The sequence below is a fragment of the Rhynchophorus ferrugineus genome, unplaced genomic scaffold (assembly GCF_030347505.1).
Source record: "Rhynchophorus ferrugineus isolate W39M unplaced genomic scaffold, kcgeb_rfMv2 rfM4, whole genome shotgun sequence".
In the NCBI taxonomy this organism is placed as follows: Eukaryota; Metazoa; Arthropoda; class Insecta; order Coleoptera; family Curculionidae; genus Rhynchophorus; species Rhynchophorus ferrugineus.
In genome coordinates, this window is record NW_027472583.1 from 41909499 (window position 1) to 42166933 (window position 257435).

The window sequence follows — 257435 nt, forward strand, 5'->3', positions numbered from 1 at the left end:
ACAAACCTCGGTTTTAAACCAACTACGACTATGCCAGTCGTAACCCAGGGTCTTGGTCGTCCGCAAAACACTTTCTTTCCCGAATCCAAAGCGACATCAGCAAAAGACCTTTTGGTTGTAGCTGGTCATCATGGAATAAGAAAAAAAGGTTGTGCACTCACTTCCCTAACTCCGATTATGAAAAACGTGCAATGCGCACCGGGGAAAAAGCCAAAGGCTCATACACTAAATACGCTGCCACCATGGCACCAATTTCGGTACTTTTTATTCATGCTTCAAATTATCAATAAATCAGAACTACACATCCGATACTTTGGCCACTTTGGCATTAGTTTCTGGCTTATGAAGTAATTATAATTTATACATTATAGTTGAAACCATAAAACTATTATCTTTAATTTACAGTAATTTAATAATTATGGAAAATATATAATTTAATAATAATATAATATAATAAGTGGAATAAATATAATGGAATAAAATTGAAAAAATAAAAAATCAACACAATAATGTAGGCGATAAATTGGGAAAGTATTAAATAACCAGTAACAACAACAACTGATATATTTAGAATTATAACAAATTACATTAATCAACAACGCGACAGTTCTACCACAACGTTCTTTACAGGTTCAATTGCAATGAACAACTTACTAAAATCTACCTAAAATGGCCCAGACATATTAAAAGACAGATATCTTCTTTCTAGAAACTAATGGGACTATACCCAGTAAATAAAGCACAGAGCGTCTTCACAAATTAACACTCTTCAAGTTCTAACGTCCATTGGACATCTCGAGATATTAGATCTGACAAAGATGTTACAGCCCACGAAAATGTATTAACAATGTTGCCATTCGTGGTAATTTTTTCTCTTACCAAGTGTCCTCAAAAGACGACAAATCCCACATCTAAAAAGAAGCGACAATCCCGCCTAATTCATTTCACATTATCGTTCAAACATTTTAAAACACAAAGGACCTAAGATTTAAAAAGTATAAAATATCAAATTACCATATGCAAAGATTTACGATAAGTACAATTAATATTAGAAACGATTTATGATTTCCTTGCATGTACATGCCTTATCTGCATTTTAAACAAATAAAACTAACTTTTATAGTCATCAAAAAAATGATTTTTCACAAAATATGACTTTTGAGTCAGATATTTAAGGTAATAGAGTTTTCGTAATAGAGAGAAAATCCGTAAAAAATAAGTAGTATTTCTAATGACTGCTGAGCCTGCTTCATTGCATTAATTTACTATTTTTGTAGTATAGATAATTATTAAGATTGGTAACATAAAATGTTCACTTCAGGTGCTTCAATATAATAAACCTCATGACATGAATTCCATGGTAGGATGTATTTCAATTTTAGTTCAGTTATTTAGATTGAGCATTATACTTACTATTTAAATTTCCATTAGGAACTACATTTTGATCAAAATTATCTAATAATGATCATCTGGCAATCCTCAAGTTTATAACGGTTTACATTTAAAACCACTTCTAGACTATAGTGGAATTACACGCAAAAAAGATTCGCTGTATTTGAACCATTACATTTTGAGTAAAAATTTTTATTTTGTTTTTGTATTTACCCGAAAAAGCTATAAAAACATTATAGAAACAAATTTGGCTAAAAGTATACCCAAAAATAGGGGAAAGAACAAATATGATATGATAACCAAAGATGTCCTGTAAAACTTACGACTAGAGCATTTAAGAGCTAATTTTATTTCCTATTTCCTATTTTCTCTATAGTTTACTCTTAAAAGGCAACAAAGCAGCAACCAGTAAACAAGGTTAAACAAGGCAACAATATGCTGTTACCAAGAGGCGACAGGAACCAATTTCGCAAACGTTTATATATGCTTCAATTTATGAATAATAATTCATAACTACACATCAGTTACTTTAGCGCTTTACTACTTTGCTATCAGTTCTTGGCTAATAAAATAGACATAATTTATACCTTATAGGTGCAACCATAAAACGCTATTATCCTTAATTTAAGAATTATTGGAAAGATGCAAATAATACAGAGGAAAATAAATTAAATAAATAGATATATAAAGAAATAGAAAACAATAATTGGAATAAATAAAATAGAATGAAATAAAAAAAATTAATATTCTCTGAAAAATCTCACCATATGATGAAGCTCAAGATGGTCATCACAAAACACAGTGAAATCAACAGAATAAAAAAGTAGTGACTCTGAGCGTATTGTCTTCACAAATGAGCTGTTATGAAGTTCTAACAGCACTTGGAAATGTAAAGATGTCACAACTGGCAACAACAGTACTAGAAAAGAAACAAACAGGTTACCATTCATGGTAATTGTATTATCGTTCAAACATTTTAACCATAAATGACCCAAACATAAAAGAAGGTATAAAATTACCATATGGAATCGTAAGTACTATAAATATTACGAATCATTTATGATTTTAAGTAGTTAATGAGTTAGATCAAAGGATAACAAGATTAATTGGCTGACATGAGAAATTGATTGTTTAACACTAAAAATTTACTTAAATTAAATAATAGATTTAAAATAAACCATGACATGACACGGCTATGGCAAATGTTATGTTGAAAACAAGAACAGAAACGGTATAGTAAAAATGTCAATCAAAACAAGCCCAATTCATTTTTATTAGCCTTATAACAAAAATTATTAATGCCGTGAAATAAACAATGATTAAGCCCAAGGTCAACTTAATATAAGAAATATTCTTAGGTCACTGTAATTCACATTAGAAGAATCCCCGATCTATAAATTATTCAAGTTTGACTAACAAATAAAACTAAATGGCACTTTTCATAATTTTTGCCTCCGCTAAACATAAGTCAATTGCTCACGCGCTAATCAACCACAAGTCAATTATAAATGTTTTATAATTGATTATAATTCGTTAATATACTGTTAATAAAACTAGGGCTATTTTCTATTCTGTTTCAATACATCTGCTACGAAAGATGACTAAGTATGTGCTGTTATTATTGGCCATTTTATGGGGCTTCTTTGTTACTGAAAGCCGTAAGTACAAAACTATTGCTAGTAAGAATATAATAAAATGAAATAGTTAAGTATCAAATATGAAATCACCACAATTTTTTATTATTAATTATAGGTAATCTATATAAATTAAATATTGCTGCCAAATATATAGCATACTTTATAATAATAAATTAATTAAAATGTTAATTTGAAATATCCTCCTATTAAATTACACAGGTGTGCAAAAAAATGTTAAAAGCTGTTTAGGTTTTGTGACGTAATCTTTATTATGTGTTTGGGTGTGTCGAGTCCGAAAATGGCTTCCTTTTTTTGTCAAAGGACGACAAATTTCTTGTCAGTTTGGATTAATGTTAGTCTGCTTTCATTGAAACGCTCGATTTACCTGTGTAAATACTGGTACAGTTTACCCATCATTTCCTCTAATTTACTAATAGTACTTACAAGGTCAGTGGTGAGTGGCGTTGTCTGCGTGTTAGATTGGGTCTGACTGTTGGTTACTGCGTGTGTGTATGTTATATGAGGAACTTGTATTGGTGCTTTAGGCACCAATACAAGAGTTAAATGGTATTACTTTAGTTAAATGGTATGGGCTGTTTTGGTGGTCGTAAGTTTCTTTTTTCTCTCAGTGCTGGATAAAATTTTTGTTTTTGCCACTCTTGGACTAGGCATCGCCTATAATTTTCAGGATGCTCAGCGTCACAGTTAACGCATTTTACTTTATCGTCACGTGTTTGTTCATTGGTCGCATGCTCTCCTGCGCATTTCACATATCTATACAATTTGCGACAGTATGTTTTGGTATGCCCATATGCGTGAAATCTGGCGCATTGTGGGATGATTCTTTTTGTTGATGGTACCTCATATTTAATGACATTGTGGTCCAAGTCCTTAATCTTGTAAACATGTTTATTATTTTCTTTAGGCTTCAAATCTATATAAAATATTGGCAGTGGCTCCGTTATTGCATAATGTTTAATATTATGTATGTTTACAACTTCGTGGCCTTGTACAGCTAGGGCTGTTTTAATTGTGTTTGAATCTGTGGCGTGATGAAGTCTTTTTATGACAAATTTAAAGGTTTTTTCGGACGTTCGTTGAAAACTATGGTATTGTGTGCTTCTATTGTCCAATTCTCTTGTTAAAACTTTGAAATGTTCAGGGTCCAACATTTGAATCTTCATTGTTTGAGATCCGATTGTTTTTATTGTGTAATTATTACATATTGTTTTGAGCAAGTCATGCAGATGTTTAACAACACCTACTTTATATATTGTTATTGGGGATGGTCTAGGAATTGCTTCTGGTTGGTTTTCTTTGTTGTTCTGGTTTTCTTCTATCTCCTCTGTCAGGACACTGAAACTGTTGTATGTTTGGATAGGTGTTTGAAGCCAATATTCGCTGATTTTCGTCTGTTTTCGGACGACTTGTTTTTCGGAAATCCTCCAGCGTTTTTTCTTGGTAACCATGTTCCATTCATGCATTTGGGGGGCTTCTGTTATTGGCAGTTGATCGTTATTTCGAATATCGGGTCATTCAATTGATAAATCGACAGAAAGATGTTGTGGATTAGCTATTATGTATTGAAATTAACCTTACAGATCACTTAATAGTTACTAAATGTTTAATATAAATTTGTTTTACGCGCGTCATATTTTACTCGCTCGATTTACCGTTCCGGAAATAAGAAAGAAAATTCCTAGAAGGTAGAGCCTTGCTTATAAAAAATAAATTTTAAATTTCACGTTCAATGGTTCATGTTTTAAATTACGTTCCCACCCTACAATGGTTGTGACTAGGTTTTCACTTTTTATGACCGGCACTTTTATGACATCAATAGTAACACAGCTGTTTTTTTCTTTTTTTACAACGGAGCATTCAGAAAGGTACGTCTGCACTCAAATTAAAGCTTGAAATGATTTTAGCATTCTTTTGATGATTGTTTTATGCGCATCTTTTAGTCAGAGACGATCCTTGCTCTTGAAGTATTCCTAGTGCTTATGAATAATCGTTAGAATCGTAATAAGAACTCCCTAATAAATCTCATTTAAATACTTCCAAACACTTATTCCTTTACCGGTTTACAAAATATATTATTGCATCTTTTGAACCCGCAGTTATTATTTGAATTAACTTTGATAGTTCAGACTGTATAACTTATGTTGATAGTTTGTTCAACCATAACTTTCTACACCTGGAATTGGAGAAATAGATGCATTGTTATATAAGCAATGATAATTCGGTTAAAAAACATTCTCGATATTAGAAATATAGGCATAGTCTACCGTTCTTTAACGCCGTTCTTTTCAATGGTAACTATCGTAGCTTGTGTTACTTCTTGTTTTATCTAGTTTTGTTGGAAATGTATATTTTGTTATATCGTTAGAGCTGTTCGTCCTCGAGCACATTCACTGGAGTGTACTGTCCAGTATGCATCATAACTCCATATTTTAATGTTTTTTTTAAATAATGAGTTTTAATAATTTTTTAATAATGGAAATAGTCCTAGTTCCCGGATTCGCTAATTTAGCCCATTTCTATGTTATAATTACTAAGAACGAATACACAAAAATTATACGAATAATTACGAATTAGGTATTTTATATCATAAATCGTTTTGTTGTTTTCATTTTGTACTAAATCCATGTAAAACAGCGGGAAATCCTTAATGCGTTTTTCGCGTTTGCATTTTCGTTTATCGTTTTTTTTTTTCACTAGGCGTAACGGTCGCGATTTTATGTTCGTGAGTCTCTAGTTCGCATTTAATATCATCCTGACTTGTTAGTGACGGTAATTCACTAATAACAACTCTGTGCCACTTATCGCTTTTTAATTGATATGTGTGGAATTCGAGTTTATTGAATGGATTATCCGTCGTCTCTTTATTATATTTCATTTGAATCAGGTGCTTCTTCATACTTCTATAATCTGTTTCGCTTGTGCAAGTAACATTAACGTTATTATATGACATAGCTTTGAACTGTACTCGGTTAGTGGCTACTCCTTTGATATTTGTATGTATTTATACAAGAGTACTTGTTTTTACTGTCCCAGTATTATAAGACCAAAACTTGGAACGTCCTTTGGTTCACTTTAGATTGACCGTGTCGCCGAAACGTATACCTGGGAACTTTTTCAGATTGTTAACCAGAAGTTGACCATAATACAATACAGATGTATTTTTTGTTATCTTTCTAGTGTTGTTTTCGAGCAGGGAAAAAACGTCTTGACCCTACGAAGGTTGAGACCGAACTAAGTAATTAATTATATTTATATATACACCAGTGTGTTTAATAAATTCGTAAACAAGAATCTGATCTTCTCGGAATAGGAAGTGAAAAACGGAGATAGTTTTGTATCCAATTAATTAGCAAAAATTAAACACGACTTTATTTTTACTAGTGATCGTCCTGTGTTCGAAATTCGACCACTATGTATTTAATTAATCATGTTTTTCTCATAAAGGACTAATTATTAAGGACTAATTTAAAAATGATATGTTATTAAAACTTATTTTCACAGTACTTAACTGACTTCAAAAAAGGAGGAGGTTGTATGTTAGGCTGTATTTTTTTTAATGTAAGTTCACCGATTTCTCCGTCAATTATGGGACGATTTTCAAAATTCTTTTTCTATTCTAAACAGTGCACTTCTGAGGTGGTCCTATTGGAACCAAGTCAGGATCTGACGGGGGGACCGGGGGAATCGGGGAAAACCCTCAAATTTTAAAGGCACGTACAAAATTTTCACATATTTTTTATCTAAAATAATCACATATTTATGTATAATGTTATTGCTGGACTGATGTAACGCAAGAGCGGAAGTCGTTCAGTGCAAAAGCCGTTCTGTTTGCTTTTTAAACACTAAACATATGATATGAGAGGCCGTAGGAATATTGCAGGCTACTGCTTCTATGGTATAGTGGTTAGAGTGCTCATATCACACGCGGAGGTCGCGGGTTCGATTCCCGGCGGGGCCAACAACTCTTTGTTGTTGTTCTAGTTTGGTGAGAACATTCGTCAAAACATCTAGACTAGATAGCGGGCCCGGGGACCTGAACCATTCGTTATTTTCAATCATTGTCTCTTTATTCGTATTTTTAAAATAACTGCATAATTTACTGAGTAAATATCTAACACTAAAAAAAGAAAATAAAATATAATCTATAATAACACTAGATCATTATCTAGACGACCATTGTTACTCTCGAATGTATGTTAATTTATGTTGGAAATACCTTCCGATAAAGCAAACATATTAATTTGGTTTCTCTGCAAAAATGTAAATTATAACTTTTCATGACCTTACTATTCTTAATCGTTTTTTATCCAAACTTGCCATAGCTCTTTAATAATTCCAACAATTCGGGAATAACCGAAAGTAATACAATACTCTGCTTATAATTCCATAACTTCGTTTAATAATGTTTTAACAATTCACTTTCCGTTTCAATATAGTTTCAATTTTTTCAAAAAATACTCATTAATTTTAACGAACACTATACTGTATATATATATATTTTATTTTAAAAACTTTTTTAGAAACCTTTAGCTCCAGCGAGATTCCAGCCTAGGACATTATTGTCGGCAAGCTAAACTCTTAGCCCGCACTTCTACCGCTGGGTTTGTTTATATATTTTGTGTAACCGCTCTGACATCTATTCTATGTTGCTTTAAAATTGCCCTAAAAATTCTTCCTCGATATAAGGTGGTGCCAGGTGCCCTCGTTTTCTTCAAAAAGGGAGGCAAAATTTTCGCTAAGTCGATTAATATATAGATTCATTTTTATCATAATGTACAATTTAATATATTACGACCTTAAATAATACATCCCTGTTCAGTTCCATAAAAATTAGTTATCTAAAAAAAATTAAAATGAATTTCCTATATCTAGATATTATTTTATATCGTTCCGTGAAGTACTTTGAATTATTAAATCTTTACAGGCGCTAATCATTGGCCGTTTAAATTTGTATTTTCAATGAAATTTTTGAATTCATTACTTGTGTAGCTTGACATGAAGAAATCTGCTGTCGAAATCCATCAAACGCTTTTAGAAACTTATGAGGATGCTCAGTTATATACATTAGTTTTAATGGCAATGACGGAGAAAGGCTAAAAGGCAAAAAAAGTTCAAAGATAAAGAATTGGAATATTTTAGAAAAATTGATGAAAACTCGAAAACTACGCTAATACTGAGTGAAAAATCATGGGTAGTGGGTGGACAAATGTCTATCCCTTTCTTTGAGTTATGACAGGTCCATTGTCGTTTCTGCAGTATCCGGTCCGATCTAGTTCTCTGTCTTTGTGTGTATCTTTTGGCTGCTACTATAAGTTTTATCCCCTATAACCTATGGACACACTCTGACTTACATGCCTAAACTTGTGAATCATATGGTTAGGTGATAAGAAATCAATCAAAGTATTATCATCCGGATTTCCATTATCACAAAAATAATTTTAACACTTGGCTTATACATAATATATCTTTATTAATAACAATGATGTTGGAAATGTACTCCTCAGTAGCTCCTTATAACTCCCCATAACAATTCTGATGCTCCTCAACTCAAGACTGAAATATTTTGTTTGTATGTATGAGCACATCATCATCTTGAAATGTGGCTGTGTTTAGAATGCGCAGCATTATGCTAGTCATAGTAAGAACTTTACTATTGAAGATATCGATATGATAAAATACAGTAATTCAACTAGTAATATGAATGAGAGTACCATCTGAATACCTCAATATTGCCGCCCAAATAATGACGAGATTTTTCCCATGGTTGACTGTAGGAAACAGATATTCCTGATAATAGTCCTGTTTTCGGATTCTGCATAAATAAGCCCGGTCCTTTGAAGAAATAGAGCATCAGGTGTTCAGATTGTACTATCGCTGCACCAATTCTTTAGCAGCTTAGCATTGCTTTCAGTTGAAAGAGGTTTTGGAATAACAATTTCTATGAATGTTCCTGCCATACTCTTTTTGTAGAAACAGTATTTCTCAAGTGAAGATCTGCTGTTACTTTGGTCGTGGTAGTTTTGTGATGACCAACCACAATTCCTCTAAATGTTCATCGATATCTGTCAGCTAACTTTGGCTAGTTGGTTTTGTCTATTATTCCTCATTGTCGGTAATTTTCAACATGATTTCTGAATTATGTCATTAGCGTAGATAATGTCGCTAATGGAACATTAAACAATTCAGATATTTTCATCACAGGCGCTAACCGAGCATAAACGATTTTCCTTCTTTCGAAGTCTGAGAACTCAAAAATTTGAAGTCGAACCCTGAATTATACCCTACAAGCCTTCAAAATATAACATACAACCTGACATACCAAATTATTCACATGGAAGCAATATTGCAAATATGCAACAATATGTACTATATTGCATGGTTTTCATATTACTTTGTCTAGCCCCTGTATGATTTCAAAATTTAAGTAGCTATTTAAACAAAAGGAACAAAATTTTAGTTGTATTAATATTAAAAGTAACACAACTTTGGGTTAATGTATCATAACTAACGTCCTTATATTAATATATTTTAATCTGTAGCCTGTTAAACTATGGTTCACATGTAGAGAGATTTTTATAGTTTATTCCTAATACATGTAAAACATTATTAAACATGTAAAATAAACAATTCTGCAATTCAAAATACAAAATAAACTAACAATTTTATTTAATACTAAAAATGAATTAATTCCTAGACTATGTGGGAGGTTACTATTACTCAAGTGTCACCATGAAGATATCGGACATCAATCCTAATTTGCTGACTCACATTTACTATGCATTTGTTACTGTTAACGCTGACAGTTCAGTAACTATACAGAACGAGAGAAAAGGTAAATATATCCATGGAGATTATCTACTAAAGAATATATCTTAATATCCTGGTTTTTTTCCAAATAAATATTCTTACAGGTCTTGTTAAGCCACTAGCTGAGCTCAAAGATTCTAACCCGGATTTAAAGTTACTATTTAGTTTAGTAAATAACAACGGTAGCTTTACGAAAGTAGCGTCAAACGAAACATTGAGAGCAAGTTTAATTAAAAACTGTTATCAGCTGCTGGAGAAATACAACTACGATGGAATAGACTTTGACTGGGAGTTTCCTTCCTTAGCAGATATTGTAAGTTTTACACTTTTTAGTTAACGCATCTGCTACTTTATTTTTAAAGTACTTCAATCGCAAAGTAAAGAGATATAGAAGGCAATTTCTAATATATAAAGTTGTAACCAAGCTCTTCGCATGTTAATCACCGCGTGACCTAGTAGAATATTTGTAGTAGGAAGTTTACAAAAATTATTTTAATAAAATATGATATTTAAATAATAGTAACCATTTAAAATATACAATAAAACACCCTAATCTGATAATTACTATAAAAATATAATATAAAACGTTAAAGTAAGTCAAAGTAAAACTCGACTCGACAACAATATAGTATGGCTTACCCAAAGGTTGAAAAGACAAAAACCCTATGAACTATTACAGTTAAATAATACGTTAAAAATCGCCATGTTTTATAATTATGGGAAATAGACCTTCACGCGCTGCTTAAACTTCTGAAAGCTTAGATCTGGACGTGAAGAACAATATTAAAGAACTATAGAGTCAATATTTTCATTATTAACATTTTAAAATGTAACATATGCACATAGTACCTTAAAAAATTCTGGTATAGTCTTCGGTTTTTATATTTCCAAATTATTTTTCTTATTTATATTGATTTAATATTAGTTTATTAACGACTATTAACGATTATATAGACCACTAATTTAATATTAGTAGTATAGTATTTGCCAGCACCACATAATGCTTTAGCTATGTAGTTTGTGGGAAATTTAATATACAAATATATTAACTATTCTATTTCATCAATATATTTCAATATCAACATTACTCCATAATCTTGATGTGTGTCTCTCTGTATTTTTGTGTCTGCTCCGTATTATTTTAATACGATACGATTGGGTTAAGATAAATTTTGTATTTTATATTTATAATTATTCCCAGCTTGGTACCCGCAGTGATTGAGGCAATAGGTCTTCCAACTGTCACAATATTCGCAAGTTTGAATCCCACTAGGTCGTAAATATAATTCATGTTTGTGATTCTCCACAGATGTCTTTAAAGTAGTAACTGGGCAATCTTAATGCTGAAAACGGTGATTTGTCGCCACTAAGTAGTTACCAAAAAGGCCATTTTAAAACGTAAAAAATATAATTATTTTTAATAAATATGTAAAGTCATTTTTATTAAAATTAAAATTGTTGTTTAATTTGAATATTCAAGTGATTTGTTAGATAATTTTTATACGGAGAGATTTTTAATGAAAGTGCCATTAAATTATTTTCTCCACCAACTAGCTTAGTTTAAATGAAATATGTAGAATGCAGAATTACTATTCCGTACGCAAATAACTATTCATGTATTTAAAATTCCCGTCTACCAAATTATTGGTGATAAATTATCATGGCAAGTTGTTCAACTGAACAGCACTTTCAGATAATAAAACTATATTTGTGAAATGAATGTTAATTACTACAAATATCAACTCCCCAAAGTTTGCTGACTAAAAATATGTCTAGTAAACAAGGATCCAATATTCGTATATCAAAGGAACGCCAGTGCAAGGGAACACAAAACAGTAAATACCTTGCAAAAAATGCAATTTTGTTTTTTGTGCTATGCAGAATGTCCTCATGAGTTCATCAATGTTAATGATCTGTTCATTAATACTTTTTATATGATAGCTTGATATGGGACGTCGTCAACAGGTGCGTAATTCAGCAGCAAGCAATGGAACCACAAAAAACTACTATTTGCTATTGATTTTGGTAAATAGTAAACTCATGAGATTAAAATTTATAATGCCGCAACATCAATATATTGCCGCATCAAATTTGACTTTTAGTTTATTTTGGATCATAGAGTAATATAGAAAGTTTGATACAATAAAAATACAAACTTTTGCGTGATCTCAGCAGGAAGACGGTAAGAATGTCACTTCGCTGCATTTCATTGGTTAGTTTAAATCACGATTACGGTGCACCTGTAAAGAAAATATTCTGTCAGGAAAGCATTTAATCGGTCGAGCATTTTATATGCATTAATTGACCACCCACAACATATCTCCTCGCAAATATAATCAAAACAATTTATTAAAATAAAATTTGATATAAATACAAATATTATAAAATATCCAAAAGGTAAAATATAAATATATAATGAATATAAAAAATGTATATAATAAGAAAATGATGAAATATAAATATATAAATAAAAAGTAAAGTAAGAAGTAATAAAAATGCTGCAATTTTTCAACATATCTCCTCGCAATTCAATGTTAATTTGAACACATTTTGGTTTTAAAGTGTGAGCAATATTTCCATGATATCTTCTGTTACATTCCTGTAAATAACAAATAAATATGAATATAAATGCTCTATATAAATAATCATATGCGTACCAGATAGAAGTAATGCTAAGTCACACACACATTCTTAATCTAGATATCTTGGGTTGTTTCCTCCAAGAAAAGCTTGGCTTTTTTATTTCCGCACATACACTAAATACACAAAACTTTAGAGAATGAAGATATATTATAATCAAATAATAGTAATTAAAATAGTGCCACAAAAATGCTGATCGTACATTATATCAGATATGCAATAGAAACAAACAATAGCGTTATAGAAGTGAACTATATAAATTCCTTAGGCCAATTCAAATAAACCAGTCAAAAAAGTGGTCTCAGAGCCAGCATTAGTTTAAACCACGCAAAACATTTCCTCAATTTTGTCTATTTAAGTAAAACCTCTATATATTACTCTATGTTTTGGTTTGATACATAACAAAATTCCAATGTAAATAAACAAAAACCATATTATTAAATATAATTTATTTATTACCATTGTACTATATCTAGTGTAGTATGTAATCATATATTATCGAAGGACTTAAACTATAGTAAATTATACAACCATAATACTTTGTGGTGTAAAGTTGTTTTATTATACTTCTTTCATTTTATTGAACTCTTTTCTACACCATCTACAAGTATGAACTAGAGTTATAGGCGCGTTTTTTAAGTTGTGCTATCCCCTGGAAATTTAATCCATCTAATCTACAATTTTATATCCAAGTAATGTATTTTATTTTGATTGGAAAGCATATTTACCTTTTTACGTTTAGTTCCTGTTTCCTTTGGTATTGCGTTTCCATCATACTTTTATTAAGTGTTTAATTGTTTTTCTGTGTACCTGCATGATGCATGATGCTGTTACATTGCAATAATTCTTTGGCACACCTCAAATCCATAGGATTAAATATGCAATAATAAACAATTGTAATCCTTTCTGACTATCATTTAATCTACATACTAAAAAATGAAAATTACATAAAACATAAAAATTCAATTTATATTTCTCTAGTGACAATATGATATAGTTCTCGCTCAAAGACTATATTCCTGAGTTTTCTAAGAATACCTGCCATATTAACAGTTTCTTCTGAAATAATTGTATTATATTATACTGCTGAGAATATATTATCAATATAAACTACTCACGTTAATCATTTCTTATATTTGACTCCGAATAATGTCAACAACAAAGTGATTTTTATCACTCACTTCGTCGCATGTGGATGGTTTCTCTTTGGTGAATCTATCTTGAGATATTTTAGTTAAAGTGTCCATATGTAGTAATGCATTTTAGTGGCAAGAGCTGCTTAGAGATAGAATCAGTTTGTGACTCTGACTGTTTTTTACCTTTATTTTAATTTTGTCAATTTTAATCAGAGTAATCATAAATATTAAACAAAGCAAAAAAATAACATTTGCCGATTTATAACCTTTTATTATTATAAGTAATGTCTTGAAGAATTTTGCAGACATTTGACAACCAGCAGAATTTTATAGGTTATTTCGATTACATCTTCATATGCATCAAACATCACTATATCTCGTTTGAACTAAAATAAAATGAGAATAAAAAGTACGGTCTGATTTTAGAACGAATTTACAATATATTCGATATCGTGATTACATGAGTTCACTGATGTTTTCGGTGAACTATAGTTTTAGGAATAAATAACAATGAACCTTCCGCATAAAATATTTTAGGGCATAATTATATTGCATAAAGATATTCGTCTTAACCGTGCTAGACTTTTTCTTCGATATAATCCAGACCATTCCTTAATCAAAAGTAGTAGGAAGTTGAAGTACTCATACGAGTCATATGGTCTTTTAAATAAGAAAATAATTTCATAAATACTTCACACACTTTAAGTCCATTTCAACATCGACCACTCTGTTAACAAAAACTTAGATAAAGCACATAGTTTAAGACAGGGAATATTTGAACAACTGACCATATAAAATAGAATATTTTGAAGCCTGTTAAATATGGCTGCTACTTTAGTGTTATGAAATTTATGCTTCACTAAATACTTCTTGAGATATGAGAAAAGCCAGGGGTCAATCTAAATCCTGTATCTGAGGAATAATATTAAAACAATCCATATATTAACGTGACACACGTGACACATATATTACAACAAATTGTTAATAACAACTATTATTCGTAAACATATTGTTTGTAAAGTTCAGATCTATCATACGATTTCAAACCTAAACTTAATTAGCATTTGATGGTTGTACACCCACATAGTTTTAAACCACGGCACAGTTTGCATACATAATTTAATAAGAATTCAAAGGGTTTTTGTCTGTTTAACCTTTGACCCTCCACTATGGTGGAGCAGTTGTAGTACTTCGACGTATTTATGATCACGCATTTTGTTGTTGTATTTTTTAACCGACCTCAAAAATATAGAAGTTTCTATGTTCTCTTGTATAGTTTTTTAAATGTATTAACGATTTCTCCGTCTATTATCGACCTTATCTAAAATAATCAGATATTGGTGTATAATGTTATTGCTGAACTGATGTGATGAAAAATCGGAAGTAGTTCGTTGCAAAAGTCAGTCAGTTTGCTTTTCAAGCTCTAACCTTATCATATGAGACGTCAAAAGAACAATTGCGAGCAACTATTTCTATGGTGTAATGGTTAGAATAATAAGCTCACACACGGAGGTCTTCGATTCGATTCCCATCATAGGGCACACCTTTTTTTTGTTCTAATTTGATTGCAACATTTGTCAAATCACTTGTACTTTTACTTGTGCTATCCATTGTAATACTTAATGAAATTACTGCGTAACTCATTGAGTAAATATCTAACACTGCATAGAGAAAAATAAAATAATTTTAACAAAAAATTGAATCGACTTCAATAAATAAAGAATTCACTAAAAAGTAAAAAATAATCAAATTTAGATTTTTGCCACAAAAAAATGCTTCGAAATACAATATGTACATAATAATAGTTACAATAACTAAATATAAGTAACAACAACTTATTTAACCTAACTACTACACGTATTTTATATTCTACTACATACACAAAATTTAGCTTAATACCCACCTAAATATATTTACATATTTACAATATTATTTTAACTTCTACCAACTGATCAGTGAAGTCGGTGCCGAGCCCGAACAATACAAAAATAATAATATAATTTTGTGACATATACACGAAATTAAATTACGAACAAATCAAATCTAATTTGCTGCCCTGCACTAACTTCAAAGTGATCAGTTGGTAGTAGTTAAAAAAATATTGTAAATATATAAATAGGTTTAGGTAGGTATTAAGCTAAATTGTGTGTATATAGTAGAATATAAAATACATGTAGTAGAGGTTAAATAATTTTTTTACATATATACAATTAAGTAATTTTTGTTTACTTTTATTTAATTATTAAAACGCTTTTTCTTTTTCTGTTAGAAATCTCTAAAAAAGTCGGTTCAATTTTTTGACTTCAAAATATGTTTATATAATAACCATTTATTATGATTATTTAAAATTTATAATTTAGGTTTAGAGATTATTTTGTTTATTATTTACATTTACTAACAGTGATTCACTAAAAATAGTTGCTACAAAGATGCAATTTGTAACGATTCCGAAATATCAGCTAACTTTAGTTAATAAACGGCTCACCCCTCCAGAAATCAATAGCTAATATATAATAAATTAAATATACATTTCATTTTACTATGCTCTCAAACAAGTAAAATAAATATTAATTCATTTTATTTTCAGGTCAACTTCAGTGCTTTACTGAAAGAATTCTCCGAGAAGTTCAAGAAACACAACTACTTATTGACCGCTGCCGTGAATCCCATACCCACAAGGAGTTATGGATATGACGTCCCTGAAATGGCAAAGTAAGATAAGCTACTAGTTTATCTAGTTTCAACGCAACTATTTACTCGTGGTATTTCTTTGATTTCCATTATGCTATTGAATTGGGGCATTAAACATGATCATAAGCAACTAGTTCGTGGGAAGATAAATAAATAAAGAAACAAATATTTCTCTCAAATAACTGTACCGATATTTAACATTGTGAATTGTTAATACTAGCAACCGAGTTCCTACCTCATTAATAGTGTATATTTGCATTATTTTGGGAGTTTCAATTGTATACCGCATCTTATTTTGAAAAGTAATTCAGTGCCTCTCCTAAAACTTTAAATGCAGTTTAAAATAGTATTTCATTGGTTTTAAAACTATCGGATACAATAGAAAATGTTAAAAGTCAACCACTTATTTCAATGTTTAATGTAAATTGTGATCTTTGTACTCTTTTATTATATATATATATATATAATATATTCATAATTCAGCACTTCTCAAGGCGACAGTACCTTCCTACTATTGGACCGTGGTTCAGAGTCCACATTAAACTATAGGTCCAATCCAGCTCAACCCTCGTTGGTAAAAAGCTGACTTTAAAATATTTTTGAAAAGTTTTTTAACAATTCAAATAAATACCCTCAAAAACATAGAAACTATCCATTTTATTTAAGCTTACAAAGTTTTTACAGTGCAATTTTTTAAATAGCAATAAAGGTAAGACTTGTTTACAAGGTTCCCACAGGTAGGAACAAAACATAACCACTTAATATCAGCTTTTGAGTGGAAACGAGAAAAAGTCAAGTCAAAGGGGAAAAATGCGTAGCACTCAAAAGTAGTATAAACACGACCTGGAAAACTTTCATTTCAAATTATGCTTAGTCTTATATTATATCAATTATGAAAGACATGAACAATGAATGATGTGAAAGAAAACACACTAATATAAACAAAACTGTATATAGTAATAGCAGAAAATTTTTCTTAACATGATTAAATCTTTTAATTGTAAATAAAATAAAATTTAAGAAGTATTTTATTATTATCTACTAACTACAATATTCACTCAACATAATCAAGTCAAGTGTTAAACTCTTAATATATTCTTAATGAGAGCATGAAAAATAACATTTAGTTCGTTCGATTAAACATAATTACGTATGTATGTTAAGTATAGAACATGCTTAAGCGATAATTCTTGACTAAAATAACTTATTATAACATGAATATTTATGTTCAATCAAAATATATAAATTTATAGCAACTCTTATCGACGTACAATCTTCTGACGTCTTTTGCATTAGTCCAGTAGTTTTTTTATTTCCACGTTGCATGCATTCTGATTTTAAGGCGAAATCTTGAATAACTTCGTGGATTCATATAATATGACAGTCTTCATGCAGTTCTTTGTCATCTAATGATAAGCAGTGATTTGACAGCATTGAATTCTAGGCAAATTTATGGCCTAATAGAAAACCACAAGCCCTAATTCTTCTTGTGCAAATGTATCACGCCAATAGATTAATTTTAAAGGATTTACAACCAACTTTATGTTGAAATCTCATCATCTCATCTCTTTTCAGTATGCGTTATTCACAAAACATGGAAATATAGAATGGTAATTTAAATGCGCACACTTGTAACGATGACACAGATAACGATCTTAGAATGCATCCAATTCGCTAGAGGACCGGAGATAAAAAGATTAAAGATTTCCTTCTTTCGATCTGAAGTATTATAAATATTACAGATTTTCTTCTTTCGATTCGAAATATAAGTTTTATAAAATATGATGTATAAAAGTATATTATGTATAAACAATATTATATATTATGTATGTAGTATTTATTCGGTTTGGTTATTTAAAGTTTGATTTTGTAGACTTACTGAGATATTATTACCTATAAGATCGTGTATATTCTCGTAAATAAGCCCGTCTCTTTTGAGGTGTCATTTCATGTGTGAACAGAATCGCGTTTACGAAATATTTTCTATTTTTACTTAATTTTAAAAGAGCAAGGCGGCTAAATATCATCGACTGACGTGTGAAGTTCATGGTAAACATGCTAAATCGTTTTCAATATATTAACAGCGGTTTCGACAACTTTTAAACAAAGTTTTGGATAAAAATAATCGATTGTAATTATATGGAGTCGAGCACTGCTCTAAAAACGGCCAAAGTACAAGCAAAGACACAACAATGTTATTCTTCAGCATGGCAGCGCTCGCCTACATGTTGCCATAGGTTGTTTGTAAGTTACTTACACAGATGCAATCATATTTGGAACAATAAAAAGGGAAGTGCTACCCCACCCGCCGTATTCTACAGACTTTACTCCTTATGATTACTACTTGCTCCGATATATAAATCGTGACCAGCCTGAACAGCGTTTTATTTTTGCGAAAATATTAAAAAATGGGTCGATTCGTCGGTAGCTTCAAAAGATATATCGTTCTGTTAAGATGTAATCCGCAATTTGCCTGAAAGATGAGAAGTAGAGGCTATCAATGGACAATACTTGAAATAAAATACATAGTGCCGATTTTTTACAATAAAACCTCAACTTAAACCCTTTAAAACTAATTTACAGGCCTAACATAAAATGATATAATTCGGTTTATATATTTCCACTGAAACGCAAAATTGACGCGAATAAATATTGAGCCTTTAAATTGAGCTTTATTTTCCAGTATCTACTGCATTTGCGGATCTTATTGTCTTCGACTTGTATACCTTGATATAATAACAGTGCGGTTGGCAAGTGTTCAAAGTACTTACGTTTCTTTTATTGTTGGGATATCGGAAATACACAATAGATATAAGAGTGGACATCATCCGAAAAAGCTTTGAATATTGAGATTATATTGACAATATATGGATCCAATAATTGACAGTGAGTCTCGATCTTGTGGATCAATAAAACTCGAATTGCATTTATTATAGAAACTAGTACTCAGTCATGAGATTAGTTAGTCTTCACTGTTCAGATTGTCAGACACATCAGACATTAACAGCTTTGGATATTATTGATAATACTCCTTCTATATAAGAAGATGATCTTGACAACAGATCTGACAAGAGAATTAAATCGCTGGGGGCCAGATATGGAAAATACGGTACATGAGGAAGCAATTCAAAGCACAATTCATGGATTTTTGCCATCGTTTTCACTGACTTGTGCGGCCGTTTTTCGGCGATTTCTTCCTTCAAACGCACCGTATATACGTTAATAATAACGCAATAACGTTATGTAATAGTCTCTGTGGATGGTCCTTCCTTTTTCAAGGTAGTCAATGGAAATTATTCCATGCGCATCCCAAGATAGAGACACCATAATCTTGCCAGCCGATTGTTGCGTTTGCCCACGCTTTGGCGTGGGTTCATCGTGTACAGTCTATTCGGATGACTGTGGATTGGACTTCGGAGTGAAATGATGGTGTCATGTTTTGTCCATTGTTACATATCAACGCCAAAACTCAGGTTTATTACGCTTGATCATCTTCAAACACTGCATCGAATCATCAACTCGTCGTTGTTTTTGGTCAAAAGTGACCTCGCGCGGCACCCACTTTGCATAAAGCTTTCTCTTATCCAAATATTCGTGAATGATATAATGTACATGTTCAGTTGATGTTTGTAGCGTGTCTTCTATGTCATTTAATCTCAATTTACGGTCATTCAAAATCATTTTGTGGATTTTTTAAATGTTTTCGCCGGTAACAACCTCTTTTGGGCGTCCACTGTATTCACCGTCTTCGGTGCTCATTTCATCACGTTTAAACTTAGCATACCAATCCTTGTCCGGAAGCAGAACTTGTCCAGTGTCCGGAAACTCGGCATCAAGCCAAGTTTTTGATTCAACTGTATGTTTTCTCATAAGTATCATGACTAAGATTGTTTTCGGAGCTGTAACAACTTCAGAGCATTAAATACACATGATATTGCTTTAGCTTTCTGTTTTAAACATAAATATAATAAATTAAATAATACATGTCTGCATATTAAAATAGGGAATATAGAAACAAAAACAATTTTGAAATTGATATTTGATTTAGCATGTATATTAAAACAAACAATATATATTATCGGAATGCCTTTACATTTATTAAATTAACTATTGATTTTCCAAAACTTAACTTAACTTATCTTAACATTTTAAATAAAATTGCATGGATCTTTGCTTGTTTATTTCAATCTTTAATCTCAAACTTACAGAGAACTCATATTTAGTTTGTCCTCTATGGTTTTCATTTATTTATTGCTTTCTATTTTGCCTTATCTCCCACGTGGCAACTAGAAATTCACCAACAAATGAGGAATTTTTATACTATTTTGAATTTGATGAATGACCATTCATTTTAACTCCTGATGCACAAATTAATATATGTATTGCCTGCAATTTTCAGTTAGTGCTTTGTTAAGAAATGCATTTACTACTGAAACTTGAAATTAATCAGAAATTCATAACAACGTTTAGAATTACCTTTAGTGCAATGATATGTCTCCAGAACCGTATCAATTAATAATAGTCCTTAAGCAAGAACAATTTTTCTTTTTTCTTTTTCTTCATTAATTTAAACAAAAAAACTGATTTTGAAAATATTTTTATAAACAAAAAAACTGACGATTCTTGTTATTCTTGAATTCCATTAATCTATATCTTCCGATAAAACGGACTCATTAATTTGTATTCTCTGTAAAAATACAAAATATAACTTTACGTGGCCATACTGTTCTAAATGGTAACTGCGATAACTTTAATAATTCGAAAAATACGGGAATAATTTAATTCATTTAGTAATGTTTTTACCACTAACTTTCCGTTTTAACATTGTTTCAAATGTAAAATTTAAGGATTTCTCTTCCGATTCGAAATTGCCTGCGGCATTTCGCGGTATAACCTTGCCAGATTTTCATTTTAAAATTTACGCGTCTATCGTTGATTTGCATATAACAGCGGCAAACATTCATGATGAAGAGGTTTCAAATTTGCTTCAGTCATACTACGCATGCGCTTTGCTTAATTCCAGTGTTCGCCGCAAAACTTTCAGCGCTTGGCGCCGAACAGAACGGCAATCCAGCTACCGCGGATCGGGCCAACAAATTTGAGCGAACGTGAGAAGAATTGGCGGGAATATTAGTGACATATGTTTTGGTTTCGAAAAAACAACCCTGTTTTTTTTTGTAATTTAATTATTACTCTGAAGATGTATTTGAATGATAAATGTATGTTTTATATCTATTAATGATTAATAGTAATACATATAATTATATAAAAACCTCATTAAAAACACAAAAAATTAAAATATTTATATTTTATTTGCAGGAATCTGAAATAACATTTAACTTTGATTTCTATTTTACGAATGCTAATTACAAAATAACGTGTCATAATTTTGAATTGTTTTTCTTATCTTTCATTGAAAGAAATTACATTTACTGATACTCTCCATAGTACAGAATTTGTGAAATAATATGGAAAAAGTAGTTCATAACTGGTGAGAGAAAAGATGTTTAATAATAATTTCATATAAAATAATTATTAACAACATGAAAATATTTAGTTTGCCAACTAATTTTATTTAATTCATAGGACAATCAATATGTAAAAATAACCACCCATTAAACGCACTGTACTAAACAATCGCTTTTCTTAGCTTCTTCCACTTACATATGTTATTTTTTAGACAACAGATGTATCACTAGTTTCAAGGTGATACTCCTTCATTTTTCCAAGATATGTCTCAAATATCCTTGATAGCAAGTTTATTTTTTACATAGAATCTGACACAAATCACACAAGGGTGGGCTCCGACCCTTCAACAAATATTCATGAGTTAATTTACAGTGCCCTATTCGTAGTCGTGCGAGGATGCTTGACTTATGTCTGCTGGTGTTATTATAATTTATGGATTGATAGAAGAACCTCTTAATTTCCCATAATTTGTTGTTTTTTGTGAGAAGGTCCCAATCCAGTTGGATCAGCTATTGAGGCCTTTCATATAAACTTCGCCATCTGTTTTGCTAAACAGTTCGTTTAACCTGATTGACTCCTCTTCCCTACTTGCCAGGTGGTCGGCTCTTCCAGATATTCCCTTATGAGAGGGGACCCAAAGGTATGTTATTCTTACACCCCTATATTGTGGCTTTTTCTGTAGCTCTCTGATGTATGATGACTAGAGGGTGGACTCTTCTTACCGATCTTAGACTCTCTAAGAAACTCATAGAATCCGATACTATTAGTATATATTCGCTGATCGGTGATTTTTTCAAGGCAGATAGGGTCGCCAGGGATGGAAGCCAAAAGTGTCTTCCAGGTAGGCTAGACATATAAGCGACACCCACAAAGTTCTCTCGGTTTGAACCATCTGTGTAGATGACAAGATGGTTCGGATAGTTCTCTTCAATTATCTGTCTAAAAAGTCTTTTTATTATAGAAAGACTAGTTGTTTCCTTATGCGTAGCCTTCATAGAGAGGTGTGTGTGTGTATTTTGAGAATTGCCATGGCGGTATAGAAGTGAATCTGTTCGTATCTCGGATCGCAATCATTATTCGATTGCATATCATCTGGAAAACTGATGAAGTGGCTCTTCTTTATATTGATCTAGTCTATTTTCGGTGGGAAAAAGGTAGTGAAGTGGTCCAATTCTGGACAGAATTTGAGGGAACTTACATAGTTTAGTAGCAGGAGCTCTCGCCGTGATTCGAGTGATGAAATATCTGCTTCACACTGCAACCTTTCAACTGGACTAGTGCGGAATGCTCCCAGTATGATTTTCATAGCGGCATTTTGGACGGGATCCAGTTTCTTCACGTATGAAGAGGGTGCGGTAATAGAGCACTGGCTTCCATAGTCTAATTTGCTTCTGATCAGCGCCTGATATATATTGCTTAATGATCTTCTATGTGCTCCCCAATTAATATTGGAGAGGACCTTCAGTAGGCCTATGTCTGGCAAACATTTATCCTTGATATAATTTATAATTTATGTTAGTTAAGCCTATGATCAAAACAGCAAGCCAAGAAGGTGTTCATTTATCAGGTTGTTACCCTCCATCATTAGTGTTGCTATTCGCGAACAGCTCCTCCATCTACAGAAATGAACACTCACGGACTTCTATGCTGAGAACTTCAACCCATTACGTCCAGCCCACGTAGGCAATTCATCGAGGCAATTCTGTAATAGGGATTGGCTATATTTATTGTCTGTATGTTTGTGATAACACTACGTCATCCGAATAGATTCGGACGTTGATATAAGTGAGGATGACTTCGCAAATGGAGTTCATGGCATTAATGAGTTTAATGGGCTAATACATGAGCTCTGAGGTACACCGTTAGTTTGATGATATGTTGTTGATATTACTCCATTAACCCTGACCCGAAAACTTCTGTTAGCCAAGAAGGAGGCAATGAAACCGAACATTCTGCCCCCTATTTCCTTTTAGTACTTTACATAGGTGGCTGATTAGCGCGGTGGGCATGTAGCTGAATACTGAATGTCGTGGTTTATCTCGCTTATATATAGGGACTAATAGTGACTGTTTCCACGACAAAGGCAAATGTCTCCTCGTCCAAACTTGATTGTAGATATTAAGCAGATGGAAGTGTTGCAATTGGGTTAGGTATTTGATTAATGGGAAGCAAATGTTGTCTAGTCCGGATGATGTGTTTCTGCCCCTGCTCATGGCCTTATTAAACTCGGCAATTCTGAATGGACTATTCAAAAAGTCATGTGCATTTTTGTTTGTCCCATCATTACTGTTCATCTCTTTCTCCTTATGTTTGTATAGAACGGAATGATAGTGCGCTGCAGACGTTTCAGTCATCTCACAGGGGTCTTCAATACGTCGACTTCCATCAACCTTTACTGGTATTTTGGATTGTGGGGTGCCTTTTAATATGCATACTTTCCTCCATATAGTATGGGATGAGGTTTGCGGGGTAAGCCTACTTGTAAATTTTCCCAAGAGCTTAATCATGCTTGCCGTATAGTTCTTCTCGCAATTGCCTTTAATTTTTTATAATTTTGGAAAAGTTCGAACGTTGGGTTTAATTTGAATTTGTTAAAGGTCCTTTTCCTATCCTTTATCACTCTAACCCAGTCTTTATTCTACCACGGTACAGGTAATTTATTTATTTTTGTATTTATTAATTTATTTTACGATTGTGTCTATATTTTTTGTGGTTGGGATGGTTTCAACCAGCGATCTATATTGGGCCCAATCAATGCCTCTAATGTTAAGTCCAGTCGCTGTAGGTAATATGCCATGTGTGTAAGTGAGTTCGACCAGAGTGGGAAAGTGATCGCTGTCATGCATATCAGCTATAATTGTCCATCTCGTCTGTTCAACCAATGAGGAAGAACACAGGCTTAAGTCCAAGTGTGATAATATGCCTGATAGATCAGATACGAATGTAGGCGATCCATCATTCATTATGCACAGATTTTTGTCATCAATGACTTCAGAAATCCATCGACCCCTCTGATTGTATTTATGTGAGCCCCACTCAGGCGCATGAGCATTGAGATCAATCATGATGAGTTTGGGATTTGGCAATTGTGAAACGAGAACTTCTATACTTAAAAAGTCTATAGGTGACAAGTTAGTTTCCTGTAGGAGCATAAACGATGGCTTGTAAAGTCCCATGACAAGACGAAGCTCTCCAGGAGCCAGGCGTTGAATTCCGATAATTTTCGGAAACGGTCTACTTCTCTTTACCCTTATTGGGCAGACTTGAACGAGTTTTTCCCCTTCGCTGGGACTGGGATCGGGATGAATGGGGATGGAGGGTAGGGGGATGACGGGAAAGGGATCGGTCCCCCCACCCGAAGCACCCCGGGCTGGGGAGGGTTTTCGGTGGGAAGGTGGAGGGGCCTGCAGCCCTCCAGTTGAAACCGAGGTTTTTTCAGTGGAGGTTTTCTTCGTAATTGAAGAAGCCTCCCGTGCGGAAGCGGAAGTTGTCGAACTAAATATTTCCTTTGTTTCTTGTTTATCTATATTGCACTGAGTCGCTGTGGTGACATATGTTTTTTTAACAGTTCCTTTCCATGAGTTTTTATTCTCTGTATTAAAAGTTCCTCCTTGAATACAGGCCATCCCCTGTATCTTGGAGAGTGCTACTGTCAATAGTTAACACAATGAGGTGGTGGGGAACATTCTGCTTCTCCATGTGTGTTTTTTCCACAGAAGGGACAAATAGGAGCAAATGTACAATTCATGGACATGTGACCGAATCTCTAGCATTGATAACACCTCATAGGGTTTGGGATATATTGTCTAACTTTAAGACTTAGGTAACCTGCCTTAATTCTTTCATGGATATGATCCTTTCTAAATGTTAGGATGTAGCTATTGGTTGCAACGAACTCTCTATTTTTCTTTGAGACGATGCGGTTTACCGATGTCACTCTCTGTGATGCTAAATTCTCCAGTATCTCCTCATCTGTACATACAGATAGCTCCCTGCTTGATATTACTCCTTTGCGGAAATCTAATGGCAACTGTTACCTGTATACTGTGAAATTTCTTGAGCTTCAACACTCTCTCTGATTGTCTAAAATTGGACACTACAACTAATATTGTTCCATTCCGAAGTTTTTTAAATTATTGTACTTCTCCCACCGCTGACAGTAATGCTCTATGTATTATAAACGGCGATAAACCTGTCAATAAATCCCCCTCAGATGATATGATAAAATATTTGTGGTATTCATCTTGCGTCTATGTCTATTTTTTGCTTCATTCTCTTTCCTGGGCCTCTTTGGACCAATATTTTGGATGTCAGTAGTTGTTATCTGCATCCCGGCCTGGTCCCCTACCGGGAGTGCTGCACAATCGACGGCTAACGGTCGATCGTCGCCTGCGCGACCACCCACGGCCTCGACCTTTACTGAGGTTCTGAATCCCTACACCGTAATTTTGTTCTCCAAATTATGTAATTCCATAGTTTATGAGAAAGAAGAGGACACAGAACACATAGGGGACGCTACAAGACGCCACACAACTGGGACCCCGGGATCGTCACACCCGTACTATGGCCGCAACGCATCAACATTAGTTGACACCTCGCAGCCACAGCCCCCTGGGGGCTAAATTTTATATAAAATATATTATGCAGTAAATACAAATTCATACTATTTATATAATTTCTGTCCCTGTCATTGACAGATGAATTGCCTGATGACTCCATTTATACATTTTGTGCCCTCAAATAAAGGTAATATTCTTAATTTAAGATTTTATTATGTCTACCTCATAGTGAAATTTACACATATGCATTCTTTTCTCTTGGGACTGAATATATCTTCTGGTGATTTTGGATCATTTTGTAATCGCTACAGAATTGTAAATGTTTGAAATCTCTTGACAAATTTATAAATGAAATGCTAAAGCCATATAAACATAAGAGTTCTATGTTATATTCTTACCGAGTTGATTTTCAATATTATTCTTATTTTCTTTCTTATCATAATTGTGTTTATTATGTTACCGGCCATACTTGCAATAATTTGATACTTTTTTAAAAACGATTAAATGGTACATATTATTTCAAATAAACTATAATAAACATTGCTTTTAGGAAAAGAATACTACACGTACCGTCGAAAAATGATTCACAAGACATTTTTGGCATGCCATTGTGAGAAGTATGGTTAAAATAAAAGAATGCAAGGGTTCAGAACCAAACGATGAAAACCGTCAAATGATTTTTGGAGACTGAAACTTTTCGAGAAGATCCGAACGGCCCACGAATTGACTTCGATCACCGCGAACGGAGAGATTTTCGCCGAATCCATGCCGAATCTTCGCGTAGGTGTTCGTGCAGACCCCAAGCGTTCGCTCCGCTCAACTCTGTAATCACCATAAGAGTTGGAGAGGAGTGTTGGCCAGATCCTAAAATAATAGTTTAAAATATATATATTTTAATTTGTGTATTTATGTCGTGTATTTAGCGACTTCAAACACTCGCTTAATTTTAACGAGTATTATACTTTGCTTTATAAACTTTTTAAAAAAAAACCTTTAGCCCTAGCGAGATTCGATCCTAGGACGTTAACATCGGCGAGCTAAACTTTTAGCACGCACGGCTACCTGCTAAGTTTGTTTATATACCGATATGACGATCATGACAGCTTGATTTCAGCATTTTTTGTTTTATTGAAATATATTTATTTTAGCACATATTAGCATTTTGTGCCTAGTTTCGTTAAAAAGAGAAACAAAATTTTCGCTAAACCGATGAATATATAGATCATACCAATATTATTCAACCACGAAATTAATTGACCTTCCAAATAAAACGAACATGAAAGAAAACATTATTCGCAATTCAACCGATGGCAAATCTTGATACCAAATAATTTGATTAGAAAGCATTGTACAAATATAGTTAATTGGTGATTGATTGTTAATATATGTAAAAATTGAAGGATGGACACATGATGAAGTGATAGGAACTAACGGGATTATTTATGATTTATACTACTTTTAACTACTCGAGGGAGCCTAAAGAAGTTGAGTTTTGTTTTGGCCTAATTTACCAGCTGAAAAGGTACCAGTTGCTGACGTTAACTCAATTTATAAGACAGGATTGCCCATGAAGGCGCTTTATTTGTGGTATGAGAACTTTAGGCTGCTTGGAAAACCGTTTTTTGGGGGATAGTCTTTGTAGTTACCAAACGCCTCTGACAGGAATCTGATGTGGGAATTTTTTAAGAGAGCTGAGGTTGCATGGAATTTCTTGTACAAGAAGAAACCGAACCGTCTTGTTTCTGATGTGTCAGTTTCCCGATGGAGAGGATTGTGGAGATTTCTTTATTTATCTGTGTTGACCATAGGAATCTACGGTCAAAGATGAGGCCGAGCTTTTTGTCGCCACGGGATTGAGACTTTTTCCACTCTCAGCTGGTAGGGACGAATGTCTCTCTGATTGTTAAAGATTGCCTGGGTTTTTTGGGAGTTGATTTACAACCTCCAGAAGTTTAACCATTGGACCGTGACATTTAACTGAATTTTAAGTTTTCTCTGAACGGTTTCAACATCTTTCTTCATGGGAATATCTGACACAAAGAGGTTGAATAATGCTGATATGAATAATGTTGAATGATGCCAATAACGCTAGCGCGTAATGTGAAGCTTTCATTGAACGCCAATTACGCTCTAGCGGGTTATATGTGCGGTGATCTTTTTAAGCCTTGTATTTAGTTCGGCCTTAACAGTGTACCCATACAGTTGTAACAGCATTATCTGAATACTATAGTTGAGTCGTTTACGTGCTTGATTTCGATTTTTCCTTTTTGATTCATACGTATCACAGAATTGCCTATGGCGGGAAAAAATTTTGATATTTCAGGGCCTTCTCGTCCTAAAAGTGGAAAATACATATGAAGCGTGCCCAAATTTTACAACAAATATTCAGATAATCGTATTCCAATTTACGACTTTCGTTTGTCTGTCATAAAAGATTACTAAAGGCTCCGTCCAAACCTATTTATAGAGCGGTTATCATTTTTTATTATTATTATTTAATTATTACATTATTACTTTCGTTTAAAGGATTCTTTTTTCAAATGGGTTTCTGATATTAGGCAAAAATCTATTTTTTGCATATCTAAGAATACTTGTAGGTTAGCGTGATGCTGCTGTATTCCATTAGTATTCCAAATTGCTATTCGAATATCTTTCACAGATCTAATGTTTTTCATTTCTAGTTTTTCAATCCTTCCGGAAAAGTATTCGATCATTCTTTCCTATCTGCCCAGCTTTTCTATTAGTTTAAATAGCAATTCGTTGGTGCTTGCTTGATCTTCATTTGTGTCTCTTTGGTTATTTTGATTGATAGTTTGGGCATAAGTCATTTCACCATTAACGCTGTTATATTTTTTCGGTCGTTTCTTGAGGTTTAACTTGAGTGACTATATTTCTCCTTTCTTGTAGTGTTTTAGTAACTACACATCCTCTATAATCTTGCCGGATACACTTCATTACAGTTTGCACATTTCGCCTTAGCTTCTTTGGGTTTTCTACACTCTGTGATGATATATTTGCCTTAACATTTTACACATCTAGGTTCTCCTCTACAGAATTTCTATGTATGTCCATGCAATTGGCATCTATTGCATTGCGGTATGAAGTTCGATTTTTTAAGAGGTTCGACTTATATTTCGACCTCTAAAATTCTTTTAATACCAAAAATGTTTTTTGCGTCCGTATCATGTTCAAAAGCTAACATAAATAGGGGTAAAGGCTTCTTGTGGACTAAAATTTCTCCTATATAATTTTTGGCTCTTTCTTTTTTAAAATATTTGTCGCACTTAATCATTTAAGCCCATATTGGTTTAGTTCTGTGTTAATGTTTTCAGTTTAAGCTGTTGATGATGCCCTCTTGTCATACCTTTAATGTCTCTGGTTTGTTTGTCTTCATAAGAGTGCCAGTGCAGTTTCAGCAACTCTAAACAATCTATTATTTTTGTGAATGTTGCACAACATTCCACGTTCAGTTTTATTTGTCTATTGTTTAGTACCGTTGCTTTGAATACTATATAGTTGGTCCTCAGTGTTTTGTATAGCAAGTCAAAGTCGGTAAAATTACTTACAATAATTGGGGGTGGCCTGGGCATTCTAATTTCTTTATTTTGTTCATTATTTTGTTTTATTTTTATTTGCTGTGGTGAAGATCCTGGAGAATTATTTGCTTTAATTTTTTTATTTTTGACCGTTATCCAGACTAGTTCTTTCTGAAATTTTTCTTCATCTGTTTCATATGTTAGAATTGCTGCTGTTATTTTTATTTTTATGTTTTAAACTATCCTACCGTGCATTTGCGATCCAGATGTTGAGTTTTCGACCCTTAACGTTTTACGGCATTTAACCTTTATTTTCTACTGTACTGACCTTTTTTTCGACCACACTTTCACTTTTTATCTTTAGCCCAGTCTTTAAAATGTTATTGTTAGATTTTTTTAACGCCGCATTTGTGACACAGATGTTGCACTTTTGTTTCATTTCACTGACCGTCTCTCCGGACACGTCTTTACTCTGTGAAATTCAAATGTCAACTATCAGCAAACATGTTTTGAAAATACGAGAGACGAAGAAAGCAGGAATCGTAATAAGAAACCAATACAAAAATTGTTATTTACAAAAAAGAATTAAGACTTTATTTATGTATGCACTGCATGTCCTGGATATCTTGGTTACTATTTAAACTGCGCAAAATTTAGTTAAGTGATCTCTTATTATTTATCGGAATAGAATTTTTATTATATATATATATATATTATTATATTATTATATTATATTATATTATATATATATATATATATATATACATATATATAATATATATCTATATATAATAATATATATATATATATATATATATATATATATAATGTTGTTATAGTAATATTAAATTATGTCTTCTAATCAACAATCTATTTTCCTAATCTGTCCACCGTCAGTGCTGATCAAGCTCTGGCGCGTAACACAAAAATAATAAACTTAAAAAATTATTGAAAGCTAGGCTAGACACACGTTACAAAACGTTATTAGGAATATTTTATTGTTGTAATCAGAAAAACGTTTTCGGCTTCTAGGCTAAGTATTTGATCGGCAGCGAACGTGTTAATACATTATCCATCAATAAGATACAATGTTCACAATTATTCGCATACACTATTTTGTTTATTTCTTCCGACACCGATTTAACAAACCTGCACCTAGTTTAATATTTTCTATGACACCACTCTGCTACCGAAGAATGTCCTAACGAATACTCACTTCTGTTTATTTACATATACATTCTTATAAAGCAAATTAACTGAAAGGAATTATTAGAGTTGTTATTCAGCGCGTTTGCCCCAACAAAATAAATTTATAAAAATTAATCCTGTTATGACCAAACTATTTACAGCTATGACAACATATGCTATTACTTATGTTATTACTGTAATTCTGATGTGTAATGTAAGATATATGACTCATCTCTGAAGAACTTTTTACAGACTTTCGGTTTCTATTATCATCACACGAAATAAATAAGATGCTTAACTCATCTATACAAGAGTAACTGTGGCTAAATGTCAACTGTTTAATATTTTCGTCAGCCACTCCAGTAATATTTTATTATTCTGGGCAATCGTCCATAAAAGTTTGTTAAGTTTATTAATCTTTATTTCATAATATACAATTAGATTTGGTGCACACGATCACAGCATAGTTTAGAATTTGTGTAATAACCTGTAAATCAGTATCAAACGTACTTCGTACATAAGTGTTAAAATTTAACCAAACCGTGCGCGCTAATTCAGAATTTATAAACCATCCAACTAATTTCTCTATCGCGAAACGTGCCACAGCAACATAGTTTAAACGTACAAAATAAGCCTTTTGATATGTAGCGCAAACACTTATTTAATGTTATAACTACTTAATATATGATCTTTCACTCTCCATTTCAGTACAAATACAAGAGCATTAACAACTTATTTTCGCGTACATCACTTTACGAGTAATCCCATTTCTAAGATTGTCAGGGTTAATTTAAATAAAAGTACTAATTAGACAACACATGATATAATTATAAACTATCTACTAAACTGTCGACACAAGGGTCTAACCAGTGAGAATTGCTATAGAGTTGCTTCGAAAAATGTGTCAGTGAATTAAGACCGGAGGCAGACAAAAATTACTCGCTATGGAAAGCAACTCAGAGATTCAAAGGACCAATTATTATAGTACCGCCTATTAAAAATTATCGAAATGAATGGGTTTAACGCAACAATGAAAAAGCTGAAGTATTCGCAGAAGATTTAGAAAACTTATTCCAATCGAATAATATAGAATCTACGATAGATATCAATCCTGTTTATCAGCAATGTAGGTGTAAATGTAATTTCTCCAACGAAAGTTGCCATAACAATTCACAACAACATCAATCCTAAAAAAGTTCCTAGAATTGATGATATTTCACCTAGGTTATTAAAAGAGCTAACAGAAAAAGCAATAATCATGTTGACATATATAGTCAATGCCAATTTGAGACCGAACCATGTTTTAGAGGAACGTTTTAAGATTGCTGGATTAATTATGCTTAAAAAATCTGACAAACTGGCAGAACTTTCGATCTTAGAAACCTATTTTGATGCTTCCTGTGATATCAAATTTTTTTGAGAAAGTACTATTAAAACGTGTTAAATCATTTGTAGAAATATCAGATATCCAGTTTGGATTTCAAAATCACCACTCGAAAATCGATCAAGTGCACAGTGTAACAGCGGTTGTTAGAAATGCATTCGAAGAAAAGAAATACCCTACAATATTCCTGGACGTCCCACTAGCTTTTGATCGGGTATGGTATTTGGGATGAATCTACAAAATGAGCAAATTGCTACCGCGAAGTTACTATCAACTGCTGGAATCATATCCTTTCGGAAGAAAATTTACTGTCTCGTATGAAGGGGCATTCTCAACAATTAAACCTATGTCGGCTGGAGTTCTTCGTAGTGGTATCTTGGGACCATTACTGTATCTGCTCTATACTATTGATATCCCAACAAGAGAAACAGTACTTGAAACATTTGCCGACGACACATTTTTCATGGAAAAATACGTATCTCAGTTTGAGGCTGAAGAAATACCTACAAATGGAGTAGATGCTGGAAAATATAGCGTAATAGCTCGAAATTTGTCCATGTTAATTTTGCGTTATGGCAAAATGAAAGAAACTACTTATATCACTTGACGGACACCCGATTCCTCATCAGCTGAATATCTCGGAATACATTCCGATGCTAGGTTAGACTGGAAATATCAGGTCAGACAAAAACACAGCAGATTATACTCAAAGTCAAGCAACTGTACTGATTAGTCGGCAGATACTCTCAACTTGACATAAAATCAATAAGATTAGTTTATCAGTCATTTATAAAGCCAATTCGGACCTATGGGATGCAAATATGGGGTTGCACTAAAACACCAAGACAAGTAAAGGAAATTTAAGAAAAGAAATAAATTTAAGGTTCATTATTACAGCACTAATACAGCACTAAATAAAATTTAATGAGGAACATATATTTAAAAGAATGTAATGTTGAAGGAAGAAAAGTAAAATCGAAAAAGAATCGTATTAAAAATATAGAAAATTTTGTATAAAAAAATATAACGGCCACGTAAAATACACCATGTTGCATGTACCCTCCATTCACGAGACCAAACCCAATTTTACAAAAGATCAAGTCGGAGTCCCCTCAATAATATCCCAGAAAAACGGCTCGGAATTGCCAGGTATTTTATACACAATTATTGTGAAATTCGACATGCCTCAAGGTCGATACAGATCCAACGGTGCGAATTTAATGTACATTAAGGCAATATTTTCATTATTCAGTGTTTATGTTACCCAGAGTCTGGTGTATTAACAATTTTAAATTAAAGACGCAATGTTTTGTTTGTTGCAGATACTTGGACATAATAAACATCATGACCTACGAGTTCTACGGTAGTTTTAGCGCGCACACTGGTCTGCATTCCGGACTATATCCTTCTTCTTTGGATAGCGCGTATGAAAAAAAATATCTCAATATCGAATCTGCTATAAAGAACTGGGTAAGAAAATAAAAGGTAAAAACTACATCAAAATTGATAAAAACACACAACAATTTTAGGCCAACGCGGGAGCCCCTAAGAACATTTTGGCTGTAGGAATACCTTTCTATGGTCGTAGTTTCAATCTCAAGAATGCTTCAAATCATGGCATACACGATCCTATTAATGGCATGGCTCGACCATCTGCACCAAGTTATTTACATGTTATAAATAATAAGCACATGTAAGTATTAAATATATTTTTTGTAAAATTTACGTCGTTTATAGGTTATGAAGAATTATAACGATTATAACACCATCTGGGACGAAGAACAACAAGGCTACTACAAGTACCTGAACACGACTTGGGTATCTTATGATAATGAGAGAAGTGTTCGACTAAAGGTAAATAATATTCGCTATGTATGAGCAATTTAATTGAATATGAAATATATAACAGGCCGCCTATTGCGTGGAACAAGGAGTGAAAGGAATATTTACCTGGAACTTGGGACTAGATGACGTGCACGGAGAAATTTCTGGAGTTAAACAAACCCTACTGCAAGCAATGAATGATGGTTTAAATAAAGCAAAGAAATAGATAAATTATATCATAATAAAACATTTTCAATATATTTAAAGTAACTAATAATAATGGTTTTAATTAGACAGCATAACTTAAAGCACAAAAAAATCACACAACCACAATTCTATATCCATCTCTTAAGAAATGACAAAAAAATAATCCAATAAAAATCAAAACAAAACAAATTACTATTCTTAACTGATTATAAATATGAACTTTTGGGAACCAAAAAAACCGAATGTACACCACTATTTACCATATCGTGCTGGTGGGGCGTAATGACAGGCATTAACCCAGTCTCATTCGTAATAATGAGATGAACTGTCGAATAAGTTTTCACAATCTACACTATTCAAGCTATGAAATATGGATAGGAATCATTTCATAGCTTTCATAAGAATGAAAAATAAAATTTTAAAAGGATGCTAAATATCTTATTCTGCTATTGACGATGCATGAGCTTATTAAACAGCATAATAGTCAATTGAAAGGTCCCCGGCCTGTCACATAGATGGTGCTATTAGTATAAAATCCATATATTTTATAGTTAGCTCTAATCCTCAAAAGAAGCCTGTATAAATTTGATAGCTGTCGGATCATTAGTTTGTGAATTATAGGATTTTGAGTGAAGCAACTTTTGCTATTGTGAAAAAAAATGGATTAAAAATAATTTCGCGTCTTGATAAAATATCGCTTTTTGAAAGGAAAAAATACAGTTGAAGCAAAAACTTGGCTTGATACCGAGTTTCCGGACACTGCTCCAGGAAAATCAACCAACAAGGATTGGTATGCTAAATTTAGATATGGTGAAATGAGCACCGAAGACGGTGAACACAGTGGACGCCCAAAAGAGGTTGTTACCGACGAAAACATTTTAAAAATCCACAAAATGATTTTGAATGATCGTAAATTGAAACTGAATGAAATAGCAGACACTCGAAAGATATCAACTTAACGTGTACGTCATATCATTCACGAATATTTGGGTATGAGAAAGCTTTGTGCAAAGTGAGTGCCGCGCGAACTCACTTTTGATCAAAAACAACGACGAATTGATGATTCGGAGCAGTGTTTCAAGATGATCAAGCGTAATAAATCCGAGCTTTTGCGTCGATATGTGACAATGGATGAAACATGGCTCCATCATTTCAATCCAAAGTCCAATCGACAGTCATCCGAGTGGAGTGCACACGGTGAACCCGCTCCAAAGTGTGGGAAAACGCAACAGTCGGCTGGCAAGGTTATGGCGTCTACATCTTGGGATGCGCGTAGAATAATTTTCATTGACTACCTTGAAAAAGGAAGGACCATCAACAGCGACTATTTCATAGCGTTATTGGACCGTTTAAAGGGCGAAATCGCCGAAAAACGGCCGCATTTGAAGAAAAAGTGCTGCTTCACCAAGACAATGCACCGTGTCAAAAATCCATGAATTGGGCTTCGAATTGTTTCTTCATCCACTGTATTCTCCAGATCTGGCCTATAAGCAAACGATAAATCGTACCACAAAAATGGTATCAAAAAGTTGTAGGGTCGCTATAATCAGAGTATCATCCTTGAAGGGAATTATATTAAATAAAAAAAAACTAACCTTGCCAAAAAAATGTATTTTACTATAATAGGCGGGGGACTTAAATAAAAAACAATAGTTGTTTCTGAATCTCGTTAAAACTCGAAAATACCTAGATCGATTTGGCTAACTTTGGTTTTTAAATATTTCTTATATGACAAGAAAATATGAGATAATTGAGAGGAAAATAACAAAAACAATAATTTTCCCATATAAAGTATTACTATCACTGTAACAAATATATTCTCTGTCACAAGGATCAACAACAACAACAAAATAATAGCGTATATGTCAAATATAATACTAGTACTAATGGTAATTTCGAATCGTATTCTAATTGCGATCGAGTAAACATTTGCCAAGTTTAGATATGGAGTTGAAATATGGAGAGACTGTTTATGATAAAATATACTTTGTAAATGTATTTTACATAAATTATTATTTAGTCACAAATTTAGTGCGCGACAACTTTCTTTACTTTATTATTAACTAAGTCGGCGAGACACAGAAAATGATAATAATCATATATATTACAATTGAGTTTAAGATGACTGAAACAATAAAAAATGCATTCCGTAGACCCAATGCTCCTATGGTATAAGAACGAACAAATAGTACAAGCATATTTGTTGAAATTATCAATATTTTGTCTAATCTACTGGGTTATATTGTGTCGGTGGAAAAGTAAAATTACCACAGTTGGTCTCACCAATATCATCATTGTACAGGACATTTTTTGTATTTCTTGTGTCAAAAATAAGTCAACAAAATTTTAAACAATTGCAGATAAAATTATTACCTACTAGGTACGTAACAGCTCGTCACTAACACTACCAGATGAAGATCATCAATTCTTAAGCGGTGTGCACATAATCCAAATGATGCCAACTAATATCCAAGAAATATAAACGTTTCTACATTAGAACAGCGATTTAGTAATTTTCCTATTAGTTTATTTAGTTTATTTTCCCAATAGCATTTTATATTATACCATCTGACAGCCATAATATCGTCATCAGGCATGATAAAACATCTGCCGGTGAGCACGTCAGAAGCTTTAAATCACAGACAATCAACGAAATGACTATTGTTATTGTTAGGTGAACTATTTAGCTCCTGTAACGAAAAGTGGCCTGAAATACTACTGTAATTGCAAAAGGTGATCTCAGAAATTTTATTGATTAAAGCGCGCTGTCCATTTTTCCCACTTATATATTGAGTTGTCTCTCTACTGCTCTAACAATGATATTCAAGAATAAAATATACCTGAAATCATAAAACCATAATTTTCTTAACGAGCGATATAATATATTAAAACCCTAATACAATGAAAACCTTTTTATTAAACAAATAACATTTAAGAAAATGAACTACAACAGCGCAGCTTTAAACATAATTTAGTGAATAATTATTCATAATACAAACCAAAACAATATGCAATACCATATACATAAGTGTTTTCCATAGAATAGGTTGCATATCTATCTTTCTCTGGGTCCCATAGAAATCGACAGGTGGCATACACGTCTTGAGAATTTTTTTCGCCTATTGATACAATGCAAACCAATTTATATCTAAAATGCTAATCATAGTAATTGTGTCATTGCAATATAATATCGAACCTGTCAAAATCTAGTTGTTTTACTCTATGGCGAATTTGACCCACTGCCCACTTGGCCTGACTGGGACACTTTTCTGAATCGTAGTGTAGATTCTCCAAGGCTTCTTCCATGACTTCTTTTAGGATTTTATCGACTTTTTCAGCATTGAAGGGTTTATCAGATTCTAGTTTATATGTGTTTTGATACCTCGCACTCTAAAATAGAATTTAGAAAATATGTTAATTTTTAATAAACTTAAGCCAAAACATTGATGTCATTTATAATCCATAAACATAGGTAAAATGAAAAATTCTAATCTTAAATTAATCTGTCCGTCTTTTAACGGCTGATATTGAGAGAACAGAATATCCGGAGACGTCTATTAACTTGGGATAATTTTCCTTAGAGGTTAATCAAACTGAGACGAAGAATTTTGTGACCGCACGATTCATTTGTCTATTTTTACAAAAAATGCACTACAGAAAAAATCAAAAAAACAAACTACTTGAAAAAAAAACAAAAAATATACTAACTGTAATGCTATCTTTGTAACAGAACGAAAACTTGTCTAATATTACTAATACGATATATTTACTAATATTTATCGAGTCGAAAACAATGTTAATAGAGAAAATGCACCATTTAATGTTCTGCAATCATGTCTTGAATAAATAACTGAGACAGTTCAGTTCGTAACCGTTCTTTATCAAGTGTGGGATAAAAGGAACATGCCTTTTCAGAGTTTATCCTTAGGAAAATACCACAACACTGTCCAAAGTATTCCGAACAGAAAAATAAAGCAACAACTTACTCTTTAAAATGAAATCGATCTTTTACATAATTTATTATGTAACGATAATAACGAAAAGATATGACTCCAGCAATTGATAATAGTTACGCGGTAACAATTTGCTCATCTTACAGATTAATTCCAAATGCCAAAGCTTGTGAGACATCAGGGTAGTATTTCGTTTGCTCAAACGTTTTTTCAATACCCGCAGTTACTCTGTGCACTTGGTCGATTGCTGAACGATGATTTCGAAAACAAAACTAAAAATCTAGTATTATTATAAAATCACAATAGTGATTATTCTGTTTACAATTTTGTTCAACACAATACTTGTTGCGGTTAATTATTTAAAAAGCCAGAAATGGCTAATAGATTGCCAAAAAATACAGGCACTTGCTTATCTGTGGAAGCAGCTTTTAGACATAATCAAAATTATTACTTAAACAGGCACGTGTTCATCACCGCTGCTCCATCATAGCTTTGTGCAATCAACTTCTTGGGTGCATTTCAATTTAAAGGATTTAGAACATACCTATTCTTTGACACATTTTCATTATGTCCCTATATACTTACACAATACGCCGAATCTCATTGAGACGTAATATTATTTTTCCGTAGTATATTTTTGAGTTTTCATCAAAATGTAAGCAGAGGAAACAGTACAGCCCTTTTTTTCTGTTACTTCCGCAAATGGTTTCATTTTTTAATGCATCACCTTTTCATATAAATTCCAACTTTCCTTCGTAAGAATATTTACAAAATTTCTTCACATTAATTAATTTAAAAACCACTTCCATAGTCACAGTTATTAATATTGTTATAATTAACTGGCCGAAAGTCGCGTAAAATTCCAATACAGAAAACCGATATCACATACGGGGCATACGGGGCTGGACTAAATGCAAAAAAATCTCCATTTAAATATCGGCTTTATTTTAGACCGTTTCGACAGACACATGGTTAGCGGAGTGCCGCGCGGACGTTTGAAGGAGCTCGCAGAGCACGATCGTGTAGCCCAGATAAATAATTGCGATAGCGTGAGTCGGTAGCCTACCATTCCACTGGTCCACGTTATTTCCATAGCTCTCACTTCCACTGCAGTTTTTAATAATTTATTACAACAAGAATTCGCGAATGCTAAGTGGAATTTGCTTTTTGGTAAGTAATAGAAAATGGTTCAGCGTTTTAGTGAAATTACATAATTTTTTTTTGAGAGCTTCTTTAGTTTTTTAGGGGCTTTGCATTTATGGTATGTATATTAGCCGGTACTGGATACTATTAACTATTAAGTAGGTGGGGTTTCTATTAGAAATATTTTGAGCGTGTTGCAGCTACACTGAATATTATTCGCGCTGTGGCTAAAATATCCCAAACGGTGGAGAACAAAATAGAACTCTATAGTGTTAGATTCACCAAAGAGCAACCATTCAAATGCTAAACGGAAAACAAATCAAGATCACCTTGATATTGACACTGTTTGGAATCAAATAGATGAATAGTATGAAAAAAACAATTTTGTTTTCGATATTGTGTTTTGGATAAAATCATAAATTAATACAATTATTTCAAAGTAAATTGTTAATCTGAATAGTATTCTCATACATCCCAGGAATATGCGGTCTTTGAGAGAAATATTTCAAGTTGTCACTTAATAAATGTAAATTAAAAACTCTTGTGTTTGAACACATATATTCTGTCCTTGATTTGAATGAACTGATACAAGAGAATATGAACAAGTGTTCAATAGAATTCTTTTTTACCTATTTTGTGTGTTTACTCTTTTACAAATAAGGTGGGAAATGCATTATTGGGATTGTAGTGATGAAATCAAAAGATACAGAAGAAATTTAGAAGGGTAGAATTTTGACCGTCTTTAATTTTAGATTTTTCAATTTTTAAAATAAATTATAGCTGGATTTTACCCTAACCTGTAACTATTGTTAAACTATGTTTATGTTCAGAAATGCTTATTATTCGAATTGCTTTTAAACTTGTTTGTTTTTCCCAGCGATCTTCGTAATTAGGCATTATAATCGCCTCTTTTAAATCATTGAAACCAAACTCGTGCTTTAAATTATGTTTTGAAATTAAAACTGTATGTATTTTGACATTCTGGCACTATTTGAAGCCTTAATGAACAAAAACACTGATAAGAACTAACTCCTTAGCTTAATAGACTATCCAATAGAAAAAATAAACAGCATAGAAAAGTAATAAATATAAAATTATAATAAAACATTCAAGAGTCCAACGATATGGAAAATATGTAAATCATATTACATCGAATTATACGTATTAGTGGAAAATATATCTATATCTATTTCTCAAATATAAATATATACATAGTTTATGTATGGTTAAAAAATTATTAAACTATTATACGAAATAAATATAAAAATAAACTATACTAAAAGACACAACTAAATATTAATTATACCTCATTATCATATCCAAATAATGAATTAGTGCTCATGTCTTTCTATTACGGCAACAAGTTGAATAATTTTAATTTATACAAATACACAAGCACTCGACTGTCGTATAAATACAGAACTGCAATAAAGTTCCGGCATTCCCTCTAATATTTCATTTTAAAATAAAATAGGGCTAAAGTCTTTCAGGGCAAACGATTATCAGATCTACACTATAGTTACAATGAGTGTGACGAAAACAAAATGGGGATAGAACTAAATGGAGCCAGAAAACGAATCTTCATGCATCGATTTCACTTTATAGGCCTGATATAGTTGGCACCACTTGGTACAGAGTTTATCGATTGAAATTATACATTATATTTCATTTCAATAAATTTAGTTAGATAAATTAACTAGATAGTTACTTGTCCTAGATACAAATATTTGTAAATATCATAAAAAATCACCGCTATATTTTTATTTATTGCTTTTTTATAACTTAAATAATTTTCAAGTCTCTTGACGCTATTCTAGAATAATTTTCGCGTAAATGCTTTAAAATGGATATGGATTTTCATGTAGGTTGTTTGAAAAAATGTTTCACTGCTTGGGTCTATATAGTTCTATATAATAACCAATCAGTTGATGCGGCAGCACTTCAAATATTCACTATAGCCTCAGATAGTTTTAATCTTCCATTCTTCAGACAAGAAGTTTTACTTTTCCAAATTATTATTAGGCTATAAATTAGTTTTAATGATTGTAAATCTCAAGGCTTTATTGTGAAAAATCTGGAAAATATATTTTATTAAAAGTATCGTCCATCGATAGTTTTTCCCATCTTTTCTACTTTTTTGGTATATTCATAAGAAGTGACTCATAAATCGGAAAAAGTAGTAATCAGAAGGAACCAGATCTGGAGAATACGACGAGTAGGGTAGCACTTCCCGTTTTAATGTTTCATACCGATAATTTCTATGTAAACTGCATAATAGTAGAGTAAATACACGGCCGCCAGGTTCGAAGTTACAATTCATGAACGTTTACAGAAGCAGCTCGATCATGCGGTCAAGTGGTTCAAATTTTGGAGGTTGCAAATCAACCCTCTGAAAACCCAGGCCATCATCTTCCACAAGCAGCGTTACGCACTGCGCGTCTCGCAACTTAAGATCGACACCGCAATAATTCCATGGCTGGATAACGTCACGTACCTAGGTCTTCACTTCGACCGGCGGTTCGGTTGGCATTCCCAAATCCAGAAAGCAATCCAAAAAGGTTCGGGGATAGCAAACCTGCTATCTTCTCTGATCTGCCCTTCTAGCAGACTTCCCATCTCCATCAAGTGCTTATTTTACAAGATGTTAATTCGGTCCGTACTCCTCTACGGATCTAATGTCTACTTCAAGTTTGTTACACCCAACCAGGTCAAACGGCTTCAAGTTTTCCAAAATAAGCTCCTCAGGAGAATATTAAACGCTCCATGGTTTGTCAGAAATAATCAAATTCATAGGGAAACTGACACTCCAGAAATCAAGCACTTCATATCTCAATCATTCCACAAACAACAACTCAGCTCAAGTTCTTCTGAAAACGCGCTTGTTCGCGAGCTGGTCGACATGCTGGGAGCTTAGCACCGTGTCACCGCTAAGCTCTCCCCCTTTTCCAGGCTGAAACGACCTCATCCGTCGCTACAGTCATAACTTTTGCCACCATACAACAGTACCCAGTTGTGTGTTAACTCAGGTTCGCGAATCAATAGAATCGCCGGGTCCTCGTGCCCAATAACGGCTGCCCGATCAGCGGGTGCCATATCCCAAATTTAATGCAGTAGCAGTAGTGATCCACAGGGGTCAACTGTGAGGCGGTTTCGGTTTAGTGTATTGGTAAGCCCAGAGGCAGTCCCACATAACCCGGTCCAACTTGTCACTCCAGGGCAAGTCTCCGCGACCAGGTATACGTCATGCATTCCACCGCCTGGTTTTTAGGCCAGAACAAAAAAAAAAGTAGAGTAAATATAATAAATATAATACATAGGAGTAAATAAATATGATTTCAACATATGGTCGGTGAAAATTAACATTGTTGTGTCTTTGCTCGTATTCTGGCTATTTTCGCGCTGTTCTCGGTTCAAATCTCGATCATTTGTAGTCGATAACGATCCCCATTGATGGTTTCATCCAGTAATACCTTCAAATCCTCGTCTTCACGTCTAGAAGACTCCTTGTCATCGGTGTAAAAATCGCCACCTTTAAAACGTCTAAACCAATATTTCAGTATACTGAAACATATTGAAAGGCCTTTTCTCCAAATTGAAATAAAAATCCAAAACCTCCCGCAAATGCGATTTAGTCAGAACAAATTCAGATATTTTCAAAGCACTGAAAATATGTTTGTTCACACTTATACCTGATACGATTGACAGCATCTGTAAAACCATCTGTTATAAATTATATTATATTAATTTATAGACCTGATAGTTAAATTCGTCTGAAAAAGAAATTATTGAGTATATTTGAGATACATAAACTATTGATTGTCCTCCAGAAAATGCTCCAGAAGAACGCAGCCCTAATCATTGTTTCTCGCGAATCCTTAAATAGTTCAATTGAAAAGTCCCCGGCTTACCATAATAAAACAAATTTTTTTTGTCGAAATAATTTTTTTTATTCAACATAATCCCCTACAAGGGTGATACAGTGATTATAGCGACCCTCCAACTTTTCGATGCCATTTTTGTAGTACGATTTGTCCTTTACTTAAAAATAGGCCTCAGTTTCGGCGATTACCTCTTCATTCGACGAAAATTTCTTCCCAACGAGCATTCTTTTGAGATCTGAGAACAGAAAATAGTCGCTGGGGCCAGATCTGGAGAATACGGTGGATGAGGAAGCTATTCGAAGCCCAATTCATGGATTTTTTGGAAATGAATGATTGATGGAAGCAGCACTTTCTTTTTCTTTAGATGCGGCCGTTTCGGCGATTTTGTCCTTCAAACGGTCCAATAATGCTATGTAACAGTAGCTGTTGATGGTCCTTCCTTTTTCAAGGTAGTCAATGAAAATTATTCCATTTACATCCCAAAATACAGACAACATAACCTTGCCAGCCGACTATTGCGTTTTCTCACGCTTTGGAGAGGATTCATCGTGTGCAGTCCACTCGGATGACTATCGATTGAACTTCGGAGTGAAATTATGGAGCCATGTTTCACCCATTGTCACATATCGATGCAAAAACTCGGGTTTATTACGCTTGATCATCTTCGAACACTGTTCCGAATCATGAACTCGTCGTTGTTTTAGGTCAAAAGTGAGCTCGCGCGGCACCCGCTTTGCACAGAGCTTTCTCATACCCAAATATTCGTGAATGATATGATGTACACGTTCAATTGATATCTTTAGAGTGTCTGCTATTTCATTCAATTTTAATTTCCGGTAATTCAAAATCATTTTGTGGATGTTTTCGTCGGTAACAATTTCTTTTGGAATCTGTCTTCGGTGCTCATTGCACCACTAAACTTAGCATACCAATCCTTAATGGTTGATTTTCCTGGGCAGGCAACTCAGCATCAAGCCAAGTTTTTACTTCAACTGTATTTTTCCCTTCAAAAAGCAATATTTTATCAACACGCGAAATTCCTTTTTATCCATTTTTTTTCACAATAACAAAGGTTGCTACAGTTAAAATGCTATAATTCACAAAGTAATGATCTAACAACTGTCAAATTTATACAAACCTCTTTTGAGGGTTAGGGCTAACTAAAAAACATATGGATTTAATTCTTGTAGCGCCATCTATCTGTCACGCCAGAGACTTTTCAATTGGCCTGTTACTTATTCTAAAGTCTAGATATGTCCAATAATCAGATAGGATGGTGCTAGACGTGTTAGTATACGCACTTTACTGTTGCTTGGCACATTTAGCTGATTAGCGAGTACATTGGGATCCACTGACACTCTTTCAAACTACTTCACTCAAACACGTTGAATTATGCTCGTTATTGGTTCTAGAGGAATATCACATTGTATCACTTCATTTGAAACATTGTACGGAGCATCGACAATGACACGCAGCACTTTATTTTGTAACCTTTGTATGATGGATATATTAGACTTGCTAACAGTTCCCCATAGTTGTAGTCCATATGACCAAATAGGCTTGAGTATAGGTTTATACAATAATATATTGTTATCTAATGGTAACTTGGATTTACGCCCGATAAGCCAATACATTTGGTATGTGCTTGTTCCAAGTTAAGCGTCGGTCTAAGTACATACCAAAATATTTTGCGTCCTCTACTTGCGAAAGTCGACAATTATTGATATAGAATGGTGGACATGTTCTTCTACGGAGCGTAAAAGTTATATGGATTTTGTTTCGTTGGCTTTAATACGCCATGTTCTCAGTCACATTTGTATTTGATTTCGATTTGTTTGTAAGTTGATTGATGCTATGGTTGGATCATCACGAAAGACCAAGGCTGCCGTGTCATCTGCGTATATTATAGGCTGTGTACGAAGAATACTTGAAATAATAATGATTGACTTTTCTTGTTATAAAATTGAGCTCCAGCGTAGAACGGACAGCTTATGCAATGCTATAACTTTTAGCTATTCGGACACTCTGGCTCCCGATGTGCACGGCACCACGACACCAGAACCTATACCAAATATAGAAAAAAATACCAATCAGTGCCCTCGCTCTTCCACACGTATCCACTCTATCCTCTTCCGAAAAGATTATGCATTGCATTAAGAGCATCTCGACTTTGGCAACTCAAATTTTCCAGGTACATAAGATGCAAAATCTCTGAATTCTAAAAAAAATAGTGAGTACTAAACAGTAAGTCTTGGAATTCAAACAGTATCCGCGGTAAATGAGCCGAACTCTATGACATACTCTATGTCTTTTGACACCAACATAGCGCTTATCCAGAAAATAATCTTCAAACCATCCCACTATTTCATTCAAGACTATAAGATGTACATAGCAGCAAGGTTACAAGATCTACAGCACATCAACAACTAACATATAACAAACCTCTGTCTTAGTCAAGACCTCAGATCGTCCAATCAAAATCATATATCTATATTAATGCTCTATACATAACCCTATAGAGTTCAGAATTCCCATCGAAGGAAACACTTCTATGATCATTTGCGATGATTTCAGTACTCATCGCCCTTCTTGGGGTTACCCGAGAGTATGCAGTTCAACGAATGGCACTAAATAAAGACTTAGGCTTCCGCTTAGTACTTCCGGACAAACCCACCTTGTACCACCATATCACAAGTCTCCCCTAGCTTATTCGACTTTTTCATCATTCAAAATATGAACAGGCCTCCCAGTGTTCGCATTCTCGATGAACTGAAATCGGATCAATATGTGATCCTGATAATCCTCGGGGATTACCATATGATCGAGAAACCGCTCATACATTGCAAGAAAAATACGTACTGAATTGATTCAATTGAAAAATCAACCCTTCAAAAGACCTCGCACAACTTAGGGATAAAAGAGAGGGAAATAACATAATGCAACATATAATAAACATATACAAAACATTAAAGTTATAATAAGGAAGAAACCAATAATATTGAAATCCAACCAGTTTGAAGTTTGTTTATTTGAAAAATGTTTATTCAACTTAAGTATTCTAACATATTTATAGATTCCTGAAGATATTTCAAACCTGATGAACAAAATAATCCAAAATCATCAGAAGATATACTCAGCTCCAAGAGAATAGGCTGTATCTACATATGTGGAAATGTTACTTTATTACCTTTATTTGGTGATACAAAATGTATAAATGGAGCCATCAGGTAATTCATCCGTCAAGGATAGAGACAAGAATTATATAAATAAGTACGAATTTGTATTTACTATATGACGTATGGTTAAATTTTAGAAATTTGACTGCTGTTTTGAAGGTGAAATATTTATTAACAGTGTTTAAATTAATTCAAACACAACGGATAAGTACCATGAAAAAATTAAAGCTGACCAGTACGAGAGGATTTGGAATGAAGAGTTACAGTCCTTACAAAATATAAACTTATAAGCACGTATATTTGAAAATTATCTTGGGAAAAATGAAGAAGTCACATATTTTCATCTAAAATAATCAGATATTGGTATACAATGTTATTGCTAAATTGATGTGACAAAAAGTAGTTCAGTGTAAAATCAGCCAATTTGCTCTTCAAGCACTAACCATATCATATGAGGCGCCGTAGAAAAATTATGGGCAACTGTTTCTATGGTGTTATGCTTAGAACGTTGAACTCACACGCGAAGGTCGTAAATTCGATTCCCAACAAATATCTAACAATAAATACAGAAAAATAAAATATTTTTGGCAAAAAAATCGACCGACCATAAAAAATAAATAAGGAACTCACTAAAAAATAAAAAATAATCAAACTTAGACTTTAACACAAAAAAAAACGTTTTCAAATAAAATATGTACATAAAAATCGTTGACATGGAAAAAACATACAATGCCAAAACGCAAACAGCGTGGGGTTAAACTAAACCAAATGTACTGATTGATAGGGCGTAAATCTAAATTATCATTAGATAGCAAGGTTTTGCTATATAAGTTAATACCTAGGCCCATTTAGACCTATGGTATTGAACTGTGGGATACAACTACCAAATCAGAGGTTCCAGAATAAAGTGTTGCGAGCCATCGTTGATGCCCCATATTACGTGTCCAACAAACTGATTCAGTGCGATAACCCCATAGAACACATAACGAGTGTGATTCGGAGTGTTAGTGCGAAGTACTCTAAAAGACTATTAGTGCATCTCAATATACTCGCCAAACAGTTAAATGTGCGCGATGACAGTGTAGTGTATCGGCTCAAACGCAAGTTTGTGGCATAATATTAAGGCCATGTCTGTTTTTAAAAACTTTTTGCATAATTGCATCCACTACGATCTCCTTGGCGAACAAGGGCTCGGACCTGAGATGAATTTGGCAAATTATTTAAAACCCAAACACAGCTAATGAAACTGTAAAGGCCTGAAGAAGTTCTAGCTTTTAGAGTAATATATTCAGTTTCCAACGTTGCCCCAACAAGTGAGAGCGAGTATTTACACTTGTAAGTCCAAATCCCGCCAGCTCTTCTCGACTTGTCTCATCGTGAATTGAAGATCATGATTCTTTGAAGCCTCGATACAATCTTCATCAACACCTTCCCAACAATGTATAGGAGACCTCGATAGTTCTTACACTGTTTACTGTGGCCTTTTTTCAATATAGGAACAATTATCGCTTTCTTCAATTCTGACGCTACTCTTTTACAAATTTGTGTAAAGAGCACATAAAGCCGTTGAAACAACGTTACAACAACACGCTTTATATCTCCCTCTGACACTATTTGGTTTCGACAAACAAGAATTCTATATTTAGAGGGTCAATTGCGTTTAAGCTTTTATAAAGAAAATAAAAGCTATTTATATCAAGTCGCGTAAACACATATTCGCTTTTGCTTTAGATACAGATAGTCGTATCTGTTATACACTTTTAAAGCGTCACTTATTACCGTAATCAAATTCAGATTATAGAACTTCTTTCCAGAACTTCGAACGTATTGAAAAAAAATGTATTCACTCTAACAAAGTTGGATCTGAACTATGTACTGAATGGGTAATGACATTTTTTCACTTATGTTAAACATAATAATTATCAAATTATATAGTGTTTTAACGTGTTTTGTGAATGTTTAATTTAAGTATTATGTTACAAAATATTATAAATATTATACGCTTTGCGTGTCCTCTGATATTCTATAAGATCAAAACTTGGGTACACTTTTATATGTGGAAGATCTAGAGCCTTCTATATGTATCTCTATTTTGTGAAGATAATTTCAATTGATTTTATTAATTTTAATTAATTCGTGCAATATTACCTTTTTATCATAAGCATCTGTAACATTTGTCCGAATATCAACCACACTACCCAAAGCCACTTTGGCCTTCGTTAATAGTCTTGATTTTCTTGAAAAGCTAAAATAAAATAATTTCATTAATTGATCTAAATATTGTATCATGAAGAACATCTAGAAATACAATCTAAATATATTTTGGGCATAATTAAAGATTGACGAGAAAATAATTTTAAAATTGCATATCCTAGTCATACATACACAATGAAAATTTCAGATCATGTTCGTCATATTTTTCTTTTTTATTGCCAAAAAGGAAAAATGCAGAACAATGCAAGTTCGTTCGTGGTTTTGTGGTATATATGGAGACGAATACTCGTTCCGGCAATGTCGAAAAGTTACAGAAAATTGATGAAAATTGCAGTGATGATTTATTAAACCTTATGTTAAAAGCAAGTTCAGTTCCAACCTTCGTAGGGTGAAGACGTATTTTCAATACGGTCCAAGCTATAAAAGGATACCTTTTTTTAAAAAAACCCGATATTTTATTACGGTTATTTAATAGAGTGTTAAAAACGCATAACAGATGCGGCTATCCGTCTCTCAGTGGACCTAAAGTGTAGTGAATACGTGTTTACGTGACCAGACCAAAGGACTGCATCTCATTTTTATTAGTGTTTAAAATTATTTCATCTTATTTTACAACAGTCCTTTTGAAATTCATTTATAGTATTTATAGTAAAAAACTAGTGCTAAAATAACGTAAGTGAAAAATGAAGTGCGTGAAATAAACAATGTATTTATTTTATTTTTTTATCCTCTGGAAGTAAATTAAATAAAATATTAAAAATTAAAAAATGGCAAACCATAGCGATTCAACCAAATCACCTGCACACTTTGATATAAGATTAGAACAAACAGCAATAACGCAAACTCCACCATCAGAATGGACTACAGTCATTAACAAAAAACGATTGAGAAGTCCAGAAGAAGAAATCGCGAGGAAACAAACAAGAATCAGTGACTATTGGTTGCAGAAACCGATAGAGACAAAAAACAGTTTTAGCAACCTGTCGGAAGAAATTGAAGAGAACATACAACCAAGCCCTGAAAAAGTTGTTCCGAAACCACCACCAATAACAGTCTATAAGGTAGGAATAATAAAAAATATCCATGACTTATTGAAAACCATTACTACGAACTACACAATTAAAACAGTGAGCTATGAAACAATTAAAATCCAATTGTTCGAAGCGGATCACTTTAAAGTTCTTATTAAAGAATTGGATGAAAGAAATACCCAATACCATACATTCAGGCCAAAATCCGAGAGAACATTTAAATTCGTATTAAAAGGATTACATCACGGGACGGACTTTAACACCATCAAGGTAGCACTAGCTGAAAAAGGCCACGAGGTCGTAAATATTCACAATATACGACATCACACGACAAAAAAACCTCTGCCTATGTTTTATATAGACATAAAACCTAATGGAAATAATAAGGCGGTGTATGAAATCACCAAATTGGAAAATAATATTATTAAATGCGAACCACCACATATAAAAAGAATTATACCACAATGCACAAGGTGTCAAGCGCACGGGCACACAAAGACTTACTGTCGCAAATCATATAGATGCGTAAAATGTGCAGGAGAACATAAGACAGGAGATTGTATTCGTAAAGTTCGCGATGAAAATGTGAAATGTGCTAACTGTAACGGAAATCATCCAGCGAACTACAAGGGTTGCGCAGTTCACAAGCAACTACAGCAGAAACTCTATCCTGCCTTAAGGGAAAAAAGGCATCAACAAAAACAATCCACTACTACCAATCTACCACTACCCACCAGAACAAGTCAACCAGACATAACTTATGCCCAAATAGTTGAAAATGGTTCAGCACAAAAACGAGAGACAATATCTCAACCTACTGAAACTAGCAACATCTCAAGATTAGAAAATATGATGGCCAAACTAATGGATCAAATGAGTACGATGCTTGGTCTACTCACAACCGTCGTCAGCAAACTTGCCTAATGCCTGAAACCAATAGCTACAAAATCGCCATCTGGAATGCCAATGGGCTTCAACAACACGCCAGGGAACTAAAAATGTTCGTAAATGAACAAAATATTGACGTTATGATGGTTTCCGAAACACACTTTACGGACAAGAATTATCTGAAAGTTCCTAAATATAAGCTTTATCATACAAATCACCCTGATGATAGAGCTCATGGAGGTACAGCCATAATAATTCGAGATGATATAAAGCATTTCGAAAAAGAAAAATTCCGCAAAGACTACCTGCAAGCCACCAGTATAACCATAGACGAAGCCCATGGACCATTAACAATTTCTGCGATTTATTGCCCACCCAAACATAACAACAAGGCAGAACAATTTCAAGAATTCTTCAGTACGCTAGGTAATAGATTTATAGCAGGAGGAGATTATAATGCAAAACATTTAATGTGGGGTTCAAGAATAATAACCTCAAAAGGTAGAGAACTGCTCAAAGCCATAAGGAAAGATAACTTACAACATATCTCTACTGGTGAACCAACATATTGGCCTTCAGACAGAAATAAAAAACCAGATACAATAGATTTCTGTATTACAAAAAATATTGATCCAAAAAAGTGTCAGGCAGAATCATGTTTCGACCTGTCTTCTGATCATTCACCAATAATAGTAACAATTTCTTCAAAAATTACCATCAAAGATAAACCCCCTTCTCTGTGCAATAATAGAACTAACTGGCCCTCATTTAGAGAAAACTTAGACCAAAATATCTCTCTAAACTTACCGTTACAAACTGAAATGGATATAGAAATAGCAGCAATAAATCTTACAAAAAATATACAGGAGGCAGCATATTCCGCGACTCCCAACAGTGAAACATTTCCAAGAAAAAATACACATATATCATGTACAATACAGAAAAAGATAGCAGAAAAAAGAAAGTTACGACGAAATTGGCAACAGCAAAGGACTGAAGAGAATAAAAGAAAATTTAATAGGGCCATAAAAGAGCTGAGAGATCTAATCCAAATTGAACAAAACCAAGGCATTCAAGAATACCTAGAAAACTTGACATCAACTGAGGCTACAGACTATTCGTTGTGGAAAGCAACAAAAAAGCTTAGGAGATCCCAGCAGCATAACCCACCTATTAAAACAAGCGAAAATAATTGGGCGAGAAGCAATAAAGAGAAGGCCGACATTTTCTCAAAACACTTAAAAAATGTTTTTAAACCTTTCCAGTCTCAGCTACATAAAGATGACGAAAATAAAATTACTAGCTTTCTAGATTCGCCATTTCAAATGGATTTACCGCACGAGAAATTAACGGTCAAAAAAGTTAAACATACAATAATGAGAGAGATTAATATTAAAAAAGCTCCTGGTTATGACTTAATTACTGGCAAAATTTTAAAAGAACTATCTGAAAAGGCTATAAAACTATTAACATATATTTTTAATGCTATGCTACGAATTAATTACTTCCCTAGTATCTGGAAAGTAGCTAAAATATTAATGATACTTAAACCAGGAAAAATACCAGAAGATGTGACCTCCTACCGACCTATAAGTTTATTACCAATAATCTCGAAAGTTTTCGAGAAATTATACATAAAAAAACTAAACTATATAATAGAAAAAAGAAAAATTATTCCAGAACATCAGTTTGGCTTTCGCAATAAGCATGGGACTATAGAACAAGTGCATAGACTTGTAAACCAAATAAACGCTGACCTAAATGCCAAAAGATATTGTTCGGCTGCTTTCCTAGACATATCTCAGGCTTTTGACAAAGTATGGCATACGGGCTTGCAGGTTAAACTAAAGAAACTTCTCCCTCATCCGGACTATCAGCTACTAAAATCGTATCTCACTGACAGACATTTTATCGTAAATCAAGGCGATGAACATACCGAATTAAATCCCATATATTCAGGAGTTCCGCAAGGTAGTGTACTGGGTCCAGTACTGTATCTTCTGTATACGGCTGATCTGCCCACCACAAAAATAACTACTGTGGCAACATATGCAGACGATACAGCAATCTTAGCATCCCATGAAGATCCAGTCACAGCATCAATAAACCTACAAACCCACCTGGAGCAAATACAATTATGGTTGAAGACATGGCGCATTAAAGCCAATGAATCAAAATCCACGCATATAACGTTTACCCTGCGTAGAAAAACATGTCCACCAGTAAATATCAATCATTGTCAACTCCCCCAAGCAGAGCATGTTAAATATCTTGGTATGCATTTAGATCGACGCCTAACCTGGAAGAAGCACATACTCTCTAAACGGAAACAACTAGGACTAAAATTATATCAAATGTATTGGCTCATTGGGCGCAAATCCAAGTTATCATTAGATAACAAGGTATTGCTGTATGAGTCTATACTCAAGCCCATTTGGACATATGGAATTCAACTATGGGGTACCGCTAGCAAATCTAATATATCCATCATTCAACGGTTCCAAAATAAGGTGTTGCGTGCCATTGTTGATGCTCCGTACTATATTTCAAATAAAGTGATACAACGCGATATTCCTCTAGAACCTATAACGAGTGTAATCCAACGTGTTTGTGTGAAGTACTTCGAAAGAGTGTCAGTGCATCCCAATGTACTCGCTAATCAGCTAAATATGCGACGTGATAGTGAAGTGCGTAGACTAAAACGTTTAACACCACCTGATCTGATTACTGGACATATGTAGAGTTTAGAATAAGCATTAGAATAAGTCTAATTAATTAAGATAATATTTTGTACAGAAGATTGCTTAATGAAGTGATTTTCTACATGCCATGTATATATAATATAAACAGAAGAAATACTTATTGCCAATAGGGCAGATTGTGGACTCACGAAGAGTAATAAAAAAAAAAAAATGTTAAAAGCGGAGCTAAACATCATTTAATTAATACATTGTTACTAGTCGTTTTCGCCTAACCTACAATTTGTCTTTATGATAACTTAAATCTAGGTATATAACTAAGAGAACCCATCGGCCCTAACTCAGTCTCTGGTCAAATAATGTTTATACATGTTACTGCTGCATTTTTTAATATATCTCACACACCTCACTACACAACACTACACAAGATCAGGTGGTTTGATTCCTTTGAGTCTGTGTCCTGTTCTGATGGTATCCAAAAGCTGCAATACTTCAATATTCGTATGAGAATGGAGTCTTTCCTCATGCCCCCTTGCAGTTGTCTTGATTTCTTAACTGACTGTGGGTATCTGAAGGTCTCGATGTAGGTAATCAGTCCCATAGTATTTGGGTGTACCCACAATACCACTCAGGACTTTGTTCTGAAAAATTTTATTTTATTTATGTTACTCTTTGCAGATCATCCCCATAATTGAACTCCGTATGTCCATATAGGTTTCAATATTTGCCTCTATAATATCAATTTATTATGTACTCATAATTGTGATTTTCTTCCAATTAGCCAGCACATTTTCCTATATTTCAATTCCAGTTCTTTTCTTTTCTTCTTTATATGTTCCTTCCAGCGAAGTTTTACATCGAGATTCATTCCGAGATATTTAGTGTTGTTGCTATATGGAATGATAATGTTATTTAATGTTACTGGTGCTTGTGTGCCGTACGAATTTTCAGCTTCTATGTCCGGTAAATTATGTTCAATATTAGTTTCGTTTGGTTTGAAATTTTTTTCTAGATATTCAACAAATTCTTCTACTTTTTGGCGATTGTCTCGTGCCCAATTCCCACATTGGCCTCTTATAGGTGGACTGTGTAGACATGAGCGCTTTAGATATTTTGTGGCTTTCCAGAGTGAGTAATCAGTTTCTTTATGATCTGTTAAATTTCTGAGATAGTCATTTATGGTTTTATTTTTAATTTCCAGTATTTCTCTTTTGAGTCTTTGGGTTATATTGTTTAAACTATTATTATTTTCAGGTGTTCTGTTTATTTGTCAATTTTTTCGTAATTTACGTTTTTCAGCTACCATTTCCTTCACTTCTTTTGGATAATTAATTCCTTTAGTTGTACTCTTAATTTCTGGAGTATTGTTCTAAGCAGCTTGTTGAATATCTACTACGAATTTTTCTGCTTCAAGATTTAATTGTTCAGTTGTCTTGAGGGGTATATTTAGTTGATTTCGTTTGTTCAATTCTTCAGCATATCCTTCGCAGTCCGTTCTCTTCTTTGTAACTTTCTTTTCTTATCATAATTTCGCTCAACGTCAGAATCAATGGCGTATGATCTGAACTTAGCTCAACATTTTCTTCGACTTTTATATAGTTGGATGTTATGTCTCTTACTAAATCTAACAGGTCTGGGGTTTTCTCTTGATCAGTCGGCCAATAAGTTAGTTTTCCAGTTGACATGTAACTACATCTTAGTTCAGTAGCTGCTTTATGCAGTTCATTGCCTTTAGTTGTTGTCATTCTGGATCCCCATCTTGCATTGTTTCCATTAAAATCACCTCCAATTATAAATTTTTCTCCCAGGTTGCTTAGGACATTCAAATAATTGTCCTTTTTTTGATTTTATCTTGAAGAACAATAAATTGCTGCTATTGTAACCTTGTATCTACTTGATTTAATAGTTACTGCTGTTACCTGATTTTCTGCTGTACAGAGCCTGGGTTCTTGATGGTGGGAAATGTTCTTTTTTATTATTATTGCACTTCTTCCTCTTGCAGTGTTGAGGATGTATGGTATGATAGAATGTATATCCTCTAAATTTTATAAAGAATTCTTTTGTTAAATGGGTTTCTGATATTAGGCAAATATCTTTTTTTTGCATATCTAGGAATACTTGTAGGGTAGCGTGATGTTGCTGGATTCCATTAGCATTCCAAATTGCTATTCGGATATCTTTATTTGACATTTCGGGTTCTTGGGGCCACAGGCCTAATGTTTTTCATTTCTAGTTTTTCAATCCTTTCGGAAAAATATTCGATCATTTTTTTCTTGTCTGTCCAGCTTTCCTATTAGTTTAAGTAGCAATTCGTTGGTGGTTGCTTCATCTTCCTTGGAGTCTCTCTGGTTATTTTGACTGATACTTTGGGCATAAATCATTTCACCATTAACGTTGTTATATTTTTTCGGTTCTTTCTTTTCATTCATTTTTTTCTTGAGGTTTAACTTGAGCTACTTTATTTCTCCTCTCTTGAAGTGTTTTAGCAACTACACATTCTCTATAACCTGCCGGATGCGTTTTATTGAAGTTTGCACATTTCGGCTTAGTTTCTTTGGGTTTTCTACACTCTGTGGTGATATGTTTACCTGAATATTTTACACATCTAGGTTCTCTTCTGCAGAATTTATGTGTGTGTCCATGCAATTGGCATCTTTTGCATTGCGGTATTAAGTTTGATTTTTTTAGAGGTTCGATTTTTATTTCGACCCCTAAAATTCTTTTAATACCAAAAATGGTTTTTGTGTCCGTGTCATTTTCAAAGGCTAATATAAATAGAGATAATGGCTTCTTGTGGACTAAAATTTCTCCTTTGTTATTTTTGGTCTTTTCTTTTTTTTAAATATTTGCCACATTTAAGCATTTAACCCCTTTTTGGTTTAGTTCTGCGATATTTTTTTCACTTTTAGCTGTTGATGGAAGCCCTCTTGCCATAACTTTGATGTCTCTGGTTTGTTTGTCTTCATAAGAGTGGCATTGCAGCTTCAGCAACTCTAAACAATCTATTATTTTTGCGAATGTTGTACGACATTCGCTGTTCAGTTTTATTTGTCCACTGTTTAGTAACATTGTTTTGAATACTATATAGTTGGACCTCAGTGTTTCATATAGCAAGTCAAAGTCGGTAACATTACTTACGATAATTGGGGGTAACCTGGGCATTCTAATTTGATTTTTTTTTTAATTTGTTGTAGTGAGGATCCTGGAGAATGACTTGCGTTTCTTTTTTTATTTTTAACCGTTGTCCAGCCTACTTCTTTCTGCAATTCTTCTTCATCTGTTTCGTATGTAACAATTGGACTGCTTTTGTTGGCTTGGTGGTTTATCGTTGTTTTGTCCTTGCCCTCAGAGCTTTGTTTATTTAGTTGTAGCTGAAGCATTTATTTGTTTTTGCATATTGGTTAACACAATTTCAAAACTCTCCCGCGCCGACTTTTCGTTCATCCACGCATTGTAGAGTGCCTGTTCGTTCTGGGTTCTAGTTGTGTTCTCTACATTCAAAACTGCAATATGTGATACGCCTGAGGTCAATATTTCCATTTTATCTGTTTTTTGAGCAGTGTTCTTCTCTATATTTTTTATATATTGTTGAAATAATACTGTTATTTTTATGTTTCAAATTATCCTACGCCGCATTTGTGGTCCAGATGTTGAGTTTTCGAGCCTTAACGTTTTATGGCATTTTCCGATCGCACTTCCACTTTTTCACCAGCCTTTAAAATGTTATTGTTAGACTTTTTTTAACGCCGCATTTGTGACACAGATGTTGCACTTTTGTCTCGTTTCACTGACAGTCTCTCCGAACGCGTCTTTACTCTGTGAAAGTCAAACGTCGACTAAACATCAACAATAAAACAGTATTGAATCATTTACACAAAACTGGCTATGGAGATTACGCTCATTGTCATTTGCCTCTTTAAAAAGCATTATGGCGGGCAAGCCAAGAAGCATTAATTCAGTGGTGGTTTATTATGTTTTAATAAACACCCTATTTCGTTTGACGCTTAAGGCCGTTTAATGTAAGGACCTGAGAGTTGTGGATCTGAGCACTGTCTCCTTCGTGTAAAAGTGAAACTGCGATCCCAATGAGTAAGGTGTAAGAAGTCACATTCAATCATTCGCGACTGGAGCTACTTGCAAAATCCAAATTATCAGAAGTAAATCACAATAAACTGTATATAGATTAGTAATATAACTAGTCAAGAGATGTCAGCGAAACATCGATATATCTTGTTCTACAAATAATGTAATTAAAATCAGTATGTGTGGGAAATTTAACAAAGGTACTTTAATTAAATATCGATAAATAGGCTTCGGGCATTAAATCCCTGACCGATATAGATATTGATGTAACAGAAAAGCAAATATCTGAAACAACTGTTGAGTGTGCCACTAAAGTACGTCCACCAATTCGTTATAAAATACAACCTTGGATATACGACGAATAGTAGAAGATAGAAAACAAGTAAAACTAATCGATTTGAATAAATACCAAAAGCTAAATAGAGATATTAGGCAACAATTAAAACTAGAAAGAATGTAGGTATGTTCGCCGATTTGGCTTTGCTACATCGAAACGTGAATATCGAAGGTGGCACCAAACAGAAGATTGAACAGCAAGAGCAAATCTACTATTCATTTATTAATTACATCTTACGTTAAATACGCTTAGTACGATCTTAATTTACAAATTAATTTATTACTACTGTTCTGTTGTACTTACATTAATATACAAGCAAGGCTAGCACGAGATTAATACATTAGTATGTATTTCCCAAACTAAAATAAAACTAATCTACTTAAGCTAAAGATCTACTAATCACAACATTCAAAAATCAGATGGAACTTTCGTAAAGCCACAGGATGGACGTCTTGAGCGATGGGGGTTCTTCGTACAACTCTACAATCATCTTACATACAACCCACAGAGTTTAACAATTCTGCCAGCAATTAACATTCCAGAAGCTTTATTTCCTGACGACAAGCCAACATCTGGCGAATTATGAAGGGCAATAAAATCGTTAAAGTGTGGTAAGACCGCTAGGGTCAACCTGGAAGAAAGAAGAAACTATCAATGGCAGTTAGGAAACGACGACTACACGTGCTATTCGCATAAAATTGGCGATAGAAAAGATACTCTAGCTTGGCTAGCTTGGAAAAAATTGTTTGTATACTGAAAAAACGCAACAGTAAACAATGTATGAATTATAGAGTTCGAAAGGAGATAACCAGAGAAGAGCAGACAGGATTGGTGGATCTGTCATATGTGGAAAACATGGGATTATCGTTTTTATTGATTTTCGCTCTGCTTTCGACTGTATACACTAGTCCTCACTTTGGGCAGTTTGGAAACTGAAGATGTTCTTCTAAAAGCAAAAACTGCTCGTAATGTAATGTCAATAATTTTGGCTTACTTTACGAAACAATGAGTAAGAATAATATCGTATTCAAAACGACAGCGTTGATCAACGGACAGTTCACATTAAACACCGTATGTCACAAAACCTTCACTAAAATAACAGAGTGCCTAGAGCTTCTAGAACCTCAAAAAAGCTCCCACTAATAACTAAAATAATTACAAAAGTTGGTCTTAAATGTACTAATAGAGTAAAACCACTGAAAAAGGAGAGATACAAAAATAACAAGGAAGGGATCCAGAATAAAAAGTCACACGCAAAAATTGTACAACCGAGTTGTGTAAAATACTCAGATAAATACCTAACTGAAGACTGCAAAAAATTACAAAAAAAAATACAGCCAAAATGTTCAAACTGCGGAGATCATTCAGTAAGTTACAAAGGATGTGTATTAGCAAAACCGTTTCAAGACAAATAAAATGACTGAACCTAAGCCGAAGTTAAAATCACTGAAAAGAAGCACAAGAAGGAAATATTTAGCCAATTTAATGAAAACATTAAATATGCTCAGAATAAGAATGAGAGAGTATAACAGGTCAATTGAAAAGTTCCGGGCCTTTCCAAGGTAGTCAATGAAAATTATTCCATGCACATCCCAAAATACAGACGCCATAACTTTGCCAGCCGACTGTTGCGTTTTCCCACGCTTTGGAACGGATTCATCGTGTGCACTCCACTCGGATGAAATAATGGAGCCATTTTTCATCCGTTGTCACATATCGACGCAAAAACTCGGGTTTATTATGCTTGATCATCTTCAAACAATTCTCCGAATCATCAACTCGTCGTTGTTTTTGGTCAAAATTGAGCTCGCGCGGCACCCACTTTGCACAGAGCTTTCTCATACCCAAATATTCGTGAATGATATGATGTTCACTTTGAGTTAATATATTTAGAGTGTCTGCTATTTCATTCAATTTCAATTTATGGCCATTCAAAATCATTTTGTGGATTTTTTAATGTTTTCGTCGGTAGCAACCTCTTTTGGGCGTCCACTGCGTTCACCGCCTTTTGTGTTCATTTCACCACGTCTAAACTTAGCATACCAATCCTTGATGGTTGATTTTCCTGAGGCAGTGTCCGGAAACTCAGCATCAACCTAAGTTTTGCTTCAACTGTATTTTTTCCCTTCAAAAAGAAATATTTTATCAACATGTGAAATTCCTTTTTATCCATTTTTTTCACAGTAACAAAAGTTGCTTCACTCAAAATGCTATAATTCACAAACTAATGATTCAATAGCTGCAAAAGTTATACACGCATCTTTTGCTGATTAAGGCTAACTAAGAAACGTATTGATTTAATTCTAATAGCGCCATCTATGTGCCAGGCTGGGGACTTTTCAACTGACCTGTTAAGGACCTTCCTAGATAGGTACCTAGTTTTAAATCAATGTGGAGACAAATTATGGGTTAGTCGGCAAAGATTAGTAATAATATATAGTCTATTCAAAATAACAGCGAACTCACGTTATCAAAATGTTGTATATAGTAATGTTAATGTACTGTCTCTAGCAATTTGTAAATTCGTTTTAAGATCAGACAATATTTTCCTTTTCTCTTTTTTCTAGTTAAAAAGAGATACAATTTGATATGTTCGAACAGGTAACCCAATTAGCTACAAAAGTTCCCCAGTTTCCAAACTTCAAAGTCAAAATCAGTATGATGTTCGCTCTATCAGAGATAAAATATATGAACTGTATAAAAACAGTGAGTAGTTCTTCAATTCAAACATAATATAATACAATTATTTCAGAGAAAACGATTAATCTGGAAAGTAGGCATAGAAAATTTAGAGATGTGCAGCTGTTTGAGCGATGTAGATCATCGCCTCATACACTGTTGGGAAATATAGGATTTTAATGGTATAAACATAATCCACGGAGAGGTCGAACGGAACTTCCAAACATTTATTACAGAATTTATTATTTCAGATTGTGTATTTAGTTCAGTTCCAACCTTCGTAGGGTGAAGACGTATTTTCAATACGGTCCAAGCTATAAAAAGATACCTTTCTTTAAAAAAACCCAGTATTTTATTACGGTTATTTAATTGAGTGTTAAAAACGCATAACAGATGCGGCTATCCGTCTCTCAGTGGACCTAAAGTGTAGTGAATACGTGTTTACGTGACCAGACAAAAGGACTGCATCTCATTTTTATTGGTGTTTAAAATTATTTCATCTTATTTTACAACAGTCCGTTTGAAATTCATTTATAGTATTTATAGTAAAAAACTAGTGCTAAAATAACGTAAGTGAAAAATGAAGTGCGTGAAATAAACAATGTATTTATTTTATTTTTTTTATCCTCTGGAAGTAAATTAAATAAAATATTACAAATTAAAAAATGGCAAACCATAGCGATTCAACCAAATCACCTGCACACTTTGATATAAGATTAGAACAAACAGCAATAACGCAAACTCCACCATCAGAATGGACTACAGTCATTAACAAAAAACGATTGAGAAGTCCAGAAGAAGAAATCGCGAGGAAACAAACAAGAATCAGTGACTATTGGTTGCAGAAACCGAGAGAGACAAAAAACAGTTTTAGCAACCTATCGGAAGAAATTGAAGAGAACATACAACCAAGCCCTGAAAAAGTTGTTCCCAAACCACCACCAATAACAGTCTATAAGGTAGGAATAATAAAAAACATCCATGACTTATTGAAAACCATTACTACGAACTACACAATTAAAACAGTGAGCTATGAAACAATTAAAATCCAATTGTTCGAAGCGGATCACTTTAAAGTTCTTATAAAAGAATTAGATGAAAGAAACACCCAATACCATACATTCAGGCCAAAATCCGAGAGAACATTTAAATTCGTATTAAAAGGATTACATCACGGTACGGACTTTAACAACATCAAGGTAGCACTAGCTGAAAAAGGCCACGAGGTCGTAAATATTCACAATATACGACATCACACGACAAAAAAACCTCTGCCTATGTTTTATATAGACATAAAACCTAATGGAAATAATAAGGCGGTGTATGAAATCACCAAATTGGAAAATAATATTATTAAATGCGAACCACCACATATAAAAAGAATTATACCACTATGCACAAGGTGTCAAGCGCACGGGCACACAAAGACTTACTGTCGCAAATCATATAGATGCGTAAAATGTGCAGGAGAACATAAGACAGGAGATTGTACTCGTAAAGTTCGCGATGAAAAAGTGAAATGTGTTAACTGTAACGGAAATCATCCAGCGAACTACAAGGGTTGCGCAGTTCACAAGCAACTACAGCAGAAACTCTATCCTGCCTTAAGGGAAAAAAGGCATCAACAAAAACAATCCACTACTACCAATCTACCACTACCCACCAGAACAAGTCAACCAGACATAACTTATGCCCAAATAGTTGAAAATGGTTCAGCACAAAAACGAGAGACAATATCTCAACCTACTGAAACTAGCAACATCTCAAGATTAGAAAATATGATGGCCAAACTAATGGATCAAATGAGTACGATGCTTGGTCTACTCACAACCGTCGTAAGCAAACTTGCCTAATGCCTGAAACCAATAGCTACAAAATCGCCGTCTGGAATGCCAATGGGCTCCAACAACACGCCAGGGAACTAAAAATGTTCGTAAATGAACAAAATATTGACGTTATGATGGTTTCCGAAACACACTTTATGGACAAGAATTATCTGAAAGTTCCTAAATATAAGCTTTATCATACAAATCACCCTGATGATAAAGCACATGGAGGTACGGCCATAATAATTCGAGATGATATAAAGCATTTCGAAAAAGAAAAATTCCGCAAAGACTACCTGCAAGCCACCAGTATAACCATAGAGGAAGCCCATGGACCATTAACAATTTCTGCGATTTATTGCCCACCCAAACATAACAACAAGGCAGAACAATTTCAAGAATTCTTCAGTACGCTAGGTAATAGATTTATAGCAGGAGGAGATTATAATGCAAAACATTTAATGTGGGGTTCAAGAATAATAACCTCAAAAGGTAGAGAACTGCTCAAAGCCATAAGGAAAGATAACTTACAACATATCTCTACTGGTGAACCAACATATTGGCCTTCAGACAGAAATAAAAAACCAGATACAATAGATTTCTGTATTACAAAAAATATTGATCCAAAAAAGTGTCAGGCAGAATCATGTTTCGACCTGTCTTCTGATCATTCACCAATAATAGTAACAATTTCTTCAAAAATTACCATCAAAGATAAACCCCCTTCTCTGTGCAATAATAGAACTAACTGGCCCTCATTTAGAGAAAACTTAGACCAAAATATCTCTCTAAACTTACCGTTACAAACTGAAATGGATATAGAAATAGCAGTAATAAATCTTACAAAAAATATACAGGAGGCAGCATATTCCGCGACTCCCAACAGTGAAACATTTCCAAGAAAAAATACACATATATCATGTACAATACAGAAAAAGATAGCAGAAAAAAGAAAGTTACGACGAAATTGGCAACAGCAAAGGACTGAAGAGAATAAAAGAAAATTTAATAGGGCCATAAAAGAGCTGAGAGATCTAATCCAAATTGAACAAAACCAAGGCATTCAAGAATACCTAGAAAACTTGACATCAACTGAGGCTACAGACTATTCGTTGTGGAAAGCAACAAAAAAGCTTAGGAGATCCCAGCAGCATAACCCACCTATTAAAACAAGCGAAAATAATTGGGCGAGAAGCAATAAAGAGAAGGCCGACATTTTCTCAAAACACTTAAAAAATGTTTTTAAACCTTTCCAGTCTCAGCTACATAAAGATGACGAAAATAAAATTACTAGCTTTCTAGATCCGCCATTTAAAATGGATTTACCGCACGAGAAATTAACGGTCAAAAAAGTTAAACATACAATAATGAGAGAGATTAATATTAAAAAAGCTCCTGGTTATGACTTAATTACTGGCAAAATTTTAAAAGAACTATCAGAAAAGGCTATAAAACTATTAACATATATATTTAATGCTATGCTACGAATTAATTACTTCCCTAGTATCTGGAAAGTAGCTAAAATATTAATGATACTTAAACCAGGAAAAATACCAGAAGCTGTGACCTCCTACCGACTAATAAGTTTAATACCAATAATCTCGAAAGTTTTCGAGAAATTATACATAAAAAAACTAAACTATATAATAGAAAAAAGAAAAATTATTCCAGAACATCAGTTTGGCTTTCGCAATAAGCATGGGACTATAGAACAAGTGCATAGACTTGTAAACCAAATAAACGCTGACCTAAATGCCAAAAGATATTGTTCGGCTGCTTTCCTAGACATATCTCAGGCTTTTGACAAAGTATGGCATACGGGCTTGCAGGTTAAACTAAAGAAACTTCTCCCTCATCCCGACTATCAGCTACTAAAATCGTATCTTACTGACAGACATTTTATTGTAAATCAAGGCGATGAACATACCGAATTAAATCCCATATATTCAAGAGTCCAGCAAGGTAGTGTACTGGGTCCAGTACTGTATCTTCTGTATACGGCTGATCTGCCCACCACAAAAATAACTACTGTGATAACATATGCAGACCACACAGCAATCTTAGCATCCCATGAAGATACAATCACAGCATCAATAAACCTACAAACCCACCTGGAGCAAATACAATTATGGTTGAAGACATGGCGCATTAAAGCCAATGAATCAAAATCCACGCATATAACGTTTACCCTGCGTAGAAGAACATGTCCACCAGTGAATATCAATCATCATCAACTACCCCAAGCAGAGCATGTTAAATATCTTGGTATGCATTTAGATCGACGCCTAACCTGGAAGAAGCACATACTCTCTAAACGGAAACAACTAGGACTAAAATTATATCAAATGTAGTGGCTCATTGGGCGCAAATCCAAGTTATCATTAGATAACAAGGTATTGCTGTATGAGTCTATACTCAAGCCCATTTGGACATATGGAATTCAACTATGGGGTACCGCTAGCAAATCTAATATATCCATCATTCAACGGTTCCAAAATAAGGTGTTGCGTGCCATTGTTGATGCTCCGTACTATATTTCAAATAAAGTGATACAACGCGATATTCCTCTAGAACCTATAACGAGTGTAATCCAACGTGTTTGTGTGAAGTACTTCCAAAGAGTGTCAGTGCATCCCAATGTACTCGCTAATCAGCTAAATATGCGACGTGATAGTGAAGTGCGTAGACTAAAACGTTTAACACCACCTGATCTGATTACTGGACATATGTAGAGTTTAGAATAAGCATTAGAATAAGACTAATTAATTAAAATAATATTTTATACAGAAAATTGCTTAATGAAGTGATTTTCTACATGCCATGTATATATAATATAAACAGAAGAAATACTTATTGCCAATAGGGCAGATTGTGGACTCACGAAGAGTAATAAAAAAAAAAAGATTGTGTATTTAGATGAGACATGGATATTTCAGAATGGAACATTCGGTCACTCATGGCAAAATGATAATAAGAGTAGTATAAAAAGAACAAACGTTGATGGAAAAGGTAAACACTGGAATAAGAAATGATTGGCTTATTTTAATGATAATATTTATTAATAATTCATTGCAGATATATTGTTCTTCATGCTAGAAAGAGGAATGGTTTTATTCGTGGAGCTTAGTTTTCCTCTAAGTCCAAGCGAGACGACCATAGGAAAATGAACCATAAATTGTTTTTGCTGTGATTTGAAAATCAGCTCTTAAAGAAGGCTGCAATTACGAGGTAGCTTTCAATACATGAATTAAGTTTTGAATAAACTATGCTAAAAAGTGAACTATTTCAAATTATTACTGGGTAAATGATATATTTAATTGCGTTTTATGTAATGTAGCTTTTTAGAAATAGGGCTTAAATAGATACATGGTAGATCAGGTAGATAAACAATATGGCCATATATTATTACATCTTCCTCCCTATGACTGTAAATTCAATACAATCACATTGATATGGGGTGTAACAAAGAATTATTACAATAAACGTGCAGGTCAAGAAGGATATACAAACAAGAAAGGTCTGAATATGTGGAAAGAAGTATTGTCTACACTGGATAAGAAATTGACAAATAGTGGAATCGTAAACAAGTGTTGGATAGACTGAAAATTAGCAGCTTAGTTATTCACTTGAAGCAATTCCGAAAGTGACAGTAATTGAATGGAACTTTCCAGATGAGATTATGATCTAATGCTGACAAATACCTAAACAGGGTGATGAAAGAAGAAACAAATAAATGTGTAGTATATCAAAAGACATTTTGGAAATACGTCATCAAGATGTTTACGTATTGCCTGTCTCAATTTGTAAATTTGTTTTAGAATAAGACAATATTTTCCGTCTCATTTTATTCTAGTTAAAAAGATATACTAGTCTCTAAAAGTCGTCTGGTTGCCAAACGTATGTACAACACTTCAAAACAATAATGATACAAGAGGTTATAAACCGGCAAACGTTATTTTAATGCTTTTCTTGTTTCCATAAATTTCAAATCGCTGCTTATTACTACTCTGAATGAAAACTCCGAAGCCAGACAGAACAGATTAAGTCTCTAATCAGTTACTTTGAACAGGAACGAAATAATGGAGGCCACCACTTACCAGTAAAATTCATTAGAGAAGTATTTTTACTGTTAAATATTAATTTGCTGCGATTTTTATTGAAATTATTATTTAATGTATTGCAGCTGCACTGAATATTAGCATGGACACGGTAATATTGCTTTTAAAAAAATACAATGCATATAATAAAATGAAGGAAGACTTATTATTTCAATTTATATATTTGGATGAGACGTGGATATTTTAGAATGGGGTCAATGGGGCAAGATGATAATAAAAATAGTGTTATGACAACAAAAAAAAGGTAAAAATTGGAATAAAAATTGATTAGGCTTTATTAATTATAACGTTTATTAATAATAATTAATCATTGCAGATATATTGTGCTTCATGCTGGAAAGAATGGTTAATAACACCTTCGGTTTGGATGAACTCAATCAGACATATTGAAGAAGAAATTGACAAAAGATTAAATTGTTAACAAATGTTAGACAGTTTGGAAATTAACGGCTTAGTTATTCACTTGATTGAAACTTCCTGAATATGATATTATTCAATGTCGCCAATTTATAAGACAGGGCGATCAGAGTCGAAACAAATGAAGGTGAGTATATAATTAAAATACGATAACTATAGGAAATGTCATTGTAGAGTGTAAAAGATTTATGCACAGATATGTGATTTATGTGCACATATATATGAGATATTGTTCAGAATATACATGACCGTTTTATTAAAATGTATCGGGAGAAAAAGAATAGTAATTGTTTTGCAGATATGGCAAATACATTAAGGAAAATGCTGTGATTATATCTAGTATGATCAAGAAAGATGAATACAGGTATTGACAGAACGTAAAACGTGAAATATATTACCTGGATATACAATTGTTAATTAAGTGGATTAGGCCTCCAGGAAATATAAAGACCGAAGTGGCTAGAACTCATAGGTGGTATAGAAAAGAGTTTAATGTACAAACCTACAAACCTACTTTATCCTACAAACTATTATTACTGTGTAGTTAATTGTAGATTAGATTTACTATAATGTTAAAATAAATTACATTCGATAACAATATTTTTGATTAATTATTTTACTTAGATTAGAATGTTGTTGTCAAAGTCAAATTAAACTAAAACTCAGAGTTGATATCGCCACATTGCGACGTTTTGACGTCGCAAATTTACATGACGTATGTATAAAACTTCCTGGAATAGACTGTAAATATTTCATTAATATAATAGCATTAATATAATAGCATTAATATAATAGCATTAATATAATAATATTATTAATATGATTAATATAACTGTATGCATTTGATGAAGAAGATCAGGTGATGATGAAGATAATAGAAAATGATCTAGAGGCTGAGGCCAACTGCCAACTACGACGATGTCCTGAGGAACAGCGGCCTAAGCGCCGGCTATGTATTGATGATGAAAAATGTAATGGATTCACTATTGTAAATCACTGCTGAATCAAGACGAAATAGGGAATTTAAAAATAGGGTTTTTAAATGAATGACCACTGACGATAAGTTGAAACATATGCGGCAATAAGATGAAGAAAAGATGGTGGAAGCTCGAAGAGAGGTTGGCTCAGAAGATCTGATACATACACCATATAACTGCGACCTTGACCCGTCCGATTGCTATTTCTTCCGGTCTGTGCAAAACAACCATAATGGCTCAAAGCTGCCATCAAAAAAAATTTAACAGTTTAAACAGAAATGGAATTATAGTTTCACTAGAAACGTGAAAAATATAAATAACAAAAATAAAATGTGACATTTATGAATAAACTGAAATTGAAAACCTGAAAAAATATACGAAATTATTTTTTCCACAATCCATTATATTCTATATAATATTAAAAGAACTAAGAACATTGTTAAGCAAAATTAAAATTTTCAACAAATCCCTATATATAAAAGACAACTTTCCTATCATAAAAATAATTTTTAAAAAATAACATCCATTATCATAAAAATAATATTGCCATATGTTTATCAGTAACTATTTAGTCCTCCTACGGTTGCGATAGCCGCGGATTCGAATCCTACTGGGCTATACGTGTACTTTATGTTTATGATTAAAATTGTAATTGTCTTTATAGGCAACAGTGGAAAATCCGACAAGGAATAACCATCCCAGTCAGACTAGTAACCAGGCCGGGTAAGACCGGATGTCTTCTGGGTGGTTTCTAAGTTGGTCAGTTGCCAGTCAGTAGACTTAATACCCAGGAACATCGTTCGAGATAAAGACCCATGAAGGCTTTAAAATATATCAAAATTATTTACAAGAGCAAATATAAAAAAAAAATAATTGTAACTATTATATATAAAAATAAAATCGGCATATATTTACATATTTTCTGTACTAATAATATCTACCTGCCAATTCTCGAATCTGATGGTAAAACAGCAGGACTTTGTCGACGATCCTGCGAAGGAGGTATAAAAACATCTTGATTTTTATCCACGGATATTCTTTTAGATCCTCGTCTTTCTGTAGAAGCTCTTCGTTTATCCTCTTTGACAGGATGACTACTTGGTACTTGTAGTGTCTGCTCGTCTTTTTCCAATTCTTGTTTGGAATCATGTTTACTTTTTTTATCTGTATGTGCGGATACAGGACTTGCATCGGCTTGCGGTTTAGGTTCAAGTTCAGCTTCAGGAGCCTCTGTAATTTCCACAGTGGGTACTACATTATCATCGGTAGGTTTATCAACAGCAATTGAAGTATCTTTATCTTCTGCAGCCATATTTCCGTCGGAAACGTTAGGATCTTCTTTAGGCTCTTCCATACTTCAAAATACGCCAGTTATTAAATAAAGTATTTCTAGTTGCATAAAATTATGACATTTTCCTACCGTCTCAATTTAAGTTGGCAATAACTTTAAATTTTGTTTGTAATCGTTGAAAGTTATCCAATTAACTACCAATAACTTTTAGTAATAATATAGTAATATTACAATAAAAACATCACAAAATAATGAATAATTGTCAAGAATTAGTAATATGGCTTCGGAAAATGAATTTCACCGAAGAAATTCCAGATTCTTTTGTAGAGTAAGTAATATATAGTTCTAAAATAAAGACAATAATTTGTGTTGTTATTTTAAGAATTTGTAATAATTCAACTTTATTTATATGGGAACAATTGATGCAAAATGTCGTTCATAAGAGAGAAGCTGAGAATATCAAGAAAAATATAATATTGCATCGCTTACAACAAAAAGATTTAAATAGACAGGTTTGTTTTCTTTTTATAATATATCCTTTATTCCTATAAATTATATATTTCAGGATGAATTTATATACAAGATGAAAGATGTTGAACTATTTAGAAAAAAAAAGACTTTACAGAATAAATTACATTTGTTAAATGATACTGTTCAGGATAAACAAATAAGATTGCAGCAGCTATCACACAACACTAAAGTGAAAGGTTACTATAGACAGGCTTTATTTTATATGTAATTTGCTAAGGCTTATGTATTATTTTAGAGTTGACAGTTGATTTTCTGAAGAAGAAACTCAGCCAGAACAAGCAACGGAAATATTTATTGGATTTAAAGAAGCAACAATTAGAAAACCAAAACCATGAAGCTGTAGAAATGTTAACCAAACTGAGAAATGTTACTCCTGTTGAAGTTGAATTAAGTAATAACACTAAAGAGATAACAAAAACATTGGAAAAATGTTCAGAAAAATTAACTGAAATTATAAAACAAAACTTGATATCCAAACAAAATATTACTCAAAGTAATACACTTAATACAATGAGTAAAAAAAAAAAACCTGCTGATATGTCTTCAATAGCCTCCTACATGGCAATTAGAGAAAAAAAAGACTTTAATAATGTATCTACTAGTCTTATACAGAAATTTCAAAGTAAAGAGAACATATCTCCGAATATTTCACCTGGACATGTTAAACGAAACATGTTGAGGACACCCGAAGTTTTAGTTGAAGTCCCTAAAATACAACCAGATAAAAGAGAATCACTAGGAATTTTAAATGAATCTTTTTTAAACAATGATAGCTTTTTTGATGTATCTAAAACATTCTTGTCTTGTAACAAACTGGATAATAACAGTAGAAATAATGAATATTTTAATACCTTAGATTCTAATGATTCTGTTATATTTAATTATAACAAGAAATCTAATAAAGATAAATTAAATAATCTGACTAATAAAAACTACAATGATGATATAATTAACATGGACTTGCATGAAATTTTAAAATTGAATAACAGACATTTAGTTTATAATGTCCTTCAAAAAATTATTGAGGATATAAAGTTGAAATTTACAATGATGGTGTCAATGCCAAGCCAGTCCAAACAAAAGTATATTATATTATTTCAATTAATTTTATATAATCATACATAATTTAATTTTTAGCAAACAAAGAGAAAATGAAGATGATGTGGCCAAACTCCAAGCTGTCCATATTCAAACTGAGCTGAACATTATTCGTCAAAAGAGAATTTTAGTGAATTTATTGAGCAATATAGCAAAAAAGAAAGCACAAATTTTGGTAAATGTTAATAATCCTGTAGGTGCTTCATGGTTTTAATATTCAATTTTAGGAAATAATTGGTCAAGACAATGGAGAATATCTGGATTTCGCTATAAAAGAAGTTAGAACTGATACTTCATTAGCAGCCATGAAAAAAGAGATTAATTCATCAAAATTACAAGCTAACAATGAACAAGAACTACAAATAATCCAGTCAAAGATATTTAAAATAAAAAATGAAATTGTAGTAAACACTTCAAATTAAAATGTTTATTATATTATAATTTATTTGGTTTTCAGGGTAGTAAAATGAGTCTGATGCAATTGGCAATTGAAGAGTTAAATAAAGTCCACATGGAACTTTTAACAAATCATGAAAAGTCTTCAAGTCCTCTTTGGCGTTTACGCCTACTTAAAGCAGAAACAAATTGGATGCAACCAATGTTGGACAATCTTTGGGAAACTGAAATTAAAATATTTGAAAGTTTTCCATTGGAGTATCAACGACAATGTACATTTACGTAAGATTTACTAAAAGAAAAAAGACCACCAAGCAATATTTTTTTCTTTTTCTAGTGATAAAAGTATATTCTATCGTGATCTTTGTATTAACAATTATTCTGAACTAGAAAAAATTAACCAAGAAGATTTACAAATTTTATGTAGTATGTTAGACAATCCACTCAGCCCTCCAGAAACAGTATTATCCAATTTAATTAGGGCAAAGGAAAAGCTAAAACTTTTAAATAGATTTAAGGAGAGGGCTAATGCCATCTATACAAAGAAATGTAAGTCTTAAATTTTTTCAACATTAGAAACACTTTTTAGATATGAAAACTTTTAGATTCTTTTGATGAACTTCAAAAACAAGAAAGCTACCTCTCATATGCTATCGATAGTCTCAAAACAATAATGCGTTCTTTTAAAGCTTCTAAAACACTAGCGGTAGGAGACTTTGTGGAACAAAGTATGAAAATATGGTTAGAGATGCCTGTTAAAGATCTTATTTCCCATAAAAGAATAGTGGAAGGTCAGACATATCAGTTTTATGAAGAAAAACTAAAATGTTTAATATAATGTTACTGTTAGTGTTATAACGTTATATTTTCTGCCTACTTTTAATATATATCTTTATTACAATAAAACAATACATTTTTAAAATTACTTTTTTTAAGATGCTTTTAGGTTAAGTACTATTCTTCTGCATTTAACTTTGAAGGAGGAAGAATCATTAATGACAGTTTTACAAGCAGATGAACTGTCAATTTTTTGCATGTATTATCCTTGTCATTTTCTATATGTTCGAGAAAGATAATCAGTGGCTTATGGAGAATCTTTACTGTTCAGTGGGGTTTGTGGCTGCAGATTGATCAAAATAATTTCATATTCCAATAGATTTAAATTCGACAGAATAACAAAATAATAATAATGAATTACGAGGTCTTTGGATTTAGAGATGAATTTACTGATAGTGATGAAGAATATAAAGACGAGGCTAACCTTAGCAGCGCTGAAGATTGTGAACGCCACTCAAATTCAATTATCACAGGAAAGAAAAGATCGGACAAATGTCTCTCGGTAAATATTTTCCAATGCAGTTTCTGTGGTTATCAAACTCCATTTCGATACATACTAAAGAGACATTATCAAGGATGTCAAATGAAATCTGGTCCCATCAGCAGAGTATGGGAATGTTCCAAGTGCAAAAAAGTATTTCCACACCACAGTCACTTGAGGCGACATAAACTAAAAGTCCACAAATCACAGATTTTTTCTTGTCGTAATTGTCTGCTTGAAACAACTGATGAAAAGAACTACAAGTCTCATTTTATTAAAGATAAATGTCCGAAGAAAAAAATGTACCAATGTGAAAAATGTCCCTATAAAGCTAGTTCCAGAGCGAGAGTGATAGACCATGAAAAGACTCATAATCCAAACAGACAAGGTGTCTCAAAAAAGAATTTTACTTGCACGGAATGCAATCGTGTTTTGGCAACTTTGAAGCTATATAAAAGGCATTTAATGAGTCATAGTTCAATAAAGAAGAATTATTGTTGTGAATACTGTGATTATATCACAGAAGACTTGGATAGTTTAGATGAACATAAAATGATACATCCAAATGTTCGTGAAATGCTTCTGGTTCAATGCAGTCGCTGTGATTTGAATTTTTTCAATTTAAAAGAACTTAAAGAACACCTTGAGCGTGATGCTTGTACAAAACGGAAAAGGACAGCTCGAGTAACAAGGTAAATATATAATATATGTCTTCTATATAATTAAATACAATTTAATGAATTTCTATTACAGTAGTACTAAATTAAAAAAAGAAAAAGCTTCGGAAGTGAGTGAAGAAAGTACATTAGCCTTCACCTGTCATTTATGCCCTTATGCAACAAAACGTCTTCAATTATTAACACGGCATTGCTTAACAATTCATCATATTGATATATACAAGAAACAAAAATTATCAGCCCTAGACCAAGAAAAGGGATATGTCTGTACACGATGTACATTTGTTACAAAGTACTTTAGCAATTTAACAAGGCATATAAAATTAATTCACTGCTTGGGTAATAAAGGATTAGCTAATCTAAAACCTCGCCCTGCACCTAATGACAATATAACAGGAAAAAATGTCTCTGAGTACAAGTGTGATGTATGTGATATAGTGATTGTTGATCAATACCAGCTAGCTTATCACAAATTTGATAAACACAGGTATGTCAAAAATTTTTAAGAACACAGTCTAAACATATTGAAATATAAACTTTATATTTACGTCATTTTTTACGTATTTTAGTATTTTGTCCAATATAAAACAAATATTTTCATTAATGGTCATTTAAATATTATTTTTAATTCTACTAAATTTAAGGGAGGTAGGTAAAGATCAGTTTTTTTTGCCTTTCAGCCAAAAGATAATACCTTCTGATTATAAATTCCCAGTCAGAATAAAAATTGAAATGTTATTTATACAAATTTTTTTAATGTAGTTTCTGGTGCCGTCAAGAGGTGATACCCCTAGCCTTTTGTTAATTTACTTATGTGTTAGTCCAGGATTATATATAAAATATTCCATTATTTAATAATGTGCAGTGCTTTCCAGGTTTCTATGTAAAACTTTGTATCAAGTGTTCAACGCACCCAATGTTTATTTTCTAATTTGCAACTTATGTACAATATCTTTGTCGCGTAAAACACATTTTAGCTTTATTTTACGTATCAACATTTATACGTGGGTTAAAAACGATTACAAGTTATTTATTAGTCTGCATGACTTTAATCGATTTTTACAAGAGTCGTATTGAGACTTGAACAAAAGTTTTACGCGGTCGCCCATATCGGTATCTTTAGGGTATGTTGTATAATTTGAAAAAGTCGTTTATTATTTCTCGATGATCGTTTCCTGGAATGGTTTTCTACAGGTCATGTATATATTAGTTATCATAAGAAATATAGATTGAACCACTAATGATAATAATTACAAAAAATTAATTCTGAGGTACTTCCATTATATACCAATCCATAACTTGCTTTGCTAACCAATCCACCCGCTCATCGTAAAAAAATACTAAATTTAACAGTAGTTAACATAAGAAGCGAAAAAAGGCTAATCTTTACCCACCTCCATTATTTCAAAAACACTTAAAACACATGTATTTTCAAATTATAGGGACAAAAGTGAACTAGTAAAGTGGAAATTGAAATGTTCCATGTGTAAATACAAAAGTGCAAGCAAGAAATTGTGTTTCAATCATGGCAAATCTCATGTAAAAAATGCTAGCCATTCCAAAGTAACTTTTTACCAATTCTATAATGGTGAAAATAGAGGGACGTTCTTTATTGATTATATTAAGAATAAAGTGGCAATAAAAACTAAGACGGCAAAACGAGATGATTTACTTGATATTATTCAAGGAGAGAATATTGAAGAAGTACATATAGATAATGATGAAGATGAGGAAATATTACGTAAGTATCGTTGTTCCCAGTTTAGTAAGTTTTATAAATTTTTTTATTTATTTTTATTTTTTGGCAGAATTCAGAGGTAAAGCTCAAACGCTAAGTTTTCTGGAGGATATTTGTGTAGAAGATGAACAGGGAACCTCCAATTTGCAAAACATATTAGAATGGACTGCCAGTGATGATATTGATCTGGATAATGTAGAAAACACTGTTAACAACAATGAAGATGAAGTTCTCATCATAGAGGTCGTTAATGACGATATGGGTGAAAATAATACTGCGGGTACAGAGCCCGAGGATGTGACTGAAACAGTGTACATTTGTGAAAAATGCAACGCTACCATAAATAATCAATACGATCTACAAGCACATGCTGAGTTACATTCACTTGAAGAAGAGGATCCAAATCTTGAGCTGACATTTTATTCAAATCCTAAAGAATCAGATGAAAAATCTTCAGAGTGTCCGGAGTTAATTTTTAATTGCGGTTTATGTCAATTTTGCTCGGATTCTCAGCTTTTATTAGATCAACACCATTTAAAAGTTCATCATGCCAAAAATGAAAATAATGAAACGTTTCCAACAGACACTAATTTAACCATTAAAGAAGAATTAGAGTCAGAACAATCAGAAGTAGATTGTGCTAGTGATATGTTATCCGCAGATAATAATGGTTTACCTAGAGGTAAACAAACATTTAAGTGTACATTATGCGAGGAAACATTAATACGAAAGTCATTGTCCTTTCACACAAATCAACATGCTGCTGAATTAAATGATCATGAGCTGGAGGTTCTGTATGAGGAATATAAGCAAAATCACTTTATGTATATGTATGAGGTAAGAGCTCATTCCCTTGCTGGAGAAAAACTATTCCTATTGGGTTTACCATCTTATAAATGTAATACCTGCGGAATCACCATAAATATAAAAAAGAACATCAAAGAGCATGCCAGCGTACACACAAAAGAAGAGAACAATCCTAATTTGAAGGTGTCATTTTCGGAATTTCGAAGCGATAAACTTATTGGTACCATAATTACTACTGGGTTGCCGTCAACAGTTCGGCAACTGGAGAATCGAAACACTACTCCCTGCCATCTGGAATATGACCCCACAAAACCCATATATTCTTGCGACGAGTGCAACTTCAAGACGAATTTTGAGAATGAATTAACAAAACACAAAAAACTGCATTGGACGCGCGAAAAAGATAAAGCCTATAAGGAGAAGAACTGGATTTCATGTAACATGTGCTCTTTCACTTGTTTCAATTTAGAAGCATTTAAGGATCACATAGTTAATCATAAATTCTAGAAACATTTTGTGTGATACTTTCTATGAAAGGTTTACATGGGTTTTCGAGGGTTACAATAAAGTACATTTTCCTATCATGTTTCTGCTTATTTTATTGAATATTTGGAAGTTCATGTGGTGAGTTTTCAGAGGCTCTTCAAAAAGAACATCCTTGTAGCTGCCACAATAATTCAAAATAGATTTATCTGGGAATAAAAAATCACTATGTTTTGTGGATGGATCTCTAATACTTATATATATAATTGAGTCCACCTACTTAGTTATATAGAATTTAGAGGAAGAGGGCGCTTTACTCATCCTTTACTTATCCTTTTTACTCCCTGGATTTAAAATTTAAAAACGTTCTATATTGTATTATTAATATATCTAGTTTCAGTTAGAGCTATCTTTTCATGAAAGAAAATTAACAATTTCTCAAAATAGGAAAGAATGAAGTGTATAGAAGAAAAGTTCAAAACTAGTCTTACAGTCAAAATTGAAATAAGAATAAATAATTCGATGTTATTAAATATTTGAGATCAACTCTTGTTGCTACATTAGGTTAATTACCATCGGAAAAAAATAATCTCAGTGAAACCTGAAATAGTTAATACTGACCTCTGCTCTATGCTTTTTAGGAGTCGTGCTGATACTAGTACCAGAGGCCTAATTAACCTATTTTTCAATAGCATTTCCTTCATATACCCCTTCCAGCCATCCCGGCTTCAACCGTGAAATCACATAGTGACGCTCTTACCATGCTGGTAATTGTCAGCTGATCAAGCAGCTACGTACCCCTTGTCTTTTTCGCTCATATTTTTGTAAAATGTTTCCTCTCCTATGTCTCTAGTGTGGGCTTTCAAATTCATACTTTAGATTATAAAAACTGAATTGAGTTTTTGAAAACTTCAAACCTATGTAACCCCTAAGTTCACATATTTAACAATAAGCTCTGAAAATAATTAACAATCATAAATAGCTTTTTAACAAAAATTGCGACAGTCAGTATTAATAATAATCATTAGATTGTGGAGCAATGCCCGAATTAACAAAAAACCTAACTCTTTTTCTCTCTCGATGGAAAAGGGTGTGGTGTACCATAAACGAAACCCGGAATAATATATCACAAAAATATACACGTACATTTTTTGTTGCTGTAGATTATGTTATATCGGATGTTATGTATGTGGCCTTTTACTGAGTATCTGCCCTTTTTATAAGGTGCTGTACCATAGTTTTTCAATAGTATATATTCTATATCTACCATATTTATAATTACAGGCCACTTCGGGCTTTCAGATATGGATTCTGAATAATCAGATTTAATGCTTTAATATAATGAAAATTTCTAATTTGAATCCTTATATACACATATATACATATATATATATATATATATATATATATATATATATATTAATTTTTATTACCATAGAAATTACTAATTTCTCTGAGTTATTGTTATAACATTATAATTCACTAGAACTGAAGCTATTTATATAACACACCAGCCTGAAAGTTGGAGTATTATTTTTTAAATTTGCTATGCTTTATTTTTATTGTAAAGAAATATGTTTTGTTCAATTAAAAAACTATCAAATTATCAAATATGAGAAGAATAAAACTTAATAACGAAGAAACTGACAGGCATACTCGTTTAATTTTTTTTTTTTTGATAATGACTACCTTAAATATGACAAACAATTATTATCTGCAATATCCTCCCTATATTCAAGAGATGTTAATCTAGGAGTAGTAGTATATGTATAATTTATAGTAAAGATTAATTAGAGAACTTCCAACTTAGCATAAAGTAAGCACCTTTATAAAGGTATTACAGACTTAAATAAAATGCCTGTCATAGAAAATATTTAAATAAAATGTATGTCAGTAGAAGGCTAAATTGTTGATGCATAGTTTAAACAAATTAGCAAATATTTTATGTTTTTGTTTGAAAGAACTGCCTATTAGTAAGAAACACTATAATTAATTCATCCAGAAATATTTTTTTGTAATGATTTAGTAAGGGAAGAAGGTAAAAATATGTTTATAATCTAATATATTACAAATAAAACGTTACATAATATTTGTGTGATTATAACCCAAATCGTGCGGGGGTTCTCCTTGGAGTTGCCCCCGCACTTATAATTTCCTGACCTTTATTCATGGCAGCCTCCTTCTTATCGGCTGCCTCTTTCCTGGCCTTCATTTCTTCTTGTGCCACTTGCATTTGGTTCTCCATTTCCAGAAGATGTTCAGCGGCTTGCTTCTTCTTAGCCCTTCCAGATTTCCCAGTTTCTGTAAATAATCGGAATAATATACGTTTTATTAAAGAGACCTTCTGAACATTGTTACCCTTTAATGAGAAGAACATAGGTCCTAGTTCAGCCAACCAATGACCATCTACTGAAGTGACACACTGCATATACTCTCTGGCTGTCATAACCAGTTCATGGTAGACCACATAATCGGGAGTATTTCCTAAGCCAAACAAGGCTGAAGTTGGATGCAAATGACAAGGCATTCCCGTACGGCAGTTCACATACTCTCCAATGCCTAAAAGTGTCAAGGTTCGTAAAAGAATTACAGCACACATAATATTATTACCTTTTAAACGGGCAGCTTGATGGAAATATGCGGAACAAATACATTTTCTTACAATGTCCCAGTCGGTACCACATGATTTAATTTCTAGTTTTTGTTGCACCACAATATCTTTCAGTTGTTGACGAACCTCCCTCACTTTTCTCATCGCTTTAATGTGAATAAAATGTTCGTTGCACCAGTGAGACGAATAATTATTCTGTTTCCACTGATTATAGACGTTCAGGAATGTTAAATGGTCACTTTCAGGTACTTGAAACTTTTCTCTGACTCCATCAGCTTCTTCCTCTCTACCTTTCGGTCTGTAGAAAATAGAAGGGACTGATAACATGGATACTATGATGAGGATCTCAGCTGTACATCCCATCTGAGTAGAAACAATGAGCATTTGACATTGGGGAGGATCCAGAGGAAATTCCGCCATTTGTCGTCCTAATTTTGTTAGAACTCCTATGGGAGAGATTAGAAAGAATAAAAAATGATTAAATAGAACTCGAAATCCTTCAAACCTGTATGATCTAGAGCTCCTAATATCCATAACTGATATAAGGAGTTTAATATATTATCTTGTGGTGGTGGATCCATAAAATGGAATTGAAGAAGATCTTGAACACCTAAAGATTTCAGTAAGAGTACCGTGTTCGCTAAATTTGTTCGTTGGATTTCAGGAACGGTCGTAATGAGAAGCTCATCCTTGTATTGTCTTTCTGTGTAAAGTCGAAATGCTTGTCCTGGTCCAGTACGCCCAGCTCGACCCGACCTCTGATTCGCATTGGCTTGGGAAATGGGATAAATCTAAGAATTTCACGATAGTAAATAATATTGAAACATCAGTTCAAAAATTACGAACCTGCAAAGCGTCCATACCAATCCTAGGATTATACACTTTCAATTTGCAGTATCCGGAATCGATAACGAATATTATTCCATCTACAGTTAGTGATGTTTCAGCTATATTAGTGGCCACTACGCACTTCCTAATTCCTTCGGGTGAGCGTTGAAAAATCTTGGCTTGAAGGTCCGAAGGTAGTTGGGAATAAATCGGTAAAATTGAGAGTTCCGGAGCATTGTCAATTTCACCAAGTCTCTCTGACAATACCTTAACATACAAGTATAGCTATTAGGTTGGTCAGAAAGTAATTTCAATTTTATTCTGACTTTCAAAGCACTTTGCGATAGATCTAGACTAGTGTTTTGATGAAGTAAGAAACAAAGTACTCTTACTTAATTTGTTGCTCCTATTTATTATTCATAAGTTATCACTTTTATAATTACGCATTAACATATTCATTAGTATTTTATAAACTTTTATTGGACTACTAAATGTATTCTGCTACTGCCTGTGGTACTAATAGTTAAAGTAAAAAGTATTTGGTTGAATAAACTGTTAAGTTCACCACTTCTCAGTAGTTGAAATTGGAAGACAATAATTATTATATTGAATCCATCAATAGAGCTACTGTTGAAAATACATACTGTCTTCATACTGATCACTGAAAGAATATTTAAGTAGAGCCCTTCTAGACATAGCATCTTCCATTTTCCTTTCTTTTTTTCTAAAACATTCACATTTCATTTAGAATAGGAACTGCTAAACACTTAGATATACATTGTTTAATTATTGCGGAACTTTTTTACATTTTATTTATCAGACATTGGGATTGATTTTCTGGTAGATAGACAAATTATTCAACCAAACACTTTTTAATTTGGGTACGTTTGAAACCCATGCTGGGTGGGAATAAACTTATACACTAAACAAGTTCGTGTGATTTGGTTCGCTTCAATGTTTTGATTTTTCCTACGTGTTGTCCAGTAGCTGTATTGCTGCTGCGTTGCTGTGATTTAATTTCGAGGTGATCGTGCAGCTCTTTGTTGGTTACGTTACAATAAGCATTGGTAATTAATCGTAGAATTTTGTTTTGAGTACGTTGGATTACATAATATTTCGATTTTAGCATAATTATTCGAGTAAACATTCTCTAACATTAAGACATTCTCTAACATGGTTGAGTCTCACAGGCATTGAATATATATGTCAACATGATTATTGCTCTTCGTTGCAACTCTTTTAATAACCCACGTGAAATATCCATCAATTCCAGGAGCTTTCTTAGGATTGAGTTTACTGTCAATTCCTGTTGCAACTTCTATTGGAGAAATCAAATTTACAGCTACATCAGGCTGATAAACAGGATTTATACTCATTGTAGATTCTATATCATTCGATTGAAACAAGTTAGCTAAATGTTCTGCGAATAATTCAGCTTTTTCATCGTTGCGTGGAACCCATTCATTTTGATCATTTTTAACAGGCGGTACTCTAATAATTGGTCTTTTAAATCTCCCAGTTGCTTTCCATAGCGGGTAATCTTTATCTGCTTCCCGGCTTAATACATATTACAAATGCAAAATTATTTTTTTAATGTGTGTCTTTTCCTTTAATCGGATAGATAAAAGATACACAGACGCTCATTTTTATATATATCAGATTTGGTTATATTATATTTGTTCAATTGACGTCGACAGACATTGAAGTGATAGGTGTATTCCGTTTTAGCATAAATATTCCGCATTGGTAGTGTATGGATCTAACTCGTACTACTTTTTGTATTTGGGATTGTTATAGTAGACCCATTTCTTAACACCAGTTACCATCTTCCACATAAAACTCTTTTTTTGTGCATAGTAAGCAGTGCTGCATGCTGCGATGTTAAAACGGTTCCAAATGGCATTTTCAGTAAATTCGTGATGAAAAACTTAATACCATTAAATAGAAATCTGTTATTTTATATACAAAAATGTCAAAACCATAAAATTTAACAGTTAGGTTAGACGTTGTTTGCATTTATACTTCAAAATATTAACATACAGGAAACCATGTAGTACCAACTATTTATATAACACCTTAAATTGCATGCTTTAAGACACCTACAACTTATCTTGATTTCTTATATCACGGTTAAAATAAGCTAGGTAACACTATTTAATTAAGTCACAAAATTTCTCAATGTTGGAGTAGACTGAACCCAAATATCTGCTTATATTTATAATTACTGCCTATATACTAACTATTGTCCTCTATTTACCTCGCAAGTAACTTCGATGTCTTCCTGTCCAGGCATAAAAATTAGAATATCACCAGATGGGGGTTGTAGATGTATCTGTAAAGCCTGTTTAACAGCTGCATCAACGTAATCTTCTACGGGATTTTTACTGAACAGAACTTCAACAGGAAATGTTCGGCCTGGTATAGTAAACGTGGGTACGTTCCCGAAAAACATCGAAAATTTACTGCTGTCCATGGTGGCGGAAGTTACGATTAGTTTCAAATCATGCCTGCGGGCAACTATCTCCCGAAGAAGACCGAATAAGACATCGGTACTTAGTGACCTCTCATGAGCTTCATCCATGATAATGGCGCTGTAATGGTCCAAGTCGGGCTCCCTCAAACTTTCTCTCAAAAGTATACCTGTATAGATGAGATTAAATCAAAATTAGATCCATTGAAATATCAAGTATAATGTCAAAACGAATGGAAGTATGAGTGGATCATTTATGTTTGTAATCATTTGAATTATCAAATATATTGCTAATAAACTTAATTACGTTATTTTTTTGTAACACTGTTCAACACAAATTTGATAGATGTGCAAAGGATATAACACACACGTTCAATTCAAATTCTAAATAAATGTAACTACGTAAATCTTTTAAAGTAAATACATTTAAATATGACAAGTGAACTGCCCATTCCAAGAGAACATCAGGTTAAAACAGCTACTGTCAGCAATCAACAAATCAGTCGGTAGAAAAAGTTCAGTGGAAAAGAATATCTATTTTGTAGTGTTTAAAAGTTCAACCTTTTTTGTTCAACTACGCAACATTTTTTGACCATATACAAAACAAACAAATGAATGTCAATGAATTATATCTGTACACAGTAGTTTAGGCGTCTAATGTATTAATGTCAGTTTAGTGTTTCAGAAATTAATATAGTTGAAAAATATGTCACATTATCTGGGACAACATATATTATCGAAACAGTTGTGCATTTTCTTCTAAAAGCAAACTATGTAAAAAATTAGATGTGAGACCAGGCCTATTTAAGATAGGGCAAGACATTCGAGATAACAAAAGTACTGACACCAAGGACCAGACAGAATACATTGACATTTCAACGACTTGAAAAATCTCCAGTGATTGGGATAATATCAATATGACCTTGGAAACCCATAGGAAAGGTGAAATCTGAGTACCTATAGGAGTATAGCTTTTGTTGAAACCATTGGATAGGTCTTTTGCTCACTAGAAATGATTATTAATAATGCTGTGAGAACAATAGTTAAGCCTATCAGTACAATGTACCCAACGGAGGAACATCGCGGATAAAATGTGATGTATTCATCTAATTAAGCATGAGTCTTCAATAATATTCTGACACCTAGTCAAGGGAGGGCATAGTTTGTACCACTTGACAATGTAGTGTGCGTCAATTTTTGTGATTTAAGTAAAGTTTAAGTTTATGTTTTAACTTTGCCTCTTTCAATCAAGTTAGGCAAGAATATCACTAAAAAATTTGCTCGTACGAACTGTCATCTTTATGGCTTATTCTTTTCTTGAATGTTTGTGATAAATACTTAGATTGTATTTAATTTACCACTAATTTATTACTAATTATTTTAAGGAAATAAACCAAATTTCTTATATCTTCCGTTTGTCGTTTCACTCTGTGTAAATCCATAGAAAGAATAAATAAGATACAAACCATCAGTCATATATTTGATAACTGTATTCTCTGAGGTACAATCTTCAAAACGAATAGCATATCCCACCTCATCTCCCAGAGTCGATCCCATTTCATCGCTCACTCTTTTAGCTACTGACATCGCCGCTACTCTTCTAGGTTGTGTGCAACCGATCATGCCATATTTACTGTAACCCTCTTCGTGTAGATACTGAGTAAGCTGAGTTGTCTTACCACTACCAGTTTCACCTAAAATATTTTTGAAAATAATACCTTTTCGAAGATAAAATATTTTAGTCATACCGACGATAATAACAACGTTATTCTCTCGTATAACATTAAGTAATTCTTGTCTAACGGCGAATGCTGGTAGATACCTTCTTTGTTCACTAATGGATTTCCTTTTTGCGAAATCACTACTTGCTTCATTACTACCTGAAAGAAAATGTAATGAGTATATAATTATTTCATCTTATAACATATATGGAACCTTTCATGTGTTCCGCAAATTTATGATCGGTCTTATAATCTGTAGAATCATCTTCCTTGTTGTATTTCTTATCTTCTTCGTCTTCTTGCTTCTTTATACCCATTATATTACCAATCTTAGTACCGCCTAGCTCCCAATGTTTTTTCTGAGCTTTTCGTCGTTCCTTTTGTTCTCTAAATACTTTTACCAAATGCGAACCCTTTCTTGCAACCAAGGCCATATCTGACGTTGGATCTCTATAAAACAATACAATCACCATATACAACTTCAAACACCATTAAATTCTGATTTAACCTATCAGACAATTAAAGACGATTTTTTTCCAATTTTTAAAATCGTTTCGGAAAACATTGTAGCAAGCGGGGTATGACTATTCTACGGGTCAAATTAATCGTTTAAACCAAATTAATTAATAAATAGAATACCTATTATATAAAATGAATAATAATGATGAAAAAAGAGGGTTCAAATTAAATAAATGCTTGTTAAATCGCCCAAGAAAATTGTTATAAAACAAAAAGGTCAAATCATTTTAAAGATAATATTGAGTCATACTGAATCTATTAATATTTTCAAAAACTATGCAACAGAAATTGCATATGGGATATTGAAAGCTGATTCAAAGAAGTCTATCACAAGAAATCGTGCCCAATTTGAATAAGTCGAGACAAAATTAATAAAAGTGAGTTCTCCTAGTAATGTTGAAGTAACACACTATATAATTTCAATTTAAAAAAAAAATAGACAGGAAAGAAAAACAAATGAAGATCAGCTTCTACAATAAAGAGGAAACGTGTTAGAATGTATTAATAAGTAATTAATAATTATGTATGATTATAAATCTTTCAATATTTCTAAAGAAAAGCCACTACGTGAACGTTAAGTATGAAGAACAGTTTCCAACTGTGAAAAATGTTAATAAAATCCAGAAGTAAGAATATTTTCTAGAAGGAAAGATCATAAAATTTTAGTCAACAGCCGATATTTTATAGAGCATAGAGTCCTTAAAAGGCTTAAATCATGCTAAAAAATATCCACCGTGTTTTTAACACATTGTTTTTATATGTTAGCATAATGTATTAGTTGAGAACATGTAGATTTAATTATTAAAAATATCTAAGTATTAATTTATTGCAGACTATAACTGTAAAAAAATACCATTAAGACAAAATAAAACCGATAGATATAGTGATATAAATATTTCCAATTAGTTATTAAAATTAAGTTTAGCAATATCATGAGCCTTATAGTACTTGAAAATTATATTAAAAATTTAGACTGTTTTAGAATTAGATTCAATTAATATCCTGATACCATCTGATCCAACTTAGACTCTTTGCAACTAGTAATATTATTTTTTAAACAAAAGTACCATAGCTATTAAGAGAATTGGAATAAGTTACTTGATTTTACAGTAAATAATATATTGCAATGATTGGCAAAATAATCTATGCATATCATCTCATTATGTTTCAAAATGTTTCTTAGTAGTTTAAATAGGGGGTCCATCCTACTTATATCAATAATTTTTTTATCAATGTGACATTATTACCTTACAGGAACAACAGGCTCTGGTTGTTTAGTAAATACTATTCGACCATCCAAAAATGGAGGTACAATGTTATGAACTAAAAGATGTACTCTGTCAATTGACTCTTCATCAAAATCTTCATTATAATCGACTGAATGAACAACTCCTGTATCAAAAAACTTAATTAATAACAGTTAAATACAATAGAAGTACCATATAAACCTGATGTGAGCATCCTATTCCTTTCCCACAATTCATTATCCTTATTGATTTGACGTTGTTGTGCACTCATCCTTTTCTTTTTCCTTTGTTCCAATTGCTCTTCTTTTTTCTTGGTGTATTCTTCACTAATGCTTGAAAACGGATTATTTTCATCATCATATCCCTCATCCATGTTATACCACTCTCTATCTAAACGTTTTTGTTCTTCTTCCCAATCTTCTCTGTCAACTGTGTTGTCCCATTTCAGATGTTCATCCTTTTCATTAGTTAAACCTATTGTTAATATTGTATTATTAAATTGTTAATTATTATTATATTAATTTTTATCTGAAAATTTACCTGGAGTTGCGCCAGTTTTCTTTCTATCCTTTGCCCATGCATTAAATTTGTGTGCAGGTGTAACCCTTTCACTATCATCATATCTCTTTTGCTTTATATCTCTATGAGACCTTGATGATTCACTATGCCTTGCTCTAGAACTTCTTTCTGACCAAGAGACATCATCAGTTTTGTAAAGTTTTGGGGTGGGAAAATCCCAAGAGGATTTTTTTGTAGGTATTGGCTCATCATCTTCATCCCATGCTTTTGATAAGGGTTCTTTCAATTTAATATTGGGTGTCCTTGGTTCATCTCTGAATTTAGGTGTTTTTTCTCTCCTAGAGGAATTCGCATACCTATCTTTATATCTGTCCCTATCTCTGTCTCTATCTCTATCCCTTTTTCGATTTGAATGTTTTTCATCATTTTTGTCATAATCTCGACTTTTATTATGTCTATCCCTATCTTTTGTAGTAGCATATACGCCTTTTTCCTTATACCGATCTTTCTCCCTTTCTAATAATCTTTCTCTTGCTTCTCTACTAACACCACCAGTGTATGTAGGAGTTTCTTCTGCTGGAGATCTAAATTTTCTATCTTCCTTAGCTTTTCTTTTTTTCTCTTTCGAATCTGTACCACTTTCACTATTCTCCTCATCGTCGATAGAAAAGGACATTTTCCTAGCAGCTTCCTCCTTTTCTTTACGCTTTTTAGCAGCTAGGCGATCGAGGCCCAATAAAGAGGGCTGTGGTATTCTAAAAGTGGGTTCTTTCTTTTTCTTTAAAATTAAACCACCACGTTCGTTTCCTGTTGTACCTTCTAATCTATGAACGCTATCGTTATCCATTTTATATTTAACAACAGTTCGAACACGAAACTTTAACAAAAACGAAAAATAAATAAATATAACCTCTATTCGAATATTTGAACTAATTTATCTCTTTAAATTTAGCATAGACAAAGACAACTGACATTTTTCTATTAAGAAGACATTTACCAACTTTTAGTTTCTAACCAATTATATTTCATATTTTTGTTAGTCCTACAATGAATATTACAAAAAGAATAGTACAAAATTATATAGGAAAGACTATTTTTAATAATGAAACAAGACGGATATCAATTTTTCCTATTTTGAATGTCAAAGAGAGTATGTGGTAATACAATTATAATAAAGCATTACAGATTTCATTATATTATGATTTTAGTTCATGAAGTTCAAGAGGGTAACCAATTAATTATTTACGGTCAAGAAAAAGCATCTCCAAGAGAACCATATTTGCTTAAAAACAACCAGACGGAAAAATGTCCAGTCTGCGCTTCAGGGTTGAATATAAAACACACAGATGTCTTGATATTAAGTCAGTTTGTGAGGCTTGATGGTTGTATGTTACCCAGAAGAATTACAGGGCTGTGTGGTAAACAGCAAAAACGCATTTCCACATTGGTTTCAATGGCACAAAAAGCAGGTTTGTTATTTCTATATTATTTGATTTAAGAATTATTTATATATAGCTTTGACATTTTAGGATTAATGCCAAACCTCACACCAGCTTGGAGTAAAAAGGATCCTAAAAAGAGGTATCAATGGAAAAAGTTTAATAAATATTTTGATGATACAGCTTGAACTTAGGAATATTGTAGGATAGTCTAAAAATAAAGAACTAAAATTTGAATTTTTTTATTAATTGTTGTGTAACTATATCAATTTCACCATCTACAAAATTGGGGCTTATTGATTCAGATGTCATAAGCTCAGACTCAATCATTCCTGCAAATGGACTACTCTGGTAATTAGGATGTGATATTAATTCCCTAAAAAGTATGCTTTCAATATATGAATTAGACAAAATATTCAAATCCATACTTGAAAATTCCAACAGTTTGCATTGGAGTCAGTTCTTTAAATTCAGTAAATATGTTTATGTCATCAAAATACTCCTGGTGCTTTTGTTTTGGAGCTATGATGTTTTTCCCACAATTTGGAACTAATTTCCTAAAATAGCTGTATTATAATAGAAAAATAAACAGGCAGAAATACTTACTCAAGAGTAGGTATAACTTGTCTATCAGTAAAGCGTACACAAGACTTTAAAAATACATAAAAAGGTAAAGTGTCCTCCATATCTATTGGAAATTTTGTTTTCATTTCAATTTTAATGAAATACATGTTATTGCTATCATAACAATATGGGTAAATGTTTCTCACTATTTTTTCTTTCACCCAAGGCATAAATAATTTTCTATCAAATACTTCTAGAAGGTCTATCTTTAAACAAATGTTGAATAGAATCATCCAAGATCTATGATAAATTGGAATATTGGTTGTTTGTGCAAGAACCTAAATAATAAAGAAACATATATAAGTTTTACTTATACTGGCAATTTACTTACATAATAATAGTATTAGTTTTTAATAATAATTGCAATTTTCTTACAGCCCAATTTGCAGGAGTTGTGAAGATATATAAATCCATTCTACCTTTATTCCAGATGGTTTTCTGAAAAATCATCGTTGCAGTAAGATATTTAATAAAATTTAAATTGACCATTGTTCCAATGATACTCATAGATGGATCTGCAGAAGAGTTTAATTTTTAAATGGGCTTTAAATAAATGTTTTTTACCAACCATCTGTCCACTTTTTGTTTGGAACATCTTTCAATAAACTCTCCACTCTATTACCCTCATCTTGAGAATCACAATAAGCTAATTTACCTAAATCTAAAATATCATTCTCAACAATTTCCACTTTACTATATCTATCTTCAAGTATTAACTAAAATTGCATACACATTTAATATAATCAATAAGTTATTATATTGTATATACCTTTATAACTGGATAAAATATATCATTAGGTTCATAAAGTTTCAAATTATCGACGCCCCCATCTAACAACTCTTTTGTGAGGTAACCTATACCTGGATTTACCTCGGCAATAACTTGATTATTGTTATCCTTTATTCCCTGTAGAATATGTTTGGATGCAGCTTTTGCCACATTTGGACATATTAAATAAAACCTGTCATGTTTTTTTTGCCGAAAGTTTAATATTTTTGGCGGTATATATTGCCTATATGACTCCAAATAAGGATGAGCTTTGAAGAATTTTTTCAGGTCATTTATGTGCTTTACAGATGATTTTTCTCTAGGAGAACATTGCTTTTTTTTAGATGTTTGCGTACAAAATTGACAAAACTGACTCATATTCAACCTTATCCATCTTCGAAAGATTAAAATACTCATAACGTTTCAATAAAATAAGGCCGAATACAACCATAATAACACAACCACATTTAAGGTTATGTTCATATGGTTCATACAGGAAAGTTATGTTGCAGGACATATAATAGGATAATAGTTGTATTTACCATTAATCGGGAATTTTTTAAAATTATTATTCTTTAAAGCTTCAACCAAAAAAAAAATAATCACTTGCACACAAAAGCCGGCTTGGTGGCGCAGTGGTAAAGGCGATGGGACGGTCCTCCTACTGTTGCGATAGCCGCGAGTTCGAATCCTGCTGGGGCATGGTCGTAAATGTATGTTTGTGATAGTTTAAAATTTATGAATGTTCTAGGCAACAGTGTAAAATCCGACAAGGAAAATGATCTCAGTCACGCCAGTAACCAGGCTGGGTAAGACCGGATGTCTTCTGGGATGATTTCTAAAGTTGGTCACTCGCCAGTCAGTAGGCTTAATGCTGAGGACCGTGGTTCGGAGCCCATGTTAAACTTTAGGCCTAGTCCAGATAAACCCATAGTTGGTAAAAAAGGAGACTTTAAAATATATTTAAAAAAGCATTCAAAAGTACTTTAGTCTTTATCAATCCAATTTCATTATTAATCATAAATAATATAAGTGTTAATAAATATAGCGGCTTTTAGAACTCTGGCTGAAGAACTGATTTTGATGATTATTTATAACTACTAGTGATCGCCCTGTGGTCGACATTCAACCACCATGTATTAAATAAATAATTTTTCTCTTACAATAGAGTCAAAGGACTAGTTAAATGATAGGTTACTAAAACTTGTTTTTACAGTATTTTCAATATAAAATCAGAAATGTATATTTGATACTAATAAATAATAAATGTCTGTATATTAAAACATATTACAATATATGCAAACTATCTCAAGAACTAACACTCGCTAACATTTCCTAAATGGCATTAAATTTAATTTCTTTTATTAAATATAATTTCCATTAAGTTTGAATAATCAACAAAGTAATTAATAAATGTAAATTACTACGTCGCTGAATATTATAACAAAGAATAATTAGTAAATTTATTTTAAGAACTCTAAAAAAACAGAGCATCCAATATAAGTATATATACATGATCTTTCTTTACTTTTATATTATAAATATAAATATGAAATAATAAATGAAGTAATACACGTTTATGTATTAAAAATGAATAAATGAAAAAATGAATGAGTAAAACTATTTTGAAATTGATATTTGATTTTAGCGTGTATATTGAAACAATAAGGAACACAATTTGGTAAATTAACTTGGTCTATAAAGTAAATAATCAAAATAATTAATGCAAGATTCAAAGAATAAAATGTCATATATCTTTTACAAATGTCCTGTTATTACTTCATAATTTCTTCTATTTGTCCTTTGTATTCCATATATGTAAATTATATTCAGAATTGCATTTGTATTAACACGGTTGCATTAACAAAAAACGTTCAATTACTAAACATTTGAGGTTTTCCGATGCTAATTTTATTTCAATAGAAGTGCCAGTAGGCGGTGGTAACAGTGTCACGGATAATATTTCCAATCTTATACTAATATAAAAGCAACCCTTAATTTTAAACAATTTACTGCTGTCCACATCTTTCCTAATTAGAAAATGAGCAAATTGCTACCGCGGAATTATTGTCGAAGAAAATTTAGTCTCGCATGAAGGGGCATTCTCATCACTTAAACCTATTTCGGCTGGAGCTCCACAGAGTACTGTCTTGGAACCACTCCTATATCTGCTCTATACTGCTGATATCCCAACAAAAGAAACAGTACTTGGAACATTTGCCGACGACACAGTTATCATGGCAAAAGATGTGTCTCTGTCTAAGCCTGTAGAATAGGTACATGTACCGGTTAACAAGACCTACCAATGGACTAAAGCCTGGAAAATACAACTTAATAGCTACAAATCTGACCATGTTAATTTTGCGTTGCGGCGAAATGACAAAACCTAATTATCATTATTATATTTATCACTTGACGGATGCCCCACTCCTCAAGCAGAATTAGCTAAATATCTCAAAATATCTCGCGATGATAGGTTAAGTTGGAAAAACCATGTTAGACAAAAATCAGAGCACATTAAGCTAAAAGTCAACAAACTATATTGGTTAGTTAGAAGATACACTAAACTTGATCTAAAATCAAAGAGATCGGTTTATCAAAACTTGATTGGTTGCACTAAAACATCACACCAACTAGTAATCCAGCGCACCCAAAACAAAGTTCTGTGATTAATTACCAATGCTTATCGCTATGTACCCAATGAAGAGCTGCATAATGACCTCAAAATCAAACGGATACACGAAGTGATCCAAGATTTCGCCTTAATAAAACATGAAATAAGGTTGCTAACTCAAAGCAACGTGGAAGTAATACAGCTACTAGATAACACGCAGGAAATCAGAAGATTGAAGCAATTAAAACCACACGAATTTGTTTAGTGTATAAGTGTATTCTTAACTTTAGCTTAAGTAGATTAGTTTTATTTCAATTGGGAAATACATACTGATGTATTAATTCCGTATTTCCCTTGCTTGTGTATTAATGTAAGTACAAATAATAAGTAAAACAGAACAGTAGTAATAAATTATTTTGTAAATTAAGAATGTACTAAGCATATGTAATGTAAGATGTAATTAAACACACATTTTACAAATTATAGTTGGAGCTTTTTATTATATTCCTCTTGGGACTGGGAGATGGAGAGAAGAAAAAATAATTACCATTAATAACTTCATTTTTATTTTAATCATGCACAACACAAATAAAAGCAACCCGCTTTAAACGTACAATCATTAATATTATTAGTTTTTGTTTACTTGATTATTCGTAAAATACACGGATTTAAGTCCATAACAGGGTACTTGTAATTTTTATATAAAAAACGTGTGGTACCAGGCGCATTCCAGATGTTTCTGACTTCGGGGACGTTTCTGGATTCCTTGGATGGCTTTTTTTGATTTATGAGTTGGATCGATTGGAAAAATCTGGAGTACTTCAGGTAACGCACAGGAATATGATCTAAGATTCAGTACAATCCTTAATAATATGCGGTGTTTATATGTTACGTATATAAATTACACGTAATAGTTACTAATGTTCAATTGTGGAATAAAGTTAACAACATAAATATTGAATTTCAGTAACATTCCAGAACAAAAATACCTTGCGGCTTAAACTTACTTCTGGAATGTCGCTGGAAACAAGTATACTGTCTTTTGAAGTTCTATTAACGTCATAAAAGAAAATCTAAAATACATGCATTACAATCATTTATAAAAAATCAACATAAAATAACTTAACTATTAGAATATAAATAAAAAATACATGTAAGAAAACTTAGATTAGATAGATAAATGTGTTGTAATTTATACACTGAAGTTTACCTAACACAATATCCAGGGAGCTTTTTCCATTTCATCTCTCTCTTTCTATATATATATATTAGACATCTGTTACTTAGATATGTACAAATACTATTTAAAAATACGATTCTAAAATACGAACCTGTACAAAAAAAACAAGATGTTTTCAACATGAACAAAATTATGGTCAAAACTACTTTTCAGTCGTACATTTTACATATATTAGTCCTGAGGACTAAGTTTGAGAAACAGTCCGGGGTGATCTGCATGTATAATGTATTGCGTAACTATTAGATGTCGATACGTATGAACTGTTTGGTGGTATCCGGATTGGCGTTTAACCTATTGTTTTTCAGACATTAGTTCATTGAATGTGTGAAATGAAGATATATTGAGCTTTAATTGGGCAGTATATATAATACATATGTAGTAATAATATGGCTCGTTTTTAATTCCTAAATACAGTTAAGTGTATCTCTTTTTTTTAATTCAATTAACTAAGGAAAGATCCGTTTAAATATTTGGACTACTGCTATTAGGACGTCGTTTCGTAATCGAAAAGGTCAAACCTATAGATACAACCTTCTTGTACCTGTCTAAAGTGAAACAATTTCTTGATTAATTTTACTGTACATGCCATACGTCATCGGGTATCAAATAATTTCGGCTGGTTTACAAGTTTGAGGATTCCCAATGTGTGGGGATCCACAAACTCGGAACAGTTCCGGACACGTCCGTGACCTTCTACTCAGTAAATCTTCGGGGCAGAGCGGTCGTTAATGATCTTGGCCCTCTTCAGCGTGGCACCACGCTTGATCTGATCCATGAGCGACTCGTGGCATACCTTCGGATCAGGCTGGAAATCAACGAATAAATAAAAGAACATTTGCTTTGGATATGACGAAGAAAATTTAATAGTGTTAGAATAAAAAATTCCAGTAAACAAACGTTATAAAAACAATGGTCAGTGAGTTAAAAATACACCCAAAAACACTGGCTCACCATGTTCAATAGAAAGCGTCGGGAAGAAAGTGATTCTGGAAAATAGATAGAGACTAAAGATAATCCCATCATAGTTATTTTTTATTTATATTTTTTATATTATATATATCATCTTTTTCCATATGTATATTTAAGATATTTTTATTCCATGATGAAAAAACTAAGATATTCATGGATATTATGTTGACAAGAAAGTAAGCTTGGTTTTTTTAAATTAAAATTGTCAGAATTTTATTTTTTGACATACTTAATTTCAGATGTTTTTTGACATACTTAATTTCAGATGTTACATTACTGTCGCAATGTTTTTCAACAAACTTTCTCTACAACAGTAGTTTGACATGTTTTTATAAATTATGGAAAATGGTTATGACGATCGGTCAGTCAAATGATCAGGTTCGTGTACCTGATTGCAGTAATTATGATTTAATTTTGATCAGTTTACCCATTTTTAGTCACCAGAAACATAAATTAATTAGAATATGTTGTTTATTCTTTGCATAACATAGGGTGTTTCTTAGAGGTATAATATTTTTAAATGGAATAAAACAAACAAATTATGTAAATCTACATGAAATTAACTTAACAGAGAGTTAATCTTTGTAGCATTTTATATTTGAATATAATTTTTGGTTATAGCTTCATTCTAGAGCTTTTTATAATATTTGGGGCTGTATATCAATATGAATTATTGACTTCACATATTTTCTCTGAAGGTAATTTGGCAATGTTAAAAGGCACGACCTTGGATATGTCTAAAGCGTGACATTATGCATTTATGATTGTAGTATGAGCTGTGTGACATAGCCTCTCTACATCCTAATGGGTTATATACTATATCAGCATTGATTGTAAGGTTTTGTGCCATGATTTATAGAAAATGACCAATTATTCTATCAGCCCATAAAGCACATCAGACAATTTCTCTATATGTATCGGTGTTTCAAAATATTATTACAGAATCATGATTTTCCAAATAAATCTACACAATTTGATAGCAATGTTCATACATTAATTTCTGATGAAATGACAAATCACAAACAAATGACAAATTTCATTGAAGATAACGTCAAATTCTATATCTCTAACAAAATACCCTTAATGTAATAAAATAAAAAATATAATAAAAATATAAATAAAATTTATAATAAAATGTAATTTACACCATAAAACCAAATTAATATTTTCGTCAACCCAATAATATATATTGCGTATTAGATTTTATCATAACAATTATTTCAAAAATCCCTTAAATAATATCTTTGAAATATGAAAATTATACTTTAAAAAAACTTCAGCAATTACAAGCTGTGACTGCCGTTTAAATTACCTGTGCCTTGCTGTTAATCAGTTGTCTAATCTTGCTTGCCTTGAGTCCTCCCCCTGATCCTGTTCCACTGCTTAGATGTTGTTGAGCTAGTTTGGCATTGAGGGAGTCTAGGAAACTCTGTCCAGGACCTCTCTGTGGAACCTGTTGATTCTTATTGATTGGGGTGATGTTGCCTTGGTCGTCGGCACAGCGCCTAGACGCCCTGGGACTAAGGTTGGGTGCCAGTTTGGCGTTTAGGGTCGCTATGAAGTTCGATCCAACTTTGGCTCTACCTATTATGCCAAAGAATGTAATATAAATGAATGGAACTAACAAAATTTATTTATTTACCTTCAGTCTGTCTGTCTGCGCTCTGAGATCTAAAACTAGTTATTTTCCTAACAGCATTTGGGCTTCCCCCTACTACTTGTGAAGGCTGAGCATACACCACTCCTCCTGATTGTGACAAATATGATACCTGTAAGCATCAATGTGACTCATCATTATGACTGGTATCATCGAAATACTGGTAGTAATTTTACAAAAACCGAGAATTTCGGAATTTAGTAAAAATGAAATTCCAATTTCTTATATCAATAATTAATTGTATGTATAAATAGTTTGTAAGTAATTAAATGCACTTTCTACATTCGCGTGGTTGCTGTTTCACAATGACAACGGACAGCTAGGATATTAGACTTACAAAAAATCCAAATATTACGAACATATGCCTTTTCACAGCATGCCACGCTATAACCTATTCCAGAAATTATTCGATTTAAACTCCTTAATTTACATCCTCTTTATATTGGTACATATAATATGTATGATATAATAGGATATTGGTACTCTAAAATAATATGTTTAGTTTAATCTAGGTAAACCATCTCATAGACATTGTTTCCAATAACAAATTAAAATTATCTGAAATTATATTATATTATCTGAAAGCAGTGATAATGAATAGTCATTATTTTATAATTGAATCAATTATACTTGTTTGTAAAAGTTCTTTAATTGATGTGCTCTGCTGGAAGCTAAGCTATTAATCGAGTCTACTAGTTAGTCAACAAGTATCCACTATTTTGGAACGGACCGGAGCGAAATGGCCAATTTAACTAAGATTCTGAACATTTAATTTTGAGAGAATTGTCAAGCTTACTGTATTAAATGGTAGCAAATTGATTATAATCAAACCATATAATGCAATTTGCTGTAACTATAAAAAGTAACTAATAGACACTAATGTACCTTTGTTTGGCTCTGGAACGTACTGAGCACGGCGCTGACATTTCCTCCACCTCCTTGATAGCTCATAGGTCGGTCATTGGGGGTAGTTTGTGCTTGAAAAATGTTCTGGGCAGAGCCAGACATAGCCGCCATACGTCGGATAGAGTTAGGACTAGCCGGAGTATGTCGAAGTTCAGTGAGTGCTTTTACAGTTTCTGCTACGTTTACACCTTTAAAATATTTTCGATAAAAATATGATGTCTGGATATCTATATTTCATACCTACCAGTATTAATAGTAGCGTTACACGGTTGTGGCGGTATTTGCTGTTGCTGTGGACTCTGGCCGCATGTAGGTTCGAGCAGGAATGCAGGAGGTGGTGGCAGATTTTCTAGGCTACCCATTGAGCCAGCGGTGTTGGTAATGGAGGATGTTCGCCGTATTGGTGGTGGCGGTTTGTTGGTTTGCATACTACCTCTTCGCAGTAAGTTGTTCCTTAACGTACCCAACGTGCTCATGGCTGAATAATTAGAAAGAGAATATGGTCAGACGCATGGAGATTGCCGGTAGGACATATAAACTACAATTAGAAAAACAAATGGGACAAATCGTGTACCTGTCATTGATAACGGTCTTCGTTTTTGAACTTCTGCCGTCTCGTTTGACCGGGGTAGTGTGCAATATTTGCTTGCCACGTTCGAGTTTGATACATCTATCGGATAAAAGACACAACAAGCAGGTAAAAACACACCATGCAAAAAATTGTGTTGTAATGTCTTACATAATATAAATTAATTCAGTAGTTTTAAGTCAAACTTGCTATCAAATTAATTTATAATATATATTCAGTATTTTTTACTTTTTGTGCTATTGTTAGCTACTTAGCTTGTTTAAAGGTGAACATATAATTAATAATACAACATGGTTTATAAATTTTGATGTCAAGTCTTAATTACTTTCACTAACTAATATGTTATCAACAACTAATAAATTAACGTTGTAATATTAATTACTTAAGAACTGAAAACATATTTTGAAATATCTGGTTTATAATTTCTTTCTTAAACCACCCCAAAAGTGCATAAAATCTCATGCAATATAAAATAGGTGAATATTGACGACCTACCATCAGGATGTTGGATGTGATCTTCTGGGTTGAAGGTGGTTTGACTGCCGTAACCACTGGAAGACTCCAAAGAACTCTCGCTAGTGCTACTCTCCTTTTCTGCGCCCTCCGGCTACAAAAAGTATACTTAAAAAGTCGAATTAATTAATCGAACCAAACCTACCTTATCGGGCGGACTTATGAACTCGGCAGGGGGTGGAGGGAATGTTTGGTTCTGTTGGGCTTTATCAGCAGCCATGCTGGCAAGATCGTGCATATTTACATAAGTGGGCTAAAGCAGAAAAATGAGTATCAAGTTAAATCAAGTTGTGTCCCGTAAAAGTTTACTAAAATGAAATGAAATAAAGGTGTTATTTTATTATTTAAATATCGATATATAAACATCGAATACATTTTATAATTACATTATAAAATACATAATAGAATACATTTTATTATTACTTATAAAGCCTAACACAAAATATTACTAGATTTTTAAGACTTAAGTTCATGTAATATAAAATTTTGATTTGTTATTAAATTTTAAATCATTAATAAATAACACAAAGAGGATAACAAGATGTTTTATTCAATTTTAATTTAATCATTTACTTTTGCTTTATTTAAAATTAGTTTAGTTGTGTTAAAGTCAATTATTTAAATTTTTGTTATACTGATTGGAAGAGATAATTTTATTTCTTTGTTTAAAGTTAGTATATTTTGCTTTTATGACTATTTTGATTATGATCTCAAATATTCCAACTAACAAGCATATAATTTATAACAATACAAAATACAAAAACAAATACCCAAATATTGTGTTTTACTGGTTTGGGAAAATATGGTTCGACATTGTACCATTAATTGAGAACTTCTACATGGAATGTTTTTAAGAACTAAGACTCTTTGTTTGATTTGTGGAAATTAATTTACGACAATGATCATAACAGCTTGTTTGAAGTTAGCTATTTTTAATGTATATCACCCGCAATTATTGCTTACCTGCTGTTGTCCGGTAGGTTTTGTTCCACTCAAATGGGCGGGCAGCGCACTGGGTGGTGTTTTCCTTAAAGCTGCGGCGGCAGCGAGTTGTTCCGTGGCTCCAGGTGGTAGTACACGTACCGCCTGCATACCGCCGATTGTTTTCGCCGGTACACCGCCAGGCGGTGCCGTGGGCCGCTCTAAGGACGAACATCGCTGTAAAGAAACATCGAAATTAAGAAGGCTCATATAACTGTATAATTCCACGTGACACTTACCGTCGGAAGAGGGGGCTTGGATACGCTTTTCATTGATAATGACGGACTCTTCGGTGGAATAGGATTCAACTTGGATTCGGTGGATGGTGTGTTCGAGGTTACCGGGCTGGATGGTTGAGACAGACTTTGATCCGGTGCTTGGAATGTATAGACGGTCAACGGAGGCCTGGAATGACCTTTTTCGTACGCTACAATATAAATGATGATTAGTGACTACTTCGCTATATAGAAAGCGTTCCTCTGACCTGATGATATGGTATGTGGACGATCATTGATGATGGCGGAGGCGGCCCGCTCGAATTGTATAGAGTCTTGAAGATTGGGCCAGGTGGAGGTGGTAGTAGGCGCTGTGGTAGCAGGAAATGGAGTACACGGGGTACTGGAACTGCTACTATTATTGCTGTGTTCAGACATATTGGAGACCTATATGAGAACGTCATGCTTATATTTTTATATTGAACAGTATTATTCTTATTAAATTAACAATCAAAAATAAAAATATTCTCATGTTTACATTAAAAACAGAATTGTCAAAGCTATAAAGTCGACGACAAATAACACATCCATTAATTTCTCCAATGAGGTTACGGGCGATTTCTTACCTGAGCAACGCTCAAAACTGATGGGGGCCTAGGGTACAGTGTATCCTGGGACGTAAACCCCGAATCTTGGCTAGATATCGACATCACTCGTTTCGTTCCATTACGACCGAGGGGCTGTTATGAACCAAATCACCAAACAACGAAAAATAAACCAAAAAAAAAGAAACGAAAATAAATACAAAATTAAAGTAAAATTATAAATTAGAAAAACATGCAAAATACAACAATTTGACAATAACTACGAGATAAGATTTTCTACCTTATTTCACACATTATGTAATATATGTTTTGATTTGATTCATAAAATGTCGAAGTTTATGATATAAATAAAATGCAACTTTATTAGAAGTACAAGAACCTACAATTTTTGTTTCATTACTGACGATCGGTTACAGCAGTTCTGACTCTAGAGGTCTCTCTAATTCATTCTTTTGAGATCATTTCTTTGATCCAAAAGATGAAATTTCCAAAAAACCAAACCATTTCAATCTGTTTGGTTCATGTCATTGGTTTCCCCATTTTGATTGAATAATTTAATTTCTTTGTTGGTATTGGAAAGAAACACATGTTTTGTAAATATACCACCTTATACCAGAGCAACTCCTGCAGCTTAGGTTACGTCTGTCACTAATGGTAATTTTGTTGTCTTCATATTACCAAGTAATCAAATACTTGCATTTGCCCTATCTGAATGCCACTGAAGATTATAATTGCCCTTTGACACTTCCGTAGGCTTTTCGACGACTACTTTAATCAATAAAGCAATATCAATGATTACTATTATCAAGTAATGCTTCGTATGTAGTGATAGTGCAGAATTGTTATATAAATCATAATGAAATTTCATTCCCATCGGCGAGTATTAGTGCAACCAGCAATAAAATATTTACTCATGCTGGATCCAAGACAACATTGAAATAAATGCCCAAAATCGTGAATGAATGCACACGAAATTACACGTAACTATAATTTTTGCTGATTCATTGTTTTTCGATAAGCCAATCTTATAAAATTTGCTTGTGCTCAATCAAATACTTGCTTGCATTTTTTAAGAAAATTCATGTCATAAAAAGCCCCTTGGAAGAACGGTTAATCCTCAACGGCATTATTGTATTTATTTTCCAGTAACTTTCGAAGGAACAATAAAAACTAACCATTATTCAACAAATGCAGGATTGTTTGCTATTATAACGCAAATTACTTTTTGAATACTTAAAACATTTGAGTTTATTATTTTTAGTTTGTGGTATATTAATTATTTTTTATCTCGAAGGCCTAAATATAAAAGATAATCTTCGTTTTTATAATTCTATTTAAACTTTATAATCCACTAATCAATATAAAAATAATAATTAAAGTATAAAGAGTCATATTGGAAATCAATTAAAAACAACCAACAATGCAGTTTGCATACAAAGAAGCCTTTGTAACTGTATTGAATCATATTAGTCCATTCATTATGTTCTTTCTTTACATTAGAGCGTGTGAAAAAATGTAATACGCTGTTACCAGTATAGCCAGTATATTTTTCTTAGTTCTCTTTCAGCTTAAAACTTGTAATTTACTGATGTATTTTAGAGATGTCAATTAATTCGAATAATGTTATCAATATTAGAGCTGGAAATGAAAATGAAATTGATATCTTAAAATTGGTTACAAGTAGACATATTTGATGCGACATTTCGGGAATGGAATTGGAATATATTTTTGAAAAATATATTTTTTAACATAGGTGTTAGCACCCCTTGTCGAAGTAGGTAATCAGGAGGAGAATATTGGTATGTTGAGTATTCTTAAATGAAAATGTTAAAACTAAATCTTCCGGGCCATCGCTCAGCAGTAAAGTTTTAGTTACATTTAAATAAAATTATCTTTATTCATTATCTGTATTGATTAGGAACAAAAAAATCTTAATTTGCCCTTTCTTATTATTATTTAAAAATCGTTATATCTAGATCTTTCATATCTATTTTATTGGTGTAGTAATGAACTATTACAGTTAATAAAATATAAAATTAAAATTCATAAAATAAATGTATTCGTTGACGATTAAATTTCGAATTCGTTAACACTGCTGTGCAAAAATATTGTATACTTTCTATAATATCTGTTGCTTTTATTTTTTACTTCGTATTGGTTTCATTTTCCTCAGTCCTATGGATGTAATTATTATTTTATACTGGATAGTTAAAAAATGTTTACATTCGATTTTGTAAAAAATACAATTACTGTATAATTTGTAAAAATCTGATTTGTGTTTTGGATATTCACAATGTAACTTTTCTAGTGCATTATTCTATTTTGGTTCATTACTATAGTTAGGAGTACCTGTTGTGTATTAACAATATTATGAGGTGACATATGAGCGAAAACAGCAACATAAATAAGAATGCGAAGATGCACGACAGAAACATATGATTTCTATTTACTCTAGCCATTATGAAATAGCGCCCGTATGAGACCAAGTTAAATGAGTATGAGATGAATCTTAGTGAAGCTTGTTCTTTTCTGTGATAAGATATAAATACAATTGTGTAAGTCTAACGAACGTGACGGAGTTTGTAGAGATGCTGGTGACAGTGTATTCTAGATAGTGTAATAAGTACGCCCAAATGAGATCGACGAAAACTGAATTATAGTTATAAAAATCAATTTATATTTCAGTATATATTTTTTTTGAATTTCAATACACGCCAGAAGTTTCTCTACTATGGCAGTACGGTTCCAAAATTTTTTTTGAAATGTGAGAAAACCTAGGGCTAAATCAGCAAATTAATTTACTGGTTTTTGGCGATGATTTTCATGGTAACAAAATTCTTTTTATATTTCAAATAAGTGGCGATTTTTGACCGGTTTCTGAATACAAACTCCTTTCATAACCAACATGTCTTCTGTTTTGATTAAGATTATGATCCAAGTTTCATATAGGCACAAAACAATGCACTACACAGTGTTTCAATGGCATCTTATTTGCCACCTTAAGGTCTCGTTTGGTTTTCTGGTCTTGATTCCTGTTCAGTTCAAAGCTATGGTCCCCTGTGGAGGTACCCGGCGTAGGTGGAGCTGTATCTAACGATATACTCGAGTGTTATGCGTCATTGCATTTGATTGATTTTGTCGTGCTTGACTTCTTGTGTATGGTCTAGGTTGGTTAACTCAGCTTTCTCTGCGCTGGTTTGCACGATGCTGGCAGGTCTTGCGTTGAGGTTGGCAAGATGATTTTATCAAAGGCACTGTGATATTTTTCTTTGTACACTTGTTCTTTTGTTTGTTTAATCTATGGTAAGGAATTTTCTTGATTCCCCATTTAAAACTTTGTTTTTGTAGAGTTTGGAGAATTATGTTAATCCTCTTGTCTGTGTTGAATGTTGTTTTTTAATTTGTTTCTCAGTCTGACCATTCTGATGTCATATGTTTTCTTATTTCTCAATCTCGTTTTGTTGTTGACCAATAGCTTTGTTTTAAATAATCGATGCGTTTGTGTTGTTTCGGATGTGTGAAGCGTTTATAATTAAAGGTCTCGTTTACATTAGAATATGAATGGATCGTCAGCATTGTTCGTAGCATTCATATTTATGCCATTAAAATTTCAAAATTAAATTAAAGAGCAACAACAATAATAACTGGACATTTTATGATTTTTAAAATAAACAAAGCAATATCCTTTCTATGTTCGGTTGATATAGTTTATGAAAACAGCAGAATATCTTACTGGCTAACATTTTAAATCACTATATATATACTCTACTAATCCCACTATCTAGTATTTTTACAGAGCAATTAATAACGGCGTACCTGAGATAGACTACGATGCCAGTGCGGATGACTAGGTGAATGATGGCTCTTAGAACTACCAGACGATGAGCTATTCAGCGAGCTGATGGAGCACATCGATGATTTCCTGGAACCCAGGCTGGACGGTGACGACGGTGGTGTTTGAAATGACCAGCCGCTGTCTGACGACTTCAGATCAGCAATAACCTGTTCGGAAGCCGGAGGCAACGTGTTAGGATCCGAAGCATGCTTTTCCAGTTGTTGGACAGCTTCTTGGAGATGGCTCATCTCCGTTAACATGGCCACTTCTTCATCCTATAATAAACAACGGTTTATAACATAACACAGCAGTAGCGAAATATAATATATAATAAAAACTTAATATAAATCAGCACAAAAGGAAAGATGACTATCTCTGCAAAAAAAATGGTTTTAAAAGGAACATTGACGTTTGAAATAGTGTCAGCTTAAATGCGCTCCGTTTGTATGGGCATAGAACCTATTTATACATTATTTTAATAATTTTGTATTATAATTAGATAGACTAATGTGTATCGATGATGTGAGAGTTCCTAATGTGATTACACATTTCAACTTACTATGCTACAAATTCCAAACAAGTTCTTTATTTTTGTTTCAAGGTGGAAAATTATTAAAGAAATGAGGTAAAATCTGGCCAGGCGCGAAACAGTCGGTATCAAACTATACTATACTTTGGTAATTTATTCACACTACTTTTAATTATTTTTAAAGTGTAATTAATGTAATATCCAGATAAATAACACTGTTGATAACGTTTGAGGTCAGGCCACATTTGTTCCGTTTATTGTGTATTTGAGCCCCTAATAATTTTGTTCTTTTTTCAGTTACCAAATAATATGAAAAATTATATCTAATATAACGTGATGACTTTAATCATACCAGTGTGCATGAAGTCAATATATATTTCTATAAGATTCGAATGCCAATCTGACAGAAGAGAATCGGTTTCTAACTGAACTGAACATTGACTGCTGTTCGCTACTGAAGTACCATATATTTTCAAAATGCAAAGAAAAATATTAATTAAATTTAAGCCTTCGACAAGTATTAATCAAATCCCATCATGGTTAGACTATAAAAAACCAATATGAAATATATGCTTTCTTATACATTAAATAGTTCGATGGGCTATACTTCACCAGGTTAAAGGTAACTGATACTGTTTAGCAAACGGAAAATTTCAACAACAACAACATTTCAAACAATAGTTATTAGTTAATAGTTATGTACAGACAATATATGAACCATTATGATGTTAATATGGTCACTGAAGTCAAGTAAAAGAAACTAAGAAGAGATATAGAATAAGAATTCATTGGAGAACTTAATATGTTAAGGCATATCTAAACACAAATTTTGTAAACTACTTCATGAAGCAGTTACATGTGTTAATAACAGGTCAATTGAAAAGTCCCCGGCCTGACACATAGATTGCGCTACTAGAATTAAATCCATATTTTTTTTTAGTTTTGTTTTTTAGTTAGCCCTACCCTCAAAAGATGCTTGTATAAATTTGACAGCTGTCGGATCATTAGTTTGTGAATTATAGCATTTTGAGTGCAGCAACTTTTGTTACTGTGAAAAAAAAAATGAAAAGGAATTTCGCGTGTTGATAACATATTGCTTTTCGAAGGGCAAAAATACAGTTGAAGCAAAAACTTGGCTTGAAGCCGAGTTTCCAGACACTACCCCAGGAAAATCAACCATCAAGGATTGGCACAATAAGTTTAGACGTGGTGAAATGAACGCCGAAGACGGTGAACGAAGTGGACGCCCAAAAAAGGTTGTTACCGACGAAAACATTAAAAAATCCCTAAAATGATTTTTAATGACCGTAAATTCAGATTGAATGAAATAGCACACACACTAAAGATATCAACTGAACGTGTACATCATATTATTCACGAATATTTGTGTATGAGAAAGCTCTGCGCAAAGACGACTTGCTGATTCGGAGCAGTGTTTGATCAAGCGTAATAAACCCGTTTTTTTGAGAACCCAGAGTTTTTGCATCGATATGTGACAATGGATGAAACATTGATGAGAGATGATGGAGCCACATTTTACTCCGAAGTCCAATCGACAGTCATCCGAGTGGACTGCACACGATGAACCAGCTCCAAAGCGCGGGAAAACGCAAGAGTCGGCTGGAGAGGTTATGGCGACTGTATTTTGGGATGCGCATGGAATAATTTTCATTGATTATCTTGAAAAAGTTATCACATCAACTATTACATAACGTTATTATGAACGGACCGTTTGAAGGACGAAATCGCCGAAAAACGGGAGCATTTGAAGAAAAAGAAAGTGCTGCTTTACCAAGACAATGCACCGTGTCACAAGTCAGTGAAAACGATGGCAAAAATCCATGTATTGTGCTCCGAATTGCTTTCTCACCCGCCGTATTCTCCAGATCTGACCCCCAGCGACTATTCTCTGTTGTCAGACCTCAAAAGAATGCTAGTTGGGAAGAAATTTTCGTCGAATGAAGATATTTTTGAATTTATTTTGAAGCAAAGGATAAATCCTACTACAAAAATGGTATCGAAAAATTGGAGGGTCATTATAATCAGTGTATCACCCTTGAGGGGAATTATGTTGAATAAAAAAAAACTAATTTTGCCAGAAAAATGTGTTTTACTATGGTAGGCCGGGGACTTTTCAGTTGACCTATTAAGTTAGTAAGGTTAGTATTAAAATAAACTTGGCTACTTCTTCATCCTGTAATAAATAATAATTTATAATATAATATAGCATATAATATATTATTAAAATTTATTTTAATTAGAATATTACTGAATAAATTAAAGTTGAAAAATGCAATCCCTTATTATTATATTTTGAACCAGTTCGATTTGCTATGGGATTAAAACGAGTAAGAAGCGATGTTTGGTAAAAACGGAGGGTGAGGGAAGACGCCATTAGTGAGGTGCTTCCTATATATTTTTATCCAATTTATATAATGAAATATGTGGCGCAGCGTTAATTTTGGAAGAGCATAAAAAAGTGAATATAATTGAATACAAAATACAATAATTAACCGGAATATTAATTCCGTGTGTGACAGAATACTTACAACAACTGGTTTCAAAAGACCAACGAAAGCGCAAAATCTACCCCTCTCCTCGATAAGCGCCGCTCGCACGGCATGTTTCTCGGTCTCCTCCAGGAGTTGCCGGCGTTCGGTGACGTCCTGAAGGCCGCACTCGAAACGTTTCTGGACGTCGTGGCCGGCGCCTTTGCGCATTTTCTTCTGCAAACGAAGCGTATCTGTCGAGCGTTTTTTCAGCTCCGCTCTGGCTCTTTTGTAATCTGAAATAAATAAACCCAATTGCGAATAAAACGGACAAGATGGAATAATGCCGAATAAAACATACCTCTGGCATGTTCTTTGTCTAGGTTTAGCACAGTTTTTCGCCATTCTTCTAATTTCTCTTGTAGTGGAATGATGAGACAGTCCATGATAACCCTAAAAAATAAATATGTAACAGAAAATTTTTTACTTTAAAAATACATTTATTCAGAAAAATTGGTATAATTACTAAATAATTTGATATATAAAGTCGCTATGTCTGGTGAGTGATATACTGAGTACAGCAGAACCCATTCGAGTTGCAATCATGTATCCTGTAACTGTGTCATCCTCTTCCATAAGCGCTGTTATGGAAGAGGATGACATTGCTGTTTTTTTTTTTTGCAACAATACGTCGTTCAACTTATTCAATTGACGTCGATAGCACCAGGAGCAACAGATTTATTCAGCTTTAACAGCTCGTAACACACTGTATATTGCTGATCTCACCATATACAGAGTAAGATTTTATAGCCATTAATATATGGATGGTTTTCCATGGTAGGATTGTCGCAGATCAACTTGCCAGTCGCCAGTCACCAGTCACAATACTCCATAGAAAACCCTTCTTTTCTGCCTGACTTGGTGCTGATGTGGATGCCTCTACTGGACTAATCCATTATTTTTGCACTTGAGAATAAAGCAGTAGATCCATTTCTCATCCCAAGTCACAAAACCCCATAGAAAAGTCCTCTTTTTGTCTGATACGCAATGAAACCGCGATGTTAAAACGGTTCGAAAGTGCTTTTTCAATTAATTCGTTTAAGAGCCATTTCCGCCCCTTTTTGATCTTTCCCACCGCCTGTAAATGTCTGGTCAACTGTCTGTCTAAACAATTGATTCACCAACTGAGTATTCGTCGTTTTGTAATGCAATGCATTCGCAACTTTTTTGGTTTTCCAAGGCGTTCTTTACAACTGACATTAAAATCATTACTTTTAAATCGTTGATACCAAAAAAGTTGAGTCGAATGTCCATTCCAGTCCATTCAGTTGGGATATGACGGAGCAGCATCACCAGAAGTAGCGTTCTATGATTATCATTTGTGTACATTGACAATTGTGACATTTTCAATAGACAATACTATCGGCATTCTGAGATACCTATTTATAAGCAAACCTGAATTTCACTGGAATTCACTACTCTGAATTATATATTAGTGATGGTGTGGAGCATATTGAATTATTGTTGATATTAATAACACCTAAGCTTTGGCACATTTCCACCTATATTCGATTTTATTCCAAATACTAGCTGGATTTGAAAAATATTATAGTGAAATGTTCATGTGATAGTTTCAAAAAAATTGGAGAGTATATAAAATAAAATCCGCTGAAATTATGAATGTTTTGCAAAATAATTTTATTTCTACAATTAATTTGAACTTATCATCATCATCTATAAAATATTATTAACTAATTTGGTTGCGAGGATATCTCAAATTCTAACTAAATCAATTTTTGTAATTTTCCATGTCTCATATTTTTACCATATTAAGAATAAATATTCCGAAACAAAAAATATAGTCAAGAAATATGTTTTTTTAACAAAATTGAGTGACCGAAAATGACCAAAAATTGTTCCTTTAGGTCAGAATATCCCTTTAAAATGGAAAGAAAATCTAGCTACTTACCCTGTGAAGTGTTTCATTCTGTTCTCTACTGCCTTATGTCTTAGACAGATCCTGGTTAATGCTGTTCCTATTTCTCTTGTGGCTCCTGAAACAATAAAACATTCTATATATGTATTTACAAAAATATTTAATAAATGTAGAAATAGGTATTTTCTATATATAGTTTTCAGTAATTAAAATGAAGTCAGTCTACTAGGATTAAAGACAGTACACGGAATCATGAAAATATATATTTTTAACCTTATTATAGCGAGAGAAGGCTCAAGAAATTGAAAATATATTTAGATCAGTTTTTAATATAAAAATAATTGTAAAATCAATTTGTTTTTTGTCTGTAATTTTTACAGGAATAAATGTTATGTTTTTAGGTGAGTACGTCCTTAAATAAAAAATCTTGATATATAATGTAAATTTGATGCAATTGCATTAAATGGTTGCTAGTCACAAATAGTTTCACGTCATCAACACAGGTTTAGCTGGGAAAATCTAATGTATTTATTATTAGTTGTTGTTATTCGCTGTGACCTTCGATAAAATTATTTTAATTAAAAGAAAAACGTAGAATATTGGATAATGTAATAACGCCTTTACCCGAAAAAGTCAAAGGTTATCGATGAAATCGTAACATTCTTGGTAAAACAAAATCGATTTACATAAAAAAGTTAATTTACAAATAAAAACAATACTTCTTAGGCATAATCTAATAACATCAATATACAGTTAACACAGCTGGTTACAATGGTTTTGTGATAAACATCTGACATAGGTTAAAGTTGATATTTTCTAATTTTGTGAATTTACAATACTGGAAAATAATATAAAGATGATAGAAATCAAACGACGAAACAAGCGGCTATCATTATATATAGTTGCCAACTACAAAATAGCAGACAATTGAGTTCAAACGGTTCAATCTTAGAGATAATTCAAGAAAAGATTCGATCAGAGAGTGCAAATGCGCGAGATTGTAAAGACCGTAACCATCTCAACGGACGCAGAGTCCTTTAATAACTGGTTTTGTGATTCCCAACTCTAGACATATATATTGTGATTTGTCAGAAGCACGAAAAATATCGATATATCTGGGCAATATCGATATGTGTTCCAGGCTTCTTATACCGACACATCCCAATAACAACAGAAACAGCCCTTGGGACATTTGCCGATGACACAGTTATTATGGCTAAAGACATAACAAGATTCACAAATTATATCACTTGGCATATGCCCGATTCCTTAAGTAGAATCAGCGAAATATCTCGACATTCATCTCTATGGTAGGTAAAATTGGAAATGTAATGTTGGACAAAAATTAGAGCAGATCAGACTCAAAATCAAATAACTGTACCGGTTAGTCGGATGGAGTATCATCAACCAACTCGACCTAAAATCAAAGATATTAGTTTATCAGTCTGTTATAAAGCCTAGTTGTACTTATGGGGTTCAAATATATAATGTATCAATGATTCCAAAACAAAATTCTTCGAATAATTAGCAATGCCTATCTGCTACGTAATGAACGAAGAACTACACGATGACCTCGAAGTCAAATGAATTTAGAAGTTATCTTAATATAATAATAGCCTTAAATAGTCTAGTGTAGGATGAGCCTACCCATCACCCCGCTATTGGACAACGGAGCACTCCACGCATTCTCGATTTTTTCATTCTACAGAACATCAATCATCCTTCTGATGTACAAGTTTTCGACGAGTTACATTCGAACCATCGTCCGATTATATTAACTCTCGGGGATTGTTGTGCAATCGAAATACCTCCCTTCAAGGCCAGAAAGAAAACCGACTGGAAGAGATATCAGGAAATTCTCTTGGAATCCGGTCCAATCCCGAAGAATGATCGACCTGACCAACTCGAGCGTGTCAGCTAACTCGAGACATCCAGTCCGCCTATCAGAATTCATCATTCGAAGTTCCATCTTTTTCAAACTCTCAAAGTGAGCCAGTTCCTGAAGGCATCAAGTCACAGATCCGACTCAAAAATCATCTATATCGTAAAGCTCGTGCCACCCACAACTCGGCAGACAAAAGGGGGACCAACAGAGTAAAACGAGAAGTGACGGAAACCATTAAAGCCTGGCGATCCGAGAAATGGAACTCATTTCTAGCGGACCAAAGGCTGGATGGCCCCGCAACTTCCTGGCGACTCTCTAAAAGCCTCTTGGGGAAGGCGCAAAACGTCATACCCCCCCTAAAGTCAGCGGAGACAGGAACTTTCGCAGTCACCGACCACGAAAAGGCCGAGCTCCTCGCTAAACCCTATGAGGCCCAAATGAAACGCCTCCCTCCTGCTACAAATATAAACGCTGCTGAGAACGACGAAATCATTAGGAATGCCAACTCCGTTCGTTCTCAAGTGCCTCCAAGTTATCTTTTAAACCATCTAGTCACTCCTAAAATACTCACGCAAAAAATCAGCAAGATTCGGGACAAGAAGGCCCCGGGTTTCGATAATATTTCGATAGCCCAACTCAAAAATCTTCCCTACAAGCAGCTCGCCGAACTAAGTAATATCATCAACGCCATTCTGAGTTGTCGTTCGACCTTCGTAGAGTAAAGACGTGTTTGGAGCGACGGTCAGTGTAATAAATTTGAAAGTGTACTACCTGTGCCACAAATGCGATTTTAAAAAATAAGTAAAAACCGTGACGACAATAACAGTGTTAAAACTGCGCGTTAAATGTTTAGTGAAAATGTGTTTGAAACGATGGTCACTGCAATAAAGTAACAAAGGTAAAATTTTGGGGGCTGTTAAGGGTCGGAGGTGCATCATCTGTACCACAAATGCGGCGTTATAACGGTTCTGAAACAAATACCGGTACTGAAATTTTTGTAAAAACGTGAATTAAACTATTCATTAAATAAAAATGATTAATAGAGAGAACCAGAGACTAAATGAGATGGAAACACAATCTTCAACGTCAGGTGAAGCTTATCTGGCACAACAGAATCAAATCTTTTGTCAAGAAAACCATAAGAGAACGCAAAATGAGCAAGCTCTCTATAATGCGTATATTAACGAAAAAACAGCCCGACGGAATCTGGAAATTGCACTAACAAATATGCAAAAACAATTAGATGCACTACAACTCCTAATAAAAAACCAAAACACAGACAATCCAACTAGCATTCCCGTAGTGAACCAGTGCACTGAAAACAAATTGCCTGTAAACTATGAAACAGACGAGGAAGAATTGCAAAAAGAAGTAGGCTGGATAACAGTTAAAAGAAATAAGAAACGAAAAGCAAACTATACACCTGAAGCTTCACCACAACAACCAAAAACCATTAAAGCACAAGAATTGAATAAAGAAATAAAAGTGCCGAGACCACCTCCAATTATAGTAAGTAATGTCACAGACTTTGACTTACTATATGAAACAATGAAAACAAATAATATACTATTTAGAGCAACAACATTAAACAATGGACAAATCAAATTAAATGCCGAATGTCGTAAAACTTTTACGAAAATTGCTGAGTGCTTGGAATTCCTAAAATTACAATGGCACTCGTATGAAGATAAGCAAACCAGAGACATTAAAGTAATGGCAAGAGGGCTTCCACCGACAGCTAAAACTACTAAAATAGTGGATGAGTTAATAAAAAATGGACTTAAATGTACTGACGTCACAAATATCCTGAAAAAAGAACGAAATAAAAATAACAATGGAGAAATAGTTGTCCAGAAGAAGCCTTTACCACTGTTTATGTTATCATTCCAACATAACACGGACATAAAAGCAATTTATGAAATTAAACAAATTTTAGGAGTCGAAGTAAAAATAGAACCTCTTAGAAAGGCAAATCTTGTGCCACAGTGCAAGAGATGCCAATTACATGGACACACACAAAAATTCTGTAAAAGGGAACCAAGGTGTGTAAAATGCTCAGGAAAACACATCACGGGAGAATGCAAAAAACCCAAAGGAACAAAAGCGAAATGTGCGAATTGCAATGAAGCGCATCCAGCAAGCTACAGAGGATGCGTAGTTGCGAAAACATTCCAAGAGAGAAGAAATAAAATCAGTCAGGCTAAAGAGCAAAAAACAGTGACTCAAAATAAACAACCAAAAATGTACAACGAAGTCAACGATGAAATGACCTATGCTCAAAGCATAAACCAAACCGCTCAAAAAGAAACAAAAAAAGAAGACGTTACAACCAACGAACTGCTATTGAAACTTATAGCAAAGCTGGACAACCAGGAAAAGATTATTGAATCGTTTTCTGAAAGATTACTTAAACTCGAAAACAATAGGGCGGTGGCCTCAAGAACTAAAAATGGCAAGTAAAGACATCCGCATCGCAATTTGGAATGCTAATGGGATTCAGAAACATCACGCTGACCTACAAGTATTCCTAGAATTGCAAAAAATAGATATTTGCTTAATATCTGAAACCCATTTGACAAAGGAATCCTTTATTAAATTTAGAGGATATTACTTTTACCACACCATTCATCCAGCTAACACAGCAAGAGGAGGAAGTGCAATAATAATAAAAAATAATATTTGCCATCATCAAGAACCCGGACTCAGTTTAGCAGAAAATCAGGTAACGGCAGTAACTGTTATATCTAGCAAATACAGGGTTACATTAGCTTCCATATATAGCCCTCCAAGATACAACCAAAAAAAAGAAAATTACTTGAATGTTCTAAATAACCTAGGAGAAAAATTTATAATCGGTGGTGATTTCAATGCTAAAAATACAAGATGGGGATCTAGAATGACGACAACTAAAGGTAATGAATTACATAAAGCAGCTGCTGAGCTAGGGTTCAGTTTCATATCGACAGGAAAACCAACTTATTGGCCTACCGATCCAGAGAAAACACCAGACCTGTTAGATTTCTTTATAGCTAGAAACATAACCACTAATTACATGGAAGTTGAAGAAAATTTTGACTTAAGTTCAGATCACACACCTGTGATTTTGACGCTGAGTGAAAACATTATAAGAAAACAACAAAATCCAACATTAACCAACAAGAGGACAGACTGGGAAGGATTTGTTGAAGAAATAAACAATCGAATTCAACTAAATGTTCCCCTTAAGACAGAAGACCAATTAAATTATGAAACCGAAAAATTCGTTGCAGATATCCAACAGGCTGCTTGGAATAACACTCCAGAAATTAAAACTTCAACCAAAGGAATAAATTACCCGAAAGAAATCAAGGAAATGGTAGCTGAAAAACGAAAACTACGGAAAAAATGGCAGCAAAATAGAACACCTGAAAATAAGAATATCTTAAACAACATAACACAAAGGTTGAAGAGGGAAATTTTGGAAATTAAAAACAATTCCATAAATAACTATCTACGAAATTTAACAGATGACAAGAACACAGACTATTCGCTCTGGAAAGCCACTAAATACCTAAAACGATCCTGTCTACATAGTCCTCCGATAAGAAACATGCATGGAAGTTGGGCACGCAGCAACCTGGAGAAAGCAGAAGCATTCGCTGACCATTTAGAGAAAACTTTCAAACCAAACGAAAGTGAAATTGAACATACTTTACCGGACATAGACGGCGAAAATTCGACAATTCAATTAACAACGCCGAAAGAAGTCACCAACGTTATTAAAACTAACATCAAGCCAAATAAATCACCAGGCTATGATTTAATAACAGGGCAATTGCTGCACAATCTGCCAAGAAAGGGTATTATAAAGCTCACTAACTTAATCAATGCAGCACTTCGACTGAAATATGTCCCAGACGTTTGGAAAATGGCTGAAATAATAATGGTTCCAAAACCTGGAAAATCACCAAATGATATAAAAGCTTATCGACCTATCTCACTGTTACCGATGATAGCTAAGGTATTTGAAAAGCTCCTCTTGAAAAGATTAAAACCAATTATAGAGAGAAAAAACCTAATACCAACACACCAGTTTGGGTTTATTACCAAACATTCAACGATTGATCAAGTGCATAGAATAACAGATGTTATTGAAAAAGCCTATGAAGATAATAAAGTATGCTCAGCTGTATTCTTAGATGTAGCACAAGCTTTCGACAAGGTATGGCACAAAGGCCTCGTCCATAAGCTACAGAAAATGTTACCGAAGCAACACACCGAACTATTAAAATCTTACATCACAGCCAGAATGTTTAGAGTGAAACAAGAGGAAGCTTACTCTACAATAAAAGAAGCTAAAGCAGGTGTACCACAAGGAAGTGTACTGGGGCCAATTCTGTACCTACTTTATACATGTGATATACCACAAATCGAAAACATCACAATGGCTACATTTGCTGATGATACTGCTATTCTTGCTGTCGGAAACAATAGCGAAGAAGCAACCCGAAACCTACAACAGGCTACTGACACTATAAATAAATGGACCCAAATCTGGAAAATACAAATTAACCAAAACAAATCTGTGCATGTTCAATTCACCTATAAACAGGCCGCGCATACACCATTGACCATAAACCACACTGTCATACCATACAGCAATAATGCTAAGTATCTCGGAATGACACTTGATGCAAAACTACGGTGGAAGGAACATGTCAAAAAGAAAAGAAAAGATCTTGAGTTAAAATATAGAAAAATGTATTGGCTAATTGGAAGAAAATCTCAATTAACTATACATAATAAATTACTTCTATATAAACAAATATTAAAACCTATATGGACATACGGAATACAATTATGGGGATGTTCCGCAAAAAGCAACATAAATCTAATACAAGTTTTCCAGAACAAAGTCCTAAGAAGCATCGTAGGTGCACCCAGATATTATCGGACCATTTATTTACATCGAGATCTTCAGATACCGACTGTCAAACAAGAAATTAAAAGAATTGCAAAGAGACATGAGGAGAGACTTCACTCTCATGTTAATTTCGAAGTATTACAACTCTTGGATAACACCAAAACCGGACGCAGACTCAAAAGGACCAAACCATTTGAACTTGTGTAGTGTGTTGTAGTGTAGTGCAGTGAGGTGCATTAGAAAAAACTCAAAGTGTTAAAACAATTATTATTATGCTAGAGACTATGTAGGACTGATGAGTCCTATTAGATATATACCTAGATTTAAGCTATTATAAGGACAAATTGTAGGTTAGTCGGCAACGACTAGTAACAATGTATATAATTATAAAAAAAAAAAAAAAAAAAAAAAAAAAAAAAAAAAACGCCATTCTGAGGCGTTGGAGGAAACAATATCATTCCAGATGAGCAATTCGGGTTCCGCGCCAAACACTCAGCCGTTCATCAGGCCCATCGGCTGGCCGCAAATATCAACTGTGCTTTTAACCGACGTGAAAGACTTGGAGCGCTCTTCTTGGACCTAAACAAAGCCTTTGACAAGGTTTGGCACGAAGGCTTAGTGGCGAAATGGATCCGATTAGGTCTACCGGATGACCAGCTCTTATCAAATAATTTCTGTCAGGACGATCGCTCCAGGTGAAGATTAAAGAGATTCTCTCTAGCCGGAAAACCATCGACGCAGGAGTTCCACAAGGCTCCCCCCTGGCACCCGCTCTATTTAATATTTTTCTTTCAGATATCCCTAGATACCTAGACCACAAGTTGAGGCAGCTTTTTACGCAGGCGAGACTGTTTACTTCAAGAGTAGCACCGCACATCCGAAGCAGACACCAAAAACAACTCGATGAGACGGCCCAGTGGTTACATTTCTGGAGGTTGCAGGTCAACCCACAGAAAACCCAGGCCATCTTCTTCCACAAGAAGCGTTTTGCACCGAGCATTTCGCGTCTTAAAATCGAGAACGCCGAAATCCCATGGTCAGAAGAAACCACCTATCTCGGTCTTGTCTCCGATCGCAAATTTAGGTGCAATTCCCACGTTCAAAAGTCCCTCCATAAAGGTTAAGGTATTGTTAATTTGCTGTTCCCGCTTATCAACCGGGCCAGCAGACTTCCTCTATAAAATCTCTCCTGTACAAGATGCTGGTTTGATCAGTCGTTCTATACGGCTCCACTGTCTATCTAAAATACGTCTCACCTAGCCAGGTAGAACGTCTTCAAGTCTTTCAAAGCAAAATTCTCAGGAGAATAATCAATGCCCCCTGGTTCGTCAGGAACAATTAAATTCACAGAGAAACAGACGTCCCCCAAGTTCACGATTTTATATCCGAGGTTTACTCGAGATATTTCTCCACTCTTCGTCTCTCGGACAATAGATGTATTACCGAGCTGGCCGATATTTTAGGCCAATAACTCATTCGACTCTTCGTAGCCTTATTCTATCACAGCCGACCCTACCCCGTCGTGCTCTAACTCCAAATTGTCTAGACCTTCTCTATTGAGCGATTACCTCATGAATCGCAAGCTGCGTAGTGTGATAACGACGCCACGTCCTTGCTTGGCCCTTGTGCCTCTTAACGGTGTTACCGGTTACGGACACCCTCCTTACTAACAGTAAGAAGTATCAGTTAGGGTCATTGGATCAGCTGATAGGGTGGGGTTTAGTGGGTAGCCCAGAGGTAGTCTCCACATAACCAGTCCAATTCGCTTATTCCGGCGGGTCTTCCGGACCAGGTATCCGTAACAGGATTCCCCTTCCCGGTTCGAGGCCAAAAAAAATGTTTATTTGTTTCGGGCCCCATTTTCTGAGTACCGAATTCTCGATCTCGGATGCGTAGATAGAAAATAAATGCAGAATCGTTTTACTTCGGAGAAGTACTTGGCTGTCTTTAAAAAGTGGTTGATGATGTTAAAAATCCCAAATGCACTGGATTAACCATCAAAGGAATCTAACCGTGTAAGGGTGTTTTGTTGTGGTAAGCTGAGGTACGTTTATTCATATTAATAATCATATAAAATATCAAATATTTATTTTTTAAATTTAGAAATTTATCCTTTCCAGAAAGAAGTTACACATACGGTCATATACTTTTATTCTTGGATCAATTATTTGATAGTTGAAAATCCACTAAAATAATAGCTCCTGAAGGCAAACCTTTTAAGAGAGGATTAACCAAAGTACAATATACTAGGAATTTTGGTGCAAAGCGATACAGGTATTAAACAGTGCTTAAATTGTATTGCCCAACTAAGAACAAATTTGTTAAAGTTAATTAAAAATTTTAATTTAAAAATAATAATAATAATAAAAGTGCCTTGAGGGGGCTTATTTCATTAAAGAAAAAAAAAATGTGTCAATTATCCGAATAAATATATCGGCTTAAGGCTACCTAAGATAATTTGGATTTTTTTGGGGTTTGTTAGGGTTCATGTATTGAAGAATGTACATCCTTCGGCTGGTTGCCTTTAGGATATTGTGAAGAGGATTAATTCCAGAATAACAGGGGATGTATTACCAGGAGTTGAGAAATTGCAACTTCACTTTATACCTTCAATTACAGATGTTCCCTATATGAACACACAAGGCAAGGCAATATCACATGCCTCAGAAAATTGTTTTATTATACTGTGTACTTTGAGATATCTTTTTTATTTTATCTCACGATATTATAATATAACATATTTTTTGTCAAACATCTTTGAAATAAATCTAAATTTAAAATCTTTTAATTGTACGCTATTTAATGAATGTTAAATTAATTTGATTTAATTCCAGATAGAATGTTAAAAATAATGCGCAGCATATACTTTTGGATAAAACAGGTAAACAGAATTTTAACAAAAACAGTCTGTTTTCAGTATAAGAAAACAAAAAGCCAGAACTCTAATAGGTCCTGTTAAATTGATGGCACTAAACAGATATGAAAAAGAAAAAAAAACAGAAGAGATAATTTTGATTTGCTCCAAAATGCTTTGTTTATGATAATATTTATATTTTATAGATATATTTATTTTTATACTATATTTATATTTTACACATAATTTGTAGTTTTACAGATTATATTTATTTCATTAATTGAATTTTATTTAATAAATTTACTGCAGAAATTAAATTGTTTTCTATTTAAATTTTATTGATCAATTATTAATCGTGACGTCAGGGCTGTCACGTGCCAAGTTATAACAAAGAGCCAATCAAATGTCTTCACAGAAAAATGTTTTCCTTACTATGGCCTACAATGGAGATTAACTTGACTAATTAAATTACTTAAGTGGTCGATATGGATGTTGGATAAAGAAAAATTTTTCTCCAGAGGCCCCTATTGAGTTTTCTCTCTATTACACTAGGGATATGTAATACTAAGAATATGTAATGTAAGACGTAATTAATAAAAAAATTATACTGAAAAGCAAAAAAATCACTGGAATGGAAATAAATATCGGTTTACGATATATCATATATTTTTGACATCAGATGATACCAGAGTTCAAATAATATTCTCAGATTCAGAGAAATCTCAGACCCAGTTCTATAGACAGGTAATGCAAGATCAGAGGATTATTGCCATTTTATTGATAAACAATCATTTATATATATCATCATCATATTATTATGCAGATATTGTAAATAATTTTCGTAATTTTTTAAAACGGCTAAATAAATGCCGTACACAAAATACATTTGGGACCCAGTATTGTCAAGTTCTTCAACTTTTAGCATATTTTTTTATATATAATATTTTTAGCATACATAGCACATGGACCATCATTTACTACTGTTATTATACAATAATGCCATCTAGTGAGAAACCCTGGTTGTCAATGACTCGACGATGCGAATTAATTCCAAATTCAAATATTTTTATCTAAATTAATATTTATGCTCATATATTGTTTATTAGAATTGGATGTACCTTTGTCAAAAACAATGTCGTTCTTCGTTTTTTAACTTTGATAATTTAGCTCTTATTTGCGACTGTAATTGACAACCCAATTGTGGATTGTTGAAACAAATTTAGATAAAGCTGCATAAAGCTTATCGAATTTTGAAGAAATCAAAACAGATTTTACTCATGCACACGTTTTTCCTGTCAAGGTTAGGTATTTATTGCACTAACCTCGTATTACTATAATTTACTTCATAAAGAAAATACTACTACAACTAATAGATTTATGTCGTGTTACGGGTAATGTGAAAATATCGACCCTTAACCTTGAATATTATCAGCATCTACATCAAGATCTTTTAAATTAATGGGTTTTGTAAAAGAAAAACTACTATGAGAAGGCTTGGTATAATTAATAAAATATTTATTAAACCTTGAGAGTAGCTTAAATTATACCGCTTGAAAAGTAAACAACTTTAACATTTGTTTTAAGGATTATTATTATTTCAATAGGTTGTAAAAATAGATAAGGTAGATATTTTTGATTTGGCTGAAGTATTTGTTGTACTAATTTGTGTTTGAATAACGTCACTCAAACGTTAATAGAAAATAAATGCTACCCTGCAATATTCCCTGATGTCTCATAGGCCTTTAATCGGATATAACATTTGGGATTAATCCACAAGACACCCAAGCTGTTGGCATGGAAGTATTGTTAATTGCTGGAGTCGTATATTTTAGAAAACAAATCAATTAAGTCTATTTCGGCTGGAGTTTCGCGGGTTAGTGTTTTGGGACTACTCCTATATCTGCTTTACACTGCGGCTGTTCTAACAATAAACATAGAGCTCTAGAAATACTAGAAGTCACAGTCAAAAAGATCCACAAATGAACTTGAAGTTAAAAAATATAGCTTACTAACTTGAATTCTAATGAAAAGATAGCAACTTAATAATATTACTTGAAGCAGAATCAGTGAAATATCTTGATATTCACTGAATTAAGCCCTGCAAAGTTGTATAAAGTGTAGAAATGTTAGTCTTAATGTTTCTTAACTTTAGTTTAAGTTAGGTTAATTTAATTTGAACTTGAGTAATATGTGCTTGAGAACGGAAGTGCAAAAAAGTTGTAATAAATTAATGTATGGTTAAGATGGCACTAAGCCGGCATGGTTGGCGCAGTGGTAAAAGCGACAGGACGGTCTACCTGATGTTGCGATAGTCGGGGGTTCGAATCCTGCTGGGACCTAGTCATTTGTGATTGTTTAAAATTTATGCTTGTCCTAGGTAAGAGTGCACAATCCGACAAGGAAAATGATCACGTCAGTAACCAGGCTGGGAAGACCGAATGTCTTTTGGGATGATTTGTAAGTTTATGCCGAGGACTGTGGTTCAGGGCTCACGTTAAACAGTAGGTACAGTCCGGATAAACCCTCGTTGGTAAAATGGAAACTTTAAAATGTATAAAAAAATAGTATTAACGTTGATGTTAATGATTAATGTAAGATATGATTCAATAAGTTTTCAGTTTCACTAATTCTTATTTAACAATTTTTATTTCAGATGCCGGGCCCTCATAATTCTTATCAAGCTATTGGCTTCATATGTTCCCCATTGCCTAATTCTAAAACAATGTTTAACCAACACAGGAAATACTCTTTTCCTTTTGTTTTGAAAACAACGAATGCTGTTTCACTAAAACCATTGTAATTTAACTAGGAACTAACAGTTCGAATGAAGGTTAGTAATATCATTGTGAATCTTTTAATAGTGGTGTCATTTATATGCCATATACAATAATTAGTGATGTGTTAATTCTAAAAATAGTTATTTTATTTTACTTTAATATACTTGAGCTTGAAAAAGTGCTAATTCTCCGTTATAAGAATTTGTTCATATTATTCTTATTAAATAATAACGTCGGAAAATATTGAAAAATCATACAAATGAAGACGAGTGTTTTACAAGGAACCAATAGATGAAAAATAAGAAAACAAGTTCTCCAGCAATATATTCAACATTTATTTTAAAATTATTATATCATATATTTGAATGTGGGTAGCATACTTGTTAATTAAGTCTATTGAACTTGATGATGTATATCTAGTCCACCTACAATAGTTTCTTGTACTACTTAATTCGGACATTTTCAGTTTTCTTGCTTTACTCTCATTAATATTTAGTAATAAGTCGTTTAATGTTCAAGTTTTACTTGCGATAAGAGGCACTACTACGTCCATTGTGGCAACCGTGTTGGTAGCCAGCGATTGACACTGGCCATGCATTACTCGGAGGTAGTATGCAGTCAGATAGTATAAAAGGTCATGATTCCTACGCCCTTCCATCTATTTAACCTTGACCTTAACCAATTTACTGTTGTAGCGACCTTGAGGCATGTCGAATTTTACATCGTGGAATAACGGTCTACAAAATACCCAGAAATATCATCCCAGATGTTGAACACGGGCGGGGTGGCAGCAGCGCCAACTAGAACCCGATAACGAATAGCTGCGTTAGAGACGCGAATAGAGACGTTTATCTGGGATGTTATTGACGGGTATTTCATTTCATTCAGTGCTCAACCATCGTTTGGTTTAGACGTGCCGCCATCGACTGCCAAAGCCTTGTCTCCAGGTAACACCGCTGCCATCCGTTTTATCTAATTGTATTTTTCAAATTTTTTTATATAGGCAATAAATAACGGTCACATAATGTAAACACCACTGTTTCATTTCGTTTTACCTCCATTCACCGAGCCACATCATTTACTCTAAACTGTTATTATTTAATTTTTCAATTGTCGATTAACGAAGAGAAATTTAGTAGATGCCGTAGGCATTTCATTAGGGCCTATGATGTTTTGGATTCTAGAAAGCTTTGTACACAATAGGACAAAACGCATTCGAGTACAACTTAAAAAGTACCTTATACGTTTCTGGATAACCTCCACAGTGAAAAACTATTGTAAAGGTAAAATTGGAGACTCAGAAACGAACTTAGAACTGAAATGGAAACTTTTGCTTGAATCAATATGTCAACCGATACTCAATTTACCGGCTCAATTATAACGTAAACGAAATCCTTGGGTTTAAGCAGCTCACTCATCACATTTACTGATATGAAGACACCGCTTTTTATTTTCATATGGCAGTACGGATAAAATAATAAATATTACCACTATACATATGTTTCCAAAATATATAATTTTTGCAAGAGTGTGTTCAAAGTAATATAACTAATGATGTAATGTAAACTAATGGAGGTTTTATATCTTCCATTCCAGCGTAAACACACCATCTTGTTTTTTGAACAACTAGGGCCATATCAGTCGAGCTATATACAGATAAGGACAAAATAATATGAACACCTGATATATACACAATATTTATTTTAAAGCAGCTGTTCTTCAGAATAGATTAGTAGAGTGTTATAGGATGTTGTCTCAGTATTGTATCAAAACATCTGCCAATTGCATCAATGATGTTGGAAATTGAAATCTACTCCTTATTATGCTCTAAAGCACCTCATAACGGTTTAATTATGTTGAGGTATGGCGATTGTAGTTTTTCAAAGTGAACTGTGTTGTGTGCGTTGCCGGCTATGCGTATAACCGCATTATCATCTTGGAATATGATAATGTTTGGCAGAAATATAATAGTCAGAGTAAGAAGTTATAATATTGAGGATGTCGAGATATTCATTTGCAGTAATCTGACCAGACAAATTATATATCAGACCAAATCATATCTCTTTTGGGGTTCTCCATATATAAACCCGGCCGTTTGTAGAAAACAATTGATGATTCATTGAACCATACCACATTCTTACAATTATCAAGTGTCCAAATTTCTACCACTTTTTTCACGGCTTGCGTTATAAAGTCTTTCGCAATCACAATATTTCCATGAATGCTAGCTACGTCAGAGAGACGACAGTAAAGAGTCCATACAAAGGACGCGTAGTTGTGAAAACTCTCAGGCTAGATTAGGACAAGTGCGCATGTGCAGTTCTAGTCAATCGAAAATTGTATAGACATGTATGTATAGGCTTTTTACTATCGTCTATGTCTGAGCTCACTGCTGTTACTTTTGCCGCAGTAGTTTTATATTGCCTGAACACAATACATTTTAAAATTCGTCGGTCTCTGTCAGTTTACTTTGGGTTTGGCCTATTTCCCCTCGCTGATGATATTTTAGGGTGTTTTGGGTTCGAAATTAGCTTTTGATTTAATTTGATGTTTTGTGAAGTGAGAACAGAAGAAAAATTTTTCTTGCTTAAGGATCGATAGTAACTGATATGGTTCTGGAGACATAATTTATAATTGTACTAGAGGCAATTCTAAAAGTTATTAAGATTCCTTTGTAAATTTTAGTGGTATTAACTTCTGATTCAATTCAATTTCTGAATTAATTCAATTCAATTTCAAATGCCTTTCTTAACAAAGCACTAATCGAATGAATGTTGTAAAAAATATTAGCAATAATAAGATAGCTTCATAGAATTTTAATTCCTCATTTGTTGATGAGCTGTTAATTGGACGTGGGAAAAGCAAAGCAAAGTAGAAAGCAGTAGATAAATGATAACAACGAGCTATCTGCAAGGGCGAGGCCGAAGAGTCGAATAACTAAGCAAAGAACGATGCAATTTTTTAAAAAAATCTAGGTAAATTTGTTATTTCAATATATATTTTAGCTGAGAAATATGGATAAATGATAAGGACTAAATGAACACATAAATGAAGTAATGAAAATATGCAACGGTTAAAATGAAACTAACTGCATACTTTGCATAGATGGAACGCAAAGGACACACAACAGAACAAATTATGAGTTATTAACAGTAAATTTCTAAACACTTTGGCGCATTGTTAAATATTAAGGTGTTTAACAATTAATGTTATAAGATATGTGACTATATCGTATTTTATTGTTTGAACATTGTAACAATTATTTTGATTATTTATTTTATAGAAGTTTTGAAAAATCGATAGTTAATATAATCATTCTAAATACTATGGTTTTAGATTATAAAAAATCAGTTACAAGTATTAATTCATTTATTATTCCACATGCATGTTTATGACACAAAAATAAATGAAGATCATGTATATTTATATTTGATGCTCTGAAGTTGTTACAGTTCTGAAAATAATCTTACTTATGGTACTTCGTTATAATGTTCAGTGGTGTAGTAATTTAAACTTAACAATACTTTGTTCATTATTTTAATATACAAACATTTATTATTTTAATTAAAGTTATATATCAAATATATATTTTGTCATTTTTAAATTATTCATTTTATTGTTATAAGCGAAATATGATTAATTTAATAAATTTTAGTCGAATTTTGACCACATGGCAGTAATTAGTACGCATAGTTAGTATTATCTTTAATAAGTTCCCTCGGTTTTTACAAAAATAACAAAAATATGTGAAAATCAAAAAATAATATGACTAAAACAAGTGTTACATAAGATATTATAAAAATAATTTAAAGAATTATAAAAAAACTTGAAATATAGCCAATTTTTTCGATACTTTTCATCTGTTTCTTACGTCTGTATATAATCTTTTGGCAAAACGACAAAATCCCAATCAGAAAACGTTCTATAAAACTACAGAAAAACCTCCACAATAACTACATCCTGAATAATAAAGAGAAAAAAACGTTATGATCCGGCGGTGGCATGATCATTAATTTTAACCTGGGCTCCACCCGAGCTTGTCCAAGATTTATGCCGGCGGTCTACTTTTCACGATATCCATTAAAATTAGAAAAAAACCAACGCCTTAATTGATTTATCGTTGATGGTTTACGTGAAACAGTTAAAAAACTAGGAGCCTTAGAATAAAACGGTTTCGATCTAGTTGGCGGTGATCGTCCCTGGCGTTGGCAACTGTTTGTTTCTACGAAGCCTGTTTCACCGTTTGATCTTGTTTTCCTTTGTACCTGCCGTTAAATCTTTATTTTTCCGCAATTAATTAATGATTTAAAATTATTTCTTAACTATCTGGCTTTTTAAGTTGAATTTAACTGAATTAAATTACATTATGTGAGTTGAAAGGCAATCTATAATTTAAATATTGGAATTTTTTGGACTTCTTTTTCGTAATTAAGTACTATCCCCCAGTGCAATTCTACCCATTGTCATTATATGTTCTATAATAATCCTAATTAATCCATTTTTATCAAGCATGTCATACAATCAATGAAAATTGATTAATTTACAATTGTAATACCCTAAATTATTTAAATTAAAAAAAGGTTGGCACTGGATTGCTTTTTGCAACCGTTGCTTCAAGCATTCCTTGGCATATTTATGTGGAATTCGGGCAAAACTATTATTTTGAGGTTGTTAGGTCATTAAAGGTGGATTGAACGTGCTCAAGAATCTATAAAGTGTAAGAATTAGAAAATATTTATGCTTTCCTTTTTTTAATCCGTTGATTCATGGCATAAAAATCACAGTCCATTGTATGGATAAAAATGGCTGCGAACTGACAGTCTGACTAGAATTTCGACAGAAGCTAGCAGATCAAGGTAGACAGCTATTAAAGGTATATCTTCAAAAACAACCTGGCGGACGAAGATATTGGTGAAATTTATAAATAATTTTACTATACTATTGTAATGACAAAAAAAACATCAGATTATATCAGACCGGAAGATGTGATGAGTGAGGTGTGGAGACATAAGGGTTTCGTTTACATTAAATTAGGATTGAGCCGGCAGAATCGGTTCAATAAGTCGATACTTCTTTTCGTAAAAAAATAATAATCATATAGTTTCTGTTTTTAAATCCTACACATTTCATAACTTATTTGTGCTGATCAAAGTATTTACTACGACGCATAATTTTATTATTATTAACAATATTTTAGGCAAATATATGGTGTATCAAATTGAAAAAGCTAACGATTTGTAAATTCGAAAAGCAACAATCGACCATAACAATGAACTAGAGTTAAAAGGGAAATGAAGTACCTGGACGCATGTCAAACTTTACAACTTACAATAGCAGTCTTAAGAATATATTACAACATTATCTTAGATATTGAACACCTGCGAAGTGCCAGCACCAATGCGAACCAATATATATGAAAATTTTGCAACCCCCAGACGTGGTACTTTTGGCATTCAGTCATATTACCATAATTGAATACAGACGTCTATCAGAAGCATTGTCCCTTTCTTTTTATCTATTTTATTATTTAATAAATAATTATTGTGTCGGGAAACAATGATGATTACATGATGTGTCCTGTAATCATCATTTTATTTTATTAATCCCAAAAAGCACTTCTAATAATACTAATTAAAGTGATCTGGGTGACATAACGGTCCTCGTGTTGCTGCTAATTATTTGTTATTGGTTTGAATCTTGTTATAACATGGACATACTTCATGTTTGTAATTATTTGTAAGTGTGATTATCCATAGATACGTTTAACAGTAATAAGATCTGACGTCTTTTAAAATGGTCTTTTAATATATATATATATATATATATTGTTTCCTTTCAAAAGTTAAAGATAAATATTATCAGATATCAGATAAAATTAGTTAATTTACCAATCAATGCAATAATGTTACTAGAGCTTATAAAACATTCCCCATTGTTGGAGGACTTTGGACCTTTGATAGTAGTCACCTCTTGCAAACAGATAAGAGAATATACATTTGGCGTGACGAATAATGATTCATTTTTCAACATGATAAACAATGAAAAACACAATGAAATATAATTCCGAAATGCTGTTGAAAAATGAACTTTAGGCGAATTACCACAAACAATTACGCCCCAATTAATGCTAAATGAAGTGGTGCTGAATATGTGATGGGGTTAGAAAGGGATAATTCATTAAGAAGTGGTCCAACTATTGATTTAGAAATGTCCTGTCAACTACAAACTCGGTAGCAACCGAAATCAATGAATTAATAAAAAGGCGTAATTAACAGATCTGAATAATGCCAGGCCACAGATAGATACGTCAAAAACACGAGATGGCCGTGAAAGTTATTTGTCTCCCTTTTTCTATTGATGTAGAAACTTTGTACTGATCGCTGAAACACGGTACACGTTGACAGGTTGAAGTGGAACATGTTTAGAACTGAAAACGTTGGTCAAAATCAGAAGACATGAAAAAATAATCATCACTGAAAATTCCTTGACTATTTCGAAAATATAATAATGAATTATTGAAAGACAAAAGGCCTTTTAAGTTAATCTAACCTATACTACCGCAAATTTTTGATTTCGATCTTAAAATGATATGGAGCCAGATTTGATATATTTCTGGTTATTAGATTTTGTCTGATTACTATTTATTAGTACCACACAAATAGTAGTTTTACGCAAACATGTTTGCTACAAATGCAGAAGTTATGGGCGAACAAATGATTATTACTCTTAATATTTAAAAAAAAACTATGCATAATGCTAACAATTAATTTAAAAATCTAATATTTGTTATTCAATATCTCCAGTTAAATTGGGTATTTTTAGCCGGTAGTATTACTACGTCTCAATGTTACACTTCAAATAGTACTAATCTACTCGCTCACATGACCTTAGTGTTTGAATATAAACCTATTAAAATATATTTAAGTAACAAAGAATATTGATAAATGCATATACGGTTTTACCAACGAAATCAGACACAATAACTCGGTTTTTAACATTTAGACGAGGAAAAGGAAATCATGAACATGCCCGCGTTGAAAGCGACGCATCTGTCAAGGCCACTCTATAGGCCCGATATGGTGCCGTGCGATATAATTCAAATCGCATTGTTTCAGACGGAAATCATTTTGGATAGTGTTAGTAATAAATGTCGGTTTATAACAACGACATAAATATCATTTAAGAGTTGTTTTTTATATAGTATATATAGATTTATAGTTTAAGAGGACGGGATGTCTGGATTTAATTAAGTTTATTCTGTAAAGCTACAACTGGTATGCAAATGCGATCATATTGTATGGCATTTTGTAAGTTTTTCCCTAGGCGATTTTAATTAAAATTAACTCATAAATATATTTCGTAATAATTACAATGTTATAGTAAATGAAAGTTTTAACGTGGCGAGAATAGTGGTTGACCATCAAATGTTGTTATCAATTAGGTGAAGAAGTGAAAATGCATAAAAATTTCATAATTACAAACTTATTATTCAAGAACAAAAAAACAAAATCAACAGCCTAAGAGAGACCAGCATAGTGACGCGTCTAAGACTAGTGGGTCACAAATTATGAGCATTACTGGAAGTAAATTCAGTGAAGAAATAAATCATGAGTTGTAAAACGTTTGTAAGACGACTCCAAAAGGAATGAAATGCTAAGAAAATTAGTAAGAAAATCAGCTCAACATCAAAGTTTATTTGTTCATCAGAGACAAAGAAAAATTCTCTGTGGTGGTTGCATTGATTTATGACAACCATATGAAATAAATACGGAATGACCATAGTCTTATGATGGGATCAGGAGCAAATGGCCACAACTACGATCTATTATAACTAAATTCAAGTTTATGGTCATTTGGATCAACTGAAAAAATGAAATGAAGGACTGTAGTAAAGAGGTAACATGACAGCAATATAGTCTTATCATATAGTGATAAAAGTCGTAAATCAATCGTCTTACAAGTTAATATTTACTACCGTTAATCTATTAGAATTCTTTGAAACAATCTGCATATAAAATATTTTTAACAAAAAATTGAACCGACTTTAACCTATCTACTACACGTATTTTATATTTTGTTATATACACTTAATTTAGCTTAGTACCTACCTAAACCTATTTATATAATTGAGTGTATATAGTAGAATATAAAACACGTGTAGTAGATAGGTTAAATAAGATTTTTGATTATTTTTATTTAGTTATTACAACTATTATTATGTAGATATTTTATTTTAAAATGCTTTTTTGTGTTAAAAATCTAAGTTTGGTTATTTTTTAATGAGTTCCTTATTTATTATTTAAAGTCGGTTAAAATTTTTTCGTTAAAAATATTTAATTTTTCTCTTTTTAGTGTTAGATATTTATTCAATAAATTACGCAGTTGTTTTGTTTAATATTACAATGGGTAGGCCAAGTAAAGGTTCAGCCCGTGTGAGGAATAAAGAAACAATGTTTGAAAATAAGGAGCGTTTCAGGCACCAGGATCCGCCACCTAGTTTAGGTGATTTAACAAATGTTCTAACTAAATAACAATAAAAAATTATTGTCTCCGCCGGGAATCGAACCCGCGATCTCCGTTTGGGAGCTAAACGCTTTAACCATCACACCATAGAAGCAATTGTCTACAATATTTCTACGCGGTCTTATGTGCTATAGTTAGTGCTTAAAAACAAAACTAAATAGCGTTTGCACTGAACTACTTCCGATTTTCCGTCAGATCAGCTCGGCAATAACATTTTACCCAATAATCTGATTATTAGATAAAAAATATGGGAAAACTTTGTATATGCCTTTGAAATTTGAGGGTTTCACTCGATCCGAGAAACATTATCTACGCTCTCAATAACTTCATGAAGGCTAACAACATCATACGTGATGAAAAGTTCGGGTTAAAAGTCAATCATAATAAGTCTAATAGTATATCAAGCCGTTCCGTGGCAGTCTTTTTAGATTTAATCAAATTTTTTGATAAAGTTTAGCACGATGGCTTAACCTCAAAATCCATTCCATTAAATCTATCCGAAGATCTAATCGTGCCAAATTAAGTCCTCTCTGTCTCTTGCTCGAGAAATGTCTTTCCAGTTGGAAACACATCAAATTAGGCGTTTCTGAAGCTTCCGTTCTTTTTAATTTCCTCAAAGGCGGATCTCTCAAAAGCTTTCCAGTTTTTTTACGAATGTGCTTAATGAAGAGTATATTAAACGAGTGGTTAAAATTCTAGGGGCCACAAAGTAATCCTTAAAAAATCGAGGTCATATAGGACAATAGATTGAAAAGTACCTAGGTCTAGTTTTCGAATAAGGTTTAGTTGGCCTCCCCAAATTCAGCTGACCATTCAAAAAGGTAAACTAAATGCCTAGTTATATAAGATGCTAATAAGATCCGTCCTTCTTCACGCCATTTTCAAGTCCATTCATCTTTCTAGGTAGAACGGCTTGAATTCTTCCAGAACAAACTCTTCAGGCGAATTCTGAATGTCCCATACCTCGTCAAGAACTCCCAAATTCATCCCGAAATCCACGTTTCATTAGTAATCCGGACACTTATCTCACAATTATTCATGAATTATCACTTAAACTGTAGGTGATCGAGGAATATATTTATTATTATTATTTTGATCAAAATTCTGTTATTATTTAATACAGGTGTCGCAGGTCACTGGCAGGCGTATGACATAGTTCTCACTAGGTCATAGTGCTCTTTAAATGTTATCTGGATAGGGGTGCTATTCTTCAACCGGATGCAATATTAGCGGTAATCATAGAATCATCTATGATCTACAAAATAATATGAACATCTGATATATACAGAATATTTATTAATTAATAAGTTGTTTAGCCGCCAATTGTTTTTTAAATAGCATCAATTCTTCGCGAAATAGGTTTGTAGAGTGTGTGTTCTTATACAAAATATCCGCCAATTGCTCTCCGATTGAACTGGCCATGGAATATGTTTGATGATATTGTGATTCTCCTCACACCAAGACTAACTATATACGTTGTGTGTTTGTGCCCGTTATAATCCTGGCAGTGTTTGGTAGCAATATACTAGTCATAATTGGAACTTCATGATTGAGAATGTTGAGTCACGTGAAGTATATTGTAGCTCGAATCATAATGGATTCACCTTATGTTTGACTGTAGAAAGCAGAACATCCAGATCGTAGGTTTCTTTTGTGGTTTTCCATGTATACATCTAGTCGTTTGTATGAAACAATGTAAATGATGATCATGTGTTCAGGATCAATAAATCAAGTGTCCAGGTCGTTGCTCCACTCCTTTCATAGTTTAGTGTTGGTTTCTCTTATAAAGAGTTTCGTAATCGCAGCCCTTCCATGAATGTTAGCTTTGAGGAATTCCTGCTGTACTGCTTTTTATCCAAACAGTTAATCACTCCTGGTCCCTATTCATAAGCCAGGTAAGTCGCGGCATTCAGTCGCTTGCTATAGACCCATTGCGCTAACCAGCCATTTGTGCAAAGTGCTGGAGTGTATGGTCTGCAAATGAGCGTCAGCTGGGCTTCATAAGAGGATACTCTACACTCGATCACCTGATCGGGTTTCAGGAGGATCTCTGTGAAGCCTTCAAGTCGGGACAAAATGCGATTGTACACTGCTGTCTTCCTTGATTTGCAAAGGGCCTTTGACACCATTAACATAAACAGCATCGGAATACAACTATTGGACTAGAAAATAGGGGGAAATGTATAGATTAATTGCCTCCTTTTGGCGGACAGATGTTTTCGGGTCAGGGTGAATGGTATAATGTGCTGAATAACTTTTTGACAGCCGCGGACCTGCTCCAGCATTTATAACATCCACTGAGAAATTAGATATTATGTCTTTTTACATTATTTTAATTATTATTCTAAATGTGTTGTCTTTAATTTATCTTACATTTTATAGATACTCTATATACTGTTTATAGTTTTTAATTATGTGTTACATATTTACTGTATGACGTATTATATTTAAACTAAATACCCCATTGTAACCGACCCTAAATATCCCAGGAGACTGATGGGTTAAAAAACAAACAGATAACAGTACTACTCAAGTGATTGTTGAGTTCTGCTGTCACTTTTGCCGCGGTAGTTTTATCTAAATCTTTTGTCGATCTCTGTCAGTTAATTTTGAGTTTCGTCCACTATTTCTCTTCGTTGATGATGTCTTGCAATGTTTTGTGTATGCTGTCATTAACGTAGGAACTGTCGTTCGTGAAACATACAAGTCATTTGATTTCGTCACAGAGGCTCCCGAGTATCAAATATTTGCCCTCCTTCGAAGCCTTCGAGAAAATTTTTCACCGATCGCTTGCTTTAACCATCGCAGAAGAAAGCGTTTAACACACTGAAATGTAACCTACAAGACTTGACAAGACGTGTAAACTGAGCAATGTATACGGCTCGCATTATTTATATTTAAGCAGTGTTGCTGACATGAAATGAGATGTACTATATTCTATGGTGCTCACATTATTTTGTTTATCCCCTGAAGATATGCGTAATATACTTTGGCTTGCTTGAGATCAAATAAAAAGAAATAATCTAAAGACATGAAAAAATCTTGACAATTCGTTGTTTTCGGTAGCTCTGGTGTCACCCTCAACCACGCAAATATGTTAACTAGAAACAACCTTGGGTAATCTGTAGACCACCACTGATTATACCTGTCCACGACTCTTCGAATATTTTTGTCGGATTTTATCTGGTGTTGTTACTACAATTTTATATGCCGCACTTTTGATATATAAAGATTGTAGAAAAAGTATGAGGATATTGTCCTGATAATATTTTATTTTATAACAAATTAATCACAACAAAATTGTTGGCAAAAAACATATATTTTATTATGTATACTTCTTATAATTTTAAGTTTTTCTGTAACATAAGAAATTTTTCAAATAGGTTCGTTCAGATATAATATGAAAAAATATCACTCTATAGATTTCACTAACAGGAAAAGAGGATCAGGAACTGTTTGAAACTCTTTATTTGGGTTTCACATCCATGTGCCACAATCTAATGGAAGCTATGCGTGGAATACACTGACGGTACCAACTAAATATTTATGGTGTCTAGATTTGACGGATCAAATAATGATCACTGATCTATTTGATAAACTTTATTACAGATAATAGAAATACGACAAACAATTTTCGCAGAAAATTCCTATATATAAGGTCAGATATGATATATAGTAACATTCTTAGTAAAAATATTGTATATATTATGAATTATTCTGAGAATCATCGGATACAATACTCATCCGATATTTTTTTGGTTCTTCGTAAAGTTTTGATAAAAAGTATAAATCGCTTTTATTTCTGTAGAACAGTTTTGTATTTAAGTTTATTATAAAACAATATCCTAATTAGTAGTCAACAAAACTCATTATAGCTTTATCCGAAATCAAAATACCTTCCGTTAATAGATTTTAAAAAGTCTATACAATGTAGAAGTGTAGTATAATATTATAAAAATTTCTGCAAATTGTTATGTCAATATAATTACCATTATTCAACTGTATTGCAGATTTTAACAATCATTTTGCAGACTTTTTTCACTTCACTGAAGCTGATATGTTCAATTTTAACGCATGCGGATTTTCATTTTAAAGTTATTTATTTATTTTATAATTTTAAGATTAGCGCATGTCCTCTCGTATTTGTTACACCGCACGACTGATACGGCTTTCTATATTCAAAAGGACGAAACGGTGTCTTTATGTTGGATTGATATGAGAGAGACATCATGGGTTTGTTTGTAGGTTCAACTACCGCTTGCTATCGCTACTTCTTTCAGTAAAATAATAGTTTTTGTTTTAAACTCTTCTGATTTTATAATTTGCGCCGTCGCTTTTCGTTTGAATTTATTCAATCAACCGGAATCAAATTACTTCTTAAGAAAAGAAGACAGGCTGACTTTGGATAGGTAATAGTTCCGCTGTTTTTCGAAGCATAACTTGATGTAGTTAAGTAGAATTAGAGAGGTAAGGTTGAAGATGTTTAAATAGCACTAGCCATAAACTATTATAATTAAGAAACATCCATGCCTTACAAAACACCGTTAATGCGTGTACGCAACCAACGTAATCTATTGGAATGTGGACAGAAGCTTGCACTTTAGGTTATATGGCCACCACAGGCGAATTGCGGTAACTCAACTCCTTAACCGTAGGCTACTGGAAATTGGAGTTGCTAAAACTGGAGAAATCATTCTGTTCAGGTTATACTATGGAAATTTCGATTAAAACAGTGTTATTTAGAAAATCATCAAAGGAAAACTGGCGGACGAAGGTACAGGCGATACTTACAAATTATGCTATTAACACAAAATGCTGTCCAGACGGGATAACGACCACATACATTTATTTAGGACGGAGATCAGTATTCGAAAGAACGAGACGGTGTGCTTATGTTAGGACTGAATGGCGTGCTGAGTGAGACGGTATATATAGGGTTTGGGTTATATTAGAATAGATTTAAACCCCCAGTTTCGTTTTGTACCCCCGTTTGCCACTCCTTTCCGTAAAATAATTTCGCGTCTTAAAATCGGGAACGCCGAAATCCCATGGTCAGAAGAAGCCACCTATCTCGGTCTTGTTTTCGATCGCAAGTTTAGGTGCAATTCCCACGTTCAAAAGTCCCCCCATAAAGGTTAAGGTATTGTTAATTTGCTGTTCCCGCTTATCAACCGGGCCAGCAGGCTTCCTCTCTTAAAAAAATCTCTCCTGTACAACATGCTGGTTTGATCAGTCGTTCTATACGGCTCCAGTGTCTATCTAAAATACGTCTCACCTAGCCAGGTGGAACGTCTTCAAGTCTTTCAAAACAAAATTCTCAGGAGAATAATCAATGCCCCCTGATTCGTCAGGAACACTCAAATTCATACAGAAACAGACGTCCCACAAGTTCACGATTTTATATCCGAGCTCTACTCGATATATTTCTTCACTGTTCGTCTCTCGGACAATAGGTATATTACCGAGCTGGCCGATATTTTAGGCCAATAACTCATTCGGCTCTTCGTAGCCTTATTCTATCACAGCCGACACTTCCCCGTCTTGCTCTAACTCCAAATTGTCTCCACCTTCTCCGGCGAGCGATTAACTCATATACCGCAAGCTGCATGGTGTGATAACGACGCCACGTCCTTGCCTGGCCCTTGTGCCTCTTAACGGTGTTAACGGTTACGGGCACCCTCCTTACTAACAATAAGAAGTATCAGTTAGGGTCATTGGATCAGCTAATAGGGTAGGGTTTAGTGGGTAGTCCAGAGGCAGTCCAACTCGCTTATTCCTGCGGCTCTTCCTGACCAGGTATCCGTAACAGGATTCCCTTTCCCGGATCCAGGCCAAAAAAAAAACCGTAAAATAAAAGTTTTTAAGTAAGATTTTGTTGTTTTAAACCCTTCATATTTCATAACTACAATTATTCTCAGTAAAATTGAATTGGTGTAGCCCCTTGGATCATTAAATTTATTAGTTAAAAAAAGTTTATGAAATATTTAATTATTTATTATATTTTACTAGCAAAAAACCCCATATACAATGGTATGGTATGAATATTCATTCTGTCAGTATCGTTGAAATAGGTAAAATGTTAAATGCCTTTTTAAAACTATTTTATTCTCGATAAAAATATGACAAAAAAGAAAAAGAAAGAAATAATGACCCCACGCGATTATTTCGACTTCTTTCAAGGCTGTCTTGTTTCTTTAGTTTTTGTCACCTTCGTCATTATGATGATAATATTGATTCCCAATCGGTGCCTCAATATTAACAAGTAAACATGGTTTATACTATCTGAATTAAAAACACAACATACTTATATATACATTGTCTCTCTGGTTTGTAATCATTTTTATCAGAAGTTTACGAGTACACGTTTACGGAAAATGTTACATGCTTTAATATCTAAATCATTCTCATCAACATTACTAAACAGCACTGTCATCAATTGACGACCAATTCGACAAATAGACGTAACAAATTTGGTAATACCATTGACTTCAACAAGTCCATTATTAATGACACAACATAATTATTTTAGCTATTATTACTAGTTATTTAAAGGTTACCAGCTACCCGATGACATCACAAAAATCCAAACGACATAAAAGATTCATAAAAGGGGAACTTTCTCTTTAAATTGAACGTCTTATTCAGTTCACAGTAAAATACATGCATCATGTATTAATATAGTTTTATCGTTATAACGAGGTGTCTTATCATTAGATCCCTATCGAATGAATGGCAATCCACTAAATATTTCGCGAAATGACATCCGGAGATAACAAAATATTGCAATCACCTAAAATAATTATTTCACGCCCCCTTGTCTCAATTACAGCGTATTTGATTCGCATTTATCAACATGATAAAAACACGTATTATAACTGCGTATCTCAAAACGTTATTCTTGTAGTATTTCTTTTGGTGCTATTATGGCCAATAGAGTGATAAATTATCGATTTATGTTTAATAGAAGGGTCACCCTTTACGATAGTGAGATGGAACTATTATTATATGAATATGGAATTGAAATTTTGGTCATTTGATATTAATTTTTAATCATTTGATATATGATAAATGTGTCAGAACTGGTATTAATGTTCATCAATTTCTCTGTCATTTATGGACCGATGTTCTAAATTATTTTTTTATTCGAAACAGTGCACTTCCGAGGTGATCCCATTGGAACCAAGTCAGAATCTAATGGTGGAATCCGGGGAAATAAAGAGAAACCCTTAAATTTCAAAGGCATGTACAAAGTTTTCACATATATTTGTATCTAAAATAATCAGATATTTGGGTATAATGTTACTGCTGAACTGATGTGACGGAAGCCCAGAAGTTGTCCAGACGCTGTTCAGTTTGCTTTTTAAGCACTAACCATATTATATGGGAAGCCGTAGAAATATTGTAGGCAACTGCTTTTATGGTGTAGTGGTTAGAGCGTTTAGCTCACACGCGGAGGTCGCGGGTTCGTTTCCCGGCGGTGGCAACGATTTTTTGTTGTTGTTCTAGTTTCGTTATAACATTTGTTAAATCGCATAGACTAGGTAGCGGCCACCGGGGCCTTGAGCGTTCCTTATTTTCAATAATCTGAATTCACTCAAAAGTAAAAAATAAACAAACTTATATTTTTAACACAAAAAAACGCTTTAAAATAAAATATGTACACAATAATCGTCGTAATAACTAAATAAAAATAAACAAAAACCTTATTTAACCTATCTACTAGACGCATTTTGTATACTACTATATATACACAATTTAGCTTAATTCCTACCTAAATCTATTTATCTATTTACAATATTACCAACCCATCACTTTGTAGTAGGGGCCGAGCCTAAACAATACAAAAATAATAATATTAATTTGTGACATATACACAAAATTAAATTACGAACAAAACAAATCTAATTTGTTGCTAGTTCAAAGTCGGTTCAACTTTTTTGTGAAACATATTTTATGATCATAATTTTTTTCATATTTCGATCATATTTTTGATAATTCAATCAATATCAAATTTAAGCTTTTTTTACTGGACCCTATCTGGGTATACAATAAATGTAATATCATTATATAACGAGATCTGAATAATACTATTGTAGCTTTACTTCATTACGAGTAAATTAGTTACATACAAAAATAAGCTTCAGAAAGTTGATCCGAAGAGCTTAATTCGGCCCGCTTTTCTTTATAAATGTTGAATTGATCGTTTACAACAGAAATCTTATTTGAAATATTGTAAATTGTTGGTTACTACTTTTTCTTATCTTTCTACCACAGAAATCGATCCAAGTTTTGATATCTTCACGAGAAGAGATGTTCTAATCGGTTATTAGAGTAACCAGAAAGAGTAATGGCGAATACGGTGAGGTATAACTTAAGTATTTCCATGTTGATTTTCACATAGAGTAACCAACTATATATGGGGGGATGCGGGTTTTGTTCTGTTTGAATCTTCAATTATTTGTACAGTTTCGGCTATCGTTATGTTTCTTATCTACAACGTCAAATTAATTATACAAGCAATTGATCGATTGCTCATCAATTACATATTTCTTCAAATTAGAGAAACCTTGAAAAAAAAAGATACTCATAAAACTAAAAAAAATAATAAATAAAAAATATACTGGAGCAAAATTGTTAACGTTTTAAGGTTCCGATCTTATAATACAGTATTTTACATCATACAATTTTTATATAATTTATTGGTGACGTCTTATTTTAGAGAACTTCAAACGTTTGTACAACAGAAGTAAATCTTCAGTAGACCTGTTTAAGATTGTAAAATAGACTAAATATGGCTTGATTATGTACTATTCGCATCCAATAACTCCTTATGTATGTCATTTTAGATGATTCAAGTAAGGCAGAATTTGGATCAACATTTTCTTCTGCTCCAATTCCTTGCCTTGGTAGTATAATCGATCAACATTTTAGTAGACTAACACCAAATTATAATGATTACATTAAATTTTATTAATTATTAGAGTATAATGATCCAAACGTTATAGTATAAATGTATGACACACAAAAGGCGAAAATAAGTTGAAATGTTTTAAATAAGGAGAATAGAATAACGAGAGTTATAATACATATATAATTGATTTTTCATTAAATAAATTGCCACATATATTCATAGTATTGACTAGCATGTGTAAATATTTATCAATACTATCAATCGGTACGAATTATGTTTAGTAAACAACTAAAACACATCCTTTATCGAATATACATAAAATACTACTACTATAGTGATAACATACATATGTCAAGTAGTCGCGTGGCGCTACATATGGCGCCAATGCAAATTTATAAAATGATATTTTTTAAATAACTTTTTAAATCGTTTATAGCTTGGCGAGTTGTCTGTATATATATATATATAATATAATAATATTTTATTATTATCGATATCGTAAGTTATGATGGGAAAATCGTTAGAACAGTGGCTATACTATGATATGCTTATCAATTAATATATTTTGCTTTCATTGATAACAAACTTTTTAAACTTTCTAGAAGCCATTATGTTACTAATCAGAATTGTATAAAATGGAAATATAATTAAATTGATATACGTACGAAATTATTTCCTAACCAAGCAAATATTATTTTAAATTCATTTTTCAACTGTCCCTTTTATACTGTAAAATGGTTTTAAAAACGATGCCAAGCCTTTCAAAGGCTTGTCAGTATTATTTCACTTCCTTGATGATTTCATCGGCCATTAAAAGGAAGAATAACTAAATTGATTAATGTTTAATTATCATTTTAACCTTTTCTTGTTCGAGGGTGCTTATTATTTTAACCTTTTCTTGTTCGAGGGTGCTTATTACTTTCTTAACAATAGTCTGGTCACAGATTTTTTCTCATTTTGAGAGAATAGAGATTTTGAGGAAATAGTTACCTTAAAAATCAAACACTTTTGTAAATGTACGGTGATGCTCCTACATTATGTTGGGATATGTCCCAACGGTCTCAAGTGACAATTTGGTGTCAATGATAAAACGCGGTCTGGATGACGATAATAATTTTATTTATTAGGCAAAAATCCAGCTCCAACCCTCTAAGAACTTTTGCATAGTTTAGCAGTTGATGAACCTAGTGTTTCCAGATGTTTATATAAGAAATATATATAAATATAATATAAATTATATATAAAGGAAAAGTCTATGATCAACCTGACAAGTTCATTTTATAAGAATTGGAGAGTGAACAGACAAATGAGAGTGTAGCAATTTGATGGAATTATTCAATTCAAAAATATTTTTATAACTACCTCAATAGGTGAGTTAATACTTCTTTTCGATGAGTATTCTCATTTCTACATACGTTTAAAAGATAATATATATTTACCAAGTTCTATAAAATCCTTTGTAATGGTCTGAGTGAAACTGGGGTGATAATTTTTGATATATACCTAAAGTAATGAGTCAAAATGGCTTTATATTTTGGTTATAAAAACACTTTAATTCTTCGTGGAACATGTTAGTTAAACTTTTTAAATTGGTATCAAGCTGACGTGACTACAATCATATAATGCAGGTGAAGAATATACATACATATATAAATATGAATATTGCTTTGGTCACTTTTTGTTTGATTCTATGAAATAATGCTGCGTTTATCTTTTTATTGTCCGTTGCTACTTTATAGAATGGGTTTTCTTTGAATCAAAACAAATAAGTGTATTTAGTTAAAAATTTGCAGAAATGGGGTTTCTTGGATGTGATTCTATTTACGGTATTCTCATATCGGGTATCAAAAGAACTTTATCTTATATCTATATTTGTCTTAAAGACCGATTAATAAATTACCACAAAATATAAGATATGAATCATTATATGCAGAACATAACAACGACTGCCTAATTCAAACGCATTTCTAGACAGTACCGCGGCTGTTATGCAACAAAAACGACGGCAAAAAATCGCATCCATTGTGTTCATATAAGGAACCAGCTTAAAAGTAAAAGTAACAAATCAAATATGAACGAACGAAAGGAGACCACCGAAAAAAAGAACTACAACTATACCAGGGTCAGTATAAAAAGAAAACGTGACAGGTACTAAGCGTACCTCTTTTAGATCAGCACGTAATACGGTGGCACTTGCACGGTACCAATGCAATACAAAATAAATCAATTTCTTTCATGTAAAAAATGACTCGATCTAAAGTAGAACTTCTTGCATTGCGAATGACATACAAAAGACCTGCCCTGCCACTTGTGTGGCTTTAAAAATGATCCTATCTACACTCATAAGCGTAAAAGTGGCTAGAAAAATTGAGCTGCCACTTGTTTTAGGACGTTTACGAACTCGTTTATGCCGTTTTTCCAGTTTTTATTCTCTCTTTCGATCAGGACCAGTTGATTTACGTATCGAGAATGGTATAAATTCGTGGTACACCCAATTCTCTATCAGAACAATCGTATCTATCTCCGACAACTACAAGATGCATAAGGTAAAACGACAATTTATTAACCACATGAAGTATTTTAATATGCATTTTATGTCTTCAGATTCTCGCTTTGGTCGCTTTGGTGGGCGTGTCTGTGAGAGCAGTGCCCATTCTGGACCCTTACAGCACTCCTATAGCTGTAGGACATGCGCCTGCTGTTGCTGTGAGACAGGAGCCTTACGACGCGCACCCGCAGTACAATTTCGCATATGGCATCAGCGTAAGTACATCCGCGATAATTTCCGACAAAAATAATTATGAACGATTATCGCGATCTCAGGATGGCCACTCTGGAGACCAAAAGACTCAGCATGAGGTCCGAGACGGTGATGTAGTTAAAGGAAGTTACTCCTTGGTCGAACCCGACGGTTCCCGCAGGACGGTTGACTACACGGCCGATCCAGTACACGGTTTCAATGCCGTAGTACGGAAAGAACCTCTACATCATGTGACTCCAGTTCGCCACGCACCGGTGACCATAGCGCATGCCCCTTATGAGGTATCTTAAGTAATTATTGGTCAGTGAGGAGAAAATTAACTGTTGTCTGTTTCAGTACACTCACGGGCCAGCTATAGCTTTCGCGCCAACCCCCGCATATGCCACGCCCATTGCTTACGCCCACGCCCCCTTGGCCCTGCACTGATAACCGCATCCGGGACACCAATTCCATTAGCATTCCAAAATTCCAGTTAAAGCACCGCATTCTATGTAAATAACATCCCCCTATATGTAAGTGTATGAAATATATTAAATTTATTACAATATTACAGCATTGTTTTTCTGTCGCTAACTAGAATAAGTTATCTCTCTTCGTTATCGCGTGAAAATTAATGCTTTATGGCAATGTCCGTACATAAATATTTTTATGATCATTATCATTGTTAGGTGTGCAGGTTAATGATTTTTAATTTCTTCTCGGAAGGAAATTATTTATATGTAAGAACTAGCAGTGATGGTACCATTAAAAATACATTGCGCATGGATAAATAAACATTATTGTCATATCTCGTGTTATGTAACCTGTTGTAGTGTTCCACTTATGGAGCACTTTGTTTTAAGTCTTTTATCTGAAAGTGATATCGATTGAAAAAACTTACTAGTAAAACCGTAAAATTTCTGGTGGGTGATAAGTCTAAACTTCCCGAACGATGTCATGTCGATTATAAAATTGATTGCATTTCTGCTTGTATAGTGACCGATCTGTCACTGCCCACTACAAACGCATTAATTGCAAGGTACGACGAGCTTTTATAATGGTTTAGTTTTGTTTTCATGAATATATACAACATCTTTTAATTTCTGCAGATGACTCATTATTGCGGAGTTATTTGGTAAGTCGAAATTGCCACTTCTGCATCGTTCAAACAAGCTCATATGTGTTTTTGCTGTGACTGAACAGGAAATCTATATTGTAATAACAAAAAAAAGTTTTGAACCCACTTTTGTTTTTTCAGCAACAAAAAAAATCAGAATATTTAATCGCCACCATTACTAAATCATATCTTTTAAAAACTGTAAACAGATTTTAACTATGCTTTTATAAATAATTACTTAATAAAGTAATTACTACTATAATTACTAATAATATAATAGTATGGTCTGCTTTATTGTAACATATTGCCTATTGCTAAGAATACAAAGTTTATGAGTTCTACGTTAAAAGAAAAAGAACGATATGATTTTTGGTTCCGTTCAAAAATCGATCCATTTTTAAATAAGCTGCATGTCCAAGCTACATGTCACAAAATTGATTTTTACCGCTCTTTCAATTCTGCGTTTAAACGCAAACTTTCAATTCTTCAACTCTGAAATATCATGTCGATGTCAAGATTTATATATTTTTGCAGATGCATTTTAATAGAAAGAAAATCAGAACTAACTGGTTTTAAATGCTATCTTGTTAGTTCGTAATGCGATATCTTAGCAGTTTCGAAAAATATGTTTATATGCCAGTAAAATGACATTGGCATTAATAACTTTTTAATAACTTTCAATTTTAAGCAACATGTGGAAATAATGCTATTCGGTAATAAATAAAACACGCCATTGTAGAAAAGTATAATATTTATTTAATTAATTAACATTAATTTTAGCGGGTTTTAATTTTTACGAAAATTGTCTTCTTTTGAGTCAATCCAAGAACTGACCTAATTTTTAGATCTTCAAAAGAACGAAAGTTCTCAGGTGTGGGCCAAACCGTGTTTCTCTGACCGGAATATATGATAACATAACATGTCAATTGAAAAGTCCCCGGCCTACCATAGTAAAACACACTTTTTTGGCAAAATTATTATTCAACATAATTCCCTTCAAGGGTGATACACTGATTATAGCGACCCTCCAACTTTTCGATACCATTATTGTAGTACGATTTGTGTTTTGCTTCAAAATAGGCCTCAGTTTCGGCGATCACCTCTTCATTCGATGAAAATTTCTTCCCAGCGAGCATTCTTTTGAAATCTGAGAACAGGAAATAGTCACTGGGGACCTATCTGGAGAATACGGTGGATCAGGAAGCAATTTGAATCCCAATTCATGGATTTTTAACATGCATTATGCATTATCTTGGTGAAGCAGCACTTTAATTTTATTCAAATGTGGTCGTTTTCGGCGATTTCATCTTTCAAACGGTCCAATAACACTATGTAATAGTCGCTGTTGCTAATCGACTATTGCATTTTCCCACGCTCTGGAGCGGGTTCATCATTGCAGTCCACTCGGATGACTATCGATTGGACTTCGGAGTGAAATGAAGCCATGTTTCGTCCATTGTCATATATCGACGCAAAAACTTTGGTTTATTAGGCTTGATCATCTTCAAACACTGTTCCGAATCATTAAATCGTCGTTTTTTGGTCAAAAGTGAGCTCACGCGGCACCCACTTTGCCCAGATCTTTCTCATACCTAAATATTCGTGAATTATATGATGTACACGTTCGGTTGATATCTTTAGAGTGTCTGCTACTTCATTCAATTTCAATTTGCGGTCATTCAAAATCATTTTGTGGATTTTTAAATGTTATCGTCGGTAACAACCTTTTGGGCGTCCCACTGCGTTCATTGTCTTCGGTGCTCATTTCACCACGTGTAATCTTAGCATGGTTGATGGTTGATTTTCCTGGAGCAGTGTCCGGAAACTCGGTATCAAGCCAAGTTTTTGCTTCAAATGTATTTTTTCCCTTCAAAAATAAATATTTTGTCAACACGCGAAATTGCTTTTTATCAATTTTATTCACAATAACAAAAGTTGTTTCACTCAAAATGCTATAATTCACAAACTAATGATCCAATAGCTGTTAAATTTATACACGTATCTTTTGCGGCTTAGGGCTATCTAAAGGCCTGTGTGTCAGGCCCGAGTAGATGAGCCCCTTTTAGACCCGAGCAGATGAAAACGATTCTTCACTGAACTCAGATCATCAACCCGTGTGTCAAAATCAATAGTGGTAGCACTGTGCTTTTAAAACGGCTCTCGACGCTAATGACGTTGCATTGGACATCATTTAGAACTTGTTTTGTGGTATGATTGTGCCTCGGAACGGGTGAAAATACAGAGATAATGTTGCCCAGTCGAATCAAAGTTACGTTTATGGATGTTATATGCTCGGTAAAAGTGGAAAAAAGCATGAGAAATGCACTTAAATATGTGCCTTTGTAGTACTTTGGTTTTTCTGTAGTAAATACTGACAAGCCATGGGTACCGAAATTGTTTTGCAATGTGTGCAGAACAAAACTATAGAAGTGGTCACTTGGTGAAATAGAAATCACGTGATTTTACGATATTTCAAAAAAGAAAATGACATGTGTTGACAAAAGTTGTCACTTGGTGAAAATGTATGCAATATATAAAATGTATACTTGCAGGAACCTCTTCACCCTAAAACACAAGTCACTATACGAAGAAGTAGAAATCACGTGATTTCACGATTCTTTAAAAAAGAAAATGACATATGTTGTCACGATGTCAAAGGTTTGTTTGATATGATTAATACACTATATGATCGAAATGAATTGTGCTGGTTCATAGATAGAGGTTATAAGTACAGTTGTACAGCCCACATTGGAAATAAAAAAACCACCCATTTCAATTGCACAAGTAGTACAAAAAAAGATGTGGAGGAGTCGTACCCATTATTAGCTAGGCTGTTCTCGTGTAGACGTTTTATTGCTAGCTTTTCATATTAACATGACCTTATTAAGAACTTTGTCAAAATACTCAATCACGATCAATACTTGTTGAAACAACTGTCATATGCAAAAATGAAAGAAGGAATATTTGTCGAACTTGATATTCCAATACTAATGGCTGACGCAAAGCTTAGAAAATGCGGAACTCCTCACAAAGTCGCAGCATGGGAATCGTTTCAAAGTGTTGATCACAATTTTCTCGGCAACTCCCCATTACAAGTATGTTATCGTTAATTTTTTGTAAAATGATTACAAGATTGGAGCTCGACTGTGTCGCAGAATTCATTTTCTACATATTTGATTTTAACAAAAAGGGTAACACGAGCGACGAGCAAGGAGATATTTTGGGATGAAGGCATGATGAGCGATTACCGTTAGACCATAATGCGTGAAACAGATCCTAAACAGTATAAAATACTTAGTTTAACTTCTGTTCACCTCTGATATATACTTAATTCAATAAATGGCCGTTAATGGTTAAAAATTATAAAATAGTAAGTTTACTGAATATTTCAAAAACTAGACCCAATTTTAAGAAATGACTGTTGATTTGGCTTCAGTTCCTCCAATTTATCTTATAAACAGTTTTTAGTTGCTTAGGTCCAAAACGTGGACGGGCATTGTCATGTACCAATATGCCTTTCTTGATGTGGTTTGTCTTCTAATCGTAATTTAAAGTAATTTAATTTAATCTCTCCTGTAGTCGTTTCGTCCGGTATAGAAACTCGTAGTACACCATACTGAGTTGCTCTCACCATATACACAAAAAAGTCTTTGCATCATCATATTTAGTTGCGTTATGGAGATGGCAACACGGTAAACGTGTCAAAATATTTGACACCTCTCTCATATATTGTTTCTGTACTATAATAATTGATCTCACAATATAATCTAAATGTTAATATATCCTATAGTCAGGTCGGTAAATGTTTTGATCTAATTAAACTCTCTCGAGTAATTCGGCGATGTAATCGATAACTCTGAAGCCAGACCCACCCGCTTGTAATTTTTTGACAATTTCTCCTAAGCTAAAAATCAATATTTTCAGAGAAAAGTCTGTAGTAGAAAACCTCAAATTATGCTGAGGTGCAAACGATGACCTTGAAACTGCGTCACCGTTTAGTGCACCGTCCGCAAGAGTGCAAAGCTCCCCCCGCCGTCTCGGCGAATTGATCGACCCAAATCGAGAGGGGGGGATATCTTGGAGGGGCCAATAACCCCACGGTGACGGTGCCCGTTCGTGCACGCCGCTGCCGTCGATCTTCGGGCAGACGATCTTCCACGCTCTAGTTCTCGTGAGGCATTGTTTCGGAAAAGTTTTCCTTTTTCAGAAAACTTTTACAGTCCTATTTGCCGGGTATCGATAGTTTAACGGTGTCGATTTCGCACGACATTCTTATATTTAATTTTTGATGTTTGTATTTATTGCGAATTTACAATAAATTAATTGACGCAAAACAAAACATGGTTTGTCCAATAAAATAATCGTGACATAGATATAATATTTGTTTCTGATCTAGCTGATATTACTTTGATCTTTCTTATACTTTACAGATTTGATTCAGGTTTTCAGAACCTCTTTAATCGTTCCTTGTTAATATCAGAGAAGATTATACGGTATTAGGTTATATCTGCCTTGTATATGTCATTAAATATTCGATTTCTGGGCTAATTCAGATTTGAACATTTTCGACTTCTAATTGGTAGTGATACATTGATTTCCCTATTAGACTTGAAGACTATATTATTAAGAATATTGTCTGTTGTCAAGTTATTAATGATTATTATGTACTAGAGGTTATAGTAAGTTCTCGATCATTGAAAAATGTTAAAATTATCGGATGGAAAGAGTCACGTTGTAAGATTGGAAGTCCCTCAGCGAACATAACCTTCAAGTATTAACGATTTTGTGTCAGTATCACATATATTTTATTATCTCAAACTGTTAAAGTAAAATAATATTTTTTATTAAGATTTAGAACAAACTTCACAAAATATTTGGTTTAGATCGCCTTGCACTGGGTCTCTTTAAATATTTTATTAGTTATCGATACCTGAGAATATTATACAATTATTGGGTCAGCTATTTCCTGTATATGTAATTAAACCTCATATTCCTCAGGTAAATCTCTTAGATTGTTTTACTTTTAACTGGCAGCTGTATGTTCCGCTATTAGTCTTCAATTTTATATTATAAAAAAGATTTTCTTTCAAGTTATGTTTCGAGTGAATGATGAATGTTTAATTATTATAAAAAACCAATTCCAAATTAATGTAAGTTGCTTTTGATGTTTTAAAAAATAAGACAGCATAAGTGTGAAATGTCACATAGCAAGATTGAACGTCTGTCAGCAACACAACCTCCAAATATTGACGATTTTGTATCATCATCACATCTTACTTAAAGACTACTTAAAGAAGATGTACAACACTTTAGACAAAAATCAGAGCTGATCAGACTCAAAGCTAAAAAACTTTACTGGTTAGTCGGGAGATACTCCCAGCTTGACTTAAAATCAAAGAGATTGGTTTATCAGCCAACTATAAAGACTATTTGGATTTATGGAGAGCAAAGATGAGGTTCTACTAAAACGTCAGATACACTAGTAATCAGACGTTCCCAGAACAAAGTTTTTTGATTAATTGCCAATAGTTATCGTTGCGTAAATAAAAAACTGCATAATGACTTCGAAATCAAATAGATCTACGAAGTTATCCAAGATTTCGCCATAAAGTATTAAACAGGAATAGTTTTTTAAATTATTTATTAATTGTCTTTACAGTAGCTTAAATCTAGGTATATCTCTAAGGGGATCCATCGGTCTCCAGACCCCTTAGTCTCTAGTTTAATAACACTACTGTGTTTTTCTATTAAATAAACCTTAGTACAGTATCCTATATTTTGGGTTAGTTTGATTCTCTTTAGTCTGGGTCTTGTTCTGGTGCTACACAATAGTTGCAATAGTTCGATATATAAGAATGATATAACATTTATTCGACATATATGGTGGATATTCGATAAGATGAGAATGGAATCTCTTGTGATTCGCTTGATTTCCTGAGAGTCTGTATCTGAAGGTCTCGGTGTAAGTAATCTGTCCTATAGTATCAGGGAGCACTTCTTAGGATTTTATTCTAGAATACTTAAATCGTAAAGCGTATTAAATTATTAGCAAAGTTACTGTAATAGAATTGAATTGAATTCACCTCCATGTAATGCACCTGCTTTTTTTGGGTATATCTAAATTTGTGCAATGAAAATCTTGATGACAATAAAAGTTAACAATTTTAACATAAATCTAATTCTCAAACAAAAAATATTATTTATGGCCTCTGATAAAGCGATTATTTATATTCAATTGAGTTTCAACCTAATTTTAATACTTAAAATAGATTTCAATTGTTACTTCCGTATATAAGAATTTTTTGACATTGCAGGAATTGAGACACAAAAACGCGAGAGATTTATAAAAATCGATAGTCACATGTTCCTAGTCGTATGGAATTCTATTACCTATATTGTTCTATTGGGGGTCTTACCTCTTGTGTTCGTAGCGGAATCTGCGATCTTTTGGAAGGCTTCCAAGTAGGCGGTGACTGCTAGTATTGTTGCCCTGGGAAAGAAACAAATGTCGTTGGTTTGGCATTTTACTAGACTGGTGATTTAAATATGAAAGTGGCACACTCAAATATAGGTCAGTAATAAGTAACAAAAATATTACAAGATTCCTACATACTTTTTTGATATTTATGATGTCGAGGCAAGATCTTTATATATAGAGTTCTGGTAAAGTTAAGGATATGATAGGTAGCGACATAAAACTACATAGAGTAACATATGCCCTATAAATTAGTTTTAAAGTCTTTTTTTTAATTTGATGCTTTATTGTGAAAAATCGATACAATATATTTTATTCAAAATATTTTCCATCGATAGCCGCTTTTTTCCACCTTTCAGGCAATTTATCGATTCCATCTTGAAAGAAAGATGTAACTATTGTGGCTACCCACGAATCGACCTATTTTTGGCATTTTCATAAGAAGCGACGCGCTACTCAGACAGGTCACAACACATATGTCGGAACAAATAGTAATAAGAAGTGGCGGGGTAGCACTTCCCATTTTAATGTTTCCAAGTATGTGTTCACTGATTTCGAATAAAGAATAACATTGTTGTGTTTCTGTTGGTATTTTGGTCGTTTTTCGAGCAGTGTTCGACTCAAACGCTTCATTTGTAGTCGATAGCGATCCGTATGGATGGTCTCATTAGGTTTTAGTAATTCATAGTATACTATGCCAAGTTGATACTTCCAAATACACAGAATTAATTTGGAGCTACGGATATTTGGCTTTGCATTGAAGTTAATGTATGACCAGGGGGTTCTCATGATTTTCTTTCGTAATGGACCCACCTCACATCACCAGTAACAAGACCAAATTCCTTTCAATGTCTTCTGGCTTCAATTCATACTGTACAAAATATCTAAGATTTTGATTTACTCCCATGTTCTTCAAGCGATTGGATTCTGCATATTCTTCTTGCGTTTTACATGGATTTTTATCGAGCAATGCCTGCAATGCAATTCGTCTGCCAAAAGTCTTCGGATCAATTTTGGAAAAAGTCAGGCGAGTCTAATCTTTTCCAATCCAACTTTTCGATGCCATTTTTGTAGTACGATTTGTCAAATTTGCTTCAAAATAGGCCTCAGTTTCGGCGGTCACCTCTTCATTCGACGAAAATTTCTTCTCAGCGAGCATTCTTTTGAGATCCGAGAGCAGGAAGCAGTCGTTGGGGGCCAGATCTGGAGAATACGATGGATGAGGAAGCAATTCGAAGCCAAATTCATGGATTTTTGCCATGGTTTTCACTGACTTGTGACGCTGTACATTGTCTTGGTGAAGCAGCACTCTCTTTTTCTTCAAATGCGACCGTTGTTCGGCGATTTCGTCCTTCAAACGGTCAAATAACGCTATGTAATAGTCGCTGTTGATGGTCCTTCCTATTTCAAGGTAGTCAATGGAAATTATTCCATACGCATCCCAAAATACAGACGCCATAACCTTACCAGCCGACTGTTGCGTTTTCCCACGCTTTGGAGTGGGTTCATCGTGTGCAGTCCACTCGGATAACTGTCGGAGTGAAATGATGGTGCCGTGTTTCATCTATTGTCACATATCGACGCAAAAACTCGGGTTTATTACGCTTGATCATCTTCAAACACTGTTCCGAATCATCAACTCGACGTTGCTTTTGATCAAAAGTGAGCTCGCACGACACCCACTTTGCACAGAGCAAGAAGAAGTTCACACTTGCACAGAAGTTCAGTTGATATCTTTAGAGTGTCTGCTATTTCATTCAGTTGCAATTTACGGTTATTCAAAATCAATTTATGGGTTTTTTTAATGTTTTCGTCGGTAACAACCTCTCTCACCACGTCTAAACTTAGCATACCAATACTTGATGGCTGATTTTCCTGGGGTAGTATCCGGAAACTCGGCATCAAGCCAAGTTTTTGCTTTAACTGTATTTTTTCCTTTCAAAAAGGAATATTTTATCAACACGCGAAATTCCTTTTTATCCATTTTTTTTTCACAATAACAAAAGTTGCTTCACTCAAAATGCGATAATTCACACAAACTAATTATTAAACAGATATAAAAATAGCAATCTTCGTACCTCATTAAATTGAATAAATCTGCAGATGGGATGCATCAATTGTTTTAGAAGAAGATGCTATATAAATAGTCGTTATAGAAACTAAAATGGAATTAAATTATTTTGTAATATGAGAAGGCAATAAGAGGGAAGATGGGAAAAAGTTGGAATACAATACCAATATATCTCAAGAAAGGTTTAAAGTTACAAAAAACTGTTACATATACATCAAATAATATATTTAATTATACATTTACGGAAACAAAATGCGTATCATCCAAGGTTTGTCCCAAAGTAAAGACGAATTTTAAAAACCAGCGCAGCCTGAAATGAGAGCTACATCCCTCACTAACATTTTGACGAAATTTCATTATAAAAAGAGTTTTAAATAAAGTGATTTATTCGAGACATTGTCTTTAATTTCAATTTTATTAGCACATAAAACTGGATGCTGGGAATAAATTGTGTGAATCGCATGGTATATTTTATAGTTGTTCTGGCGAGCGAATCAAATATCGCACATAAAATGACACCAGCGTCATATACGGAAAAACGATACAAAACAATTCTCTTTTTTCCTCTACAGGACCTTCCATTCTATCATATACACCGTTATACTGTCATTCAAAAGATAAAACTTTAGACCCTCCAGAATAAATAAGTACACAGAGAAAGAATAATAACAATTTTCCAAAAATATAAAAAATTCTCACTTTCAGCACTCGGTTAGAACATTTGTAATATTAATAAATTCAATTAGGCTCTCCCCACCCAAAATAGCACGTCATTAAGACGTCATTTATTTATGACACTTAGGCAGTGACAGAAAGGAGTGGAGTTCGTGCTATTTTTGTCCTCGTTAACCATAATAATTAGAAGTTTACCTGGTTGTAGCAATTAACCTCTAACTGGTATCTTCTATCACTGTGTTATACAACATTCTCACATACACATAATAATACACACTTCCTGGTTGGATATAAAATATTCGTAAGAAAAAAACTTAATCCATAGGTGGAATATCAATTTCAACAAATATGCGGTGCAACAAATATATGGTGCTTATATGTATTTTGATCAGCATATTAGCATTCATATACATATTGGTGAAAATGCCAAAAATCAATGTAAACAACTGTTAACAACCCAACTTATTAAAATCAATTACTATTATATTTCTCTACATAAAGTAACAGTTTTACATTTAGTATTATTTCATTATCATGGAAAGATCAAAATTTCATTTTCGATATTAATTACTTTTGTTGTCCGATTTAAATAAATTGATTGCTGAAATCCATCGAACATCTTGAGAAACTTGTCAATTGTTGGTTTTGGTTGGTATTCACACGCTTCATACCGAAATGCTAAAGTGCAAAAATATTTTTAACAAAAAAATTGAACCGACTTCAAAAAATTAACGAGGAACTCACTAAACATAAAAAAATAATCAAACTTAGATTTTTAACAAAAAAAAACCATTTTAAAATAAAATATGTACATAATAATCGTTGTAATAACTAAATAAAAATAATCGAAAACCTTATAACCTATCTACTACACGTATTTTATATTCTACTATATACACATAATTTAACTTAATACCTACCTAAACCTATTTATCTATTTACAATATTATTTTAATTACCACCAACTGACTACTTTGAAATCGGTGCCGAACTCAAACAGTTATATTACTTTTGATTTGCTTTGTCGGTAATTTAATTTTTTGTGTATGTCACAAAATTATATTATTATTTTTGTATTGTTTTGGGCTCGGTACTGACTTCAAACTGATTAGTTGGTAGTAGTTAAAATAATATTGTAAATAGAAAAATAGGTTTAGGTTGGTCTTAAGCTAAATTGTGTGTATATAGTAAAATATAAAATACGTGTAGTAGATAGGTTAAATATGGTTTTTGATTATTTTTATTTAATTATTACAAAAATTTTGTGTTAAAAATCGAAGTTTCTCGGAATCGGAACCTCGTACTTTTGATACGGCATCGCCACGTTGTCAGAAAGATGGGAAAAAGTTGTATAAAATAATGGAACAGATTTTGATTAATATAAATTGTACCAATTTTTTATTCAGCACAATTCAAGCACCTAATATAATAATAGTTCAACAAGCGTATTGATTTTTAGAGAAAGTTGAAAGTAAATTAATAAAAGCAAACTTGAACCTTGTGTTCATGATTCACGAAAGAACAACGAATTTTCACCATTGACTATGTATTACAAATAATTAAAACTTAATTATTTCCGGTCCGGTGAAATACAGTTTAGTAATGATTTAAATAATAAATGTTAACATTCATGTTATTATTATTTCTTATTCACTGTTACCCAATAGCTTACTCTTATGAAAAAGCTGCAAGTTCCAGTTGCTAAGAGAAGGGAGTACGTTGAATGAATAATAAAGAAACAATTGAGTGCTGATTTTTCAAACAAAATCATTTTAAGCGATGAAACTCATTTTTATCTCTATTGGAAAATGGGTTTCTACAGGCAACAAAAAATAGCTAAATTGCTAAAAATACATAGCTAAAATATACAACCATTTTAGAACACTGTTTATAACTCCTCCTTAAATATGTACTGTGTTATATTGAATGAAACTTTTTAACCAATTCACTGATGATGACACGGTATTAAAATATGTAGCTATATCTGTATAGAAAATATAAGGCTAAAATAAAATATGGATTGTGACTATATAGAATTTTCGAAGAATCGAAATTTCAAAACTTTTTTCAAATTTTGGTTGCCAAAAAAGTTATTGGTCCAACATAAATCGATCAAATAATCAATAAAAATATCTATTTCCTGTAAGTTTATTATTCTCACGATTAAAAACAAAAAAGCCTGCTTGACTGGCGCAGTGGTCAAGGCGATAGGACGGTCCTCCTACTGTTGCAATAGTCGCGGGTTCGAATCCTGCTGGGGAAAGGGATGTACTTATGTTTGTGACTGTAATTGTAAATGCCTTTACAGGCAACAATGGAAAATCAGACATGGAATAACCATTTCAGTCACGCCTTTAACCGAGCTGGGTAAGACCGGATTTCTCCTGGGATGGTCTCTAAGTTGGTAAGTTGGCAGGCTTAATGCCGACGACTGTAGTGCTACGTTAAACAGTAGGTCCGGTCCAGATACACCCTCGTTGGTAAAAAAAGAGATTTGTTGAAAAAATTAATATTTTTTTAATAAGCCTAACTTATTAGTAGGGAAGTAAACACTCTCTTCGAGAAACGGATATGCTTTGTAACAGTTTTCTATTTTACAATATACTATCGTTGTATAATATATATATTTGAAATAATTCTTTTATGAATTTTTTGATATAAATGTTTTAATATTTAAAAATAAATATCTCAAAAATATAACTTATATACTTACTTTAGAGATGAATGCAGCTTTGTGGCCTTGGTAATGAGGTCCTCCCACAGGGGCATGCCATTCTAAAACAAAAAAAAAGAAACGATTAGTTTAAAGTTCAAGAACGGAACCATTTCATGTGCTTCACGTTATTTATCGGGAATCATTGTGCAATATATAGCAAATTTTGACCTCGAAAATCACACCAAAATTAACACAGTTTTCGATTTAAATAAAATAAAACAGATGCAGTCTGAAAAAACTTCACGTCCGATTAAAACTACTAGTTCAATGTCTTTTTTTATAGAGCATTGTCTTCTTTATGTCGAAAACTCAACGGTTTCAAAATATCGTTGTTGGTTACTTGAACAAAAATAGCACTGTTACAATTGACCAGTTCTGATTACTTTTGTTGGCAAATAAACATTCATTCATGCATTCCTTTTCAGCCGTAGTACAATACTACATAATTTTATACAATTAACCATAAAATAAACAGTTTTAAATGTTGAAATTCTAGGTTGTTTTTAAAATAAATCGTAAGCGCTATTGTAAATAGCTATTTACTGAAAATGATTAAAAACCGAGTTTCATATCAGGGCCTATAGAAATTGTGAATTAATTCAACATTTTTTTTTATTTTCGTTTTTTACCTCGGAATTTGTTTTCTCATTATTTTATTAGCTTACATGATTAACTGAGCTAAAAAGGTAGAATCAAAAAATGGAAGTAAAACATCAGCGCCTCAGAGGTACTTTCGAAACATATACTTAGAAGTTCAGCTATGTTTATACAGGTGTAATGTCTGGCGAATAAATCAGGGAAAACCTCGTATTTCAATTACTATATGAGCATTTTCAAAGGTTTTGTAAAATATAAATAAACATCGTCATGAAGCACAATCAGCTGTCTTTAAACATATTTATTAAATTTTAAATTTAAACGCATCTAACAATTATTTGATCAAGCTGGAAACGTAAAAATTCTAGTATTTATCAAACAAACTTTTCAACCAAGCTTTGGAAAATTTTCAATAGTCAATAAAAGACGACAACGAACAGCATCGAAAAATACATGGTCCAAGTTCATAAAAATAGGAGACTAACACTGTCCGAGCTCATAACAGCTAATTTATTTCTACAAAAGTATGCCATAACAGGTAAACACAACTGTCATTATGAAAAGCCGGGCGCAGTGACTTTAAAATATAAGAGATAATATATGATGGTTGTGATATGTGTATATTTACCAAGTTTGTAGCGTGCGCACGATTTTTCTTGAAGGTAAAAACTTATTGTTATTAATCTAATTCAGATGAAGAGAAGAAACACTGGTTGATCGTGCTAATTATTTCGGTTATATAAAATACTAACTAAACTTAACCCATAGGTGGAATATCAATTTCAACAAATATATTAGGTGCTTATATGTATTTTGATCAGCACATTAGCATTCATATATATTGGTGAAAATGCCAAAAATCAATGTAAACAACTGTTAACAACCCAACTTATTAGAATCGATTACTATTATACTTCTCTACATAAAGTAACAGCTTTACATTTAGTATTACTTCGTTATAGTGGAAAGCTCAAAATTTCATTTTCGATATTAATTACTTTTATTGTCCGATTTAAACAAATTGATTGCTGAAACTCATCGAACATCTTGAGAAACTTACCAATTGTTGGTTTTGGTTGGTATTCAGTGTGCTCATCAGACATAGCGCCTTCTGATTTCGGGTGGGCACGCGCAGCATACCGAAATACTATCGATTGAACGTGCTAATTATTTCGGTTATATAAAATGTTATATAGTAATCAGAAGAACTGAAATAAAATGGAGTTAAGATCAAAACTAAAGAAGGAAAGAGAAAGGAGAGACAGGCGTAAGCTTTTCGGATTTTTATGGTACACTAATTACACAAATATACACGATTTTGGATCTGATCACTAAAAGCTGTTTACAAGGTGAGTTAGCATAATACTGAATACAAATACAAATTAGCAGCCCGTTTTCTTAAGTTATTTACTATTTTTTACCATTAACGACCATAACGAGTCTTTTATTGATTTAAAAAGTGTGATTCAGAAATGGACAGAGGTTGAACTGAGTGTTTATGCTGCTTGGGATCTGTTTCACGCATAAGGGTCCAACGGTAATCGTTCATCATGTCTTCGTCCCAAAATCCTTCGTATTGCCTTTCGATTTTCGCTATATCTTGGTGTATATATCTATATATATATATATATATATATATATATATATATATATATATATATATATATATGAACAAGGAGATATACATATCAAGATGACATTGCATAAAACATATTTTGAGATACTTTCGAGCTCCAATCTTGCGGTAATTTTGTAATATGACAATTTATTACAATTTGGCACGTAGCCTGTAATCCGGAGATTTGTAGTTACCGAGAAAGTTGTAAACAACACTTTGAAAAGATACCCATGCTGTTGCCTCATCAGGTATTCAACATTTTGTAAAATTTACGTCAGCCATTAGTTTTCGAACATTAGGTCGGATAAGTTCCGTCTTTCATTTTTGCATATGACAGTTTCAGAAACAATTTGGGTAAGAAGTGAAGTGGTGGCAAAAAAAGTCTTATGGATTCACAAGTGGTACAGAGGCCATGTTTTGTTGCCCTGACTCATAATGAGTACAACTCGGCCACACATTCTTCACATAATGATGATCAACTGCACGGCTGTACCACAGACACAGAAAACAGCAAAATTTCATAAACCCAGATTGCAGAATTAAGTAAAATGTATGTATTTTCCAACCCTTAGAGAGCTACATATTTTCCATTATAGCGACCTTGAGGCATGTGGAATTTTACATCATGGGGTAACGGTCTAAAAAATACCCAGAAATATAATCCCAGATGTTGAACACGGGCGGGGTGCCATCAGCGCCAACTAGAACAAGATAACGAATAGCTAGCAACCCCGAGATGTTTATCTGGGAGATTATTAAAGGGTATTTTGGATCATTGAGTAACTGACCATCGTTTGGTTTAGACAACACCGCTGCCAGCCTTCTTTTTTACCACTTGTATTTTCACATTTTTATATTAGTTCAATAAATAGCGGTCACATAATGTAAACACTACTGTTTCATTTTGTTTTACCTCCATTCACCGAAACCCTAAACCATTAATACTCACTGTATTTGATCTTAGCAAAAGTTATACACACTGGTAGCGTTCCTTTGTACTGAGTGAGCAATCGGAATGAATGGTTTTTTATTTCCAAAATAGAGTAAAGCCGCCTTCAAACTGTACTTAGAACCAAACTTTTGATATTATTGCATAAACAAATGTCATTTTCTCTTTTGAAGAACAGTAAAATCGCGTGATTTTCATGTGTCCGTTCCTGTAACAGTGTTTTCGTTTCAATAAATTCAAATCCCGATATTAAATGTCTTGTCATGTTCACCGGCGATGAAGACGAAGCTCTGAAGACATTCATAGAACAAAAGTAGCAATCATATACATAATTTCTCTGTTCTCCTTATAAGGTTGGCACAGTGAATGAAAAGTTCAATTTTCACCAAGTGACCACTTGTACAGCTTTGTTCTGCACGCGTTTTAAATAATTTGGGTACCTATGGCTTGTCCGTGTTTATTACAGCAAAACCAAAATGTTGCAAATACGAATCTTTGAGTGCATTTATCATAATTTACTGAACACATAACATCTACAAGCGTAACAATAAAACTTTGAATCGACTTTGCAACGTTGTCTCTGCATTTGCACACAACCACAGCTGATGGTCTAAAAATTAACTCGAATTTGTAAACTTGTGTTATCAATGCGGTACTACTAATTTACGCATACCGCCAATTTATGGTTTCTAATGATGAATATGCGGTTGCTACAACTTTATTGTAATTGATGCTATCTATTGAGAAAAACGCCATGAACCTTTTCCCAGGTCTAATATTTACGAAAAATGAGATTTAAAAAAACAGCAACTTATTATGCTTATACGAAGTTAAAGTATGTTATAAGGTGACAAGTACGATAAATTTGTCCTGGTTCATATAACAAATAAGGCGCTAAAAATAAAAATCAAATTACTCTCGTAGAATTAATATGATTTTAAACGTGTTGTAATTATAACATAAATAACAAATATGACAAAAAGAACAATAGTTACATCTTATAACTAAGATAATGCTGCAAACTGATTGTATGGAATGCATACAAAGAAATTAAAATTATCAGTGATAGACCCGGATGATTTCTGGATAGTACTAAGTTGCAAAGCATAAGTACCAAACTACCGTATCATTGCTATTATAAACATACAAATTACAGTAGTTTTAGGTGATATAATTTTGTTATTTTAACTTCGTGACTTTGATTTATGGGAAAATATTGTTGGAAACATGGGCTTGATACATGTTTTGCTGAACTTAATCATATTGTCGTGTAAATGTTAATAGCTCCGGAGCCTCTCTAGTCCCCATAATTGGTATTTGCGTCGGAAAACATAAAAAAGTGAAATAAATTTGAAAATTTGTGAGATGAAGTTATGTAATTTTTTTTATATGCAATTCAATATTTTAAACCGTTATAATGAAAGGAAATGCAATAGCTATGTAATATTCACAGCAAGTTTGTACTTGGTCATAAAGAATGACATGCTAGTGTTAGCATCATCAAGTATTTTTAGAGAGATATACTATTTTGTATGACCTATAATATTACACCATTATCCTTGTTAGGTATAATTAATTACAACATATAGAATAAATCGCCCTAAAAAGTTAAAATAATGTTGGAATAAATAGATTACTCTTGGATGAGTTTATTCAATGAATATGAATATGTATGCTTTACTAATTCAATGAAATTTTCATAGATAACCATCAAATGTCAGGAGTTTAAAACGTTTAATATTAAAAAGTGCTACATCCAGGTCATAGTGGCCAATATTTGGACCATATTCATTGGAATAAAGCAAAAACATTATAACAGATATAACACAAACATTCTGATGTAATAATCTAGCAGTATCATGAATAATAAAAATATAACATTTTATTGAGAATAAACCAAAATATGCCAAAATGCGAAAGATTTATTAAAATAAAGTCATTTGTAAAGTTTTTTATATAATAATAAATAATATTAACTTTGGTATATACCACCTGTCGTTATTATGCGAAATTTGAAAATAAAAATAAGAGCTGATGTGGCCACCGTCAAAACCACACAAAAACCGTTACTGAGAGTTCTGAGAAAAACATGCTTGTTTGTGCGCTAGTATTTTCTAATCTTATTTAGTATTGTGGTTATTTTAACACTACAAACATAGGTTGAATATATTTCGACCATTTTTTGATAAGTGCCAGGCTAAAATCATTTGTTAACAAACAATTTTAATATAGTTAACAAACTATTTTAATAATTAAGACTCAATAACGAACAATTTACTATCAAATATATTTCCATTGTCATTATCTGTGAAGTATCTGTGTTCAGTACGACTTCTTCAGTTGAAATAAATATATTTCTATGTAGTCACCTTCTGGAGGTCTGCGACAAAATTATTGCGGGTTAAGTCCGATGACTATCCTAGACAGACATGCAACTTATGAAATCGGACCACCAAAACCAACATTTTGTGACACATTTGTTACATTTAGGTATATAACGTCGAATTTATGTTTCATCCATTGTCACCTCTCATCTATTACGGCTAAGCAATTATTTAAAACCGCATTTTGAGTCATTAAATTCAGTCAATTCTTTCTTATAACTACAATTTCGCCTAAACTATGACTAATAAGTTGCTTTGACACATGAGATATCTTCCGTAATTTAAATACGGTGGTTTAAATATCTTCGGTTCTCATATGGCTAATTTTAATTAACCAAATGAGATTCTGAGATATATAATATTCTCTCGAAACATAGGAATACGCAATGCTAACACTTTTTTACTTTTATTTACGATCCATTAATTTTACGATTTTATCCTGCTCAAAATCTAATAATCACAATGCAGTACAATTTTAATCATCGGAAAGTCCATATATTAGATATAGCATATGAATTAGCTAGACTGTCGTATACAATATCAACAAATATTTTATATAAAAACAAATGAACAAACTAAAAACACAATAGAAATTAGTTACTTTATTTACTTACACGGTAGCTAGAATAATTAATATATCATATTATTTGTTGTCGCTGGTCTCTTTTCAAGGAATACAGCAGAGACATACCAAAGCTAGAAGCTGTAAAGTAGAAAGTACAGTAGACTACTTGGCGGCCATCATTGGTATACCGATTGTCTAAATATCTCTGTTAAGCTCATGTTGCATCATCATAATAAGGAGCTCATTCTAAAAAAAAGAACTAACCAATAGAGCTTCAAAATACGTTGATTTTAAATTATATTAGTATGGAATGGCCAATATCTTCATAAATAATAATGACCGATTTGGCAGTGCTCGGTAGCCATGCTTAGTAAGACCGGTCACTGTCCAATCAGAGCCAACGTTGAATAGTTGGTCGAATCAATAACAAAAATTGACAATTTTTATTTATTTTAAGTTCCAAATTTTGAAAAAACTTAAATATTTATTTACAGACCTACACCTTATGACATAGATGGAATTTAATTGTCACATGTCAATAATGGTTCATAAGAAATATAAACGCAGATATGTTTAAGACACGGACGATGTTTAAGAATTATTGACTTTCAGAAGTAATTTTTCTTGTATTATTTTTGTTGTACTTTGCCTTTCAGCAGATGTCTTACACATGGACTGAAAAGTCCCGGGTCTAATACATAGATGGCGCTAGTTCTCTTGCATTCACCGCTTTTTCAGTTAGTGCTAACCTTAAAAATGCTGTTAAAATTTCATGCGATTCTACTCATAAATGTGTGAGTTAATGTGCTAAGAGTGACACTAATTTTGTTATTTTCAAAACAATGGATCAAAAACAATTTGGGGTTTTAATTTTACACTGCTTCTTGATGGGACAAAATACCGTTCAAGCGAAGCAATGACTTGAAAAGTGTTATAAGGACTCCGCTCCATCAGAAACAACAATAAAACGTTGGTTTGATGACTTCAAATGTGGTCGTACAGACACTGAGAACGTCCAAATTAGGTGGTAACACCAGAAAACATTTAAAAAATCCACAAAATCGTTTTGAGTGATCGAAAAGTGAAATTACGTGAGATAGCTAACATCGTAAAGATATTAAAAGGACGTGCCGGTTTTATATTGAATGATCATTTGACTATGAGAAAGCTCTGATCAAAGTGTGTGTCGCGTTTGCTCACTGTTTACGAAAAACAAGAATGGGTTGATCGTGCTAAGCAGTGTTTGGCTATGTTTAAACTTAACAAACCAGAATTTTTGCGTCGATATGCGACAGTAAATGAAATATAGGTCCATCACTTCACTCCGGAATCCAAATGATGTGTTAAGTTAAGACGTATGGCTTTCATTTGATTGAGCTGGCACTATAGTTTGTACCCTCGCTTCAATAAGTCGCAATTTTTTGAAGTAAAATAAACACAATGTTAAAATAAAATAATTTTTTTAAACCTTAGATGTTTCATAACTAGCGTATTCGGTGGGATTGAGGAGAGAATATAGATTACTTTCTTTCGAATTGATTCAATTAAAGGGAATCCATTTATTTGTCAAGATATTAAACATGTTTTCCAAGAAAAGATGATAGGTTGGCGTTGGATTGACAATAGTTTCGCTTTTATTGGAAGCATGCCGTAAGATAATTAAGTGGAGTTCCGGAAAACGTATTGTAATGGAGGCTATAAGGTTACAAAAGTGGCATAAGATATCAGAATTAAGAAATATTCAAGCATTGAAAAACATCTGTCTGTGGGTTCGCGACATAATCATCGCTGTGAACACAGCCTACTGTAAACTGGACTAAAGCTTGCTGTTCATGGTGGAGGTAAACCAAAAGCGTATTGCAATAATCACTTGTTCAGGCGTCCACTACTGGGATTTGGAATCACCAAAACTTGGAAAACTCTCCATACATGGACTTAATTGAAGTGAATAACTTCTGCTTAATTAAAAATATAGGTAATTTAAAAAACACCTTACGTTATCTCCTACATTAAACTTAAGTCTTACTAATTATAAACAGTAAACAATACCGAGAAGTAAATACACATTTTCTAGCCGGGTCTGACGCGCATGATGGAATGAAACGCGATACAAGAAGAGTAAACAACACCGGGGCCAAACAATTTACCACATGTTGTTCGATCTGACGGGCCATCTGGTGTTAATTCAAAGACATTTCGCGTGGCTACAGCGTGCAGCTTGATCCTCACGACGATTATATTTATATAACGGAGTATATTGCGTTCTATTACGTACGCTGGAATCTAAATAAACAAGTAAATTGGGCCGATGTTGGTTGATTTTACGACAATTGTTTTGATTTTCGAATATATTTGGCACAAGATTTATTTTCGTTAAAATAGCTTCAAGTCTTCCTCATTCTTAAAAGAACGAAATACTAACAAATTCAGTTTTATCCTGCCATCCGTTTTATCTAATTGTATTTTTCACATTTTTTTATATAGCCAATAAACAACGGTCACATAATGTAAACACCACTGTTTCATTTCGTTTTACCTCCATTCACCGAGCCACATCATTTACCCTAAAATTCTATATGTAATCAAAACTATTTATTTTTAAAGCATGAATCTTTCGTTATGAATTGCTCTGTTATTTTTTACGTAACGATAGATGAATCTTTACAATGTTTAATTATTTAACATCTTAAATGCTAATATAACATGTTTTTCTACGACGAAATGCACGACCAGGTGCATGTTTGTCGACTAAATGCTGACTGGCCAGTCTGAGTCATTGCATCTCCAAACAAAATATTATTATGAAATATTGTTTTAAAAAATTGGTACGGTACCAACTTTTCAAATTTGAATTTTGAGATTTGATTCATTTGATGGACTAAAATCGGGTTCTTTAGAAAATTATGATACACGGCTGGATTAAATGTCTTCGTTTTTCTTTGAAACTGTAGCTAGAAATGAAGAGAAAATGTCTATTGAACCAGTGTATACTTGATCAACTGGAATATACTTATCAAATGAGGAACAAATGGATTCGTTCTGTATTGATGCCAATCTCCCGAATAAAAATATAATGATAACATCTCGAAAATATTAACACTGTATTGTAAACAGTAAAGTGTTGAATAGCGGCTATGGGTTGATGATGATATTTGTCAGATATGTGAAACTGCCTGTGAGATCTTGAGGAATTATATATCTAATAAAAAACGGATATAATGAATAAACTCGAATAACACATGTATAAGAAAGGCAATATATCAATACAAAGGTTTAAACAGTTATAACGAAAGCAAGTGCAGTAACTGTGTGTAAGGTACATAGTAAAATACTGGCTAAAATTATGTAGGTATGATATATTTGTTTCTGAGACTTAATACACTCATGGTGAATAATTTGGTTTAGGGTAAATGATGTGGCTCGGTGAATGAAATGAAACAGTGGTGTTTACATTATGTGACCGTTTTTTATAGGCTATATAAAAATGTGAAAAATACAAATGATAAAACGGATGGCAGCGGAGTTACCTGAAGACGAGGCTTGGGCAGTCGATGGTGGCACGTCCAAACCAAACGATGGTTGAGCACTGAATGACTCGCAATACCCTTCAATAACATCCCAGATAAATGTATCGGGGTTGCCGCCAGCTATTCGTTATCGGGTTCTAGTTGGCGCTGCTGGCATCTCGCCCGTGTTCAACAGTAGATCGTTATTCCACGATGTAAAATTCGACATGCCTCAAGGTCGCTACAACAGTAAATTGGTTAAGGTCAAGGTTATAGCATACGGGGAAAGATGAATAGATGTAAGGGCGTAGGAGTCATGACCTTTTATACTATCTGACTGCATACTACCTCCGAGTAATGCTGAGTAAGTACGTAGTAAGTAGTAGTGTCTAGTAAGCGTACTTACTAGACATAACTTCTTATTAACACCACTTGTTCGGATCAACGCAGTATGATTTGCTTTTCACAGTTTCTAAATACCGAAGAAATAGTTCTTTGATTTCATCACTGCTAAACCAGCAACATAGTTTAGGGTAAATGATGTGGCTCGGTGAATGGAGGTAAAACGAAATGAAACAATGGTGTTTACATTATGTGACCGTTATTTATTGGCTATATAAAAATGTGAAAAATACAAATGATAAAACGGATGGCAGCGGTGTTACCTGTAGACGAGGCTTGGGCAGTCGATGGTGGCACGTCTAAACCAAACGAGGGTTCAGCATTGAATGACCGAAATACCCTTCAATAACATCCGAGATAAACGTCTCGGGGTTGCCGCCAGCTATTCGTTGTCGGGTTCTAGTTGACGCTGCTGGCACCCCGCAGTAGACCGTTATTCCACGATGTAAAATTCGACATGCCTCAAGGTCGCTACATTGGTAAAGATAAAATTGAGCTCCACGCAATATTGTTTCGATATTATGATAGTTGTAGAGTCATTCTTTATGGCTACCATATACCTAATTCGATTAATAACCATATACTATCCATGTCTAATTTTCTTTATAGAGAGATACTCTTATGTACAAACGATGATTAATATTTGTCCTATTTCTATTTACAGATTACATTTAATTATTTCCAACATGCAATTCTGTGAATTTTAAAAATAATGTAAGATTAATATCTTTGAGTTGACATACGTATTATCTCATTTCCTATATTTTCAATAATAATCTAAATGTCAATGTTGAAAGCTATTTGCAGTTAGTTGATTTTTAATTCCAACAGTTTTATATTGAATCAGAACATATGTCAAAAATAAGAAACAAATGTTCAAAGTATCATTGAATGGTTGTTACGTCGCCCATTAAGTAATTTAAAATCATTCTCTCCCCAGTAAAATGTGTTCGATTCTTTCAATTTTTCTCTGATGTAACGGCGATGTAACTCTGTCAGCCACTCCCACCTTGGCCGATGACGTTTTACGCGATTGCCATTGTTCCAGTCACGGCCCGCTTCTCAAAAATAAGTTCCTTTTGTTTCTCGGTCTATTTTTGCCTGATTCCATAGCGACTCGATAAAAAATCGATTTTTTTGCGCTTTTCGATTTGAAATGAACAGAAACAATGAGGCATAAAATCTCAGCATAGAAATGGATCGTTCAACATCGTATGCTACGAAATATGTGCATTATCTCATTTGTAATAAATCAGATAAGAACCGAAACTAATTATTCTTTATGAAATCATATGAATTTTAGAAACTTGAAAATTAACTAAAAACATTAGCTCAATAATACTAATTAACTTAATGATTAATAATACTAATTAACTTAATGATTAATAATTTACTATAACAATAATAATTTACATTTAGATGACAACCATACCTTTGGACACCTAATAAGAATAGTAAAGTTTTATACTAAATAACAGTTTTAATTTTGATTACGAATTTCTTCAGAGGTTTCTAAAGGGGTGCGTTTAGTGTTGACGTCTTGTCTTGATGAAGAATCATCTTTTTTTCAGTAAACGGGGTACATTTTTACCGATTTTTAAATAAAACTGCCTTAAAATGATATAAAGGTAAAATTATTACTTTACTAGTTTGAAGGAATGAACCACGAACAAAATTAATAACAAAAACTACTAATAGTGCCTTCTTGGACAATTTATCGTGCTCTTGTTATTCAGGATTATAGATTCAAGTCTCATCCACAGTGCCAAAACGACGCACAAGATTATTTTTGTTCTTGATCAGTGTCACTTCATTCAATCAGTGTGTTATTCTTCATTTGTTAGTGAATACAATATTTTTTATGTACAGCATTCTAAAACCCAAAAAACTCCACGCAAAAGAACCCACCGGCCGTTAATTTAGATTCCAAGATTTAATGGTTTGATTCTTTTGAGTCTGTGTCCTGCCCAAGTGTTATTAAAGTTTCTCCTCATGTCTCTTTACGATCAAGAGATTTTCAGAGTGACAGTCGGTACCTCTTCTTCCACAAAATTTGGACATGTTTTAGTGGAACTTCTGCATTAAGTTGGTAAAATGTATAATTTCGTCTCTCGTTAGGAGTTAGTTTGAAGTCGCTGCCGAGCCCTCAAACAATACAAAAATAATATTATAATTTTGTGTTATACACATAAAATTAAATTAGGAACAAAAGAAATCTAATTTCATATAACTGTTTGGGTTCGGCACCGACTTCAAAGTGATCAGTTGGTAGTATTTCAAAATAATATTGTAAATAGATAAATAGGTTTAGGCAGGTATTAAGCTAAATTTTCTGTATATAGTAGAATATAAAATACGTGTAGTAGATAGGTTAAATAAGGTTTTTGTTTATTTATTTATTTAAGGATTATTATGTACATATTTTATTTTAAAACGTATTTTTTTGTGTTAAAAATCTAGGTATGATTATTTTTTACTTTTTAATGAGTTCCTTATTTGAAGTCGATTAATTTTTTTTTGTAAAAATATTTAATTTATTAAATCTTTAATTATTAATTTGAAATATTTCGAATGAGAGGCTTTATGTTTGAAAAAGTAAAAAGTCTACGAGTATGTTAACTTTTATATATTTGCATGATAAATAAGGAGCTTCTTAGTTAGATTATCTAGATTATTCAATAAGTTTCCAAACCAAATTTGTTTGAAAGTCAATTACACTTTACGTAGCACTTTTACATATATAACAACTATTAACTAGGGTCATATGAGACGGAAAATCTACTTTGGGTTTAAAATGAATTTTACATTTTTACAAACTGCATTTGGCAGTATATTCGACGTTATCTAACAGGTATATTGACTGTTTTATTGGTAGGACTATAGTTCTTTTATAAGTGGACCGTGCAAACATCGTTTAGCATTTTTAGTAGCTTTACGGAGCGAATAGTCTGCTCCTTGCCGTTTGTTAAATCTCGCAAACTTTGGTTAAATTTTATTTAATTTAATTTTCCAATATTTCTCCTTTCAACCTTTATGTTTTGCTGCCATGTTTTCGTAGTTTTCAACATTCAATTTGGTTTTCTCGTTGAAATAAAATAACAACAAATTTTCGATTTTAATTGAAAGTCCTCAACACCATAAAATGAAAACAGGATACAAGAACAAATCGATATAATCTGAACTAGAACTATTTTCCTCTGTGCTGGCCAACATCTGCACCTCTTCCTGCTGGATTTTACGACAGCGCTAGCAACATTCCATCAGCTGATACCGACGATGATCCGACAACCAACCACCGTCCCCTTATCCCCTCGTCTTTCCGATTTCTTCGCGTTCGAAGGCGCTGGTTTTTATCCGAGGCGCTATCCCGTCAAAGTTTCGGAACGTTTTTATTTTTAACTCTTTGGCGACGGTCCAAAAGGTGTATATCCCGGAAGCCGGGGTTTGTGTAATGTTCGACGGCCGACTCTCATCAAAAAGACGAAACGTTGAAATAGTTTAGGAGAACGGCTTTTGTGTCCGTTCACAGAAACGACAAAAAAGAGACGTAAACAACAACATCGGGTCGGGGTTCCTCCGTTGGCATAATGTTTAAAGTAGTCGACCATAAAGACGAAAGAATTTATTCGACAACTGGCCTTGTTAAGGAAAATAATGAGAAAGCTTTTAACGTGCACAACATGGAATGAAAACAGATTTTTTATGTGGACGTTTTATTTGAACGACTAACGATGAACCACGGTTGAATTAAATTGAATCTCGCAGCTAACTGCGATTGAAATAAAATGTAAACGAGTTACTTGTTTTTCGAATTATATTTTGTCTCCTTTAAAACAATATCTTAAACATTTTCCTTATCTCACAGTTGTTGAATAAATTTTTGGAATGATAGCCTCTATCAATTCAAAACAATGTCCTAGAGCAGTGTTTCTTAACCTGTGGTCAGCGGACCCCTGGGGTTCGTAGGTATGTGCATATGTCCATGTATGTACATTAAAAACAAATACAGAAACAGATTACAATTGGAATCCGATTAGAGATAACAACTAAGTATATCAACTACAAGCCCTTATTACTAATTTAATTGCAAAAAAGCAGCACTGACTTTAAAAAGCACACCAACTAATACAGTATTTTTAATTTTTATAATTTTTTTTCAGTAATAAATTGTCGTAAACGTATTCCTGTGTTTTTATTAAAGAAGTTCTTGAAATTGTGCTTGATTTTCTAGAGGTTGGTAGACTGAAAAAGGAATTGAAGGAATAGAAATTAGACGCAAAAGGTGTAAAATGGTAGGTGTTGAAAGAAAAGAGCCACCGGACGATAAAACGATGCGTAACTAAATCTTTTTGTCGAGTCAATTTTCCTGCTTCGGTGAGGTCTTTCCTCTTTTTTGAAGCATATCTCTGATAGCTTTTCTCTCCGTCTTTGGTTCCCATATTCTTTTAACTCCTATTGCGTCTTTCATGCGCAGGTGAGACTTACCCACTAATTGAGTTGCCTCCTTTCTATCTGTTGTTATATTGATTCAATATTGATATCTTTTTTATGTCTGTCCATATTTGTTACACCTCTGATCCTTCTGAGGTATTTCATTCCTGTTGCTTGCATCTTATTTTTATGTCTTTTTGGTAATACCCACGTCTCGTCAACCAAAAGTTAGGGTTGGTCCGTATATTTCTTTGATACCAAGATATTTAGATGCATTTATTCGTTCTAGTTTTGCACCATCAATTGAACTGCTAATATGCAATCACCATGGTTTTCGTTCTGCTTTTACTCATTATGTTTCCATATTCTCATAATATCATATTCCAACTGTTTAAGATTTTCTGTATTATTTTGGTGTTCTGTAGTTATTATTATTACATCACTTGCGAAAGTTCCAACTAACATATTTATTTTTCAATAATTTTACACCCTATATGTAGTCCTGCTTTACCTATTTGATATTCCTTTATTAGTTCATTTATTAATGTTATACAGGGGTTGGGCTTAAACTTCTCTTAGTCCTGCCGGGTTTTGAAAGTCTCTGAATTGTTGTCTGCACTGATGGCATTGGTATTTGTCAATGAAATTAATTTAAAATGATTAAGTTCAAATAAATCTAAAATTAATGAATATCTATATTATGATAACTTATTATAACTGATAAAAATGTTTAAATACACTTTATTAAACGTAATGACACCTACTGTACAAAAGGAAAAAGTCAGATCTATAAATAAAAGTACAGAGAAACACAGAAATAAAACAAAATTTACCTCTGATTAAAAAACACTATTTTAAAAGTTTTTAGACATTAATTTACAGACATTTTTTTAGACATTAGTACTTAGAGCTTTGCAATATAATATTCCGTTAAAAATGTTTTTTCGCGAAACTATTACTCTTAACAACGAATAGGGGCAGTGATTTAGCCAAGGCATCTTAGTAGTAACCTGTTAGATCCTAACAGATCAAGAAAATCCAGCACAATAGGAGAATATTTTTAATAAAAACAAATTCCAAACATAACTGGATACTAAAAAGGAAAGTTTTTCAAGCAGATTAAGTACATTAAATACAATTATTAACTTTACAACATCATCAATTATTTTAATGCTACGCTAATTTTAAACGCTAATTAATATTAATAGCCTGTAATAATAGCCATTAATTATAATTCACAAAAAAAATAATACAATATAGTCACTTAACAACTTTTAATCGATAATAATCACTTGAATCATGTTGCATTTTATTTGAATAAAAAAGAATTTGTTAAAGTACTAAAAAAGAATCTCAAAAACCATCATGTATTTAGAAGTCAATTGTATTTTAAACAATTCCTGTCGTTGTGAAAAGTTTGGAGTTAGGTGGTTAGGTTTAAGTTTAACAGTAATTATTAAAAAGACATTCTAAATAAATTAAGGAAAATCTAAGCAAACGGAGAATAAGCCTCGTAAGTGCGGAGCCATTGTCACGGACGGTCAAGCGTGAAGAAATGTCAACGAACAATATTCAAAAAAATTCGGAACGGCTAATTACCAAACCATTCTTTAAAACATTTCGCAACTAATGTTAAAACTATAGTAGCTGCGATATAAACGATTATATATGTAATTAATTATATAATGTCAATGAAAATTCATTAATTATATAATAATCATTAATTTCGGAGAAATAAATATTATCTCCACTTGGTGTCTCTACTGCCTTTATTCATAAGTTAATAATTTTACGTTTATAAAAACTATTAATTAATGCTCTTTTTTTAAATGTTATCGATAGTTGATGTAATCATACGGTTTTTTGGAAACATCTTGAAATACATAACAGTTTTCTAATGCAAAACCAGTGACATCTGTAAATTTTAGTTAATTAGTAATCCGAATAACAAAATTAGGATTTTTAGGACAATTTGAATATGTATGATTTGACTGCAAATAGCACCAACAAGCTATTTGGAAGATTCAACATCTGCTATTTCTTTGCAAAAATAAAAATAATTTATAGTAAAATTTGAATTCTACAATTTAAAATCGATATTAAACTATTAGATACAAAAAATCAGACGCAACTTTCTTGTAACTGAGCATATATACAGGGTATAGACAAAATATTATGAACACCTGATATATATACACAATATTTATTTGTTAACAGGATATTCAGCCACCATTTTTTTGAATAGCCGTAATTTTTCGCAGAATAGATTCGTAGAGAGTCTGAATAGCTTCCAACGGAATGTTGCCCCATTCTTGTACCAACATATCCGGCAATTTCACCAATGATGTTGGAGATGGAAATCTACTTACCACTCTCTGCTCCAAAACTCCCCTTAATGGTTCAATTACGTTAAGGTCTGGCGATTGCGCTGGTCAGAGAAGAGGTTCGATGATATTCTCATGCTCCTCAAACCAAGACTAAATCTTTATTGCTGTGTGTAATCGCGGTAATCTAGCCAGTGATGTGAATGAGATGACTAACTGAATGTCACTATATAGCTGCCCAAACCACAACGGAACTTCCTCATGCTTGACTGTAACAAGCAGGCAATCCGCATCGTATGTTCCTTTGGGCTTCACCGTACATAAACCCGACCGTTTGTAGAAAATAATGTAAACGATTATTCATCGGACCGTATTACATCATCCAACCATCAGTGTCCAGGTTTTATGATCGTTACCTACATCACATCTTTCGGAGCATACACCTAAGGCTTGTGTTATAAAGGGTTTCGTAATCACAGCCCTTCCGTGAATGTTAGCTTTGGTGGAGCTACCGCCGTACCATTTTTATTGAAACATATTACCTAAATGAATGTTGTTTAGGTCATTTTATGTTGGCCACTGTTGTTCTTTTTTATTGATATCTGTTAGTTGTTTAACTTTGTGTTTCGCCTACTATTTCTCTTCGCCCATGATGTTTGACCATGCCTTGTGTATGCTGTTATTAGCATGGATTCCGAGCTGGCTCCTGAAAGGTTGAACAATCCAGCTATTTTCACACATTTCACTGATCGTTGTTTTAACCCTAACAGAACAAACTGTATAATATACTGAAATATGACTTACAAGACTTGACCTGTAAACTGAGCAAAACATACGCGTCGCATAATTCACGGAAACATGGAAGCATTGGAAAAACATGATGCCAATATGTAAGAAAATGTGATTTTGTCTATCCTCCTCTATATGTTAACAATATACAAATATTGACAAAAGCGTTTGGGAATCACAAACTTGTTAATGTTAAAACAACAACAAACAAATTAAGGCCTTAAAGCAATTTCACAATTCTTATAAAATAGATTAAATAAAAGAGAAGAACTGTTGTCTATTTATAAACAATTACTTCTGGATCGAAAGAACTTTTATACATACTAATTTGATAGACTGCTCCTAAGCATATATTTCAACACAATTTCATTAAAGATCTAAACAAACCGAAATTTTATTAATTATTTCAAAATCATTAACGGAAAAGTGTTAAATATTTACGTAAAGGTTAAAATAATTATTCATTTTGTGATAATTTATACAAAGGCCGACAGGAAATGTATAAACAATTCAACAACAGGCTAAAATCATTAATAAAATTTGATAACAATATAGGTTAGTTAATATAGACAAATGATTAAAATTACGGTTATTTTTACGAAGTCTAGATAGTTTTTTCCTCAAGGTTAATAGAACAAACTAAAAATTAACGAATAATTCATTAAAGGTAAAAATAGTGAAAGATGTATATTTTAAAGCGTTACAAGCGAAGTAAAGTAAAATATATAAGATGATGAAATAATGAAACATAACTTATATCACCAACTGGTTTATACACTAATGAGAAAGTAAATATATACGAACTAATCGATGTTTACCAACAGTCATTGGAATTTGTTTTGTAATAACATGAACATGTAATTTTAAATTATAATTATAGTAATAATTTGAAGTATAAATGATATTCGGATATTCAATAAAGCTTTGCTATTTGCTTTAAAAATAGTGGTGTTCAGCTAGAGTATGCAGTATTAATTGAGATATGTTACGAGGGTAGTTTGATAAGTCAGCAACTTTTTGAATGAAAAGATATGTTTTTGTTAAAAAATGGTTTTATCTCTCAACATAATCTCCCTTTAACTCGATATATTTAGTTCAGCATTTTTCCAGTTTTAATTCTTCCAATTAATAGGTATGGTTTGGTTCGAACTGAACATCGCCAAACATTTCATTGAACATGTCACATGGTTGCTTGTGAGCAATCGCGGCAGCCATCGCCTCGATCATTGGATGGGCTTTTTATATCTAAATATTTATATAAAATATAATGTAGCGGCTCAGTTAAGGTGCCTACAGTTTCAGCTGGGGCTGTCAGCCACCGAGAAAAATATCGATATTTCGCTCCAGCTAGAGATTATTTCTGCAAAATCTTTCGTCACAAATCGAGCTTCAACTTTCCTGTATAATCCTCTGTGCATATCTAAACGATAAGTCAAAATCGACTATTATCGCCCTGACGTTTTAAACATAACGTTCCGTTCTTCAATGTTTCAACTAGAATTCTTATTTTTCATTTAAATCTTTTCTTTGAATTCAATATTTCCATTAGTTACAAGAGGAGAAGGAATGGAGCAATTCATCAACTATAGTACTATTGTCATATGTTTGTATTTTCGACAGGGTAGCGTTCTCATAGAAAATCGTCAATATTTAGAGTTTCCTCAATTTTTCTTTTGAAAATACAAAATTCACAGAGAATTAATATAATGATTCGTTTTGTAATAAATTACACATAGTCATATTATTTTAATAACAATTACAATGTATTGTCAGAATTGAGAGTCTCTAGTGTGTAAAATCGGTAACATTAAATTTAATATAGTTTAGGAAACAAGTTCTTTTTATTGCAGTTACAGTGAAAATTATTTGTATATTAAGATGTGACTATTATTCTATTAAACTAAAATAATAATAGATGTTAATAGATTGCATTCTTTCCCAAGGGCCCCAACTGTAACCCTTATATGGCTTTTGAAAATGAATAATGAAAGTCAAAATGAATATTTTAGACAATTAACATTTAAAAAAGGAAAATACGTTTTCACTAAGAATGTTTCAGTATATTCCCACAATAATTCTTCTTAAATGAAAGGGAAATTACTTATATAGCGTTATATTTAATGCCGTATGAAATGTAAAAGTAGAAATTCAGGGAACAATACAAACAGTTAGTGAAATAAACATCGATTTCATTAAAAAAAAAATTGTTTCATTTTCTCATATATAATGATTAACGTAGTGATGATTTTTTCACTCTTGCTAAGATAAAACATAAAATTAAATAATTATTAGTATTTTCATAAATCTTTTCAAATGACCGAGAGTATTAATAATAAAATAATATTTTCTATTAAATTTAATTTTAATTTATTTTTTAGGATTGTCTCAAGCAATATATCCATGAAATATATGGCATATGACGTGTATATATTGAAAATGAATAAAAAATAAGTCCATATTTTAACAAATTATTCAAGCAAATTTTCGATATTACTCTTAAGGAATTAATGATTGTGATCAAAACCTGATTGATTTACAATCGAATAAGAATTCAACCAATATCAGAACCAAACCAAACGAACTTATACAGTGTACAAGTGTTACTCTTAACTTAGTAAGTAGTTTAGTTTTATTTCAATTTGGGAAATACATACTGATGCCTACATATTAAATTTATATTAAAATACATACTAATCCCGTACCAATACCCGTATTGATGCAAGTACAGGAGAACAGTAGTAATAAATTCATTTATAAATTAAGGTTATAGTGAACATATTTAATATAAGATGTAATTAATAAAAAAATGTTTCACAACTGGCGTACTCGATAGAATTCATAACGAGAGGAGAGAGAAGCTTATTTTCTAATTTATTCAATTAATCAGAAACAAGTTATTTATCAAGAAAACAAAATAGGTTGACAAGTTTGGATAGATCGACATTCCCATAGCGATGGGCGAATACAATTAGAAATCATTTATGGTTTGAAAACACCTCTAGCCAAGATTGTTGACATAAGCATCGCAGGACAAATTGGAGCTGCAATAAATTAAGCTGCATTACCGGTACTTTGGAAGAAGCTGTAAATTATAGGAATTTGGAGACACTAATACTTGGGAAATCATTCGATACATAAAAATATTCGTGCCATGAAAATACAGGTAAAAACAGTATAATTCTGAAGATCATCAAAGATAAACTGATGGACAAAAGTACGGCCGATACAGATAATTTTACTATAACTGAATGCTGTGCAGGCGTGCATTAGGTAGCAGGAGGGAAATGTTAATATATATATAGCAAAGTATATAAGAGCATAATACCAATTAGGTACAATTTAATAAAATTCCGCAGAAATCGGGCGCATTGGCCCGGAAACGTCAACAATCCGCAGAAAATAAAATAGCAAAGAGAACAGGAACGATCGATGACATTACGGTTATCGATTATATCGACGCCGCATTTTCCCGCTACTCAAACGCGAAGAGAGAAGTAAACGAAGTGATGCCGCGGGCGCGAAGAAGATTGGCCAATTCGAACGGTTCAAGGCTGCGGCTTTTACCGTTTTCGAGCGCGCGGCGATCGAATAAATTAAGCGATTTGTGAAAATGCACGCGAACAAGAAAGGTACAGTTAGACGGCCGTAATAGAAGTACCCGCGCCATTTCAGAGAGAAAGAAGGACGCCGATCGATGGCCAATTAATTCCTCGTAAAAAGCAGGCAATCCGCCTTTCGAATGCTGATTCAATTTCGTGTTTTCGATCGGAGAAAGATTTATGATTTTTGAAAATCGAACAAAAACCCACGTATTGTTCGTTACCTTTGTAATGGAACAGTTATTTTGTTGACCAGAGAAGAAACAAATTTGTTATTTTCGCAGAGCATAAATGGATAATCAATCTGCATTTTTTACATGCAACATTTCATAAATATATTGATAGTGCGTAAGTAATTTTTGGAAAATTTATCGTTGCAACTAATACAAATTATTATCGAAAATTTATTAGGCCTATAATTTTTTTTTAAATTTGAAGCTTTATTGTGAGACATCGGTAGAATGTATTTTATTATAAAATATTTTTAACAAAAAAATTGAACCGATTTCAAAAAATAAACAAGGAACTCGAACTGAATCGAATTCGCGACCTTCGTTTGGGAGCTAAAGGCTTTAACCATTACACTATAGAAACAGTTGTCTACAGTATTTCTAGGAGGTCCTATATGCTATAGTTAGTTCTTAAAAAGAAAGCTGAATGGCGTTAGCAATGAACTTCCGATTTTCCGTGACATCAGTTCAGCAATAATATTATACACAAATATCTGATTATTTTAGATAAAAAATATGTGAAAACTTTGTACGTGCTCTTGAAATTTGCGCGTTTCCCTCAATTTACCCCTCTCCCCCCAACAGATGCCGATTTGGTTCCGATGGGACCACCTCGGAAGTGCACTCTTTCGAATAAAACGAATTTTAAAAATCGGCCCACAATTGACGGAGAAATCGGCGAACATACATTAAAAATATATATCTATACAGCCGAACATGGAACCTCCTCCTTTTTCGAAGTCGATTAAAAAGTGTAGTCCATCGATGGCCGCTACTTTTTCCCATCTTTCAGGCAATTTACTGATTCCATCTCGAAACAACGATCTTTTGAGGTATATAGTTAATAGCGATCCTTGTTGATTGTTTCATTCAGTTTCAGCAACTCATGTTACTATACCACAACAAGCTGATTCCACCAAATATAGAGCGTTAACTTGAAGCTATGGACATTCAGCTTTGCCGTTGATATTGAGGTATAACCGAGTGGATTCCACGATTTTTTTTTCATCATCAGTAACAATACACTACAAAAAACCTTTCCGATATTGCCGCTGAAGCTGCATTTCACGCATGACAAGATGCCTTTCGATGTTTCGTGGCTTATGATTACATGTGTTATTCCCAGTAATTCTGCATATTCTTCTTGCGTTTTACAACGGATCTTTATCCAGTAATGCCTTCAAATCCTCGTCTTCAAACATTTTTTTAACTATCCACGACGCTTTATCTTCGGTGTCAAAATCAGCACTTTTCAAACGTCGAAATCAGTATTCATAGCCTGCCTTCAAACGTATTCTTAAAATTGAACATACTGAAAAGTGAATCCTGTGAGGCTTCAATGTGAAGTTGATTCCAAATGTACTCTTCAAAAGAAAACTGTTAAAATTTCATGATATTCTACTCATAAGTTTGTGAGTTATTGTGCTAACAGTGACACTACTTTTGTTATTTTCAAAACAAAGGATCAAAAACAATTTCGTTTTTTCATTTAATACTAATTCTTGATGAAAAACTACTATTCCAGCGAAGCAATGGCTTCAAAAATATTATAAGGACTCAAATGTGATCGCAGAAGCACCGATGATGCAGAACGCAGAGAATGTCCAAATTAGGTGGCAAGAAACGATATTTATGTATACCAGAAAACGTAAAAAAATCTACAATTTATTGATTGAAAAGTGAAGTTGCGTGAGTTAGCTAACATCGTAAAGATATAAAAATAACGTGTTGGTTTTATATTGCTTAAGCATTTGACTATGAGAAAGCTCTGTTTAAAGTGGTTGCTGCGTTTGCTCAGAAAATGGTTGATCAGAAACAACAATGTATTGATGATTCTGAGAAGTGTTTGGCCATGTTCAAACATAACAAACCAGAATTTTTGCGTCGATATGTGACAATGGATGAAACATGGATCCATCACTTCACTCCGGAATCAAACCATCGTCATCTGAGTGGACAGCAACAAACTACCGCATATGGCAAAGAAAAAAATTTGTTTCAAGACAACGCAGCGTGTCTCAAGTCAATTAAAACAATGGTAAAACTACATGAATTGAACTTCGAATTGCTCCTTCATCTACTGTATTCACTATATTTGGCTCCCAGCTACTACTGGCTGGTCGCAGACCCCAAAAAAATGTTCACTGGTAAGAAATTTCGCACGAAAGGAGATACAAAAGATAAAAGATAAATCGTTCTACAAAACTGGCATTGAAATGTTAGAACGGCGCTGGAATTGTGTAGCTTTTGACGAAGATTACGTTGAAGAATAAAGCCAATTCTGAACAAAAAAAAACGCGTTTTCTTTGTTACGCCTGGGCCTTTTCAGCCCATGTGTTAAAAACATATATTTTTAAATTTTTTGTAATCTTTTTAAATGTGGAATCAAATTAACCCTATCCGTACAAACGACGACGCGTTATTCTCCGAATCGTTTATCTTAAATAGGTTTTTATCGCTTTCTAACACTGTTTCCAATTCTAAACAATTAGCCCCTATCGCGTACACTCATTAACACTTCAAGAATAGCATCTTCGTTCCCCACCACGTCCTTGCTTTCAAACCACTTTGATAACACACCAGATTGTTTTTAAACCAAGACCAGGCGACGGCCGAGTCAAGCGGTTATACGAGAGGGTTGTCAGAACGAAGCGTTTGCTTCTACGTCGAGTTCTGTATGCTATTTACTCGGCGGCAGATATATTATTCGTTATATGTCATCAATGGTAGAGAAAGGGGTAAAATAAGTGTTGATAAATAAGGGTTAAAATCCTTTTCCGAACAGGTTTAAGTTTCTCTGAATTTAACTTACAGGCATTAATAAAACACGTTCTAGATTCGGATTTATAAAAGTGTAATATTTTATATTTTCAATTACTAGCTATATTAACAAAATTCGCCGATATATCTCTGATAATTTCATTTTCTTAGAAAGTTGTATTTGAAACTTTTATAAAGTTAGCACGATTTATGACTAATATCATAGAATAACATTTCAAGAAAAAATAGAATAATGAAATCTTGAACTTGGAAATATTAATATAGTTTTAAGACATTCGCAGTACTGTTTTACAAACTAATGATGCATAAAGTTTCTAAATAGATGACTTTAAAAACGCATGTATCTAGTAATATTTATTCAATAAAGTAACATTACAGCGCTCTTGAAAGGTAACAATCCATGAGATATAAAAAATTAAATATTGTTTGTGTCATATTTGTAATATTATGCTGTTTTACTTCCGAAAAGAAAAAATGCATAGTAGGCTCGCAGATATTCTCGCTGCAGATATTTCGATGTTGAAAAATTAGGCAGGCCAATCCTTGAATGGTCAATGAAATTATTTGAAATATCGAAATAAACTTCTGCCTGGGTACATTACTACGCAAAACATCTACCAGTAAACAACTTTGAATCATTAATATAGAACTGGGTCACTGAAAGAAGCTTTATGCTTGGGTTCTAAATGAATATATAATCAAAAATTTAATTCACCGATTTTTTATTTATGACTGCTTAAAAGAAACGATAAGAAAAATCGGGCCATTTTTGAAATAAATAATTACGGTTCATGAAAAGTGGATCCGGCATGACAATAATGTGTGAATAAAGATCGCGGACGGAGCCAAACGATCTAATTAATAAAATGCATCCTTAGTCATTCGGTAAAATTTGAGAGGGATTGGGTGGTAAGTTTTAATGCATCCATCTTACAGCCACAACCTCGCCCAATTCAATGACCATTTGCTGCAAAATTCTTTTAATAATGTAAAGCATTCTTTAAAACAAGCTTATGACAATCACTTGGATCCGTTTTTCAGAAATCTCAGACGTCTTACAGTGACAGAATTATGTTTGTACCAGAAAAGCGATGAACGGACACATATATCACGGATTAGCGTTTGAAATGTATAAGAATAAATTCACTTTACGTACTCGATGATGATAGCTTGACACCGATATTATTTTTAATAAAGATTTATCGCATAATTTGTCTAATTCTTTGTATTTTCATATATATTTTAAAGTCTCCTTTTACCAACTATGGGTTTATCTGGACTGGGCCTAAAGTTTAACGTGGGCTCCGAACCACGGTTCTCAGCATTAAGCCTAACGACTGGCGAGTGACCAACTTTAGAAATCATTCCAGAAGACATCCGGTCTTACCCAGCCTGGTTATGAACCCAACAGATTATGAAAGAAGCAGAATTCAAGTGAATAAACCTATTATTTTAAATTAAAGTACTACCACTTGAATAAAATATCCTTATTATGAATTTTAAATTAATAACTACATTCATGTTAACGCTCTATGTTATAACTTTATTTGTGAGAAATAGAAGACAAACGCTGATGAAAATTATTGAGTTTTGTTTAAGGATATTAGATATCAATATTTCAAAAGTAGTGACTTGGCTAAAGTTAACAAAGGCCACCCAGGTAAATCGAAAAAGGTTGAAAATAAGGAACTAAAAGTTCAAACCAAACGAAATGCCGATCGTTGTTAATTATTTATCGCAATTGTCAGGTTAGAACCGATTATCCATCAAAAAACTACTTATACAAGCAGAATTGTGACAAAGTTATTTTGCAATTGTAAAATTCATAAAATCGTGAAACTCTTAAATCAAAACTAGAAAATAATTATTTTAAGTTAAAACTTTTTACTTGATTAGCCATAGATAATACCTTAAAGAGACTATACATTAAAGCCATTAATTAAAAAATCCCACCAGAGTTACCTCTAGAGTATCTTATCTAATACAAGCTGCTATTAAAGTACCAAAGGATTTTGGTGCGTAAGAAATGAAGCTCTATACGCAGACCTAGCTGATTGACTTTATAATGAAGATTTTAGGGTAGCAAGTTTTAATTATATAATATTATAATATAAAACCTTGAACTATCAGTAGAGATTTTATATTTACTATTTTCTTTGGATATCTCAGCTTATAATAAATACAATTACATATGTTGTGGTATAAGTAAAATGGAATGTCTAGGGTCGATAACTACATTATATTATATAAAACATGGTTTTATTATGTTTTAGTAATAATTATTTTATTTTCTATTTAGTGATATGATAATATGCCTCAGATAAAACAAATAGTCTTAAACATTTTGTTGATCTTTATCAACAATGTGTTAATTACCTGTTTCATTAACTTTTATAAATCTAAAGTTATATATTAAATAATATGCCTAAAAAACTTTAAAATATGATACCATCTATTTTTATTTGCCCTAATTTGATTTCAATTTTAATCCATTAAAGACATTCCGGTCGAAATTCTCCGGAATTTTTTTCGGGTTCTCAGAAAGGTCGAGCTGAAGCCTAGAGTTACAATGATTAAAAGACGCCCATTCAATTTCGATAAATTCTAGACATTTTCCGCTTTCTATCGTATTTTTCTAAAGACCTAAATCAATATTTTATCGAAGGATAACTGTGTTCGTTTATTTCCGTCGAATATTTACGCAAATCGTTCTAAACTGTTTATGTTTAGTTACATATTGATTCTGTAAACACCTACACAAGATTTCGTAAATACTTTCCACCATCGTGAAATACTGCTTTAGCATCAATTTTCATATATTTAACCTACGAAGGTGCTTTTGAATGAAAAGGGGGCATTTCTCGTGTTAAAATATAAAGAAAGTATAAAAAAATAAGATGAATAAAATATTTTAACAAAAAAAATTGAACCGACTTCAAAAAATAGATAGGGAACTCACTAAAATGTAAAAAATAATCAAACTTAGACTTTTAACACGTTTGAAAATAAAATATGTACATAACTAAATAAAAGTCGGTACCGTGCCGTGGTATATTAAATTAGATTTGTTTTGTTCCTTTTTATTTTGTGTTTATGGCATAAAATAATATTATTATTTTTGTATTGTTTCAGAAGAAAGAAAGTTGCTGCTTTGTTGGGAATCGAACTCGCGACAATTTCGATTTTTTTTTCGTTTACTAGATTGACCAGCTAGAACCAAATGGTCTTCGGCTGATGTCGCTTCAGGTTCGGGATATGGTTGTATCTCTGTACATATGTTGAACTAAGTTTCCTAAGGAGAACCTCGCACTGAGCATGTTTATGACATTTTTCACAAACGGGATGCCTGATTCGAGGTGTGTATTGACGTTCCTCATAAACCATGGGGCTCTGAGTAACGTACGGACTTTTTTGGATTAGAACACTTGGAGTAAGTTGAAGAAGTAAGTAAGTGAAGTTGTCTCTCCGAGACATACCTGTACCACACCTGTGCTCTATTGAGGCAGATTGGGCGGACTAGCATTTTATACAGAAGCACTTCTGTGGGATTGGGAGTTTGCTTTTTTTGCAGAGTAGAGGAAATAATACAGACCATTGAAATCTACGGTCGAACTGGAGACCGAGGTATGAAACTTTCTGGAGCCATGGGATAGGGATAGATCGATTTGGAGGCGATAGGCGTGAAACTCCTTCTTGCGATGGAACAGAATAGCCTGAGTTTTGCTCGGGTTAATCTGAAGCCGCCAGAATTTGTACCACGCTATCGCTTGGTTCAGTTGTACTTGGAGTCTATTGCGTATTGCGTCGGGACAGTAACCGGTTGTGAAAAAAGCGGTATCATTTGCATAAAATGCTGTGTGGAAAAGTTTGTAGAGTGGGAAATCAGCCATATAAAGGTTGAATAAGGCTGGGGCCAATGGAGCGCCTTGCGGGACTCTTGCGGAGATTTGTTTACGAGAGGAGACTGCGTCACCGATCCTCACCTGAAAGGACCTACCATCCAAGTATGAATCTATCTGGGATATTAGGTCATTCGGTAGACCTAGTTGTTTTGCTTTAAATATTAGACCGTGGTATCATACTTGGTCAAAAGCTTTGGAGACATCTAAGCAGCTTGATGAAGGCATGAATGTTTAGCACGGAAACCAAATTGTTCGTTCGGGATTATGTGATGTGCGTCTGTGAAATCGTTTAATGCGTTTAATATCGCTTTTTCAGCAAGTTTGGAGAGTAAACTAATCACGCTGATAGGCCTGTAGTCAGAAGGGTTAAACTTGGCATTTTTTTAGGAATGACCGCGACAAGCGCATGTTTCCAGTTCTTTGGGAAATGCTTTAACCTCAGGATGGAGTTGATAATATTAACAAGTTCAGATAGTTGCTTGCTAGTGACTTTTTTAGATAGTTTATTGTTATACCATCTGGGCCTGGAGCTTTATGGAGGACAGACGTTTTATGGAGAGCTGAAGGTCTCTGAGAGAGACTATGCTCTTCAGAAGATAAACTGACTGGAAGTCTTTCCTCTTTAGAGAGGGGATAGTGTCGTTTGTGATGAATAATGTCTGTTGAGGCGAATGAGTATGAATAATGGCCCAGAGAGGGATTGCATTTCATTTGATTCTCGAACGCGTTTGCGAGGAGCTCGGTTTTTTCTGGATTTGTGAAGGCGATATCCGTAGAGGAATCAGCCTTCAGAGGGGGGATTGCGTTCGAATTTTTTCCCATTACGCTTTTGGCGGCGCGCCAGAGGGGAAGAGGGGTTGCCTAGCTTTTGAAGAAATGATTCCCATTTCTTCTCATTCCAGGCCCTAACCCTGTCCCTTATTTCTCTGATTGCGCGCTGCACCGTGCGTTTAACCTCTGGGTCCAGAGTGGCGCGAGCTCTTCTGGCTAATCTATGCTAATCTGTGCCTGATTAGTTCTTTTAATTCTCTAGGAAGGTTAAATTGAAACGGTTCAGGGCTTTTTTCACTAGCTCCATCTGCGGCTTTCTGAATATCTAGAGTGAGTTTTGATACTGCATTTTCTAGATCGTCTGAAAAATTAATACTTGGGATAGGTCCCGTCCGTTGAAGCTTGTGTTGAAACAAACCCCAGTCGGTGGTTTTCATGGGTTTCGGGACAACGGAATTCAGGAAAAAATCGCTGATGGTATGGAGGATTGGTCGGAATTGAGATCTTGGAGTACTTGCAGGTCAGAGGCTTGATTCAAATGTTGATATATGAAAATTATTATTGGTCGATTGGAGTAGTGAGTTGGTTCGCTTGGAGCAATTAGCCCAAGTTCCACCTCATTTATTATCCCGGCGATGCCCGCACCAGCAGTGTTTGGTCTGCTTGTGCTACAAAGTGGATGGTGTGCATTAAAATCACCCCCGATGAATTTGGAGGTATTTCCTTGAAATAATGAGTTAAATTCATCCTCAATGAATTCATCGTTTTTCCGATCGATTGATGTGAATTCAATTCGCCTGCTATTTGATTCGATTGCTATGGAAGTATGTTTAAGACTTGACAGAGACTGCGATTGCAGTTGGATGTGCTTGATGTTATTTTTGACGGCGATGGCTGGCCACCGCCGTGGCCTGTTATTCTGGCGTTTCGATGAATTGAGTAATTTGGTATCTTAAAACGGATGGAGGGTTTCAGAAACGTTTGCTGGAGGACCACGCACGGAAATTTCGAAATAAGCGCTCCTACAGATTTAAACAAATTTCAAAAGTGTGCATGTGCAGTGCAAAGCAATGAGATTTTGGCCATGTGGAATTTTAATGTCGTCTATAAAAACGAGGGTAAATATCATCGAACGCTGTGTGAAGTTAAGATTATGGCAACCATGGTCCATCGATTTCAACATGTGAATACTGGTTTCAGTATTCAATCAGCTGGTTAGTACTAATCTGAACGTGATAAACTTCCTATTATGATCAATATACAAGAACACTTGAGATATATTTATTACCACTGTATGTAGATATATAGTATACACGATAGTGATTTTAAATATTTAAATTCTTGCCGTTTAAATTTTACAGTTATGTAAAAACCAAACAGGTATTTCTTATTTCACGTCAATTTTAAACCATTAATACACAAAAACCCATCGATAGTAGTTTTACGGTATTAAAATTGGGGTTTCTTTTGATTTCAAAAAAAAATGTGGTTTGGTCGACCTTGATATAATTAAAGATTTTAACTTTTTAGAGCGGAATCACCTCATAATTAACAATTTTTTACACATTATATTTTACACTCTTTCTTCACGAAGATTTCTTCGAATAATATTATCACATCTTAGGTATTTTCACCATCGGTTCCTTATGTATTATTTGTTAACAAAAATCAAATTTCTTAAAATAAAAATTAATTCATGTTGACTGAAACTGTTGTAAACTAACCTAGTTTACACAGAAAATTCTTGCATTTACACCAAAAGTGTACTGAATTAACTCAGCAGCTTAACCCTGAAGTATTGGAAGTTGGGAACACCAAAACCTGGGAAACTGGGACAAAGCAACAATGAGCCAAGAGATAAATAATTGTACTACAGCTCACTATGGAACAGCGACTATGTTACAACCTTTTGGCCGCTTTTTCAAAAAAAAGCGACGCGAAAAAAAGGGTACACATAAACCTTCTTCCTTGTGCCAGAATATGATGAGAGAAGTATTTAAAATTAAAGGTTTGTTTCATGTTAAAAAAGATTAGAATACTTCTTTCCGTTAAAACAAAATAGCCTTTTTTATTAAATTATATAGTGTTGTTAAATTCGATATATAAATTTGATTATAACAATATGTTATCTGACATTTAATTCATTTTCCTTTATTATGAATATAGTGTAGTAACAAAGCAACAATTCGGCATTACACCAGTAAGAATAAAATGCTTCAGACAAAATAAATAATACCCAAATACAAATCGCAAACATAGCCAGATATCTGGTTGTTCAAGTTGATGAAGATTTACAGAAATAAATCGAGCGGTCTTTGGGATGTTCATATTGATAAGATATCGGAGAATGTAAGTAAAACGTATAGGTGGTAAATAAATATTTTTCAAAGTAGGTAGTATTATCACGTTTCCTGGACATTTATCGGAGATATATATTTATGCGGATGTAATATTTCGTTGAAAATACCAATCTCATCATATTTCGATGTATTCGAAAATGCAATCGATCTGTTTTACGTTTAATGCAATAAGATGAGAATCAATATTGTTAAAGGTACGGGACCTTAACTCCATTCAATTTCCAACTCTTTTTTAGATTTACCTGATATTACATTAATAGGAATATGCGTGTATGTCCCAGAAATATACTTATTGATAGTAAATTTAAAAATTAGCAATAAAATATTTATCAATACAACATTATGAAAAAATGTTTAAATACACTACATACAATTATCATTGAAAATATTGCCTGAAATTTCACTACAAGGGTTCACCTACTTTTGAAGATCTTCACCAACATCAATGATCTATAGCCGGCGCTCGGGGAAAGTGTCTATTTCTTAATCAATAAGCTGATTTTCTGTTATTGGTTGATTTTTTTTTCTTTTAGCAGCTTGACCAGGTAGAACCAAATGGTTTTCGGCTGATATGATTGTTTTGCGGGCGACACAGACCCTGGGATACGACTGAGTCTGTCGTATTTTGTTTACTATCGGGGTTTGTGGACGGGAAGGGATTTTATCAAGGTGTTGTCTTATTCTAACGTTCCTATGGAGAACCTCACACTGAGCATGTTTATGAAATTTTCACAAATGGGATGATTCGAGGTGTGTATTGACGTTCCTCATAAACCATGGCGCTTTGACTAACGTGTGGATTGGAACACTTGTAGTAGTTCAAGTTGTCTCTCCGAGACATACCTGTACCAAACCTATACTCCGTTGAGGCAGGTTGGACGGACTAGTTCCTGAAAAATTGACTGCAAGCATCACATTATTCCTCACCTCAAAGCTAGGAAGAAAACCGACTAGAAGATATACCAGTAAATTCTCCTGGAATCCGAACCAATTCTGAAGGTCGACCGACTTGATCAACTCGAGCGTGCTGTATTAAAAATAACTCGAGAAATCCAGTTTGCCTATCAAAATGTATCGTCGTAAGCTGAGTATGGGTAAGACATATACGTAAGTACAGGTAAGACTTTTCTACTTGTATTTTTGTCTATCGAATCGAAAGGTTTTAGGCTAATTTTTTTTATTGGTACCGCATGACTTCGAATATTCGACAGTGTTCCTGTTTTTCAGGTCACTCGCGATAATTTTAATTTTTTGAACTTGGTTGAATTTTTTTTGGACGGATCGATTTTGCCCCAAAAATATGTGAAGAACTTGTTTACCTTTCATTCGATAGACATGCCCAAAGTGTGATCTCATTATCGCTTCTCAATAAAATTACTTCATTTCTAACAGGATCTTGGAGAGAAGTATGTAAAAATTGACTGCAAGCATCGCATTTGAAAGACCTCAAGTTTACAGATCAGAGATTATAGAAGTGTCCGAGTCTTGGAGCCATACTACTATGGCTATAAAATGATATGGAACAATTATTAGTATTGGTTCTTTTATACTGACGGTACTCTCACTGATGGCTAAATTTGCGTAAGAAGAACGTCATTGAAATAATTTTTCCCCATAAGCCTTGATATTTTCTGCTCACTTGGTCGACTTCAGAGGTCTTCTCGCATTCTAATGATTTTACTGCTATTCGTAATTATTTCATCGTTAGTTGGTCATCGGGAATTGAAGTATCTGAAATATTAATTATTGGTGAAGTTGTTAAACCCAGTGGTGGTTTCGATGCAACAATCAAATGGGTGACCACACCAATCCAGTAGGTTTTGCCATTTTAGTATTTGCCCAACACATCGACTTAAATTGCGGTATTTCTCGAAATATAGTAGGTTTTTTCATCGTCAACAATTTGATATAAAACAAATTTCTATTGGGATTCAGGAAACATATTCAGAATTAGACTCCCTGTTCAACAAGTTGTCCTTTTATGAACAAGTAGGCGTATAGACGTACTGTATATAGTTATGGATAAGTGAAAAAAAAACGCAATATCCATATAGTAATCCAGCTACATCAGAATAAAATATTAATATGCATTACAGAAGTACCATCGATATTTAGATGCTGAAAAGATAACAGCTATCATTGCAAAGAAGATGCAGTAGAAAAATGTGGTATCTTAAATGTGAGCTATTTAATCAGGTAATCAAAGCAACTAAACGACTAATAGGTAAGTGATTATATTAATACTAATTTTAAAACTGTAATACCAAAGCAAAACATATATTTAATTTAAATAACTAATTGATAATAGAATAATGATATTGACGTAAAAAATGCCGTTTACTTTGGTGCTATAACCAGTGTAAATACAAACAAACAAAAATAACAATGATTTTCAAAGGTTTAATTATTCTTTTCTTTCATTATATTTGGCCTTTATTTTCGTTTAGACAAATTTACCCATATCAAAAACAAACTGTTGAACTAACCGATACTCGTAATTATATTCATTTAAACCCAACATATCCTCATGAAAGCGATAATGATACCGTCGCGTTTCAAGAAACACGTAACTGGTTTCTTCGCTTGTTACGATCTGAATATACACGCGCGCAACTCATACGATAAGGTCGACGTATCAGGTTTGTTGGTATCAGGCATGAATACCCTTTTCGCGCATACCATATGTGTGGCACGACAACATATGCTTCCTTGACTTTCATGTCTATAAATTCAGGAGTAATTAAATACAATTTGACAGCATACTGATATTATGAAATGTTGAAAGATATAAATATACAAACAACCAAAATATATACATTTTTCTGTGTTGACCTTTTATTTTCCCTAAGGCCAATAAAGAACTAGTTTGACATAGGAATAGCTAAACATAATCGATTAATTAAAAGATAAACAAATGTACCATTAATGCTTGAAATTAGAGATGAAAGGGATATCCGGCCAGGTGGCAAAGTGCTGTTGAATCCCACACAGTAGTTCAATATCCCGTGCGTAACACCGGATAATGACTAAAATGCGAAATTTTCATAAAATCACAAAAACACATTTATTAATAAAAGGAAATGAATTAAAATCAAATAATTTTATTTTGTCGCTTTGACGGATGTCGTCATTTCGGGATTATACAATAGTAGGGTGTTCGTATGGAGACGGCGATAGACACAAAATGTATATATGAAATAATAAATTAATAAATAAATAAAATTAATAACACAAACAGGAGGGCTAAAAGGATAAATAGCATATATACAAATATAACCATAACGAAGTAAAGGTTTTATCCAGACAGCACACATAAGCACCCATACCGAAATAGTAATGGTTATTTGGTCAGTAATACTTAACTTAGCACGCGCCAGATTCTATGAAGAAAACCAATTTCTTGTAGAAATCCGAGGAGTCAGTATTTTCTCCTGTTAAGACATTTTACAGCCCATACTTAGTTTTAATCGGGGTGAGCCGTGGACAGTAGATCAGTATGAGGTAGACTGAAATAGGCACACGGCGACAAAACTTACAGTGGACAGGCGAGCTCGAAGTCATCAAGTGATAGTGCCAGAAACGACAGTGGCCCAATCTGATGAAAGGAAGGAACGTGAAGAGAGGACAAAATCAGCTTTAACCTCAAAGGGCCTGTTGTGGTTGGCCTCCTGGGCCCAAAAACGTTGTACCTCGTTCTTTGTGAAACAGAAAACGAATGGGATAAGGTCAGTATGGACACAAACATCCGTGAGAGGGAGGGGAGAGGAGACTGCCGACTTAGCCGCACTATCCTCGCACTCATTTCCTGGTATACCAATGTGAGAATACAGAAGAGATTCAGATAGAAGGTACGGATGATTGACAGTGAGTCGGTGACCAAAGGATGGTTGAACTTCTGTTCCAGGAAACATTCGAGAGCATTTAGTGAGTTAGTCAGAATTAGCCATTCTTTGAAGATTTGTGTTGTGATGTAGGATAAAGCCTTGAATATCGCGAAGAGTTCAGCGGTCATTACTGAACCCTGCTCAGGGAAACTGAAACGGAATGCTCGGTTGTCCACCACAAATGCACTGCCAAGTCCGCTGCGAGATTTGGAGCAATCGGTATATATGTGCTTGCGGCCAGGATAACAATGGAGAAGTTCACAAAACGTAGATTAAATAATATTGAATTATTATATTTGAACAGTTATTTTTAACCAAATTCAATTGTGGGCCAATTTTTAAAATTATTTTTTATTCGAAAGAATGCACAGGATTGGAATCAGCCAGGATCTGATGGTGAAATCCGGGGAAATCGAGGGAAACCCTCAAATTTTAAAGGCACCTACGATGTTTTTACATATTTTTTTATCTAAAATAATCAGATATTTGCATATAATGTTATTGCTGAGCTAATGTAACAGAAGACATAATTCCTCAAAGGTTAGGAGTTAGGAGGATATTTCTTTAAATATTATGGGGACGTACAGCCAACTAATAGTATATACCTCGGGGTCGGCACCGCCTTCAAACTGATCAGTTTGTAGTAGTTAAAATAGTATTGTAAATAGATAAATATGTTTAGATTGGTATTAAGCTAAATTGTGTGTATATAGTTTTTGTTTATTTTTATTTAGTTATTACAACGATTATTATGTACATATTTTATTTTAAAACTTTTGCTTTGTTAAAAATCTAAGTTTGATTATTTTTTACTTTGTACTGAGTTCCTTATTTATTCTTTGAAGTCGGTTTAATTTTTTTTTAAATATTTTATATTTTATGATCATTTATTCATTCATTAATTTCTGATGTTGTCAAAATAACTGTTACTTTCATTTGTATTCAAAACTCAGCCACAAAATCTAATTTGTTAACGGTGTTAAAGATATCAGTGTTAAAAGTTTCACCGCGTTACATGCTATCTATTCCAACAGTTTTTTTATCAGACTCCCTCAGCTTCAATAGACCCCAAATAATTTCCTTTGATCCAGTCCAACGAGGCTGAAATGACTCTAATTCGTCTTTTAACGTAGCTCACGTGTTCAATATTGAATGACATATGGATGAGGTTACAAAATGACTGAAAATTACGTGAAATTCATGATAGCACTATCAATCCAATAGTACGAAGTGCTCTATATTTAGTGTACAACAATATATTTATTGATGATTTTATTGGCGATTGTCGAGGTGTGTTTTCCTATGATGATTACTTTTATGGTATTCATTTAGTTGTGGAGACATATAAGAACAAAAACCATTATACATTACGTAATTATTACATGAATAAAACTCGTCATATAAATGAATCCCTTCTACCTAGCTAAATTATTAAGAAAAATGTATATTATTGTTTATATTATTTTAGTTTTATGTATTAATAGAAAAACTAGATAACTTATTAGAATAATAATATTATAAATTCAACTAATTTCATTCCGCAACTACTTTGCTCGCATGATTTAGTACCATCGAACTTCTGGTTATTCCCTCAACTCAAAAAATCGTTCTGAGGATATCGCATTGAGTCGGTGGAAGGCCATTTCTGACATTTCAAAGAAAAAGACTGGAGGAAACGTTGCCATAAACACAGATACAATCTAGGGGGAATTACTTTGACTGGGATGAAATGAAATTGGAAAAATAAATAATCCGTTTGCGATTTATATCCAAAGCCATTTTGATGGCTCTAATATATATTATACTAAACTATAACTTGATAACTGTGTCATCGGCAAATGTTCCAAGTTTGTTGTTGGGATATCGGCAGTATAGAGCAGATACAGGAGTGACCCCAAGACACTAACTTACGGAATTCCAGCCGAAATAGATTAAGTGTTGAGAATGCCTTTCTAAATTTTCTCTCGAAAAGATATGATTCCTTGCAATCGACAGTAATACCGCGATAGCAACTTGCACACGTAGATTAATTCCAAATATCTGGTCAAAAGCTTGCTGGACAGGATATCTTTTCTTCGAATGCCTTTTCAACAACCGCTGTTATTCTCTGCACTTCGTCTATTATTGAGTGCATTTCGAAATCCAAACTGGATATCTGGTAATCTATAAATACTTTAATATGTTTTAACAGCAGTTTCTCAATTAATTTTGAAATCACAGGTAGCAGCGAAATAGGCTCATAAGATTCAGCTTCTTTTGCCGGTTTGTCGTGTTTTTAAGCATAATTATTCGAGCTGCAAATGACATTAAGTGACGTCAATTTTTGGTAAGGTATTGACTGATTGAAGTTTGACTTAATTCATTGAATCTTTTAATCCATTCCATTAAAATCTTGTAATCACACTTTTTTTTATTTTTATAACCTTTCTACCCCTATTTCAATCTTTATGAGTTATTTATTACTGTCATCATGCCCTTTACAAAAATATAACATACAGCATTCCTTTCCATAAGCTACAAGCTTCATTTTCGTAACATATAAAATATTTAGATCATAAGAGGATGGACGGCCACCAAGAAAAATATTGATATATCGGAGAAAAAATATCAATATTTTTTTGTAATATATATCGATTGAATAACAAGCCCTTATAATTAAGTACCATAATATACTAAACCGTTAAAATTAAGTGCTAAAATATACTAAACATATAATATTAAGTACCAATTTTAAAGGTTTATAGTTTCTTATTATGTTTAAAAAATATATTTAATTTTTGTGAAAAAATCAGCCAAAAATATGGATAATTTCTTCAAAAAATATTGATATATCGATATTTTTTCGACATGCCTAGACCTTAAAATAAAACTTTCTTATATATTATTTATCTCCGAATACTATCGCCGGAATCGGTAAATTATCAGTCCTATAACCTAGTGATCTCGACACCATATGTCCGATCGACTTCATTAATACCGATGCCCGATAAACAGGAACATAAAATCCAATTTATAACTCGTAAAACGTACGGACGAAATCCGCATTTTTCCCCAACCTATTTATGCGCTGCCACAACTCTCTAAACTATAAAATCGTCGGCCGATCTGATCGGTGTCTGAATTTCAGCAATGCGAATCGACTCCCCTTCTCGCCCGCCCCCCCTCGCGAGCAACGTTAAATCTGGCTCGAACGTCGGCCGATTTATTGAAAAATTGCCCTGTTATTCGACGAGCTGATTGAAATTAATAAAGTGTTTATGGGGCAATCGAACAAAAAAGTCAAACGAATAAAAAGGATCGAGCGGCGTCTTAATTGGTCCACAGATGTTGGTGTGTTCCTTGTAAGGTCAGTGTAGTATTTTTTTTCCTCACTCGCTGTTATGCTCACAGCACTGTTGGGTCAATTAAAGTATGGTTGTTGTGAAGATGCGACGGACAAACGAATAGGCACGTGTCGCATAAAAACATAATAGTCATGTAACGTTAGCGGTTAGATAAATAACCATTTTAAAAGGTAATCTGGTATCTACAGTAACGGGCATATATGGGACTTGTAACATTTACACAATTTTTACATTAAAACAGGATAATTTATTGATTTGTATAAATATGCAATAAATACGTATACATTTAAATAAATATAACATTAGAGATATATTAAATTATTAGTACTAAACTCTGACATGATGTAGTCACTTAATGTCGATGCAATTTTCTTCAATTTGGACTGTGATCTTATCTGGAAACATCGGCCAATATGTGGGTTTTCCTGTCGAAATAGTTTCACAACCATATGCCTGAATAGCCCTTAACAATTTTCTACCCTTGAAGAATTGTTTATATCTCTCAAATTCGATACTGTGTTTTCGTGGGCTACTGGCTACTTTGGTGGTACCGTTGGTTATAATATTCACAGCTCTGGCTTGGATAGTCACTTCAAACAGATTGTTGCGGCACAATTATAGTTATTTATATTTAAGCAAGTCGTTTCAACTTGAGTTTATGAAAATTGTAATATTTTTTCTTTTGTATTGTTTAGCGGTCTAATTTGTCAGGCTATTTAACTTTTTTTGGTAATATTTGTGACATGGGAAAAGAATTATGACTTAGGACAACATAAAATATCGCATTGTATCGAACGTTTGGTGAAACTACGCCAACCAAGAAAGGCATTGAGTAAACATAACACACGTGTCCAGTCCAAAAAGGGTATCCCATCGGCTTATTGTCGAGTGTTCCGGATAATTAATGTACCGAGAGTAGATGAAGCGTGTGATCGCAGATCGTGGAAATTTCGAGAATTCCTTAAAAGTCCGAAACGCTGGTGTTCTATCGGCGTGAGAAGTTCCTAGCTGGAAGAGTCTTTCCCACCTCGATATTCTGAACGAATCGGTGTAAAGAAAAGGGTTAATTGAACCAGTCTTTTAACCACTATCAAGAACTCGAGAGAGGAGCTTCAGCGATGAAACACAGTCGACAACGACAGATATCTTCAATCCAAAATCTTTCCCAATCAGAGAGACATCCGCGTCTACCAGCTGAGAGTGGAAAAAGTCTCAATCCCGTGGGGACGAAATGCCACATAACTCGGCCTCATCTTTGACCGTGGATTCCTATGGCTAATACATATAAATAAAGCAAGCTCTAAGGGCTACGGTGTCGCCATGTCGCGCCATGGTTTATCAGAACAAGAAATTCAATGAAATCTCAGCTCTCTCCAAAAATTCCCACATCAGATCCCTGTCAGAGGCGTTCCCAAACCGGAACCCCGAAGACTATCCCCCCAAAAAACGACTCTCCAAGCCACCTAAGTATTTCATACCCCAAATAAAGCGCCTTCACGGGCACTCCTTCTAAATTGAGTTAACATCAGCACGGAAACCTTTTCAGCTGGTAAATCAGGCCCAAAAAAAACGAGATAAACATAAACATAATATTAAATTGTTTCTAACTCTTCAGAGACAAGCAACAAAATGCCCTCTCTAACTAGAAAAATACAAGAAGGTGTGCCACATGGAAGGGTATAGAGGCCAGTCCTTTATTTGCTGTACACTGGGGACTTGCCTACATTCAATGAAAATTTTGTAGCTATATGTGCAGATGATAGTGCAATCCTAGCTACTGGAGATAACAACACTGAACCAAAAAGTTACAAATACCTGTTCTCGAATTACAATTCTGGGTAGAAAAATGAGGCATCAAAATGAAACAAAATAAATCAATGCACACTGATTTCACCAACAAAAGAATCAAGCACAAGCCAGTAGATATAAATCATCAAGTAGTCCCGTATGGGAATACAGCCAAAATATTGACACAGCCCTTGATGTCAAACAAAGATGAAAGCCATTTAAGAAAAAAATATGAAGAACTCAAACTAAAGTATAAAAAATATATTGGTTATTGGGTAGATGTTCAGTCCAGGACCTGAAGGTAGAAGCTGTCGATAATGTTATTAAGTATTACGTCCAAAAACATGAACAGAGGCCTCATCAGTACATTAATGTTGAGGTCCTTTGGATCCTAGTTAATGATAGCTTGGTCAGTTTATTAAAAAGAATATATATCGCAGAATAAGTACTTGGTAATTTTAAAATAGTAAAAAATTAAGTTAAAAACAAATAGCTTATTAGTTTTAATTTGAAGGATTGCTATAATAAATTAAAAAAAAATTAAACTCTTAATTTACCTATTTTTATTTATTTATTACTAAAAAATTTACCTATTTGTACAGCAAATTAATTTAAATAAAAGTAGTGGCTGTAAACAGACACAATTGTTTTAACATTGATTATCTTTAGCTATAGTATCAAACTTGGGAGATTGAGGAACATCATTATTCATTATATCACTTCACTGTTAATCAGAATGAAACTGATATTCACCTTATATTAAATAAAAACACTTAAATGAATAAAAGTTACAACACACGCTATATATTATAATAAACGAGCACCAGCTGTCTAAATTTCAAAGAACAGACAAATATGGTTAAAATTTCTAAGAGTGCTCGTTAATTCAAATTATAATCAGTAGAAACAGGAGCTGTGGTCAGATGCAATTCAACAAATACAATTAACATTGGTTGTTACTATTATGTTTAATGATAAATATTTATGAAAATCATAAGTAGTTTTGATGTTCTTTTCTAATAATGAAATGGAACGCACTATAAAAAATGAGAATGGCATGGATAAGGTACTTTCATATATCAAAGTGTATTATGTAAGTAAGAAAAACTGAAAATATTTTGCACTAAATAATTTAGAAATCCTAAGCTAATTGTTGAGTGTGCATTCCGATTAAAGTAGTGTGTAAAGTCTTACATTCAGTCGACTGGAACACATTTGGTTAGGTTATTTTATACAAAAATAAAACTAAAATTATAAACTTTTGATGCATAAATATTTTTCTACAATTACTTTCAAAGGCAATATGCGATGCAAACTGTAAATGTAGAAAAAATTGTTTAGCAACTTGCAGTTGAAAATTGTTGAGATATTACTTTAGTCTCTAAATCGTATCGAACTTTAATACATTTTAAAATTGTTATTAAGAATGTTGTTGAAATGCTTCTAATATTAGGACTGTGATCATCATATGTCTTTAAGGTTATTGAATAAATGTATTTTCATCATATCTGATAGTTATAAACATAACTGTTTTTACGCTTGTTATCATTTGCATTCATTTTGAGTTTGACACAGCTACAATGTACAGGCGAGGCCGCCTGTTTAACATCATCGCTATTTGAGCAGAATTAATTGTGCGAAGCACTTCGTAAAAATGATATCGGTACTTGATCAAAACATTATGTCAGAGTGAACGTGATGCATGCGTACATAAATACAAGCGTCGATAACACTACGGATTGTGCTGATGAGACAATTTACTATAAAAGATCAAGTCTATACACGATTTCCAATACCGAAATGCTTCTACAAAACCATTTCCAACAATGTCAATAACGAGAAAACCGGAGAACAGCACGAATTCATGTACATCTCACTCTTAATCAGAATGAAACTGATATTCACCTTATATTAAATAAAAACACTTAAATGAATAAAAGTTACAACACACGCTATATATTATAATAAACGAGCACCAGCTGTCTAAATTTCAAAGAACAGACAAATATGGTTAAAATTTCTAAGAGTGCTCGTTAATTCAAATTATAATCAGTAGAAACAGGAGCTGTGGTCAGATGCAATTCAACAAATACAATTAACATTGGTTGTTACTATTATGTTTAATGATAAATATTTATGAAAATCATAAGTAGTTTTGGTATTCTTTTCTAATAATGAAATGGAACGCACTATAAAAAATGAGAATGGCATGGATAAGGTATTTCATATATCAAAGTGTATTATGGAAAAGACGACCAAAATAATAACACAATTTTTTATATAAAAAAAGTTGCGCATTGATATGGCTGTCATAGATTTCATATTTGAATCTAACAGAGAACCTAGGCTACACATGCGCCAAAATTTTCTAAAAAAATAAATGTGGCTGAATAACACAATTGTGTATGTGTGTGTATTGTGGGGACTTAAAAAAAAGTTAGGTCAATGCTTTGAAGATATCAGGAAGTAATAAAAAATTATTATTTTCACAATAAAATGTCAGGTATATTTTTATCACTATATTTTTAATAAACATTTTTTTTTTCAATTTCCAGTTTCAGTCCCTCTATTTAGGAACTCATGTAAACAACTAGGTATATGTCATGAATACATTAGGTTATTTCACCATGTATGATAGGTACTGTTTGTAATTAGATGATTGAGATTAATTAAATATTGAAGATGTGACAGACAAATCGAATGTAAATAATGAAAATCAATTGAATTATTTTCTCTTATTTTTTTAAGACTTGGTTTATTGTAGGTTCCAGCTTTCGTGGTGTCCGGTATGTCTATGTTAATTGCTCTTGCGTTTAATGTAATGCAAATAAGATAGAGTCAATAAGGTTTCACTACCATATTCACGATAACGCAAGACATGTGTCACATAAAAACTTGGGAGTCCCTTTTTAACAGTTTCTATGTAGGTTTTCGCGGAATTTGCAACATGCGGCCGAGTGTAAACATTGTATAAAAATGTTTTTATTTCTTGATTTCTAGACGTTCTATTTCAATGTAATAATTGCACATCTTTAAACATTGTCAATTTATTAAGTATGAACAAATAACAATATGTCGAAAGTAATATTTTTTCATCGATAAAGCATAATTATGGTAAGTTTTCATCGACACTTCAACATTTTTCTTTCTACAATAGTTTTTTCAAATGTTATTTATATACTAAAATGACATATAATTAAAAATACAGTTAAACATACCGTTATGTAACTATTTGCCTGTATCCAATATTACAGTATGATCATTGAAAATATTCATATTTACATTTGAATTGTCCGGCAGAAATATAAAAATGCAGGAAGAAATCTCGAATTTCTTACTTGATTTTTTAATCTTTCGTACGTAGCGTAGACTGAATACCCTGATTTGCATGACGAAACTTATTTTCACTTATAAGGTTATGCAAGTAAGAAAAACTGAAAATATTTTGCACTAAATAATTTAGAAATCCTAAGATAATTGTTGAGTGTGCATTCCGATTAAACTAGTGTGTAAAGTCTTACATTCAGTCGACTGGAACACATTTGGTTAGGTTATTTTATACAAAAATAAAACTAAAATTATAAACTTTTGGTGCATAAATATTTTTCTACAATTACTTTCAAAGGCAATATGCGATGCAAACTGTAAATGTAGAAAAAATTGTTTAGCAACTTGCAGTTGAAAATTGTTGAGATATTACTTTAGTCTCTAAATCGTATCGCACTTTAATACATTTTAAAAATGTTATTAAGAATGTTGTTAAAACGCTTCTAATATTAGGACTGTGATCATCATATGCCTTTAAGGTTATCGAATAAATGTATTTTCATCATATCTGATAGTTATAAACATAACTGTTTTTACGCTTGTTATCATTTGCATTCATTTTGAGTTTGACACAGCTACAATGTACAGGCGAGGCCGCCTGTTTAACATCATCGCTATTTGAGTAGAATGAATTGTGCGAAGCAATTCGTAAAAATGATATCGGTACTTGATCAAAACATTATGTCAGAGTGAACGTGATGCATGTATACTGTGTTATTTCATAATCATATAAATACAAGCGTCGATAACACTACGGATTGTGCTGATGAGACAATTTACTACAAAAGATCAAGTCTATACACGATTTCCAATACCGAAATGCTTCTACAAAGCCATTTCCAACAATGTCAATAACGAGAAAACCGGAGGACAGCACGAGCTCCTGTACATCTCCCCAGATGATCGAAAATCGTTCACAAAAGAAATGTTGCAGGCATCTTAATTCGAATCGAAATACCAAAAGGATTAGGATATAGTTCATATAAACCTATTATATATCTCGGCGAATCAAAGGGATCACATACAAGATATTAAAAGGAGGGTAGAGGAAGTAGATGGGTATGGGGTAGGTAAGGGTTGAGGGTATATCAATCGGTGGCCTGGTTCTTAGGAATTTAGTCGCTATATTACAAAAACAAACTACATGCTCGCAGTTCTTTCCACTTATATTATGGTCTTAGCATGTATCTTCTTTGAAAATGGGACAAACAGTTTGAACCTGTATAATATTTGAAAAAGTCATCAAGAGCGGTAGAAAGTGTTTATTAGTTTTGTTACTTTGTATAAATCATTATTACGTTTTGTATAAAGATTTAAAACCACACCCTACAAAATATCGGAATTAAAGTCCCAGGATGTTAGTCAGAGACCTGACTTCGTAAACCAGACATCGGAGTGCTTTTCAACTCTTTACCAACTTGTTATTTTCCGATGAAATTGATTTTCATCTTAATGGAAAGGTAAATATACGTCGCTGTTGGAGTGTAACAAATTCGAAACGCTACATTCGGGTAAAGTGACCGTATTCGCTAAAAAATAAGTTTAAATTTGAATGATATTAAGATTAATAAATCAATTTTCAAATTGAATTTTAATAACTAATAAACAATATTAAACAATTATAGTAAGCTATAATTTGTATTATGTAAGTTTTACACCTGTGGTTGGTTTTACAACTTGATGAGCATGACATGGTGATCACTTAACATGTGATAACTATGGATGATTTTTACTATTGCAATTTTATTCTATGATGTGATAATATCCCCACGAGGAGTATTTTCCCAAACGACTTTGTTGTTGACAACCAAAGATTATTGATTTTCTATTGAACAATAATTAGATTATTTTTAAGTTTCTACAAATTTGATACCCTACCTCGTTGTCTTGTTTGAGAACGGCTATAAAACCAATCTTTCAAGATTACTTAAAGATCTTCTCATATTAACTGATCAAAAATGAACATAATGAAAGAATAAAAAGCACCCCATTTTTAACCAGCAACTTAAATAATATGATTTTTCCATTTTTAGTCAGAATGTGGCATGTTATTCAAGGTATTCAGTTGTTTCTTTATTAGTTTTTCTTTATAAGTATATTATATAGTATATATATATATATACTATATAATATACTTAATATACTCTCACTGAGGATTTATAATTAATTTAGAATGGTGCATTATTGAATATTTACGTGAATTAAAAATAAGTCATATTTTATATATATATATATATATATATATATATATATATATATATATATATATATATATATATATATATATATATATATATATATATATATATATATATATAATATATATATATATATATATATATATATATATATATATATATATATATAATATATATATATATATATATATATATATACATTTTTAGTCAGAATGTGGCATGTTATTCAAGGTATTCAGTTGTTTCTTTTAATACTTCTATATAATGAACGAGGGACCAGTTCTTTCGAATTTATAATTGTTTATTCAATATGTTAATATATGTTTAATTATTTGCACAATTTTGATGGTACTGATAACAGTATAAGATATTCTGGTTAGCACTATCTGGCCTCACACATTTCAACGTCTTTCTATAATTTTATTAGGTTAAGTTAGCTACATTAATGGAAACGCAACAAATATATATTTATATTTATATATATATATATATATATATATATACTATATAATATATAATATACTCTCACTGAGGCTTTATAATTAATTTAGAATGGTGCATTTAACCATAAAAGCAATAATAATGCTATTAAATCACAACAAAGAAATATTTACGTGAATTAAAAATAAGTCATATTATATATATATATATATATATATATATATATATATATATATATATATATATATATATATAATATATATATATATATATATATATATAATATATATATATATAATATATATATATATATATATATATATAATATATATATATATATATATATAATATATATATATATATATATATATATATATATATAATATATATATATATATATATATAATATGAAAATTCCGGCTAGAAGCGACTTAAATGAGGAAAACCAAAAATAAGTGTATGTAAAATGTGTAATGACTGTAAAATCCGACAAAGAAAATCACCACAGTCACGCCATAATCCAAGCTGTTTAATTATTATATAGTTGATATAAGTTACATAGTGGTTGTATTCTTAGAAAGCCTTATTTTCTTTTTAACGTTCTAAACATTATTCTTATTTAAATTATTATTAACGTCTTTAATGCTATCACCATAACTGATCGATTTTTTAAAATGAGAACTAAAGTCTTCTTGAGGATTTCAAAAATTGATTTTATTAACTATCTCATTCATTTCACATAGACTCAGCTTTACACGATATAGTCTTCATTACCAATATAAATTAAGGGGGTATTCTAGTCTAGACATTTGAAAAATTTGTTTTTAATACCTAAACTTTTAATGCGTGTTTCTTGAAACTGCAACTTTCGAGTCGGTTGACATATGACGATGACTTAAGTTCATGTTCTTCATCTCATGTTCTTTATACATTCTTCTACCGTATAAACTAAAGCTATACTTTAATACTAAGCTATACTAAGCTAATTATTTTAAAAAATTGTTAAAAAAGTCTGTGTCTGTTTTTTTTCAAATAACTATAATTTGGCAAAAAAAACATTTCTTTGACTTTTTTTACTTTATACGATAGCTGTACTTTTCTAGATTAATAATTTTCTATTTTTATTCAGATTACTAGGAAGATTTAGGATTATTAGGATTTTTTCCCTTTTTTATGTATTCTTTAAGTATTAACAAATACCTAGTAACAATAACAATAACAAAAAATTAAATTATGTCACGAAAAAGCCTCATTGTTTCGTACTGACTATACCAATCAACATAGTAGGTATACATAAAAAATTAATAAACACCTTTATTGGACAAATAAAAATAACTTCCTGATCTTTGAAAACATCTGGTAATTATAAACAGGTCTGTTCATCAAAATATTTAATTAAATGATGGGATGTCTATAAATATGTATGTATAAATAAAATATCACGTCTATAAAAGTTTATAATCTAACAGTTATTTCAAATTATCAATTTTATTTTTCGATTGGAGCTGTAGGTTGATAATAAACATCGTTACAATTAATTTAGAGTTATTTGTAATCAAATAAAGATCCCCTTAAAATGCTGCTTAAAGATTAAAGTATTTACAATAGCACAGCGGCGATAATTTAAAAAAAAAACCGATAATTTATGTAATTATTGTATTTCGGTATAGATGTATTTTTATTCTGGTAGCTGACTATTTAACCGACTTAGAAAAAAGATGATGTTCTATGTTCGGCTGTATTTTTTTAATGGATATTCGTTGATTTCTCCGTTAATTATGGACCAATATTCAAAATTATTCGAAAGAGTGCACTTCCGAGGTGGTCCCATTGGAATCATGTCAGGATAAGATTGGGGAAGGAGGAGAAATCGAGGGAAACGCTCATATTTCAAAGGCACGTACAAAGTTTTCACATATTTTTTATCTAAAATAATCAGATATTTGTGTAAAATGTTATGGCTAAGCTGATGTGATGGCAAATCGGAAGTCGTTCAGTTCAAAAGCTATTCAGTGTCATTTCTAAGCACTAATCACAACATATAAGACCTGGTAGAAATATTGTGGATAACTGATTCTATGGTGTAATTGTTAAAGCGTTTAGCTACCAATTGGAGGTTACGAGTACATTCCAGGCGCGGAAAATAATTTTTTGTTGTTCTAATTTAGTTAGAACATTTGTCAAATCACCTAGGTTAGGTAGCGGACCCTGTGGCCTGAAGTGTTTCTTATTTTCAATCATTGTATCTTTATCCCAGGCTGTATAACGGATAGTTGGTTCAATACGAACAGGAGTTGGACAAAACAATATGAACACTTGACATATACACAATATTTATTTATCAATAAGGTGTTGAGCCACCATTTTATTTTAAAAATGCTACAATTCTTCGTGGAATAGATTCGTAGAGGGTCCGAATAGTTTCCAGCGGAATTTTATCCCATTCTTGTACCAAAACATTCGCCAATTGCTTCATTTATGTTGGGATATTAGCAGTGTAGAAAGATGCTGGAGTGGTCCCAAGACACTACAGTGAGAAAGTACAGCCGAAATAACTTTAAGTATTCAGAATGCCTCTTCATGCGAGACTCTTCTACATTTTCTTTCAAAAAGATAAGACAATGAGGGTTATTTAATTGTGCTTAATAACATATATAATTTTTATAATACAGGTAACAATGAAATAGATCTGTATGACTAACTAGAACTACCTTGGTTGATAAGCTTCAATATGTTCCCATAATATTTCATTATGTTAGCACCATCAAATAAATACTATACGAAAATGTTTTCGTTAGTTTAGTATATCGCACTTATACGTATAAGGAAAACCATCCCAGTAATGCTAGTAACTAGGCTGAGTAACGACTTCTCTCAAATATGTTATCTCATGGGGTCCAAGTTGGTCAGCAGCTAGGCATGTCGTGAATTGGAACCGACGTTGAGCTGCAGTTTTGTTAATAACCTAAAAAATCCAAGGGGTTGATGTGACTAAAACTAATATATATGAGCAAATTACTACTGAATGAAGATGTAATTAGAGATAAGATAAAACAATTTGTAACAATACTAGGCATCAATCAATAAACTATTGATATGAGTATGAGAAGTATTGAATATATTATAATATTTGTGAAATTATTTTTCAGTCAACAAAAAATAATTACCGTGTGGTTATGTGTGGTTAAAAAAACTAATACAAAAAATTCAGGTTAATGGAACCAAGCTATTACTACCCACTACAAAATTTATTTGTTATGTTAGATTTACACCTTTCTCATTTATTTTATCTCTTTTCATTTATACCGTTCATAGATACCTCTTTGAAAATCTAAAGTTCCGTGCCTGAAAATGTGTATTTGCGACACGCATTACTTCTCTTATTTAATCAAAACAAAAAAGTCGCTGAAGGTAATCATTTGCTGGTAACGCTCAAACCATAAAAACTGTGTAATGTGAGGCGTGGTTTCGAAAATTCAAAAGTGGTGATTTCGATGTATAAGACTCAACGCAAACTCAAGAACAATTGGCAAAAGCGTTAAATGTGCCCCAAGAAACGATTAGCGACTTATTACGAGCACTGGGAAAAATCCAAAAAATGGGAAAATGGGTGCCACAACAATTGCATGACGGACAAATGGAAAATCTAAAAATCGTCTGCAAAATGCTGCTTTATAGATTTGATCGGAAGTAATTTCTGCATTGAATAGCGCATAAATCATGGTTATCACTTGGCGAAGCCGGCTGATCAATTCCAAGGCCATATTGTTTTGGTCGCAAGGCAATGCTCTGTTTGATGGCACCAGAGGGACGTGGAGTATTACCAACTGTTGAAATCTGGTGCAAAAGTTAATAGTGATCCGACAAAATGATCAATTTGAACTATGCATTGATCGAAAATCGTCCGTAATGAGCACAAAGATACGGTAAAGTGATTTTACAGCACGATAACGCACCGTCTCATAAAGCAAAACCGGACATGGAAGCGTTTAAAGCACTTGGATGGGTCATATCTCACACGCCTTACTCACCAGACTTTGCTCTCTCCAACTGTCAACTTTTCGCACCAATGGGACATGCGCTTGCGGAGCAGCACCTCGAAAGAAGTTATAAAATGGCTAGATGAATAGTTTTGCTCAAAGGACAAACAATTTTTTTGTGGAATGACATCCATAAATTGTCTGAAAGATGGACAAGATCAGATCAGACAAGACATAAAATCCAATAGCCAATGTTTAGAATAAATAAATGTTTCCATCTCCTTGAAAGTTATGGAGTTTTTTTTTTAACCGGTAATAACTCTCCGGTATACCTGGTATATACACAATAACGTCTCAAATCTTCTTCGCCATACTTCAACTTTAAACTTTACCGAAAAGCCGATAAATTGGTTGTTCTCACTGTATAATCGATTTCTAATAAGAATGAAGGGAAAACAATCTGCCTAAAAAATAATTTAATTTTAAAAACCGTGATAGCATGTCTAAGAACTTAACCTGAAGAAGAAATCTAAAATAATAAAACTACTAGATTTCAAAACCACTATTTATTATGTTGGTCGTTTTATTAAAAAGTTTCAATCGACCCACTTAAAAGGTCAACAAGAACTTCCATTTAATAGCCCGGCCAGTAGAATTAATTAAGCTCAGGTTCGCTTAAATGAATACAGAACAAGTAAACAACAGCCATAATTCTTAGGAATAAAATAAATCCACACCGTAGTGCTAGTGCTTTAATTTAACCACAAATCAATATGCATTCATACACATTGAATAAATAAATTTTAAAATTCACACAGTTGTGTTATTTCGGAGGTAATAATTCATATTAATTGACAACTGAATGCGTCTCAATATTCAAGTTCTGTATTTATATGTTTTGATAACTCGAACCATCATCAGTCATAAAGATAACAAATCTTAAGTACATAATGACATAATAAAATATGTTCCCAGTTGTATACTACAATATTGTCCTTAAATATCAGGATATATTAATATAACACTTATAGTCAACCAAGTTCACATTATCTTTCGTTTCATTAATAATAATTGTTAAAAATATATTCCTAACAAGCATATTTAAAAAAAAGGAATATATAATTCTGTTTTTGAAAATCGGGCGTTTCTATTTATATTTAAGAAAAACTCCGATACATCAGCTATTTCCGAGTGTTATAAAGCTCCCATGCCTCATTTAAGAAGAAATACTGTGGCAACTCCACGTAAACTAACTTCATTAGAACCAAAACCAACAGGATTTATTTTAAATCCTAATATATTCATATGATGCTTTTATAAACTTCAAAAAACATCTGAATACTCGCAGTCGTTATTTATTTAGAGTTTTTATATGCTTAAATTACTACATTATTACATTAGATATGCTGAGATTATTATATATATATTATATATTAATTATAATAGAAGACTCTACAAATAGAATATAGAAATAGCTAGAAACAACATGATGTCAGTCATATGAAGCTTAGAATGGTTGAATTGTTGGAAAAAGTACCATATCACTTCATCTAAAAAATCGAAAGATGTTTAACACAATTCTGTTTCCTCCATGAAGATAACGATGATTTCATTCCCTTTCCAATCCCACCAAGCATCATCTTTTTAGGGCCAACACGGCCTTTGCAATAATTTGTGAATTTTCTGCAGGCTTCGACCAGTTTGAACAATTTATTGGGAAAACCCAAAAATACCTTTTCGCTAATCTATTATTAAATTAATTATCAAAACAAATTCACCTTAAGGTATTTCTTGCACGATTATGCTCGATCACGTCTTATTAAACCAGTTAAAACTACATTAATAACGCTCCTAGAGATACCCTACCTCATTCACCATATCTAGCAGAGGATCATTCCATATGATCATTGCTGATGTTTCGATTTTAAACTACCTCAAAATGGCTACTTTTATGATCTTCACGATCTATACAATAAATTATTTGAAATATTCAGTCGAAACATTTAACATCAATATACTAGATTTACCATGAATCCAAAATATATAGAAGAATTGTTTAGTTTTAGTAGCTTATTTTTTTAAGCGAAAATAAGGAGTAAATATAAAAAAGACTACCGCGGTCTGTTTAAATCAGCACGTGTGTGCGTGGATTGCATATGTTTGTAAAATAAACCACGGCCTACTGTTTAATTTCCGATATCATTTGTTTATTTCTTCGTCGCCATGCACTGCAAAGGGTATTGAACACACGAGGAAAGAGGGGAATGGATCTATGACGCCTACATTAAGTGTCATTTGGGACACGAACCTCTTTATGGGTGTATTATGGTAAATTAACTAGATAACACGGTTCACTTTGTGGGGTAAATCTATATTTTCTGATGAACTTAGTTCACTTATTGTGATGGAAAAACTGTTCCAATTTATAATAGCAAAATTTTAAGCCAAATATGTGGTTTATTAGAATGCATATTTGAAAAAAAAAACAGGAATTACCTAGGTCGAGACGAAACTAATCACCGTCATCTTATATATCGGAATATCTTGAATCCGTATATTCTCAATTAAGAGTGGTTTTAATACATATGATATGAAAAAACAGATGATAAAACACAAAATAGCGTCGCAATTTTTTTCAGTTATTATCTGGTTAATTGTAATTGTTACTAGTAAAAATATAAAATAACATTTAACAGCATTATTTAAGATTTTGTGTTATTTTCGGTTATACCCGCATTGTTTGAAATATAAAAGAGTTAAAATAGTATGACCACCTAGTGTTATATTTTACATTTTTTACAGAGAAAACAAATAAATGTATCTACTTTATCGGAAGGTATAAAAAACTGCGAAAGAAAAACCCGACTATGTGAAAATTCATACCAACATAGATTAACAAAATTCGAGAGTCGCAAGAATCGTTTATTTTCTTTGCTTATAAGATATATACAAGTCTGGTGAACAGAACTTCTAATTAATTTCAGGTTTCACTAGTAAATTCATTTCTTAACAAAGCACTGTTTGAATAGTGCAGTTAATAAATCCGTCAATTTGGGCATCAAGACCTAAAATGAATGTTACATAGAATATTAACAATTATAAAATAGTTTCATAGAATTTTTATTCCTAATTTGTTGGTGAGTTGTTACTTCTCAGGTGGGACATAACAGAAACTAGAAAGAAATAGATAAATGAAAGCCATAGAGAAGAAGATAAAGATGCATCTGCAAATACCGAAGAGTGGTATAAATAACCAAAACACAACGCAATTTTATTTACAAATTTAGGTAAAAAAATATTATTTTAATCATATTTTATTTACTGTTTTTGCAATATATATTTTAGGTGGAAAATATGGATAATATGAATACATAAATGAAGTAATAAAATATATAGGAGTTAAAATTAAACTAACTACATAATTTGCGTAGATGGAACACATAGGACAAATTATGAATTATTAACAGTACATTTGTAAACATTTTAATGTATTGATAAATATTAAGGTATTAATTCAACAAGATGTTAACAATTAATATTGCGTGATATGTGACTATATGACATTTTATTCTTCGGATTTTGTATCAATTATTTTTGATTTTTTATTTTATAGACGGAAGTTTTGGAAAATCAATAGTTAATTTAATAATTATAAATACATTCATTTCATTTACATTTCCAAATTACAAAAAATAAATTACCCAGTTGTGTTCGTTATTGTTTTAATACACATGCTAAAATAATCTTATGTAGAGTGTGTACTAATTTGAAATTTTCAACATTTTGTTGATTATTGAAACTTAATGAAAATTATTATTCTAATTAACCTTATACATCAAATACATTTCTGATATTATATTGAAAATACTGTGAAAACAAGTTTCCTTTTCTTAACAACATTTTAAAACATTCCCTTTACTCTGTTATGAGAGAAACACGATTAACTTAATCAATCGTGGTCAAATTTCGACAACTGGGCGATAACTAATAATATAATTTGAATCCAGTACTGCAATATCCTTTTGTCTATAGAAGACAGCAACATTGCGAACGCGCCTGTTGATAAACTGAAAATGTGAATGTCCTCACTTAACACACTTTTACGCGAAATACATCTCGATAGCACCGTTCGAATCGCGGACGACCTAAAAAGCACCGCAAAACACAAAAGATCTCCTTGGCGCGTCTAAGCGGTCGTGATGGGAAAAGGGCTTACAACAAGAGAAAAAAACACTGCCGGCATTACTTCTCAATATTGCAAATTATATAATATGAAAAAGCTTATGTAATTTATCTAGTTCATTGAATATATTGACCTTCCCATTTATAATTGCGAATATAAAAATACATATAAATTATAATTTTGTAATAGTTCTCAACGCAGTGCAGTCTAAATATTGATGTTAATATAACTTTGTTTAAGGGTTTTCATCAAACAGCATTGTTTAGAAACCAAACACTATCTCACAACAGCCAGTCAATAAAAATGTAGGGTTAACGTTATGTACCTATAATAAAACACAATTTAAAACACCTAAATATAACAATTTATAAAAACGATCACAAAAAAGTCAACAATCCGAATGATACATATATTAAACAATTAAAACTTACCTTCATATCTGTGATGATTTGTTGAAAGAGTCCTCCCAGGGCTCCCGATTCTTTATCAATGGATGTTTCCATGTTTTCCCGCGATACACTAATACGAGTCGTCATTTGTGCAAAATCTATTGAAACAAATTCGCAATTATGTAAAAATCACTGCTCTACATATCCGTACAGTTCCATCTTCCATCGTAGAAAAAAATGCAATATTAACCAAACGATGCCTAGCGGAATGTCAGACGTATCAACACGGAAACCGATCTCACAACACTGAAAATTGTTCCCGACACCTGGCTTCATTCATTGAATTTGTCGCGGATGTTTTCAATCGGTAATATTCTAAAGAAAAATCTGCTAAAATTATTGTGTTGAGGACGAGACGTCCATTAAGTTTGACGTCTGTTTTCGTTTGTCAGTTTTTACCCCCACCAATCGACTACCGAGACAAAACAAAAAGATAGGGGTATGTTAAAAATCTGAGGAACAGTTAATTTTAACTTTACTATGTTATAGTATGGGTTTCCGTAAACTGAGTTATATACTTTGAATGGCTAATTGTAAATTATGATTAGATTAAGTTTGTGAATAAAGATGATACAAAACGTGTATGACGCTGCCATCTATACTTGTCTTACGAAGCCAACCACCGATGTAATTAATTTTCTGTATTTTTATGAACACTTTTTAATTCTTTCATAATGAAATATTTGTCTAATTAAGGAGCCGTGAATCTGAAGATGCTATTATAATGTTTATAAAATAATCTCTGTCGGTAAATTAATAGTACGTCATTATATGAAGATGAACAAATGACAAGCGATTTTCACTTAATAAAATTAATTGTATGGACTAACTCTATTTGCTAAATGTATATACAGTATTTGATTATGTACAATCTCATACACAATGGCAAATATATTTGATAAGAATACATGATAATTTCATAAGCATATCAGGAATAATAGAACAGATAACATTACCTTAGTACCTGTTACTAGTACTCCTGATCGTAATAAATGTAATAAATATTTTATGGTTAATTGTAGTGGTTTTTATTATAGTTTAATTATTATTAAAACTTTTAGTGCTGTAAATTCAATATTCAAAATGACCAAGAAATATAAGTATGATTATTCAAACCCGTTTAATTTGGATGATATGGACAGTGAAAAGGATAGCATTCACAGTGTACCATTCTGGATGGGTCTGTTAATAATTTTTTGTCTTGGTCTGCTATTTGGGTTTGTGTTTCTAATTGGTACTTTATTGCCAACACCTCTAACAGTAAATGACGAGGTAATATTGATAAATAAATCGCCCTTTATACATAAACTTAAGGTCTTTTTATAGGCTAATTATCCTGATTCTTTCATAGCTGATAGGGCAGCACAAGATTTAAGATATCTAACTGATCTGGGACCAAAAATTACTGGGAGTTTTGAAAATGAATATGCTGTGGTTGAATATCTATCACTACACATTAAGACCATTATATCAGAAGCAAATCCTAACCAGTACATCGAGATGGATTTACAAGAAGCTACAGGTATTCTATTTGTTTCGAATGAAATATTAATTAAAAGTAATGATATATACGTTATATAGGGAGCTATTACTTGGATGACTCAATAGGATTTCACAACATATATCATAAAGTTCAGAATGTAGTCGTCAAAATTCATGGAGAAAGTAACAACACCAAACAATCAATTTTGTTGAACTCACATTTTGATACTGTACCCTCCAGCCCAGGTATTATGTCCAGTGTCATTTCTTTTTCAGTTAAAAATCAACACATTATATTGCAGGAGCTTCAGATGATGGTATTAATGTTGTGACAATGTTAGAAATTATACGAAAACTTAGTCAAAGAGAACAAAGGCTGAATCAGAATATCATATTTTTGTTTAACGGAGCTGAAGAAACACCTTTACAAGCTGCTCATGGTTTTGTTGCCCATCATAAATGGGCTGAAGAGTGAGAATCCCTAATTCCTATATAATGAAGTGGTAATAGTTATTTCCTAAATGTACAGGTCAAAATATCTCATCAATCTAGAAGCTTGTGGAAGTGGAGGTAAAATTATATTGTTTCAAACGGGTCCTGATGCACCTTGGTTGGTTAAATATTATAGTACAGTACCCCATCCTTATGGCAATGTTATTGGAGAAGAGGTCTTTCAGTCTGGTTTAATTCCATCTGATACAGATTTTAGACTTTTTAGGGATTTCGGAAATATGGTCGGTAAGATTGTCGCCATATTTTATTGTCCCAATAAGTTATTATGATTGTATATAAAACAAGGTGCCGATTTTGCATTTGCTGATGATGGATACAGGTATCACACGGAATATGATTCATTTGAGAATATCCCCTTAGGATCATATCAGCATGTTGGGGATAATATACTTGACTTTGTAATAAAAATAGGAAATGCTCTTGAAACTACCGGTAAGGTTAAATTGACATTTGACATTCTTCTTCTTTAAAACAGCCTGGCTAAATTTCATTTTTTTTTCAGAAAAAGAAAGATCTCTAGGAAAAGCGGTTTATTTTGATATATTTGGTCTTTTTATGATTACCTATTCCAGTAAAACAGCAGTAATTCTTAATGTTTGTACCGCTCTGGTTTCTATACTGGTTTTCTTTTTGAGTATAGTAATTTTTAGAGTTCGTAAGTTCTGTTAAAGGTGTAATTTACGCCATCTATTTTATTTTTTAATAGGAATTAATGTTGAAACGTTGCGATACTTATCGATTACTACAGCTGCTATAGTGGGCAGTTGGCTATTAGCTGGTATATTTGTAATGATACTAGCAGTTGTTTTGGATTGTTTAGGGAAGACTATGTCCTGGTATGCAAATCCTTGGACAACATTTGGTCTATACATCATACCAGTGATTGGTATATCTGGTTGTCTACCGTACTTTACCAAATATAAAGTTAGTTTGGTGACTGAATAACGGTTTAACAAGTTTCCAAGTTAACGGGGTTTTACCAAAAGTAGTTTATTTATTTTCAGAACTTTTCACTAAATATTAGAGGACAATTTCAAGCTCATTTGGTGAGGTTAATATGGACATTTGTTCTTATTATTGGCACAGCCGCTCAAGTGAGATCGACATATTTTATTATGATATTGATACTGTTTGATTCTTTTGGATTTCTCCTTATTCATGCATTGAGACTTCAATATACTGGTGGGTGTCAGGAAACAGTAATGGTATTTTTCAAAATATTGTTTTAACAATTTCAGTTGGTATATGGTTAATTGTACACGTCCTTAGTTTGGTTCTACCCGTTATATATATGATGACGGTGGCTGCCATGAATTTCAATTTTTTTATCCCTATTACTGGAAGATTAGGTTCGCAACTGAACCCTGAACTGCTTATAGCGGCATCAGCATTGTTTTTCACTATAGTTATAACTTCCCCTTTGGTAAGCGTCTTTTATATGTTTATTAATTTGTTAAAAACTTATTTTCATGTTTGCTGTAGACTGTTTTGACTAACATGCTTCGAAAAGCGATCTGGTATTATTTAACGTTAGCGGTAATATTTGCTACTTTTATTGGTTTACTGTACACACCATTCGCATTTCCTTACTCAGCCGATCAAAGTTCGCCAAAGCCTCAGAGACACTGGATGATGGTAGAATGTTGAATAAGTACTCGGCGTTATGATAGGTCTATTTTAATTTTCTAGCATACTCAGAGGCAGTTTTTCTTGGAGAGCGGTGAACTATCTAGAACCGAGTCTGGCTTTTTTATGCTTGACATGGATAGAAATTCACCCTCGATTTTGAAACGATATGTCAAGGAATTGGCTGATGTTGAGTCATTGCAAGACGATTGCGAGAAGTACACGTTTTGCGGGTTGCCTCTCATTCATCCTAAGGTAGCTAAGAAATTGTAAGTAACGATTAATTTATTAAGATTTTGGTTTGTTAAGAGAATTAATACTTTTTTTACAATTTTTTTTCATATTCTGGTTGCATTTGAATTGTTCAGTTATTAGGTGGTTACACATGACTTGATCAGTTTTTTATTTTTTTAAATGGCATTTATTGAGAAAAATTGATACAATTTTTTCCCATCTTTCTGGCACCATGGCGATATCACGTGGACATAACCATGTTTGATAGGGATCCCATCATAGATCATTTTTCGCACTTCTTCAGCATTTCGAGACGAGTCAACCTAGTCACTCTGTATCGATATGAACAAGTGGTTCTATGTTTGGTGAGTACGCTGGATTCTGCAAAACTTTCTATTCAAGTTACACCAGTGGGTTCTTTGCGATATGTGGTTGAGCGTTACCATGATAGACTATGATTTTGCGCCTGTTACTATTACTGGCTATTGTTTTTTGTAACGATACGTTGTTCAATTTGTCAGTTTACGTCGGTAGATATCTGCAGTAAAAATGTCATTCGGTAATAGCCGCTCATAGTGGACTAACCCATGATTTATGCGATAGGGATTGTGATAAAAAAGTCTCCTTTTCTTGTCTGGCACGCAATAAAATGGATATGAGTGATGTTGAAACGGTTGAAAATGTCACCTTCAGTCAATTCGTGTAGCCATTTTCCAACAGTTTATTAATCAACTGCTAAGTTGTTTCAAAGTTTTTTGAGAGTTTGAATAGAGTTCTGGTCCAATAAGTCACCAACCACTTTTAAATAATTGAAAGCAAAACAGACAATTGGTATATGACGGAGCAGTTTATCACACTAAATTTATTTCACATTGGAACAACAAAGGTTGAAAATGCAATTTGAGCGTTTCATGATTTTTCTGTTTTTGTCTTTCGAAATTCAATTATTCACATTTTCTTATTACAATGTTCTATTGAGTATACTCGTGATGATATTGAGGAAACGTAATCATGTTTTGTATTTTAATTCCATTATGTATATCGACCACAATGAAATACTAGGAATTTTCTTTAAAACTACCAGGTGTACCGATAAAGTAAAAAATAGTTTGTCCCTTGAGCAAAACTATTCATCGAGCCATTTTCTGACTTTTTGAAATTAGCGAAGCGCAGCTCTTCCAGAGATATGAGAAAAGTTGCTAGTATGACGTGTACGATAATAAGTCGCATCCAAGTGCTTTCAATTCTTTCTTGACCGGCTTTTCTTTATGAAAGGGCGCGTTGTCGTGCTGTAAAATCACTTAACGGTATCTTCAGGTCCATTCTGGATATTTTTCGATCAATGCATTATTCAAATTGATCATTTGTTTCACCAGTGTGTAATACACCACTATGGTCCCACCAAACACAAAGCATTGTCTTGGAGTCGATCAGCCGGCTTTGCCAAGTGATAATCATATGATTTTTTGCACTTGGGATTTTCAAAATAAATCCACATCTTATTACTCGTCGTTATTCGATGCAGAATCACTACCGATCATACCTTTGAAGTAGCATCGACTAAGAAGACAGAAGTTCACAGACGATTTTTCGATTTTCCCTTTACCTGTCATTCAATTGATGTGGCACCCATCTTCCCATCTTTTGGATTTTTCACGAAAATTTAGCTTGAAGTCGGTTGCTAGTCGTTTCTTGGGTCACATATAATGCTTCTGCCAATTATTTTTGAGTTAGGATTGGGGCTTTATCAAATAATTCTTGCAGTTTCGCATCTTCAAACTTTTGGGGTCTGTCAATTCCTTTCAGGCGTCGCATGAAATACCTGAAGCTTACGGTCGTGAGATGGTAACAGGGTCCAAGTTTCGGAGCCATACAGAAGGATTGGCCGAATAAGCGTTCGAAAGATTTTAGTCTTGATTGTAGTCATTCCTCTTTTCTACGCTCACCATCCTAGAGAAACAAAACTGCTGCAGCTTGAGACCGATTCGGTTTATTACTTCAACGGTCGATGCCACTTCTTCTTCTCTACTACTAGTCTTAAGTACTGATCTTGAACTCCTGCACTTACCCGTAAGTGGATCCCGTTGAGCTTTATAATAGCAGACGGTTTGCCAGTTACCAATACCTTTGTTTTTCTTCATTAATTCTCAAGCCATATGGCTCTGCAGTGTAAACTATATCATGTGGAGTGTTGGAACATCTATATCAGCGAATATACTGCAATCATCAACGGTCAAGGAGTTCGAGGCATCATGTTGAACGCTATGTCTGTTTTTAGAGCTTTTCGCATAATTGCATCCACTATTATTTTGAAAAGTATTATGTTGATTTGATAAATCATTTTGCATTCGCATACAGCTAATAGAACCATCATAAAAAGAACTCTTCTGAAGAATTTCAATAACTTTTAAAGGGACATGTTCACCTTCTAAAGCTGCTCAAAGTAAGGGCTTGTGTATACAGCGAAAGGAAAGCGATAATTCATAAAAACGTCAATTGATGCTTTTCACATCTAATAAGTTATACACATCCTCGATAGGATCTAAATCCCGCATTCTTTTCTTGGTTTGTCTCACGAAATTTCCTCATTTGTATGGTCTTCATAAGCACTTTCCTAACAATTGCTCTTTTAATATTTACTGTGGCCTTTTTCAGCATAGGAACATTTATTGCTTTCTTCCATACTGACTATACTCTTCACTCTACCAATCGGCAAATTGGTATGAACATCACCTAAAGCAGATAAAACGTTTTTCCATCGCCCTTGATCTGTCGATTGTTGACTCGTCACCAGGAAATTAAGTTTCTGGAATGTCATTTGCTGGCGGAGTTGCTAGCAATGTCCCGTAGTGAATCATGATTATTAAGATATATGAAGCGTCATCGTGCGGTTTTACGAAGTTCCATCAACCTTTAATCGTAATTAATTTTGACATGTGAGTCTAATCACAGATGATTATTAATTATTACGTAGCTAAATCGGTTAAAACTGCTCATACGAAGTAACTTCAACTATGACTGCTAAATGGTGTAAGGAAAATCACTGTCGGTAGTTTGTGGAATGCTAATTTAGTTAATTTTTTTACTACTCACTCCAAGATTTAAAATATATTAACTTTTTATTTTTTTAAATGTAATAATTACCGTTATATTTTTGTATTTTGTAGGGCCTATAGTCAATGGATACCATCTAGTAGCCCTGAATTTCCACAAAATGAAACATTGAAATTTAGTGTGCTTTCTAGAGAAACTCTTTCGAACACCAAGGAGAAAATTGTCATCCAAGTTTCAGGTATATTTTAAATATTTTTTATTAATTAGGTGTACTTACTTTTTTATTTATGTTTGGTTATATATTTAACCGTTAGTATTTTTACCTGCTGTGATTGTGAATGAGTGAATATATATTGTATACATATTGTATTGTATACATATGGTAAGGGTGGCTCGATGTTGACATGGAGTGATATAAGTTATAAGCTAGGTATTAAATAATTAATTTTTTGTTTGACGTTTTGTATACCATTATATTTGTAATAGAACATGGCTGGAATATCTGGAATATTTTTAATTTTCAATGAATCCATAGCATCTGTCCAGATGAATTTGAACGATAGTCCGGGTTATGCTGACTTTAAGGGCATCGATCGATTGCAGCTTGGTAGGATTGATGACCGAAATTGAATTATCTTTTAATATTTTCGCAGCTTTGAGATCATTCAACATTTTTGTAACCTTACTTATATTAAGTAATCTCTAGTGCTCTCGGCTGGTTCAGTGATTATGGCTGTTCAGTGGAAATGCGACATTTGATTGGTTAACTTAAATTGGTCATATTGCAACCTGTAGAAAAAATGTTTTGCTTTGATTGGTCTTTCATTTCACGTGAGTATCCCTTGACGGCCATATCCTATTATTCATTGGCCAATAATATTCAAATGAAAGCCAAATTTAGATGCTAAAATCTTCTAATAAGTACTTCTGAATTCTTCACTAAAATACCTGGGGGACACACACCATGACGATAAATTTGTATTGTGCTTAATCTAGATAATTTAGTATTATTTACTTTAAACGATGTTTTCTTTCTGTAATAGATTTACTATAATTGATTTACTATATCGATTTATTAAAATCAATTTTTATATTGATTAATAATTTAGTAACGATTAATGTAACACTAAATATGTACAACGCAAAATGAAGATTTCCTTCTATTTTATGACGTCCAAAACGGCCCCAAACACTTAAAACAGAAGCACTTCGAACAACAAACCTGAAAATGATTGCATTCGTATAGTTCAAGCGAACCAATCACATGCTTCTGTTCTAATAATTTAAACTAGCCAATCACACGTTGGCGATCGCAGCGCTATTATTGATTGAACCGGGCAAAACATTTTCCCAATGTCTTCTATATAGTCGAATTCCTATTTTTTACTACAAAGGGAAAACATATGTACGACGCAATTAAACAAACCAAATGTGTATGTCATTTTACTGGTAAACAACTGTATCAAATCTAATTGACTTCTTCATATTCAAAATGTAGTCAACCAATTACATCAGCATTGAAGACAATTATCTAAGACAATCAGTCTTTTATGATTCTGATGAGAAACGAGCCAATTAATGTATTAATGTATGTATTCCCTGTAACATCATTAATAAACAAATGGACAGATTGGAAAGGATGCATGATGGATGTGGAAGAAAATATGAATCTGCATGTTCCTCTGAAAACAGCTGAATATGGAAGCAGAATTGTTTGTGGTTACTTTACAAAAAGCAGCACGGAATAACACCTCAATATAAAAAAAAACAAAACATCCGGATAAATTATCCAAAACAAATTAGAGGTCTTGTAGAAACAAAACGTAAAGCAAGAAAAAAAAATAAAGCAGAGCACCAGCTGATAACACTATATTTAATAAATTGAATCAACAAACAACACTAATAGAAAATTGTTTTGCAAAAAATGAAATACTTTCTGAATTTCTCAAGAACTTAGCAGAGTGGTTAGACTTAGCAGACTAAAGAGACTGATTATTCTCTTTGGAAGGTTGTTAAAAAATTAAATCGGCCGAAATACCAAAACTCGCTGATCTGTAAATAAAATGGAGAGTGACCAACAAAAAATAGTGAGAAGGCTGAGTACTTAGCAATTGTTTGTCAGCACATTGCTTCCTATAAAATATGATCTGCTCATTCACATCAATGGTCGGATTCATGCATGAATATCTAAGCATCCTCAATGATGAAGTTCTTACTTTGACAATCATATTGCTGCCAAACACTGTCATATGCCAAAATGATAATGCGTACAGCCAAAAAAAATCAGTCTCGTTTTGAAGTATCAGAATATCATGAATCATCTTTCCTGGCCAGCATAATCGTCAGACCTCAGATAATTGAATCATAATGGGGAGTTTTAGGGCAAAGAGTTGTAAAAGTACCTTTAACTCAACTAAAAGTAGCACGTAACAGAGCAAAGTAGCTTTTGGTACAAGAATTGGACAATATTTACACAACATATAATAACACAAATAAATATTATATATGTTGAGTTGTGAAGGAAAGAAAATAATGTTGCAAATGAAATACAATTTAATTTCTCTCTTCTTTATGTAAATTAATGCAAAAAGACAAAGGAATGAATAATATAAAAATATATATAATTTAGTATGTTAAATCGACTTAAAAGTTATGACTGTAACCATCCGTCGTTCCACCAGGTCGTTTCAGCCTGGAAAAGGGGGGAGCGTGGCGGTGACGCGGTGCTAAGCTCCCAGCATGTCGACCAGCTCGCGAACAAGGGCGTTTTCAGAAGAACTTGAGCTGATTTGTTGTTTGTGGAATGATTGGTATATGAAGTGCTTAATTTCTGGAGTGTCAGTTTCCCTATGAATTTGATTATTTCTAACAAACCATGGAGCGTTTAATATTCTCTTGAGGAGTTTATTTTGGAAAACTTGAAGCCGTTTGACCTGGTTGTGTGTAACAAACTTGAAGTAGACATTAGATCCGTAGAGGAGTACGGACCGAATTAACATCTTGTAAAATAAGCATTTGATGGAGATGGGAAGTCTGCTAGAAGGGCAGATCAGAGAAGATAGCAGGTTTGCTATCCCCGAACCTTTTTGGATTGCTTTCTGGATTTGGAAATGCCAACCGAACCGGCGGTCGAAGTGAAGACCTAGGTACGTGACGTTATCCAGCCATGGAATTATTGCGGTGTCGATCTTAAGTTGCGAGAGGCGCTACGCACTGCGCTTATGGAAAATGATGACCTGGGTTTTCAGGGGGTTGATTTGCAACCTCCAGAATTTGAACCACTTGACCGCATGATCGAGCTGCTTCTGTAAACGTTCATGAATTGTAACTTCGAACCTGGCGGCCGTGAAGAAAGCAGTGTCGTCAGCGTAAAACGCGACGTCAATGTGCTCTTTTCTCGGCAGATCTCAAATAAAGAGGTTAAATAAGGCTGGGGCAGCGGGGAACCTTGAGGTACGCCAGCATCTTGAATTCCCTAATCTTGACCTGGAAAAATCTGTCCGAGAGATAGGACTTGATGAGAGCGGTTAGGTCTTCTGAGAGGCCTAACCGCACGCACTTTGCGATCAATCCGTCGTGCCAGATCTTGTCGACGGCTTTGGTTAGGTCCAGAAGAACTGCTCCAAGCTTTTTACGTTGGTTAAGAGCGTGATGGATGTGTGCGGCCAGACGGGTAGCCTGATGGACGGATGAGTGGTGAGCGCGAAAGCCGAATTGTTCTTGTTCCTTTGTGAAAGAGTTGAGAGCGTAGAGTATTGCCCTCTCGGCAAGCTTCGAAATGGCGCTGAGAAGGCTAATAGGCCTGTAATCAGATGGAGACGATTTTGCTCCTTTCTTGGGTATAACCGCTATATGTGCGTGTTTCCAAGACGCCGGGAAATGTTGCAGCCTCATTATGGAGTTAATGATGTTTGCCGGTTCTGCGAGCTGCTTATGCGGGAGCTTTTTTTAACTGGGTAATCGATATTCCATCGAAACCTGGAGATTTTCTGGTTTGAAGTTTGCTGATCATAATCTGTAGAGACTTTGGAGACACGAAATGGTTGAGAAGAAAGGCTGGGGTTACTGGTCTTTTGACGGAGTTGGATTCGTTGATGACAGTGTCAATGTCTTTAGCTTTAGTGTTCTCTGCGGGTGGGAGGCATTTCATTTGAGCTTCGTAGGTCTCTGCAAGGAGCTCGACTTTTTCTTGGTCAGTGACTGCGAAATTTCCTGTAACCGCTGACTTCAGGGGGGAGATGACATTGTGCGTCTTCCCCACGAAGCATTTGGAGACACGCCAGAAGGAAGGGGGACCATCCAGTCTTTGGTCCGCGAGAAATGAGTTCCATTTCATTGCTCGCCAAGTCGAGACTGCCGCCCTTACCCCCTTGCATGCTCTGTTCGCCTCCCTTTTGTCTGCAGCATCAAGGGTGAATCGAGCTAATCTGCATATACCGTTTTTGATGCGAATTTCACGTTTAAGAGAAGCGGGAAGGTTGTTTATGTTAAATCGACACGTAATGGTGAAAGAATTATGAATTGGATAGAAATGACTTACTAAATCGTCTGACTGGTTTAGGATAATACTGATTTCGTCATCGGACCCAACTGATAATTATGCACATGACATATAAGAATTCTACTATTCTTGATTCTTGATAATTTCTCCTTCTCCTTAATCCTGATTAAATTTTGACTTTCTTAACTGTTTCTTAATTAATGCTCTTTGACTAATTCTGTAATTATTTTACTGTTTCAGGTCTTGATTCCATAATTCTTTCATTCTTTTAATTCTATTATTTTCGCTAATTCTGTTATTTGTGTCAATTTTCGGCAAATTCTTCAATTCTTGTGTGATATTTTACTGTTTCTAGTCTTGCTTTTGTAACTCTTTAATTCTAATTCTGTTCCAAATTCTGACGTTCTGTTCTTAGTTCTTTAATTCTTTCTAATTATTTTGACAATTCTGATTCTTGTCGATGCATCGTGTTTTATTGCTGTTCTCTAAGTTTCTGTCTCGGGTTCTTGGTGGTGGTTGAAGAGACTGATCACAAACAACACAAAATTCCACGATCTCGGGCTTTCTTGAAGTTTATTGTTATAGCCACCATTAGGGGTCCTCTACCAGCTCTAACTTCTGATACGCTTCATCTAGTCTCGATACCTGAACCCCCATTATGCGGAACACTTGACAACGAGTCGATGAGACATCCTTTTTGCTAGACACGTGTCTTCTGTTTGCTTGTTGCTTTTCTTATCTTGATCTAGCTTCACCGCTACAATGTGATATTTTATATTGTCTCAAGTTATAACTCTTTTCCCATGTTACAAATATTACAAACACAGCTAAATGTAAAATTAAACAGTTTTCTTAAATATAAATAAACGTAATTACACCGCAACAGTTTATATGTCAGGTGTTACTTGTGAAATTACTTTTTCCCTTTAACTGTTTATTTTTATTATATTTTATCTTTTTAGGTCCTGATAAACTCGTATTTTACATCACACCAAAAACAAATATTAAGGTACTGAGCACTTCATTGGTTGACATATTAAAACCATCAAAAGTCACGTTTCAATCACGTCCCGTCTACGTTCTACTACACCAAACTGGCAAATACGACGGTAACACTTTGAAAAATGTAACTTACAACAGTAGCTTTGAGTCTTGACATTTTTAGGCACGAATGTAATATTTGACGTGGTGGTTCAAAAGCCACCAGCGTTCAAAGGTCCTGCATTGGATATAGCTGTATCAGGTCGGTATGTCCACGAATCGAGAATGCACAAAACACCTGCCTATCTTGGGTTCCTTAACCAGTTCCCTCAATGGACTCACGTCATTTCTTGGTTATCGGCTTATCAATCTCATTTACTTTAACCTAAGGAGAATAATTGGATTAATTATAAATAAAATATGTGTTCTTCTAAGGACCAATAAATATATATAATAAATATAAAGAGATATTTAAAAGACAATAAAATCTGTTTTTGAATAATCGTTTTCTATTATTTTATTCATCATTATCATCATTATCATCATTATCATCATTATCATCATTATCATCATTATCATCATTATCATCATTATCATCATTATCATCATTATCATCATTATCATCATTATCATCATTATCATCATTATCATCATTATCATCATTATCATCATTATCATTATCATCATCATCATTATCATCATTATCATCATTATCATCATTATCATCATTATCATCATTATCATCATTAGCATCATCTTCATTCTCAGTCAGCTCTAGGGAAGGTGTGTACTTGTATTGACTTGTTTGTTTGCTCAAACACTCACCACTATTTTTGTGGAAAGAATCTGCCCGGGAACAGAAAACACTGATTGACTGAAACCTGTATATTTCAAGATTGAATATTATGTGCGGTTGAAGGGAAGATAGGCCAAGAGTCTAGTTCTGGAGAATTCCTGCATGCAAACAAGTATTCTAATTTGCAACGTTGCCAGTTGTTGAAAATTATACGTATATTTGGAGAATATGATATAAATAGAATAATTTAACTTGAGTTCACAAGTTAACCTAATATTTCTGTTGAGACACAAGTTAAAATATTTCAGTACATTTTTTGTCTGTTATAATATAAAAAGTAATATGAAGAATCTTTTATAAAAAGAGAAAATAAAACAATATATAATTATTTATCAATATATAAATACTTCAATAACAAATCAAAGTTATAGTTCTTGTATTCGTATACTTGAAGAGCATAATATGGATGATGGAATTCAAAAATTAACCTAAAGTCTCACTTAAAATTAAAATTCAAATTTAACTAATTTACTGTCTATTATTTTAAGTTTATAAATTTATATATTTATTTTATATTTTAAGTCTAAGTTATTTAACCCTTTATAAACGTATTTAATTTTAAAAGGAAAAAGAAAAATCAAAACAACATATAAGATAACGTAACATTTATCTTTAAATTTACTCAATAATATAACTTGTACAGCACTAAAAATACCCTCATTGTATCCTTATCGAACATATCTTTTTTATCCTTTGATATTCTAGAACAGCATGGAAACCCCTATCTCAATTTATTCAATAAAAGCAAGGAATGCAATTCAAATCGATATGCATTAAGCCTGTGTGTAGAGTATACACGTATATATATTCATGGTTATATTCTTTTAACATTTCCTATTGATCTTTATTTATTATGATTAGTATCTTCTAAATCCTTATCATCATCATTATCATTATTATCACCATTATCATCATTATCATCATTATCATCATTATCATCATTATCATCATTATCATCATTATCATCATTATCATCATTATCATCATTATCATCATTATCATCATTATCATCATTATCATCATTATCATCATTATCATCATTATCATCATTATCATCATTATCATCATTATCATCATTATCATCATTATCATCATTATCATCATTATCATCATTATCATCATTATCATCATTATCATCATTATCATCATTATCATCATTATCATCATTATCATCATTATCATCATTATCATCATTATCATCATTATCATCATTATCATCATTATCATCATTATCATCATCATCATCATTATCATCATTACCATCATTATCATCATTATCATCATTATCATTATCATCATCATTATCAACATTATCATCATTATCATTATTATCATTATTATCATCATTATCATCATTATCATCCCATCATCATTATCAAGTTAATGCCGTGCCTCACATCCAATCATATTTATCTGTAATTTTACTTTCATTCATTTTCAATGAATCTAATTTGCAAAATGAGAATAAAGCATCTGGATGGGATATTCTCGTATGGCTGTTCAGAATAAAATTGTTGTAATAGCTTTTTTGACAATATTCACAAATCGATGTTTTGTCCATTACTGCCTACCATTTATAATCAAAATATGAACAAGAAGAAAACAAATAAATTATAAAAAATTCTTGACCTTACAAAACAGAGCTCCTACCAATGATGAGCGTTTAACTTCTCGATTGCTTGTATATATCAACCTCGCACAATCAGGCGGAAATTACCGAAGTTTACTGAATACGGTTAGGATTCTTCAGAAATAGTCACTACTCAGCCATTCTAGCTTCAGATACTGTAAATGTTCTATTTTTGACCGGGGGAAGATGAAAAGTTTTTGGCCGTGATGCAAGGATGGCGTTCCAACCAATAAAAATTATGTTTTCTGCTGGGTTGCACGTATTTCAACAACTTTCAATTTATCCCAAGTATTTTTGCGTTAAATTTTTTGTGTTTTTTTTTCGCGAAGATAGATAACCTTGAATACGCGCGGTAATAAAATATTTCGTTTCGGATGGGTTAACCCCTAATTCATCCGAAGTTGGCACATTTTTCCGGGAACACTGATTTTATTTCAAGCGTTAAAAGTTATCGCAAATTTTTCGAAGATAACCGACGTGAAGGACGGCGAAGTACTTATATCAAACCGGAAGTCATTGAAAAAGCTCATGTTATCACGCTGAACGATAGACGAGGTGTGATGAGACTGTGAGGACATTGTAAGAAGTGATGTGATGTGTGCTGACAGTGATTACTTTTGGACCGGTTCAATCCCCACTGATTTTAATTTATTTTATTAAAGTGAAGTCAATTGAATCTGACGCAGAGGTCACAGCCAGCGTATTTATGAATTTGGATAACCTCCCTAACCTTGAGGAAATTTATTTCTCGGAAGCGCTACGAATCCAATGAGGAGGTTGAGGGGCCCTCGATGAATATTATTTGTCAGATACATTTCAGATCTCAGCCGGTATTTGCCAAGTTTTTATTCGTTGATAGATGTTCAGGCTTCGAGAATTGTTCACTATTTAGCAAGATTGAGCATTAATGAAGAACATTACAAAAATCTCAACTGCATCCATCCGGCTCTAAGGCTTTCAAGTACTTGAGATCAGTAATTCGAGGAAAGAGGGTCGCAACTACGGTTGAAGCAATAAGCCCAATCTTCTTTTGGGGTTCTTCGTATCATCATTCATCGGACCATACCATATTCTTCCAGACCGAGAAGGCATCTGAGGAAGGAAGAAGGTCCGGGTTTCGATAATATTTGGACAGTCCAATTCAAAAAACTTCCCTACAAGCAGCTCGCCGAACTAACTAATATCATTAACGCCATTCTGAGGCTGCAACACTTCCCATCCACATGGAAATATGCATTCATTATAGTTGTCCCCAAAAAGAAGCCAAGTCATCACCTTCTGACTACAGACCTATCAGCTTACTAAGTTCCATTTCCAAGCTTGCTGAAAGAGCAATTCTTTATGCTCTTAATGATTTTACGAAGACAAACAATATCATTCCAGATGAGCAATTCGGGTTACGCATCAAAAATTCAGCCGTTCATCAGGCCCATCGGTTGGTTGCAAAAATCAACTTTTAACCGACGTGAAAGAGTTGGAGCGGTCTTCTTGGACCTAACCAAAGCCTTTGACAAGGTTTGACACGAAGGCTTAGTGGCGAAATGCATCTGATTAGGTCTACCGATGATCTAACGGCTCTTGTTAAATAATTTTTGCCAGGACGATCGTTCCAGGTGAAGATTAAAGATATTCTCTCTAGCCGGAAAACCATCGACGCAGTAGTTACACAAGGCTTCTCCCTGGCACCCGTTTTATTTAATATTTTTCTTTCAGATATTCCTTAAAGACGACAAGTTGAGGCAGCTTTTTATGCAGATGATGCTGCTTACTTTGATTCTTCAAGAGTAGCACCGTACATTCAAGGCAGACTCCAAAAACAACTCGATGAGACGGTCCAGTGGTTACATTTCTGGAGGTTGCAGGTTTCAACTCACAGAAAACTCATGCCATCTTTTTCCACAAGAAGCGTTTTGCACCGAGCACTTCGAGTCTTAAAATCGAGAAAATTCAATGTTCAAAAGAAGCCACCTATCTTGGTCTTGTCTTCGATCGCAAGTTTAGGTCAAGCTATTGTCAATTGCTGTTCCCGTTTATCAACCAGGCCAGCAGGCCTCCTTTCTCATTAAAATCTCTCCCTTACAAGATGCTGGTTCGATCAGTGGTTCTATACGGCTCCAGAGTATATCTAAAATACGTCTCATCTAGGCACGTCTTCAAGTCTTTCAAAACAAAATTATCAGGAGAATAATCAATGCCCCCTGGATTGCCAGGAATAATCAAATTCATAGAGAAACAGACGTCCCCCAAGTTCGCGATTTTATATCCGAGCTCTACTCGGAGATATTTCTCCATTCTTCTTTTCTCGGACAATAGAGGTATTACCGAGCTGGCCGGTATTTCAGGCCAATAACTTATTCGGATCTTCGTGGCCTTATTCTATCACAGCCGACACTACCCCGTCGTGCTCTAACTCCAAATTGTCTCGACGTTCTCCGGCGAGCGATTAACTGATGTATCGCAAGCTGCGTGGTGTGATAACGACGCCATGTTCTTGTCTGGCCCTTGTGCCTCTTAAATGTGTTACCGGTTACGGGCACCCTCCTTACTAACAGTAAAAAGTATCAGTTAGCGCCATAGGATCAGCTGATAGGGTGGGGTTTAGTGGGTAGGCAGTCTCCATATAACAAGTCCAACTCGCTTATTCCTGCGGGTTTCCTGAGGTATCCGTAACAAGATTCCCCTTCACGGTTTGAAGCCAAAAAAAAACACATTCTTCGTCATCAAGTGTCTCGGTTGTATTACCGTTTCACCACTTCCTTCGTACTTTTTAATTAACACTAGCATTAAATTATCTTATAAAGAGTTTTGCAGTCTCTGTCCTTCAATGAATGTTAGCTTTGTTTATGTTCTGCTGTCACTTTTGCCGCGATAGTTTTATGTTGTCTGGTCATAATTCTTTTTAATGTTCGTCGGTCTCTGTCAGTTAACTTTAAGTCTTGCCTACTGTTTCTTTTTGCCGATGATGTTTTGTGGATGTTGTTACTACTTTGGGATACTATCTTTCGTAAAACGTTAAATAATTCACCGGTTTTCCCTAATCGAGTACCAATGATAGGCTATTTTTCAAAATCAGAGATCACATATTTTACCGATCGTTTATTTTAACCGCCTCAGAACAAAACGTATAATATTCCTTTCAATAGAAACAATCAATGTTCGTGCAATGCACTGTCAAAGACTGTTTGTAAAATGTAAAATTCGTTTTATATTTGCATTTCGTATTTTTCCTTCTCATATTACAAGTTAAAATCTCCTAGTTAAAAAGAAACATAATGCTGCCTGATGCGTCGGAATATGAAACCGAATTAGTTTATAACGTTCGATTTGTGTCGATTCTTTTGTTAAATATCCTCAAAACTCTTATAATCATTAGTGATAGCATAATTAGGGATTATAAGCCGGCAAACGTTGAATACCAGAAGTCAAAGTTGATGCGGCAACATTGCGACGTGCTGACGTCATACATTTTGAGGACATGTATGGGCCGTTTTATTGGATAGACTATATAATGAAATGTAACCTATAACCTAACCAATAAAACAGAAGTTGAAAGAAGATAGAATGCAGTCGGATCCATTGAAATATGTAACTAAATTACCCCATAAAAATCGATTTGGGTTGGTACCAATGGACTATGATATCAAATGTCTTAAAAATAATGTAAATAATGTAACATTCTTTAAAACATTAGTGAAAATAATTAGAGATTATAAACCGGCAGGTGTTGTAAACCAGAGTACTAAACTGATACTGCAAAGTTGCGACCAGTTGATGTCATACATTTTTATTATGTATATTGGCTGATTTATTGGATCATCTATTGACAGATCTGATAACGCTTATAGCGTGAATGTTCCTGTTCAGCGTTGATTTTGCTGGTACATTGAGTGTTATTTTTATGTTTTGAACTATCTCTCAAATTTTTATTAGTAATTATATCGATGATAATTTTATGATTGTGTGGAAGATTTTTGTTTTTAATTTATGTGGTATATTTTCTTGTTTTTGCACTATTTAAATAGTATTAAACGTCTCTAAGAACTGATTAATCAACATTTTACGACTGAGTGCAAGTTTGTGCAAATTCTTTTTGTATTTAACAAGTAATACCGTTAATTGTTTATTTTCAAATTCCATTCCTGCTGTGAAATGGATTTTCCGTGGATTTTGAAATAATGGATTGAAGTCACCCGCAGATACACCATTTCAAAATAAAAACATGCCAGTATACTTGATTATATCTTGTTTTGTGTCCTATGGAATGAAATATAGCTATTAACAATTTATGACAAGTGGTGTCACCTGTAGTCAAATACCGAGAATGTATGCATACTCCGATTACCATTTCAGTGAAAGTTTAAAAATGTATAGCAAAATAATGCACTAATTATTCGAAAAAGTTGTCTAAAAGTGACTAAACTCTAAATTGGAATTATTGAAAACGAAGTGTTTTTATCGATATGTTTATAACGTTTAACGTCCTTCAAGTGCAATTATAAAATAAGTAGGCGTGTCCATTTCATCTGTCAATGTCAATGTCAACAAAAATAAATCGTACCACAAATAAAAACCAATTATTTTATAGTCCAGTAACGGTCAGAGACTTTCAATGATCGTAATTTTTTATATTATTTTTAAACGAACTGGCATGAAGCAAGAATTGTTTCGTTATATTTCCTCGGGAGCCGACAATGAAAGAAAGTCATGCGGCGTGAAAGCTCTGCCTAGAATATCGTCGTGATCGTGATATCGTCGTCAAGGACGGGGCGTCTAGTAAACGCGTTGTTTTGTTTTTCGAATGCGCGCGATTTCACCGCCTATACTTCCAAAACAATTTCGACATCATCGTTCGCAAATAAATGTTGTATCATAAGGGAAACGTTCGATGAATTTAAATCTTGCACTGCAATATACTTTTGTTTTGAATATATTGAAATGCTTATTTGTTTTTTAAACTACTGTCAATGTCAATTAATCCATGAAGTAAGCTTTAATGCCAATGTCACTGCCAGTGGTGTAAATAATTGACAATTATAAGGAAATATGCTATCCTTTGTGTAACTAGCTATTGTATGGGGATGGTTTAATCACATGACTATTACCATCATGTAGATTTTTATGAACACTATAATAATCTGATTATGATATTAAGACTTTAAGTATTACAGTAGAATCCCAATATTCGGTTTCCTGGGTCAAACTGTAGGAGAATGGATTTTTATCATGGATTGAATTCTATTGATGAACATGCAAAGTATCAATGTAAGCAACTTTTAAACAACCTAACCTAACTTTTCAGTTCGATGATTTTGTCATTTCTCTAGAAAAATAACAATTTTCCATTTAGTGTTATTGAGTTATTCCGTGTGTATAGATGCTAATCATGGGTTACATACATTATAATTTTTGACATTACTTACTTTTGTTTCTTCGGTTTGAAGAAATCTGCTGCTCATGCGAATTGAACACTTTTAGAAACTTATGATGATGCTGCCCCGCCATATCCACAAAATATAAAAATTTAGAATGGGAACTTAAATCGGCTAATCGTAACTATACTATTACTGTGCGCCTGAATTACTAGAAGACAAGAGATATAAAAGTAAGAACATCTGACAGATTATATTACTTTGCTCTTATGCTTTGACAGATGATTATAGACCCAATATGGAAGAGCATTACTTAACCCAAATGCAATTCCTAATTCCTATTGTAATTTAAATAGTAAGTCTTTTATTATGATCAAAGTAAATTATTATATTGAACATAAGATGTTTCTTTATACACGTAACATTTGAAAACGTAAGTGTATAAGCGATAATAATTTTTGTAATTTTCCGCTATTTCCGGTTGGTTCTGATGCACAAACTTGGTTACAACTTTATATATGGGAGAATGCGTTCTGTGTCTTTTTATTGTATGGCTCTATCGTATTCACAAAATATAGAAATATAGAATGGGAACTTGAATGGTCACAACAGTAACCATGTTTTGCACGTCTGAATGCAAGATATTTTTATTTTATTCATTTTGTGTATAATTGCAAGGAAATTTGTTGTTATGTCGTTATTTTTGTAGTATTTAAAGTAAATATTATTTGTTTAAATGCAAAAAACATTATATGAGTGTTATTTTCTTGGATGTCAAGGTTCAAATAAAATTAATTACTCTCCAAAGGATTCTGCTCTAGCGCAGAAACGGTTTTTAAATGTAAATAATGATAAACTTCAGGGAGCCTCTTATGATTTCCTACATTAAGGTTTCGAACAGGTTTATTCTTTGCATTTCATGCCGACAAATGATTATAGAGGCAAATGTGGGATGTCATTGCTTAATCAAGGTGCAATTCCAAGGTTCAATTGAAAACTCCCCGGCTAACCATAGTACAACACATTTTTTTGCCAAAATTAGTTTTTTTATTTAACATAATTCCATTTTCTTACTATTCCCTTTCCCTTTTCCAAAATTAACTTTTCGATAACATTTTTGTAGTACAACTTGTTCTTTACTTCAATATAGGTTTCAGTTTCGGCGATCACCTCTTCATTTGACGGAAGTTTCTTCCCAGCGAGCATTTTTTTGAGATCTGAAAACAGGAAATAGTCGCTAGTGGCTAGATCTGGAGAATACGACGGATTTTTGCCATCGTTTTCACTGACTTGTGACATGGTGCATTGTCTTGGTGAAGCAGCACTTTCTTTTTCTACAAATGCGGCCGTTTTTCGACGATTTCGTCCCTCAAACGGTTCAATAAGCTATGCAATAGTCGCAGTTGATGGTACTTCCTTTTTCAAGGTAGTCATTGTAAAAATATAGACACCATCACCTTCATTGTTCATGGTTCATTGTGTACAGTCCACTTGGATGACTGTCGATTGGACTTCGGAGTGAAATGATGGAGCCATGTTTTATCCATTGTCACATATCGACGCAAAAACTTGGAGTTATTACGCTTGATCATCGTCAAATACTGCTTCGAATCATCAACTCGTCGTTGTTTTTGGTCAAAAGTGAGCTCGCGCGGCATCCACTTTACATAGAGCTTTCTCATACCCAAATATTCGTTAGTGATATGATGTACACGTTCAGTTGATATTTAGAGTATTCTGCTATTTCATTCAATTTCAATTTACTGTCATTGAAAATCATTTTGCAGATTTTTTAATGTTTTCGTCGGTAACAACCTCTTTTGGGCTTCCACTGCGTTCACCGTCTTTGGTGCTCATTTCACCACGTCTAAACTTAGCATACCAATCCTTGATGGTTGATTTTCTTGGGACAGTGTCCGGAAACTCGGCATCAAGCCAAGTTTTTGCTTCAATTGTATTTTTTCCCTTCAAAAACCAATATTTTATCAACACGCGAAAGTGATTTTTATCAATTTTTTCAAAATAACAAAAGTTGCTTCACTCAAAATGTTTAATTCACAAACTAATGGTCCAACAGCTGTCAATTTTATACACGCATCTTTTGAGGGTTAAGGCTAACTAAAAAACATATGAATTTAATTCTAGTAGCGCCATCTATGTGTCAGCCGGAGACATTTCCATTGACCTGTTATAGATCATTTTATTAACCTATCTAAAAGGCAAATGAGGTTAAAAGTTAATTATTGGAATCAGTACTTGCTCAGTTCATATTGGTGTTTTTCCGCAGATGCCTTCGAAATAGACGAATCTATGCATTCAACTTCATACTGATTGAACCTGACAGAAGAATACCACACACATTAAATACATTTGTATGATGTATTTTGAAAATATTTTATAGAAATCTTAACTAGTATTTAAATAAAGTATTTTATAAAAAAATAATTTTTTAATTGCCCCTGTAATCTAAATAATGTTTTTTATCAATTTTTTAATTTCCCCCTATAGTAAATAAAACCTTGTTTTGCGCGCCCTCAGGTAGCATGGATGAACAAAACTTGGTTACAACTTTATACATGGGAGACTAGTCTGTCTATTTTGTGATCGTTTTTGTCAATTAAAATAAAAGTCAATGTCAAAGTTAATTTTTGTCTGACACCGTTAATGTGAATGTCAATGTTGCTTTCGCTGTCATTTGCAACGATAACGTTAACGATAAAATTAGACTCATGAAATAAAGAAATTTAAAAGGTAATTTATTATACAATCAGAAAAGAGCACGATTATCATAAATTGCTAAAAGATGCTGACTATTTTTTAGTGTCATTTAGCAAACCGTACACACAAAACCTCCCAGAAGCATTTCTTAATTATTTAGAAAGTGAAAAAATCAAAATAAATTCGAAATGATTATGGCAAAATTATGTTTGGCTGAAGGTGAAAATAAGCGGTTATATGATTAGCTCTCACAGTGGCGTGCTGAAAAATGTAAAAAAGAAAATGAAATAAATAGCTGAATAATGGGTTGGTTTGGTCGATAAATATCGATGCCAAATAAATAAATTATATTAAATAGTAAAACTACAGTTATAGTCGAAATATTAAATTAAATAAATAGATAATTTATCAGTTGAAAAGTCTTCGACCTGTTGACTGTTTTCATTGATTTTCGTTTTCTGTTTCATAAGATTTCCAGACGTTTATCTATCTATTTATATATTAGAAGAATATCTTCTCGCTATAATCTTAGATTTATAGGGATTTTAAAAGTAATAGTTTTTACACTCTTAAAAGCCGTTCCTCCTTAAATTCAGTGTTGTATATATCTTTGGTAGAATTTTTTTTGGCGTTTTCGATTTATATAATTTTTGCATTTTTTTGAAGCTAAACTTATTTAATTCAGCAGGATAAGCTCATCAGAGTAGTTTGTCGAGTCTTCAGCTAATTCTCCGTAAGTACTACAAGCACATTTTTTACGTCAGCTGGAAGTTAATTTGAACCATCACTCTATAATTTAGTTCTACTGAAGACTAATAAAAATATTTTTTTACGACATATAACAATGAAAAATAAATGAAATATTGGATTATTGGCATCGAAACAGTTACGAGGACATTTATAAAATATCAAAATGTAGGCTTCTTGTTTTAAAATGATCGCTTTTCTTTGTCTTGTGATTAATGTTTTGTAGTGCTGTGAAAAGGAATGAATGTCCATCATCTGAAGTTTCTGCTGTTTTTGGGGTTTGGAGTCCTTTTCTCGTTGGGTGTTATATGATATCAGGAGGTCAGTAATGATAGCCAAATAATTCAAGATTACCTGGAAGCCATTTTAGAATACAAATATCAGTTTCTTGCGGACATGCCCTTATTGTTCAGGAAGTATGTCATTTATATATATTTATATTTACGAATAAAAACAATTTAAAAACAAATTAATTAAATACTGTAAAATTATTTTATACCATAATGAGGAGGAATGAATGCTTCTTATAACAACAGGCGCTAGAAACTTAAAAAACACTTTTTGAGATATAGAGGGAGTGATATTCAACACTCATACTAAATAACTTGAGTATTGTTGATGCCTTTAGTACTTATGTTTTCTTATATATTAATGTCAATTTCGATTCTGTTTTAAAGAAATAAGTAAATAAAAAAGTAATATGAAATAGTAAATAATTGTCCTTCTTGTATTTCATATTTCTTTCTTCTCAAATAAATATATATCAAAGCTTGTTTTATTGAAATTTTTGGTAATTATTATACATTGCATGTAATAAATTTACCTTTAGTTCCTTCAACTTATTAATTACTTCCCTTCTTGGTAACTAATGATCAAGACACGGTAGTCAATGCTTAATTGTTAAATATATTTAATAGTTTAAAATTGTTTTTAGTATGAGAGGAATGATCAAACAATTAGGGCCATTCCCGCATTGGCGAGGTTTGATTTTCCATCATTCAGTGTTTGAAGTTTGGTATTAAACAGCTTATTTATTGATAAGTAGATTGGAGAAGAATATGGCCCAATTAATGTATGATAGATGTTATTAATTTATTAATGAACTTGTATATTTATGCGTATTTATTTAGACTAGGGTTTATCTGGACTGGATCTACTGTTTTACATGATCTCCGAATTACGGTCCGGTGAGTGATCAACTTGGAGATCACCCCTGAAGGCATCCGGTTACTGGAGCGACTGGGATAATGTTTCTTGTCGGATTTTGAATTCTTGCCTAAGGATAATCACAAATATTAAACAATCACAGACATATATTTTGAGGCGATCCAAGAATCGACCTAATTTATGTTTTTTTGTGAATTGAGATAACATTTGGTGAATACTGAGAATAGATCAAGACTTTCCATTTAACTTGTACTTGTACAACAGTTTGTATTCAATATTTTATTAAAACGTATCAATTTTTATTAATGCTCTAAGGTACTTCTTTTAAGTATTTTTTTGCCTTGGATGGATAATTTCTTGTTTTTACTTATTTGCACACAATTTGATATTTGAAATAACGGAGCCATATTGGTGTCATGTTACCATCATAGTTACAAAATGCGTTGTAAACATCACAACAGAATTCATGGCCTGCAGGCAAATTATAATAAACTTGAATAATGCTTTGAAGTAATACGAGTGGCAGTACTAGAGGAAAAGATCAAAAATGGAAATGGAGCCAGTTTCTTAAAGGATAAAAGCAAAAAGTTTGCCGTCCATGAAGGCGCATACATGCAACATATCACAATTTTGTCTTCCTGTAGAAAAATTGTTTTCTTTGGCAGATTTTATTCATTACCTAACAAGAGGCTGTTTGTCTGATAATGCAATTAAAAATGTGGTGTTCATGAAAAGAAACTTTTTTTACTGATTAATAGGTTGGACTGAATTAGCTCCATTCTATTTGCATGGATATTACCCACGTTAGAAGTTAATACTCATATTCTTATGTGTAAAAGTTTAATATATATAGAAGTATATTTAGTGGCTATATTTTGTTCTCTGCACATTAAAATTAAAAAAATGTACGACACTGGTAAGACTCCAATCAAAAAGCGTTAATAGTCGTTGCAATTGCCAAGGCGCCCGAGTGAATTCTAAAGAAAGTTTTACTTTCATTCAATCGATTCGTTGATTTACTTAATACCATCTCTTGGTACATCGATCTTCTGTTGTGTGATGTCGTAAGACAATCACCCGCTTCTATGTACGATGACACAGTATTGATGGTTTTGGCAGGTGTCGTTTTTTGCAGATTTTCTATGCTTGATTATTGGTTGAAAATAAATTGAAAAATGAATATACTGAGGATTGTCATTTTAAATTATACTAAAAATAAATTATATCGGTTTTGTTAGTAATCATTATATTTTGTTATAATTTTTAAAAATATTTAGTGTTTTTGTAATATCTAGACATTAATAGGTGCCAATTCTTTTACTTTTGTTTCCAATACTGTTTTTTTATTTAATATTAGTACTAAACATGCAGGTTCTTCTATTTTTGAAAGTATTGTTTGAAATTTGAGTGTAGAACGACGTTCATTATGTGGGCGTAAATAAAAAATATAAATTATTTTTAAAGGATATTTGTTTATTTTAGTTACAAGAAAATCTATACACAATAAAAACAAACATCGTATAACGTACTTACAAACAACAATAAATCGATTAAAGTATAAGTAAACAGGTAAACGTCTATTGAGGAAATAGTCGGGCGATAGTTCTGAAATAGATAAAAAGTACTTGAGCAACCAATTTTCGAGAATACGAGTAAGATATGAAAAACTTTAAATCAGCCGTATAATTATTAAAGGAATAATCGGCCAGATTGATTAACAATGGTGATGATACTGATAATTAAGGCCAATTGACTGGTAATTGAAATTGTATGTCGGTCTGTTGAGTTTTCAATGCCGATAGTGATAACAATGCCTAAACGTGTCATTAGAGAATAACGGTGAAAGACAATAGCAATATCCGATAGCAATGATAAGCTGTGCTTGGATGACGTACCAGCTTATGTCCTAACACTGAGAATAATGACGTGCAATGAGATCAAGGGGTAACGCGCGAGATCTATTGTAACTAAGGTTTATAAGCCTCGCTAGGATTAAGCTGAATATTTAAGATAAATAAACAAATTAACAAATGAACAGTACTGTTATTAGTGTACTCACTTCTATAGCGCCAGTAGCATGGACGTGTAATGCGTACAAGGGAGAAAGCTAAAAGCCACACGCTAGATACGCTGCTATCAAGAGCCAAAGTAGAAACCATTTTCGGTGGCGTTTATGTATGCTTCAAATTATCCATACATCATAGCTATATATCAGAAACTTTGGCCACTATGGCATTAACCTCTGGTTTATAAGATAGCTACAATTTATTGTTGCAATCATAAAACTATTACCTTTGATTTATAGTGATTATGAGCTATAATAATTAAATAAATAAATAGCGGAGAATGTTCAGAATAAATTGATAACTGAAAAGATAAATGAATAGATAACCTAATAGATAAATGAATAAATAACTGAATATATAACTGAATAGATAAATGAATAGATAACTGAATAGATAAACGAATAGTTAACTGAAAAGATAAGTGAATAGATAACCTAATAGATAAATGTATAAATAACTGAATATATAAATGAATAGATAAATTAATAGATAAAGGAATAGGTTATAAAAGAAAAGGTTTTGAAAATTTGGGTTGTGTAACATAAAACAATGTATAATCGACACGAAACGAAAAACGTAGTTACTCTGGCGATCGCGGCTGCATAAATGAACTTTCATAGAGCTCAAAAAGCCCTTGGGCATGTTAAGCTATCATATTTGGCAACTGCAGTGCCAGAGGGGGGGCTAAACAGATTGCCAATTATGGCAATTGTTTTTGGTGCTGGGTGTCTGCAAGGGTGGCAGATCCCAATCGAGCAGAGGTGATAATCTCGCTCTTTTAGTTTCTTTACCATTATCTTAATTTTCCCAGAAACATAAACGAACAAAAAAAATATTAATTTACCCTTAAAATATGTTCGATGATTTACCGTTAACGTGAAGTTTCTAACGGTCGATCCTGGGTTTTTTATAGATGAACTTAAAAAATTATATAAAAAAATAATTCGGTTTTACATGAGTTGGAAAAGATCGAAATAAAAAATAATTTAGAGCAATATTTGAATTTATTTTTTGTGATTTTTGCAACGAAGAAATTTGCATTGTTACCTTCCCATTTGTCTTTTTGAATTTGAATATATAATTCGTCATTTCTATCACTTTCAATTTTAGGAAAGTCATTTTACTAATATCGAGAAAGCACGTAGTTTACAAATAAAGCAACAGATGTTCCATTTTATATCAGAGTTATGTATTATTATGTTTACTATATTATTATGTTTAATATATTTACATTTGCATTGTTATTTTATTGATATAGCCTTAATTTTATCCAAAATTTAAACTATCCTTAATTTAAACAAACATAAATCGATTACAGAAACAAAAAAAAGTATATATATATATATATATATATATATATATATATATATATATATATATATATATATATATATATACCCAAAATTCTCGGTGTAAATGAGAAGAAGTAGTGGGATGACGACAGAGAGTGTAGGGGAATGGGGATTAGGTAAAGTTTGAGTTTGGTAAAGTATATATATAAATATAAATATATATATATATATATATATATAAATATATATATATATATATATATATATATATATATTTATATATATATATATATATATATATATATATATATATATATATATATACGAACGAAAATGAAAATAGGAAGATGACTGTATGCAACAGACGGAAATAAATTTCGGAGCACTAGAGCACTAAAGGATCAATGACCACCTGAAGGAACACCAGAACTAGTAAACTAGTAATATGGGGTCCAACGGAATTATCAGTAGGATAAATAAACATTGTAGTCAATGTAGTAATTACTGATGCAGAAGGGTTTAGAAAATCAACTGCATGTAATTCACAAGGACCACTGAAGCATTAGAAAAAACTAGATACATGGGGTCCAACAGAATTATAGGTAGGATAAACAGAAATACTGTAATCAATGGAGCAGAGTTTAGAAAATCAACCATCTGTAAGTTGCAAGGATCAGAGAAGTATTGAAAACTAGAAACATGAGGTCTGACAGAGCTACATGTAGGATAGAAAAGTTATTGAAACCAACGGAGAAGAGTTTAGTTGTAAGGTATCTGAATTATGATATAAATATCAATTCAACTGGGACTTAAGGAAATGGATAAAAGCAAGCCAGTGGCAGCATAAAAATTTATTCTAAGACAAATACCTGTGTATGTTTGGCAGCCCAAGAAAAAAACTAAATAATCGATATTAAATTTGTGTTTTGGCGACTATTTCTATGATTGTTCAAAGTTTTTTGTTCAAAGAGAGAATTGTTTTAAGTAGAAAATTGATTGTTACCTTTCACATAATTGTCACATAATTGTGCAAGCTTATTCGATTAAATAATTAAGTAAAGTTAAAATTCTCGCAGTGTAGAAATAGAATAGTTCTAAGTTAAAAAACAAATTTGTATGTACAATGTAATAGTTTTGTTCTGGCAATTTAAAGGTACTTTTGTAATTTTTGTTTATAATCTTAATTAGGTAAAGTTTTTTAGGGACGGAATCAATAAAACTTATAAACATGAACTTATGCCCTTGGAACAAAAGAGAAACTTTATTTTGAACCCTGGTATTTTATACCGACTCGATACAAGTTACAGCGCCATCTACTAACTCTTCTTCCTCTTTTCTACACTGGCTCTTGTATCGACACAAGTCATATATTTGAATTCATAGAAAAAGATTTTTGAAGTTTTCTGATTCAAATTGACATTTCCTTAATAATCACTCATAATTACATTTTATTCATTATCATGAGATCTGAATACTCGTAATAAACTAAACCGAAGTTGTGGAAATTAATGATCGTGATTAAATATTAAAAATTGAATCACCTAATTAGCTACAGCCTGAATTTTTGACAAATGTTTGCGCTTGGTGAAAGAATGAAAACAGAAAAATATATATAGAAAATTGAAAATAAAAATTCCCACGTTGGAATATTTTAACTAGAAATGACTGTATATCATATATTGAGTGGCAAGGCTAAATCTAAAAATATTCTTAGCGATTCATGATTAGGCTCATTCTATTTGATCGGAACTACCTACATTTTTCATCCTTTATTTAATTTAATTAAATTAAATTACAAAAGGACATTTTTGAGACGCCAGGGGCACATTAGACTGTCCTACTTTGTACAATTCATACCTTTCTAGTAGCAATAATATTTCTATTAATATTTACTTGTTTACTGTATCGCTCTATTTTTCAATGTCTTATTTAATAGATTGTTCACATTTACTTTGTTGTATGTTAATTATTTATAGATTAGTTTTGGAATGATCTATATGAGTAGATACTTAAGGCAACGATTTTTCGATATTTTTAGGCAAGTTTGGTAATTGGAAAAGTGCCAGTTACTCTGAAAGCCTTTATCATAGTTCCTCTTTCACACCGACTTAGTTCTAAGAGTACGAGTATCGAGAAAACATTATGGTCTTTATGAAACATTTCAACGATATTTCTGTATCAAATTTAAACTACAGTCCATTGAATAAAACAGTGAACTAAATCATCTAATCTACTGCCATCTAAATTTAATAATTAAATTGAAACAAAAACAATACTATCAAATATAATTTATTTTAATATTATAATACTACAGTTAATTATACATAGTTTGCAGGTTATAGTGGTGTTTTATTATATTTACGTTGAACTGTTTTCCAGGCTACCTATGAGGTAGAGTTTTAGGAGTGTTTTTAATGTATTGGTAGCCTGGAGGACTATATAGTATTGTACATTCATTAGAGAGCATATTTACCTTTTACGTTTAGTTCTTGTTACCTTCGTTGCAGTGTTACCTTATCAAGTTATTGTGGCATCGCTATATTTCTCCTTAGTTTAATTTATCTGTGTATTAATCACTCTATCTCCCTAATGTATTTGTTATATCTACAAGACATTTTCAACACTTAAATCTAGTTCGGCTGGAGTTCTACAAGTTAATGTCAACAGCAAAATAAAAAATACTTGGAACATTTGGTGACCACACAGTTATATTGGCAAAATATATACCTCTGTCTAAGGCTGTAGAAGAAGTATAAGTAGCGGTCAACTAAATCTATAAATGGACTAGAGTCTAGAAAATACAGCTTAATAGCTCTAAATCTGCCCATGTAAACTTTGCGTTGCAGCGAATTGTTAAAAACTTTTATAAATTATATTACTTGACGGATGCCCGATTCCTCAAGCAGAGTCAGCTAAATACCTCGGAATATACCTCGATGGTAGGTTAAACTGGAAACATAATGTCAGACAAAAAGCAGAGCAGATTAAACTCAAAGTCAAGCAACTGTACTGGTTAGTCGGAAGGTAATCTCTATTTCATCAATATATCAGAAATACTGTTTGGATCTATGGGGTGGCAATATGGGGTTGCACTAAAAATCAAACCAACTAGTAATTCAACGCACCCAAAACAAAGTTCTACGATTAATTACCAATGCTTATCGCTACGTAATTAACAAAGCGCTGCACCATAACCTCGGAGTCTAATGGATACTAAGCATATCGAATGTAAGATATAATTAATAAAAAAATATCTACAAAACAGTTAGTATTCCTTCTCGTCAGATATTCTAATCTAATGTTTATGTATATTATGAACAATTGCATATACATCTATGAACACAGTTATTCTATATTAGTTATATACTTAATTCGAACCTGGCGGCCATGAAGAAAGCAATGTCGTCAGCGTAAAACGCGACGCCAATGTGCTCTTTTCTCGGAAGATCTGAAATAAAGAGTTTAAATAAGGCTGGGGCCAGCGGAGAACCTTGAGGTACGCCAGAATCGATTTGTTTTCGACTGGAAAGTGATTCTTTGATCTTGACCTGGAAAGATCTGTCCGAGAGATAGGACTTGATGAGAGCGGTTAGGTTTTCTGGGAGGCCTAACGGCACGCACTTTGCGATCAAACCGTCGTGCCAGACCTTGTCGAAGGCTTTGGTTAGGTCCAGAGGGACTGCTCCAAGCTTTTTACGTTGGTCAAGAACGTGATGGATGTGTGCGGCCAGGCGGGTAGCCTTATCCGTCCAGACTACCGTTCTAATACATAGAAATATTCAATTTGTAGGGATCCTGTATCTTGTGGAAATTGATTTTTTTGGCGGAATCTTTTGAACCTGTTTAGTCCTCATTCACTAATGACTGTTATATTATCAAGTCAAGTTATATGATTGTTGGTTTACTTACTGTTTAATTTACTAAAAGAACTATTTCATTTTAGCTGAAAGAAGTGGTAAATGTACAGGCAATGCTATCAATACAATCTTATTTCATTATAAACGAAACTGCAATAATTCAGTTAAAAAACAGATTAATTAGTTAATTCATTATTATTTCTAATTATGCAAAAGTTCACAATGGTAGATGACGCTCAACATGTGATTTATCTTTCAAGCTTTTGTTCCCAGCTGTATCATTATTAAATATAACCATGGAATACACTTTTGAATGATTTATTATTCATATTATAATGATTATAATGATATTAGAAAACAGTGGGAGAAATATATAAGAGAAAGAAGTAAAATAAAATATAACATAAGAATTAAAAAATAAAGGAAACAAAAGGTGTGATTACAATACAATGCAATATTGGTAGGTGACCGTCAGTAATGGCAGCATCTGGTGAGGAATGTTGAAAATCCTATGGAGCCCCCAACTGTTTCAGAACAACATACCTTCTTCAGTATTGGACTGATGATTGATGAATAAACGAGAACGAAAGGAAAGAAAATACATAAATGAGAAAGAAACTACTGTAACGAGTTACTATTAGTCCAAAATGATTTTCGCTTAACCCACACGGAACTTGAAACATCTCTTAATAACCGTTGTTTTATTGTTCCGAGACCTTTGTAATGACCTTTGCGATACGAGACAATGAGATCGGGCGACGACGCGAAAAATTTAAGCCGAAACCGTTCAGAAGAAAGTACGAATCCGCGCCGAACAATATCACTCGCTCGCAGAAAAATCTCCTTTTCTTTCTTGAAGCTGAGACAATGGCGTCGGTTCCGTCGTCATCCTTCATTGTTCCGGTATAATTAACGGGGTCTTCCGCGGTTCGCATCATTCCATTTTCTAAACCGTTTGGCGACGTTAAATTGGCAGAACGCCCGTTCCGATTTCGTAATGTTTAATGTGTCGTCCTGTTTATCCATCGGATTCATCTTATCGCCGGATGAACAAAGGGATTCTTTTGTTGTTTAACAGCTTTTCCTTTCCATTAAAACGGGTTAAATGGTTTCTGTGAAAGATTGTAGGAAGATGGCGATATCGAGTTATTTTTTATCGGCATAGCGGTTACAAGGGACGGAAAGAATAATATGAACTATTGACATGTACACAACATTTATTATTTATTAAGTATTCAGTCATCGTTTTCTTTTAAAATAGTTGCAATTCATCGCAGAATCAATTCGTAGAGTGTCTGTGGAGTTGCTAATGGACTGTTATTCTAATCTTTTTGGATTTGTGTTTGGCTGTATGTCTTAAAATATAACAGTATTTGGGCAGAAATATGTTGTTCATGGTAAAAACTATTAGTAATTATTCATGATATCAATATCTCAGTAATCCGGTCAATGATATGAAAGAGAAGACCTGCTGAATATAATGATGTTGCCGCCCAAATTATAATGGAACCATCGTTGCTGTACGAAGTAAACAATCCTAATCGTAGGTTTCTTTTGGAGTTTCTCATACATAAATCCGCAAACAATGTAAACGATGATTCATCGACCATGCCATAATTATCCAATAATCAAATGTCCAGGTTTTATGATCGTTATAACCACTACTTTCGCTTTCCATTGTAAAGTTTTCGCAATTTTAGCTTTTGCATGAAAGTTACTTTTGTGGAACTCCAACTGTACTTTTTCTTATATATCCTGCTATTCAACAATTTGTTTCTTTGAAATAATCTAATATGTTGTCAGATTTTCATTTGTAGCTCTTTAGCTGAGTTGAACCCATAGACGCCTCATCTTCTCTCTGCGAATCTCGATGGTACATCTAGTTCTGCTATTCTTTTTCTTGAGGCGAGAGTATCTTACACTGCCTACTCCCTACAGTTCACCAGCTAACTCTTTGGCTTGATATTTCTTGCTCTATGACTCAATTTCTTCCTTCATTATACGCAGACTTAAATCTAGGTACATATTCTTATATATCCTGCTATGTAACAATTTGTTTCCTTAAAATAATAATCCAATATATTGTCAGATTTTCATCTGTAGCTCTTTAGCTGAGTTGAACCCATAGACGCCTCATCTTCTCTCTGTGAATCTCGATGCTACATCTGGTATATTCTTTCTCTTGAGGCGAGAGTATCTTACATTGCCCACTGCCTGCAGTTCAGCAGCTAACTCTTTGGCTTGATATTTCTTGCTCTATGACTCAATTTCTTCCTTCACTATACGCAGACTTAAATCTAGGTACATATTATTATATATCCTGCTATGTAACAATTTGTTTCCTTAAAATAATAATCCAATATATTGTCAGATTTTCATCTGTAGCTCTTTAGCTGAGTTGAACCCATAGACGCCTTATCTTCAGTTTGCGAATCTTGATGCTAGATCTGGTATATTATTTCTCTTGAGGCGAGAGTATCTTACACTGCCCACTGCCTGCAGTTCAGCAGCTAACTTTCTGGCTTGATATTTCTTGCTCTATGACTCAATTCCTTCCTTCACTATTTGCAGATTTAAATCTAGGTACACATATTTATTATTTATATTAAACGTAGTTCTCCTCGTTTTGCTTTGAAGTCTTTGTAGTATTTTGATGCTAATGTGGCCGCTTCTGCCTCATAACTGTATGCTACATGTCCATAAAGACTTCAGTATAGCTTTATAGATGGTCATTTCACTGGCGTCTGACAACTGCGACTTGCATCCGATGAGCCAGTACATATACTGGAGTTTGCAGTCCAATTGTTTCCTTTTGGTCCATATGTGTTGGTGCTAAGTGAGGTATCGGTCAAAAGGCATACTCAAGCATTTGGCGTCGTCTGATTATGGATTCTCTGTATTACAAAGTTACACAGGTTTTTCTTCTGTGTGTGAAGGTTACTTAAATCGATTTATCTGTATTGGCTTTAATATGCCAATACGCCTAAGCATAGGTGGGCATATCTGCTGTGAATATGAACAGGACCCAATATGCTACCTTGTGATACCCCTGACTTTATTTTATATAATCCTAATGGTATAATAACCTAATGGGCTAATGCATAATTTCCATACCTTCTCGAATGTTTGGCTAATGTCAAGCTATGCTGCGCTATAATATTGTTTGTTTTCCAGCTCTCCACCAGTGACGTGAATCAAGTGCGCACTTGCTCGATGGTCCTCTAAAGCCAAAATAATGATGAGTTGATATTATTTTTGTATTATTTTTTGCATTCTATTTAGTATGATCTTTTCTAGTAGTTTTCCAACAACCGGAAGCAGACTTGTACTTTTGTATAATGTCACATCTTGAGTTGGCTTGTGTGGTTTCAATATCATTATTATTTGTGCTATTTTCCAAAGGTTTGGGTAGAAGGACAACCTTAGACATGTATTTATAAAAATAAATATCGCAGTAATTATTTTTTTGGGTGATGCTTCAAAAGCGTAGAGTTAATAAGATCGTAACCAGGGTATTTACCTTCCTGAAGTTTTAGGAATTTCCGCGTTAGTTAATATAGTGTCACATGTTTCAGTGGTAGGAACCAATGATACCAATATTAATGTATAGTTCAGAGACAAATTAAATTAAGAACTTAGAATAGGAAAGAGAAAATATTAAGAATCATATTACGAGAAAAGATAGAAGAAAAGGTGTACACAATAAATATGATCTTTAATTAAAGAAGGAAACAAAATCAAATCTTCAGCCTAAGTATGTAAACTTCAGTTTGAAATCTGTTGTAAATAGGTAATTCGGTTGTCTTCTTCCAGCATTTTCTTCACTGTTATTATATTTTAAAACAGGGTAAACTTTAGTTACACTAGAACCAGTTCAATTTATTGATGCCGATGAGGATTATTATTCGATTATCTCACCTCATTTATATGAAAAGTCATATGAAAGTTTTGATGTGATATTTTTTTTGTACTATTATTAGAAAAATGGCTGTATTATTTAATAAGAAACCAAACAATGCGAGTTTTACAACATTAATTATATTTTTTATTTACAATAATTGTAGCATCTTTCAGGAATTTAATGAAGTTCAGTTTAGTTGATTACACTCGATATAAATGGAAAATGGAAACATTATGAAAAAATAGTTTCAACAACAATTGTGTGTTAGGCGAGTTTGATCACGTATCAGCACTACTAAATAATTGGGAGGATCCTTATTAATTCCAATGGACTCTAACCCTAATGTTTTTTTTTCGAAGTTTAATTTAAATTTTGGTCAACATTTTTACTAACATATATCACATTTTGTATAATATGTTAAAAGAGTGGAATTTAATATCCATTATGGAATAATCAATATTCTAACATTATTAATTGAACTATAAATAATCAATAATATATTAATAAAAAGTAAATATGAAATCTTTGTTCGGCTATTCTTTTTATCGAATGATTCTAAATAGAAACAAAACTTATTAGGGTAAGTGTATCAAAACGACCTTTGGATTAGAAGTCCAACGCGGTATATGTTTAATATTTTATTGATTAATTTTCAAGTTTTAATCAATTCTCTTGGTTTATTCAACAAAGTTATAATACAGAGAAATTTTCAATTTAGACGGGTCTTATGGCTGTGGTTTCTCTTTGATTTGTTGTTTATTGTTAATTTGCTAATTCCAAGTCTTCATGGCAAGTTACACGATTGATTAGAACGTCTAAATAATAAGAAGTTATGAAACACATTTAATAAGAATCCGTTTAATTTATTAAAGAACTATGCAAGTCTAATTTTGTAGTTACAAGAAATAATTTCCGCCCATGGAAAACTATCGGCTCGCAAAACTACCATCCCGTTGCTGTAAACTAATGCGAAAAGAAATATACCCCAAAATAATTGAGACTATTAAACAATTAAAGTTCTCAGAGTTTTAATTCGATATTCGTTCAACTTGTTTTACAATTTTTTCTCTTGGTCATTCGGTCCCTTCTTTGTTATCGTCATCGAAATTATTACCTTGAAATAGGCGAAACCTAAAAACTAAAACTATGTTTTGATGAATTAATCTGGACATCTATTGAAATGAATAATTATTACATTTAATTGTCACACTGTTTAATAGTTGTTTACAGTGATAAATACTACTATAGTGATGATAAATATACCTTCAAGCACTTAATGAGAACGTTGTTAGAAGCTAAAAAAATGAAATAATATCATCCGAACTGGGAAGACATAAAATAATAGTAATGTGTCAATAGTGTATAATAGTGGAGAAATGTATATAGTGTATAATAGAGATACTTAAAAATATATGTTAAATAGTTATCTAAAAATAAAACAGATGGCCCCATTTATTTTGAGAACCTCAATGAGATATAACAGTTTTATAACCAAATATAAATCAAAGCGGTCACTATACTTATGATTAGTTTTTCACTAAAATTTTAAATTTCATTGGCCATTAAGTCTCCATCACAGTAGCAGTGTATAACTGTTGCGGTTGTTAGTGATTGGCAGATTTAGTTCACAATGTCATGGTAATAACTTAGACATGTAAGATATATAATTTGTACTCGCCTATTTTGAATGATTTATTTTAGCAATACTTCAAAAAATCCTAAATAGACATACAAGAACTTTCTCAAAATCGTCTTAATGTGCATATTTATGTCGTTTTCTCCAGCTAAGTCGTTAATAGATGATAATATATGATTTTGAAGTTTGACATAACATTTTCTATTAAGCATTAGGAATTTTGCAGGTCTTAATTTTTTGAGTTTTTAACATGGATTCACAATAATTTGCATATGGTAAAATTTAGTGGTTTTTAATAAATGGTAAATTTAATGGTGGTTATGCATTTAAAATATTTATATCATTCCTACTTATTAAATGTAGGGATTTTTAAAACTTAACAGTACGGATTAACTAATATGATACAATTAGAAATCAGGTGATGTGGATTATTGGAATGTTCGAGGTATAGCATCATGTAAATAAATTCGAGATAGGAAAATCATAATTTACACGCTCGTTTAAAAAGAAAATATGTACTAATTTATATGTAATACAACATATTTAACAGGTCAATTGAAAACTCCCCGGCCTGCCATAGTAAAACACAATTTTTAGCAAAATTAGTTTTTGCTTATTGGTGATACACTGAATATAGAGACTGTCCAATTATTCGATACCATTTTTGTAGCACGATTTGTCCTTTCAAATAGCCCCAGTTTCGGCGATCACCTCTTCATTCAACGAAAATTTCTTCCCAGCGAGCATTATTTTAAGATCTGAGAACAGGAAGCAATTCGAAGCACAATTCATGGATGTTTGCCATCGTTCTCACTGACTTGTGGCACGGTGCATTGTTTTGGTGAAGCAGCACGTTCTTTTTCTTCAAACGCGTCCGTTTTTCGATGATTTCGTCCTTCAAATGGTCCAATAAGGCTTTGTAATAGTCACTATTGATGATCCTTCCTTTTTCAAGGTAGTGAATGAAAGTTATGCCATGCGCATCCCAAAATACAGGCGCCAAAACCTTTCCAGCCGAATTTTGCGATTTTCCACGCTTTGGAGCGGGTTCATCGTGTGCAATCTTCTCGGATGACTGTTGATTGGAGTTGGGAGTGAAATGATGGAGTCATGTTTCATCCATTGTCACATATCGACGCAAAAATTCGGGTTCGAAAGTGAGCTCGTGCGGCACACACTCTGCACAAAACTTTCTCATACCCAAATATTCGTGAATGATATGAGGTACACGTTCAGTTGATATCGTTAGAGTGTCTGCTATTTCATTCAATCTCAATTTACGGTAATTCAAATCATTTTGTGGATTTTTAAATGTTATCGTCAGTAACAACCTCTTTTGGGCGTCCAGTGTGTTCACCGTCTTTGGTGCTTATTTCACAACGTCTAAGCTTAGCACACTGTTCATCGTCTTTGGTGCTCATTTCACAACGTCTAAGCTTAGCACACCAATCCTTAATGGTTGATTTTCCTGGGGCTGTGTCCGGAATCTCGGCATCAATCCAAGTTTTTGCTTCAACTGTATTTTTTTAACAAGCAATATTTTATCAACACGGGAAATTCCTTTTTATCCATTTTTTTACAATAATAAAAGTTGCCTCACTCAAAATGCTATAATTCACAAACTTATGATCCGACAGCTGTCAAATTTATACATGCATCTTTGAGAGTTGGGGCTAACTAAAAAATATATGGATTTAATTCTAGTAGCGCCATCTATGTGTCAGGCCGGGGACTTTTCAATTGACCGGTTATTTATATATTATATATAACTTAATTATCTAATTAATTTTTAAGTAATCCTCAGGTGATAAACGTTTTATTGATTAAAAACTTTTTTCTTCAATCTAACTTAGTAGTCCTAACCTTCTAAAATAGGTGTTAATATTTCATGATAATCTCGTATATGGTTTAAATGTTGACAATTTCTATGGCTGTTTTAGCAACTACGTGTAAACTTTTGTTATAGGTTTGAGTTAACAAGATCAGTATCGGTTGAGCGAACAGCACACTGTGGAAGTACTCCAGAGAGACCAAGCGCTCTAGTAAAATTATGGCGTGCGTATTATAGAATGAGCATCTAATTTTGATCATTTGCTGTCTTTCCAAATGTGTCCATGTTAATTTAGCGTTGCGGCGAAATGACAAAAATCACTTGACGAATGCCCGATTTCTCAAGCAGAATCAGTATATCTCGATGGTAGATTAAAATGGAAATATCGTGTTAGACAAAATGCAGAGTAGATTACTCTGTCAAGCAATTGTATTCATTAGTTGGAAGATACTCTCAAATTGACCTAAAATCAAAGATATTGGTTTATCAGTTTATCATAAAACAAATTTGGAATCTGACGTACCCAAAACATATTTCTACTATTAATTACTAATGCTTATCGCTATGTAACCAACGAAAAACTGCACGATGACCTCGAAATCAAATGAACACACGAAGTGACTCAGGATTTCGCCTTAAAACAAGGAATAAGTTTGCTAAATCAAAGCAACGTACAAGCAATACAGCAACTGGACAACATGCAGGAAATCAGAAGATTGAAGCGGACCAAAACTCGAACATGTTTAGTGTGTAAGTGTATGCTTAACATTAGCTTAAGTAGATTTTAACTTTTGTTTAGTTTTATTTTTATGTGGGAAATCCCGTATTCGCCTTGCTTGTGTACTAAAGCAAGTACAACATAATAGTAGTAATAAATTAATTTGTAACTTAAGATTGTTCTAAGCAAATCTAATGCAATATGTAATTAATTAATAAAAAAAATAGGTAGCAACCCTTCAGAAAGACAAATCATTAATAGTTAATATTAGGTGTTATTGGATAAACCAAATAACGTAATAAACAAGAATGTTTTCAAAACTAAAGTACGTATTATTTTACAATGATAATGTATTAAGTAATTGACGAAAACGATTATCATTTTGAAGGAAATGTGCTTGAAATTATTTTGTCAGCCACTGTATAATTGATATCTGGTTTCCAGTAACTAGAAGTGGTTTGATTTGAATGTTGAAGAAGAAGAAGTAATGTTGAGAATTTTTAAAGTAATAACAAATGGAGCGCTGAACAAAAGTATGGAACATTCTTGAGCAATAATATTTTGACAAATAAAATTGAATTTGTTTGTTGTTGTTTTGTAACTTAGATGTGATATTTACTGAGTGAGTTGTTATCATAATTGGTAGGAGCACTGCAACAGTTGAATGCTGTTTGACTTTGGTTTAGCAACAACCACAAGATTTCTATTTTTTTATACACCTTCACATATTTCTGCACTTGTCATCTGTCAAGAAACACAAGTATTTTCACTCTTTTCAACCGAATTTAAATCTGCTTTGTTTGTATTTTGTTTGTTATATTTTTTCCCTCTTTGTTTGATGTGATAAAAGTGCCAACTACTGCTAAGTAATAAGCTACATCGGCGAAGCTGCAGAAACTTTAGCTTCTCTAGGATGATATATCTAGATTTATTTCGTCGAGTTCTATATCTGCAAAATATTGTAATTATTCTTTCTTAATTGTAATTATGCATTCTATTCATCAGCTTCTTGTCATACAGCTTTAATCGTAAGACATGATAATTTGATTTAGGTGAAGTTATGTAAAAGGCAATTTTATGAATAAGCGAAGGATAATATAACATCATTACAATGCAATTCTATGAGATATTTTACTGCATTTACATCCACAATCATCTTCTGGCTTGCACATGTGTTCATTATTTAATTTCTTTAAAATATCCCTCTCATTCATCAAGACTTGAGCTTTATGTATTAAATGTTTGCTTATAATGTTAATTTATTAATAACATTAGCTATTATATATAGAATGTAGGATCGTTCGAATGTATGTCATCTATTTTCAGGGTGGTACCGATCCAAGTGATTTTCAGTAAATCTGTCGAATGTGCAAGCATGAAACAAGAGATATTTTCCAAAAAATATTAAAAAGGTGTTTAGCCCTAGTTACCATCCCTAGTGGGGATCGAACCCACGACCTTTGGACTAGAAGTCCAACACGCTCTCTTCTGCTCTACACGGACACACCCAATTTTTATTTCATTTATTGACCGGCAAGGCCAACCCAACAATTAAAAGGACTTGTTAATGTTATTGAGTAGTAATCAAATTACCTCTTATATTATTATATTGATTTTATTTGCTTCTAGAGACTTTAAATAACATTATGGTTATGCCATTTATTGTTGCTATATAGCATTGTTAATTGGTCTTAAAAAACTTGCAGTCGGTTGGATAGTGAATTTCTGGTTCAAGATAACTGGAGCAAAATTATATTTACTGCAGAAATAATCTATGTTTAGGAATTAGGAAATTGATTAGCATTTAATAGAATATTTTACAAAATTCAATTGGAAAAATCTATTGACATAAAGAGCCATAACAGACAATCTTTATCATTAACAGAATTTTATAACTTTCTTATTTTCATATAGCATTGCATATATCTTACAATTTTAATGATATTTTATGTTTTTCCTTTCTGATTCCTCAATTCTGATATCTTCAGGGAAGATTAACGTAAAATTAACTGTTAGTGTTATATAAATCTAGTAAAGTTTTAACCAAAATGAAAGTACATATGCAAAATATTTCTAGAGTATTAATTTTCAAAGTGCAATAACTTGTGACTGAGCGAACGAATTGGCTTGTATCTGGAATATTACAAACACTTTTTTATATCTGAGGTTACTTAGAGGAAATTATTTTTTTTCAACTAAATATATTGGGAAACATATTGAAATATTATTTTTAATTTATTTGAACCAATATAATGCGTAGTTCTAATTTTAATGCAATTCTTCGTTAACAAGTTTCTTACGATTGATCTGATTAACCACGTGAAGGAAGCTAGAGTAATGATCATGTTACTCAGATAAATTACGGTTTACTACTTATGTACTGTAGGATCTTGTAGGATTATATCATTTCCTAATAAAAAATGTTATCTTCGTCGTACATAATCTGTTCCGCAGTGGTGATTTAATTTCAACAATTTGTAGCATGAATCTCGCTATCAAGAGAAAGTTTTATTTGCAGTTAAATTCAATCCATATATTAGCTGTAGATATTTTTTTAAAATTTTGTTTTATATTCATTTGGATTCTCAAAATAATTATGAATTTAATGAGAATATAACATTAAAATGTACCTAATTTTTAATTGACGATGGATCAAAGATCGGTTTTTGTGAATAAGAGGGAGACAATTCAGATATGATGCTGCTTTTGTAGTAATAGAATTTATAAATTAATTTTAAGGATTTTTTTAACTTGGAACTAAATTTTAACAGGTCAATTGAAAAGTCTCCGGCGTGACGCATAGATGGCGCTACTAGAATTAAATCCATATGTTTAGTTAGCCCTAACCCTTAAAAGATGCGTGTATAAATTTGATAGCTGTCGGATCATTAGTTTGTTTATTATAGCATTTTGAGTGAAGCAACTTTTGTTATTGTTAAAAAAATGGATAAAGAGAAATTTCGCGTGTTGATAAAATATTGCTTTTTGAAGGGAAAACATACAGTTGAAGCAAAAACTTGGCATGATGCCGGACACTGCCCTAGGAAAATCAACCATCAAGGATTGGTATGCTAAGTTTAGACGTGGTGAAATGAGCACCGAAGAGGGTGAACGCAGTGGACGCCCAAAAGAGGTTGTTACTGTCGAAAACATTAAAAAATCCACAAAATGATTTTGAATGACCGTAAATTGAAATTGAATGAAATAGCAGACACTCTAAAGATATCAACTGAACGTGTACATCATATCATTTACATATATTTAGGTATGAGAAAGCTCTTTGCCAAGTGGGTGCCGCGCGAGCTCACTTTTGACTAAAAACAACGACGAGTTGATGATTCGGAGCAGTGTTTGACCTGTTATTTTAAGATGTGGGTAAAATCTGTTTTATTAAAATTATTGTCCATTATTACCTGGGATCAGAGCTATGCAAAATGATAACAAAATAATTTTAAGTTCTGCATTTGAAATATCAAATACAATATTTTTACTATTTTTATTTAAAATTTAAAATAAAAATTATAGAATATAGTCTCAGATAATGTAAATAGAATGGGACTAATGCAGCCTCACCAATTAATCAGTAAAGCAAGAATTACTTTCATGAACACTAACTCTTTTAAATGTACTATCAGACAAACAGCCTCTTGTTGAGAGATGAATTAAATCTCCTAAATACAATCTTTCTATAGATCCTTATAAACACAAACTTGTGTTATGCTGTATGAACACATTTTTTCTATCTGGGTAGCGTTCGGTAATAGTAAGTGTTTTGCTTTTATTGTTTTGGAAGCTGATTAACTCTATGGACTAATTCCCTCTATTAGAAACCCCATTCTTAATGTTTACTCTAAGGTATTATTTATATCAGGTTTTTTGTAGTTTGCCTCTAAGGTGTAAGTTGCAAAATTTTGAATTTATTGCTTCTCATTTGTTGTTATGATTTCTGGTAACTAAACGCATTTTAGTAGTAACTAGGGTGGTAGCATGATGTCAAGATGGCCCCATTAATTTTAGATGCTAATTTATAAATATTTATCAAATTTTCTTCCTAATCTCTATTTTAATTGCAATGCCACAATAGTTCAATGCTTCTAATTGCAGTTGTGCAGTTGATCAAATCTGGATCTTGCAGACAGTATAGTAGGAAGAAGTTTGTCATAGTAACAAATGTTGCCCTGAATCTAATCACAGGCTGTAGTAATTAGTTGGTAGCAACCAACTATTCTACTTGTGTGGCCTATAGAGTGTTACCCAACCTATCAAATATGTCATTTAATTAAGATAACTCAAAGGTTACACTATAGAATCGTAAAGGCAGTTGTCTTGCGGGACAGGAGTAATTAATTGATGTTCGAGAATGCTTTTTATGACTTTAGCAATTTCAGCCTTCTGGGTATATTCCATAACTAAGTAGATTTACCAACTGCTGAATATTGAGCTCTGTTAATATGAGAATTTGTGAATGACAACATTATTCTGATATATTTGCTGGTAATAGTACCTCTTTATAAAAAACGAGGCAGATGGTAATACCACTACAGTTTTTACAGTTTGAGGCACATTACAGGTGCTGTGTTGCCAACTTTAAACATGGACATATATAGCGGTCGCAATTTTGCTTACGAAAGCTATCGAGCGTTATTTTCTACAGAACGCACCCATTAATAAGATCGTTAAATGTATTTGTACGAGGGGGAATCAAATATCAACGGTAATTTTGTAAAATAAATTTATGTGTCAAAGATATACAGAAACTAAATAACATTTAACATTTTTTAATGTAGTCACCTCCGTGCTCTTTTGCCATCGATTTATTAGCTTGAACATTTTTTCTTCATTAAAAGTTTGAGGGCGAGTTGTCAGCCAATGGCGCATACCAAGTGATTCTTTCAAAGGCGCAAACAAAAAACAATTACAAGTAGACAAGTCAGGGCTGGTGGTGTGTTCGAGGGTTTTCCAGCGCTTTTCTTCCAATTTATTCCTTGATAAAACTGCGGTGTGTGGCCTGGCGTTGTCGTGAAGGCTGATGACGTCTCGAATGGTACACCCCATTGTTTACTTCGATACACGATTTTTGTCGACTGTTACAACTCTTTCTGATGAGATATCTTCAATTCTTCAATTATCACCCTCAATAAGTTCTCGAACAGTACGGGTGTTGTCATTTTCGACACGTTCTCGCCCACCGCTGAATTCTCTGACCCACGTATAAACTCGATTCTGAGACAGTGTAGCATTCCCAAACTGTGCCTTCAAACAAGTGAACATTGCCGATGGTGTGACGCCTTCATTAGTTAAAAACTTTATGATGATGCGTTGTGCAACAGATGAAGGTATCTCGCGCCCATTTATGGCTGTACTGTGGACAGAACCGAGCATAGCTGCTACTCACACCGGTTTCCCCCCTCCTCATAAACCATAGAACACTCGAGCATCAAATGCTCGGGATCGGAATTTCGTACTAAGCTAAATAGTAAAATTACTTTTTATATTTGATTCATATTCGTATTTAAATATATTTTGAAGCTGAGCTTTAAGTTTTTCAGATATCAATTACAAATACCAAGTATGTATTCCGATATGTAGTTGAGGCAACAAAATAGTGGCCCTTCTTGCAAACTGTCCTTTGATGGCACAAATATTAACAAGGTTTGAGCATCATGAAGTGATAATACACACAGTGGTATTAAAAAATATTAATATATTATTACTAATCGTTGTCGACTAACTTAACATTTGTCTCTACAGTGAATTAAACCTAGGTACTTATCTAAGAAGACCTATTAGCCCTTACATACTCTCTATTAAAATAGAAATTAGTGTAACTTCTCAGTGTTTTGACCATATAGTGCACTTCACTATGTAACTATACATTATGACACAGCTTGATTCTCTTGAGTCTGCATTCCGTGTTTAACAAGTAGTTAAATGATATGTTCAATATACAATAACGAGTCTAGTAAAATTACGTCTAATTTAATTTAAATAATAATTATATTGTCATACCCTAAACATAATTTAATTATGAAAGACTAACAATAGATTGAAAACTATTAGGATAAAAGAAAACAATATTAAATTTTAGTATGCCCTAAAACAATAACACATATCTAAAATGATTCTAGAATATTAAACCCAACATATTCTACTGCAATATATACAGTTATCTGATACAATTGGTGTCTGTTACAATACGATATGGTATTGGATACAACTGATAATCATTTTTAATATAAGATTCAATATATAGATAGTTAGATAAGATATTCAATAAGAAAAATTGTATATACATAATTTGAAAAATATAACTTCACCATCCCTGGTGGGAATCGAACCTACGACCTTTGGATTAGAAGTCCAACGTACTATCCTCTGCGCTACAGTAGTATAAGGACAAATGTTAATTTGGTCGCCTATAAGTGTCAAAATTTCATAATGGATGACATAAGAGTTTATGGATGTGGAAGAGTGATATAAATAATAAGGGTTCTTTATTGCTAATGTAAATTGAATTGAAATACACAGTCTGTGATTATTCACTTTATCAATTGGTGCAAACATGGCGCCAAGCCCCATATTGGAATCACCAGAATCACCAAGTTCTTTGCATATTAAAATCTTCAAATATTCAACTTCGGACAGATAAGGAGCCTGTACAACACCAAAGAGATCAAGATGTTACTTGTTATTTGTTACCAGCAAATGGTGAGATTTTTTAACATAATCAATTGTGTAGATCATATTGAACAGGACACTTTTATAAGAAAAAATAATACTTAAGCGTTGTGTGTTTTGTTACATGAAAAGAGTCAATAGAACATATAAGTATGGAAATTGTAGTAGAAACTTGAAGAGTAGCTTGTATTTCTCGTTTAGGAAATAAATATTATTTACTAAATATAAGGCGATAACAAAGCATAATTAGGAAATAAGTTTTCTCAAATCAAACTACATGTATGCTGATATGAATTGTTATAATGAACTTTTTTATTAATCTTGATTGAATGGGATTTGTTTTACAAACATAATACATAAGCTTTCCTGTGTAATCCTTTTTAAAATTATATTATTCGCCTAATAAATGATTTCCCATATTTCTTAGACGTGAAGAATAATGCTCTTAGAATTAGTATCTTGTTTTAGTGAAGGTAAACATACCAACAACATATCTGTTTCTATTTTATTATACTTGAACAATGTGAGAAAGGACGAACATTATTTAATAAGCATCAGTTTTAATCGACATATCGTTGTATAACCCTATACGGCTTATATCTTAACATGCCTGAAGGACTTTAGTAATATTAAGGGAACGTGTTCAGCTTCCAAAGTTTAAAGTGGATCCAGTCGAGGGCTGATTGAAAATCAATAAATATTTGTAAGATAGTCAGAGCTGTATCTGCAGAACTCTAATTTAGGTGATAAATAACACATTTCTTACTCCATAGTTATAGTTATTACTATGACTTGGGAGAGATAATTGAAAGTTGACTAAAATGTAATAAAGTAATTCCAAGTGGTTGTTTTTTTAAAGTTTATCTGTTTGCCAAAATCAAAAAATACCATTTTAAAATAGCTTATTACCGTAATGTTGGTTCGCCGGCCAAGAGAATAACTATTTCTTGTAGCGTATTGTAACTTTCCATGAAAAAACGGGATGATAATCTAAAATAAACAAACTTATGAGTTTATCTCATAGAATCGGACACTAAATATTTTCATTTTCACTGTTTTTAAGGTGTTTTCTATTTCTGTGTTTCTCATCATGCCCATCGTGTCTATTTTCACCTTGTTTTTCTTTTCGCTCTTCTAAGATACTTTATTCCGCTTTCTGATCTTTCATCTTTTTTTGATCCAATTAAAGTCAAACGTTAGAATTGATCTATAGTCTATTCAAAATTACAGTGAACATAAGTCATGAAGATGTTTAATGTATTGCCTTCCGCAATTAGTAAATTCGTTTCAGAATCAGACAATATTTCCCTTCTCGTTTTATTATAGTTAAAAAGGGATACAATGCTTTCTGATACGTTCGAACACGTAAAGGAACCAGCCTGTCAAAGTCGAGTGGTCAAATGTATGCAAAATTCTTCAAAATAATAATGATAAGACGTTATAAATCGGCAAACGTTGTCTTAACGCTTTGCTTGTTTTGATAAATTTCAAATTTCTGTTTATTATTACTCTGATTAAAAATGCCGATACCAGACAGAACAGATTGCCTCTCTTTGAACAGGAACTAGACAATGGAGGCCCCTTCTTGCCATAAAATTCGTTAGAGAGGTTAAATATTAATTTGCTGCTATTATTTTGCTGATATAAGGTGCTGCACTGAATATTAGTATGGACACGGTCACTAAAATATCTCAGAAAATGAATAATAACCTTGGATTCACCGAAAAGAATCCGTCCTCATATGAAGCGGGTGACGAATCAATATCAGCTTAATGTTAGCACTATCAGAGGTCAAATATATGAAAGTTATAAAAACAGTGAGTAGTTTTTTCAATGTAAACCAATTCCATTCAATATGACTATTATTTCAGAGGAAACTTTTAGTCTCAAATGTATCGAAGAGGTCCAATGGATCTTCTAAACATTGCTTTTAAAAGAACACAATTTTTTCATGTTGTGTATTTAGATGAGACATGGCTATTTAAGAATTGAACTAATATACCCAACGGTCGCTCATGGCAAGATGAAATAAAAATAGTGTTAAGAAAACCA

General features: G+C 33.0%; 10 protein-coding genes and 1 long non-coding RNA gene across 21 annotated transcripts; 6 read left to right on the forward strand and 5 right to left on the reverse strand.

The window, feature by feature from the left end:
* The first annotated feature begins 2864 nt into the window (after positions 1 to 2864).
* On the forward strand, positions 2865 to 34547 carry LOC143195813 (acidic mammalian chitinase). Its single transcript, XM_076403278.1, has 8 exons — positions 2865 to 3050; positions 9745 to 9882; positions 9962 to 10170; positions 16221 to 16345; positions 33783 to 33930; positions 33990 to 34133; positions 34198 to 34314; positions 34370 to 34547. Exons 1-8 carry the CDS (start codon positions 2990 to 2992, stop codon positions 34508 to 34510), a joined length of 1083 nt encoding a protein of 360 aa, XP_076259393.1. The 5' UTR covers positions 2865 to 2989; the 3' UTR covers positions 34511 to 34547.
* Positions 12194 to 13916, reverse strand: LOC143195817 (uncharacterized). The gene is made up of 4 exons (XR_013005598.1): positions 13616 to 13916; positions 13226 to 13556; positions 12957 to 13171; positions 12194 to 12456 (listed from the first exon to the last, which is right to left on the reverse strand). It is a non-coding gene; the product is annotated as an uncharacterized LOC143195817 (long non-coding RNA).
* Positions 34548 to 37339: 2792 nt separating the features above from the next.
* Positions 37340 to 69282, reverse strand: LOC143195814 (dynein light chain Tctex-type 5-B). The gene is made up of 4 exons (XM_076403279.1): positions 68855 to 69282; positions 48793 to 48889; positions 37688 to 37881; positions 37340 to 37639 (listed from the first exon to the last, which is right to left on the reverse strand). Exons 1-4 carry the CDS (start codon positions 69265 to 69267, stop codon positions 37474 to 37476), a joined length of 870 nt encoding a protein of 289 aa, XP_076259394.1. The 5' UTR covers positions 69268 to 69282; the 3' UTR covers positions 37340 to 37473.
* Positions 69283 to 69354: 72 nt separating this feature from the next.
* Positions 69355 to 72143, forward strand: LOC143195807 (uncharacterized). 2 transcript variants are annotated; one of them, XM_076403272.1, is made up of 9 exons: positions 69355 to 69532; positions 69587 to 69716; positions 69770 to 69911; positions 69971 to 70817; positions 70873 to 71008; positions 71061 to 71234; positions 71291 to 71511; positions 71567 to 71778; positions 71835 to 72143. In XM_076403272.1, the coding sequence occupies exons 1-9, from the start codon at positions 69456 to 69458 to the stop codon at positions 72065 to 72067; spliced, it is 2172 nt and encodes a 723-aa protein (XP_076259387.1). In that variant the 5' UTR covers positions 69355 to 69455; the 3' UTR covers positions 72068 to 72143. The 2 variants fall into 2 exon arrangements, with proteins under 2 accessions (XP_076259387.1, XP_076259386.1); XM_076403271.1 differs by having other exon boundaries at positions 69357 to 69532; positions 71061 to 71237.
* A 151-nt stretch (positions 72144 to 72294) lies between these two features.
* LOC143195805 (uncharacterized) lies at positions 72295 to 76355 on the forward strand. Its single transcript, XM_076403264.1, has 4 exons — positions 72295 to 73239; positions 73301 to 73711; positions 74667 to 74965; positions 75033 to 76355. Exons 1-4 carry the CDS (start codon positions 72419 to 72421, stop codon positions 76274 to 76276), a joined length of 2775 nt encoding a protein of 924 aa, XP_076259379.1. The 5' UTR covers positions 72295 to 72418; the 3' UTR covers positions 76277 to 76355.
* Positions 76356 to 78297: 1942 nt separating this feature from the next.
* l(1)G0007 (ATP-dependent RNA helicase l(1)G0007) lies at positions 78298 to 87117 on the reverse strand. The gene is made up of 12 exons (XM_076403258.1): positions 86189 to 87117; positions 85850 to 86122; positions 85649 to 85793; positions 84097 to 84332; positions 83910 to 84041; positions 83628 to 83855; positions 81949 to 82331; positions 79710 to 79958; positions 79369 to 79654; positions 78863 to 79309; positions 78611 to 78811; positions 78298 to 78553 (listed from the first exon to the last, which is right to left on the reverse strand). Exons 1-12 carry the CDS (start codon positions 87012 to 87014, stop codon positions 78351 to 78353), a joined length of 3609 nt encoding a protein of 1202 aa, XP_076259373.1. The 5' UTR covers positions 87015 to 87117; the 3' UTR covers positions 78298 to 78350.
* A 34-nt stretch (positions 87118 to 87151) lies between these two features.
* On the forward strand, positions 87152 to 87843 carry mRpS18A (mitochondrial ribosomal protein S18A). Of its 2 annotated transcripts, none has more exons than XM_076403280.1 (3): positions 87152 to 87317; positions 87376 to 87636; positions 87697 to 87843. In XM_076403280.1, the coding sequence occupies exons 1-3, from the start codon at positions 87215 to 87217 to the stop codon at positions 87792 to 87794; spliced, it is 462 nt and encodes a 153-aa protein (XP_076259395.1). In that variant the 5' UTR covers positions 87152 to 87214; the 3' UTR covers positions 87795 to 87843. The 2 variants fall into 2 exon arrangements, with proteins under 2 accessions (XP_076259395.1, XP_076259397.1); XM_076403282.1 differs by having other exon boundaries at positions 87155 to 87317; positions 87683 to 87843.
* mtTFB2 (mitochondrial transcription factor B2) lies at positions 87832 to 89514 on the reverse strand. The gene is made up of 6 exons (XM_076403275.1): positions 89000 to 89514; positions 88799 to 88946; positions 88606 to 88745; positions 88213 to 88508; positions 88035 to 88163; positions 87832 to 87982 (listed from the first exon to the last, which is right to left on the reverse strand). Exons 1-6 carry the CDS (start codon positions 89414 to 89416, stop codon positions 87832 to 87834), a joined length of 1281 nt encoding a protein of 426 aa, XP_076259390.1. The 5' UTR covers positions 89417 to 89514.
* Positions 89515 to 92156: 2642 nt separating this feature from the next.
* mim (missing-in-metastasis) lies at positions 92157 to 208913 on the reverse strand. Of its 5 annotated transcripts, XM_076403260.1 has the most exons (20): positions 208509 to 208913; positions 153722 to 153783; positions 148204 to 148277; positions 108111 to 108195; positions 106503 to 106594; positions 106202 to 106437; positions 103105 to 103398; positions 99310 to 99423; positions 98953 to 99130; positions 98708 to 98895; positions 98451 to 98645; positions 97633 to 97740; positions 97470 to 97581; positions 96960 to 97055; positions 96630 to 96863; positions 96365 to 96573; positions 95465 to 95591; positions 95135 to 95406; positions 93805 to 93839; positions 93519 to 93658 (listed from the first exon to the last, which is right to left on the reverse strand). In XM_076403260.1, the coding sequence occupies exons 1-19, from the start codon at positions 208611 to 208613 to the stop codon at positions 93810 to 93812; spliced, it is 2811 nt and encodes a 936-aa protein (XP_076259375.1). In that variant the 5' UTR covers positions 208614 to 208913; the 3' UTR covers positions 93519 to 93658; positions 93805 to 93809. The 5 variants fall into 5 exon arrangements, with proteins under 5 accessions (XP_076259374.1, XP_076259377.1, XP_076259376.1 ...); XM_076403259.1 differs by lacking the exon at positions 93805 to 93839 and having other exon boundaries at positions 92157 to 93658; XM_076403262.1 differs by lacking the exons at positions 93805 to 93839; positions 99310 to 99423 and having other exon boundaries at positions 92157 to 93658.
* On the forward strand, positions 140126 to 141236 carry LOC143196425 (uncharacterized). The gene is made up of 4 exons (XM_076404095.1): positions 140126 to 140476; positions 140535 to 140693; positions 140754 to 140972; positions 141028 to 141236. The coding sequence occupies exons 1-4, from the start codon at positions 140255 to 140257 to the stop codon at positions 141115 to 141117; spliced, it is 690 nt and encodes a 229-aa protein (XP_076260210.1). The 5' UTR covers positions 140126 to 140254; the 3' UTR covers positions 141118 to 141236.
* Positions 208888 to 221419, forward strand: LOC143195806 (endoplasmic reticulum metallopeptidase 1). 5 transcript variants are annotated; one of them, XM_076403269.1, is made up of 16 exons: positions 208888 to 208965; positions 209588 to 209798; positions 209853 to 210048; positions 210108 to 210254; positions 210311 to 210479; positions 210538 to 210746; positions 210807 to 210953; positions 211024 to 211176; positions 211228 to 211445; positions 211511 to 211703; positions 211760 to 211944; positions 212004 to 212156; positions 212211 to 212416; positions 215549 to 215673; positions 220899 to 221045; positions 221102 to 221419. In XM_076403269.1, exons 2-16 carry the CDS (start codon positions 209610 to 209612, stop codon positions 221299 to 221301), a joined length of 2637 nt encoding a protein of 878 aa, XP_076259384.1. In that variant the 5' UTR covers positions 208888 to 208965; positions 209588 to 209609; the 3' UTR covers positions 221302 to 221419. The 5 variants fall into 5 exon arrangements, with proteins under 5 accessions (XP_076259384.1, XP_076259380.1, XP_076259381.1 ...); XM_076403265.1 differs by lacking the exon at positions 208888 to 208965 and adding an exon at positions 208993 to 209153; XM_076403266.1 differs by lacking the exon at positions 208888 to 208965 and adding an exon at positions 208993 to 209153 and having other exon boundaries at positions 211526 to 211703.
* The last annotated feature ends 36016 nt before the right edge of the window (positions 221420 to 257435 follow it).

Coding starts and splice junctions, on each gene's coding strand:
- mim (XM_076403259.1), bottom strand. CDS start 208,613: ATGACGACTCGTATTAGTGTATCGCGGGAAAACATGGAAACATCCATT. Junction 97,741..98,450: donor AACCTACCGGACAACAGCAG/GTAAGCAATAAT, acceptor TTTCTGCTTTAG/CCCACTTATGTAAATATGCA. Junction 96,574..96,629: donor TAACGCTACTATTAATACTG/GTAGGTATGAAA, acceptor AATATTTTAAAG/GTGTAAACGTAGCAGAAACT.
- LOC143195805 (XM_076403264.1), top strand. CDS start 72,419: ATGAATTACGAGGTCTTTGGATTTAGAGATGAATTTACTGATAGTGAT. Junction 73,712..74,666: donor CACAAATTTGATAAACACAG/GTATGTCAAAAA, acceptor TTCAAATTATAG/GGACAAAAGTGAACTAGTAA. Junction 74,966..75,032: donor TGAAGATGAGGAAATATTAC/GTAAGTATCGTT, acceptor ATTTTTTGGCAG/AATTCAGAGGTAAAGCTCAA.
- mRpS18A (XM_076403280.1), top strand. CDS start 87,215: ATGAATATTACAAAAAGAATAGTACAAAATTATATAGGAAAGACTATT. Junction 87,318..87,375: donor TATTTTGAATGTCAAAGAGA/GTATGTGGTAAT, acceptor TTATGATTTTAG/TTCATGAAGTTCAAGAGGGT. Junction 87,637..87,696: donor TTCAATGGCACAAAAAGCAG/GTTTGTTATTTC, acceptor TTGACATTTTAG/GATTAATGCCAAACCTCACA.
- LOC143196425 (XM_076404095.1), top strand. CDS start 140,255: ATGATCCTATCTACACTCATAAGCGTAAAAGTGGCTAGAAAAATTGAG. Junction 140,477..140,534: donor ACAACTACAAGATGCATAAG/GTAAAACGACAA, acceptor TTATGTCTTCAG/ATTCTCGCTTTGGTCGCTTT. Junction 140,973..141,027: donor TAGCGCATGCCCCTTATGAG/GTATCTTAAGTA, acceptor TGTCTGTTTCAG/TACACTCACGGGCCAGCTAT.
- LOC143195807 (XM_076403271.1), top strand. CDS start 69,456: ATGAATAATTGTCAAGAATTAGTAATATGGCTTCGGAAAATGAATTTC. Junction 69,533..69,586: donor ATTCCAGATTCTTTTGTAGA/GTAAGTAATATA, acceptor TGTTATTTTAAG/AATTTGTAATAATTCAACTT. Junction 71,779..71,834: donor TGCCATCTATACAAAGAAAT/GTAAGTCTTAAA, acceptor GAAAACTTTTAG/ATTCTTTTGATGAACTTCAA.
- LOC143195813 (XM_076403278.1), top strand. CDS start 2,990: ATGACTAAGTATGTGCTGTTATTATTGGCCATTTTATGGGGCTTCTTT. Junction 3,051..9,744: donor CTTCTTTGTTACTGAAAGCC/GTAAGTACAAAA, acceptor ATTAATTCCTAG/ACTATGTGGGAGGTTACTAT. Junction 33,931..33,989: donor AATCTGCTATAAAGAACTGG/GTAAGAAAATAA, acceptor CAACAATTTTAG/GCCAACGCGGGAGCCCCTAA.
- LOC143195814 (XM_076403279.1), bottom strand. CDS start 69,267: ATGGAAGAGCCTAAAGAAGATCCTAACGTTTCCGACGGAAATATGGCT. Junction 37,882..48,792: donor CAGATGCTTATGATAAAAAG/GTAATATTGCAC, acceptor ATTCTATTTTAG/AGTGCGAGGTATCAAAACAC. Junction 37,640..37,687: donor AAACAACTAGATTTTGACAG/GTTCGATATTAT, acceptor TTAGCATTTTAG/ATATAAATTGGTTTGCATTG.
- mtTFB2 (XM_076403275.1), bottom strand. CDS start 89,416: ATGAGTATTTTAATCTTTCGAAGATGGATAAGGTTGAATATGAGTCAG. Junction 88,746..88,798: donor AAACAAAAAGTGGACAGATG/GTTGGTAAAAAA, acceptor ACTCTTCTGCAG/ATCCATCTATGAGTATCATT. Junction 87,983..88,034: donor CAAACTGTTGGAATTTTCAA/GTATGGATTTGA, acceptor CATACTTTTTAG/GGAATTAATATCACATCCTA.
- LOC143195806 (XM_076403265.1), top strand. CDS start 209,110: ATGACGCTGCCATCTATACTTGTCTTACGAAGCCAACCACCGAT. Junction 210,954..211,023: donor AAATGCTCTTGAAACTACCG/GTAAGGTTAAAT, acceptor TTTTTTTTTCAG/AAAAAGAAAGATCTCTAGGA. Junction 211,177..211,227: donor TATAGTAATTTTTAGAGTTC/GTAAGTTCTGTT, acceptor ATTTTTTAATAG/GAATTAATGTTGAAACGTTG.